Source organism: Lepidochelys kempii, chromosome 20 (assembly GCF_965140265.1).
Source record: "Lepidochelys kempii isolate rLepKem1 chromosome 20, rLepKem1.hap2, whole genome shotgun sequence".
Lineage (NCBI taxonomy): Eukaryota > Metazoa > Chordata > Testudines > Cheloniidae > Lepidochelys > Lepidochelys kempii.
The window spans coordinates 7,691,990-7,955,887 of NC_133275.1; the positions used below are offsets into that span (position 1 = coordinate 7,691,990).

General features: G+C 53.8%; 6 protein-coding genes across 24 annotated transcripts; 3 read left to right on the forward strand and 3 right to left on the reverse strand.

Annotated features, from left to right (window-relative positions):
* The first annotated feature begins 29,055 nt into the window (after positions 1 to 29,055).
* Positions 29,056 to 52,170, forward strand: ILVBL (ilvB acetolactate synthase like). 3 transcript variants are annotated; one of them, XM_073318167.1, is made up of 17 exons: positions 29,057 to 29,140; positions 33,270 to 36,227; positions 37,121 to 37,293; positions 39,626 to 39,827; positions 40,703 to 40,830; positions 41,265 to 41,403; positions 43,149 to 43,260; positions 43,335 to 43,434; positions 44,172 to 44,269; positions 45,019 to 45,155; positions 45,809 to 45,943; positions 46,428 to 46,542; positions 48,648 to 48,817; positions 49,272 to 49,342; positions 49,811 to 49,882; positions 50,301 to 50,406; positions 50,920 to 52,170. In XM_073318167.1, exons 3-17 carry the CDS (start codon positions 37,162 to 37,164, stop codon positions 51,096 to 51,098), a joined length of 1,896 nt encoding a protein of 631 aa, XP_073174268.1. In that variant the 5' UTR covers positions 29,057 to 29,140; positions 33,270 to 36,227; positions 37,121 to 37,161; the 3' UTR covers positions 51,099 to 52,170. The 3 variants fall into 3 exon arrangements, with proteins under 3 accessions (XP_073174267.1, XP_073174269.1, XP_073174268.1); XM_073318166.1 differs by lacking the exon at positions 33,270 to 36,227 and having other exon boundaries at positions 29,056 to 29,140; XM_073318168.1 differs by lacking the exons at positions 33,270 to 36,227; positions 49,272 to 49,342; positions 50,920 to 52,170 and having other exon boundaries at positions 29,056 to 29,140; positions 50,301 to 50,389.
* A 3,701-nt stretch (positions 52,171 to 55,871) lies between these two features.
* Positions 55,872 to 77,543, reverse strand: SYDE1 (synapse defective Rho GTPase homolog 1). The gene is made up of 8 exons (XM_073318165.1): positions 77,116 to 77,543; positions 65,825 to 66,757; positions 64,624 to 65,397; positions 64,034 to 64,257; positions 63,630 to 63,756; positions 61,755 to 61,921; positions 60,657 to 60,888; positions 55,872 to 59,688 (listed from the first exon to the last, which is right to left on the reverse strand). Exons 1-8 carry the CDS (start codon positions 77,201 to 77,203, stop codon positions 59,249 to 59,251), a joined length of 2,985 nt encoding a protein of 994 aa, XP_073174266.1. The 5' UTR covers positions 77,204 to 77,543; the 3' UTR covers positions 55,872 to 59,248.
* A 40,080-nt stretch (positions 77,544 to 117,623) lies between these two features.
* LOC140900632 (macrophage mannose receptor 1-like) lies at positions 117,624 to 126,673 on the reverse strand. Its single transcript, XM_073318173.1, has 8 exons — positions 126,535 to 126,673; positions 126,101 to 126,205; positions 125,596 to 125,700; positions 124,543 to 124,605; positions 123,410 to 123,811; positions 121,694 to 121,839; positions 119,808 to 119,920; positions 117,624 to 118,129 (listed from the first exon to the last, which is right to left on the reverse strand). Exons 1-8 carry the CDS (start codon positions 126,620 to 126,622, stop codon positions 118,003 to 118,005), a joined length of 1,149 nt encoding a protein of 382 aa, XP_073174274.1. The 5' UTR covers positions 126,623 to 126,673; the 3' UTR covers positions 117,624 to 118,002.
* A 13,557-nt stretch (positions 126,674 to 140,230) lies between these two features.
* Positions 140,231 to 174,446, forward strand: LOC140900630 (mucolipin-1-like). Of its 2 annotated transcripts, XM_073318170.1 has the most exons (14): positions 140,232 to 140,337; positions 142,765 to 142,982; positions 148,803 to 148,970; positions 149,271 to 149,430; positions 150,264 to 150,375; positions 154,248 to 154,344; positions 155,162 to 155,261; positions 155,891 to 155,997; positions 156,666 to 156,815; positions 158,423 to 158,524; positions 159,498 to 159,620; positions 160,686 to 160,892; positions 162,166 to 162,296; positions 164,796 to 164,912. In XM_073318170.1, exons 1-14 carry the CDS (start codon positions 140,310 to 140,312, stop codon positions 164,830 to 164,832), a joined length of 1,740 nt encoding a protein of 579 aa, XP_073174271.1. In that variant the 5' UTR covers positions 140,232 to 140,309; the 3' UTR covers positions 164,833 to 164,912. The 2 variants fall into 2 exon arrangements, with proteins under 2 accessions (XP_073174270.1, XP_073174271.1); XM_073318169.1 differs by lacking the exon at positions 162,166 to 162,296 and having other exon boundaries at positions 140,231 to 140,337; positions 164,796 to 174,446.
* On the forward strand, positions 164,954 to 238,458 carry LOC140900627 (patatin-like phospholipase domain-containing protein 6). Of its 16 annotated transcripts, none has more exons than XM_073318148.1 (37): positions 164,954 to 165,041; positions 194,475 to 194,556; positions 195,339 to 195,407; positions 198,256 to 198,343; positions 198,867 to 198,949; positions 200,532 to 200,629; positions 201,051 to 201,191; positions 202,254 to 202,413; positions 202,762 to 202,842; positions 203,382 to 203,510; positions 203,594 to 203,716; positions 204,655 to 204,805; positions 205,123 to 205,206; positions 205,675 to 205,781; positions 206,296 to 206,487; positions 207,172 to 207,249; positions 209,562 to 209,767; positions 210,186 to 210,317; positions 210,901 to 211,024; positions 211,653 to 211,766; positions 219,273 to 219,348; positions 220,030 to 220,170; positions 220,254 to 220,317; positions 221,601 to 221,769; positions 224,586 to 224,768; positions 225,179 to 225,297; positions 225,712 to 225,868; positions 226,660 to 226,776; positions 226,960 to 227,029; positions 230,023 to 230,142; positions 230,688 to 230,804; positions 233,550 to 233,698; positions 234,241 to 234,393; positions 234,908 to 235,024; positions 235,593 to 235,689; positions 235,877 to 235,977; positions 236,877 to 238,458. In XM_073318148.1, exons 2-37 carry the CDS (start codon positions 194,518 to 194,520, stop codon positions 236,922 to 236,924), a joined length of 4,197 nt encoding a protein of 1,398 aa, XP_073174249.1. In that variant the 5' UTR covers positions 164,954 to 165,041; positions 194,475 to 194,517; the 3' UTR covers positions 236,925 to 238,458. The 16 variants fall into 16 exon arrangements, with proteins under 16 accessions (XP_073174249.1, XP_073174250.1, XP_073174248.1 ...); XM_073318149.1 differs by lacking the exon at positions 164,954 to 165,041 and adding an exon at positions 165,094 to 165,114; XM_073318147.1 differs by lacking the exon at positions 164,954 to 165,041 and adding an exon at positions 181,880 to 181,949.
* Positions 238,459 to 240,938: 2,480 nt separating this feature from the next.
* Positions 240,939 to 243,415, reverse strand: LOC140900631 (uncharacterized). Its single transcript, XM_073318171.1, has 2 exons — positions 243,112 to 243,415; positions 240,939 to 242,707 (listed from the first exon to the last, which is right to left on the reverse strand). The coding sequence occupies exons 1-2, from the start codon at positions 243,269 to 243,271 to the stop codon at positions 241,308 to 241,310; spliced, it is 1,560 nt and encodes a 519-aa protein (XP_073174272.1). The 5' UTR covers positions 243,272 to 243,415; the 3' UTR covers positions 240,939 to 241,307.
* Positions 243,416 to 263,898: the final 20,483 nt, after the last annotated feature.

Consider the following 263,898-nt stretch of genomic DNA (forward strand, 5'->3'; position numbering starts at 1 on the left):
TGGTTCTGTGATTGTTTCTCTCTGCTGTATCATTAATTTTGCTGGCTGTAAACTAATTAAGGTGGTGGGATATAATTGGTTACATAATCACGTTACAATATGTTAGGATTGGTTAGTTAAATTTCAGGAAAAGGATTGGTTAAGGTACAGCTAAGCAGAAGTCAAGTTTTACTATATAGTCTGCAGTCAATCAGGAAGTGAGGGGGTGGGTGTGCGGGTGGGGGAAATGGGAACAGGGAATGGGGCTGGGGAAATTGGAATCATGTTTGGCTAAGGGCAGGAATGGGAACAGGGACACAGCTGTAAGGCTCTGTGGTGTCAGAGCTGGGAAGGGGGACACTAAGGAAGGAAACTGAAATCATGCTTGCTGGAAGTTCACCCAATAAACATGGAATTGTTTGCACCTTTGGACTTCGGGTATTGTTGCTCTCTGTTCATGCGAGAAGGACCAGGGAAGTGAGTGGGTGGAGGAATAAGCCCCCTAACACACATGGGGATGGGGGGAGTGGGTTTCTGAGTGGGGGTGGAGGGACACATGTGGACAGGGGTGCAAGGACCCATGGGTGTGCAGGAACACATGGAGACAGGGGCAGATGTGCCTTACTGAATGGGAGAGGTTAGGGGTCTGCATGGCGGGAGCTGCCTTACAATTCCTCCCTGCCCCTCCCAAAAAAACTGTTCCATACTTTTCCCACCCATACCCAGCAACGCTCCAAGTTCACACCCAGGCTCCTTCCCAGCAATTTACTTCCCTCCATTACCCCTGACTCTACCAAGCCTTTGCACTGCGCCTAAGGGGTGCAAGAAATATGGTTCTGTATTGAGTTTAAATGAATTATTACTCTGAGTTCTGTATTAACATGCAGAGTAAGGAACTGGTTTGTCAAAAAACATTTCCTGAATCCTTTTTGTTGACTGTATTCATACAGACATACTTGCTGACAGGTATTTTGAAATAAATAACCAAAAATCATTTTAACGGGTGTAATTATATTGTATTATTTTGACAAACAAAATATGCAGAATTTTGCAGAACTTCTAAAATATTGTACGCATCATTTTTATATTTATCTTGCAGAATTCCCCCAGTAGAAAATATATATAGATAAGGGTCCCTTCAATGCTATAATCTCAATAATATGTCATCATAACAAAGGAGTGTTGGCTTGGATTTAGAGCAGGGAGTCAGTTCACTTGGGTTTTATTCACATTCTTTGACTAACTTGCTAAGTGGTGTTGAGCAAGTTACTTAATTCCCTGTGACACAAGTCATCCGTAAATGGGGATAATGCTTCCCATTCTCACAAGGGTGCTGTGAGTCTTAATTCATTAGTATTAGGGAAGTGCTTTGAGATTTTTGGACGAAGATGCTAAAGAAGGGCAAAGTATATTAGAAGAGATTACTGCTAGTCCGATGGTGTACTTTTACTGTCTACAGCCCATGTACTCCACTGTGTGTAAAAGGGCAATGCTCTCTTTATAGAGCATTGTATCATCCTGATCTGTAAGAACAGCATTTTGCATGATGAGTTTACGCCTGAGGAAAGAAGGGCGAATACTGATTCTCCTGATGGTGCGCCAGGCCAAGTTCTACACTGAATTACCCCCGTGCAGTCCCTTGTACCCCCATGAAGTCAGGCAGAATTTGGTGTGGACACCTGGAAAGCGGATGTAATTTCATGAAACTGCCCTACCTCATCCTTTTGCAGTTTCTCGAGCAGAACTGTCAGAACGATAGCCAACTTGGTCTCGGCTATAAAGGCAATCCTGAGGGCAATTTTGCCCTTATCTTGGTCATCCATATGTGCCAGGAGGGAAACAACCTCATTATAAACACCTGAAATTAAATAAAAGGATTCAGCTGGTTACCACTGATAGCAGAAATTGGTGCTGGCCTCTTTAATTCACTGTCCAGTCAAGATTCTGCAGGAGCCCAAACACTGTGAGAAGTAGACCTGGGAATCCTGGAAATCCTCTTCCTTCCTCCTCATGACCAGGTTTGTTTGCTGAACTCCCCAGTGTGCTTGGGGGGAAATCATAATGAAGCAAATTTGCTCCTTTCAAGTAGGTCCCCACGTAAAATAATCTTCCTTTCCCTCTTTACTGTCAATTGATGAGTTTTGATAGCATACAGAATAATAATTTAACTCTAAGCCAAGAAATAGAGCTAAAGTTAAGCACATGCTGAAGAGTTTTGCTTAGTCAGGGCCCCATTTTCAAAAATCCTGAGCACCCAGATGTACCTGTTAGCTATGCTGGGAACTTTTGGGGCTTGGTATCTCTTGAAAATCAGGCCACTGTTGGAGACCTCAGTATGAATTTAGAAGCTTAACTTTAGGCCCCTTGTTTTGAAGAAAGCCTTTAATCTTCTTTTATTGTCGTTTAAATACTTGCAGAGAAGACTCATGGAACGGAGTTCATCCAGTTCATAGAATATCAGGGTTGGAAGGGACCTCAGGAGGTCATCTAGTCCGACCCCCTGCTCAAAGCAGGACCAATCCCCAACTTTTGCCCCAGATCCCTAAATGGCCCCCTCAAGGATTGAACTCACAACCCTGGGTTTAGCAGGCCAATGCTCAAACCACTGAGCTATCCCTCCCCCCTGTACAGTTGCCTGTAGAGGTCATAAAGGAATTCCCCCGCCCCCCAAGCCCCACCCCCACCCCCATGCACAATTGGCAGGGTGTACGCTGTGAGTGGGGTGGGGTGGGTCCCTCCAACCTTCATCTGAAGCATCAGGGATTGACCATAGCAGGAGATGGGACACCTGGTAGGGTGGACCAGTGCTCTAAAATGGTTCAGAGAATCTGTTTCCTTAGCTGTCCTGCTCACATGCTCAGGGTCCAACTGATCTCCAGAGTTGTGGGTGGGAAGGAATTTCCCCCTGGTCAGATTGGCAGGGACCTCTGAGTGGCAGGATGGGGCACTGATCACCTGCTAGGATAATCTGAGTATATCTGACCCAATCAATTCTCGACCATTGCAAGGGCCTCAGGCATTGGTGGAACCTCAGTCTCTCCTGTCCTCTGCCGATGGCACACAACAGTTTTGTCTCCTACAGACTGAAATGTTTTTGTCCAAGACAAGTTTTGGGGTTCAGTGTAGGATTGCTAGGTGAAATTTAGTGGCCTGTGAAATACAGGAAGTCAGACTAGATGATCTAATGGTCCCTTCTGGCCTTAAACTCTAGGAAACAATGAAATAGCTGGTGTATGAAAAAAATCAGGATTTGATCTCCCATGTATCTCTTCGCTCTGGGCAGAAATTCTCCAGGAGACTTAATATTTCACAAGAAATCTGAAATGCCGTATTTATCTGTCTCCATTGTAACAGCATTCCAAGCATGAAGGAGGAACTAACAAGATTTCCCCTTCCCAGGAAAGACTACTTGAGGTTAGGTGATTGCCCATCCGTTATGCAAATTGCATCCTTCATTTGTAACACCCAGATGCAAACGGAATCATAACTGTAACCTACTCTGCCCATCTGTGTGGGATGAGGAGCACTAGTGTTGCTAAGAAATGTGACCCCATGCTTTGTTCTCTTGCATTTAAGATATTAGCAGAGCTTCATTTAGACAGCTAGAGGAGAAGTCCTTCTGCCTTTTTTGTTCTAATTTCCCCTATCGCTGATGGAGTTGGCTCCATGGATGCAGAAGACACAAAATGAGGACCCATAACAAACATAAAACAACTGGGAGAAAAGAAGGAAGACCTCCCCCATAACATTCCCTAGAAACTCAGATTCTCAGGAAAGTTTCCAGGTCCAGAGGCTGTAGGCCAACTCCTCAACTGGTGTAAATCAACACAGCTACAAGGAAGTCAACAGAGGGACACTGGTTTACAGCAGCTGAGGTTCTGCTCATACAAATGGAGAACATTACAGCTCATCTGTATGCCTACGCTTTCTAAATGTGTGTGTGAATATAGAATGGATATAGAGAATACAATGCTGACCCTTACCTCTGTCGGTTACCTCCTGATCACTCACAAATTTATTCATATTTTAATCTTTCCTCAACACTTCCTCCAGTCCTTTCTCCAAAGAGCTCCAGTACTGATAGGCAGCTGGCCTCTCAGGCTGTCCTGTCCGGAATAGCCAGTTAAGATTATGCAAGCACTATTATGACATCGCTGTGACTGTGACATAGCACATAAACTGCTGCTGACCAGGTAGGTGCTGTGATGACATGGACAAGAGCCTCAAAGGTATTTAGGCTCCTAACTCGCACTGAAATCAATAGATGTGAGGAACCTAAATACATTTCAATATCTGGGCCCATCCGTGTACGCAGTCCAATAGGTGGCTAAATTTGCTCCAGTGTAGAATTTCTCATTCGCTCGAAATCATTTTGAATTTTGGTTCCGTCCCTCTCTCAGTTTGCCACACTTTCCAATATTGGTTTTATTGGAAAATCTGCTCCTGGTTGAATGGATAGAAAATAAAAGCACCGAACAAAGAAAGAGAAGAAACTGCCTTGGAGAATGCACAGTGACACTTGAGTGTGGTTGGTTGGTTGGAATGCACAGTGACACTTGAGTGTGGGTGGTTGGTTTCTTTTGCTTTTTAATTCGGTTGATTAAAAAGCTTGATGAAATCTTATTGGACTGTATTACAAATATTGATCTTTATATTGTTTTACAATGAATTGAAATTTATTCTTCATTTCCATGTCCCGCCAAACAAATCAACTAAATTATTTTTGTTGTGTTTAATACAGTGTGGTGTCATCTGTATGGCCATATGTAGAGCCCACACTTGATTTTGGAGATGATGTTGCCTTTAAAGCATTCAGAGTGATGACACTCTTTGCAGTAAACCATATGGAAAAAGAATTCCAATTACATGTGTCCTTTGCTATGTATAACTGATTTGGTGCCTTACCCTTTCTGATTTTGCCCTTACACGGACATGCTATTCTTTTGTACTCCTCCTTAGTAATTTGTCCATGTTTCCCCATTTTGTTGGATTTCTTTTTGATTTTCAGGTCATTACAAAACTTCTGATGGAGCCATTGGCCTCTTACTATTCTTCCTATCTTTCCTTTGCATTGGCAGTTGTGCCTTTAATATTGTCTCCTGGAGAAACTGCCAGCTTTCCTGAACTCCTTTATGCCTTAGACTTTTTCCCCATGGGTTGCTACCTACCAATTCTCTGAGGATGTTAAAGTCTGCTTTTGGCAGTCCTTCTCCTGTCATTCTCATTCCTTCCTTTCCTTAGAATCATGAAATCTATCCTTCATGATCCCTTTCACCCAAATCACCTTCCGCCTTCATATTCACCACCAGCTCCTCCCTGCTGGTCAGAATCAAGTCTAAAAGGGCTTAGACTTGATTCTGCTTACTTCCTCCATTTTCTGAAACAAAGCATTGTCCCCAGTACATTTCAGGAACTTATTGGGTAATTTTGGGTTTTACCATATTCCCACTACCATATTTACCCATCTTTATAACCCTATTTTGTGGGCATGCCTACCATTGAGTGTGTATTGAGCAGAAAGAACACTCGGTGCAGGAGACAAGGGGACTGAGTTAAACTGCAGATGTCAGGTTCACATACTTCCATTTTCCATGACTAATCTCTTAAGCTAGTGGGGATGGCCACGGTATAAAAATACTTCTGGAGATCAGCATGTGATTATTTGTATCCCTGCCCCGGCCCCGCCTCTTCCCTGCCTCCTCCCCTGAGCACGCCGGGTTCCTGCTCCTCCGTCCTCCCTCACACAGCTTGTTATGTCACGAAAGAGCTCTTTCACAGCAGCAAGCATTGGAAGGAGAAGAGGGGATAGCGCACTCAGGGGAGGGGGAGGAGGCGGAGGCAGACTTGAGCTGGGGCAGAGGTGCGGGACAGGTAGCTGCCGGTGGGCCCGGAGCACCCACGGAGTCGGCGCCTATGTCCCACTCCTGTTCACATGTGTAGGGGGGAGAAGGCAGCACATGGGCAGTGCTGGCCTTACATGAGGCAAACTGAGGCAGCCGCATCAGGTGCCAGACTGGGCGGAGGGGCGGCACTAGGACCCAGAGTGTAGAAAATTGTGTCTGCTACTGGTGCACATGTCTTCTCCCTGCTCCAGATGCACAGAGATGGTGGAGTGCGGTGCTGGAGGAAGGACATAACTGGCAGGCAGGAGAAAAGGGGAGAGGGAATAACAGAAAGCAGCAGGAGCTGCAGGGAGAGAGAGGAGGAGGAGCCTCTTATGGACCTCTCTAGCACCTCCAGGAGCCTGTACTGATTAACCCGAGTTTCTCAGGGAGCTTCCTGTTTCCTGCTGCTTCCCTGAATCCAATGAGGAGAACAGGCAGTCAGCTGAAGTATTAGGAGCCAGTTAGGCCCTTAAGACGCTGATATCTTCCCTCACTCAGGCCCTGCTACCAGTCTGCTTATTTGTCCCCTTCAATCGAGTATTGAGAGCCACTAGAGCTGTCACAGAACAGCAGTCATGAGTGAAAGAAGAAAACGCCCCACTGAGGCAGCATTGAGAAAAAGAAAGAAAGCAAAGGAAGCTTTTCTATCTAAGCAGGAAGGAGCTCTCCTGAGATACATAGACACAAATGTTCACGGTGAGCCTTCCCGCCCCAGTGAGGATGTGAGTGGTGAGGAGATGCCTGATCTTCCGGTTAGTCAGAGTGCAGGTGACGGGGCAGCTACTGCAGCATCCATATCTCCATCTCAAATGGATGTAACCATGCACATTGCTGAAGAAAAGTGTAGATCAGAGAAGAGTGTGGTTGAGGAGCAAGAAACAGCTGCTGCTGAGTTTAGTTCCTTAATTCTAGATGATCCAGGACTGTGGACCCACTTGAGCAGTAGCCTGACGGACTGCCTTGTACTGCATGGGCCACAGCAAGTGAAAAACTTCATGTTCAGCAAAAACAATGAAAATAGAAGTTTCCATCTAACACATTAATGGCATGAAATCCCCTATGGTGAAAAAGTGGAGAGACCATGGCTTATGTACTCAAAAACCCAGAATGCTGCATGCTGTTTTTGTTGCAAATTCTTCCACTCTAATGTTCCAGCCACACTGGGTTCTACAGGAAAGGACTGGAAAAATCTGGCTAGAAATCTGGCTTGCCATGAGAAGGCAGCAAATCACCAGAGAGCATTCCACAGGTGGAAAGAGTTTGAGATGAGACTAAGCTTAAAGGACCCCATAGATGATCAGCATCAAGAGAAGATTGCATCAGAGTCTCTTTACTGGCAAAATGTTCTGAAAAGGCTCATTGCCATTGTGAGAATGCTGCTACCCAAAACCTAGCACGGCGCGGCACTTCAGATCCGCTGTATGTGCCAAACAATGGAAACCTTCTTAAAATTGTGGAGCTGATGGCTGACTTTGATGCTGTACTCCAGGAGCATCTAAGAAGAGTCACCACACACACCACTAAATTGGAAAAGCTATTCAAAATGAGATCATACAGTTACTGGCAACAAAAGTCAAACAGAAGATTGTGGCAGCTCTGAAGTCAGCAAGATATGACTCTGTTATTCTGGACTGCACACCTGACATCAGCCATACGGAACAAATGACTTTAATGGTGCGTTTTGTAACAACAACAGAACCTAGTGAAAATGTCCCGGCAGCGGGGACGGTCCGAGAGCGTTTTCCAGAATTTATTGAAACTGATGATACTACAGGAGCTGGTATGACAATTATGCCTCTTAAAAAGCTGGAAGACACGGGCATTGCGATAGCTGACACGAGAGGTCAGGGCTACGATAACGGTGCCAACATGAGAGGCAAGGACAGAGGAGAGCAGACACGGATCCGAGAGTTAAACCCTCGAGCTTTTTTTGTCCCATGCAGTTCTCATTCATTGAACGTGGTGGTCAGTGATGCAGCATCAGCTTCTAGTGAGGCTGTTGAATTTTTTAATGGTTTCAGAGTAGCAGCCGTGTTCGTCTGTATTCGCAAAAAGTAATTTAATGTAATTCAAAGCATCTATGTTTTTTTCTCTGCATCAACTCGTTGATGGCAAATTTTGAATCAACATCTGGGAACATCCTCTCTGACACTGAAACCGCTGAGTGCCACACGATGGGCAAGTCGAGTGGATGCGATAAAGCCCATCAAACATCAAATTGGGACGATAGATGATGCCATAGTTGCCACTGTGGAGGATAAGGCTATGACAGGAACTGTTCGTGGAACAACAAGGGCAGAGGGACATGGAATCACCAGAAACAAACATGCTTCTCTTGTGGCTTAGTGTTGTGGCCTGACAGACTGTTTGAAATAAATGTTGTAAGCAAGAGACTCCAAGGTGTTGACCTTGATATATCTGGAGCAATGGAACAACTGGACAATGCAAAGTCATACCTACAGTCTTACCGGTCAGATGAGGGATTTCAAAGAGTTCTGAAGAGTGCACAGAAGTTGGCAGAGGAACTTCACACTAAGAAGAAGGCATTTTGATTACGAGGCACGGGATAATCCCATGAGAGACCCCAAACAACAATTCAAAGTTGAATTCTTTAACCAGGTGCCAGATTGTGCAATACAGTCAGCTGAAGAATGTTTCATGCAGCTCAACAAACACAGCAGTATATTTGGGATGTTGTATGATATTCCAAAACGTCTCACTATATCTGAAGAAGACCTACACCAGCAATTCAGGGCACTAGAGACAGTGTTGACACATTGATGTGAGTGATTTAGGTGATGAACTGAAAGCCCTTTCAAGATACATTTCAGCAGGATCAACTCCAAAGTCTGTTCTGGACTCTATGTGCACAAATAAGATGACCACCGTCTTTCCAAATGCTTTTGTTGCTCTGTGCACTTCTAACACTTCCTGTAACAATTGCCAGTGGAGAACGCAGCTTCTCCAAGCTAAAGTTAATAAAACACATCTACGCCCCACAAGGACCCAGGAGAGGCTGGTCGCCCTTGCAACCATCTCAATAGAGCATGAGCTGGCTCAGACTGTGGACCTTCAGGAAGCAGTTCAAATCTTTACAACCAAGAAGGCACGGAAAGCACCACTTTGATTATTCAAACAGATAAAAATTCCAGTGTTTACTATGCAGACAAGAAAAGATACATTTGCTGTTCAGGCGTTTGAAAGTTAAGTGTTACTTAAAATTTTTGAACAAGGCATTTTAAGTTGTTAGTTCTCCTTTCTTGGGGTAGGTAGCAGAGCAGTACCATGAGAGGAGTAGAAGAAGGCAGAATTGAGACCTTTCAAAGTTTTGGCACAAGCAAGGAGGCATGGGGGCAACCCGCCTCAAGTGCCAAAATGTTGTGGGCCGCCTGTGGTGTCACCTGCAAACTTGCTGAGGATGCAATCCACACCATCCTCCAGATCATTAATGAAGATATTGCAGAAACTCAGCCCCAGGACTGACCCTTGGAGCAGTGCGCTTGATACCGGCTGCCAACTAGACATGGAGCCATTGATCACCCGTTGAGCCCGATGACCTAGCCAGCTTCCTATCCACCTTATTGTCCATTCATCCAGCCCACACGTCTTTAACTTGCTGGCAAGAATACTGTAAGAGACCGTATCAAAAGCTTTGCTAAAGTCAAGGAATAACACAACCACTGCTTTTCCCTCATCCACAGAGCCAGTTATCTCATCATAGAATGCAATTAGGTTAGTCAGGCATGACTTGCCCCTGGTGAATCCATGCTGACTGTTCCTGTCCACTTTCATCTCCTCTAAAATTGAATCCTTGAGGACCTGCAGCATGATTTTTCCAGGGACTGAAGTGAGGCTGACTGGCTCCTGTAGTTCCCTGGATCCTTCTTCTTCCCTTTTTCAAAGATGGGCATGACATTAGCCTTTTTCCAGTTGTCCGAGACTCCCCGATTGCCATGAGTTTTCAAAGATAATGGCCAATGGCTCTGCAATCACATCCGCCAACTCCTTTAGCACCCTCGGATGCAGTGCATCTGGCCCCATCAACTTGTGCTCATCCAGCTTTTCTAAATAGTCCTGAACCCTCCTCCCAATACTGTGCTGCCCAGTGCAGTAGTCTGGGAGCTGACCTTGTTCATGAAGACAGAGGCAAAAAAGGCATTGAGGACATTAGCTTTTTCCACATCCTCTGTCACTAGGCTGCCTCCCCCATTCAGGAAGGGGCCCACTCTTTCCCTGACCTTCTTCTTGTTAACATACCTGAAGAAACCCTTCTTGTTACTTTTAACATCTCTTGCTAGCTTCAACTCCTAGTGTGATTTGGCCTTCCTGATTTCACTCCTGCATGCCTGAGCAATATTTTTGTACTCCTCCCTTGTCATTTGTCCAATCTTCCACTTCTTGTAACCTTCTTTTTTGTGTTTAAGATCAGCAAGGATTTCACTGTGAAGCCAAGCTGGTCGCCTGCCATATTTACTATTCTTTCTACACATCGGGATGGTTTGTCCCTGTATCCTCAATAAGGATTCTTTAAAATACAGCCAGCTCTCCTGGACTCCTTTCCCCCTCATGTTATTCTCCCAGGGGATCCTGCCCATCCGTTCCCTGAGGGAGTCAAAGTCTGCTTTTCTGAAGTCCAGGGTCCGTATTCTGCTGCTCTCCTTTCTTCCCTGTGTCAGGATCCTGAACTCGACCATCTCATGGTCACTGCTCCCAGGTTCCCATCCACTTTTGCTTCCCCTACTAATTCTTCCCGGTTTGTGAGCAGCAGGTCAAGAAGAGCTCTGCCCCTAGTTGGTTCCTCCAGCGCTTGCACAAATAAATTGTCCCCTACACTTTTCAAAAACTTCCTAGTGAGTGGAGCCCTACCGAAAGTATTCTACTATGTTCTATGGTAAAAGTATTTTACATAGAACTAGTAATGTGTGTACTGTGCAATGTCATTATTTAGTAATAACGTTTTTCTAAACAAATTGTAATAATAAATGAAACCACAGAAAATTAGAATTTATTTTCTTGTTTCCTTTTGGATGCATATGTATGCTAAAATAAAAAATAGTATTAATGGATGGTGAAAAGAAAGGGTGTTAATTAAAATAATAGTTTTAGATAGGACTGAGTTCAAGAAAGAGAAGGGTATTTGTCATACTAAAATTGAAAGGTTTCAATGATAGGTAAATATAGGCAATGTGCTTATATTTGTTTATAACACAGGACCTCCAGAAACAGAACATTTTTCTTTCAATTGCATATAATGAAAAAATTCACACTGATTTTGTCCAACAGGCTATGATTAATAATAAATAATAATTTTAATACAAATTATGTTTTAATCAAACAAGCTATTGGGCTTAGCACAGGATGAAATTCTTTGGTCTGTGCTATTCAGGAGGCTAGACTCTATGAACAAATTAAATTTCATATACATGCCACATGTAAAAATAGTCTTCCCAAGGCTATGTGGAAGGCAGTGTGACCTAGTGGATAGCACACTGAACTGGAACTCTGGAGATCTAAAATCTATTCCTGGTTCTGCCATTGGCAGCCTGGGTGACCTTAGTTGAATCATGTCACCTCCCTGTGCCTCAGTTTCTCCATCTGTAAAATGGGGATAATGGTACTGACCTCCTCTGTTAAGTGCTTTGAGCTCTGCTGCTAAGAGCTAGATATTAAAATATTATGTAAACAATATTTCAGTGTTGTGTCTTTTATTTTTATATACATGGTTCACAGATGTAATAGTTACATGCATTCCCTTACAAAAACTGTTGACATTATCATATAAAGCTAGTGGGATGAAATTGGCTAGTATTGCAGTTATCCAAAAAATTGCATTTTTATGAAAAAGAAACAACTGAGGTTTGGGCTACACTAGCAATTTATGTCACTCAGGGGTGTGGAAAATCCACACCCTTGAGTGATGCAGCTATACCCACCTAACCCCTAACTCTCATTGACATAGCTACTGCCGCTCAGGCAAGTGGAGTACCCACACAGATGGGAGAGATGCAGCTGTGCCAGGGCAGCATTATAAATATAGACAAGCCCTAAGCAATACAGATCAGGTGCTGGAATTAAGGACAGTTTCAGTTGTTAGCAGCAGAAGGTTGGTTCAAATTCACCATGTATTCTTTACAGAAAAGGTTCCAAAAAAAGGTGACACAGGGGACCTAACTTTCTATGCTGCCCTGGTTTTAACATGTAAATATTTACCCACCCACCCCTTGTTACTTCTCAAGAAGATTTTCTAGATTTAGATTTTTTTTTTCTGTTTCCACCAAATCTTCATGACGCTCTTAAATTGAAATCTGTGATACAACCTTAACTAGGGGGTTGTGACCGCTTCATCATAGTATCACAGTTTGCTGTCTGTATAGGACTGAAGACAACACAACGTTTCCAACAGGGTAGCTGAGAGAGAGAGAGAGAGTGATAGAGCCATCAAATACCTTATGGCCTGTAGGAAAGTTCTTAGAGTGCAAATTTCACATCTGCCGACTACTGTTCATATTCCCATGTGCATCACCATGCTTCATACTGACCCTGGCTAATACCACAGCCCTATAAGATATCAAGAATTAGCTTTTCACAAGGGGAACTCTGTGGCCCTACAGCTCCAAGATGGGGCCTGCAATGTACAACACCCCAATTCTTACCATGTCAAAATGAATCCAGATTCCTTTAGAACCTTCACCCTTTCACGGAGTGATGCAACTGGGGTACTTTCAGTGACACAGCACAGCCTTCTCAGAACAAGCCAGCATTTATTAGTCACCTGGCATACAGCATCAAAGAGCCCTTAGGTCAGCATGGGACAGCCAAGCTTAAGGCAGAGTCCAAACTGGTAGAAGCAACTGCCCCAGTAGCCCATGGTCTCCTAGAATCCACTTGGCTGCTCTCTCTCACTCACTTGCTCTGTTTGCCTCTGTGTCTGCAGCAGCACACAGTATCTTCATAGAATCATTGAAAATCAGGGACCTCAGGAGGTATCTAGTCCAACTCCCTGCTCAAAGCAGGACCAATCCCCAACTAAATCATCCCAGCTAGGGCTTTGTCTTCACACATCACCCTTTGTTCTGCTGGGGACTTTCCCGCTCTGCTTCCCTGCAGAGTGTTAGAGGAAGTCACTTGTTCTTGGCTGCTGGTTACTAGGAATTAATTGTCCAATCTGTGGATCTTCTGTTCATCTGTGCTGATTCCATTCAGTACCTGGTAGCTCATTAGATTCTAACCCAGACAGACCTACTGCCTACATGACATCATCAGGGCCTCGCCCCCCTGCCCCCAGAGCAGGAAACCCCTCCTTTGCTCTGAAGCAATGTCTACACTACAAACTTATGTTAACTCAAGTTACCTCAGCATCCAGCCACCGTGGTTAGTACATCACTTGCGTACATGCATACTTGGCTCAGTGTGTTGGCAGTGCATGTACCCACCAGGAGTGCTTGTATCGATGCAGAGTGTGGTGCACCTTGGGTAGGTAGGTATCCCACTGTGCAACTCGCCACTATCCAGCGCACTGTCTTTTGGGAAGTTTTGGCAATGCATGATGGGGCCAAAATGAGTTGTGCAGGAGTGACTGGGAGCATGGGGTCAACTTCCCAGTTTGCAATTGTCTCCATCCCATAATGTTATCCATGTTAGGTAAGAAAAGCTAAACAGGAGGCAGTTATGCCAACCGAACCAAAGTCAGGCTAAAAGAGGCTGCTGGGAAAGTCTCTAAAAGTAGAATGAAGGAATATTTGTTTAAGTTACAAAGAGTAAAAAGAAAAGGGAAGGTCTGCATTCCTGCATTTTTGTACCAGATGTGCTGGGAACAGTCCTTGAGATACAGAGGTGCTGTTTTCCACTCCCTGCTCTTGTGTTATGTCTGTTTTAACTCCTCGTCTCCTAGTTAACACCCATACCGATAAAAACGTTAGTGAAGCACTACGATTTGCTAAAAGTTATCTACAATAAGGGGGGTAAATGTGCATGCATATAGAAAAAGAGGATTTTAACTAATATAGGGGAGGGGTGGGCTGCTTTATAAATAAATCTGTAACACGACAAAACTGTCTATAAAAACCTATGAGTTTTACTTAGAGGCTGGCTGGTTCTCTTTGGAGACGGGCTGCTCTCTATTGTTGTGTGCACTCTTCAATAAAGAGCTTTGTGTTCGGACCTTGCTGGTGTTGCCTGTCTCTCTCCGGTCAGACAACGAACCGTGTTGTCTGGGGTTCAAGCCCTCGACATCCATATGACATAATTTTCTCACCTTTTTTTCAAATTCCCACAAACCCAGGCGACCTTCCTTGTTGTCTGCCATCTCTGACAGAAGTGTGGAGCCTGTACAGCTCTGCACTATTACCATGAGCATTGCAATCACAGGGCATATGATCCTGGAATATTTGCAGAGCTGCAAGAAGAACCAAATCAGTGAGGAACACAGCAATTCTTTGGAGGACAGATTGTTGTGGGGCATAGTGACAACCAATTTGAGAAAAGAAAAGGAGGACTTGTGGCACCTTAGAGACTAACCAATTTATTTGAGCATAAGCTACAGCTCACTTTAAATTGGTTAGTCTCTAAGGTGCCACAAGTCCTCCTTTTCTTTTTGCGAATTCAGACTAACACGGCTGCTACTCTGAAACCAACCAATTTGAGGTTATTGATGGCATTCACGGAGCTGCTGCGTATGGTGGAGCGCCACTTCTGGGCCCAAGAAGTGAGCACCGACTGGTGGGAGCGTGTCGTAATGCAGGTGTGGGATGATGAGCAGTGGCTGCAAAACTTTTGGATGCACAAGGCCACATTCCTGGATCTGTGCACTGAGCTCACCCCAGCCCTGCAGTTCAGTCACACCAAAATGAGAGCTGCACTGACAGCTGAGAAGCAAGTGGCAACCATTCCCTGAAAACTTGCAACATCAGATTGCTACCAGTCAGTCAGGAATCAAGTTGGAGACAGGATATCCACCCGGGGCCATTCATAGGTGCCAACTCTGTTGGTGCTCCGGGACTCAAGCACCCACAGAAATAAACAGTGGGTGCTCAGCATCCAGGAGCCAGAGCTTGAGTGTGGAATGTGATCAGTTCTGTGCTGCTAACAGCTTCTGCCCTTAGGGCAGGGAGTTTGTTTATAAACAGAGGCAGGATGATTAAGATAACAAAAGCCTTGTCATTAAATTACATTAAGGATCATTAGATGATCCTGAAAGCATTGCCAGGCACTCCAGTTAAAAGATAGGAAACAAAGGGCAGGAATAAATGGTCCATTTTCAGAATGGAGAGAAGTAAATAGTGGTGTCCCTCAGGGGTCTGTACAGGGACCACTACTATTCAACATTTTCATAAATGATCTGTGAAAAGGGGTAAACAGTGAGGTGGAAACAACGAGGAGTCCTTGTGGCACCTTAGGGTATGTCTACACTACGGAATAAGGTCGAATTTATAGAAGTCGTTTTTTTAGAAATCGGTTTTATATATTCGAGTGTGTGTGTCCCCACAGAAAATGCTCTAAGTGCATTAAGTGCATTAACTCGGCGGAGCGCTTCCACAGTACCAAGGCTAGAGTCGACTTCCGGAGCGTTGCACTGTGGGTAGCTATCCCACAGTTCCCGCAGTCTCCGCTGCCCATTGGAATTCTGGGTTGAGATCCCAATGTCTGATGGGGCTAAAACATTGTCGCGGGTGGTTCTGGGTACATATCGTCAGGCCCCCGTTCCCTCCCTCCCTCCGTGAAAGCAAGGGCAGACAATCGTTTCGCGCCTTTTTTCCTGAGTTACCTGTGCAGACGCCATACCACGGCAAGCATGGAGCCCGCTCAGGTAACCGTCACCGTATGACTCCTGGGTGCTGGCAGATGCGGTACGGCATTGCTACACAGTAGCCGCAACCCATTGCCTTCTGGCAGCAGACGGTGCAGTACGACTGGTAGCCGTTCTCGTCGTGTCCTAGATGCTCCTGGCCACGTCGGCTGGGAGCGCCTGGGCAGACATGGGCGCAGGGACTAAATTTGGAGTGACTTGACCAGGTCATTCTCTTTAGTCCTGCAGTCAGTCCTATTGAACCGTCTTATGGTGAGCAGGCAGGCGATACGGATTGCTAGCAGTCGTACTGTACCATCTTCTGCTGGGCAGGCAAGAGATGAGGATGGCTAGCAGTCGTACTGTACCATCTTCTGCCGAGCAGCCATGAGATGTGGATGGCATGCAGTCCTTCTGCACCATCTGCTGCCAGCCAAAGATGTAAAAGATAGATGGAGTGGATCAAAACAAGAAATAGACCAGATTTGTTTTGTACTCATTTGCCTCCTCCCCTCCCCCATCTAGGGGACTCATTCCTCTAGGTCACACTGCAGTCACTCACAGAGAAGGTGCAGCGAGGTAAATCTAGCCATGTATCAATCAAAGGCCAGGCTAACCTCCTTGTTCCAATAAGAATGATAACTTAGGTGCACCATTTCTTATTGGAACCCTCCATGAAGTCCTGACTGAAATACTCCTTGATGTAAAGACACCCCCTTTGTTGATTTTAGCTCCCTGAAGCCAACCCTGTAAGCCGTGTCGTCAGTCGCCCCTCCCTCCGTCAGAGCAACGGCAGACAATCGTTCCGCGCCTTTTTGTGTGCGGACGCATACCAAGGCAAGCATGGAGGCCGCTCAGCTCACTTTGGCAATTAGGAGCACATTAAACACCACACGCATTATCCAGCAGTATATGCAGCACTGGAACCTGGCAAAGCGATACCGGGCGAGGAGGCGATGTCAGCGCGGTCACGTGAGTGATCAGGACATAGACACAGATTCCTCTGAAAGCATGGGCCCTGCCAATGCATGCATCATGGTGCTAATGGAGCAGGTTCATGCTGTGGAACGCCGATTCTGGGCTTGGGAAACAAGCACAGACTGGTGGGACCGCATAGTGTTGCGGGTCTGGGACGATTCCCAGTGGCTGCGAAACTTTCGCATGCGTAAGGGCACTTTCATGGAACTTTGTGACTTGCTTTCCCCTGCCCTGAGGCGCATGAATACCAAGATGAGAGCAGCCCTCACAGTTGAGAAGCGAGTGGCGATAGCCCTGTGGAAGCTTGCAACACCAGACACCTACCCGTCAGTTGGGAATCAATTTGGAGTGGGCAAATCTACTGTTGGGGCTGCTGGGATGCAAGTAGCCCACGCAATCAAAGATCTGCTGATATCAAGGGTAGTGACCCTGGGAAATGTGCAGGTCATAGTGGATGGGTTTGCTGCAATGGGATTCCCTAACTGTGGTGGGGCTATAGACGGAACCCATATCCCTATCTTGGCACCGGAGCACCAAGCCGCCGAGTACATAAACCGCAAGGGGTACTTTTCGATAGTGCTGCAAGCTCTGGTGGATCACAAGGGACGTTTCACCAACATCAACGTGGGATGGCCGGGAAAGGTGCATGACGCTCGCATCTTCAGGAACTCTGGTCTGTTTCAAAAGCTGCAGGAAGGAACTTTATTCCCAGACCAGAAAATAACTGTTGGGGATGTTGAAATGCCTATAGTTATCCTTGGGGACCCAGCCTACCCCTTAATGCCATGGCTGATGAAGCCATACCCAGGCAGCCTGGACAGTAGTCAGGAGCTGTTCAACTACAGGCTGAGCAAGTGCAGAATGGTGGTAGAATGTGCATTTGGACATTTAAAAGCGTGCTGGTGCGGTTTACTGACTCACTTAGACCTCAGCGAAACCAATATCCCCACTGTTATTACTGCTTGCTGTGTGCTCCACAATATCTGTGAGAGTAAGGGGGAGACATTTATGGCGGGGTGGGAGGTTGAGGCAAATCGCCTGGCTTCTGGTTACGCGCAGCCAGACACCAGGGTGGTTAGAAGAGCACAGGAGGGTGCGGTACGCATCAGAGCAGCTTTGAAAACCAGTTTCATGACTGGCCAGGCTACGGTGTGAAAGTTCTGTTTGTTTCTCCTTGATGAAACCCCCCGCCCCTTGGTTCACTCTACTTCCCAGTAAGCTAACCACCCTCCCCTCCTCCCTTCAATCACCGCTTGCAGAGGCAACAAAGTCATTGTTGCTTCACATTCATGCATTCTTTATTCATTCATCACACAAATAGGGGGATGACTACCAAGGTAGCCCAGGAGGGGTGGTGGAGGAGAGAAGCACCAGGAGGGGTGGTGGAGGAGGGAAGGAAAATGCCACACAGCACTTTAAAAGTTTACAACTTTAAAATTTATTGAATGTCAGCCTTCTTTTTTTTTGGGCAATCCTCTGTGGCGGAGTGGCTGGTTGGCCGGTGGCCCCCCCACCGTGTTCTTGGGCGTCTGGGTGTGGAGGCTATGGAACTTGGGGAGGAGGGCGGTTGGTTACACAGGGGCTGTAGCGGCGGTCTGTGCTCCAGCTGCCTTTGCTGCAGCTCCACCATACACTGGAGCATACTGGTTTGGTCCTCCAGCAGCCTCAGCATTGAATCCTGCCTCCTCTCATCACGCTGCCGCCACATTTGAGCTTCAGCCCGCCACTTACTCTCGTCAGCCCGCCACCTCTCCTCCCGGTCATTTTGTGCTTTCCTGCACTCTGACATTATTTGCCTCCACGCATTTGTCTGTGCTCTGTCAGTGTGGGAGGACACCATGAGCTCGGAGAACATTTCATCTCGAGTGAGTTTTTTTTCTTTCTAAGCTTCACTAGCCTCTGGGAAGGAGAAGATCCTGTGATCATTGAAACACATGCAGCTGGTGGAGAAAAAAAAAGGGACAGCAGTATTTAAAAAGACACATTTTATAAAATAGTGGCTACGCTCTTTCAGGGTAAACCTTGCTGTTAACATTACATACATAGCACATGTGCTTTTGTTACAAGGTCGCATTTTGCCTCCCCCCACCGCGTGGCTACCCCCTCAACCCTCCCCCCTCCCTGTGGCTAACAGCGGGGAACATTTCTGTTTAGCCACAGGAAAACAGCCCAGCAGGAATGGGCTCCTCTGAGTGTCCCCTGAAGAAAAGCACTCTATTTCAACCAGGTGACCATGAATTATATCTCACTCTACTGAGGATAACACAGAGATAAAGAACGGATGTTGTTTGAATGCCAGCAAACATACACTGCAATGCTTTGTTCTACAATGATTCCCGAGTACGTGTTACTGGCCTGGAGTGGTAAAGTGTCCTACCATGAAGGACGCAATAAGGCTGCCCTCTCCAGAAACCTTTTGCAAAGGCTTTGGGAGTACATCCAGGAGAGCCGCGAATGCCAGGGCAAAGTAATCCTTTCACATGCTTGCTTTTAAACCATGTATAGTATTTTAAAAGGTACACTCACCGGAGGTCCCTTCTCCACCTGCTGGGTCCAGGAGGCAGCCTTGGGTGGGTTCGGGGGGTACTGGCTCCAGGTCCAGGGTGAGAAACAGTTCCTGGCTGTCAGGAAAACCGGTTTTTCCGCTTGCTTGCTGTGAGCTATCTACAACCTCATCATCATCATCTTCTTCGTCCCCAAAACCTGCTTCCGTATTGCCTCCATCTCCATTGAAGGAGTCAAACAACACGGCTGGGGTAGTGGTGGCTGAACCCCCCAAAATGGCATGCAGCTCATCATAGAAGCGGCATGTTTGGGGCTCTGACCCAGAGCGGCCGTTCGCCTCTCTGGTTTTCTGGTAGGCTTGCCTCAGCTCCTTCAGTTTCACGCGGCACTGCTTCGGGTCCCTGTTATGGCCTCTGTCCTTCATGCCCTGGGAGATTTTGACAAAGGTTTTGGCATTTCGAAAACTGGAACGGAGTTCTGATAGCACGGATTCCTCTCCCCATACAGCGATCAGATCCCGTACCTCCCGTTCGGTCCATGCTGGAGCTCTTTTGCGATTCTGGGACTCCATCATGGTCACCTCTGCTGATGAGCTCTGCATGGTCACCTGCAGCTTGCCACGCTGGCCAAACAGGAAATGAGATTCAAAAGTTTGCGGTTCTTTTCCTGTCTACCTGGCCAGTGCATCTGAGTTGAGAGTGCTGTCCAGAGCGGTCACAATGGAGCACTCTGGGATAGCTCCCGGAGGCCAATTCCGTCGAATTGTGTCCACAGTACCCCAAATTCGAGCCGGCAAGGCCGATTTAAGCGCTAATCCACTTGTCAGGGGTGGAGTAAGGAAATCGATTTTAAGAGTCCTTTAAGTCAAAATAAAGGGCTTCATCGTGTGGACGGGTGCAGGTTTACATCGATTTAATGCTGCTAAATTCGACCTAAAGTCCTAGTGTAGACCAGGGCTTAGAGACTAACAAATTTATTTGGGCATAAGCTTTTGTGGGCTAGAACCCACTTCATCAAATGCATGGAGTGGAAAATACAGTAGGCAGGTATAAATATACAGCGCATGAAAAGATGGGAGTTGCTTTACCAAGTAGGGGGTCAGTGCTAATGAGGCCAATTCAGTCAAAGTGGATGTGGCCCATTCCCATCAGTTGACAAGAAGGTGTGAGTATCAACAGAAGGAAAATTATTTTTGTAGTGACCCAGCCACTCCCAGTCTTTATTCAGGCCTAATTTGATGGTGTTAAGTTTGCAAACTAATTCCAGTTCTGCAGTTTCGTGTTGAAGTCTGTTTTTGAAGTTTATTAGTCTTTAAGGTGCCACAAGGACTCCTCGTTGTTTTTACTGATACAGACTAACACGGCTACCCCTCTGAAACCCGTCACCATGCAAGGCACTGAATTTAGCCATATGAAGTGGAAATACATCAACATCATGAAAAAACTCGTGCAGATACAGACAGACATCATCTTCCTTTCCAAATGCAAACAGATGGACACCATACCAAAAGGACTGAAGGTAAAAAATCCATTACAATCAACATACCATACAGTCTATGGTGAGGGATTGTGCCACACACTCTCAAAGAAACTGCGGAACCACCTGATCAACATCCTATACAGCAAACAGAAAAAGATCAAGAATGAACTCTCAAAACTGGAGACTCTCATAAAAAAACAACTTTCCACACAAACTTCCTTGTGGCTGGTTTTACAAAAACTAGACAAGCCATTTACAACACACACTTTGCTTCTCCACAGAGGAAAAAGGACACAAAACTATCTAAACTCCTACATGCCACAAGGGGCCACAACAGTGGTACCCTTAACTCACCCAACAATATTGTTAATCTATCCAGTTATACTCTTAGCCCGGCAGAAGAGCCTGTCCTATCTCAGGGCCTCTCCTTCTGCCCCACCACCTTCACGAACATGATACCGTTCTGCAGTGACCTGGAATCCTACTTTCACCATCTCTGACTCAAGGAATATTTTCACCACACCATTGAGCAGCAAACTAATGCACAGAAACCTTCCTACCAACACTACAAGATTAAGGACTTCTCCTGATGGTCGAAACAACAGACTGGACTTCTACATAGAGTACTTCTGCTGACATGCACGAGCTGAAATTGTGGGAAAGCAGCATCACTTGCCCTATAACCTCAGCCGTGCAGAACACAGTACCAACCACAGCCTCAGGAACAACTCTGACATTATAATCAAAAAGGCTGACAAAGGAGATGCTGTAGTCATCATGAATAGGTTGGAGTATGAATGAGAGGCTGCTAGGCAACTCTCTGACACCACATTCTACAGGCCTTTACCCTCTGATCCCACTGAGGGGTACCAAAAGAAACTGCACCATCTGCTCAAGAAACTCCCTAAAGGAGCACAGGAACAACTCTACACAGACACACCCCTAGAGCCCTGACCAGGGGTATTCTATCTGTTACCCAAGATCCATAAACCTGGGAATCCTGGATGCCCCATCATCTCAAGCATTGGCACCCTGACAGCAGGATTGTCTGGCTATGTGGACCCTCTCCTCAGGCCCTAAGCTACCAGCACTCCCAGCTACCTCCGAGACACCACTGACTTCCAAAGGAAACTACAATCCACTGAATGCATCCGATGAAGTGAGCTGTAGCTCATAAAAGCTTATGCTCAAATAAATTTGTTAGTCTCTAAGGTGCCACAAGTACTCCTTTTCTTTTTGCAAATACAGACTAACACGGCTGCTACTCTGAAACCAACATAATCCATTGGTGATCTTCCAGAAAACACCATCCTAGCCACTATGGATGTAGAAGCTCTTTATGCCAATATCCACACGAGGATGGACTACAAGCTATCAGCAACAGTATCCCAGATAATGTCATGGCAATCCTGGTGGCTGAGTTTTGTGCCTTTGTCCTCACCCACAACTATTTCAGATTTGGAGACAATTTATACCTTCAAGTCAGCGGGACTGCTATGGGTACCCGCATGGCCCCACAGTATGCCAACATTTTTATGCCTGACTTACAACAACTCAGCTCTTGTCCCCTAGCACACCTGATCTACTTGCACTACATTGATGACATCTTCCTCATCTGGACCCATGGGAAGGAGGCCTTTGAGGAATTCCACCTGGATTTCAACAATTTCCACCCCCATCAATCTCAGCCTGGACCAGTCCAACAAGAGATCCACTTCCTAGATACTACAGTACTAATAAGCGATGGTCACATAAACACCATCCTATACCGGAAACCTACTGACCGCTATGCCTACCTACATGCCTCCAGCTTTCATCCAGACCACACCACATGATCCATTGTCTACAGCCAAGCCCTACGATACAACCGCATATGCTCCAACCCCTCCGACAGGGACAAACACCTACAAGATCTCTATCAGGCATTCTTAAAACTACAATACCCACCTGGGGAAGTGAAGAAACAGATTGACAGAGCCAGAAGGGTACCCAGAAGTCACCTACTACAGGACAGGCCCAACAAAGAAAGTAACAGAATGCCATTAGCCATCACTTACAGCCCCCAACTAAAACCTCTCCAGCACATCATCAAGGATCTACAACCTATCCTGAAGGATGATCCCTCACTCTCACAGACCTTGGAAGACAGGCCAGTCCTCGCTTACAGACAGCCTCCAACCTGAAGCAAATACTCACCAGCAAGTACACACCACACAACAAAACCACTAACCCAGGAACCAACCCCTGCAACAAAGCCCGTTGCCAACTCTGTCCGCATACCTATTCAAGGGACATCATCATAGAACCCAACCACATCAGCCACATGATCAAGGGCTCACTCACCTGCACATCTACCAATGTGATACATGCCATCATATGTCAGCAATGCCCCTCTGCCATGTACATTGGCCAAACTGGACAGTCTCTACACAAAAGAATAAATGGACACAAATCAGACATCAAGAACTGTAACATTCAAAAACCAGTAGGAGAGCACTTCAATCTCCCTAGACACTCAATAACAGACTTAAAAGTCACCATTCTTTAACAAAAAAAACTTCAAAAACAGACTTCAACAAGAAACTGCAGAACTGGAATTAATTTGCAAACGTTACACCATCAAATTAGGCCTGAATAAAGACTCAGAGTGGCTGGGTTACTACAAAAGTAATTTTCCCTCTGTTGATATCCACCCCTTCTTGGCAACTGTTGGGAATGGGCTACATCCACCCTAATTGAATTGACCCCCCACTTGGTAAGACAACTCCCATCTTTTCATGTGCTGTATATTTATACCTGCCTACTGTATTTTCCACTCCATGCATCTGATGAAGTGGGTTATAGCCCCCGAAAGCTTATGCCCAAATAAATATGTTAGATGCCACAAGGACTCCTTGTTGTTTTTACTGATACAGACTAACACAGCTACTTCTCTGAAACCAGTGAGGTGGAAAAGTTTGCAGATGATACATAATTACTCAAGGTAGTTAAATCTGTCAAAGTTTGACTCAGACTCACAATTTATCAGACCACTCTGTTTTATTAGCAAAGCTGCTCTGCTAATACATTTAGAAGTGAGCCCCCCGAGTGGGGCTTGTGTCTCTTAATTTATACAGCTTGCTGGAGAACAAGTTACAGAGAAGTTACAGACAAAAGAAGAAAAAGATTTTAGTCACCACCCTTCGAGATCCCTGAGACCAGTCACGTATCTTCAATTACCTCCCACCCTTAACAATCTCCTTTAACAGCTTCCAGTTAACTTAACTAATTGCCCTTCAGTGAGAAAAATATCCCAATGGTTCTAGCTTTCTGCTGTGTCCCGCATAATATACATGAAGCAAAGGGGGAAACATTTCCCCTGGGCTGGAGGGCGGAGGCGAAGCAGCAGTCTGCTATTAGAAGAGCTCAATGTGGAGCTACACGGCCAAGGGAGGCTTTGACAGATGTTTTAACAGTGAGCCAGAGTGGCGTGTGCTGTTGCAGTGTGTTCTACCTGGCCCTGCTCTTTTGTGGTCTGGTAGGAGCTGAGTGGCAATAGCTGTACACGCAGAAATATAACATTGTCAATGCACCTGTTAATTGTGTTTGTGACTGATCCTATGAGTTGTGTGACACTGTGCAGTAATGGGTAACTGGTGGCTTTCAGAACTGCCGAGCACTCAGCAGCATATGTTGTGAAATAATAAAGACGAATCGTGTTCCAAATAATATAATTTTATGTTGTAACAAAATCAGTGCAAAAAATCCTGTGCAATTTAAAAACAAATACATTAAAAACGTAATAAAACTCCCACATGGGAGCTGTGGGAGTGGTGCCTGAAGGCGCAAGGGCAGTGCACAGAGCCTCACTGGCCATCCATGAACCTAGGGGCTGTGGAGACCTGGTGGCCGCTTCCTGGGAACCCCACACCCACACCTGCATCCCACAACCCCCCACACCCCAACCCCCTGCCACAGCCCTGAGCCCCCTCCTGCACCCCAAACCTCTCATCCCCGGCCTCAGCCCAGAGCCCACACCCCCAGACAGAGCCCTCCACCTCTCCTGCATCCCAACCCCCAGGCCCAACCTAGAGCCCTCTCCTGCATCCTGAACCCCTCATTTCTGGTCCCAACTGAAGCCTGCACTCCCAGCCCAGAGCCCATATCCACCCGCATCCCAACCTCCTATCCCAGTCCTGAGCCTGCTCCTGCACCCCAAACCCCTCATCCTCACCCCAGAACCCACATCCCCAGCCAGAGCCCGCACCCCCTTCTGCACTCCAAACCCCTCGGCCCCAGACTGGAGACCTCTCTTGCACCCCAGATGCCACAACCCTGGCCCCATCCCAGAGCCCGTACCCCCAGCAGGAGACCTCAGCCCCCCACACCCCAACCTCCTGCCCCAGCCCAGAGCCCTCTCCCATACCCTGAACCTATACCTCCCCACACCCCAAATCCCTGCCCCAGCAAGCAGCCCTCTCCCCACGCCAACCCTCATCTCTGGCCTCACCCCAGAGCCTGCACCCCCAGCCAGAGCCCACACCCCTCCTGCACCCCAATTCCCTGCCCCAGTCCCAAGCCCCATCCCAGAGCACACACAACCTCCTGCATCCCAACCCCCTGTCCCAGCCCTGAGCCCACTCCCACACTCCAAACCCCTTGACTTCAACCCAGAGCCTCCTCCTGCACCCCAAACCCCTTATCGCCAGCCCCACTGCAGAGCCTGCATCCTCAGCCAGAGCTCTCACTCTCTCTCACACCCCAACACCCTGCTCCAGCTTAGAACCCCTTCCAGCACCCTGAACCCCTCGTTTCTGGCCCCACCACAAACCCCGCATGGCCAGCTGGAACTGTCACCCCCTCCCGCAACCCAACCCCCTACCCCAGCCCAGTGAAAGTGAGTGAGGGTGGTGGAGAACAAGCAACAGAAGGAGGGGAGCTGGAGTGAGTGGGGGTGTGGCCTCATAGATGGGGCGGGCCACAGGCGGGGCCTCAGGGAAGGGATGGGGCAGGGCAAGGGTGTTCGGTTTTGTGCCGTTAGAAAGTTGGCAACCATAGTTCCTGGGGCTTGGACTGTTGGGTAGCGGTACCTGCAGCCCATGTACAGCGGGAAGAAGATCGTTCTCAGCTCTAACTATTCTCCCAGTACCCGCCTCCCTCAGTTCAACACCCCATTCCTGCCCTGAAACCTACCCACGCTTTTTGTACCACCTCAGCTCTACTCCCCCACTATATCCCCTCACTGTATTGCCTCATTTCTATACCCCATCTCCCCTCATCTCTACACCCCCACTGTAACCCCTTCATTTCTACACCTCCTCCCCTCTCAGCTTTACTCCCCCACTGTACCCCCCTCATTTCTACACCCCATCCCCCTCAGCTCTACTCCCCCATTTTATCCACCTAATTTCCACTCGCCATCCCCCCTCACTGTACTCCCCTCATTTCTACACCCCACCCCTACTCAGCTCTACTCCCCTCATTTCTACACCCGGTCCCCCTCAGCTCTACTCCCCCACTGTATCCACCTCATTTCTACACCCCATCCCCCCTCACTGTACTCCCCTCATTTCTACACCCCACCCCTACTCAGCTCTACTTCCCGACTGTACTCCCTTCATTTCCACACCTCATTAGCCTCCGCTCTACTCTCCCACTGTATCCACCTCATTTCTGCACCCCCATCGCCCCTCACTGTACTCCCCTCATTTCTACACCTGATCCCTACTCAGCTATTCTCCCCCACTGTATTCCACACATTTCTACACCCCATCCCCCTCAGCTCTACTCCTCCACTGTATCGACCTCATTTCTACACCCCCGTCCCCCTTCACTGTACTCCCCTAATTTCTACACCCCATCCCTCTCAGTTCTATTCCCCCACTCTATCTCTCTCATTTCTACATCCCATCCCCAAGAGTTCTACTCCCCCACTCTAGCCCTCTGATTTCTACACCCCACCCCCTTCAGCTCTTCTCCCCTCATTTCTACACCCCAACCCTACTCAGCTCTATTCGCTCACTGTACCATCCTCATTTCTACACCCCATCCCTCTCAGCTCTACTCCCCCATTGTATCCACCTCATTTCTACACCCTATCCCCCTTCACTGTACTCCCCTCATTTCTACACCCCATCCCCTTCAGCTCTACTCCCCTATTGTACCTCCCTCATTTCTACACCCCATCGTTACTCAGCTCTACTCTCCTACTGTACCCCCTCATTTCTACATCCCATCCTCCCAGAGCTCTACTCCCCCACTGTAGTCCCCTCATTTCTACACTCCATTCCCCCTTAGTTTTACTCCTCCACTGTATCCCCAGTCAATATGGGGATAGTTGAAATCCCCCTTTATTATTGCTCCTTAAGACTGCTCCTAATTGAACATCTTCAGCTCCAGCCAGGCCTTGGAGGAATCAGATTACCTAGCCTAGCCACTGTGTCCTTGTTTGCCAAGGACTGCAGCCATCAGGCCCCTAGGCTGGGACCCCCAACCGACCCCAGCTTGTTTCACAAGGGCCGCTCCAAAACTGGGCTGGATGGGAATATGGATTTCTTACCACATTCCTCAGTGAATGCTTTCGCTACAGAACCTGGACCACATACTGACTGAGGAATGGACAGCTAAGTCAGCCAGGCCCACAGGATAAGTGTTAGTAATTTTATTTATTATGATAACAAAGCCCTAGCTGGGCTGACACTGGCTGCTCTGAGCATAGGCGCTGACTCCAGGGGGTGATCTAGGGCTAGAGCACCCACAGGGGAAAACTTGTGGGTGCTTAGCACTCACCGGCAGCTCCCTGCCCCGCCCCAGATCACCTCCACCTCCTCCCCTGAGCGTGCGGTGTGTCCGCTTTTTCCCCCTACCTCCCCGGAACTGCGGCCAATGGGAGCTGCTGGGCCAGTGCCTGAGAGTAGCAGTGACGGAGACCACACCAACCACCCACCTAGGAGCTGCTGCTAGAGGGGTGTGCGAGTCGCTTTCGGGAGCTGCCCGAGGTAAGTGCCGCACCCCTCTCCTGCACCCCAACCCCCTGTCCCAGCCCAGAGCCCACCCCTAAACTCCCTCCCAGAGCCCGCACCCCCTCCTGCACCCCAACCCCCTGTCCCAGCCCAGAGCCCACCCCCAAACTCCCTCCCAGAGCCCGCACCCCCTCCTGCACCCCAACCCCCTGCCCCAGCCCAGAGCCCGCCCCCAAACTCCCTCCCAGAGCCCGCCCCCCCTCCTGCACCCCAACCCTCTGCCCCAGCCCAGAGCCCGCCCCCAAACTCCCTCCCAGAGCCCGCCCCCCCTCCTGCACCCCAACCCCCTGTCCCAGCCCAGAGCCCGCCCCCAAACTCCCTCCCAGAGCCCGCACCCCCTCCTACACCCCAACCCCCTGTCCCAGCCCAGAGCCCACCCCTAAACTCCCTCCCAGAGCCCGCACCCCCTCCTGCACCCCAACCCCCTGTCCCAGCCCAGAGCCCACCCCCAAACTCCCTCCCAGAGCCCGCCCCCCCTCCTGCACCCCAACCCCCTGTCCCAGCCCAGAGCCCACCCCCAAACTCCCTCCCAGAGCCCGCCCCCCCTCCTGCACCCCAACCCCCTGCCCCAGCCCAGAGCCCGCCCCCAAACTCCCTCCCAGAGCCCGCCCCCCCTCCTGCACCCCAACCCTCTGCCCCAGCCCAGAGCCCGCCCCCAAACTCCCTCCCAGAGCCCGCACCCCCTCCTGCACCCCAACCCCCTGTCCCAGCCCAGAGCCCGCCCCCAAACTCCCTCCCAGAGCCCGCCCCCCCTCCTGCACCCCAACCCCCTGCCCCAGCCCAGAGCCCGCCCCCAAACTCCCTCCCAGAGCCCGCCCCCCCTCCTGCACCCCAACCCTCTGCCCCAGCCCAGAGCCCGCCCCCAAACTCCCTCCCAGAGCCCGCACCCCCTCCTGCACCCCAACCCCCTGTCCCAGCCCAGAGCCCGCCCCCAAACTCCCTCCCAGAGCCCGCCCCCCCCTCCTGCACCCCAACCCCCTGCCCCAGCCCAGAGCCCGCCCCCAAACTCCCTCCCAGAGCCCGCCCCCCCTCCTGCACCCCAACCCCCTGCCTTGGGAAGGTGTGTGGGGGACGGGGCGGGGCGGGACTTGGGCCCACTCTGGGCACCACCAAAAGCCGGACGAACCTGCCAGCCCTGTGCGGCGGCTGGGAGGCGAGAGGGACCCAGTCACCGACCCCATCGCGGTTGGGGGGAGGGAGACACCCAGTGAGTGACACCGTCGCCAAGGCAACGCCCTGGGGCGGTTGACGGGTCACTGGCTCCGCCCCCGGGGCTACCCACGCGCAGTCGGACTCCGCGAGTTTCCACCCCGCTCGCGCCGGGCCGCTGCCGCCGGCACCCGCCCATCTTAGCCACGTGACCCCCTCCCCGTCCCCCTCCCCCGGAGGCAAGAGGCCCTTCGGCCCGGCAGGGCAGAAGCGGGGGTCACGTGATAGGAGGCGTTCCGGCGTCGTCAGGAGAGGCCGCGCGTGCGCCCGGACCCGGACCCGAGCCCGAGGCTCGCCGGCTTCCGTTCGCTGCGGGCCCGGTACGTGGAGCCGCCGGTGGGGGGCGGGAGGGTCGCCAGCGAGGGGCCCCGGAGGGGCGGGGCGGGGCCGCGGGCGGGACTTCGCTGGGGCGGGGCGGGCAGAGTCGGTGGCTGGGGCCGTCCCTTCCCCCGCCGCCTGCGGGGGGGACGAGAGCCGGGGAGCCTAGGGCGAGAGCTGGGCGCCCCCAGGGGAGCCTGCGGGGAGGTGTGACGAGGCTTGGGCCAGCCCCCCCGCTCCCCCCGGCTCTGCCCCGGTCCCGCGCCTGCCCACGTCCTCAGCCCCACTGCCGGCCCCCCCTGCAGCCCCCTTGTCTCTGTCCCCCCTGGAGCTGCGGGGCCCCGGACAGGGGGAAGCGGGGTGCGACCCTCGCAAGTTTGGGGGCTGCTGGGCTAGAGCCTAGAAGGGGGGGGTGCAGCGTGGGCCCGTGTGGGAGGGTCACCTTTAAAAAGGTGGTGGCAAGGAGGAGGGAGAAAAGTTCTTCTCCTGAACCTCTGAGGATAGGACACGCAGCAACCGGCTTAAGGTAAACTGTCTCGCGGCCTGCCAGCGGATTATCCTGATGGGCCGCAGGTTGCCCACCACTGACCGCGTGGCTGGAAGTTAAAGCCAGACAAGTTCAAATTAGAAATGAGGAAGAAATTTCACAGTGCAGGTGATTAAGCATAAGAACAAACGATCACGGGAAGTGCAGGGATAAGTGCAGGGTCCTGCACTTAGGACGGAAGAACCCAATGCACCGCTACAGACTAGGGACCGAATGGCTAGGCAGCAGTTCTGCGGAAAAGGACCTAGGGGTGACAGGGGGCGAGAAGCTGGATATGAGTCAGCAGTGTGCCCTTGTTGCCAAGAAGGCCAATGGCATTTTGGGATGTATAAGTAGGGGCATAGCGAGCAGATCGAGGGACGTGATCGTTCCCCTCTATTCGACATTGGTGAGGCCTCATCTGGAATACTGTGTCCAGTTTTGGGCCCCACACTTCAAGAAGGATGTGGATAAATTGGAGAGAGTCCAGCGAAGGGCAACAAAAATGATTAGGGGTCTGGAACACATGAGTTATGAGGAGAGGCTGAGGGAGCTGGGATTGTTTAGCCTGCAGAAGAGAAGAATGAGGGGGGATTTGATAGCTGCTTTCAACTACCTGAAAGGGGGTTCCAAAGAGGATGGCTCTAGACTGTTCTCAATGGTAGCAGATGACAGAACGAGGAGTAATGGTCTCAAGTTGCAGTGGGGGAGGTTTAGATTGGATATTAGGAAAAACTTTTTCACTAAGAGGGTGGTGAAACACTGGAATGCGTTACCTAGGGAGGTGGTAGAATCTCCTTCCTTAGAGGTTTTTAAGGTCAGGCTTGACAAAGCCCTGGCTGGGATGATTTAACTGGGAATTGGTCCTGCTTCGAGCAGGGGGTTGGACTAGATGACCTTCTGGAGTCCCTTCCAACCCTGATATTCTATGATTCTATGAAGTGGTGGATTCTCCAGGTCTTGATGCCTAACACAGTTACTGGGCTTACACTTGGGTTACTGGGTGGAATTCTCTGTCCTGTGCTATCAGGAGGTCAGACTAGCTGATCTAATGTCCCTTCTGGCCTTAAACTCTATGAATCGATGTTAGAGATGAATGTAGGGTCCCTTTTGAAGGCTAGGATTCCATTCATATCCCCCCCACGAGAGGATACAGCACTTGCTTTAGCTTTCTCAGTCTTCCTGATACTAATTACCAGAGCAAAGGGGGAACTGCAATGGTAGGAAAAGGCATGAATGTAGCCAAAATAACTTTCAGGTTTAATGTCTCACAAACTACCAAGGCTTCCTGGTGGTCTACTGGGTTCATATGCCCACCCGTCACCTTCTATTCCTTAAGACCTTTCCTTCGCATGCATCAGCCTTAGTCATAAAGGCCCCACAGGCCAAATTCTCTTCACTTTTGTAGCTCTTGGTGGTAACTGCAAACCCACTGAAGGTAAATAGGCTGCACAGGTGTCAGTGAGGACTGAATTTGGCCTGCCCAGCCATGTACTAGTGACAGTACATGAAAAGGAAAAAGTCCAGTTTGATTCTCCAACCTCTGGGGTCAACAGGTCAGAAAAAAACATTTTTACTTGCAAGGTGAGCAAGCTTGCTCTGAAGTCACTGGGAGATAACGGTCAAAATGCCATGTTTACAGATTAGAGATGGACTTTGTATTTACACAGTTAGGATTATAGAATTCAGGGATTGCAAAGGTTCCTGCAGCACTAACTCAGCTCAGGGATAGAGTAGTTACCAGCAACGCTGCAGTGATGTTTCATGTGAACAAGCAAGGAGGAACCAGTTTCAGCCATCTGTGCAAAGAGGTTGTGGCTCTGTGGGAGTGGTGCTCAGTACACCAAATTTATCCTACAGGTCTCAATGTCACAGATCAGTTGAGTGGACATTTACACAATCAGCATGAGTGGCCTCTCAGGCACTCTATAGCAAGCAATATCTTCTCCTGATGGAGGTATCCAGACATGCACCTATTTGCAACAAGACAACTCCAAATCTCAGTGGTTTTGCCTCAGCTCAGGAGCAGGTGGCCAGTTTGTCTTGGATGCATTCCTTCTAGGCTGGAGAGTAGGTCTCTGTGCATTTCCCACTTCCAGTTCTTCCAATTCAGAGAGCTCTCAGGAAAAATCAAACAAGACAAAACCATAATTATTCTGATTGCCCTGGCCTGGGCAAGATAAGTGGTTTTCAGATCAACTGCAGGAGTTTACTGGCCTCTCCTAGTAATTCCAGTCCTATTGACTCTGCAGAGAGGTTGGATTTGCCATAGAGATTCATATTTTCTCCTTTTTGACAGCATGGCTCATTGGACTTTGACACATCTGGAACTCTCCTGGTCTTAAGAATCATAGCAGATTAGGGTTGGAAGAGACCTCAGGATGTCATCTAGTCCAACCCCCTGCTCAAAGCAGGGCCAGCCCCAACTAAATCATCCCAGCCAGGGTGTTGTCAAGCTGGGCCTTAAAAACCTCTAAGGATGGCGATTCCACCACCTCCCTAGGTAACCCATTCCAGTGCTTCACCACCCTCCTAGTGAAATAGTTTTCCCTAATAGCCAACCTACACCTCCCCCACTGCAACTTGAGACCATTGCTTCTTGTTTTGTCATCTGCCACCACTGAGAACAGCCTAGCTCCATCCTCTTTGGAACCCCCTGTGATGGGTATGATCACAGAAACCTGTTTGGGACTGTCACCTGATGTGCTGAGATTACCTCGGAGCCAGTTTTCTCTGCCAATTTGGGCCTCCAAAACCCTGCCTTGAGCCAGACACACCAGTTTGGTTCGACACAGACCCAGGGTCTGAACCAAATTTCCCAAAGCTGCAGACTTAACTGAAAACAGCTTAAGAAGTGCTCCTGTCTCCAGCACCCAGACACCCAACTCCCAAATGAAATCATGGAATCCAAACCCCAAATATAAAGCTTATACAGAGTAAACTCAAATTGGCCACCCTCTGTAACACTGATAGAGAGAGATGCACAGCTGTTTGCTTCCCCCAGGTATTACTTACTCTGGGTTAATAAAACAGTATAAAAAGTAGGATTTAAGTGGTTCCAGGTAATAGACAGAACAAAGTAAGTTACCAAGCAAAATAAAACAAAGCATGCAAGTCTAAGCCTAATACATTAAGAAACTGATTACAGATAAAATCCTACCCTCAGATGTTCCAATAAGCTTCTTTCACAGTCTGGACTCCTTCATAGTCTGGGCCCAATTCTTTCTCCTGGTACAGTCCTTGGTAGCTCCAGCTCAGGTGGTAACTAGGGGATGTCTCATGACTGGAGCCTCCTTTGTTCTGTTCCACCCCCTTATATAGCTTTGGCACAAGATAGAAATCTTTTGTCTCTCTGGGTCCCCACACCTCCTTCTAAGTGGAAAAGCACCAGGTTTAAGGTGGATTCCAGTACCAAGAGACTGGGTCACTTGTCTTGTGAGACACCGAGCATTCATTCTTCCTGGCCTGACCCACAGGAAGTAAACAGAGCCATTTACCAATTGTCCTAGTTGATGGGAGCCATCAAGATTCCAAACCACCATTAATGGCCCACACGTTGCATAATTACAAGAGGAGCTCAGAGTTATTTCTTTTTCTCGTTTCAGATACAAGAATGATACATTTATACAAATAGGATGACCACACTCAATTATAAACTTTGTAATGATACCTTACAAGAGACCTTTTGCATGAAGCATATTCCAGTAACATTGTATTCACACTCATTAGCATATTTTCATAAAGTCATATGAGTGCAACATCAGCTCCCCGCCCCCCCCTTTTCAGGTAGGGGAAGGCTGCTATCAAATCCCCCCCTCACTCTCCTCTTCTGCAGGCAAAATAAGACAAGTTCCCTGAGCCTCTCCTCATAAGTCATGTACTCCCAACCTCCCTAATCATTTTCATTGCCCTCCACTGGTCTGTCCAATTTGTCCATTCTTTCTGTAGTGGGGGTCCCAAAACTGGACACAGTACTCCAGATGTGGCCTCACCAGTGCCTAATAGAGGGGAATAATCACTTCCCTTGATCTGCTGGCAGTGCTCCTACTAATGCAGCCCAATATGTCCTTAGCCTTCTTGGCAACAAGGGCACACTGTTGACTCATATCCAGCTTCTCATCCACTGTAATCCCCAGGTCCTTTTCTGCAGAATTGCTGCTTAGTCAGTGGGTCCCCAGCCTGTAGCAGCGCCTAGGATTCTTTGATCCTTGTTGAACCTCATCAGATTTCTTTTGGCCCAATCCTCCATTTTGTCTAGGTCACTCTGGACCCTATCCCTACCCTCCAGCATATTTACCTCTCCCCGCAGCTTAGTGTCATCCGCAAGCTTGCGGAGGGTGCAATCCATCCCATCCTCCCGATTAATGTTAATGACTATGTTGAAAAAAAAACGACCCCTGGGACACTCCGCTTGATCCCGGCTGCCAATTAGACACTGAGTCGTTGATCACTACCCGTTGAGCCTGACAATCTAGCCAGCTTTCTGTCCACCTCATAGTCCATTCATCCAATCTGTACTTTAAGTGGGGCAGGAGGTTCCACTAAACTCCAGGAAACATTCAGCTTGTCAGTGTTAGGATCATAAGTTGAAAAGGGTCTCCGTGTGGGCATCTAGCAAGGATAAACCCAGATTCAGCTTCTCTTCAATCCACATTGGAGTGCTTGCACCATCTCTCCATACAGTTAGTAGCATCTCACAGTTCTTGCTGCTCATCATGCATTGGTTGGACAAAGGACTGTGTTCAGCCACAATTTAGTTAAGACGTTTCTGAAGAGGTTAATGAATGTCTACCCTCTGCTTAGGGAGCCCACACTGATGTGGGACCTCAGTCTTGTACTAACTCAACTGCCCCCATACACACACAGCCCCTGGTGCTCTCCTGAGCCTCTTTCATCTTTCAGTTAAGAAACTATGAAGACTGAGTGAGCTGCAGGCTCTCATGGTTGCCTTATATGGTCATTCACAAAAATAAAGTGTCTGTCCTCCAGCCATATTGCTCCCCAAGCTAGACACAAAATTCCATCTTAACCAGTCCATAAACTTGCCCATATTTTCCCCTAGACCTTGCTCTCCCTCAGCTAAGCTGCTCACCTTGGATGCTAAGAAGTCATTTGGCTTTCTATTAGAATAGCTCTAAGGAGTATAGGGATTCACCTAGACTCTGTCTCTTACGGCGTGTCACAGGGTCACTCACCACACTGATGCCTCCTGCTAGGCATTTTGGGAATTAGCTCAGGCCCCGTGGGTGAACCGGGTGGTGGTGGCTCTCCTGTCTTTGCCTCCACCTGCAGACCCATTATGGCTCCTTTCTCTCAGCGTCTGCTTCGTGGCACAGCCCTCTGGCCATGTCACCATCCGGTTTCTGCCTCTTCTGGGGGGAGTCCTCCAACAAGAGTTCAGCCACCCCTCTCAACTGCTTGGCAGTCCACAGCTGGGCTGCTCCTTCAGCAGCTGGCAGGGAGGGGGGGACAAGTCTGCCCACTACTCCAGGCCCCGGGACCCTGCAAACAGCAGCTTCCTGCTGCCTCTTCCTTCCAGCTCACCGTCTCTATTCCCTGGGCCACTTCTCCACAGCCTCAGTTCCTTCTGCTCCTGCCTCAGGGCAAAGGAGCTGGTGCCACTTCCCAGGGCCTCAAGCCTGTAAGTCCTGGCAGCCCACCAGGAGCCCTCTAGGAAGCCAGTCTTCTCCCTAGGGCTCCCTGTAGCGGACTCACTTCTTTTTATATGGGCCGGCTGAGCCCTGATTGGCTGGTCCAGCTGCTGTCCTAATTGTCTGCAGCCTTTGCCCTAATTGGCTGTTTCCCCTGCAGCCTTTCCTTGGGTTGCTTGCCCCTCAGCCTCCCTAGGCAGGTTTTAACCCTCTCAGGGCCAGTCCTGTTGGGATCCATGGAAGTGGGCGGGCACCCCGTCACATGGGGAAAAGAGAAACAATCAGGCACTCACTTCCCAATACCTTTCCAAATAGATTAGACTCTGTAATGAGGAGCATTATAAACACGCCTGTGTTCCTCTTCCACAAGGGCACACTTGACTAGGGCGAAGGCTGCTTCCATGGCCTGCCTTATGCATATTCCTGTATTGGAGAACTTCAGAGCTGCCACCTGGTACTCAGCACATGCTTTCCCTGGATTTTGCAGCTACGTTGGCTGCTGAGTTTGGTGAGGCAGCACTGCAGTTCTTATCTAGCTAGGCCTCCTCATCCCACTCCACTGGGGGTGTAGAGGCCACTTGCAGAACAAATGAAGGTTGCTCCCCATGTTTCTCCAAGATAGACTCTGCACATTCACCCTGCCTGCCTGCCTGCCTGCCTGCCTGCCTGCCCTCTTGCTCAGAGTCCTACTTACAGTCAGGTTTGAGGAAGTGGTGGAAGGAACTGAGCCAACCAGCACGCCGAACTCCTCCTTTTATAGCGTCGCCTCTGGAGGGTCAGGGCCGGTGGTGGGAGGGGTAGAGGTACAAGAGAACTCCAATGAGCACCACTGTGAGAAGAGCCCAGCTTACAGAGCTGGCACATTCCAGAGGGGGTGAACGTGCAGAGTCCGTCTCCAAGAACTTCTTACAGGTCAGGAACCCGCCTTTCTGAATGCTGCCTGCACTTTAATTGTAGTGTGGGCAGAGGGGGTCTAGGCCAAAGGACAGGTCGGAGATCCAGGGCTTCTGGGTACTGTTTCTCTGCCACTGTCTCCGTGGGTGCCCTTGGACAAGGCATTTCATCCTGCTGTGCCTTAATTCCCCATCTTTAATATGGGGATGATGTGCCTTGCCTCCTCCCATAGGGTTGGGAAGGTGAATTCATGTCTGGCTGGGAGGCATTTGGGAGCACCATGGAACAGCCTAGTAAAGGGGACACTCCGTATCCACAGCTCTCTAGCCTGCGGAGCCTAAGGGCTTTGCTGGCATGTCTGGCACTGTCCTGGCACTCTGGAACAGCAGAGATAAGAGCCAGTGGCAGCACCATGTCCCACCTTACATCAGGGTTAGACACTTGCGGTGGTGACAGATGATCCTGCCAGATAGCTCTGGCCTTTGGTCGGTTGCCATGTCTCCATCACGGCACCATCTGGGTTATGCACGGGCTGTAAAAAATATGGCACAAGGGGCAGCAGAAGGGTTTAGTTGGCACCACAAGAGGGGCTTACCAGACACTGATGGTGGTGGGGAAGGGTCTGGCCATTCTGGCGTGGGAGGGAAGAGGGGCTGGCTTTTCTGGTCAGGGGCAGGGAGTGGAAGAGAGTCCGGCTGTTCTGGTGGGAAGGAGAAGAGGGGCTGGCCGTTCTGGCAGCGGGGAGAGTAGGCGACCGCTCGGGCAGGGGGGAAGAAGGACCGGCCACTCTGGCGGCAGCGGAAGGAGACAACCATTCTGGTGGAGGGCAGAGTCTGGCCACTGTGGCAAGGGGGAGTGGCTGGCAGCACATGTGAGAGTGACTGGTTATGTTCTGTGCTTGCCTTTTGCAGCAGGAGTGTGTGTTGGTGACTCTGCCACTGAAGTTGCCTCCATGGATCCTGCTGCTGTCTCACCCAGCAGCAGCTGCTCCAGTGCCTGGCTCCTTGTGCTGCTGGGGGCGCTGGGGACAGCTCTGCTTGGGGCAGCTCACAAACTGGGGCTGATCTACCAGCTTTGGCATAAGGTAAAGCTGAGACAGCTCCCCCTTTCAAATAGACTCCTGCCATGCAAGACTTAGAGAGAATGGCAAGGGATGCAGGTGGATGAGGGGAGCTTGGGTAGCATCTGCACTGAGATCCCAGGACAGATTCACTGCACTGGTGGCTACCCAGGACTATGTGCTGATGAGGCTGCTAAGTGCAGAAGTGCACATGGTGAGGCTTCCCCCCCAATATGAGCTCTCAGGAATGCCCAGGGCCCTGCACTGCTCTCCTGATTCCAAAACTAAGGTGGCAGGAGTTCCTGTGGGTTTGGTGGAAAGGTCTCCCTGTCCAGGGGGCGTTTGTGCTTGGGATGTCCCATATTTGCGTGCTGGTTCCCAGGGGATCCGGCACCTGCACTGGTTCCCTCCCACGGGAGAGAGATACCAAGGGGTTTCTCTGCGTTCAAGTCCCTTGAGTAGGGCCTTACCAAATACATGGTCCATTTTGGTCAATTTCACTGTCTGGGGGTTTTAAAATTAGTCAATTTCACGTTTTCATATGTTTACATCTAATTTCACTGTATTGTAAACGTCAGGGTCCTGACCCAAAAGACTGGTCACAAGGCTATTGTAGGGGGGTCATGGGATTGCCACCCTTACTTCTGCCCTGCTGCTGGCAGAGGCACTGCTTTCAGAGCTGGGCAGCCAGAGCAGAACGCAGCTGGCTGGGTGCCCAGCTCTAAAGCCAACACTGCTGCCAGCAGCAGCAGTGCAGAAGTGAGGGTCGCAGGGTATGGACGGTGGATTACCATAGGTTTGGTTTTCCAGCAGTCTCCCACCCCAGCGTGAGGATGTGACAGCTGGAGCCGTGGAGCTTCCTGCAACCAGGGGAGATCCCAGAGGTGGGTCTGACCGGCCCAGGGAGCAGCCCCTGCAGGGGAAGAGGAAGTCTCAATCCCAAGGAGTCCCCAGCTGGGTGCCAGATTTCACAGGGGAGATCATATTTCACCATCTGTGATGCGTTTTTCATGGCAGAGAATTTGCTAAGGCCCTACCCATGAGAAGAGCCCTAGGAAGCATCACACGCTGCCCACACAATAGGGACCTAGGATGCTCCTGCCTCACTGGTTCCTGCAAACAGAGCTGGGACCTGTCCATGCAGCAGCATCCCTGTGCCTTGTGGCAGTGCATTCTGGGAAAGTCCAGGCTGCTGTTCAATCCTCTCTTAACAAGGGCATGTCTACACATGCTCCGGGCACTCTGAGCCGCCCCAGCAGCTCTCTGGGATACCCTATTGCCCAGAGAGCTGGCTGGAAGGAGGAGCCATGTCCGGGGGTCCCATCTGCCCTGCAGAGTCACATGGTGCCAGACTGGATACAGGCCATGTGCCAACCTAGGCTTCTTGCATGACAACTCACCATGAGCTGCCAGGGTTCCTAATCCGGTGGGGGATGGGCACACACCGTGTTCAGAGCTAACCAGGTCACTAGTTGGTTATCCCTGGGTCCCAGTGTGTGCTGGAGCTGCACCTCTGGCCATTAGCACCATCCCTGCCCTGCACAATGTCCCCCCACAGTGTCCATGGGGAGCCACCCAGACACTGCCGCGCCGGGCTGGCACTCCGCTGGTCTGCATCTGACCCCGCCTCCTGCCGTGCCAGACTGGTGCTCTGCCGGTCTGCATCCTAACCCAGCCCCTGCCCTGCCAGGCCAGCACTCTGCCTCTCTGCATCCTGCCCTACCGGGTCGGTACTCTGCCAGTCGGCATCCTGACCCAGGCCCAGTGCCCTGCTCTGCGGGCCAGGTGCTCTGCATCATGCCCCTGCATTCTGCCCTGCCAGTCTATGTCTGACCCGGTCCCTGCCTCCTGCCCTGCCAGGCCGGCACTCTGCTGGTTTGCATCCTGACCTGGCCCCGCCTCCTGCTCTGTCAGGATGGCACTGTGCCAGTCTTCGTCCTGACCCAGCCCCTGCTCTGGCAGGCCGGCACTCTGCTGGTCTCTGTCCTGACTTGGCCCCTGCCTCCTGCTCTGCCAGGCCAGCGCTCTGCCAATCTGCTTCCTGACACGGCCTCTATCTCCTGCCCTGCCAGGCTGGTGCTATGCCAGTCTGCCTCCTGCCCTTCCCTGCCGGGCCGGCGCTCTGCCCGTCTGCATCCTGACCCCGCTCCTGCCCTGCCAGGCTGACGCTCTGCTGGTCTGCATCCTGACCCGGCCCCTGCTCTGCCAGGCCAGCACTCTGCCAGTCTGCTTCCTGACTTGGCCCCCTTGCCCTACCCTGCCAAGCTGGTGCTCTGCTGGGCTGACCTCTGCTGGTCTGTATCCTGCCCTGGCCTGCGCGTTCTGTGCTGATGGGCCAGGGCTCTATCCTTCTCAGACAGAGCCAAAGAGTACCCGACACGGGGGAGAACTTGTTGCAGAGGTCCTGAAGGCCCATGGGGTGCGCTACTTGTTCACACTGGTAGGAGGCCACATCTCGCCCATCCTGGTGGCCAGCGAGAAGCTGGGCATCCGCGTGGTGGACACAAGACACGAGGCCACAGCTGTGTTTGCTGCCGACGCAGTCGCCAGGCTCTCAGGTACACACCACACAAGGAGACCTGCCCAGGGTCTGGGGCGGAAGCTCCCCCAGCACAAGGATATTGATTGGGGTGCCCCCTGCAGGCAGGTCCTCAGAAGAGCCATGTCTTCCATAGGCATGGGCTCTGCCCTGCCCCCTCCCAGTTCATCTGTTCCCAGCTCACCTGTCAGCCTCTGCTGGTGGGAACATACTGTGACAGGCCGGCCACCATGTGGGAGTGTAGTCTGTTGGGGGGAGTGCCACCTCCCCCCCTCCGGTCCCGCCCACTAACTTCTGGCGGGAGGGTTGAGTGTGGCGTGGCTGCGCCCACCAGGGTTCAATGAGGGGCTCTGGGTCTGTGAGCGGTCAATACGCCCCACTACAGGGAGGCACAGGGGGAAAGGAACCTGGGGACCCAGACTAACTGACTCCATGTTCTGTCCTCAGCTGGGTGCAGTGAGACTCACTGTGGGACCTTCCTCCTAAGGCTGTGCCTGCCGTCCTACAATGGGGCAGTGACCAGCTCACCCCACCAATGAGCGGGGCATGGTCATGGGAATGGGGCAGTGACCAGCTCACTGCTGCAATGGGCAGGGGCATGGCCGTGGGCAATGGGGCAGTGACCAGCTCTCCCCAGCAACAGGAAGGGCCATGCGCAACAGGGGCAGTGACCAGCTCAGCCGAGCAATGGGCAGATCATTGCCTGAGTTGTCTCTCTGGCTTGGGGAACAAGGCACAGGCTTGCTGGTGCATGCAATCTGGCTTCCAGCCACCTGTCCTAAACTCCCCCTTGCCACCCCCACCCGCCCCGCGGCCTGGCCTGCCCACCTGCCTGTGCTAAGGGTGCAATTCATCACATCTGCCCTGCTGTGGGCTGGCTGCTCTGCATTGCAGGGACAGTCGGAGTCGCCGCAGTAACAGCGGGACCTGGGGTAACCAACACTGTGACAGCTGTAAAGAATGCCCAGATGGCCGAATCCCCGGTGCTGCTGATCGGCGGGGCAGCTGCTACACTGCAGAAGGTGAGTCTGTGGTGCTGCCGATAGCAGGGGTTGCTGCCACACCATGGCAGGCGGGTGCCCAGTGCTGTCACAGCACAGCAGGAAAACCCTTCCTGCCCCAGTCTCAGGCCACTGGAGCTGTCCAAACAGAAGGGCCAATTGGTGTGTGGAGCAGAAGTAGTCTGACGTAGACCGTGCTGCGGGGAAAGAGGGACAGCCAGCCCCACTTGCATTCCTCACCCCTACCCGTGGTCAGTACCACGTCCCTGTTGGCTGTGAGGTCTCATCCCTCCCAGCCCAATGATCTCTGCTGCCCCATTGCCAGACAGACACTCAGAGAGGCACGGCCCTATTAGCCGCTGTGCTTGGTCACTGGGGAGGAAGCAGCCTGGCTGGGGGCAGTGGGTTCTGCGGGACCATCGGAGCATGGACTGCAGTTCTGTCTGTCTGCGCAGGGCCGGGGCGCTCTCCAGGACATTGACCAGCTGTGCCTCTTCAAGCCACTCTGCAAGTTCTGTGCGTCGGTGAGGACTGTGCGGGACATCGTCCCCACGCTGAGAAGAGCCATTGCAGCAGCACAGTCCGGCACCCCAGGTAAAAGCCTTTCTCCTTTTGGCTTATCCTCCTATGCAGCAAAGGATTAATGGGCTGTTTTCCTATCCAAGTCTCACTAGGCCCGTCCCACTGCTCTCACTCCTGCTGTCAGATCAAACTCACTTGAATGTAGGTCATAGAATAATAGGGTTGGAAGAGACCTCAGGAGGTCATCTAGTATAATCCCCTGCTCAAAGCAGGACCAACCCCAACTAAATCATCCCAGCCAGGGCTTTGTCAAGCCTGACTTTAAAAACCTCTAAGGATGTAGATTCCACCACCTCCCTAGGTAACCCATTCCAGTGCTTCACCACCCTCCTAGTGAAATAGTGGTTCTTAATATCCAACCTAGACCTCCCCCACTGCAACTTGAGACCATTGCTCCTTGTTCTGTCATCTGCTACCACTGAGAACAGCCGAGCTCCATCCTCTTTGGAACCCCCTTCAGGTAATTGAAGGCTGCTATCAAATCCCCCCTCATTCTTCTCCCAGCCCTGTTTTCCCAGGTCCCAGCCCTGTTTTCCTATAGCACTGCTGGCTCCCAGGAACATTTCCCGTAGCCCCCTGCCAGGGTCCCCAGCCCAGTTCACAGAGTCCTGAACTCAGTACCTCCCCATGAAACTCAATCCATGTTCCACTGTGGGTGGAACCCACACCCTAGAAGAGGTGGGGCAGTGTGACTGCTGCTGGGGAGCTGGGACCAGCCGGCACCTGGGCGGCAGTGGGGTTTATCACAGGTCGGGGCCACTGACCCTATATTTCCCCCTCTGGGGTCCAGCAAGGGCTCCCCCTCTGGGCTACCAGCTCCCCATCCATCACCTCTCTTGGGCAGAGACCCGCTTCTCTCTGCCTCCCGACTGGGGTGTCCCAGGCTGCGCCGCTCCCTGCCTACACTCTGAATTACCTTGCCCTGCATATATTCACAGAAGGGACCATTGTAATCATCTGATCCCTGCATAGCACAGGCCAGAGAACTTCACTGAAACCATTCCTGCTCCCAGTCTGGTAGCTGTGTTAGTACTAGAGCACATCTCTCAGAAATGCTTCCCATCTTGATTGTAACACTGACAGTGATGGAGAATCCACCTTTGGGGAATTGTTCCAGGGGGTAATTACTCTCACTGTTAAAAAATTGCACCTTATTTCTAGTCTGAATTTGTCTAGCTCCAACTTCCAGCCCTTTGATCGTTTTATACCTTTCTCTGCTAGACTGAAGAGACCCCAGTGTCAATTTTTTGTTCCTCAGTAGGTACTTAAGAACTGCAATCAAGTCATCCTTTAATCTTCTTTTTGTTAAGCTAATTAAATTCAGCTCCTTTCATCTATCACTATAAGGCATGTTTTCCAAACCTTTAAACATTTGCGGGGCTCTTCCCTGAACCCTCTTCTGTGGCTCTTTGTATCTTTCCTCTGCATTGGAATAGCTTGTGTCTGGGCTGCCCTGACCCTGCTGGGTGATGGTGTGGGGCATTGGCATCAGCATTGGGCAGGGCCCAAGTTCTATGGGGCTTCAGCATTGGGCAGGGTTGCGCATGCCCTATGGGGTGACAATTTGGAATGTCAGTGTTGGGCGGGGCTGGATAATTTGGGGCCTTGGCATTGGACAGGGTGGGAGCCTCTGTTGCCCATGCCCTGCAGGGCAGGGATGGTACCTGGATTGCCCATGTCCTGTGGGGTGGTGGCATTGGGCAGGGAGGGAGCCTGGGTTGCCCATGGCTGGCTGACCATTGCTCTTCGTGCTACAGGCCCTGTGTTTGTGGAGTTCCCGATCAATGTACTCTACCCATACCACTTGGTGGAGAAGGAGCTTGGCTTCAAAGAGACCCCTAGGGGGCCTCTAGGTGGAGTCCTCAACTGGTGAGTACAGCCCTATCCTGCCAAGGGCAGCGCTGAGCTGGGAGCTAACAACTGTCCCTGCACCTCGCCCGCAGGTACCTATGCAACCACCTCAGGAACCTGTATGCAGGGGCCTGGGAGACAAGGGACTTCTCCCCCCTTCCCGTGCAGGTGCCACAGGCCACAGCAGAGCAGGTGAGAGCCCCTGGATTGCCTGGGGCCTGGTACTCCCTCCCTTCAGGGAGCACATCTCCTCCCCCCGTGACTGGGAGCTTTCCCCCAGAGCTCCTCATTAGCACACTGCCCTCCCCCACACAGAAAGCCCATCCCCTTTTGGGCCCTGCCCTCAGAAGGAGAAGAGGGGTGGGGAGGAGCATTGCTGTGCTGTGGCAGGGCAGGGGGTCTCTGGGGCCCTCGTCACCCTACAGCCTTTTGGTGCCAGCACCAGTCCCTTCCGCCAGCCCTTCACCCCTCTCTGCCTGCCCCTCCCTTGGCTCTGGCACTGTCATGTCCTCAGAGCTGGGCACAGCCTCTTTCCTGCCCTCCCCTGCCCCACCCCTCTGTGGTTCCTGCTAGATCCCCACTCATAGCTTCCCTGCCAGTTCCTTCCTCATCCTCATGCCGCTGGCTGAACTCTGCCCAGGAGTAGTTCCAGGGGCCATGTGACAGCTACTCAGCCATTGGCACTGACCCCACTGACTGCCCGGCCTTACCCAACCACTGACACTGACCGGCCGGCCCCACCCAGTCACTGGCAGTGCCCCCCGGCTCTGCCAGGCTCCACCTAGCCACTGCACTGCCTCCAACCCTGCCAGGGTGCGCCCAACAACTGCACTGACCCCAGTGACTACTAGCCCTGCCAGGTTCTGCCTAGCCTTTGCACTGACCCCTGGCCTTGCCAGGCTCTGATGGTGCTTCCCATTTGTGTGCAGGTGCAGCAGTGTGTGGAGCTGGTCAGCCGTGCCAAGAAGCCTGTCATGCTCCTGGGCAGCCAGGTGACCCTGCCCCCAACGCCTGTGGAGAAGCTCAGGTGAAGAGTCGGCTCCATTCAGAGTCCTCTCTCTGCCCTGCCCCTGGTTCTGCAGGGACAGGGGGCACTGCTGGTCAGCCCTCAGGGCTCTTACCCAGCTTTTTCAGCTCTGCTCATCTGCAGGCTGGTGGCCATGGCCTTCCCCCAGTGGCCATGTGAACACAGGGTGAGAGCCAACATCTGTCCTGGCCTGACCGAGAGACACCTGAGGGTGTCAGACCGGACAGAGGGACATTAGCAGAGCTGGAATAGTAGGGGCTGCAGGTTGGGATTGAGGGGCATCAGCAGAGTTGGATGGCACAGGGTCTGCACGGCAAGGCTAAGGTTCACTGGCAGAGGCATCTTTGGCACCTGCTTCCTCTGGTTTCAATGAGGCTGTCCTTTAATTAACAAAAATGTGTCTTCCCCCTCCACAAAACAAGCACATAGCATTTTCTCCCACCACGCATGCTCCCCGCGTGCGCTCGCTCGCTTGCTCTCTCTCTCTCTCTCACACTCACACACACACAATACCTTGCTCTTCGGCTGCCATGCACCCTCCTCATGCACTGACACACCCTGCTGCGCATGTCCTCAGGCACGCTGCCGCACCGCGCCTCCTCTCTCACACTTCCACTTGTTCAGCTTCTCTGAGGCCACCCGTGCAGGGGGGCTGCGCTGGTAGCGCCCATGTTCATAGTAGTGTGAAGCGTCCCTTTGCCATGAGGTGACTCAGCTGCTGAGAGCTAACCCTTCCCTGTGCCCTGCAGGGAAGCCCTGGAGGCCCTCGGCATCCCTTGCTTCCTGGGTGGGATGGCCAGGGGCATGCTGGGAAGGGACAGCCCACTACATATCCGTCAAAACCGCCGAGAGGTGCTGAAGGAGGCTGACCTGGTCATTCTGGCAGGTCTGTGGAATGCAGCCTGGGGACTGGCCTAGAGGGTGTCTCACCTTGGGGCCATTGGACTTGGGAGTGACAGGGAGCTGGGATGGCACGTCAGTGGAGGAGGGGGTGGGGGGCTGTGGGTTGTGGGGCAGGGCTGAGAGTGAGTGATGAGGTGTTGTGGGCCTGAGGGTTATCAGTGGCATGGGGTAATGCTCAAAGTGTTGTGGGGCTGGGCAGTTGTGGGGTGGAGGAGCCTGTTGTGGGGGTGTGGTGGGGCTGGGCAGTGGCAGTTTTGTGGGTGGTAATGCTGGGGGGTTGTGGGGCGGGGTTGGGCAGTGGTGGGGAGGTAATGCTCAAAGGGTTATGGGGCTCCAGGGGTTGTGGGATGGGGGAGCCTGATGTGGGCTGTGGTGGGGCTGAGCAGTGGCAGTTGGGGGGGGCTAATGCTATGGGGTGGGAGGGTGGGGGAATCTGATGTTGGGTGTGGTAGGGCTGGGCAGTGGCAGTGTGGGAGGCTAATGCTGGGGGGTTGTGGGGTGGGGTGCGGGAGCCTGATGTTGAGTGTGATGGGCTGGGCAGTGGGGGGGAGGTAATACTCGAGGCATTATGGGGCTGGGGGACTTCTGGGGTGTGGGAGCTGACCTAACCCTCACCCCCGTGATGCCCCCTGGCAGGCACGGTGTGTGATTTCCGTTTGTCCTATGGCCGTGTGCTGAGCCGGCGCAGCACAATCATTGCTGTCAACCGGGACCGTGCCCTGATGCTGTGCAATTCGGACATCTTCTGGAAGCCCCGCATGGCCATCCAAGGTGAGGAGCAGGCGGGCGCTCAGCGCTCTGCCTCAGAATCAGCTCCCATTCTGCTGCTGCTGGCCTTCCCCTGCTCCGGCACACGCCATGCCTCGGCAAGCGCCTAGCCTGCTGCCCAGGGTCAGGGAGCAGCCTGAGCATGCCCCTGGGGGCGCAAAGCAGGCACAGGAAGTGGAATCACAGAATCACCACCAGAGCTGACGGGAACAGACCCCGCTGAGTAAGTGGTTCATATGGGCAGCAGACCCACGCGGGAAGGTCGGTGCGTGCTTCAGCCACACCCTGCCCTGCTCCCCCAGCACCCACCTGTCTGCTGAGCCTGCCCACTGTGCTGTAGGCAATAGGCTGGGGCACGTAACCCAGCTCTTCAGCTGGGCCTCCGCAGACTGGCTCTGCTCTGATACTGGTGCCGCTTGGGGCCCATGGGACCAGCTCCTGCTCAGGTTGGCCTGTCAAAATCTCATGCTGCCCACTCTCTCTGCAGGAGACGCTGGCTCCTTCCTCCTGAGCCTTTCCCAAGGCCTCAAGAGTTACTCACCACCTCAGGACTGGGCAATGAGTCTGAAGGATGGCGACCAAAGGAAGGAGAAAGCAAACCGGTAGGTGTAGAGCTGATAGGGTGGCATCGTCCGCACCATGCACCCCAGGAGGGGCCATAGGCTCAGCCCTGTGCCGGGCAGCACGGGGCAGTATCACCCATGGAGGGCCATAGACTCAGCCCTGTGTCCATGTCCAGTGGCTCCATGTCTAGTTGGCAGCCAGTATCAAGTGGAGTGCCCCAAGGGTCAGTCCTGGGGCCGGTTTTGTTCAATATCTTCATTAATGATCTGGAGGATGGTGTGGATTGCACCCTCAGCAAGTTTGCAGATGACACTAAACTAGGAGAGGTAGATACGCTGGAAGGTAGGGATAGGATGCAGAGGGACCTAGACAAATTGGAGGATTGGGCCAAAAGAAATCTGATGAGGTTCAACAAGGACAAGTGCAGAGTCCTGCACTTAGGATGGAAGAATCCCATGCACCGCTATAGACTAGGGACCGAATGGCTAGGCAGCAGTTCTGCAGAAAAGGACCTAGGGGTTACAGTGGACGAGAAGCTGGATATGAGTCAACAGTGTGCCCTTGTAGCCAAGAAGGCCAATGGCATTTTGGGATGTATAAGATGCGGCATTGCTAGCAGATCGAGGGATGTGATCGTTCCCCTCTTCGATATTGGTGAGGCCTCATCTGGAGTATTGTGTCCAGTTTTGGGCCCCACACTACAAGAAGGATGTGGAAAAATTGGAGAGAGTCCAGCGGAGGGCATCAAAAATGATTAGGGGACTGGAACACGTGACTTACGAGGAGAGGCTGAGGGAACTGGGATTGTTTAGCCTGCAGAAGAGAAGAATGAGGGGGGATTTGATAGCTGCTTTCAACTACCTGAAAGGGGGTTCCAAAGAGGATGGATCTAGACTGTTCTCAGTGGTAGCAGATGACAGAACGAGGAGTAATGGTCTCAAGTTGCAGTGGGGGAGGTTTAGGTTGGATATTAGGAAAAGCTTTTTCACTAGGAGGGTGGTGAAACACTGGAATGCGTTACCTAGGGAGGTGGTGGAATCTCCTTCCTTCGAAGTTTTTAAGGTCAGGCTTGACAAAGCCCTGGCTGGGATGATTTAGTTGGGGATTGGTCCTGCTTTGAGCAGGGGGTGAGACTAGATGACCTCCTGAGGTCCTTTCCAACCCTGATACTCTATGATTCTGTGCCAGGCACCAGCGGACAGTGTCACACAGAGAGGGGCTAGAGCAGGGGTGGCCAACCTGAGCCTGAGAACGAGCCAGAATTTACCAATGTGTATTGCCAAAGAGCCACAGTAACACGTCAGCAGCCCCCTATCAGCTCCCCCACCGTGCTCCCAGCGCCTCCTCCCACCCACTGGTAGCCCTGCCGATCAGCACCTCCCCCTCCCTCCCCGCACATCCCGATCAGCTGTATCCTGGCATGCAGGAGACTCTGGAGGGGAGGGGGAGGAGCAAGGGCACTGCAGGCTCAGGGGAGGGAGCAGGAAAGAGTGGAGTGGGGGTAGGGCCTGTGGCAGAGCCAGGGGTTGAGCAGTGAGCACCCCCTGGCACACTGGAAATTTGTCGCTTGTAGCTCCAGCCCCGAAATTGGTGCCTAAACAAGGAGCCGCATATTAACCTCTGAAGAGCCGCATGTGGCCCCGGAGCCACAGGTTGGCCACCCCTGGGCTAGAGGTTCAGCCTGTGCTGGTTGGCAGGGGGCAGTGTCACCCAGGGAGGGGCCACAGGCTCAACCCTGCACTGGTTGGCAGGGAGCCGTAGGGCTCAGGCCTGTGCCGGTCGGCAGGGGGCAGTGTCACCCAGGGAGGGGTCATAGGCTCAGGCCTGTGCCAGGCAGTGTCACCCAGGGAGGGGCTGTAGGGCTGAGTCCTGCGCTGGTCAGCAGGGGGCAGTGTCTCTCCCAGGGAGGGGCCATAGGGCTCAGGCCTTTGCTGGGCAACAGGGAGCAGTGTCATACAGCGAGGGCCTGGAGGCTCAGCCCCGGGCTGGGCAGCAGAAGTGTGGTGAATAGGTTTATCCAGGGAGCTGAACCTGTGTGTACTCTCAGAGCCTGGGCACTCTCAGGCACTCGCTGTCCTGGTCACGCTGTGAGGGGCTGGCCGGGCTCCTGGGCGTGCCAGTCACTGCCCTCCTATGTGCACAGAGAGAAGTCGGAAGAGCCCACGGAGCAGCACCTGAACCCACTCAAGCTCCTACACCATGTGGACAACTTGCTGCCCGAGAACAGCCTGCTGGTCACAGATGGGGGTGACTTTGTGGGGAGCGCTGCCTACATTGTGCGGCCCCGTGGGCCCCTGCGCTGGCTGGATCCGGGTAAGGGGGTTCTCTGGAGCTGGCACTGCTTGCCATCTGTCATGGGGGCGGATGGTGGCAGATCCCTTGCAAGGCTTCTGCAGTGCAGCTGAGCCCAGAGCCCTGCTCCCACAGCTCTGAGCTGGGGCTGGCAGTTCCCAGAGGTGATCTCCTGCCCTATGGATGTGGGACCTATGCCCCTGTAGCCCTGGGCCAAGAAGGACAATGCCTGAGGGGGCAGTCAGGTGGCCTCACTGGACGGTAAAACCTGAGGCTGCCCTGGGCTGACCCTGTTTTTCCCCGCTGGTGCCAGGAGCCCATGGGAGCAGGTGAGGAGACGCTGAGCCACTCAGCAGCCCCTCTGCTCAGTGAGGGCTGGGTTCAGGAAGGGATGGGGGTTGGTTTCATGGCCCTGCTTTCCCTGGCACGCCCGGGCGAGGACAGGCATCCCCTCTGCATTGTCCTCTCTCTCCAGGAGCTTTCGGGACACTGGGTGTCGGGGGAGGATTTGCTCTCGGAGCCAAACTCTGCCGGCCAGATTCTGAGGTCAGTAACCAGCCAGCCAGAGGAGGGCTCTAGTGGGGGTGCCCCCATGGCCTGCTGGGGGCGCTCTAACAGGTGCCATGGGCAGGGCAGGTGCCCCCCTCACCCTGATGGGGGCTTTAACCAGGCTTGCCATGGGGGCAGAGTACCCCAAGGCTCTGGTGAGGGTCTTTGGTATAGGAGATGCCACATTCCCAGGCTTTCTGGTTTGTCTCCTGAATCCCCCATTGGCTCTCTTGGCCCAAGACTCCCAGTTTCCCTCCTGCTTTCCTCACTTTGCCTGCTTACTGCCAGAGGCCTCTCTCTGAACCGCTGGAGCCCCCAACACTGCCTGCCCACCCACTCGAACACCCAGCCCCGTGGGAGGCAGGCACCAGCATGCACACCTCCTGCGCCGGTTAATGTGGGGGGAAGTGTTCACCCCTCCGAGGGCTCTGCCAGGGGAACCTCACCTCCCTCCCCCCCGCTCAGGTCTGGATCCTCTACGGAGACGGCGCCCTCGGCTACAGCATCATGGAGTTTGACACCTTCGTCCGTCACAAGGTAACCTCCCCCTGACCATGTGCCAATGGGGACCCTGGGGCGCTGGGCCCAGTTACCCTGTGCCAATGGGTCCCTGCCTGCAGCGACCCCTGGGGGCCAGGCCCAGCCACCCCGCATTACCTCAAATTCATACACAAAGTGAGGACTAAAGAGGCCCTGCACATGTGGGAGTGGCCACAGCCCTGGAGGCACTGCAAATGGGTTTGGGGTCCTGTAGTTAGTCCAGGCAGCACCCATGCCCAGGCCCCTTCGCAGCCTCCCCTTCATTGCTGTTCCTTTTCCAAGGCAACAGGAGCTGGCATGGACTCAGTGTAGTGGGAGGGTGCAGGGCCGGGCCCTAGGGCAGAGCGGACCGGGCACTGGGACCTCACCCCTCCCTTCTGGTGCCTTGGGAGCAGCACTTTTCTTGCTTTTTCAGACGCCTGTCATTGCACTGGTGGGGAACGACGCCTGCTGGAGTCAGATCTCCCGTGAGCAGGTCCCCTTGCTGGGCAGTAACGTGGCCTGCGGCCTGGCCTATGTGGGTGAGTCTTGGACGGGAGTGACGGGAGCAGCATGCTCAGCAGTGGCCCGGGGTGCCTCCAGATCCTGTGCAGCCTGTCCCCAGGCAGGCAGCCATTGTGTGCTGCTTCCTGCAGGCCACCCCCATAGAGGGAGGGAAAGCGGGAGGTTCCCAGAATTGGTGCAGGTCCTATCACACCTCTGGGTTCATGGCCCAGCACTGATGCCTGCTCCGCCCACCCAAGCCAGGCTCCCCCTGGGAAGGGAACTTCGAACGGCCCCTTCCTTCTGCGGTGAGTCCCCACGGGCTGGGGGATTCCCTCCCAGCCTTCCCTGCCACTGTTCTCCGCTGCAGACCCCAGCATGCCTTCCGTCCCTCCCTGCTGCCTGCCACTCACACCTGGTGTGCCCACTGCGGCCACCCTCCTGGAATCGGCTCTTCCTTCTTAGTGGCCTACATGGGCTGTCACCACCGTGCCCAGGCCCTGCTGTAGCAGGCAGCAGCCTTGCTAACAGCCAGTCTCCTCCCTGCACAGATTACCACCTGGTGGCGGAAGGCTTAGGAGGGAAAGGTTTCCTACTCTGCCGCCAGGACGAGACCTTCATGGACAACATCATCCTGGGGGCACAGGAGGCCTGCAGGCAGGGACACCCCACCCTGATCAACGCCCTGATCGGCAGAACCAGCTTCCGGGAGGGCTCCATCTCTGTGTAGGGCTGGGGCCAGTCCCGGCAGCGCTCCCTGCCCATGCCATGGTGCAGCAGCCTGCCTTGGGCCCCCTACAGACACCAGCACGGTACCCCCTTCGGTGTTTAGTTCATCATCCTCCTTGTTCTGGCCCCAGAGCTGCTGCAGACTGACACAGCCATCCCTACCAGGGACTGGGGTCCTAACCAAAGCCCAAGCCCCTCAACTGGAAACTGGTGCCAGGACGCTGGCTAGTAGGGATCAACAGGGCAGCAGGGACAAGGAAGCTTCTCTCAGTTCAGCACTGGGCAGGTGCCTATTTCTGTGGGGGATGGGCATTGTGCTTTGGCAAGCTCCTGCCAGTAGTGAGAGCAGCTGCAGGGATCTTGTTCTGGTGACAGTAGGAGGTTTTGCTTTCCAACTGGGCAGTGGGGCTGAATTTGAGGTCCTGTGCGCTGAGGGGTGCGGGTGGGGCAGCTTGTTGCCCAGCTCTGCAAGCCAGGGTCGTTGGCTGGTGACTCTCTCTGGGGCAGGAGCCTGGCCTAGGCCTAACGTTTGGACGAAGTGGCGCTGCTGAGCCCTGCTGTGAGTCTTGGTTGAGGGAAAGCTGGTGGGATTCGCTCCAGATCCACCAGGGCTGTGATTTCCCCCAACACCCTACGATGCACTACCAGGGCATCTCCCTGGCTGACCAGCCCAGGGACCCTGCTGCCCCAGAGCCCCATCACGCAGAAATACATTTCCTGAACAGCTCTGGGCAAGGCCCGTCACCATCATGCTCTCCAGCCCCATAGCCAGGACCATGAGCTGCCATTGCACTGCCACTTCCCTGCCAGCCTCCAGCTGCTGCCACACCTAGGAGCCTAGGGAGGGCCTGCATGTTCAAAGGGCACAGGCAGGACCATGCGTGCTGCTGCTCCCAGCCCCAGGTGCCAAGCTCTCCATTACCGTAGTCTGAGGTGGCGTGGTCAGGCAGTGGGGGTGGTACTCGGTTAACGGGGATGTTAACAGAGCGGTTCCCTCTCTCTCTCCAAGCACACGCACTCCACCCACAGGAGTTATTCCCCCAACAATAAAGAGAATGATGGCACCAGGCAAAGTGTGGCTCTATAGCTGCTCTGTGGGAAGGGCGCCACCTAATGGTTAACACGGGGGGTTGACAGGATTGGTGGCCTAGAGCAGGGGTGGGTAAACTTTTTGGCCTGAGGGCAACATCGGGGTTCTGAAACTGTATGGAGAGCTGGGTGTAGTGTATTAAATTGCTCCCCCTAGGAATTGGCTACTTACGGTGTACTACTTACAGCTGCAAGTCCTGGTGCTCTTAACACACTACACCCTGCAGTTCTCACAGCCGCACTGCCCAGCATGAGCTCACAGCCCCGCCACCCAGAGCACTGGTGACACGGTGAGCTGAGGCTGCAGGGGAGGGGGCTATCCGGGAGTTCAAGGGCCCGGCAGGACGGTCCCCCGGGCCATAGTCTGCCTACCTCTGGCATAGAGGATAAATGGGAAGCTGTAGATGTGATGTGTCTTGATTTTAGTCAGTCTTTTGACACTGTCCCACATAGCAGTCTCATACAAAAACTGGGGAAATGTCATCTAGCTGAACTTACTGTAAGTTGGGTGCACAACTGACTGAAAGACAGTACCTCAAAGAGTAGTTATCAATGGTTTGCTGTTAAACTGGGAGGGCATTGTTAGTAGGGTCCGTCCTGGGTGTGGTACTGTTCAGTATTTCAGAGTAGCAGCCGTGTTAGTCTGTATCCGTAAAAAGAAAAGGAGTACTTGTGGTACCTTAGAGACTAACAAAATTAGAGGATAAGCTTTCGTGAGCTACAAGTGAGCTGTAGCGCAAGAAAGCTTATGCTCTAATAAATTTGTTAGTCTCTAAGGTGCCACAAGTACTCCTTTTCTTTATTCAGTATTTGACTTGGATAATAGAGAGGAGTGCTATCTTATAAAATTTGCAACTGATACCAAGCTGGAAGGGGTTGCAAGCATGTTGCAGGACAGGATTAGAATTCAAAACAATTTGGAGAATTGGTCTGAAATTAGCAAAATGAAATTAAATAAAGACCTGTGCCAAGTTGTTCATTTAGGAAGGAAAAATCAAATACAAACCTACAAAATGGGGACTGACTAAGTGGTAATACTGCTTCAAAGGACCCAGGGGGTTATAGTGGATCACAAACTGAATATGAGCCAACAGTGTGGTGCAGCTGTGAAAAAGTCTAATATCATTCTGAGGTGTAAGAAGAGGAATGTCATGTGTAAGACATGGGAGGTAATTGTCCTGCTCTACTAAGCACTGGTGAGGCCTCAGCTGGAGTACTGTGTGCAATTTCAGGCTGCCACATGTTAGGAAAGGTGGACAAACTGGAGAGAGTCCAGAGGTGAGCAAAAGATGATAAAAGGTTCAGAAAACCGGACCTGTGAGGAAATGTTAAAAAACTGGGCATGTTGAGTCTTGGGAAAAGAAGACTGAGGAGGAACCTGTTACCAGTCTTCAAATGTGCTAAGAGCTCTTTTAAAAATGTCTGTGATCAATGGTTCTCCATGGCCATTGAAGGCAGGAGAAGTAGTAATGGGCTTAATCTGCACCAAGGGAGCTTGAGGTTAGATGTTAGAACATTAGAAAGGCCATACTGGGTCAGACCAAAGGTCCGTCTAGCCCAGTATCCTGTCTTCTGACGGTGGCCAATGCCAGGTGTCCCAGAGGGAATGAACAGAAGAGGTAATCAAGTGATCCATTCCCTCTCGCTTATTTCCAGCTTCTGGCAAACACCATCCCTGTCCATCCTGGCTAATAGCCATTGATGGACCTGTCTTCCATGAACTTACCTTGTTCTTTTTTGAACCCTGTTATAGTCTTGGCCTTCACAACATCCTCTGGCAAAGAGTTCCAGAGGTTGACTGTGTGTTGTGTGAAGAAATACTTCCTTTTGTTTGTTTTAAACCTGCTATTAATTTCATTTGGTGACCCCTAGTTCTTGTGTTATGAGAAGTAAATAACACTTCCTTATTTACTTTGTCCACACCAGTCATGATTTTATAGACCTCAATCCTATTCCCCCAAGCTGAAAAGTCCCAGTCTTATTAATCTCCCCTCATACGGAAGCCGTTCCATACCCCTAATCATTTTTGTTGCACTTTTCTGAACCTTTTCCAATTCCAATATATCTTGTTTGAGATGCGGCGACCACATCTGCACACAGTATTCAAGATGTGAGCATACCATGGATTTATATAGAGGCAATATGATATTTTCTGTCTTATCTATCCCTTTCGTAATGATTCTCAACATTCTGCTCGCTTTTTTTGGCTGCCACTGCACATTGAGTGGATGTTTTCAGAGAACTATCCACAATGACTCCAATATCTCTTTCTTGAGTGGTAACAACTAATTTAGACCCCATCATTTTATATGTATAGTTGGGATTATGTTTTCCAATGTGCATTACTTTGCATTTATCAACAAATAATCAACAAATACTTCTAGCATTGGTATATAAGCACTTTAAAAACTAGTCATGTTTTAGCTGTTTGCCAGTACATGATGTAATTGAATGGGACTTTTTTTCCACTTGACTGTTTCTCATCTGATCTTACCTGCCCGTGCAGCAGGCACGACCTGAGGGCTTGCAGGCCAGCAGCACCCTGCAGGCCGTGCTCCTGCCCTGTGTATCCTTTCTGCCCAGTGGGGCTGCAGCAACTGGCACACATGGCAGTTTTAGGCTGAGGCCAGCCGGTGGTCCTTGCTGGCCTCCACATGGCACTTGAGCAGAGGAAACATCTGTTCCTAGGGGACTTCTGCACCGCTGCACAATGCAGCGTTTGCCCAGAATTAATGCTCTGTGCAGCATTTCCTTTGTGCCTGCAGACTTGGCACTGCATTACTAGCTGCTAGTAGGGGCCGCTGGACTCCACAGAGCCCAGCTCCCAAATAGATGCTGCTGGGAGGAGGGGTCAAAGCTGGAGTCGTCCCAGCAGCGGCAGTGCCTAGCTGAAGGAAAGAGGTGGCCTGCAGGAAACTCCATACAAGCCCTGGACCTAGCATCAGGTTGTTTCTCCCTCTGGGGGGTAGGGAGCGTGGGTGTCTAGGCTGGGGGGGAAGGGGGCATGGCTGGGCAGTGCAGAGGAAGGGGGGTGGGTGGCTGGACTGGGAGGCACCCCACAGCTGAGCTCTGGAGGGAGGGGGGTGTGGGTGTCTGCCCTCCCCAGCTGGGGCGGGGAGGGAGAAGAGAAAGAGGAATTGGGTTGTTGTAGGGGTTTCTTTAACTCTCTACCCCTGGAGGAAGTTTGTTGTCTGTATTGTTACAGATATAGTTGCTGACAGGTATTTTGAACTAAATTATCAAAATAGTTGAAATTGATGTGAGTACATTGTGTTATTGTTACAAAATATGCAGAATTTTAAAATATTCTGCACAGAACTTTTAAATTTTTGGTGCAGAATTCCCACAGGCATAAACATCCCCGGTCCTACCTGTAGCGACCCCCAGCTCCAGCACCGTGACACTGCCCAGCAGACAGGAGGGAAAAGCTGGTGCCTATAGCCATCCCAGGGAGGGCAATGAAGGGGACAGCCCTTCCTGCCCACAGTAGCCAGGCAGCTGCCCCCAAGTGATGCCCCAGCTCCCCAGCCTGACCCCACCCAGCCCTTGCTGCCATGGCCTGAGTGTTCTGCACCCACAGCAGGTGGGTTGGAGGCAGCTGGAGCCCTAGCAGAGGCACCCTCTTCCCCTGGTGAATGTGGCCCCAGTCCCTATGCACACACACGCACACACACACAACCCAACGGCAGGTGTAGGCGGTGTCCTTTATTGCTGGTGTAGGCAGTGGGCAGGATGCCCTGGCATGCATACATGGGCACCATGCTGACTCCCAGCCTGGCATGGGCATTTCCTTAACACACATGATAAGCAGCCATCCCCAACTCCCCATGGCTGGGGGTGCCAGGCAACAGGGGCAATGGCTGGACCATGCAGGCCCTGCCCCCTCCATAGACAGGGCACCCCAAGCATAGCTGCTTCTATAAAATGGTGGCACTCTGCTGTGACCCTCTTCTTCAGCCCCAGACCCATCCATGGCAGGGGGCACTGCAATCCTCCCTTCACAGTCACATGGGTTCCCGTAAGCTAATACCAGGTGAAGGGCCCCCACCCCCAAACTCTGGGCACTTTTCCTCCCTGCCAGAGCAGCTCAGAAGGGAGCTGCTGGGCCTTGTGCTTTGAGAGGGGATGGGGTGAATTTCCATTGGAGCCTGGAGTCAGGGAGAGTGTCATGGTTTTACCCCCTCCCTCCGCCTCAAAAAAAAAAAATTGGCTTTTTTTCCCTATAACTGAATATTTTATAAACACTGGAAAATCCAGCAATGGAGGACAACATCACATACGTTAAATACCCCCATGGAGCAGCCAGTCTTCATGAACATGCATACACATGCACAAACCACATCCCTACACCACACACACATCCCACCCCCAAAGATATTCACACAAACACCACACTACAGATAAACATACCCCCCCATGCACAAACGTACACACAAACCACCATTCCCAAACATTCACACGCACCACACACAAACGTCCACCCCACCTCCTCAAACAGAGACACAAACCACACGCCTACACCCTCCCACACACAAACGTACACACACATGAGCTACACACATCGTACACCCCACCCGCACACACACATCCAAACGCACACACACCCAAACATGTATACACACCCCCTACACCAAACATACAGAAGCAAGAAATATAAATAAAGCTGGCCTCTCCAGTACCGGGCTCCCTGGAGGGAAGTTGTGCGGGGGGATTGGGTGCATTTCCATGAGGCCCTGCAGTGAGCACCCTCAGGCAGCTGTGCCTGGGCACCTGGCACACTGAAATCAGTGCACACAAGGCACAGCAGCATCAGGTATCCCAGCAATACCCAGGGAAATGCCAGAGCTGGCTTGGGTGCAAGAGGGCAATTGATGTCTTGAGCTTAGCTTGGGGCCAGTCTGCCCACGTGTTGCACTTTCATGGGATCCATATGGGGAAAGGCACATCCAGGGAATCACCTCCCACTCCCCACCAGCCCTGAGCACCCACCCAGCAGGGCCCCAGCTTGGAGCTCTGTCTGCTAGTGTCCAAGGAGGCTGCGCTGCATGGAAGCCAGTGTCCTTGGTGCAGCCTCTGCACTAGCCTCCCCTACTCCGTAATGCAGAGCGTGAAGGTGACAGCCAGTGAGCTGGGGCCTCCAGATCACATCCATGGTTCTGCCTGCTGCTGCTGCTCACATGGGAGGCCTCCCTACCAGGCCTGGCCTGCACAGCAGCCGCAGGGAAAGCTCAGGCTGGAAAGAGCTGGGGGCTTGGCTGCCAACCCCAGGCCCTGGGTTCAGTGCCAGCTAGCTCCAGGGTGGGGCAGAGACTGGGAGGAGACTAAAGACGCCCATGAGAAGCAGCCACAAAGAACACTGCAGGCCCCAGTCTCTTGCCTCATGCTGGTCTGTCCACGTGCCATGGGATCCCAGGGCTGCAGCCCATTCTCCCCTCACTGTTCCATCAAGAGCTGCAGCCGAGCAGGATTGGAGGCAGCATCCAGGCTGGGGGAGCCTGGAGTATTGTCAGGTTGGGGGAGGATGTAAATGTGGCACCAAGATACTAACTAATGCCATGGCAAGCTGAGCGTGAGATGCCATGACTGGCACAGCCCCTCCTACTCCCTGGCAGGGTGCAGTGGATCGTGGCTTCTGTGTGAAGCAGCCCCCGAGCAAAGCACACATGATGGAGGTCAGGGACCCTTGTCAATACTCTAACCCTATGCAGGGGGGACGCCTCGCCTTGGGTGGTGGGAGGCCAGGAACAGGCCTTAGCCCTAGCTCTCTCCTGGCCCAAGGCTGCCCCCACCCAAGTGGCACGCAGGGTGGCACTTAGTAACAAAACACAGACAGCGAGGCCAGTCCCACAGCAGACCAGACTGAGCCCACTGCAGCCAGAGCCCTGGGGCAGCTCTGACACTCATCTTCCTGAGAACCAAGTCAAACTCCCACCTGCAAGGAAGGCTCCACCTGGGATGCTAGAAGGGGCATCAAAACTCACCACCCTTGGGGGCTGGGAGGCTCCCTGCTGACCAGAAATACATGCCACAGGAGGGATAGGTACCTGGTGCTCCTGACCCGCCCCCTGTGCCCCGCCCAGGGCCTGGAGCTGCCTTCCTGACTAGCCTGCAAGAAGCTGCTATCGGCACAGCTGCTGTGGCCTGGGAAGCCCGCTGCCAGGGTCACACAAGCAGTGCCTGCAAACTTCAGCTCCAGCCCAGCCAGGGGACAGGTTCAGGCTCAGAGGCTGATTCTTTGGCTTCTGAAATGCAGAGGAAAGGAGGGCGCTGCTCCCCCTGCCCTGTGCGCTCCCTGCACATGGTATTGCCCCAGGGCTGAGAGCCAGGCCAAGGGAATCCCAGGACCCAGGCTCCTCCCAGCCCTGCTCTGTAGCCAGACAGAGCTACTATGTCATCCACAGAGGGCTGAGAGTGACCCTAAGTGCAGCCCCCCAGCTGGCTCAGCCCCTCATCCATACTGCAGCCCCAGAACCCCAACCTCAGTGGGCTGTCACACACTGCCCTGGTGTCTCCAAGCCTCCATCCATGCTGTGCAAATCAAAAGGCTGCAAGAGCCAAGTGCTACGCAAATTTGGTCACGCTCCAAATGGCTTTGGCTTAATCTCTGGGTTCCTATTAATACTGGGAGCCTGGGCGCATGCTCCTGGGAGCTCGGCGGCCACGCCCAGGCGTGCACTGTGTTGGTCTCTCCAGAGCTCCAAGTCCAGAGGGCAGAGTGTGCTGGAGCCCACGAGCGAGCACGAGAACACCTCCTGTACGCTGTACCTGCTGCCCAGGGCCCCTGCTCCTGGGCAGGTTGCTGGATTAAGGCTGACGGCATGAGTCATCGCCTGCTACAGGGCTGGGCCAGGCTCCTGAGTGTGGAGCCCAAATTTCTTTAGCTGAAGCCCCACCATCTGGTGCCTGGCACCTCCCCTGCTGGTGTCAAGGCCCCAGGCTGTGCCCAGCTCCCACCATCTGGCTCATGTTTTGGTGACACTGGAGCCCGGCAGGGGATGTGGACGGTCCCAGGGAGCATAGGGGCAGGGGGAGCCAGGCGCGGTGGTGGAGCAGCCAGGCCACTCACAGGCACACGTTGATCTGCTTGGAGAGCTCTCGCTCTAGGTCCAGGATGAGGGCATCAAAGTCCTTTAGGTTCAGGCGGGGGCTGAAGGGCGCCTCGGGGTCGTCGACCAGGGCAAAGTCCCCCACGAAGACTGTCTGGCTGGGGCCACCCAGCCCCTCCCGCAGGTCCAGCACCTCATTCTCGCTGTCGCTGCCAGCCACCTCGGCATCGTTGACCTCGTGCCCCAGCCCAGCCACCAGCCCGTACTCCTGGCTGCACACGCTCCACTCCCCAGCGTAGCGGTTGGTGGGGGGGCTCTCCAGGCCCCGGGGCCGGTGACGAGCCACCACCTCGCTCTCCATCAGATCCAGCCGCAGTGCAGGGTGGCGCCTCTGCCGCAGGCAGCTGGGCTGGGCCCTTTCCCGGCCCCCCACGCCGGGCCCTGTCCTGTCGGGGGCTGGGGAGACAGATCCCAGTTACCGCAGTGCTCTCCTCCCACAGCCAGACCGGCCAATCAGAGGCTGCGATCCCACGGGGAGGAGCCCGGCAGCGCATTGTCCCCCACCCTGCAGCAGGCCCCCAGCGGCGCATTCTCCCCCCCCACCCCGCAGCAGGCCCCCGGCGGCGTGCTCTCCCCTCACCCCCACCAACACCCTGCAGCAGGCCCCCCCGGCAACACGCTCTCCCCCCACCCCGCAGCAGGCCCCTGGCGGTGCGCTCCCCCACACCCTGCAGGAAACCCCCAGCTGCGCTCCCCCACACCCTGCAGGAGACCCCCAGAGGCGCATTGTTCCCCCCCCGCCCATCCCCACCCTGCAGCAGGCCCCCGGCCGCGTGCTCTCCCCTCACCCCCACCATCACCCTGCAGCAGGCCCCCCGGCAACACGCTCTCCCCCCACCCCGCAGCAGGCCCCCGGCGGCGCTCTCCCCCACACCCTGCAGGAGACCCCCAGCTGCGCTCTCCCCACACCCCGCAGCACGCTCTCCCCACACCCTGCAGCAGGCCCCTGGCGGCACTCTCCCCACACCCCGCAGCAGGCCCCCCGCAGCGCGCTCTCCCCACACCCCGCAGCGCGCTCTCCCCACACCCTGCAGCAGGCCCCCAGCTGCACTCTCCCCACACCCCGCAGCAGGCCCCCCGCAGCGCACTCTCCCCACACCCCACAGCGCGCTCTCCCCACACCCCGCAGCGCGCTCTCCCCAGCGCGCTCTCCCTACACCCCGCAGCGCGCTCTCCCCACACCCCGCAGCGTGCTCTCCCTACACCCTGCAGCAGGCCCCCAGCTGCACTCTCCCCACACCCTGCAGGAGACCCCCAGCTGCGCTCTCCCCACCCCCCGCAGCGCGCCCTCCCCACCCCCCGCAGCGCTCCCCCCCCCGCAGCAGTCCTGCGGCCACACAGTCCCTCCCCTCAGCTGCACTTACCAGGCCAGGCCTGCAGCAGGTAGTGCAGCACCTCAATGTGCCTCTTGAAGTCGAGGGCACTGGCGATCTCCCCGCCGTGGGCGTAGCTGCGGGCCCTCTGGCGCTGGGGCTCCCGATTCTGGCTGAGCAGCACTGGCCCGAAGCACACGGCAATGTTCTGGGAGTTCATGCGGTTGAAGTCGTGGAAGGAGGCCACCAAGCTGAGATGGTCCAGCAGCACGGTCAGCGTAGCCTGGGGAGAGGGGAGCGTCAGCCCAGGGCCTGGCCCTGCCCCACCCACCCAGTTCTGTGGGCTCAGGATCACCCCGGAAATCCCAGGTTTTTGTACCTCAGAGGCCACAGCCTTAGTCTGTGCCCAGGTGCCAGGCTCCTGGGAGGGAAAGCACCTGACTTGGAGAAGCTGGGGGAAGGAGGGACGGCCCGACACTGAAGCCGAGGTGGCTGGAAGCTAAAGCCAGACAAATTCAGACTAGAAATCAGGCACAAGTGTTTCCCAGGGAGGGGGGTGAACCACTGGCACAAACTCCGGGGGAAGTGGTGGATTCTTCATCTCTTGATGGCTCCAAAGCCAGGCTGGGGCCAGGCTGGGAGATGCTTTAAACACAAGTTACTGGGCTCAATACACAACGTGGGGGTAACTGGGTGACATGTAGGGGCCAGTGCTGCCCAGGAAGTCAGACTGGGTGATCTAATGGTCCTTCCTGGCTGTAAACTCTGCGAATCTTGCTATTTTCTCTGATCTCACTGCGGTGAAACTCCTTGATCCCAAGGGGCAGCCAACCTGGAAAGCTGCCCAGGATCTTAGGTCCCTGCAGCGAGCAGCACCGGCTACGTGCCTGGGGCTGTGCCAGGGGAGTACCCAGCCCCCATGTATCCAGCGCTGTCACAGACATGTGCAGCCCACACGCGCGGCAGGGGCAGAGCTGACCACAGCCTCCCATCTAGGAGATGGGGATGTGCCAGTCTATGGGGACATTGTTGCAGCAGCACCAACCAGCCCCCGGGACAGCTCCAAGGGCACTGTGGCTTGGCTCCACAGCCAGGTCTCCTTTCCTACCTGCCCACACTCCCCTGCTCCGCCCACTGGCAGGCGCTCACCTTCTCAATCTCTGGCAGGCAGTCCAGCAGAGCGACCGTCTCCTCCGCATTCTGCCTGCTGAGCATGTCCTGGGGCGGGCGCTGGGCCATGGCCTCCAACACCACCTCATAAAGGGTCTTGGTGATGAGGGGCGTGGGCAGCTCCCGCAGATAGTCCTTCAGGATCCCTGCAGGAAAAGGCCAAATTCCTGTCAGCTCCTTGGCAGGCTCCTCTCCCAAACTGGTCTCTGCTGGGTCCCACGGCGGGGAGGGCACAGGACTCATGGCACTGAGCAGCCTATAGAAACTACAGGGAGTGCACAGAGAGCCCCGTCTTCTGGGTTCTATCTCTGGGAGGCGAGTGGGGTCTAGTGGCTAGGGCAGAGGGACTAGGAGTCAGGACTCCTGGTTCTACCCTAGCTCCAGGAGGGGAGTGAGGTCTAGTGGGTTCAAAGAGCCTAAGACCAGAAGGGACCATTATGATCATCTAGTCGGACCTCCTGTATAACAGGCCAGAGAACTTCCCAAAATAATTCTAAGAGCAGAGCTTTTAGAAAACCATCCAATCTGATTTAAAAAATCAGTGATGGAGAATCCACCACGACCCTTTTTCAAATGGTTAATTACTCTCACCACTAAAATATATGCCTTATTTCCAGTCTGAATTAGTCTGCTTCAACTCCCAGCCATTGGATGGGTGTTACAGTTTTCTCTGCTAGATTGAAGATCCCCTTATTAAATATTTCTTTCAAATGTAGGTATTTATAGACTGTGTATGTCACCCTTTAACCTTCTCTTTGTTAAGCTAAATAAACCGAGCTCCTAAAGTCTATCTCTGTAAGACATATTTTCTAATCCTTCAGTCATTCTCATGGCTCTTCTCTGACCCCTCTCCAATTAATCAACATCCTTCTTGAATTGTGGGCCCCAGAACTGGACACAAGATTCCAGCAGGGTCGCACCGGTGCCGAATACGGAGGTAAAATAACCTCTCTACTCCGGCTCAAGATTCCCCTCTTTATGCATCCAAGGACTCTTTTGGCCACTGTTCAGCTGATTATCCACCAAGACAACTACCAGATCTTTTTTAGAGTCCCTGCTTCCCAGGACAGCATCCCTCCATCCTGTGAGTGTGGCCTACAGTCCTTGTTCCTGATGTACACATTTACATTTAGCTAAATTAATACATACATTGTTTGCTTGTGCTGTTTACCAAGCGATCCAGATCACTCTGTATCAGTGACCTGCCCTCTTCAGTATTTGCCACTCCCCCAACTTTTGTGTCATCTGCAAACTTTATTAGTGATGATTTTATGTTTTCTTTCACCAGGCCATTAATAAAAACATTAAATATCATAGAGCCAAGAACAAGTCCCTGTGGGACTCCACTGGAACCACACCTGCTCGATGACAATTCCCCCTTTACAATTACATTTTGAAACTTATCTATCAGTGAGCCACTTTTTAATCCATTTAATGTGTGCTGTTATATTTATAAAAAGAAAAGGAGTACTTTCCTTTTCTTTTTGCGAATACAGACTAACACGGCTGTTACTCTGAAACCTGTTATATTTATACTGTTCTAGCTTTTTAATCAAAATGTCAGGGGGTACCAAGTCAAATGCCTTGCAGAACTCTAAGTATATGACATGTACACTATTACCTTTATCAGCCAAACTTGTATCCTCATCACAAAAAGGTATCAAGTTAGTTGGACCGGATTAGAGTGGGGGTCAGGAGACAGGACTCCTGGGTGCTTTACCTTGCTCTGGGAGACGAATGGGATCTAGTGGGTTGCGGTGAGCCTCCTACTGACTTGCCTGAGCACGTGTGTCGGGGGGCAATCCAGGAGCTGTGCTGGTGCTGCATGGGGGTGAGGGGTGGCTGGGCACTGACCTGTGATGACGTTGATGTCTGGGTACAGCTGTTCAGAGAGCGTCACGGCTGCACTGTCCCTCTCGAAGGCATCACGCAGCTCCTTCTTCACGGCCGCCGAGCCACACAGCCGGTAAAGCCCTACAATCTGGGCACAGGAGGTGCTGTCAGTGGGAGAACCCATTCCCCACCGCCCCCCGCACTTGTCCCAGGACCCAAGGGGCAGCATGGGGAGGGGACAGGGACACAAAGAGGGAAGACAGCACGGAGCCCATGGCCTGCTGGGATCCGGCCTGCTCAGGAGCCGCGCTCACCGGCTCCTCGCCATGTACCTGCTGTGCGTGTGTTAGCTGCGTGGCATGGGGCTGGAGTGCCAGGTGTCCTGCAGAGCCCACTCCCCCAGTATCGCCTCCCCCGCCACTCACCTTCAGTCCCCGCTTCTCGATCTGGGAGACGCATTTCTGGATCAGCAGCGGCACCTTGGTGGCAGTGTTCTCCCTTTCCACCAAGTGACGCAGCTCCACGCCAAAGACCCGTGGCTCCCGGTCACTGGGGCTGCCGGGCATGTCCCACTGCTCCACCAATGTCAGCTTGCAGTAGAGCAGCCCGCGTGGCTCCAGCCGCACTGCCAGCTGCTGGGCCCTGCACCCTGAAGAGCAGAGGGCACCGGCATGTGTCAGACTGGAGCAAGATGTGGACGGTCAGCAAGGGCCAGCTGGGAAACCACAGCATCTGCCCCCTCTTTGTTCTGCCCCATGCCCCCCCCCCACACACACACACAGCTCTGTCCATCTGAGCACCATTGGACCCTGCCTTCTGCCCATTTGTATGTGTCCCCCAGAGTCCTGCCCAGCTAAACCCCATGGGGCACTGATCCCTGCCCATCTGTATGTGCCCCCCAGAGCCCTGTACATCTGAGCCCCATTGGACACTGCCCCCTGCCTGGGTGTCACTGCCCCCTCTCAGGCCCTCTCCCCATCACCAGGGCCCCCGTCTCACTGGCTGCTCCCGTTACCTCTGAAGACGTGGGGCAAGACAATGGTGCCATGGCAGCACACACGGTTCCGGCAGGTAGCCAGGTCCCAGGAGAAGACAATGACCTTGAGGTGTCGGGTGCCCTCCAATTCCAAGTTGAAGGTGTGGTTGAGGCTGAGGAAGGTGGCTGTCCAGGGCAGCAGGGCCGTGCGCGCCTTGGGGGCTGCATCCACCTGCAGGACGCAGAACACCTCCCTGGACTCAGCCTTTGGGGGCTTAAGGTCCCCCACACCGTACAGGTGGACACTGACTAGGCCCGAGATAGGCTGCACACAGCGCGGCTGTTCCAAGGAGCTGTAGGGCTGGAAGGCATCCACGTCCAGCCTGGCCCCAGGCTCATGCCCCTCTGGACCAGGACAGGCACGCTTGTCTGCCTTGGCCAGCAGCTCAGGGGAGTCACCATCACTCAGGTAGCCGCCCTTGCTGGCTGCCTTGGCACGGTGCGGGCCCTGTTGGGATGCCACACTGCTGTCCAGGTGGTAGCGGCTGATTACATTCCCCGGCTCCTTGCGGGCATCCCTGGGTGAGGTGCTGCCACTGCCCTCAGGCTCCTGCCCCCGGGGCTGGGCACTACGCAGGCTCAGCTTCCTCCTCAGCTCCGGCAGCTTCTTCATCTTCAGGGACAGGCGGCGCACGGTGCCCGGGGACTTCACCCTGCCCAGGGAGCGCCCCTTCTTGGAGACGCTGGGGCTCAGCGGGGGGGATGGGCCAGCCAACCCCACAGCCGCGCTCAAACATGAAATCGGCAACTTCCCTGGGGGGAGAGACCTGATGAGACGCGCACCTCAGCCACAGTGGACACTGGCATGCATGGGGAAAGGGAGACCCTTAATCTGGGGCATGGAAGGGAAGGGCCATTACAGGGAGGAGGGCCTGTGGGACCCAGAGCAGCCAAGACTGACTTGCTGGGGATGGAGAGAGTGGTTGATCCCACACAGGGAACCAGGCTGCAGTGGGGATGCGGACGCAGGGACAGGGACCTGGGGGGGGGGCTCTATGGAAAGAGGGGGACCCCACGGGATCAGGTGTCCCATGGGGAGGGGCATGAGAGGGGAGGGGCTCATGAGATCAGGGTGGGGCTGCCACCAGAAGATGGTGGGGCCACGTGGAAGCAGCTCTGTCTCATGTTTCTGCCATGCTGTTCAACCCAGAACACACCCTGTTAGCACCACACCCCTCACCATAGGCCAGTGTCCTGCCGGCACCCATCTCCTCGCCTCGGCCCACTGGCCCAGCTGGGGTAGGTGCATTCTGTGAGCTGGGGCTCTCCACTTGCCTGGCGATGCTCCTGGGGGGCCCTTCATCACCTGGCTCTGCCCTGCTGGGCCTGCCCTTGTCCCCGTCAGATTCCCGGCTCCCTGTGCCACTGCCCCACTTCCTCCAGGAGCTGCCAGGCTCGGTGCCTTGCCTGACACCTACAACGTCCTCATCTTCAGGGATGGGGTTGTACCAGATCTCCCCTTCGCTGCCCGCGGCGCCCACCTCCTTCAACTCTGTGCTGGTGCTGGGGGCCAACTCCTCCGGGCCCTGGGCCTTGCCAGAGGAGAGGATCCAGTGGCGGCTGCTCCTCTCCAGGTTCTGCAAGTAGGCGCCGTGACTGGCACACCTCACACCACTGCCAGAGGCGCAGAGCTCCACATAACTGCACATCGACTCAGCCTCCTCATCACCAGGGGCCAGGCTGGGCTGAGGGGCTGGGGTCGCCAGGGCCAGGCTGGGCAGAGGGGTGGGGGGCACTGGGGCTGGGGGGCTCTCCACAAGCCATGCCTCATCCTCAATGGCTGGCCCCCCTGTGTGGGTGGGTGAGAACAGCTCCTGGGGCCGCAGAGGGCACTGGGGGTCCTCATCAGTCTCTCGACCACAGGCAACTGGCCCTACGCCTTCACCCTCATCCTGCAGCTCTGCGGAGGCCGTGGGGCTGGCAGGCACCTTCCTGCTGTAAGAGCTACATGGCACATCCCGGATGCCACATGAGAACCTGGCCCAGCTCTGCTTCCTGGACACGGTAATGGCTGCCCCTCTCCGACAGCTCCCATCGTGGTCATGAGATGCTGGCTCTGGCCCAAGGACTGGCTCCAGCTCCATGGGAGAGTCCAGCATCCTTGAGGGGCGCTCTGTGGGGAACAGGAAATGTGAGCTGAGGGTTAATATCAGAACATGCCCAGTGCACACACACGCCATACCTAGTGCATACATCAAGTGCCCACCCAGCATATACACACACACACCATACCCAGTGCACACACAGCCAGTATGTACCCAACATATACACGCACCATAGCCAGCAAACACCCAGTGGTGCACACCTAGTACACCACACCACAAACCTCTGAATGCCAACGGACAAGGGGGTGCAGAGGGGTCACTGGACTCCCCTGATTCTGGTGTATACATTCTGGTTCACCAAAGCATATTGTGGGAGGTCTCAAATAAAAGCTGGTGTCACACTGGTCAGTAATATCGTTGTGAAATGTACCTACAGATACTATGTAAAGAGTTATGTAGATATACTGAAAATATACTCAAGACTGTGTCTAGAGACTTGGCACCAGCAAAGGAGAAGAACAGGTTTCTCTCCAACAAGAAATGTTTCTCTATCTGGAAGTTTGCACATAAATTAAGTATTGTATGCTTCACAGTGGGTGCCTTATCACCAGTCTGGACTGAAAGCAAATGAAGGATTGTAAGAATTTCAAAAGAAACTAAATAGGAAGAACAAAGCAGCTGGGGGGTGAGAGACACCTTATCGGCAGGTAAATATCAAAGGGTTGAGCCACTGTGTTTTGGAGGCAAAGATACCCAGGCACCCTTCACTGAGGAAGAAAAAGGACAACACTTGTTTCATGGAAAAGGGATAGGAGTGTGGTTGAGGCTGGTATGGGTTGGTGAGGGGGTATGGCCATGCAGGCTGATGCTTGTGTGGGTTGTGTGGGATGGGAACATGGCAATGCGTTGTTGGGACTGGTGTGGGTTGTATGGAAACAAGCATGGGGCATGGCCTATGGGACCGGAGTATGGCCACGTGGGCTGAGGCTGCTGTGGGCTGTAGAGGAGGAGGTGTGGCCTGTGGGATAGGGGCTCAGGCTGGCACAGGTGGTATGAGAGAGGGCATGACCCATGGGATAGGGTTGTGGCCATGCATTGCTGCGGGAGACAGTGTCTAAATTAGCTGTTACCACTTAAGAAAGAAATCTTGGAGGCATCATTTATAGTCCTCTGAAAACATCTGCCCAAAGTGCAGCAGCAGTCAAAAAAGCAAACAGAGTATTTTGAACCATTAGGAAAGGGATAGATAATAAGACAGTAAATATCATAATGCCATTGGATAAATCCATTGTACGCCCACACCTTGTCACCACATCCCAAAAACATATATTAGAATTGGAAAAGGTACAGAGGAGGACAACAGATGACACAAATTTGGGGGAGTAGTAAGTAATGAAAAGGTCACTGATTCAGATCACTTGGTAAACTGGGCACAAGCAAACAATACGTGTTTTAATACAATTAAATGTAAATGTGTACAACTGGGAGCAAATACTGTAATACTCACAGGACAGGGGCTCTATCCTGGGAAGTAGTGACTCTGAAAAAGATGTGGGAGTCATGGTGGATAATCAGCAGAACATGCACTCCCAGTGTGAGACTGGGGTCAAAAAAGCTAATGTGATCCTGGGCTGCATAAACTGGGGAATCTCACGTAGGAGCAGAGAGGTTGTTTTACCTCTGTATTTGGCACTGGTGCAACCACTGCTGGAATCCTGTGTCCAGTTCTGGTGCCCACAATTCATGAAGGATGTTTATAAACTGGAGCAGGTTCAGAGAAGATCCATGAGCATGATTAAAGGATTAGAAGTATGCCTAATAGTGATAGACTCAAGGAGCTCAATCTATTTATCTTAACAAAGAGAAGATTAAGGGGTGACTTGATCACAGTCTATGAGCACCTACATGGGAAAGAAATATTTAATAATGGGATCTTCAATGTAGCAGAAAAATGTCTAACATGATCCAATGGCTGGAGGTTGAAGCGAGACAAATTCAGACTGGAAAATAAGGTGTAGATTTTTAACAGTGAGAGTTATTAACCATCGGAACAATTTTACCAAGGGTGGTGGGTTCTCCATCACTGACAATTTTTAAATCAGACTGGATGTTTTTCTAAAAGATCTGCTCTGGGAATTGTTTTGGGGAAGTCCTCTGGCCTGTGTCATACAGGAGGTGAGGCTAGATGATCACACTGGTCCCTTCTAGCCTTAGAATCTATGAAAAAACAAAATGATGAGGGGAATGGAACAGCTTCCAGACAAGGAGAGATTAAGAAGACTTGGACTGCTCAGCTTAGAAAAGAGACGACTAAGGGGGGATGTGATAGAGGTCTATAAAATCATGACTGGTGTGGAGAAAGCGAGTAAAGAAATATTATTGACCCCTTCACATAAGAGAAGAACCAGGGATCATCCAATGAAATTAATAGGCAGCAGGATTAAGACTAACGTAAGGCAGTACTTCACACCATGCACAGTCAATGTGTGGAACTCATTGCTATGGGTGTTGTGAAGGCCAAAAGTATAACTGGGTTCAAAAAAGAATGAGATAAATTCATGGAGGATACATCTATCAATGGCTATTAGCCAAGATGGGCAGGGATGCAACCCCTTGTCCTGTGTCTCTAACCTTCTGTATGTCAGAAGCTGGGACTGGATGACAGGAATGGATCATTCGATAGTTGTCCTGTTCTGTTCATTTTCCACTGAAGCATCTGGCACCAACCGCTCAGACCAGACACTGAGCTGGATAGACCATTGGTCCGATCCAACATGGACGTTTTTATGTTATGGGGGAGGCAGCTCTGGACATTCCTTGCTCAGGATGTGCTCAGGATTGCTGAGGGGAGGGATGGGCTGTCTGCGACCTCTGCTCGAGGGGGGCTGTTTCCTGCAGGGGCCTGAGCCCAACCCTTGCAAAATGGAGTCCTCCCCCAAGTCCTTTGCCACAGCCTCAGCACTGGCCCTCAGCCTCCTGGGCCTGGCTGCCCCAGCATGTGCAGCAGGGCTGACAGAGGCGTCATTGTGGGAGCTCTGGCTGGGCAGGCGGGGAGCTCCCAGCACACACAGCTGCTCACAGCCCCTGCCAAGTTGGATTTCCTGTTGTTTACTGCCTGGCTGTCAGGGCAGCGCTCCCTCCTCCCAGCCTGGCCTAGCCTGGCCCCGCAGCGTAGGGACACAGGGCCCTTTGCAGAACGGGGCCCACCCGTTATGTACAGCCCCCGCCTCCCACAGCCTCCTCCTGGGAACGAGCCCATAGACCAGCATCACATGGGCACACCAAACGTGGGACTGCAGAGAAGTGGAGACCTCCACTGTTTCCCTCCCTACAAATGCACATACTCTGCTCCTCTCCCCCGCACACTCCATTGCCCCATACCTCCTTCCCACTCCTCGCTCCCTCCCACACACATTGCCCCCCCAACCCCCTGCTCCCCTCACATGCACCCCACTCCCCCTCACATGCACCCCGCTCCCGCCTCACACGCACATCCTCCCCGCTCCCCCCCACACGCACCCTGCTCCCCCCACACATGCACCCTACTCCCCATCTACACGCCACCCTGCTCCTCCCACACACGCACCCCTCTCTCCACTCACAGACACCCTGCTCCCCACTCACAGTCACTCTGCTCTTTCCACACACGCACCCCTCTCTCCACTCAGAGACACCCTGCTCCTCACTTCCTCCCACACATCCCCTACTCTACCCCACACTCCCTACTCCCCGTTTCCAACACACACACACCCTGTTGCTTGCTGGCCTCACACTGTGGCTTCTCCACACACCCCCACACTGACCCCGTTCCCCTACACACACACACCCAGCTCCTTGCTCCCCACCCATACCCTGCTCCCCCTACACATGCCAACGCTCCCCACTCCCCTGACACACAGACCCCACTGCCCCCTCACATCTTCCCCACTCCCCCACGCAGACACCCTCATCATAGAATATCAGGGTTGGAAGGGACCTCAGGAGATCATCTAGTCCAACCCCCTGCTCAAAGCAGGACCAATCCCCAATTTTTGCCCCAGATCCCTAAATGGCCCCCTCAAGGATTGAGCTCACAATCCTGGGTTTAGCAGGCCAATGCTCAAACCACTGAGCTCTCCCCCCCTTGTTACCCTCCCCAACACACACCTCATTGCTCCCTTACACCATGTCTGCTCCTCGCTCACCACCACACCCCACTCCCCCCACAGACCACTGCCTCTCACATCTTCTCCACTCCTTGCTCCCCCCGCCCCACTCCTTGCATTACTGTCCCTCACACATCCTCCCTGCTCCTCACACACATGCACACCTGCCTCCCCCTCCCACACACACGTGTGCACCCCACTCCCGACACCCACACACCCCCATTCCTTGGCACACCTGCTGGAGCTGGGCAAGATCTCTACCCACAGATGCTGGGGAGCTGAGGGGCAGGATGAAGCTGGTTGAATCACAGGGGACCAGAGTGGGGGGAGTGGAGAACAAGAAGGAGCCAAGGCTGGGTTTACAGGGGGGCAGTGGAGACTGGCCAATTGCTGTGGCAGGAGGACGGCTTAACGGGCATTGGCTGGAGGGGTTGATGTGGGTGTCAAAATCCGACCCAGAATCCCCCCATTTGAGAGGTGGGAGATTTCCCCAGACTCCTAGGGCCCAGGACCCTACAAAAAGGACAGTATGTGTGCCACACCCAGCATGGACCCCGCAGAAGGGCGGACCCATGCCAGTCAGGTTCAATCCCCCAGAGCTCCTGGGCAATGGGGCTGCTGGATCTGAGCGGGGGGACAGGTGGGGCGGGGGAAACGGGTTCTGGGGCTGCACGGGGGGAAGGGAGACCAGAGCTGGGTCTGCACAAAGGGGACAGGCGAGCCTGGAGCCACTGCATCTGTATGGGGAGATGGGAGGAGCTGGGGCCACTGGGATGGAGGGAGGCATGGGGTGATGGGTGGGGATGGAGCCATTGGGACCACACAGGAGACGGGTGAGGGCGGGGGCAGCTGGGTCTGCACGGGGGGATGGGCGGGACTGTGGCCGTTGGGTGGGGAGCAGGTAGGGCTGGGACGATGGGGTTGACGCCACTGGAGAGGACTGTGTAGTGTCAGGGGGATCGGAGCTGGGGCCTCTCATGGGAATGGGAGGGGCTCGGAAGCGGGGCTGGGGCCGCTCAGTGGGGTAGGTAAGTCTGGGACCATTGGGTCAGGGTGGAGTGGGGGGTGGACCTGGAGCAGGGCTATGGTCACTGGAGTGGGGGAAGCGGGTCTGGGACCATGGGGGATGAGTGGGGCTGGGGCAGGGGCTGCTGCGTCTTTGCGGGGGGAGCGGGGCTGGGGCTGCTGGGTCTTTGCAGAGGGAGCAGGGCTGAGGCTGCTGAGAGGCCGGGGGGAGCAGGGCTGGGCCCACTGGGTGGCACCCCAGTGAGTTGACTCCACTAGCCCTGCAGAGGCACAAGGACCAACAGTCAATCAGGGAAAAGAATCATCACCATGTGGCTGGGGTGACAGCACAGGAAATAATGCCCCGAATCTCCCGCTCACAGGGTTGACCCAGTGACTTGATCCTGAGAACAGCAGGGCTCCAGGATCAGGTTGGGCCAGAGGGCGCTGGCTAAGGGACACTCCCCAGTGGCAGGGAGAGTGACCTGCCGTGAGGCAGCTCCTTGCCTCCTGACCTCACTGTGCCAGCACCCCAAACCTGCCAACAGCAGGACACCCCCAGATCTCCAGAGTCCCAGCCCAGTGCCTCGTCCCCAAGGCCGGCCAGCCTCTCACATCAGCGCTTCTGAGCAGCCACCCTCCACTACTAACCCAATTCCATCCTTCCCGGTGCAAGAGCTACCTCCTCTGCAGCATTGTACCCTTGCCTACCAGGGCCCAGTCTGACCTTCCCTCCCTGGCCCACGGCCCTTCGGCGTTCCCTCTGTGGCTGGACATGGTCATTGATTCACCCCAGTGGCCTCTCCCTGCTCTTCTCCAGGCTTGCCCTGCATCCTGCTGCCCTCTCTCCTGAGAGCTAATCTGTAGGAACACAGAGAGGAGTCCGGAGGAGGGGGCGTGGAGTCACTGGTGAGTGCCCCCTCACCTGTGCTGAGAGTGCAAGGACACAGGGACAGGCAAAAGACTGGCCCTTTGCCCCAGCCCCTGTTGCCTCACATGGGCCAGGATCACTGGAGGTGATACCCCGATGCACAACTGCAGGGCTGCCCGTGCACCAGGATGGCATCCAAGGGTACGTGTGGCCAAGCACCAGCAGCAAGGATGGGACACAGTCTCAGCCCATGGGAGGCGGCAGGAGACCTGGCTTGTGGATGCTGCTAGGTCAGAGATGAGTGCCAGCGTGGAGCCCTGAAGGCCTAGACCGTGGCTGTTCTGTGCCTCAGAGGTGCTTGTCCTCAGGCCGGGCAAACCATGCCATGGCCACAAGCTCTCCTCCAGGTGAGGGAGCCCCACATACTGCTTTGCAACCCCTCCTCAGCCATGCACTGCTCACGGCCACACAGGGGGCTGGTGGGGACCGTACTGCTCCTGTGAGCTGTGGTGGGCGGAAAGAGCTGAGGACTCCCTGCATCATGCAGGACAGGCAGTCCAGGGAGCATCTTCCTTCTCCCAGTGGCTGCATGCAGAGAGTGAATGGAACCAGTGGACAACTGGACCTGGGTGGACTCTGCAGGAGATTTGCAATTTCCCATCACCACCCACAGAAGGCAGCCTGCTAAGGACCAAACAGCCCACATGGATGCATTTCCTTGGCCCTTGGCTGTCAGCATGGCCTTTTCTGCTGAACCACAAGGCTGCATAGCAAGGGCAGGACAATTCCGGGAGCTGATCTAGCAAAGGGAATTGCCAAATCATTGATTGCAGGCTGTTCTCCATCACAAACTCACCAGGAACCTACACCTGCTCTGACTGCAGGAAGCCACTCGTCCTGGACTCCTGTCAGAGGCTTCTTGCTGGGTCACTCACTCACCCCTTTGCCGTCTCCTCACAGTCTTGGTGGGGGCTGGCTCTGGCATGAACAATTCCTGCCTCTGAATATTAAAGAAACTGGATCCTTGTGGGTGGAGGGGAAGAATTCTTTCTAGCATCTCCAGCCTCCTTGGTCACTAAGAACACATCACACTGGCTCTGTGCACACTATGGGCTTTCCCTCTGGAACATCCTGCAGGTGCTCCCGGTAGCAGCGACAGCTCATCATGCAGCATTCACTCTGTCCCACCCAGATCCTCTCAGATCAAGGGTGCAAAGTTTCAGTCCATCTGTCAGGTGCCGGGGCAATCCTCTGGGGCAGCCTCAGCCACAGAGCTACCAAATGGGGAGTGGAGGGGACAGAGTTTTGCCTTTTCCCTACTGAGCCAGACTGGCCCAAACTCACGGGGGACTGGTTTTGTTGCAGTGACCCAACTGCATGCCCAGGTGTCTGGGGTCAGAACTGGCTCCAGCCGAGCTCAGCTCTGGCTATGGCCCTTGGGGGCCTCAGGTGCTGTTTGTGCTCTGGCAGCACTGGGCCCCATTGCCATGTGACATATCCTGGTCCAGCACAACCCCGTCGGCTACAGCTGCTATGTCTAGGGCCCGACCAAATTCACGGCCGTGAAAAACACATCACAGACTGTGAAATCTGGTCTCCCCCATGAAATCTGGTCTTCTGTGCACTTTCACCCTACACTATACAGATTTCACAGGGGAAGACCAGCGTTTCTCAAAATGGGGGTCCTGGCTCAAAAGTGGGTTATGGGGGGCGGGGGTCGCAAGGTTATTGTAGGGGGGTCACGGTATTGCCACCCTTACTTCTATGCTGTCTTCAGAGCGGGGTGGCCAGAGAGCAGCAGCTCCTGGCCAGGCACCCAGCTCTGAAGTCAGCGCCCTGCCAGCAGCGGCGCCTAAGTAAGAGTGGCAATCCCATACCACGCCACCCTTGCTTCTGTGCAGCTGCCTTCAGACCTGGGTCAGGATCCCTACAGATACAACACTGCTACATTTCAGATTTAAATATCTGAAATCATATTTATGATTTTTAAAATCCTATGACTGTGAAATTGACCAAAATGGACGGTGAATTTGGTAGGGCCCTAGCTATGACTATCTAATTCCTGTCTGTCAGGCTGGTGTGGCTCTGTGGTCTCCTGGCTCCCCCTTCCTCTCTGATAGATCCTCAGGGAACTCTCCTCCTCCCCTTGAGGTGGGGGTCCCTCCCAGCTCCATTCTTAGTCCCATCTCTCGAGGGGCCTCAGCTGCTTTGACTTTCTTCTCTGCTGGTGACCCACAGATTTGCCTCCCTCCAACTGCACTCCCCTCCCAGCCCTCCTGGATCCCTTTGGCAGGGTGCTGCCATGAGCTGAGACTCACTGTGGCCCAAACCCACCTCCTAAACCACTCCCACACTTTCCTCTGTCTGGGGGTGCCGCTCAAGCCCATCATCTAGTCCCTATCTCTGAGCCGGCCACTCCCCTGACCCATCCATCCGGCCACTGCTTCTTCCTTCGCAGCCTCTCCCAGTCCCTGGCCTGTGCTTCCTGCCTGCACGGCCAGTGCTCCCATCCAGCCCTAATCACCACAACTCTGGCCACAAGGCTGGCACCCCAACCCCACCCCATTCAGAGAGTCTGTGACCAGAAGGGACCAGTGTGATCACCTAGTCTGACTTCCTGTAGAACACAGGCCGGAGACCCACAATAGTTCCTAGAGCAGATCTATTACAAAAACATCCAATCTGGATTCACAACAAGCTCATCGTCCCACAGCATCCCAAACCCCAGCGCTCAAAGCTTAGTGAGTTTGGCCCCAAAACTACGAGATCGGCTCCAAACTGATGGCAGCATCTCAGCCAGCCAGTGCAGGGGTGGAACATTTGCCTCCTGGAGTTGGGTCCATTTGGGGTCATGGTTCCAGCCTTTCTCCCCCACCACCAGGGCCAGAAACTCCCTGTTTTTGTAATGAAAGCTGCCAATTTTCCCAAATCCCAGGACTCCAGGAGCTGAGGCTTTGGGACACTCAGCATAGTACAAGTGTAACCCACACACCTTCTGGGTGTGGTGTTCTGTCCCATCTAGTGGCACCAAGACCACTCAGAGAGAGGTCCCCAATTCAATCCTGCCTGCCGACGACAGGGGTCTGTTGGCGTTACAAGCGGGGGCTCATCCAGGATTCCAGCTGGGAAGCCTCTGAAGTTTGGGATGTGCTTCCTCAGCTAGGGGAAGTATGTAACCCACACACCTCCTGGGTGTGGTCTTCTGTCCCATCCAGTGGCACTGAGACCACTTAGCGAGAGAGATTAATGAGTCTGCTCTACAGCCTTAGCTAACATCCAGTTGGCTTTTAACTCACACAGTAGAGGTTCATGCACTAAGCTCCAGAGGTCCTGGGTTACACAAGACTTCTGTCACACTGGGAGATTTGGCCTGGCTATTTGCCTCCCCATCCCTCCACTAGGTCCCCTCCTCCACCCATCCGCTCAGCCCCCACCACCCAACCTTTGCTCAGTGCCTCCAGCACTGCTGGGCCACGTCCCCCAGAACCCCCTTGGCACTCACACCCAGACCCCCCTCCCCGCCCCCAACAGCTCCCAGACAAAACCCACTCATCCCCCTCCTTACCCACTCACTCCCCAGGCCACAGCGCACAGAGACCTGCCAGCCCATAGCAGCCCAGACACACACACTGGGATCCTGACGGGCCACGGTCGGTGCTGGAGTCTGTGCTAAAACAAACCACAACCGAACCCCGGCGCAGCTGGGAGGAGGCAGCTCGCACTGCCCCGTGCTGGGGATTGCAGGGCAGCTGGGTGGCGGGGAGCGGCTGGGTCTGAGCCCTCCCCGCTGGGGTGGGAAGGGTCTGGGTTTGCCCAGGGAAGCCGGAGTCCCCGGGCAGTCTAGTCCTCTTGCCCCGGCGGGCGGCTGTGGGGGCGCTGGTTGGCTCCTGCCCCTTCCCCTCCCAGCCCTCCCCCCGCATTCTTTCCTTCCCTCCTTCGGCCTTTTTAGGAGCGAGGCGACTGGTGGGGCTCAGCGCCGCCCCCCTGCCCCTCCGATCCCAGCTCCCCTGGCGCCCCCAATGGCGGGGGGGGGGCCCTGCAGCCCCAGCTCCGGGCGGCCCGACGAGGACTGGCCGGGACGGGGCGCGCGAAGGGCGCTAGCCCCCCTCGGAGCCCCGCTGGCTCAGCCCCTGCTCGGCGGGGCGCTCCGCTCCCCGCGAGCATCCCCGGGCCGGGCCCTTCTGCGCTGAGAGCCAAGTCCCCGGCTGCAGCGGCGCCCCAACCCGCCCTGCCCGGGAGCCCCTTCTCGCCCCGGGGCTCCTGCAGCCCGGATCCGCGGCGGGCAGCCCCGGCCGCGACGCCGGACCAGCCGCCCCGCGCTCCTCGGCCTCAGGACGGTTCCACTCGGGCGCTCCCCCGGTGCTCTGAGCCGCGCATCCCTGCCCCGCCCGCGCCCCGAGCGTACCTCGCTCCTTCGCATCCGACTTCTTCCCGGGAAGCTTCTCTTTGCCCCGCAGCCTGGAGAACGTCCTCCGCAGCAGCAGCTCGGCCATGGCCCGGCCGGGGCGCACAAGACCGGCGGGACGGGGGGGGCTCCTCACGCTGCCAGGCTGCCCCCGCTGCCCAGGGGTCGCCCGCCGACGTCCGCCCGCTGCTGCCCCGCCATCCCGCGGTTCGGCCTCGGGCAGGAAGCCACAGGAAACGAATTCCAGGAATGCTTTCCCCAAACTCGGCCGGGCTCGGCCCCCAGCCGGAGCCAGAGCAGGAGCTGCTGGGAGCTGTAGTTTCCTGGCCCCGGAGCTCGCGCGAGCTCGCCACTTGGCTGCGTTCCCCGGGGTCCGAGCTGGGAAGAGCCCGCCAGAGTGATGCGCCCGCCCCCGGCCGAGCAACGGGCCATTCCCGAGGCAAAACACCCCACGAGGATGGGGAGGGGGGCAGTGAGCGCCAGGCTACTGCCCTTCCGTGGGAGTGGGGGCTCTAGAAGGTGGGGTGGGGGCTCTGGAGGGGGCGGGCTTTGGGGAGCGCTGGGGGTGGAGCTCTGGAATACACGTGGGGGCTCTAGGGAGCGCACGGGGGGACTCTGGAATGTGGGTGGGGCTCCGGGGAGCATAGACGGGGTGGGGGCTCTGGAATACAGAGATGGAGGCTCTGGGGAGCGCTGAAGGAGATGGGGGCTGTGCAATGCAGGTGTGGGTACTGGAGCACAGAGGGAGTGGGGGGGCTCTCGAATATAGAGGTGGGGGCTCTGGGGAGCTCTGCCACATAGGGGGCTGCTTTTGGTTGTTGGTGGGGGTTATTTTTTTACTCTTTTCTGCTTGTTTTAACTCAGCCATACACAGGACACCCAGCCCTCTGGGCACTAGCGAGCTCCTTGGAGGGCTCCAAGCTGCAGGCTCCCTCAGCCTGCCATTGCAGGGGGAAGGGGGATCTTTCCCGAGGAGAGTTCTGCTCCCAAGCGCCGAATTTTCTTTGAAGTAAATAGAAGTTGGCAAAAACAAACCCACACCAAAGTGTTTTAAACTGTAATGAAAGAAATCTTTCCCCCACCACCCCAGGTCACCAACTCTCCCTCCAATGCAATCTGCCCACAGAGCCACATTCCTGCAGAGCATCCATCCCCCAGACAGGCCCTAGTGCCCAAAGGAGCCCTGTTCCTGCAGGGAACTCCCTGGCCAGGCCCCAGTACCCCACGGGAGCCCTGTTCCTGAAGAGCATCCCCCAGTCAGGCCCAAGTTTATTGCCAGTTTGAATGACTCATTTCAGCTTCCAGCCATTGGATCTCATTATGCCTGATTAAAGACCCTCTAAAATCAGAGACTTTTTCCTCACATAGGTACTTCTAGATCTTGATTCAGTCATCCTTAACGTTCTCTTCGAGCAACTAAACAGACTGAGCTCCATTAATCTCACTGTACAGGCAGTTTTCCTGACCTCAGATTTTTCTGGTGCATTTTCCTAGAGCCCTTTCCCCCATTTCAAATCCCATGTTGCGATGGGGACTCCAGAACTGGGTGCACTATTCAGTAACGGCCTCTCTAGTGTTGTGTACGTCTAATGTTCCCAACTCCATGAGTGTGTGAGCCACTAGCGGGCACTAGTCCTACCATATTTCACCTGTTCACCCTGCTGACCTGATGCCAGATCTTTGCAAAAATTCCACTAATTTTGGAATTTCAGGATCCAGACCCCTGCCTGTTTTCGATAGGGAGGGATTGACCCAGATACTGCCTGCCTTGCTCCAGTGAGATCAGGACAGCAAACCCTACTGCTGCCTCAAGGGTCATCACTCTAAAGAGCAGAAATAACTGTCCATGCAGAGAAGGAGGTATTCTCTGTAGCTGAAGGGCGCCTGGACCTGGTGAGCTTCCTGACATAGGATGAGCCCTCCCCACAGTCTCTCTGACCAGCGTCCAGAACCACTGGCCAGCATGGGGGTTCATCACCTATTGATGCCCCAGCTGCCACCACTGCTCCGGCTCTGTACGAGGTGAGTGCACGCTCCTTAGCAAAGCACGTACGGCTTTCTCACAGCAACAGGCTGCTGCCAACATGTGCCCCACCACCTCCTGTGGCCTGCACCAGCCTCTTCTAGCCAAAATGAGAGTTACCTGAAAGGGCTGACAAGGGAGGGGGACAATTGTACTGGGAACCCGAATTCAGGGACCCTCCAAAATGTCTGTACCTGGGGAGAAATGGGAGAGAGGAGCCACAGCAAAGATGATGTACTGGAGCCCCAAATTTCTCTCAACGGACCTCTGCACTAAGGACAGTGTTTGACACAGGTCCTGTTCTGTGTTGGATCCATGCCTCACCACTGGTTGGAAGAAAGGCTGCGCACTGAAATCTGGAGTATGCCGCACCAGACCCAATTCATTTGCCTGAATTCATTTGCTGAGCTAACACCACTGGTGGGCGGGGGGGCCAGAAAGGAGAGCCGAGCTCTCCCGCAGTGTTCACAGAGCGACTCTGCTTACTGCGGCAGTAGGACCCATGAGATGTGCTCCCAGATGTCTGCACAATACGTGTGGCAGCGCAGCTGCCAGGTGTTATGGCAACTGGATGGTCTGCAGCATGGCCCCTCTCCCTCATGATTGGCTCATCCCAGGGATGTAATTGGGTGGGGCAGGGGTCACTCGAGTTAACACACCCCTAGAGTCACAAAGTCAGCATTCCCATCTGGGTCATACATTCAGAGAGTCCAACGCCAGCAGGGACCATTGTGATCATCCAGCCTGACATCCTGTGTAACACAGGCCAGAGAACATCCCCAAATTAATTCCTAGAGCAGAGCTTTTAGAAAACCATCCAATCTTGATTTTAAAATTGCCAGTAATGGAGAATCCACCACAATCCTTAGTAAACTGTTCCACTGGTTAATTACCCTCCTGGTTAAAAATTTACATCTTATTTCCAGTCTGAATTTGTCTAGTTTTAATTTCCAGCCATTGGGCCATATTATGCATTTCTCTGCAAGACTGAAGTGACCATTATTAAATATTTGTTCCCCACTTAGGTACTTATAGACTGTGATCAAGTCACCCCTTAACCTTCTCTTTGTTAAGCCATATAGGTTGAGCTCTTTGAGTCTATCACTATAAGGCATGTTTTCTAATCCTTTAATTATTCTCATGGCTCTTCTCTGAACCCTCCAATTTATCATCAAGGCTACGTTTTAGTCATGGGTATTGTTAGTAAAAGTCATGGACAGGTCATGGGCAATAAAGAAAAATTCACAACTTCTGCTCTATACCCCTGTCTAAATCTTGGGAGGGGGCAGCCTGGGGCCAACATGGGTGCTGGGGGGATGGCCCAGGGGGTGATGTAGATGATGGGGGAGGGTGGCCCGGGATCCCCGCTGCTGCTGGGGGGGCGGGGGGGTGGGCAGCACCGCATGGCCCAGGACTCCCAGTGGTGCTGAGTCAGGACAGTTGGCGGGGCTGGCAGGCTCCCTATCTTGTACCATGCTTCCCTGAAAGCGGAGACATTCCCCTCCCTCAGATCCAAGGTGGAGTCGTGGCCAGGCAGCTCTGTGCACTGCCTCCACCCCGAGCGCCATGTCTGCAGCTCCCATTGGCCAGGCCACGCCTCCACCTAGGAGCTCAGAGATGTTGCCGCTTCCAGGGAGTCCCCCCCTCCCCAAAGTAAGCACCTTCCAGAGCCTTCATCCCCTCCCATGCCCCATTCCCCATCCCTGAGCCCCCTCCTAAACCCAAACTCCTCCTGCTGCTGGGGGGGGGGGCACGGCAGTGGACTGAGACTGCCCCAGTAGTGGCCAGTGCGGCTGGCCCAGGGGGCCACCCAAGCTGCTTAGGTGGGCCCCGAGCCTGCCACACCAGCCGCAGGAGAAGTCATGGAGGTCCCGAAAAGTCACAACATCTGAGATTTCTATGATCAATGCCATCCACAGCCTCAGAAACAACTCTGACATCATAATCAAAAAGGCTGACAAAGGAGGTGCTGTTGTCATCATGAATATGTTGGAATATGAACAAGAGGCTGCTAGGCAGCTCTCCAACACCACTTTCCACAAGCCATTACCCTCTGATCCCACTGAGGGTTACCAAAAGAAACTACAGCATTTGCTCAAGAAACTCCCTGAAAAAGCACAAGAACAAATCCACACAGACACACCCCTGGAACCCCGACCTGGGGTATTCTATCTGCTACCCAAGATCCATAAACCTGGAAATCCGGGATGCCCCATCATCTCAGGCATCGACAACCTGACAGCAGGATTGTTTGGCTATGTAGACTCCCTCCTCAGGCCCTACGCTACCAGCACTCCCAGCTATCTTCGAGACACCACTGACTTCCTGAGGAAACTACAATCCATTGGTGATCTTCCTGAAAACACCAGCCTGGCAACTATGGATGTAGAAGCCCTCTACACCAACATTCCACACAAAGATGGACTACAAGCCGTCAAGAACACTATCCCCGATAATGTCACGGCAAACCTGGTGGCTGAACTTTGTGACTTTGTCCTCACCCATAACTATTTCACATTTGGAGGCAATGTATACCTTCAAATCAGCGGCACTGCTATGCGTACCCGCATGGCCCCACACTATGCCAACATTTTTATGGCTGACTTAGAACAACGCTTCCTCAGCTCTCGTCCCCTAATGCCCCTACTCTACTTGCGCTACATTGATGACATCTTCATCATCTGGACCCGTGGAAAAGAAGCCCTTGAGGAATTCCACCAGGATTTCAACAGTTTCCATCCTAACAACAACCTCAGCCTGGACCAGTCCACACAAGAGATCCACTTCCTGGACACTATGGTGCTAATAAACGATGGTCACATAAACACCACCCTATACCAGAAACCTACTGACCGCTATTCCTACCTACATGCCTCCAGCTTTCATCCAGACCACACCACACGATCCATTGTCTACAGCCAAGCTCTACGATACAACTGCATTTACTCCAACCCCTCAGACAGAGACAAACACCTACAAGATCTCTATCAAGCATTCTTACAACTACAATACCCACCTGGGGAAGTGAAGAAACAGATTTACAGAGCCAGAAGAGTACCCAGAAGTCACCTACTACAGGACAGGCCCAACAAATAAAATAACAGAACGCCACTAGCCATCACCTTCAGCCTCCAACTAAAACCTCTCCAACGCATCATCAAGGATCTGCAGCCTATCCTGAAGGACGACCCATCACTCTCACAGATCTTGGGAGACAGGCCAGTCCTTGCCTACAGACAGCCCCCCAACCTGAAGCAAATACTCACCAGCAACTACACACCACACAACAGAACCACTAACCCAGGAACCAACCCCTGCAACAAAGCCCGTTGCCAACTGTGCCCACATATCTATTCAGGGGACACCATCATAGGGCCTAATCACATCAGCCACACTATCAGAGGCTCGTTCACCTGCACATCTACCAATGTGATATATGCCATCATGTGCCAGCAATGCCCCTCTGCCATGTACATTGGTCAAACTGGACAGTCTCTATGTAAAAGAATAAATGAACACAAATCAGATATCAAGAATTATAACATTCATAAACCAGTTGGAGAACACTTCAATCTCTTTGGTCACTCGATTACAGATCTAAAAGTTGCAATTCTTCAACAACAAAAACTTCAAAAACAGACTCCAACGAGAGACTGCTGAATTGGAATTAATTTGCAAACTGGATACAATTAACTTAGGCTTGAATAGAGGCTGGGAGTGGATGGGTCATTAGACAAAGTAAAAAGAAAGGGAGTACTTGTGGCACCTTAGAGACTAACAAATTTATTTGAGCATGAGCTTTCGTGAGCTATAGCTCACTTCATCAGATGCAGTCAGTGGAAAAACACAAAGTAAAACTATTTCCCCATGTTTTCTCCCCCCCCCTCCAGCCCCCACTGTTCCTCAGACGTTCTTGTCCACTGCTGGAAATGGCAGTGATCACTCTCTTGTTACAGTGTGTATTGTAACACCCATTGTTTCATGTTCTCTATGTATATAAATCTCCCCACTGTATTTTCCACTGAATGCATCCGATGAAGTGAGCTGTAGCTCATGAAAGCTCATGCTCAAATAAATTTGTTAGTCTCTAAGGTGCCACAAGTCCTCCTTTTCTTTTTCCCCTCTCCTAGTGCAGCTAGAGGAGCCGGACTTCCATCCTAGGTCGGTGACTGACACCCCCCCCCGCCCAAGTCCTTGATAGCCCCCATATCTTCCCCCCCCCATTTTGGCACCCTCCTCCCCTGCCTGCAGCCTAGCGGGGAGGAGCAGTTGACCTGCTTCCCCTCTCACCCCTTTCTCCAGAGTTTTTCCCCTCCTTCCCGTCCCTCACAGCTCATCATGGCGGGAGAAATGACAGGTGGGATCCCTGGGGCGGACCCTGCCCCTCTCCTCCGCCTGCCCTCCTGATGCCCCTCATAGCCTCTACTTCAACCGCCGCTGCCGAACCACCGGCTATTGCCCCCGCTGGGGCACCAGCAGCGGCGGGCACCGGGGTGACCTCCGCTGCTGCCACGTCTCACCCCCTCCGATTCTGGGGGAGCTCCCCCAGCCAGCGGGAAGGGCTGGGGCAAAAGGAAAGGAAAGAGCCCCGCTAAAAAGACAAGGCCCTCTATGGCAGGGGCTGCCCTCACTGCCGCGGCCCTGCCATCGGCCGTGGCGTCCCTCCCCTCTGTTCCCTCCACCAGCACCATGGGCACCCCCCCACCAGACTCCAAAGCACATGCCCAGGTGGCGGCAGCCCCCCCGCCACCTACTACATCATCTCTCCCAGTCACCGCTGCTGTTACCATCCCTAGTGGCCAGGGCCCCTTCCCCACCTTGACCAGGAAGCACAGCATCCGTTGCGTCCTGGTGCCCGCCTCGCCCCACACGGAGACCTACGTGCGGGCGTTGGCGAGGGTGGTGGGGCCCACGGCCATTGTGGCTTCCTCCAGAACGTATGGCAAGGTCGTCGTCTTCTTCCTTGCCTCAGAGGCCGCCGCCCAGGTGGCGATGGAGAAGGGCCTGGTGGTGGGGGGCGTGTTCGTCCCCCTGGAGCGGCTGGAGGACCTGGGTGCCCGCCTGGTCCTGACGTCCGTCCCGCCTTTCCTCCCCAGTGCTGCCCTGTTACCCGCCCTCTCTACCCTGGGGAAACCCATCTCCATTATCAGCCCTCTCCCACTGGGCGGTAAAGACCCCGCCCTCCGTCACAGCCTTTCGTTCCCCCGGCAAGTGCAGATACAAGTGCCGCCAGCAGCACGGGACGGAGAGGCGCTCAAGGGGTCTTTTCTGGTCCCCTACCAGGGGGCCCATTACCAGGTGCATTATTCCATGGAGGAGGCCCAGTGCTACCTCTGCTGGGCAATGGGGCACGTCCGGAGGATGGGGTGGGGTGCCGGCCCCGTCATCGCCAGCGCCCTTGGCTGCCCAGCACCCGGAGTCGCCCCTCCTCCTTCTCAGCCCATCTCTGCTCCCGCTCGGGCCCAAGAGGTACTTCCCCCCAGTGCGCCCAGACGAGCGGGAGCAGTGCGGCTGCCTGCACGCTGGCGGGGCCTGCAGAGCAGGGTGCGGTGGGGGCATCGCCGGGCGTGGGAGAGGGCCCGCCCCAGGGGGAATCTGCCTCCCTTCGTGCTGCCCCCCCGTTGCCTTCCCGAGTCCCCGAGTCATCCTCCCTGCCCCCAGATCCAACCCCTGTTACTCAGCCCGCAGACAATGCCATGGAGGGCTGGACCCTTGTACAGGGAAAGCGGGGCAAGCGGAAGGCTCGAGGTCCGCGCCTGCCATCCAATGCGGGGGCCCCCTGGAAAAGCAGGAAGGGGGGCACCGCTGCCGAGCCTTCCGCCCTGCCCATGGCCACATTCCATCCACTGGTGCCGGCCGGGGAAGACGTGGCAGCACGAAGGGGAACAGCGCCCCTCCGTCGGGGTCCCTCCCCACGGAGGCCTCCGATAGAGCCCCTCCCGCCCCCTTAACATCCGAAGCCCCTGCGAGCCCCGAAGCGGGTGTCGCTCCGGGCACTGGCGGGGAGAGCCCCGGGGTGGTGGGAGGTGATCTCCCCTCCGTCTTTGAGGAGATCAAAGCCCTGGGTCTGACCCCGGTCACCCAGGGGGAGGATGACCCTCTGCCAGCGGGCCTCGACCTGAGCTACCTCACCCTGGCCCCCCCCTTCCCTGTGCCCCCTCCCCATGACCACTGCTTCTGCTCCCGCCTCCGAGGGTCCCCTGGACTCTTCGACCTGCCCGGCCGTAGGTGGTACTCCACTGACGGCCGCCAAGCCAGTTGAGGCGACAGCCAGTGCCTCGCAGCTGGGACCCAAGTCACCAGGGGTATCCCCCGTTGGCGTGGGGCAACCAACTTCCTTTCCGGGCGGGGGCCCCACTGAAAATTGCCGACCTCCTGATGCCATGGTTGTCACATCTGCCGTTGAGCCTGAGCCCAGCATCACTGGGGACCCCCTCCCCCTCCCTCAGATCCCTGAGCCAGACCGAGGGGAATCACTCCCCGGTGGCCCTGTTACTGGGGCCCAGGATCCTGCCTCTGCCCCTCTCCCCGACCCTACTCCTGACCCCTGCCCTGCCCCTACTTTTGACCCTGTCCCTATCCTCTCCGCCTCCCACAATGCCATTGTGCCCCTGGGGCCATCCCCTTCCCTTTCCCGGAGGGTGACCCCCCAGGGAGCGGCCTTTATGTTTCCCCGTCCCAACCCATTAGGGGCTGCTATCTTCCCTTCGCCGCTCCGCATTGAGCCGGGGTCTGAGGCAGGCTGCGTGACGCCAGCCCATCGGGCGCAACGTCAAGGGTCCGCCCCTTGCCTGCCTGTCTCGGTGGGCCATGGGGCTGTGCCAGGGGCCCCACCGAGGACGACCGGGGGCCAGTGACCCCACCCCCACATCGGCTGCAAGAGGAGCTGCGGGAGTTTCTAGAAGACATCTGTGGCTCCTGCAATAAGGTGCAGCTCGCTCTGCAGCGATGGGGGGATTTTCATCAAGTCCTCCAGGCCGTGAGGGCCCTCATGGGGGAGGGTAAGAGGACCGGGAAGCAGGGCGCCGCAGCTCACCATCAGACCTGTGGCTTCCGTGACTCCTTGCTCACCTTCGAGGTAGGTCACGGTTTGCTGCGTGTCCCATTGGGGGCCGTGAGCGTCCCTGCCTGCGAGGATCCCCCCCCCCATCCCTCCTCATGGCACCTATCACCTTTGCAACACTGAACACCGGGGGCTGTAGGACGGGTCTCTGCAGGTGCCAGGTGCTCTCCTTCCTTTGGGAGGGGGCATACTCTGTGGTTTTTCTGCAGGAGACCCGTACGGATCCAGCCGCCGAAGACACCTCCATCTGCCCCTGGGGGAGGGAGGGCAGGGTATAAAGTACCTACACACTCAGGTCCATGTCTTCCGCCTCCAGGCCCTGCAGAAGCTCCTTTATGGTGCAGGTAGTCCGGCGTGGAGCGTACTGGTGCACGCCTTCCTGTGCCGCCTCCGAGGGCTCCACTATGACCTGCAGCTCCTTTATCTCGATCCAAGAGGTCTTCAGCGAGACCTCTCCGGGCTGCCGGTCTTCTACCAGGACCTCCTCTTGACCTGGAAACTGTTCTCAGTGACCAGGTCCGTGGCGGCCACCGAGGGGGCAGATCTCCTCGCGGAGCCCCTGCTACACAATCCCCAGCTCCGTGTGCAGGTGGCGGAGTCCCCCTCGGTGCACCAGAGGTTGGTTCTGGCAGAAGTCACCAGGGTCGGAGACCTCCTGGATTACGACCGGGGAGACTGGCTGGATCCCCTGACGCTTGCTCAGGAGGTGAGGGCCGCTCTGCTGCCTGCTGCTCGGGTTTACCTTGACCGGGTCCTGCTCGAGGGCATGCCCCGCCCACCCACTACCCCAGGCCTCTGGACCTTTTTAATCGGGCCTCTGCCCCGTGAACCTAACAGGTCCCCCCACCCCTTCTCCGTGAGCCGGCTGCACGACTTGCAGCCGGTTCATTTCCAGACCGCACCAAGGAAACACCTAGACATGCTTGTGCTCCACACTCTTAACTTGCTCACCCTCGCGTCCTGCCCCGACACAAAGTGGCGGGACCTCCTGCCACCTTTACAGGGTGAGGAGCCCCAGTGGGCCAGCCTCTAATCCACACTGGTCCTGAGACCCGCTGGGGATATCAGCTGGCAGCTCCTTCAAGGGGCCATGAGCACGGGCGTGTATTTGGCACGTTTTACCCCTATCCCGGACACCTGTCCCTTCTGTGGCGTGAGGGAGACTCTGGCACACATTTACTTGGAGTGCGCCAGGTTGCAGCCCCTATTCCGGCTCCTCTCAAATATTCTGTTATGTTTCTGGCTGCACTTTTCCCCTCACCTCCTTCTCTATGCACTCCCTATCCGTAGCCCCACAAAGTCACGGGACCGCCTGGTCAACCTCCTCCTGGCCCCGGCTAAAACGGCCATCTATAAAACCAGGGAAAGGAGGTTGGCCAATGGAGATTCCTGTGACTGTGGGGTCTGTTTCCGATCCTGTATCCATTCACATATCCAGGCAGAGTTCCTGTGCGCGGCGGCCACTGGCTTTCTTGACACCTTTGAGGAGCAGTGGGTGCTGTCCGGGGTGTCCCCATCAGGCTCTCTTCTTTTGACCCTTTGACCACACTCCCGTCCTTATTATTTCATTAGTTGTTCCCTGGAATTATTTGGTTTCCAGGTCCTGTAGATCCTCTCCTTAGGCTGGGGGAGGGGTCCTTAAGCAGTGGGCGGGCTCTTGCCCACCCACTTCCCGGAACCCAAAAGGTACAACCTCCATATCCTCATTCCCATTTGTCACCCTACCATTATCCCTAAGCTCCTCATTAGCCTCATTAAAGCCTGAGGCAAAGTATGTGTTTAGATATTGGGCCATGCCTAGATTATCCTTGACCTCCACTCCATCCTCAGTGTTTAGCAGTCCCACTTCTTCTTTCTTTGTTTTCTTCTTATTTATATGGCTATAGAACCTTTTACTATTGCTTTTAATTCCCTTTGCAAGGTCCAACTCTACTTGACTTTTGGCCTTTCTCACTTTATCCCTACATGTTCTGACCTCAGTAAGGTAGCTTTCCTTGCTAATCCCTCCCATCTTCCACTCCTTGTAGGCTTTCTGCTTTTTCTTAATAACCTCTCTGAGATGCTTGCTCATCCAGCTTGGTCTACAACTCCTGCCTATGAATCTTTTCCCCTTTCTTGGGATGCAGGCTTCTGATAGTTTCTGCAACTTTGACTTGAAAGTAATCCCAGGCCTCCTCCACCTTTAGATCCATAAGTTCTTCAGTCCAATCCACTTCCCTAACTAATTTCCTTAATTTTTTAAAGTTAGCCTTTTTGAAATCAAAACCCCTAGTCAGAGATCTATTTTTGTTTATCCTTCTGTTTAGTTTGAACTGAATTAGCTCATGATCGCTCAAACCAAGGTTGTCCCCTACAACCATTTCTTTGATGAGGTCCTCACTGCTCACCAAAACCAAATCTAAAATGGCATCCCCTCTTGTCGGTTTAGCAACTACTTTGCAAAGGAATCCATCAGCTATCACATCTAGGAAAATCTGAGCCCTATTATTATTACTAGCACTCGTCTTCCAGTCTATATCTGGGAAGTTAAAGTCTCCCATGATCACACAATTCCCATTAGTATTTACTTCCTGAAAAACATTAAAGAGGTCTCTAGCCATATCCAAATTGGATCCCGGCGGTCTCTAGCCCACCCCAAGCACTATCCCAGGGGAGGCTCTAATAGTTTTCTTCCCCAGTGTGATTTTTGCCCAGACGGACTCAGTCTTATCCATTCCATCGCTTCTTATTTCTTTACAGTCTACCTCATCCTTGATACACAGTGCTACTCCGCCACCTTTGCCTTTATTTCTGTCTTTCCTAAACAGCACAGACCCCTCAATCCCTGTACTCCAGTCATGACGGCTATTCCACCCTGTTTCTGTTACCCCTAGAGCGTCTGGTTTCACTTCCTGCACCTGTAGCTGTAGTTCCTCCATTTTATTACCTAGGATCCTCGCATTAGTCTACAAACATCTTCATTTTTGCCGTTTGGCTTCGCTCACATTCTTTACCCGATTGGGCACAGACATTCTACCACCAATATCACCTATTAGACTGGTATGTACACTGCCCTTCCACCTTACGTCCATTCTCCTACCCACGGCTGTATCCTTTCTTACTTCATTTTCTTCCCTCTCAAAGAGAATGACTGGCATGGAGATCACCTGGACATCTCCCAACCGTCTCCCCTGAATTCCTGGTTTAAAGCTCTCTTGATCAGTTGTGCCATCCTCCATCCTAGAAGTCTATTTCCCTCCTTAGGCCTTCCTGCCAGGCCTCAGCCTAGGAGGTAGCCAGGCCGAGCTCCCCTACTCAGCCTGCGTCTTCACCAGCACTGCTCTGTCGAAGGTACCCTATCTCTCCCAGACAGCTAGCTCCTTCTCACTCCAAGGCTGGAGTCCCACTCACAGCCCTCTTATCAAAGCCAGCTGTGCCATGATTGAGTTGCCCACACCTGTGACCCACTACTCAGCCATTCTCCCTCAGCTGCTCTCACTCCTTTTATCCCAGGAGTAGGGTAACCACCCCACTACAGAGGGTAAACCCAAAATTATGCTGTCTTGCGCTGCACAGAGAATTGTTCAGCATAAGCTAATGAAATTCACCCCCTCCCTCAATGTGGAGGAAGATATGCAATAGCTTTTTGCCCCCAGTTATGAATTCCACACACTGGGTTTTAGACAAAATAAACACAAGTTTATTAACTACCAAAGATAGATTTTAAGTAATTATAAGGGATAGCAAACAGATCAAAGCAGATTACCCAGAAAATAAAACAAAATGCAATCTAAGCTTAATACACTAAAGAAATTGGTTACACACAGCAAATTCTAACCCTAAATGATGTTTTAGGCAGATTGCAGAGACTTGCTTGCAGCTTAAAACTTCAGATATTCCATTCACAGGCTAGACAACCTTCTAGCCTGGGCTCAGTCCTTCTCTCCTTGTCCAATCTTTTTGTCAGATGTTTCCAGCTGTCCTCTTTCTTGGGCAGGGAGTCAATGAAGAACCAGCCACGATGATGTCACTCCCCTGTCTTAAATAGTTTTTGCATATGGCAGGAATCCTTTGTCTCCCAGTATAGTTCCCACCCCTGATTAGTGGAAAAATACTAGTATTATCAGGGAGTCCAGTACCAGGTGACTTGGTCACATGACCCTGCAGCCATAACTCAGAGACTCTTTGCAGCATCCCCAGAAAGACTTCTCAGTGGGTGATTAGCATCTTCTAAGACCTATTGTTTTCCCTAATGGCTCTTTCCATCAAGACATCTAGACTGATTGCCTTCTGCCTAGTGGGCACATTTGCATTACACATTTGTAACAGATGCATAGTCAATATTCCTAACTTCAGATACCAAAATGATACATGCATATAAATAGGATAATTATATGACCCTGAGGGGAGTGTTTGGGCCCCCCATCAAGGTGCCTGTAGCGAGGATACACCTGAAATGGGGGGCTAAGAAGGGACCCAAAGAGGTTGGGGTGCACGATCACCTGCCTACCAAAGTGCTAATGGTGCCCCTCGACTTGATGAGGGACGAGTGGGAGGGGAAGGCCTCCCCCAATGGGGTATGTACTGACCTTCCAGGAGAAGCTCGTGGAGCTCATCGGCTTGGCCAGGGGAAACCTAGCCAGGGCAAAGAGGAAGCAGAAGATCTGGTATGACCACTCAACACATGCCTGCTCCTGTGCTACCAAGGACCAGGGGATGCTTCTCATTCCCGTGAGGAAGAAGCTGCAAGCTGCCTGGGACGGGCCCTTCAAGGTCATCAGACAGGTAAATGAGGTGAAATATGTAGTGGAACTGTCCATCCGGGCACACCACCACTGGGTGCACCATGTCAACATGATGAAGCCATATTGGGACAGGGAGAAGTTGGGGCTGGCTGGGTGTGGACAGTGGGAGGAGAAGGGAGAGGATCCCCTGGTGGGACTCCTCCCTGAGGCTGGGGCTGACCCCTCGCTGGAATCAATTCCCCTCTCAGACCAGCTAACCCCTGCCCAGCAGGCAGAGATCAGAGAGGTCCTGCATTCATTCCAGCAGCTGTTCTCCAACTGGCCTGGGCTCACAACCCTTCCATCAGGTGTTCCCCATTCAGGGTAACTGGAAAAACAGCCCAGGACCTGGAGAGAGAGGTTGGAGACATGTTGGCTTTAGGGGTGATCCAGCCGTCCTCCAGCCCCTGAGTCTGTCCCGTGGTGCTGGTCCCCAAGAAGGACGGGTCGATCCGGTTCTGTGTGGACTATCGGAAGCTCAATGCCATCACCATGTCCGATGGGTACCCCGTGCCTAGGACCGATGAGATCCTAGACAAGTTGGGGGGTGCCCGATACCTCACTACCATGGATCTTACCAAAGGCTACTGGCAGGTGCCTTTGGACCCAGAGGCCAGGGCGAAGTCTGTCTTCACCACCCCAAAACGGCTCTTCAAGTTCCTGGTCCTGCCTTTTGGCCTCAAGGGGACACCTGCCACCTTCCAGCACCTGGTGGGCCAGTTACTGAGGGGGATGGAGGACTTTGCTCTAGCATATATTTATGATATCTGTGTCTTTAGCCAGACCTGGGAAGAACATGTGTCCCAGGTGAGGAGGGTGCTGGGTCACCTCCAGGATGCAGGACTAACCATAAAAGCTGGAAAGTGCAAAGTGGGGATGGCAGAGGTGTCATACCTGGGCCACAAGGTGAGGAGCGGCCACCTGAAGCTGGAGCCGGTCAAACTGGTGGCAGTCAAGGACTGGCCCGCTCCTCAGACTAAGAAGCAGGTCCAGGATTTCATTGGGATGGCAGGGGACTACCGGAGGTTTGTGCCCCACTTTAGCTCCCTGGCAGCTCCCCTCACGGTGCTCTGTAGGAAGGGAAAGCCAGACAAGGTGGTCTGGCCCAAGAAGGGCCAGAGGGCCCTCTGTGCACTGAAGGGGGCACTTATTCAAAGCCCGGTGCTGGTAAACCTGGATTTTAACAAACCCTTCCGGGTGTTCACTGATGCCTCAGATACGGGGCTGGGTGCAGAGCTGTTGCAAACTGATACTAAGGGGGAGAGACACTATGCGGCCATAGAGAAGGAATGCCTGGCCATGGTGTGGGCCCTTAAAAAACTGCTTTATCATGGGGCGGGGGCCCTGAAGTTCCCCAGGTCACTGGCTAAGTGACCCCGCTCAGTTCAGACTCAAAGGGGGGAGAGATGTGACAAAGTGGGGGATTTACTTCATTTTTCCTTGTTTTTTCCAATGGTTTGCATGCAGAGGGGGTGGGACTCAGTTTCCCTGGGTGTTACAGGTTTAACAAGGTGATGGGAGAGGGAGTTTGTTGTCACAGAGGATCAGGAACAGAACTGCGGACCATGGCCAATGGCCTGGAGAATGGATACCCCAGTGACTGATGACCTGATGACCTGGTGACCAGGAGGCCCAGATCAGGAGTTACAGCCGGTTCTGGCCAGTGGGAGGACAGTGGGGGTGACCCTGTTTACCAGGATAGAAGACAATGGACAGAGGCGGGACTTGGGGGAGGTGATATCAGATGCCCAGATGGGAAGCAGGGGGGCTTGGGACTGGAGAGAGAGAGCAGGCAGAGCCCACCTGAATGCAGGGGAGACTTGGATGTGCTGTGCTGAGGGAGGCCAGACCTGAGGGCCCTGATAGTTTCCTATGCTGTGTTCAGACGCTCAATAAACCCTCCTATTTTACGCTGGCTGAGAGTTGCTCTGGTCTAGAGAACAAGGTTGCGTTATTCCCTCTGGGAGTGGAGGCCCCTGGGGTCCAGAGCGAGTGGACTCCCTGAGGGGGCCCACAACGAGAGACAGGTGTGCTAAGGCTCAGAGAGGTGCAGTTCCAGGAGGTGGAGGGGCTTAACCTCTGAGAGAGAGGGTGGACCCCCAAGAAGGGCTGTCACTCTGAAGGGGGTTCCCCCCGGGGCCAAGAGCGGGCACGACCTGTGAGTCCGTGATAGGGAGACTCACAGGATCCCACTCCCGGAGAGGCAGAGGCCCGAGGCCTGGCACCTAAGCTAGTGCACTGCGAGAAACCAGAGGGGGCAGTGGGGCAGCCGGCCCAGCACCCATGTCACAGCAGTGCCACAGACACACAGTCACAATGATGGAGGCAGGGATCGATGAGGTCTGGGCTCGATCCGTGACTTCTGACTATTCAAAGCTAAATCTTATCCTCCAAGTTTCTTAAAATCAAACCTCTCATCATTCCCCATGGGTGAGGAGGAAACCTTCGAACTGCCCCAAGTGTAGACACCCTGCCCTGTGTCCCACAGAAGACAGATGCCAACACCAATATCCCAATCATCAACATTGCTACCCAAAGCCAGAATGAGCAGAGAGTGGGGTCTGCACTAGGCAGACACTTGTCCGGTTTTAAATTGGACAGTCCTGCTTTTCTAGCGGTTGTCCCCATCTGATCCCCAGAAAAAACTGGGCATGGTTTTGTCCAGTATCAGGAGGGGACAGGATGGCCCTTTTGAAGAGCATGCTGCTCCTCACACGTAAGGTCACAACAGTGGGGGTAGAGAGATGCATTCTTCAAAAGGGCATCCCCTGGGTGGCATGACCTCAGAAGCCCCATGTGTCCAAGGTCATGTCAGCGGGTGCGGAGTCACACCAGCTGAGGCAGGCCCATGCCCTTTCTGGAAGTATCAAAATGTCTGGAATTCTGGGATTGTGTGAGTGGCTACCCTAGGTCATCAGAGGAGTGAAGTTCTGGAACAGCCTCCCAAGGGAAGCAATGGGGCCAAAAAACCTAACTGGCTTTGTCAAGGCTGAATGTCAAGGAGTCGGTCTTGGGACCAGTTTTGTTCAATATCTTCATTAATGATCTGGAAGATGGGATGAATTGCAGCCTCAGCAAGTTTGCAGGTGACACTAAGCAGTGGGGAGAGGTAGATAAGCTCGAGGGTAAGGATGGGGTCCAGAGTGACCTTGACAAATTGGAGGATTGGGCCAAAATAAATCTGATAAGGTTCAACAGAGTCCTGCACTTAGGAAGGAAGAATCCCATGCACTGCTACAGGCTGGGGACCGACTGGCTAAGCAGCAGTTCTGCAGAAAAGGACCTGGGGATTACAGTGGATGAGAAGCTGGATATGAGTCAACAGTGTGCCCTTGTTGCCAAGAAGGCTAACGGCATATTGGGCTGTATTAGTAGGAGCATTGCCAGCAGATCGAGGGAAGTGATTATTCCCCTCTATTCAGCACTGGTGAGGCCACAGCTGGAGTATTGCATCCAGTTTTGGGGCCCCCACTACAGAAGGGATGTGGACAAATTGGAGAGAGTCCAGCAGAGGGCAACGAAAATGACCAGGGGGCTGGGTCACATGACTTACAAGGAGAGGCTGAGGGAACAGGGGTTGTTTAGTCTGCAGAAGAGAAGAGTGAGGGGGGATTTGATAGCAGCTTTCAACTACCTGAAGAGGGGTTCCAAAGAAGATGGAGCTCGGCTGTTCTCAGTGGTGGCAGATGACAGAACAAGAAGCAAAGGTCTCAAGTTGCAGTGTGGGAGGTCTAGGTTAGATATTAGGAAACACTATTTCACTAGAAGGGTGGTGAAGCACTGGAATGGGTTACCTGGGAAGGTGGTGGAAACTCCATCCTTAGAGGTTTTTAAGGCCCAGCTTGACAAAGCCCTGGCTGGGATGATTTAGTTGGTGTTGGTCCTGCTTTGAGCAGGGGGATGGACTAGATGACCTCCTGAGGTCTCTTCCAACCCTGATATTCTATGATTCTATGATCATTTGGGCAAGCAATCCCATCATGCTGAGCACCTAGGCAGCGTGGGTGTGTCCATGCAAACAAGATCAGCTCCTGAAGTCCTTTTCCACAGCTCACCACTAGATGTCAGGGGAGAGCTCATTCAAACACTACGTACACCGTAGATACCTCGGCGAAATGTGATTTATTAAATTTCATGTTTCCACCAAAGAATTCAAGGACCAGGGGAAAACGTTCAATGGTTTGTAAGAACTCTGCATGCATTGCAAAACTGTGATTCTGCGAATGCAAAACATGAAAATATCAGAGGCTATTGGGTTAATAGATAAAACTCTTCCATAGCAGCTACAGTTGAAGAGAGCTTTAACCCTGGCCACAGCTATACGGAGGGCAACGCTGTCTGAGCTGGTGAGATAGCAAAACCAAGAGCAACTTGACAAACCTGAAACTAGCTTAGGAACTTTAAGCAGACACTTGAGTGTTAAAAGTCTTTATAATAAATCCCTTGAGACAAGGAGATGTTGTGGGTGCATACAGACCAGGGCCAGAAAAGAGAGGCTACTCCAGCTACACAAAGCAACCTCAACAGACAAGCAACTTCAGGAAGTTCTATGTTACATTAGGAGTGGCTGGAAAGTGACAAGACTCTACTTCCTAGTTTGTGGAGAATTAAGCAAGTCAAATGGACTCATGTCATCAAGGTTTAACTAAATGCTGTGAACAGGCCAACCAGACACTGTGGTGATCAGACATCAGCAGGGACATAAAGAATAAAGTATCTGCATGTGAACACTGCAGAACTAACAGACCAACACAACACAAAGAACCTTTAATAACACCTGTACCAGACAGACACTGGAAGAGACTAGCTACAGATTTGTACAGATTCAGGGGACATTGTTATCAGGTTGTCATAGTCTATTTTTACAGGTATATGAAATAATGTACTTGAAATATATAAATATCATAGTGTTATTGAGAAAATGAAGTGCACTTTTACTCATTTTGTCATTCCAGAACAACTAGTGATCGACAACAGACCACAATTCACTGCAGCACAATCTAAGTAATTGCAAAACACAATATGATTGTAGCCAAGAAAATCCTACTGCAGGAAGATCCATTCCTCTCTCTTCTGAGTTACAGATCAACACCAATACCAGCTACTGGATATAGTCTAGCACAGCTCCTGATGGGAAGACAACTCTGAATGTCTGTTTCAACTTTGGAAAAGAACCAATCGCCAAAGTGGCCAGACATGAAGAGAGTAGCCAAATCAGATAAAAAGGCTAAAAGAGCCTACAAACACTTTTACAACAGACATCAATCCATTACAGAAATGTTGGGCCTAGAACCTGGTGACTATGTTCATGTCAAATTGGATGGAGAAAAAAGATACCCAATTCCAACTGTTGTAAAGAAAAGGAGTTCAGTGCCCAGTGCCCATATGTGAGTGAGACCGACAGTGGAGAGTTCAACAGAAAGGGTCAACATCTACAGTTTGTTCCTCAGAAAGAACAATCAACAGAGAAAACTCTACAGAGGGCAGATGCAGAAAAAGAAGAAGAACTCAAGGATTCCATACTGATCACAGCCAGTCATTGCAACAAATGTACAACCAGATGACCAAGTTGTTACGCATTCAGGTCATGTATTTAGAAAACCAGTACGATTCAGAAACATGTAACAGACCAACACAGACTGAACTTCAAAGATAGCGTGATAGTGTAAACTTTGTAAATGGCAGGAATGTAGAACTTAAAGGGGGAGTTGCAATGTAACCTTATGTAAAACTAGCCATCTGGCAGAGCAATAAAGGATCTTATGAGGAACACATCAGGCACGTGTAAGCGAGCTCTGTCACCAGTCCACATCTGATACAGGAACATGACGCTTGGAGTGCAGGGGCAGAGGCCTGCCCTAGCAGGTTCCACGCCATCCATGGGGAGGGGGCCCACAATAGGGGGTTGACCCTGTCCCAGGGCAGCCTGTCCATATAGGCGAACTAGGCGGTCACCTAGTGTGCCAAGTTAAATGGAGTGCCAAATTTGAGGGGGAAAAAATCAAATTTAAAAAGAAAAAAAGGAAAAAAATACAAATAAAATAATGAAGATGTCATTATTTCAATTCTCGTGCGTATATGGAGGGAATATGAATTATAATTCATTTCTCTACAATTCTGAGAATTTATTAATATATCAAATCTTTTATTTAATGCAAAAATAAATATTTTAGTGAATTTTTTTTTCAATTTGTGACGTAGGGTCAAGATGACCCACTCCGCAATTTTGAAAAGCAATAATTCAGCCACAATGAAACACTTCTGCCAGCTGCAAGAGCTGCAATGCTAGTGACACCTAATTCGAATATACATCAAGGTCGCATAGCTGGAAATTCATGTAGAGCGGAGATCTCGCGAGTTAATACATATCAAATGGTCATTTTAACACATGTTGCAGGAAGATGATTAAGAATCGAGCGAATACTGTGGAAAATTGTGTTTCTTGGTGCCGAAGAATAAAGAATAACATCTTTCAGCATTATAAATCCAAAATGTGAGTATCTTTAAGCGTTATTAAACCTTAGCGTTATTATCGGGCTGTATAATTATGAACTTTTCTTTGTTATAACTGGTTCACATGTGATAAATAAGATCCATAAAAGAAAAGTAACAGCGTTAACGCTTAATAGACTACGAAAGTGATGACGTCACACTCCAAGCGGCTAACCCTGAGGAAGGGGATTACTTTCCAAACAACCGGTGTCGGGTTATAACGTTGACAAAGATCATTTTGTTTCTGTGTAAATGCTGTAACTAACTGTTTTAACAGGTAAGTGAATTCATGTTACTAATCATTGAACCAGTGAAAAGATATGTTGGGATGGTTGCAATGTAGTTAAATGGTCAACCATGTGTGGGGGTGTCAGCCATCCTTAACGCTATAATGCTTGCAGTCGGGAGCATTCAAATGCTCCATGGCAGAAAAAGGAAAATGAAAACCCTCAGGAGCTGAGTATTGTAAACCAAAGGCTGAGAGGGAAAAGGACCAAGCAAAACAGCAGAGATCCTTTCAATTTCAATCAATTTCAGCAGGGATCCTTCCTGAAATACCTTCTCTTTAAGCCAAATAAAGATGGAAGCAGTTCAAAGCATCCAGATGAGGGAATTTTACTTGGAGAGGAGGTTAGCTCACAACTGCATGGAAGCAGTATGGAATATCAAGATGAAGGTATCAGAGTAACAGCCATGTTAGTCTGTATTCGCAAAAAGAAAAGGAGGACTTGTGGCACCTTGAGACTAACCAATTTATTTGAGCATAAGCTTTTGTGAGCTACAGCTCACTCATAAGCTCACAAAAGCTTATGCTCAAATAAATTGGTTAGTCTCTAAGGTGCCACAAGTACTCCTTTTCTTTTTAAGATGAAGGTATATTACTTTGAGATGAGGGTAGCTCACATCCACAAAAAAGCAGCTTGGAAACTCAAGATGATGGAAACTTACTTCTAGATGAAGGCAGCTCACAGCATCAGACTGATATGGAAGTGGAGAAAATGTATTCATCTTCAGAGACACATGCAGAAATTGAAGTGAGTGAAGTAGAAGGAAGAAAGGATGAGGAAGTTACAAACAAGTTACAGTATGGGGACCCAGCTTCATGGCCCAGAAGTGATGACAGTGTGAGACAAATTCTCATGGAACACGGACCCGAACAAGTTCATGAATTTTCCTTCCCTAAGGATAGAAATAAAAGAAAATTCTCTGCTCAGCATTACAAGAGGAAACTCATTAATGGGGAAGGAATTCATTGAAACTGGTTACAATATTCAGTGTCGAAGGATTTTCACTTGCTTTTGCTGCAAGTTGTTTAGAAATCAAGCCAACTGGTACATCACTTACTGAAAATGGTTTGAAGGACTGGAAAAACATATCTTCAATTCTCTCTTCACATAAAAGAAGTACAGAACATTTGGAATATTTTCAAAATTGGAAAGTACTTGAATTACGATTGAAAAAAGGAAAAACTATCGATGAAGAAAATTTACGTGTGATCAAGGAAAAAGAAGAATATTGGCAACAAATATTAGAACGTCTGATTGCTTTAGTGAGAGTTCTCAGTGGGCAAAATTTAGCATTCCATGGTTGCAGTAGAAATTAAAAATTATACACGCCAGGTAATGGAAACCTTTTAAAATTTGTTGAATACCTCGCTTTGTTTGATCCAGTGATGAAGGAGTATCTACGTAAAATAACTGATCATGAAACACAGGTTCATTACTTTGGAATAAATATGCAGAATGAACTGATTCAAATCCTAGCAAATGGCATTAAAAAGAAAATTGTAGAAGCTACCCATTCTGCAAAATACTTTTCAATAATACTGGACTGTATACCCGATGTGAGTCATGTTGAACAAATGACGATGATCATTCATTTTGTGGCTACGGAAAAGTCTACAGATGAAGATAATCTTGAAGTGATCATAAAGGAACATGTTTTGGGTTTCATACCACTGAAGGAGATGACTGGAGCATTTATGACTGAAACTATTCTACAAGAGCTTGAAACAATGTCATTATCTGTTGAAAACTTATGCGGCCAAGGCTATGATAATGGGAGAAATATGAAGGGTAAAGACAATGGTGTGCAAAGGAGAATGATGGAAATCAATCCTAGGGCCTTTTTCGTTCCTTGCAGTGCGCATTCTCTGAATTTGGTTGTCAATGATGCTGTTAGATGCTGTTTGGAGGCAAGCTGTTTCTTTGACCTGGTGCAAAGTGTTTGTTTGTTTTTCTCAGGCTCAACACGCCGTTGGGCGATTCTGACTCGCTATGTGAATTCTCTAACTGTGAAACCACTTAGACAGGATGGGAGAGTCGCACTGATGCTTTGAAGCCTCTTTGCTATGAACTTGGAAACATTTATGAGGCCCTAATTGAAACTTCTGATGATACTACCTTTACTGGATCATCTGGCAATACGGCACGTTCAGATGCAGAAGCTCTTTCCAAGTTCAAATTTGTGACTTCACTCATTTTGTGGTATAATATCCTTTTCAAGATTAACCTCACTAGTAAGCAGCATCAGGAAAAGAACTTGAACGTACATTCTGGTATTCAAAAACTGCAGCAAACTAAAAATATTCCTGAGGAATTCAGAAGTGATGAAGGGTTTGAAAGAACACTAGTAGATTCTCTCTAGCTTGCTGAAGAAATAGACTTTCCAACAGAATTTGAACCAGAGCCAGTTCGCATTCGGCAAAAGAAACAGCAGTTTTTGTATGAAGGACGAGGCACACCATTCAGAACCCAAAACAAAGGTTCAAAGTGAATTTCTACTTCACAGTCCTTGACACTGCTATTCACTCGGTTGATGAAAAATTTGAACAGATGCAGCAGCTAGAGTCAGTATTTGTCTTTCTATATGATATCCATAGCTTGCAAAAGAAAACAGCAAAACAGAAAAGAGAACTTTGTCTAAAACTGGAGTCGGCATTGACTGTGGGAGTGGGCTGCAGGTTGAGGCAGGGGGTTGGAGTGTGGCAGGGGTGAGAGCTCTGGGCTGGAGGTGTTGGCTCTGGGGTGAGGCCAGGAATGAGGGGTTTGGGGTGCTGGGGTGGAGCTCCTGGCTGAGGGGTGGTGCCGAGGGATTCGGAATGAGGCAGGGGACTCTGGGCTGGGGTAGGGGTTTGAGGTGCAGGCGGGGTGAGGGCTCTGGGCTGGGGGTGTGGGTTCTGGGGTGCAGGAGGGGGCTCCAGGTTTGGGGGGGCTCAGGGCTGGGGCAGGAGGTAGGGGTGCAGGAGGGTATACGGGCTCTGGGCTGGGGATGCAGGCTCTGGGGTGGGGCTGGGGATGAGGGGTTTGAGGTGTGGGAGAGGGATCCGGGTTAGGGGAGCCTCAGGGCTGGGGCAAGGTGTTGGGGCTTGGGGTTGGGGGCAGCAGCAGGTCCGGCTCCTTGGCGGGGTCAGTCAGGAGGCTCCACAGCGCGCGCTGCTCTTGCCTGCAGGCATTGCCCCACCTAGCTCCCATTGGCCGTGCGGAGCCGGTGCTCAGGGCAGGGGCAGTGCGCAGAGCCCCATGGCCCTCCCTCCTAGGAGCAGCACCTTCTGGCCACTTCCAGGGTGCAGCATGGAGCCAGGACAGGTAGGGACTAGCCTGCCTTAGGTCCGCAGCAGCACCGCCCGGATTTTAATGGCCCGGTTGGCAGAGCTCACCAGGGCTGCCAGAGACCCTTTTCGACCGGGTGTTCCAGTCGAAAGCTGGACATCTGGTCACCCTAGAGTGGGGAGAGGGGCCTGCACTAAGGGGAAACACTCTGTTGATGGCGAGGAAGGACTGCACTATGGGGATACACCCCATACATTTGGACTGGGGAAAGGGGCCCGCAGTAGGGGGAATCCACAGGGAAAGGGGCCCCTGCACTAGGGGGATCCATGCCATCCATTGGGAACAGGGTCCATGCTACAGGGATCTGTGCTGACCATGCGATGATGGGGACGCACTAGGGGATCCATGCCATTTGTGGTCACCCTATCTCAAAAAAGATATATGATGTCGGCACCATTTAGCACAGGGGCCTCTGAACTTAATTGGAAGTGTTCCAGTTGGGAAGATCCTGAGTTCTGCAATCAACTCCCATGATGCCTTAGGGGAAAAGAGAGAGAGAGAGAGGGAGAGAGACTTCCTCTCCCAGGGAGTGCAGGGAGAGCATGCTCTGGGCTCCATTTTGGAGCAGCGCTGAGATTGTTTTGATGGAGCTCTGTCCATACCAGGAGCCATAGCCACTGACTCCGTGGCTGCTCTGGGGCGGGAGCACCCATGGAAAAAAAATAGCGGGTGCTCGGCACCCCCAGCCACCCCTGTTTGGCTGCCCTGCTGATCAGCTGTTGGGCAGCGCCCCCAATCAGCTAAGCTGGGCACCAGGTGGGGCAGAGTAAGGGTGGGGCTTTGGGGGAGGGGCGGAGCAAGGGCAGAGCCTTGGGGGTGGGAAGGAGCGGAGCAAAGGTGGGGTCTTGGAGGAAGGGGCCGAGTGGGGGCGGGTCCTCGGGGTGGACCGGGGGAGGGGGGAGCAAAGTCAAAGTCGGTACCTATGGCAGGAGCTTCTGCTAAGCTGCTGCTAGGGATCCAGAAGCTGCTGCTGAGACCTGCTGGTGCTTTGATTGAGCAGGAAGCCTCAGAGGTGGTTGCAGGCTTCACTGGAGCCAGGGCAGAAACTGTGGTGGTGCCCAGAGCTGACTGAGGTGGGCCTGCAGCGACGGTAGTGGGAGTAACCACCACCCATATTTGGGAAAGTGCTAGCAAAGGAAGGGGGACAGCAAAGAGCCTCTAAGGGGTTATCTGAGAAGAGGCAGAGCGGGCTTGTCATCGAACCAAAACCCAGGGTTGCTGACATCTGGTCAGAACCACTCCAGTCTTCAGAGGGGGTATGCAGCTTGGCCTGATCCCAAATTAGAATTAGAAGGCTGGACTGATTTGCTGGACCAACAGAGTGCTGTCCCCAGCTTCAAGATCTCCAAGCGCTCCCACGCAAGACAGTATTGAGAACTCTGCAATCCAGAGGAGTGCACACTCAGGGGTCAGGTAAAGGGTGGCACGTTAGATAAGTTTCCTTTATTACCGTAAACTGTATTTATGTATTTATTGAACTGCCCTCTGCTGATTTAAATTAGTAGTGACATTCAGTCTCAGTCTGTTGGGCCATGTTTCCTTAAATTGTTAACTAAAGGTGTGTTAACTCCAGTCTAAGTGTCTATGGGGTGTGTATTTATAATTGATATTTTTGAGTTAGACCCATTGCACAGATTAAGTTAAGTTTATTCCTGGAGGCTCCCAAGGCACACCATTGAGTGTGTACATACAGGGCCCAGCCAGGAGGAGATACTGCCTATTTTAAATTTTCTTTACAAGTAAAAGGACTGCAGCAGAGGGGTGGAGAGAGGATTCCCACCTATCCAACATCACCACTGGGATACTCAGGCTCTCCTTTATTGTCAACAACATCAGGCACCCAGGCAAACAGTGAGTGTTGCCTTCTCCTGAGTAACCCAGGAGGGAAAGGGGAGTTACAATTAGAACTGGAAAAGGAAGAACGGCAACAAAAATGACTCGGAGTATTAAATAGCTTCAGTATGAGGAGAGATTAATAAGACTGGGACTTTTCAGTTTGGAAAAGAGACGACTAAGGGGGGATATGCCTGAGATCTATACAATCTTGACTGGCATGGAGAAAGTGAATAAGGAAGTGTTATTTACTCCTTCACATAACAAAGAACTAGGGGTCACCTAATGAAATTAATAAGCAGCAGGTTTGAAACAAACAAAAGGAAGTATTTCTTCACACAGCGTGCAGTCAACCTGTGGAACTCATTGCCAGATGATGTTGTGAAGGCCAAAACTACAACAGAGTTTAAAAAAAGAACTAGATAATTTCCTGGAGGATAGGTCCATTAATGGCTATTAGCCAGGATGGACAGGGATGCAACCCCATGCACTGGGTGTCCCTAAGCCTCTGTTTGCCAGAAGCTGGGAGTGGATGACAGGGGATGGATCACTCAATGATTGTCTGGTCTGTTCATTCACTCTGAGGCACCTGGCACTGGCCACTGTCAGAAGACAGGACACTGGGCTAGATGGACCATTTGTCTGACCCAGTATGGGCGTTCTTATAGGGAGAGGGAGGCCAGCCCCTGGGGAATCTGTGCTGTCCATGGGGAGAGGAGCTCACACTAGGGAGATCTGCACCATCCATGGAGAATGGGGGCTGGCCCCAGGGGATCCACACCATCCATGGGAAGTGGGGGCAGCCCCAGGGGGATCTGGACTATCCCATGGGGAGACGGGGGCTGTCCCCAGGTGGAAATGAACCATGCATGGGGAAAGGGGGCTCCATTAGTGGGATCTGTGCCATCCATGGGGAGCAGCATCTCATTCTGGGGTAACTGGGAGAAGGCACCACTTTGTTCCGTTAGTCTGACCCCTGCTGCCAGTAGGCTAGAGAGGAAGAGCCAAAGCCAGTGGGCCACTGTACCTCCTGGTCTTTTCTGACGTTGGGGTCAGAGAGCGTCCCCCTGCCCAGCTCTAGAGGATGCTGCCCAGTCCCAGCTAGGTCTCTCTGCAGACTCAGGCAGCATCGCTGTGTCAGCTACACTCTGGCCAGCTCCCCCATTCAGGGCAATGGACTCAGGCTCTGCAAATACAGGCAGCATTGCTGCATCGGCTACACTCAGGCCAGCTCCCCCACCTCAAAGCAATGGGCTCAGGCTCTCTGCAAACACAGGCAGCATTGCTGCATCGGCTACACTCAGGCCAGCTCCCTCCTCTCACAGCTGTGGGTTCTGGCTCTCTGCAGACTCAGGCAGCATTGCTGCATTGGTTACACCCACATCACTATTTCAACCTTTTGGTCACAACCCTGATTATTGTTTGTTTGTGTCATGACAGCAGCTGGAGGCACTAACTGATATTGGGGCCCAGTCGTGCCACTCATTTCACAGACAGAGCGAGAGACAGTCCCTACCCCAATGAGCTCACAATCTTGCACAACAGACCAAAGTTGCGAGGGTAAACAGAGGCACAGACAGGGCCAGGGACTTGCCCAAGGCTCACCCAGCAGGTTGGCAACAGAGCTGGGACTGGAACCCAGCTCTGCTGGGTCCCAGGCTGTTGCTCTGCCCACCAGCCCCACTGCCTCTGGAAGATTTTGGGGTTCAATCCAGACCAGTAAGGGGTTGTGTCACTGCCAGCCCTGCACCTCTGGATGCCCTAAATGCTCTGCTGCTGTAGCTCACAGCCTGGACACCAACAGCCAACAGACAAGCATTCAGGTCAGACCCTGGCTTCCATGGCCCAGTGACTGTTTGCAGAGTGACCCCAATGCCCTCCAACTCCCAAATTCCCCCCCACCCTGTCTTCCACTCCAGGAACAATTCACAGAAGTTATTAAATTAATTGCTTCTTTATAGAGACAGAAACAGCAGCTTGTTAGCTCGCCTGGAGTTAACAAACACTTCAATTCCATCAAAGCACTGGGCTGGTTTAGATAAAAAGTAAAAAAGTTTATTAAATCAAAGAGAGAGAGAGCTGAAGTGTGTTCAAGTCTAAGGAATAAAGACAGGACACGTTATGAACAACCAAAGTACAAATACGCTTTGTAATGGCTAAGACTTAACTTAGCAAGGCAGGTTCCTCACCGATCTTCCTTTCCCACCAGTGGCTGACTAGATCTCAGTCATGAGCCCCACAGAGTTCAAGGAGCAGGTTTTCCTTGTCGCCACAGCTGAAGCATAACTTAGGGGTTCTCTGCCCATCTCTTTATAGGCTGGAAAACCTTTGGAAAGTCTCTCTCTCCAAGTTCAGGCAGGAAGGCTTCCTGGGGGTGCAGTCTCCATCCCCCAGTGAGATTGTTAAGTGATCACTTGTTCCCCACTTGCTCTCCTGATGGCTTTGTTTGCCTGTCCTGCAAATGTTCTTTTCTTTGTCTTTGGTCCCACCTTGCTCCATTTACATAGGAGACACATTCAAGCAGGCGGAGCTGCAGCCCTTTGTCTGGAACAACCCTGTTAACTCCTGACATGCCTGGTTTCAACCCATTTTAGTCATGACTCCAGCACATCTGTATAATCCTTTGTGGGTTGACCGTACATACATCATGCATGAATATTAATGATCAGTGAGTTATTCATATGCCAGTGATGTGTTACATGACACCTTTTAGATACAGACAATAACCCTAGTGTGTGGGGTGTTTGACGCTACGCCCCATATTCTTCATAGAGATATGCTTATGATATGAATATGGCATAACTAAAATATGTTCTATGCAAGATTGGTCATGTGAGGTATCATTGGAAACTTTATGATTTACTGAATGTGATTATCCAATTTGTATACCTGTATCATTTCTATATCTGAAGTTAGGAATATTGACTATGTAACAATTACAACTGTGTTTTCACCTGGGGAATGCTCACCAGACAGTATGCAAACAGCTTGGATGGGCCATTGGGGGAACAATAGGTATTTGAAGATGCTAATCTCCCTCCTTTCTGAGAAGTTTCCTGGGATGCTGCTTTGACACTGCAGGGTCTGGTGATCATGTCAGCTGGTAGTGGACACCATCTTGGACTTCTAATGTTTTTCCATCAAGAGGGGGTGGGAGTCAAACTGGGAAACAAAGGATTCCTGCTATATGTAAATCCTATTTAAGGCAGGGTAGTGAGGTAATTCTTCTCCACTGCCTCCCTGCCCCAGAAGGAAGATTGCTGAAAACACCTGAAGAAACAAAGGAACTAAACTGGATGGGAGGGGCTGAGCCCAGGTGAGAAAGATCTAGCCTATGAAAGGAATACGTGGAGATTTAAGCTGCAAACTGTGCAGTTTACGTTCAAGAAACTCTGCAACCTGCTTGAAACAACACTTGGAGTGAGAATTTTCTACTATTAACCAGTTAATTTTGTGTATTAAGCTTAGTTTGTGTGTTTTGTTTTATTTGCTCAGGAATCTGCTTTGATCTGTTTGCTGTCCCCTATAATCACTTAAAATCTACCTTTTGTAGTTAATAAACTTGTTTTTGTTTATTCCAAAACTAGTTTGTGTAATTCAAACTGGGGGGGGGGGGCAAAAAGCTGTACGTATCTTCCTCCGCACTGAGGGAGGGGGCAGATTTCATGAGCTGATGATGTATAGATTTCTGTGCAGTGCAAGACAATATAATTTTGGGTTTACACTCCAGAGAGAGTGTGCACTTGAGTGCTGGGCAATTCTCTAGCTGAAAGCCTTCCTATGCAGCACTGATTTCAGTATTGGTGTCATTCTGCAGCTGGGTGTGTCCCTACCTGTGTGTGTGTGCAGCAGGACAGGGTGAGGGAGCCCAGTCTGGTGGAACAGGTGGGCTCAGTGGAACCCCAGTACATAAAGTGGCACTGCGGAAGGGGGGACAACCCGTCACAGGGTACACTGAGCATGGCAGGCCTGACAAGAGTGGCTGACCCAGAGTAGTGAACCACAAGGGCTAGACACATGTTTTTAAAGGACAGCTGAGATCCTGCGGTCACTGCAAGACCCTGGGGCCTGTGCAGAGCCCTGCAAGGCCTAATGTCAGCCCGGCCACAGGGAGCCCCAACTGAGCATGACATGACAGAACCAATATCGGCACAACCTGCTGGGAGCAGCATCTCATGTAGGCAGAGCTTGGCAGAGGCGGAGTGTGGGATATACCAAACTCTGGATTTTTAAATGGGTGTTGGTGGCTCTCGTGGAGTCTGTGACATGCAACAGAAAAGTGAGCACCCCACCCCTATTCTGCATGGCGCATTAACCGCCCATCTTCCTCCACACTGCAGCCAGGAATAGCACTGAGCTCCAGCTGCCCCAACCAGGGGTAGGGTGCTCATGTTTGCTGAATTGCAGCCCAGTTGCATCCCCCGGCTCCCTCCACAGGAAAGTCACAACAGCTTTAGCAGGAGAACTGGGGGAGGGATAGACAGAGGATGGCCATGGGGTGGTGGAGCTGGGGCTGGGGATAGGTGTGAGACTCTGTGTGATTAGATTATAGGACTATGTGGTTCTGGGCTGCTGATGCTTCTGCACCACTGGAAGCTTCAACTGGGTTTCTGCTGGAGGACCCTATGAAACTAGGCTCTGCAGGAAGTAATGCCCAGCAGGGCCTGAGTGGCGGCCCCTCACAGCCCAAGCATTGGCTGATGCTAGTATTTAAACCAGGAAACCATCATGGGGAGCTGTCTAAGCAACCACACAGGCTGTGCTTGCTGTAGGCCCTAGACTCCGACTTCTGACCCTGCTTTGTCCCTGACTTTGCTATTTGCTTGCTGTCTATAGCCTAGAACCTGACCCCGACTTTCTGACCTGGCTTAATCCTGGCTCTGCTATTCATCTGCCGCCTGCAACTTGGGGCCTGACCCTGACTTCCTGGCGTTTTGACCCAGCTGGCTCCTGACCCCACTACTCATCTCCTCACTGCAACTTAACAGCTGACCCCTGTTGTGATGTTGCATTTCATATTTTTTTGGGAAATATGCTTATGAGTGTAAATATAATGTAACAGGAATATGCTTTATGCAAAAGGTCTCTTGTAAGGTATCATTACAAAGCTTATAATCTACTGATTGTTTTCATCCTATGTGTATGAATGTATCATTCTTGTATCTGAAGCTAGAAATAGAAGTATTACTCTGAAGTCCTATTGTAACTATGCAAAGTGTAGGCCATTAATGGTGGCTTGGAATCTTGATGGCTGCCATCAACTGGAACAACTGGTTGTGAATGGCTCTGTTTACTTGCAAAGCTTCCTGGGTACGTGCAGGCCACCCCTGAAAGAATGGAGAATGAGGTCTTACAGTGATGTGATCATGTCACCTGTACTGGAATTCATCTGAAACCTGATGCTTTTCCATTTAGCAGGAAGGGTGGAAACCCAGAGAGACAAAAGATTCCTGCCTTGTGCCAAAGCTATAAAAGGGGGTGGAACAGAACAAAAGGGGCTGCCAGTCATGAGAAATCCCCTAATCCTGAGCTGGAACTAACAAGGTCTGCACCAGGGGGAAGGATTGGGCCTAGACTAGGAAGGAGTCCAGTCTGTAAAAGAAGCTTATTGGAACATCTCTGAGGGTGAGATTTACCTGTATTCAGTTTCTTAATGTATTAGGCTAAGACTTGCGTGTTTTGTTTTATTTTTCTTGATAACTTACTTTGTTCTGTCTGTTATTACTTGAAATCACTTAAATCCTACTTCTTATACTGAATAAAATCACTTGTTTATTAGTAAACCCAGAGTAAGTGATAAATACCGTGGGGAGCAAACAGCTGTGCATATCTCTCTATCAGTGTTATAGAGGGCAGACTATTTATAAATTTACCCTGTATAAGCTTTATACAGAGTAAAACGGATTTATTTGGGATTTGGATCCCATTGGGAACTGGGTGTCTGGGTGCTGGAGATAAGTGACCTGCTGAGCAGTTTTTGGTGAAAGTCTGCAGCTTTGGGAATGTGGACCAGACCTGGGTCTGTGTTGCAGCAGGCTAGCATGTCTGGCTCAACAAGGCAGGGTTCTGGAGTCCCAAGCTGGCAGGGAAAACGGGCTCAGAGGTAATCTCAGCATATCAGGTGACAGTGCCAAGGTGGTCTCTGTGACTGAACCCATCACACCTGTACACAGGCTGCCCATGGCTCAGCCCTGACTGCTTGCTCAGACCAACCCTGGCCCCTCCCAAACATATTCAACCCCTCCACAGACGATGGAGTGGGCGGGCTGTCCTATATGACCAGTGGCTCCTCTAGGGCCCAGAACCTGCAAGACCAAGTCATCTGTTTGCAGGCAGAGTGCCTGGCACTACAGACCCAAGCCATCCTGGGTGCACTCAAAGCACAGACACAGCACGAGCGGTTAACCTGGTCGTAGACCCAGGTGGCGCAGCTCACTGCCGAAGGACAGACCCTGTGAGAGCACCGAGCATGCTCATGGGGAGAAGCAGCAACACTACATCTGAGCACCATCACCTGCACCAGCTCCTGCAGTGTCATGCCCAAATGCTTCGAGGGGCATCGAAGGAAATTTCAAGCGTTCCTGAACCAATGCAGGCTGCTGTTCCTGCTCCACCCCCGAACGTACCCCACACACAGGACTAAGGTGGGGCTAGTAGTCAGCCTACTCTCCAGAAAAGGGCTTGATTGGGCCTCCCCCATTGGAGCAGAACAATCCAGTGCTCTCTGACTGGGACACCTTCCTCCAAGCCTTTGTGGCCATCTTTGATGACCCACATCACATCCACTCTACAGAGGCTGCCCTCTGGAAGTTTCGCCTCCTACACCACTCACTTCCAATGGCCTGTGGCTGATATTGAATGGAATGAGGCAGCCCGACTGTATCAGTTCCGGTAGGGACTCAATGAGGAGGTGAAAGATGATCTAAACCGCATTGAAAACCCCATACACCTAGACGCCTTTATTGAACTCCCCCTGTGCATTGACTCTTGGCTGTGTGAGCAGGGGGAAATGCCCAATGTCCCCACACCTGCCCTCTATGCCAAAGCCTGTAGCAGGGCCACCCTTTGACATTGTGGTGCCCTATGCAACCCCCCCACCCCGTGGGAAAGGGGGGCCTGACCCCAGGCCTCCATGGGAGGGAGCTGGGGGGTATAGCCTGGACACCATCAGAGCTCCAAGCTCCAGAACCTCTCCCTCACCCTCAAGTAGAACCCAACCTGGGAAGCAGGTGTCTCTCCACATTTCCAGTTACTGCTGGGGTTGCGGGTCTTGGGGCAGGCATAGCAGATCCCCCACACAGCTAGCTATGATAGCTGCTGCCAACTTTATAGATGCTAAGGCAGCCCAAACCCTCCAGATCCCTCTCTGGCCAAAACTCACACTGGACCTGGTGGAGGCGACTGATGGGTCACTCCTATCTTCGTGATCGGTGACTCGAGACCATCCCATTAGAGACCATAGTGGAAGGGCAATAATATGCATTGATATGATCCACTCTCCATTCTTCCTGATCATTCCTGGCATTTCTTGGTTGGGGCAACGTGACTCCTGGTAGCAGAGAAACATTAGCTTCTGCTCTGAATTCTATCAGAAAGCATGCCTTCAACAACGTGACCAAGCCCCAAGTGGCCTACATCCAGGACCCCAGGATTGGAAAAGACCCTGGGAAGTGAAACCCCAGATGGTAGGGGCTAACCGGTCAGGAGGGGCTCTAGGCCAGAACTTCAGTCCTCCTGACAAGTACTGAGACTACCTGGATGTATTTGGAAAGAAAAACACGGATTCATTACCCCCACACAGGGACTAAAGTTGTCCAATAGACCTACAACCCAGAGCAAAAGTGTCCTACGGATGGATATACACCATGTCTGAACCAGAACTGGAGGCATTACATGTGTATATCCAGGAAAACCTCACCAAGGGCTTCATTCAGCAATACACCTCGCCTATTTATAGTGCAATCAAATGTGTCCAATGTGGCCCTTGGGGTAGCGACTGAGACATCAGCCAGTTCTGCATCCCTGTGCATTCTACTCTCCAAGTTACCCCAACCAAAATGAACTATGAAATAGCTGCTCACATTAAAAAGTGCATTTGAAGAATGGCATCACCACCTTGAGGGAGCTTGGCACCTGGTACAGGTGTTCACCAATCATAAGAACTTTGAGTACCTCTGTAAGGCCTGAGCATTGAACCTGAGGCAGTTAAGGTGGGCCTTGTTCTTTTCATGGTTCAAGTTGCAATCACCTACTGCCCAGAAAAATGAAACGGGGAAGCTGATGCTCTATTGCGGAAGGGGGAATACTACCGGGGAAACAAGGAACCAGCTTAGGAGCCCCCCCTTCCGTCTCAAGCCTAATAATTTTGCCAATGCCACAATTCATCCTGAGCTGCTCTTCCTAATCGGTCTGCTTCTAAAGAAGACCTGCTTGCCCAAGGAACACAGTCTATGCCATTGGGGGATAAGATGCACTGTTCTGTGTGGCATCGGATAACACAGTCTCTGGCCACCCAGCTCTGAAGGCAGCTCAGAAGTAAGGGTGGCAATACCACGACCCTCCTACAACTGGCTGGCAACCCCTTTTTGGGTCAGGACCCCCCGTTTGAGAAACGCTGCTCTAAGTGGTGCTATGCATTTTGACGGATTTCTGTTAAGCTTGCATAGCAGCATACAAAGTTACTGTCATCTGTATGTTAATCTGTCTGCTATGACACAGTGTGCACATGTAATTGTAAGCATCGACCACAATCGCAATTTTGCTTTCGCTCATCTTACAATTGCTCATTGGCTCATTCATGCACCTCAGGTGAAAAACAAAGAAGCCAAAACTGATTCAAGTGAAGCACCGCTGTGCCAGCTGAGATCTTGAGAAGTAAGCCACACAAACAGCGAAGTGTAGTACAGATAAGGCCGTGACACAGCATAAAGTCAAATGGAGGAAATATCAAGAGGAATACATACAATACAGATTCACCTACTTGATGATTGAAAAAGTGGAGCACCCACAGTGTGTTTTATGCTCAGAAGGGCTTGCACAAGATAGCTTAAAACCCGTAAAACTGAAGAGGCATCTGCAGCCGAAACATGCCATGCATGCTGATAAGCCAGCAGAGTGTTTTCAGGGGAAAGAACAAAAATTTAAAGGTGAAAGGGATATTATGAACAAACAAACAGTAACCCCATCAAAAGCACTAATGGCTTCCTACAAAGTTCCCTACCTAATTGCTAAATGTAAAAAGCCATACACAGTGGGCAAAATGCTCATTCTTCCTGCCACAGTCACAATGTGTTGCATTATGCATGGTGAAAAATTTGCAGCTCCACTTGTCCAATGAAACAGTTGCACAGCACATTGATGAAATTGCCAGTGACATAAAGGTTCAGCTGATCAAACGTGCTAAATATAGTCCCAAATACACCTTGCAACACAATGAGTCTAGAGACATATCTAGTTCAGCTCAGCTACTTGTGTATGTGAGATACTGCTATGACAGGAAGCTACAAGAAGATTTATTATTTTGCAATTCACTTCAAGGAAAGACAACAGGACAAGAAATATTTTGCAGTCTTGACAACTTCATGCAGGAAGATGGGTTGGAGTGGTCATGCTGTGTATGTAAAGATTGGGCCGGTCCTATGATGGAGAAAAAAATTGGACTGAAAGCAAAAGTTCTTGAAGTGGTGCCAAATGTTGTTTTCATACAGTGTGTTATCACAGAGAAGCTCTGGCTTCCAAGACAGTCGAACAGGAATTTAACTGTGTCCTGCTAACTGCAATAAAAATAATGAACAGCGTTAAGTCTCATCCCCTGAATTCAAGATTGTTTTTGAGGTTATGTAGAGAGATGGAATCACAACAGGAATAGCTGCTTTTACATACAGAAGTCTGGTGGCTATCTCGAGGAAAAATCCTGATGCGTTTATTTGAGCTGAAAGATGAACTGTGCTTGTTCTTTCTTGACACCAGATCACCTTATGCAGAACATCTGTCAGATTAAAAATGGCTTTCAAAGCTACCGTATTTAGAAGACATTTTTGAGAAACTGAATGAGCTCAGTGTTTCACTTCAAGGTCCCAATACTAACATTCTGCTATTAAATTATAAAATTGATGGCTTCTTGAAGAAATTTAATTGCTGGAAGGAATGACTGGAAGGTGGGATTGTAAAAATATTTCCAGTGTTGGCAGAGTTTTTGGAGGATAATGAACTTGAAATGGTAAAACCAATAATTGCTCATCATCTCACTGGCCTCAATAGCTACTTAAAAAAATATTTTGAGGATTTGTCTCTTGATAAGTATGACTAGATTCAACAACCACTTGCGACCACCTCTGCCAGCAATCTGGTTGAGGCAAATGAAGCCCTCTTGGACTTGTCAAGTGACTGATCACTGAAAACAAAATTTGCTTCCACTCCACTGAGTTCTGGCTGTCAATTGCTATGAATTAATTACCCAGTGTTATCAATAGCTGCAATGAATATCTTAATTCCTTTTGCATCTGCCTACTTACGTGAAACAGCTTTGTCTGCCCTAGTTTACATCAAAAACAAACAATGATCTCATTGTCACACAAAACGGGATTTCTCGATAGCTGTCTCAAACTTCCAACCCAGGATAAAATTGCTCATCTCCAAAAAACAGGCACACCCATAATGCTAATAACAATAGTAATAGCCAATAAGCAGCATCTCACTTAAACTTTACATTGGTATATACTTAAATGGCCCTGTTTGAATCAATACCTTACTGTTTTTAATATTTTGTGAGAGTTGCGTGTTGATTATTTTTCTATTGGTATATGTACTTGTGTGACAGGCGGGAGGGGGGACTGAACTACTACAAACATAAAGAAGTGGGGGGCATGATCAAATAAGTTTGAGATCCCCTATGCTAGATAGACCATTAGTCTGACCCAATATGGCCATTCTTATGATTAGACCCCTCGGCACCTTAGTACCACTGGAGTCTCCACGTAGGCCTTGATCTGCCATCAGCCTAGAATTCATTGTGGAACTCCCAGTGTCTGATGGCCACACAGTAGCCTTAATGGCCGTGGACTGCTTGACTTAAATGACCCACTTCATCCCCTGCAACCACCCGCCCTCTGCCAAGACTACCACCCAACTCCTGCTGCGCAACATGGTTCAGCTCCACGGACACCCAGACCATATAGTTTCCAGCCAAGGCCCACAGATCACCTCTCGCTTCTGGCATAAAGCATTCTGGCTACTGAATGTCTGCATATCCATCTCCACCACATACCACCCCCAAACAGATGGACAAACTGAATAGGTGAACCAAGTGCTGGAGCAGTAGTTGAGTGTTTCATAAATGATCACCAGGATAACTGGCTCATGCTCTGGCCATATGCAGCATTTTCATATAACAACACTGACCATGCCTCTACAGGTCAGAGCCCCTCCTTTGCTAATTACTGGTTCCACCCCCATTTTCACCTGATCTCCCCAAACCCTGCCACCACCAACAGGGGCCAACAGATCCACCTTATTCAGGAGGAACTCAGTAACCACCTAGAAAAGGTAAAGAAAGCTTACAAGAGGCACGTGGATCATGGGCAAAAAGAACGTTCAGTGTTAACATCTCCACAGCCAAACATCTCCAGACCAGTTGACCCTCCCGGAAATTGGACCACGAGTTCCTGGGACCCTTCCCAATATATCATCAGATCAGCCCAGTTATCTTTAAACTACAGCTTCCCCAGTCTCTCAAAATATACCCAGTTTTTCATGTTTCCCTTCTGAAGCCCTTCACCGACCAAACCACACCACTGCCCCAACCAGTGGAAAGCCAGGATCATGAGGAATATCAAGCGCATGCCATCCTAGATTCCCATTGGAGGCATGGCCACCTGTACTATCTGTTGGACAGGGAAGGCTACAGTCCCAAAGAGCACACTTGGCAGCCTGCCTCCCAGGTCCACACCCCTGACCTGGTGGGGAATTCCACAAGGCTCACCTGGACAAGCACCACCCTGAAGGGGGGCCAATGTAAGAACTTGCAGGACTAGAACCTGGGGGGTTCTGGGTCACTGACGCTTCTGCATCACCACTGGAAGCTTAGACTGGGTTTCCGGTGGAGGACCCTCTGAAGCTAGGCTCTGCAGGAAGTAACACCCAGCAGGGCCTGAGTAGCGGCAGCCCCTCACAGCCCAAGTATTGGCTGATGCTAGTATTTAAACCAGGAAGCCATCATGGGGAGCTGTCTGAGCAACCACACAGGCTGCTTCTGCTCCAGACCCTGCTTGCTGTAGGCCTTGGACTCCAACTTCTGACCCTGGTTTTTCCTTGACTTTGCTGTTTGCTTGATATCTATAACCTGGCGCGAGACCCCGACTTCCTGAACTCCTGACCTGACTCGACCCAGACTCTGCTAGCTGCCTGCCACCTGCAACTTGGTGTCTGACATTTTGACCCAGCTCACTCCTGACCCTGCTACTCACCTCCTGACTGAAACTTAACAGCTGACAAGGCACACAGGTTTCCCACAGCCTGGTCCTAACAATAGGCTTGGGAGAGGGGTGAGGTGGGTGTGATGGAAGTGCCTGCCGAGGGTCAGCTCCCTGAATTCCCCAGCCTCTGGCAGCACAAGCACTGCCTTCCTGGTTGCCACAGGCCTCCGTACAGGGAGTGATAGGCATACACCTACCCCCAACCCATCGGAGTGTCCCTGTGGAGTGACCAGCCCCGATCACCAAACACTCACAGAATTCTCAGGCCTGCTGCTTCCAAAGGAACAGGGTCCCCCAACTTCCTCGTTCAACCTTGGAACCCGCTCTGCTGAACACATAGCACTTTAGGTCTATTTATAGTAAACAGAAAAATAAGTTTATTAACAAAGCAAAGAGATTGGAGTGCTAAATCATAAGAATACTGGAAAACAAATGGCTAAGTGTAAACCAAAATCATAACACACTCTCTAGGGCCTTGTGACATTCTGTACTCCAAAGTAACACCATGGCATCCCCATATTCACCAGTGTTATATAATTGCAACAAATCTTGTACAAAATATGCCATGTAAGGTGTCAATGGAAAAGTTATGGTTTGCTGAATATAATTATCCTATTTGTATGCATGTATCATTTTTGTACCAGGAGTTTTGAATATTGACTATGCATCTGTATTTCAAATGTGCTTCTTCCTGGGTAACTCCCACAAGTTAGTTTACATCCAGTCTAGCCAGCACATTGTGAATGAACTATTTAAGGTAATAGCCCATCAACTCTAACAATGGGCCATGGGAAAAATTTATCCTCACCTGATGAGCTTTCCTGTGGATGCTTCAGCCAATGCATGGGTATTGCCTGCTGTGACTCATGGAAGCATTCAAGGGCATGTGACTAGATAATGTGATATTGGACTCCATCTTGTGCCTGTATTTTTCCACAAACTGTACTGGGGACTTTGTTTGGGACAATGAAGTTCCCTGCATGTGGAAGAAGCTATAAAAGGGGGAAGTGACATCATCATGGGGACTCACTCCCCTTACAACTCAACACCTGGAAACACCTTAGTTAAAAAGACTGAACTGGGAAAGGGGGTCCCAGGTGGGAAAGGAGAAAGCCCTGCCTATGTATAGAAGATTGGTGGACTGTTTGTACCATCAGGGTGAGACACTGCTTATTTCAAATCCTGTCTATAGAATTTAGATTACGATTTTGTTTATTTCTTAGGTAACCAATTTTGATCTGTACACTATTACTTATAATCATTTAAAATCTATCTTTCTGTAGTTAATAAATCTGTTTTATATTTTTTACCTAAAACAGTGTGTTTTGCTTGAGTGCTTGGGGAATCTGCTCAGAAACAAAACTTGTGCATTGTCCTCTCCGACCTGGACTGGGTGATAAACTTACACTGCTCAGACTTTTGACTAGGGCAAGACGGTACAGCTCTGGGGTGCTAGGCTGCACAGGCGCCAAATTTCCATTGTGCCAGGGAGTGCTTGACCAGCACTCCTGGGAAGTCCATCTGAGGCCTAAACTTAATTCTCAAGGCATTCTCCTGTCTCTTACAAGCTTACCCCAAGTTCTTTGTGTTTTCAACCAGTTTGGTTGAGACCCCTTCCCCTGCCCTGCCCTGCCCCCTGCTGACAGCTAGTCCTCACAGAGTGAAGGATACCAGGGGCTAATCCACACCCCTGATATAGTTTCAAAAGTTCCTTGTCTTACCCCTAAACAGGATAATGAGGAGAACCAAGGACTGGAGGTCACACAATGAAATTAATAGGCAGCAGATTTTAAACAGACAAAATGCATAGTCAACCTGTGGAACTCTTTGCCAGGGGATGTTGTGAAAGCCAAAACTATAACAAGGTTCAAAAAAGAACTAGATACTTTCATGGAGGATAGGTCCATCAATGGCTATTAGCCAGGATGGGCAGGGACATAACCCCATGCTCTGAGTGTCCCTAGCCTCTGTTTGCCAGAAGCTGGTTGTGGAAGACAGCGGATGGATCATTTGATGATTACCTGTTCTGTTTATTCCCTCTGAAGCAGCTGGCATAGACCACAGTCGGAAGACGGGATACTAGGCTAGATACACCATTGATCTGATCCAGTATGGTTGGTCTTATGTTCTTATCACTCCTGCTGTGTAACTCTTCCTGTTAATTTCCTCTCTTTGAAGATTTCACAATTCTTCATTAGCATTCAGCTCAGACTTCTGAGTGGATACCCATCGTGAACCATACAGTAGTTGATTTACATGCAAACAGGCAGAGAGATCAACATTTCTTGCATGAAAGAAAACCTGCTTTTCCCCTTTGCTAATGGCCAGTACCTAGACAGACACAGACCTTGAGAACATAATATTTGTGCAGATACACAACTCCTTAAATATCACTAGTCCATATAGCTTGCAATGATTAACTGTACTGGAATGACACAGGGTTTCATTACAGACATCACATGACCTCTTTTAGTGAACTCAGAGGAGATCTGTACCCCTAGTACCACTGTGCCCTCTGCTAGTTGGCATCAAGAGGACTTAGGTCACAGTGGGGGGGCAGAGGGGTGGGGCAGGGGCAAAGGGAGGGCCAGGGCCTCGCCAGGTTGCTCGGTGGCTAGTCCAAGCAGGCTCAGGGCTCCCCTTCACACACCCAGTGGTGCTGCTCCGTGCATGGGGCGTCATACCAGTGCCCATCCTGCCGTACCAGGGCACAGTTCTCCTTCTGCCTGCCATTGGGCTCCCCTGTCTGCCAATAGCTGGAAACCAAAACAGGGAGAACAGGGTAGAGCAGAGCTGGTAATGCTGCAGCCCCTGTGACCCCACAGCCCCATGATCCCCACATCCACCAGACTTTGCAGTCCCCAGCCCATCACCCCCAGCAGTCACAAGCCCCCGTGACTCCCAGTCCCCATGTTCCCTGCAGCCCCTGTTGCCTCATGGCAGCCACCATCCCCTGCAAGTCCCAGTCCCCATGACACCTGTGGCCCCCTTCAATCCCCATGACCGCCTGTGGCCCCCTGCGACTGCCTACCCTGCCCAATACCCCCACAGCGGGCGGGGAGTGCTGAGGGCCAAAGGTGTCAAAGAGACCGGGGCTCGTGGGGACTGGGGCTTGCAGAGACTGGTTAGAGCAGGAGTGTGCAGAACTGAGGAGGGATCTTATGCTGGATTGAGCCCAGGCCACAGAGAAAATCCCCATCTCAGTCCTCCCCCAGAGCATGTCTCTGCATAGCCAGGCGCGGGTGCCAGAACTCCCCATGGCCTTGGCTCCTCCCCCACAAACATTGTCCCATACAACCAGTTTCCTGGAAGTCACTTCCTCACATCCCGCCCCAGGGACCAGGAACCAGAGGGACAATCGGGGGTGGGAGGGTGTCAGTACCCAAAGTGGGACAGCAGGGAGGTGGGAGATATTGGGATCAACTACACTGGGCAAGTTAAAGCCTGGAGATGAGGGTTTGGACAGCAGGGAGCTGCAGGTCAAGACTGAGTGGCACTGGGAGATTTGGGGGAGGGAGGGAATCCCAGGTCTGGAATGAGAGGGGCTGTGGCTTGTGGTGGAGAGTGCAGATCCCAGGTCTGCGAGTTGGGACAGAGGGGCACTAGCAGAACGGAGGGTGTGGTGGGAGACCAGGGCTGGAACAGCAGTGGGCTGTGGGTTGGGACTGAGGGGTACCAGCAGACCATGGAGGGGGGTGGAAATCCCAGGTCTGGAATGGGGGAGGGGTTGTGTGTAGGGATTAAGGGGACAGATCAGGGAGGGGGGAAGAAATCCCAGGTGAGGAATGTGGGAGGGGTTGTGGGTTGGGACTGAGAGGGCAGATTGGGAGGAGAACTAGAGCCGTCCCTAGGGTAAAACAAATGGGGGCAACTGCCCCATGCCCCATGCTTTGGGGGGCCCCGCGGTTTGTGAGGCAGCAGGCAGGGAGGTGAGGCGGGAGGTGGGCAGGCGGGGGGGAGTGAGGAGGAGCCCCCCTACCAACCTATCCTCCCCCCAGTGCCTCCTGCCCACTGGCGGGCCCCACCAATCAGCGCCTCCACCTCCCTCCCAGCGCCTACTGCCGATCAGCTGTTTCGAGGTGTCTGGAGACGCGGGGAGGGAGGAGCAAGGGTGCAGTGCGCTCAGGGGAGGGGCGGAACTGGATGAGGAAAAGGTGGGGTGGGGGTGGGAAGAGGCAGGGTGGGGTGGGGCATTGGATGAAGGGGTGGAGTGGGGGCGGGGCCTGCAGGAGCCAGGGGGAGCACCCCCTGGCAGGTAGAAACTCGGCACCTATGTCCCGGGCCCTGCACACCGCTAGGAATGGGCCTGGGGAGGATCCAGGTCCAGAACAGCAGGGTGCTGCATGTCAGGATTGAGGGACATTTTCCCACTCTATGGCTCCAGCTATTCTGGGCTATTTCGGGGCCTCTCAGCCTAGACCCGGTCTCCAGTACCTGGCATTGGCTGCTGAGTGAGTCCCATCCATCCATATCCAAGCCCCCTCGAGTGCCTGGTCAGTGAGGCCCATCCAGGAGGATGGTGCTTTCATGGACGCCATGATGTGAGCCTGAGGTCAGAGAGAATAGCGTTACTCTGGGGTTGGCATCCAATCCTCCAGTCACTCCCACAGCATGGGGGCTGCTGGACATGGACAGGCCCCGGTGCAGTCTGTGGGGTTTCAGCAGGAATAAATGGTGAAACAGGAGCTCAATATGACATGGTGCCACGGTTATACTGGCTCCCAGGAGCACTGAGCTGGGAGGGACCTACTGCTACTCATGACCATGCTAGGCATCTCTTTCCTTTACTTGTGGCAGCCCCACAATCCTCCCCACAGTGTAATAGCCTTCCCCTCCACAGCTCCTGCTGCCCAATGAGGTGAACTGGAGAGGGGCTGAGGGAGGGGGCACAGTGAGGGGGGATGGGCTGTGTGACGCTGGAAGACCAGGTGCCAGCTCTTGCCAAGGATACAGGCGTCAGCTGAGCACGGACAAATACATAGCTGGAAATCAGACCAGCTCACCTGTATGTCAGTATTGTTCAAGACAGCTGTTAGACTTGTAAAGCTGTGTTTAGACTCTATGGAATGCTTGTAAGACCCTCACCTGCATTAATTTCACTTGTACTGTTTGTATCCCATGCTATAAGGTGATATGTAAGGGTTACTTAATAATTGTAAAAGTGGCAGCCCTGAACCTATGAACTCAGTCAGGCAGAATGGTTCCCCGCCCATCGAGAAGGACTGTCAAAATGAAATGGGCCATTGTGGAACATCATGATCCAAAGAGATGGCCATGTCACACCTATGAAGGTGCTATGTGTAAGAAAGCCGATCCCATCAGCTTGAATGCTGGAAGAGGGGAATAAAACAGGGACACAAGAAAATTTTTTATCTTTGCTGTTTGGACTCTCACAGGCCTGGAGCTAGGAAAAAGGAGCAGAGATCCCCAAGTCAAGCTGGGTTGGCCCTAAAAGACATTCAGTGGACAGATTACTACAGTTCTGCCACCTTTCGGAACCATAGACGGTAACTTATTTGTGTATATATGTATCCTGCTTTAACCTGTAAATATCTCTCATTTCCTTTTCCTAGTTAATAAATCCTTAGTTTACTATTGGATTGGCTAAAAGCATTGTCTTTGGTGTGAGATCTGATGTACAAATTGGTCTCTTGGAACTAAAAGCAATCTGAATCTTTTGTGATCTTTGGTGTATGGCCGCCAGCTATCACGAGCCCAGCTCAGCCGGCTGGCAATATAGATGGGAGCCCCAGGGGACTGTCTATGGTTCTGTGGTAAGGCTGGGGTAGTGCTTCAGGAGTTCACATTTGTTGCTGGGTTGGTGATATCTAATTACAGAACCTACAGCTAGTTTGGGGGTGTATGCCCTGCATACTGACAGACTGCCCTGAGCTTGGCACTCATGGTCGTGAGCCACTCCAGACAGTGTGACAGGAGGGGACCCAGTGAGGGGGAAGGGCTGTTGCACTGGTGGGGGCAGGGATCATTGAAGCCAGTTGTTTCTCTGATCCGTGTCACTGATTGGGTGGCAATTTGGTCTCACACCTTGGCTGGGTCTCCAGTGAGAATGAGGGGCTCTCCTCCCTGGCCCAGTCTGGCTCTCTTCCCTTCTGGCCCCTCTAATTATTGCCTCCAACCCAGCCTCCCCTCCTTGTTGCTGAGTCACTTTGCAGGTTGCACGCATCCTGGCTACCTACTCCGCTCCTGGATCCCTTCCCCAGCTCCTCCAATCCGCCTTCCTCCCCCACATGCTTCCCCCACACCCCAGTGCCCGCTAGCCCCCAGGACACCCTGTTGCCCCATGCATGGTCATCTCTCACCTGCTCAGCAAGACTGGTCACCTGGAGGAGCAGGGCACCTAGAGAGGCACAGGAGCGGTTGGCAACATCCCAGGTGCCCAGGGAGCGGGAGTGGAAGTAGCAACTGTCCTGGAAGAAAGTCCACCCCCTGCGACATGGGGTGCAGACTGGGGGGGAAGGGGAGGAGAGACCATGTTAGTCACTGGGGCAGGGGAATATCTGGGCAGCCTCAGGATCGAGGGCAGTCTGCAGCGACTAGCAGGGAAGCCCGGCAGGTAGAGGACTGGGAGCCTGAATTCCTGGGTCTGCCTCTGCTGCCCACTTCCTGGTGCTCGCCAGCAAGTCTCTGCTCCTCTTGGCACCTAAGACCAGAGCAAAGACCCTGCAAAGCCTTAATGTGGAGGTGCAGCCTAAAGAGACTAGAGGTCCCAGCATGCACGGCTCTCTGCCCCCTTCCTCTTGGGTTAAGATGGAGTCGCACAAGCTGGTACAGTCACAGAAGGCTGCAGCACCCCCAGCTCAGTGTTTCATGCCAACCAGATGCAGATCCCCGGACCTAAGGTAAGTCACTGGCATGGTCTTCAGTAGCTCTGGGGCCCGTTAGCCCTGTGCCAATACCCAGGTGAGACACCCATGCTCTGGACACAGACCCCCACCTCCAAACACCACCAAGTGCTGCCCGAGGGAGTTAACCCCAATGGGCTGAGCCACAGAAAGAAGCCGGATAGCTGGCAAATTCACCACAGGGGCCAGTGGCAGGGCCAACGTGAGCAGAGATCCTGTAGGCTGCTCAGCCAACGTGCAGCCACATGATTAATCGCAGCAGAGGGCTGGGAATTAGAGGGTAAGCAGCATGTGGGACTGGATGGGGTGGGGGTTTGGGCTACCCCCGTGGCTGCCCCCTGTGCTGCGTTTGACCCAAGTGGGGGGCCTGTCGGTTGGTGGCTCAGCTAGCACAACCCGCAGTCAGGATGGCAATGGGCACCAGGACGGAGCCCTGTGAGGGTGAACCAATTAAGGGCAATGTGGAAGGGTTGGCTTCAGCCAGTGAGCTCCACGGAAAGGCTCCCATGGACTTCAGCAAAGTCAGACCAGGCCTTACATGGCCTTAGATTTCAGAGTCATCTCCCCACTGAGATGCTGCAGGGGCAGCTCCCCCTGCCTCAGAGGCAACATCTCAGGCTCTCTGCAGACTCAGGCAGACATCTGTAACATCCGGATCACACTTACAATGAAGAATCGCTCTGTGGGGAGGATCCACAGCCCCAACTATTGGACATGAAGGCCCTGCCCATGGAAAATTTGCTCCTGAGACAAGGCAACCATTAACGGAGACCGGACAGTCCTTGTCCTCATTTTCAGCAAAAGGAATCCCAGAACTCCATGGGGTGGGATGATCCCAGATGGGACTCCTGGGTTCTATTCCCAGCTTTGGGATGGGAGTGGGGGTCTGGTGGTTGGAATGCGGGTGGGGCAGGGTCATAGCTGGTGGAACTAGGGATACTGGGGGTACGGCCGCACCCCTTGGGTTGAAGTGGTGTCTATTATATACAGGGCTTACAGTTTGCGTCAATGGCAGTCAGCACTCCCACTATACAAATTGATCTAGCACCGCTGGGCAGGTTTCAGCAGGTGCATGGGCAGCACCATCATGGCTTGGAGCTAGGGCAGGGAGGGACACTGGCTGGAGTGTTTGAGGTGAAGGCCACAGGGCCAGGTGGGTCCTGCGGAACTCACCATGACAGGAGCAGGAGCAGAGGTCCTCATGGCTCCCATAGATGACCCAACGGCTCCAGGGCCCAACCCCTGAGTACAGCATCACCACGTGATTCTGATTGTTGCCATAGTTGAAGTAGAGGTTCTCCCTGGCGAGGGCCAGCAGTCCGTTTGCCCGGCACTCCCAGTGCTGCAGCTCTCTGTGTGCCTTGCAGGGCTCCAGGCGCACGGCCACCCGGCTGAGCCGCTTTGGCACAGCTACGCACTGCTGGTGGGCCACGCTCAGCAGCTGGCCCTGAGACAGCCACTGGAAGTGCTGGCTGAGGGCGCCTGGGGTGCAGGGCATGGCTGTCAGGGAGCCACCAGCTGTCACATCCACGCACAGCTGGTGTGACTCACTGTAGATCAGGAAGGAACCGGAGGCTGGAGAGCATGGGTAGAAAGAGGGGGTAAGTGCTGGGGGAGGGGCAACACAAGCAATGGGAGCCTTGCTGCGAGGACAGAGCCCAGCCCCAAACCAACTCTCAAATTGCTGAAGACTGGATACCCCTGCCCCGCCTCTTCCCCCCAGGCCTTATCTCCTGCTCTGCATCAAGCCTGCCCAATCTGGACACAGCAGTTGGGCTCTGGCTCAGAGAAAATCAGTCCTTGGAGCAAGGGGCCAGGGCAATCGTGCAACAGTGGGCATGGGGGGGTGCTGGTCCCCAAAGCGAGGGGCTGGGGGCAATTAGGGCACAGAAGGGTGGAGAGGGGGTGTCGAAAGAAATAGGGGCACAGTGGGATGGACTGTCCCCAGAGCCAGAGGCTGGAGCCGAGGATCTGGGAGCCAGTTCTCTCTGTCAGCAGCTGAGCAGCTGCTGTTCTTCCTGCCATCTCAGCAGGGTGGTTGATTGCGGTTACTCTGGTAGGCAGACTTTTAGTGTCTGGTCAGCAGTACTGACCAGACAGTGACGGGTCCCCTTTTCGACAGGACACTTGGCAACCCTACCCAGCAAAGGGAGTGAGGGGAGGGAGGAAGGGCCAGTCCACCCAACTCTGGAGCCTCAAGGTTTCAGGAAGGGTTGGGAGGCAGGGGCCACTGGGAGTGCAGTGGGTGGAGCCAGCAGGGCACAGACGTGGCCAAAGGTCTGGGATTTGCCACCACGGAAACTCACCCACATCCCGGAGCAGCTGGTTCTCCACTTGCATTCTCTCAAGGGCACTGGCCATGTCCATGTCTGCAGGAGATGGGAAACATCATCAGTGGTATCGGCCATGTCACAGCAACTGTGTTGAGAAACACTGGGGAGACGGGAGCCACCAGGCACCGGATCACCTTACCTCTGCCCTTGCCCTGGGCACACGGCCCAGCACTCTTTGCAGTGCCCATAGCCACTGTCTACTGGGAGCAGGCTGGACCTTTTGACTGTCCTTAGCTCATCCCCAGGGGCAGGGCCAGCTCCTCCATAGCAGTCCCCCCTCCTGAGCCTGTGACACAGCCCCTCCTGGCTGGCTGTAACACTCACCCTTCAGCAACCAGGAAAGCTCCCTCTAGCCCCATCCTGGAGTGATGAGGGGTCTAGTCAGAGGAGACACAGGCCATTCTCAGCCTGGTCAGCCTTGGGGCCCAGCCTGGTGGGAAGCAGCACCATCCCCAGCGGGGGGAGGGGGAAGATGGTACTTTCATTGTATTCCAGTAGTGCCTCAGAGCCCATCATAGCCCAGGACCCCACTGTGCTGGGCATCAGGCCTTATTTATTAGGTGTATTATGGTGTCCCAGGCTCTAGCCCAGGACCCCATGGTGTTAGGTACTGTACAAACATAGAGCAGACAGATGGTCCCTGTTGCACAGAATTCACAATCTATATAAGACAAGGTCAAGGGATGGGAACAGACAGACACAGATGGGGACGTACAAGGAAATAGTGAGACGATATTGGTCAGCCTAACGGGCAGTGGGCTCAGCGCATCAGCGGCCTGACTGTTGTCATGCTTTTGGTAGGCATTTTGGGAGAGGAGCGTTCTGCAGAGGGATGCAAAGGAGGATAATGGGTAGGTCCTCCCAGGCATGGGGGGCAGCAAAGGAGAAAGCATGGAGGGCCTTGTTTGCCAGTGTACCAAGTGGGTGATAGAAGCTGCGTCCTGGGCAATCAGGGGCAGAGATGCCCTCTGGACAGTGGATAGGAGATGTCCATGCAAATGCAGGTGAAGGGAGGGAGGTACTTACATCGGACAACACCAAGTGTGAGGAGCAGCAGGTTCAGCAGCACAGAGACTCCCAGGACAGTCGCGCAGGCCAAAATCCACCTCTGGCCCCGTCTCCACTCCCACTCTAGGGAGATGGGAAATCAACATTGAAACAGCACATTGCCCTGACAGCCAGAGCATCCATTGGAGGGCACAGCCCTCTCCAGTAATGAATCCCCCACTCCTGGGAGCACAATCTTCACTCTATGGATGGGAAACTGAGGCACAGAGTGGCAAACAGATGGATCACATGGCAAGCCAGTGGCAGAAGTAGGAACCCAGGAGTCCTGACTCCCAGCTCCCCTGTCCCCATTTCTAGCCTCTCTAACCACTAGACCCCACTTCCCTCCCAGTGCTGGGGATGGAATCCCAGTAGTCCCGACTCCCAATCCCACCCCCACCCACTAGATCACAGTCTCCTCCCAGAGCCAGGAACAGAACCCAGCACATCTGACTCTCCTGCCAGCGAGTCCCAAACTCATTACCTGGAGCCCGAGCATCCTGCTGCTCCATCTGCCTCCTCCTTGCTCCAACAGCCGGGTCGACAGCCTCATATGGGCTCTCCTCTTCGGTGTACACATCGCTGACAGCTAGAGAGGGAAGTACAGGGTGACAGCTCTCCCACCGGCTCAGTCAGCACCCACAGCTCCCGCCCGTGGCTCTGTGAGTGTCCCTGGCACCGACTTACAGACTGCAAGGGGACAGAGCCCCGTACTGAACTTCACCCTCTTCCTCCAGCACAGCACCCTCTAGCACTGCACAGGGGCCAGCACTGATTGTGAAGGGAAAGCACCCCCTTTTGAGTGCTGTCCAACTCCCTGCAGCACCCTAGGTGTTCCTGTGAGGGCTCCTTGCAGGTACTGGCCAGGCCAGGAGCTCCTTAGTCAGAGACATGTGGAGAGTGCCGGCTCCTCCGTACCTGCCTTCGCCCTTGGCTCTGAACCCCATGGGTCCTCCTGTCCTGGTTCAACAAGGTCGACATTGCTGTACGTTGCCTTGCAGGCCATGGGGCCAGACTGCGCAGCTGGGAGTCCCGTGCAGTCACAGCCCTGCCAATTGACTGGGCTGCTCACATGTGTTTGCCAACTGATAAGTCCCCCAGGAGGAAGGGAGAAAAGCAGCAGGGAGCCTAAAGAGGCAGTCCCTTGATGGGAATGCTGCAGAGCTCAGGCACTCCTCCCAGCTGGGGCTGGAGGGCCAGTCTGCGCAGCCTCCGCCTGCTCCCAGATTCATCGAGGCCAAGGCCAGAGGGACCACTGTGATCATCCGTATAACACTGGCCAAGACCAGCCCCCAAATAATCCCGAGAACAGAGCTTTTAGAAAAACCTCATACTTGCTTTGAAACTTGTCAGTGATGGAGAATCCACCCTCACTCTTGGTAAATTGTTCCGATGGTTAATTATTCTCACTGCCAAAAATGTATCCCTTATTTCCAGTCTGAATTTGTGTAGCTTCAACTTCTAGCCATTGGATGGTGTTATGCCTTTCTTTGTTAGACTGAAGAGCCCATTATTAAATATGTGTTCCTCAAGTAGGTACTTATAGACTGCAATCAAGACACCCCTTAACCTTCTGTTTTTTCAGGTAAATAGATTGAGTTCTTTGAGTCTATAAGGCGGGTTTTCTAATTCTTTAATCATTCTTGTGGCTCTTCTCTGACCCTCTCCAATATATACATATCCTTCCTGAATTGGGAACACCAGAACTGGACACAGCACTCTAGCAGCAGTCACACCAGTGGCAGATACAGAGGTAAAATAACCTCTCTACTCCTACTTAAGAGTCCCCTGTGTATGCATTAGCCCTTTTGGCCACAGCATCACACTGGGAGCACATGCTCAGCTGATTATCCACCACAACTCACAAATATTTTTCAAAGTCACTACTTCCCAGAGTAGAGTCCCCCATCCTGTGAGTATGGCTGACATTCTTTGTTCCTATCTGCATACTGTGATACTACATCTCATATTCTTCATAGTGGTGTTGCTATGATATGATTATGGCATAACGATGATATATTTTAAACAAGATAGGTCATGTGAGATATCATTGAATAAGTTATGATTTACTAAATATGATTATCCTATTCATATGAATGTATCATTTTTGTGTCTGAAGTTAGGAATATTGTCTATGCATCTATACAGCTGGCTGTATTTCAAAGAATCCTTATTGAGGTTACAGGGACAAACCATCCCGATGTGTAGAAAGAAGAGTAAATATGGCAGCCGACCAGCTTGGCTTCACAGTGAAATCCTTGCTAATCTTAAACACAAAAAAGAAGCTTACAAGAAGTGGAAGATTGGACAAATGACCAGGGAAGAGTATAAACATATTGCTCAGGCATGCAGGAGTGAAATCAGGAAGGCCAAATCACACCTGGAGTTGCAGCTAGCAAGAGATGTTAAGAATAACAAGAAGGGTTTCTTCGGGTATGTTAGCAACAAGAAGAAAGTCAAGGAAAGCGTGGGCCCCTTACTGAATGAGAGAGGCAACCTAGTGACAGAGGATGTGGAAAAAGATAATGTACTCAATGCTTTTTTTGCCTCTGTCTTCACGAACAAGGTCAGCTCCCAGACTACTGCACTGGGCAGTACAGCATGGGGAGGAGGTGATCAGCCCTCTGTGGAGAAAGAAGTGGTTCGGGACTATTTAGAAAAGCTGGACGAGCACAAGTCCATGGGGCCGGATGCGCTGCATCCAAGAGTGCTAAAGGAGTTGGCGGATGTGATTGCAGAGCCATTGGCCATTATCTTTGAAAACTCATGGCGATCGGGGGAGGTCCTGGACAACTGGAAAAAAGCTAATGTCATGCCCATCTTTAAAAAAGGGAAGAAGAAGGATCCGGGGAACTACAGGCCAGTCAGCTTCACCTCAGTCCCTGGAAAAATCATGGAGCAGGTCCTCAAGGAATCAATTCTGAAGCACTTAGAGGAGAGGAAAGTGATCAGGAACAGACAGCATGGATTCACCAAGGGCAAGTCATGCCTGACTAATCTAATTGCCTTCTATGATGAGATAATTGGCTCTGTGGATGAGGGGAAGCAGTGGACGTGTTATTCCTTGACTTTAGCAAAGCTTTTGACAGGGTCTCCCACAGTATTTCTGCCAGCAAGTTAAAGAAGTATGGGCTAGATGAATGGACTATAAGGTAGATAGAAAGCTGGCTAGATTGTCGGGCTCAATGGGTAGTGATCAATGGCGCCATATCTAGTTGGCAGCCGGTATCAAGCGGAGTGCCCCAATGGTCGGTCCTAGGGCCAGTTTTGTTTAATATCTTCATTAATGGTGTGGATTGCACCCTCAGCAAGTTTGCAGATGACACTAAACTGGGAGGAGATGTAGATACACTGCAGGGTAGGGATAGGACACAGAGGGACCTAGACAAATGAGAGGATTGGGCCAAAAGAAATCTGATGAGATTCAACAAGGACAAGTGCAGAGCACTTAGGACGGAAGAATCTCATGCACCGCTACAGACTAGGGACCGAATGGCTAGGCAGCAGTTCTGCAGAAAAGGACTTAGGGATTCCAGTGGACGAGAAGCTGGATATGAGTCAACAGTGTGCCGTTGTTGCCAAGAAGGCCAATGGCATTTTGGGATGTATAAGTAGGGACATTGCCAGCAGATCGAGGGATGTGATCGTTCCCCTCTGTTCGACATTGGTGAGGCCTCATCTGGAGTACTGTGTCCAGTTTTGGGCCCCTCACTACAAGAAGGATGTGGAAAAATTGGAAAGCATCCAGCGGAGGGCAACAAAAATGATTAGGGGACTGGAACACATGAGTTATGAGGAGAGGCTGAGGGAACTGGGATTGTTTAGTCTGCGGAAGAGAAGAATGAGGGGAGGATTTGCTAGCTGATTTCAACTACCTGAAAGGGTAGGATGGATCTAGACTGTTCTCAGTGGTAGCAGATGACAGAACAAGGAGTAATGGTCTCAAATTGGCAGTGGGGAAGGTTTAGGTTGGATATTAGGAAAAGCTTTTTCACTAGGAGGGTGGTGAAGCACTGGAATGCATTACCTAGGGAGGTGGTGGAAACTCCATCCTTAGTGGTTTTTAAGGCCCAGTTTGACTAAGCCCTGGCTGGGATGATTTAGTTGGCTATTAGTCCTGCTTTGAGCAGGGGGTTGGACTAGATGACCTCCTGAGGTCCCTTCCAACCCTGATATTCTATGATTTTATGATCTATTACAAATGTGTTTGCACCTGGAGAACACCCACTGGGCAGAATGCAATCTGTCTAGATGGCTGGCTGAGAAGAGCCATTAGGGAGAACAATAGATCTTAGAAGATGATTATCTCCCATCGGGGAGCCTTCCTGAGGATGCTACAGCCTCCGAGTCATGGCCGCTATGGCCCTACAGAGACATGTGACCAAGTCACCTGGTACTGGACTCCATCATAGGATACTAGTGTTTTTTCACTGACCAGGTATGGGAATCAGACTGGGAGACGAAAGGTTCCCACCATATGCTAATGCTATTTAAGGCAGGGGAGTGACATTATTTTGGTTTGTTCTTCACTGACTCACCACCCAAGAAAGAAGACTGCTGGAAACACCTGAGAAACAAAAAACTGAACATGAGAAGAAGGTGTGAACCCAGACAAGAGGGTTTTCTAGCCTGTGAAAGGAATACCTGGATTTTAAGCTGCGAGTGTAGCTTGCCCTCAAGAATCTCTGCAAACTGCCTAAAACAACATTTAGGATGAGAATTTGCTACTTATGTCTAATTTCCTTAGTATATTAAGCTTCGATTGCATTTTGTTTTATTTGCTAGGTAATCTGCTTTGATCTGTGGTCTATCCATTATAATCACTTAAAATCTATCTTTTGTAGTTAATAAACTTGTTTTTGTTGTGTCTAAAGCCAGTGTGTGGAAATTTTAACTGGGGAGCAGAAAGCTGTTGCATATCTTCCTCCACATTGAGGAAGGGGGCGAATTTAATGAGCTTATACTGTACAGTTCCCTGTGCAGTGCAAGATGGTATAATGTTGGGTTTACACTCCAAAGGGGGGTGCCATTCCTATTCTCCTAGAAAGAACCTAGAATTCAAGACTTCTCCATGGGAACAGAGGGATGATCCCCCAGCAAGCATGGCCAGTCCCCACACTCTCTGTGGCAGAAGTGGGCAAACTACGGCCCACAGGCCACATCCGGCCTGCAGGACCATCCTGCCTAGCCCCTGAGCTCCTGGCCAGGGAGGCTAGCCCCCGGCCCCTCGCCTGCTGTCCCCACTCCCCTGCAGCCTTGCGGCCACGCGCGCAGCACAGCTTGCACCCGCCCACCTCCCAGGCTTTCTAATAAGCCAGTCCTGCCGCTCTGAGTGGCATGGTAAGGGGGTGGGGAGGTTAGATAAGGGGCAGGGAGTCCCAGGGGGCAGACAGGGGACGGGGAGCAGTTGGATGGGGCGGAGGTTCGGGGGGGGCAGTCAGGGGATGGGGAGCAGGGGGCGGTTGGATATGGGGTGGGGTCCTGGGTGGCGGTTATGGGCGGAGGGTCCTGGGACGGGACGGTCAGGGGACAAGGAGCAGGGGGGGTTGGATGGGTTGGTTGTTCTGGGGGAGGCGGTCAGGGGATGGGGAACCGGGGGACTTTGATAAGCATGGGAATACCAGGGGGCCTGTCAGGGGGCGGGGGTGTGGATAGTGATCGGGGCAGTCAGGGGATAGGGAGCAGTGGGGGTTGGTTAGAGGGTAGGGTCCTGGGGGGGCGGTTAGGGGCGGAGGGTCCCAGGAGGGGGCGGTCAGGGGTCAAGGACCGGGGGGGGGAGGGTTGGATGGGTTGGGAGTTCTGAGGGGGGCAGTCAGGGGGTGGGAAGTGGGAGGGGATGGATGGGGCGGGGGGCCAGGCTGTTTGGGGAGGCACAGCCTTCCCTACCCGGTCCTCCATACAGTTTTGCACCCTGATGTGGCCCTTGGGCCAAAAAGTTTGCCTACCCCTGCTCTGTGGGGGTGACTGGGAATCTATTCCCTGCACTCGGCCAGCTAGGAGGGTGGTGGCTGGGATCTGCTCTCCATGCCCCAGTCTGAACTCGTTCATGTTGCAGGAAGTCCAGAGGCAGCACCAGAGATGAACTGGGAACAAGAGGAAGGAGCCCAGGAGTGGTCTGGTGTAGCAGAGAGCCTGGAAAACCACTACACGCTTTGGAGTGAGAGGAGAATTTGAAAGCATCTGGGGGTGCCAGGTGCAGAGGGCAAGTCAGGATGGCGGAGTGCATGGGAGCCGGGATGGAACATAGGTCGTGAGTGGACCACTGGGCACTGTAGGGAAGCACATACCTCACAGGTGAGCCCCCAGGCCACAGGGAGCATTTGGGACACACATGGCAGTTGGAGTGTTCAGGGCAAGAAGGGCACCCAGGGAGGCAGGATGGGTGTTCGAGACAGGCCGGGCATCAGAGGAGTGGCATGCATGCAGAGGACCTGGCTTTCAACCACACGTGCCCAGCCTTGCCCGTGCACTGAGCTGCTGCCGACTCCTGTACAGAGGGGTATGGACCATAAGCTGCTAAGTCATTGCACCCAGAGTAAGCTGTGCTGCTGGGCCAGGGAACACAGCCCCGCGTGAGACACCATGCTGGCCCATCCATGTGCCATGCAGGCGTGAAGATCGGAGAGGCACTTACCCAGGAGGACAACAGCCGGGGGCAGGCCCAGACGGGGCTGCTCCCGGTCGGGGCTAGGATTGTCACCTGGCCAGGTTTCTTAGGATCATTCCCTTTTTTGAGGTAGCTGTCCCAGAAAATGTGCCAGGGTGCTCAGTACACAAGGCCAGCTGGCCAGTGCTGTGAAATCAGAACCATCCCTGATGTCCTCGCATTTGTACCTCAGAGCTGGCAACGCTAATGGGGCAGCGCAGGGCAAGGCACAAAGCAGTGAGGGTGGTGGAGCCGGTAACACCAAGGCTGGGGAGGGGCACGTGCCTACGTGTGGTGTTGTTTCTGGGCCTGCACAGGAAGGCCCCACAAGCTATCGCTGGCCTGTCGCTCCACACAGCTGGGCCAGGAGCCCCCGTGTCACCACAGCTCTATCGAGCCAGGGCAGCGGAAACAGCTGTGCCCAGCTCATGTCCTGCCCCTTATCTCAGCCTCAGACCCTTGCTGTGCTCCCGCCGAGGAGAGGCCCAGGCTCAGCCCTGAGCCGTTGGGCCCCACAGCTGGGATGGGAGTGGCGCTAAGGGCTCTGCCCGCCCTGACCCCGGGGAGCTGGGCCCCACGGCTGGGATGGGTCTGGCGCTAAGGGCTCTGTCTGCCCTGCTCCAGGGGTGCTGGGCCCCATGGCTGGGATGGGGCTTGTGCTAAGGGCTCTGCCCACCCTGCTCCTGGGGTGCTGGGCCCCATGGCTGGGATGGGGCTTGTGCTAAGGGCTCTGCCCACCCTGCTCCTGGGGTGCTGGGCCCCACAGCTGGGATGGGAGTGGCACTAAGGGCTCTGCCTGCCCTGACCCTGGGGAGCTGGGCCCCACGGCTGGGATGGGTCTGGCGCTAAGGGCTCTGCCTGCCCTGCTCCCAGGATGCTGGGTTATTTGATCCATTTTACTGGAAAAAGAAAGGCCTGAATGTTTTTTAACTTACAGAATATAGAGCCTCGCCTGGCTGATAGGTGGGTCAGCCCCATAAGCAACAGAGCACTAGATCAGGAGCTCATAGCCCACAGGGGGCAGGCACTGAATCTTCAAAGATAATTCGTCTTCTGTTTATCAGGCCTTGTAGTTCAATAGGTTTCACCAAGGTCAGAGAGCAGAGTGTTATGCAGCCTAGTGAAACCTCCCAGCCAGCTCTGCAGCTCTGGTTTCACATTTTGGTGCTTCTGTTGGCATAATCCTGCTGCTTCCCTGCTCATCCAGGGGCCCTGCTGGGCGAGGGAAGACATCTCATTCTGTGATGTGAAAAGAAACAAGATAATATAATTGCAATATAACCCTTTGTTTTCCCATTTTAGAGAACCCTGTTCCTTTTCCTTCAGAGCTGCTCCTGGCACACACTGGAGCTATGAGGCATGTACAGAACAAGATCCAACAACCTTCAAATCCCTTGAATGATCTCAGTCATATTTACTGAGAAGTTGCACTGTCCCCAAAGCCAACGCAGCCCAAGCTGGGACCCCTTTTCCCTACTACTCCATTCCTGGCGTCGTCCCAGTCCAGATTTGGATCCCCCCCAATCATCACCATCCCTGCCCTCTACACCATTCCTGGAGCCACTCCAGCCCAGGTGATGATTCCCCGTTCCCCCTCCCCCACATGATCCTTAGAGCCATTCCAGCCTGGGCCTGGATCCCTCCCCTTTATGTTGTGTGTGGAGTATTGAAAACTGAAGCTGTCATTCTGCAGAGAACCAGCCTAGAGCCAGGTGGGGTGAGTGGTGCTTTAGGGAGCAGCCTGCTTTCTCTCTCTGGTTTTCGGTCTTATTTTTCTGAATTCTAAGAAATAAAGTTGTCTTATGTTCCAACCTCCAGCAAGAGGGCTTTGTTTTGATCTAACTTCTCTGTGTTTTTATGCCATGAACATACTGGAGAACATTGGTGATGAAGGTGAGAGGAAGAGAGAGAGTAAAGATAAACTGGCTGCATATGGAAATATGGACAGTTTCCAATTTAATGAAAAAGAGGAAGATTTTGAGGCTGGTACTCAAAGAGACCTGAGCAGCATTTCTGTGCCAGGCTATAGCACATAGTGATAAACAAAGGCCTGGTTTCCCAACACTGGAGGGGAAAACCTGATTTATAGTGCTCAAAGACTTACACTTTCCACAAGAACCTGGTGACCTGGAATATAAAGACACGGCAGAGATGGCAAAGCAATATTATATGCCTACCACCAATTTTTTATTGGAACAATACCCTAGTGTAACCTAAGAAACCAAAGAGAAGAATGCATTTCAGAATGTTAAACAAGTCTGAAAACCTGTCTGCTGCTTGTCAGTTTGGTAATTTTCTGACGGAGGCTCTCGGAGATTAATTTAGTTTTGGAGTAAAACACCCTGAATTAAAGCTATTGAATGGTGTGTTTAACAAGGCAGTACCACTTGAGGGAGCTGTGGAGATTGCTCTGTTTGAATCCAAAAAGAAATGTACCAAAATTTGTAAATAAACTGGCCCCATGTGGTGCCAGGCCCATTGGCACTGGAACAGGAAAGCCCAGGGGCCATAGCCTTTCCACTTTTCGCCAAGGCGGACCCTGCCCCCTTTCCCTCCTCTTCCCCCCGAGACCCCACCAGCTGGCCAGGCCAGCAGCCGGTAGAGCCCAGACCAGGAGCCAAGGCAGTTGTGGGAGCCACACGGAGCCTCCACCTGCCTGCGGGTGATGAGATAACTGGCTCTGTGGATATGGGGAAAGCAGTGGACGTGATATATCTGGACTTTAGCAAATCTTTTGATACAGTCTCCCACAGTATTCTTAATCATTTGTCTAGGTCCCTCTGGACCCTATCCCTACCCTCCAGCATATCTACCTCTCCCCACAGCTTAGTGTCATCTGCAAACTTGCTGAGGGTGCAATCCATCCCATCATCCAGATCATTAATAAAGATGTTGAACAAAACCAGCCCCTGGGGTATTCTGCTTGATACTGGCTGCCAACTAGACATCGAGCCGTTGATCAATACCCATTGAGCCCGACAATCTAGCCAGCTTTCTATCCATCTTATAGTCCATTCATCCAGCCCATACTTCTTTAACTTGCTGGCAAGAATACTGTGGGAGACTGTGTCAAAAGCTTTGCTAAAGTCAAGGAACAACACGTCCACTGCTTTCCCCTCATCCACAGAGCCAGTTATCTCGTCATAGAAGGCTATTAGATTAGTCAGGCATGACTTGCCCTTGGTGAATCCATGCTGACTGTTCCTGATCACTTTCCTCTCCTCTAAGTGCTTCAGAATTGATTCCTTGAGGACCTGCTCCATGATTTTTCCAGGGACTGAGGTGAGGCTGACTGGCTGTAGTTCCCCGGATCCTCCTTCTTCCCTTTTTCCAGTTGTCCGGGACCTCCCCTTCCAATCTTCCATTTCTTGTAAGCTTCTTTTTTGTGTTTAAGATCAGCAAGGATTTCACTGTTAAGCCAAGCTGGTCACCTGTCATATTTACTATTCTTTCTACACATCGGAATGGACCTGTAACCTCAATAAGAATTCTTTAAAATACAGCCAGCAATCCTGGACTCCTTTCCCCCTCATAATGACAGGTTTCAGAGGAACAGCCGTGTTAGTCTGTATTCGCAAAAAGAAAAGGAGTACTTGTGGCACCTTAGAGACTAACCAATTTATTTGAGCATGAGCTTTCGTGAGCTACAGCTCACTTCATCAGATGTTTACCGTGGAAACTGCAGCAGACTGCTGTCTGCTGCAGTTTCCACGGTAAACATCTGATGAAGTGAGCTGTAGCTCACGAAAGCTCATGCTCAAATAAATTGGTTAGTCTCTAAGGTGCCACAAGTACTCCTTTTCTTTTTCCCCCTCATGTTATTCTCCCAGGGGATCCTGCCCATCAGTTCCCTGAGGTTGTCAAAGTCTGCTTTTCTGAAGTTCAGGGTCCGTATTCTGCTGCTCTCCTTTCTTCCCTGTGTCAGGATCCTGAACTCGACCATCTCATGGTCACTGCCACCTAGGTTCCCATCCACTTTTGCTTCCCCTGCTAATTCTTCCCGGTTCGTGAGCAGCAGGTCAAGAAGAGCTCTGCCCCAGTTGGTTCCTCCAGCACTTGCACCAGGAAATTGTCCCCTATACTGTCCAAAAACTTCCTGGGTTGTCTGTGCACTGCTGTTTTGCTCTCCCAGCAGATATCAGGGTGATTGAAGTCTCCCATGAGAACCAGGGCCTGCGATCTAGTAACTTCCGTTAGTTGCCGTAAGAAAGCCTTGTCCACCTCATCCCCCTGGTCCAGTGGTCTATAGCAAACTTCCACCACGACATCACCCTTGTTGCTCACACTTCTAAATTTAATCCAGAGACCCTCAGGTTTTTCTGCAGTTTCATACTGGAGCTCTGAGCAGTCATACTGCTCCCTTGCATACAATGCAACTCCCCCACCTTTTCTGCCCTGCCTGTCCTTCCTGAACAGTTTATATCCATCCATGACAGTACTCCAGTCATGTGAGTTATCCCACCAAGTCTCTGTTATTCCAATCACATCATAATTCCTTGACTGTGCCAGGACTTCCAGTTCTCCCTGCTTGTTTCCCAGGCTTCTTGCATTTGTGTATAGGCACTTGAGATAACTTGCTGTTTGTCTGCTTTCTTAGTATGAGGCAGGAGCCCTCCCGTCTTGCGCTCTCCTGCTCGTGCTTCCTCCTGGTATCCCACGTCCCCACTTACCTCAGGGCTTTGGTCTCCTTCCCCTGGTGAATATAGTTTAAAGCCCTTCTCATTAGGTTAGCCAGCCTGCTTGCGAAGATGCTCTTCCCTCTCTTCGTTAGGTGGAGCCCGTCTCTGCCTAGCACTCCTCCTTCTTGGAAGAGCAGATCCTCCTAAGACTGAGGGGTAACACCGACATTTAAACTCCCCAACCAGTCACAAACTGTGCTTCTGATCCCCCACACTGGTTATCAAGAAGCAAAAAAAAAGAAATCACACAGCCCCCTTTGCATTCCAGTCTCTGGCTCCCAATCAGCACCTAGGTCCAGTACACTGAGAAGTTATTTAAACAACTCTGCTCACATATACAAAATGTTCTTCTGACCCCACAGTGTCAGCCACTCTGAAATCTGTTACCAGGTCATTTACACTAGCACATATATAGTTACACTAGCCATGTTATCAGGTCAGAATAGGTTTGGATAATACCCAAAATACCACACTGCCAGCCAACACTTTAGTGTCTAAAACTAAAGGTTTATTAAAAAGAAAAAAGAAAAAAGAAAAAAGAAGAGAGTTGTTAAATGGTAAAGCAGTCACATACATACAAAGACTTCAAAGTCCATATATCAGGTTCCCAGCAGTATTGGTGAGTTTTCCAGCTTGAATGTCCCTCTGGAACACATCCACAGCTTGGATGGGTCATTCAGTCCTTTGTTCAGAGCTTCAGTTTGTAGCAAAGTTCCTCCGGAGGTAAGAAGCAGGACTGAAGAGAAAATGGAGAAGATGCAGCTGCCACATGCAGCCTGTGCTTCCTTTTGTTCCAAACACAAACTGCCCAGCACATGGCCTGGAAGCCTTAGGGCATGGCTACACTTGCAGATGTCGAGCGCTTTGAGTTAAACCAGCCTTCAGAGAGCGCAGTAGGGAAAGTGCTGCAGTCTGTCCACACTGACAGCTGCAAGCGCACTGGCATGGCCACATTTGCGGCACTTGCAGTGGCTTTGGGAGCAGTGCATTATGGGCAGCTATCCCAGTATTCAAGTGGCTGCAACTTGCTTTTCAAATGTGGGGGGGGGGGGGGGTTAAAGGTGGAGTGTGACAGGGAGTGTGTTGTGTGTATGTGGGGGGAGAGAGAGTGGGTTTTTGGAGTGCTGAGAGTGTGTCAGCATGCTGTCTTGTAAGTTCAGACCCCCCTCTCCCCCACCTCTCTCTCACTCACTCAAAGCAAGCAGCATTCCTCAGTAATGTTTGCTTTGTCTCAGGGCAGATAAGCATGCCGGCTGTCAGAAACGAAGCTTTGAAAGGGCATAGCCGCATTCCTACAGCCAATTCCTAAACAACGACAAGAGTGGCCACTTGACTTAAGGGGATTATGGGACGTTTCCAGAGGTCAATCAGAGTGCAGTAATACAACACCTTGTTCACACTGATGCCAAGACGCATCAAACGTTATTCCTCTCGCCGAGGTGGATTACCAGGAGCGCTCTAGCCATGGAGTCAGAGCGCTCGCTCTACATGCCTTGCCAGTGTGGACAGGGAGTGAGTGGCTTTAGTGCGCTTTAACCTGCAAGTGTAGCCAAGCCCATAGAGTTCTGTCCATAGGCATGCCCCTGCCTGCCTTGCTGAGTCATAAGGTGTATCTGCCTTCTCTCAATGGGTCAGCTGTATAGCTGATGGTCCTTAATGGGCCATCAAGCAGGCTAGGCAGTGCTGACGTCAAACTGTCTGGGGGTGTCACCCAGAAGCATAGCACAAGTTTTGTAATACAGACATACATACATATCTATAACCTTAAATACAAAAGTGATACAAACAGATAAATGAGATTATCATATTTGGCAAATTATAACATTTTGGCAGATATCTTATATAGCATATCTGGCATAACTCATTGTAATTTTACAATATTGATATTCATAATATCCCAAAGTGTTTCCCAGATTCCATACAGCATCACATCTGGTCCCACCCCAGTGCCCACACCCCCAGCTGGAGCCCTCACCCCCTCCTACACCCCAAGCCCCTACCCAAGTCCAGTGAAAATCAGCGAGTGAGGATGGGGAAGAATGAACGATGGAGGGAGGGGGGATGGAGTGAGTGGGAGGTATGGCCTCGGAGAAGGGGAAGGGCAGGGGGAAGGGGTGTTTGGTTTTGTGCGATTAGAATGTTGGTCACCCTATGTGTGCATGCTATGGATATAACACTGTTTATGCTCCAATTTGAGTTCTGGGTTTAAGCACTGGCCCTTGAACTGAAAACTGGGTAATGGACGACAACTGAATAATAAATAGGGATGTATCTCACCAGGGGAGCTGTTTGGTGGGGTGCCACAATAAGCTATGTTTCAGAGTAGCAGCTGTGTCAGTCTGTATTCGCAAAAAGAAAAGGAGGCCTTGTGGCACCTTAGAGACTAACCAATTTATTTGAGCATGAGCTTTCGTGCTTATACAGCTCACTTCATCGGATGCATTTTCCATTTCACGAAAGCTTATGCTCAAATAAATTGGTTAGTCTCTAAGGTGCCACAAGTCCTCCTTTTCTTTTTACAATAAGCTTTGTTACATCTAGTCTTATTCAACAACTTCAGTAATGGCTGGAAAGAATCAAGGAGACACTTGGACAGCAGTGGTGCTGAAAGAGAGCTAGAGGAGAGTGAATTATGAACAGATGTGTCAATCTCCATAGTTAAGTTTGAAGCTTGGCTGCCCACCCAACAGCTGATTTTCACACATGCCAGCATCACCAGGGCCCAGCCCAACAAGGTGCCAACAGAGTTACAAATATCAGGAAAGAGGTTTACAAGAGCTGCAGGTACTGTATGTGGTCAGGAGGTCACAGAGACCTTTAGGATCACGGGAGGAGGGCAGAGCCCATTGCCAAGGACCACATTGTGCTGGGGGCGGGGTCTACCGCTGGTGGGATCAGAGGCCCACCACAAGAGGCCCACCACACCGGCAGGAGCAGGGTGGGGCACAGAGCCCATAGCCCCTGAGGGTCAGGGGTCATGGAGGTCATAGGATCATAGAATATCAGGGTTGGAAGGGACCTCAGGAGGTCATCTAGTCCAACCCCCTGCTCGAAGCAGGACCAATCCCCAATTTTTGCCCCAGATCCCTAAATGGCCCCCTCACGGATTGAACTCACAACCCTGGCTTTCGCAGGCCAATGCTCAAACCACTGAGCTATCTGCGCCCTGGGGAGAGGGGTGGATGTGCCCGAGGAGCCGGGGTCAGAGGCCGCCCAGGCGCGCGAAGCCGTGCGGGAGCGGGAGCTCTGCCAGAGCGCGTGGGGCGAGACGGGTCACGTGAGGGGGAGGCGGGGCGGGGCCCTGCACGTGACGGGGGCGGGCCGCGCGCGCCGCCTCAACCCCGGCCGGACAGCTGACCGCGCGCGCCATGTCGGCTGCCTGCCGCCCTTCCGCAGGTGAGGCCGCCCCGGGTTCGATTCCCCCGCTCGCCTCTCCGGGCCGCTCCCCGTTCCTTGGCTCAGCCGGCCGGGCACCCGCGGCCCCGAAGGGACGGGAGGGGCCGGCCGCAGCCCGGCTTTGCTGCGCGCTCCCCGGGGAGCGGCCGCCGCCGCCGCCCAGCTCGGCTTCTCACCCTGCTTGGAGCCCCTTCGCGCCGCTGGGGGAGGCGAGGCACTTCCCCGCCCTTTGCGGGGCTGCCCGGGGGAGAACGGACCGGGCGCTGGGGGCTCGTCCCGTCCCCTGGGCCCGGCAGGAGTCCGGCAGCGCGGGCCGGCTGAGGGGCCCGCTCCTCTCTCGCGGGGCCAGGCGCGGCTGGACCGGCTTAGGCCCGCGCTCCACCTTGGAGAATTTCTCGTCTTGCGTCGTGGCCTGAAAGCGTTTTCGGAGGCGCAGCCGCGTCAGTCTGTGTCCGCAGAAAGGGCGGGAGGACTCGGGGCACCTTAGAGAGGAACCCGCTCATTTGAGCATCCGCTTCCGTGGGCTGCCGCTCGCTTGGCAGAAAGTGGAGACCCTCGTTTGGACAGTGGCCTAGGGGGCTTGTCCTCTGCTGCAGGGTGGCCCGTCTCGGGGTTTGCGGGGCGCGGTGCCTCCCGGTTTCCATGGCAGGTTTATTGCCCGTGGTGCTGAGGAGCTGGTGGGCCTCTGCACGTCCTGCGGCTGGGGTGGCTTTACCCAGAGATCTGTAACCGTTCTCCTTAACCTTCCCAGACGCCTGGGTGTGTTGTGTTGGGTCCGGTTAGTGACTTGTAGCTCCAGCACTCTTCCTCGGAGCCCTGGTGGCCAGGGTGTCTCTCTCACCTGCTGCCTCATTCTCCTGATCGCCGGGGGGGGGGGCTTCAACTACTCCACCCCTTCCCCACCCTTAAGGCTTTTGTGTTCCTTTTTTTTTATTGTTTTTTCCCCTCTGGTGGTGGGGAAGGACCCTTTGGATTGCCCTTGCTCCAGCGCTTGTGGTGCCAGGACTTTTTCTCGAGCAGCAGGTCTCCTAACTTCCCCGAGGGGTCTGAATCGTGGCACTGGTCCTCTTCAGCCTCTTGTTACTCTTGTTGTGATTGCTAGGGAAAGCTCTGAGCCGTGGTGGTGCTGGAGCTGCCTGCCAACATGGCTTCAGTACGGAAAAGTTTCTTCACAACCCTAAGTATTGGACTTTTTTTTTTTTTTTAAAACCGAAAAGTCTGTAGAAATGGATGACTTGAGTCTGTCTCCATTCCTATAGCCCACACTCCTCCTCAGGCCTCTGAGAGAGCTTCCTGCTTGCCACGAGTGAGTCAAGGCCTGGCAGGAGAAACTAAGGTCAGGACTCAGCCTCCATGGCTGGAGGGAGTCTGGGCTCTTATCCTAGTGTACGTGCTGGGGTGACACTGCAGTTATGCCCGTTTCCCCTGCCAGGACTGATACAGAAAGCTCCTCTGACAAGGGACCATATCACAGAGCAAAACACACATGCACTTGGACCTTTGGGGTAACAATGGCCTGATCCTACAGGGTCTCTTACTCCTTGGTTCTAGAGCTGTACTGACTTGGAATGAATTGATGGAGCTCCTCTTCTTGATGTCTCATGAAATGCTGTGTGGCCTGATCGAACTATAATGAAGATGTTACCTTGCTTAACCATGAGATCTTCCTGCTATAACCCTAATCCCTCCCATCCTTGTTTGTTACACTCCTGTCTAAAGCTAGGCTATAGGCTCCTTAGGGCAGGGCCCTGTGTTGTTTGGTGCTCTACAGAGCTACAAACAACTGTCTGGGTGGTGTTTAAATGATCTTGTGTTGCTTCTTCTGAGTCCTATGAAGACATGAAATCATCTGGCCAAACCCTAGGGAGTTGGTATCTAGGTCATTGCTGAGGTGAGTGCCAGGCAGTAAATAAACCACCTTCCTGATGAGAAATCCTTATGGCCTGTTGATCATCATGTCTGACTAATCTGAGGAGCTAAAGTGGCTGGATCCATGAGGCTCCTGTCAGAGGAGACACCAGATGGATCAAGGGGGAAGAAGTGATTTTGTTGGATGTACAGATGGTGAAGGGTTCAGTCGTAAGGATTATTGAGCCTGGGGGTGTAGGCTGCTTGAGAAACACCTGTTTCCTCGAAGGCCATGGAAGGGTGGGTGAGTGTCTTGCCCTCCCCCTCCAATCACCCACTATTCAGATCTTTCTTTAGTGGAGTTAAGTTAGGCTGATGTGACAAACCATTTTGCTGGAGCTTGAGAGAGCGGGGAGGGAGGCAGGCGAAGAGAGCAAGCTGGCTAAATCTGGCCAAGATCTGAAATCCCTTCTAGGGTTTGGTGCAGGTGAGTGGCTCTGGAGCATCTCTTACATCAGTGAGGTGAGGACCATGGTGACTATATTTATATTCCTGTCTCTTCCACTCTCCCCCTCCCAGAGACACAGAGGCTGCTGACCCCTGTGAATAGCTATGGGTCTCAGGATGGGGGGGCCGGGCCAGGCATGGGCTCCGCCTCCCTTCTACCTGAGGAGGAAGACTTGCGCAGGCGCCTCAAGTACTTCTTCATGAGCCCGTGTGACAAGTTCCGCGCCAAGGGCCGCAAACCCTTCAAGCTGGTGCTGCAGATCATCAAGATCATCATTGTCACCATCCAGGTGTGTGTGGGGGGCTGGCTGGGGGGCATGGAGATGAAAAGCACTGTACTCTGGGTTGTGGCAACCTGGAGCCCATGTCTTTCTGGTTCCATTGTTCAGGGTAACTTTTGTCTCCTGTGATATATCTGGCAGTCTGGGGCACTGCTTGCTCTTGGGTAGTAATGCTAGGTTGGGGTACTCAGGCAGGCTCTGTATGCAGGCTGAGCCCGCTGAAAGGAAAGTCAGTACTTTGAAACTGCATGGTCTATAGTCAGCCTCATGATGGGAACATGAGGAAGTGGCCTGGCTATCTGACTGCTTTCCTTGCTGAAAACTGGCTTGGAACACTATGTTCAGCAGAGCGGGATCTACCCTGTAAGTGTGTGCTCCGTACAGCCCCTTGATTAGTGCATTGAATGCACAGAGCTCCATCAGTGCAGCATGAAGGCTGCCTCCTTGTGCTCGGTCTGGCTCAGTTCAGGTTTTGTAAAAACACAAAATCAGTAGAAATATCTCCTCCTAAAACTGTCGTCCTCCTGTGGCGCTTGCAGCTTAGCCATGCCATTGCAGCACTGTGCTAGCACGTGAGAGGCTGGAAACACAAATCAAAATGAGCCCTGTCGGGAACTCTTGCTCTTCTGCAAAATGTTTTTGATAAACTGATGAGCTGGTCTCTTCATTTTGCAAGTGGAGAGCAATGCAAAAGGGAGAACTGTCACACTTCTGCTGAAAAGTAAATTGGATTTAGTCAATTTGAATAATTAAGCAAAGATGGTTGTAATAATATTGGGAAGGTAACTTTTTTGTAATTATTTTAAACCTGAGTTTCCCCTAAGACAGGTATTCCCAAACTTTTGTTATTGCATGCCCCCTTCCAGATCTATCAGCTGCCCGTCTCATCATGGATACTTCTTCTTAACACTACCTCTTTTTAGCCATCTGTCCATATTTCACTTATAATGTGACTTATACAACCAAAAAAAACCCCCTAAGTTCTTGAGCTCAGTTAGATTGGATAGTGGCTGGGCAACTGAACCCACGCTGTACAGCGATTGGAGGTGAGGGCTCTGTATGTCAGCGTCTCTGTGTATCTGTGTTTTCATTGGAACATCGTGATGTAAATTATCGAATTTTATATAACAATTTCCCTCCGTTTTAAAGCTTTGTCTGAGTAGCCTATTATGAAAATGCAATAAATGAAATCCACCATTACACACTTTCTCCTGCATTCCCCCCGAGATGTCTAGTGTACTTCCAAGGGTATGCATACCACAGTTTGGGACCTCCTGCTTTAAGACTGTCAGCGAGGTTAATGTGGACACGCTGCACATCTAATGCTCTGACCAGCATTTGCAAATGAGATGGGCTAGATCCTACCTTCCCATTGACTCTGAGTTCTGGGTGCTCTAGATATGTAACAAAAAGGGCAACAAAAATGATTAGGGGTATGGAACAGCTTCCATATGAGGAGAGATTAATAAGACTTGGACTTTTCAGCTTGGAAAAGAGATGATGAAGAGGGGGATATGGTAAACGTCTATAAAATCATGACTGGTGTGGAGAAAGTAAATAAGGAAGTGTTATTTACTCCCTCTCATAACAGAAGAACTAGGGGTCACCAAGTTAAATTAATAGGCAGCAGGTTTACTTCCTTTTTTTGGTTTTATTTCTTCACACAACAATTCTTTGCCAGAAGATGTTGTGAAGGCCAAGACTATAACAGGGTTCAAAAAAGAACTAGATAAATTCATGGAGGATAGGTCCATCAATGGCTATTAGCCAGGGTGAGCAGGGATGGTGTCCCTAGTTCTTTGCCAGAAGCTGGGAATGGGCGACTTGGGATGGATCACTTGATGATTACCTGTTCTGTTCATTCCCTCTGAAGCACCTGACACTGGCCACTGTTGGAAGACAAAATACTGGGCTAGAGGGACCTTTGGTCTGACCCAGTATGGCCATTCTTATGAAAGATTGGGACATGTGCAGTGTGACATGATTAACGCTGCTATTGGAAGCTCAGTGTGTACATTTCCTGCCTTGTGTTTGAAGCTTCCATGTTGTGTTGATGGGGGATTTAACTCTTCCCCTTTCTGCCTTAAGTGGCTATTAGGAGCTGGCGTTAAAGGGGGCTGCAGCTCCATGTAGTTGCACAATACAGTTTTGCAATTCAATAGGCTTGAAACTACACCAGGCTCTTGATAAACAGGGACTTGGCTGCCCCCTGTGTAACTCCTCAGGATGCAGGGGGTGATGTGATTAAAAACCTCCCTGAACTGTTCTGTTCTGCACTCATCTAAATGTTGGAATTGCTTCTAAAGCAGCTGTTCAAATCCCTTCCCAAGTTTGCCCATCAGTAGCCCTCGCTGAGGGTGAGCTATGTGAATTATTCATTATGATGATCTCGTCTGACACCTAGGCCAGAGAATCTTCACCCAGTGAGTTCTGTATCTAGCTTGTTCAGTGGGAGCATGTCTCTATATCAATCAATGTGTGAATGTCAAGGGGCAAAGCCAAAGCACTTAAGAGCAGGGAGAAGAACAGCTGGTGGAAGGTGAATAATATTCACATAGCCACTAGCCAAGCAACTTGTGAAAACCCTCATGTCTAGGAAGGCCTCCCTCTGCAAGCAGCTCATCTCCTAGATGTGAAATACTGGAGTCTAGATCTCTGAGCTGTGACTAAAACTTCCTTCCTTAAATCCACTGACAGAGGGAGCTTTAAATACCTCAGCTGCTACAGTATCTTCTTCTGGGGCCTCCCAGGATCTCCTCTTCCCCCTTCCCTCCAGCATATCCAAATGTAGTAGCAAAGGTCATCTTCCTCTCCTGTCTCCTCCTGTTTCCAGTCCCCTCACTGGTCTTGTTTGGTTCAAGGTTATTTACTTCCATCCTGCCTAGGTGTCTCCTTGCATCTCTGTTTCCCACCTGGGCTCCCTCTGCCATCTCACTTTGTCATCTCTCCTCCTTTCAGCAGCTAACAGGCAGTCTGAATAAACTTTGCGTGGGAAGCTTTCCTTGGACAGTGGCACCAGGGAGGGTGTGAAAGGAGGGTTGGGACTCCAGATTTGGGTAAGGGATGCAGCTCCTCTTTAACTACCTGTGTGGGTGGGAGTGACTGTTCTTGGAGGCGCAAGAGGGAGCACAAACTGTTCTAGGCTTGGTCTGGACTTAAAACTTGTACCAGCATAGCCACATCTGACAGGTGTGGGGAAAAACCACCTCCCCCAGCCACAGACCAATGCTCACAAAACCCCCAGTGTAGAGGTAGCAATGCTTACAGAAGAAGGCTTCTCTTACATAGATAATATTCGACGAGTTGGCGTTCCTGTACCAGTAGAAAGACTCCCGTGGATGTTTATGCTAAGGGGCTATGCTGGCATAGCTATGATAGCATGGGCTCTGTAGTGTACACACAGCCCTAGTTTCTCACTCTGGCATTCTGTAAAAAGCAAACTTTGTGTTCTCTGAAGCCATCAGATCTGGTTGACTTCCTCCCCCACATCTGCTGAGTACAGAAACCCATTTGTCACTTGGGCAAAACTGCACTTTTAACTTTAAAAATATCACTAGCTGGTAAGATTTCATCGATAGCGGTAATGAATAAAGACAGTTCGTAAAGACACACTTAAAAGAAAGCAATAGCTGGAGTAAAATCCTTGTCAAGAGGAAGGCCTTACCTCACTGAGTAACTGTCTGATTTAGGGTAGGACATTTGGCCCCGTCAAGAAGTAATTGGTCAGTTGACCTGTCAGGCATTGGTCAAATATTCTAAAACTCTAACGTATTGTAACACTACTTTTTTTTTATTAGTAAGACTTTATGGTGTCCAGTAGACTCAGTTCTAGATACTTATGCCTAATTACAAAAAAAAACAAGTTACTTGAGATATTTTAACTCAGAAAAATGCAAATTATAATGAAGTTTTAAAACATGAAAGAATGGTACCATGATGCAATCAGAAGGGTAGGGTGGGCTGCCACCTGTTCTTGCTGGAATATTTGACAGTATTTGACTGTGGTCAGTCATGTTGCCAAGCCTAGTCTGATTCTAATCTAAGATCCAAAGTATTACTAGATTATAAAGGAAATACATTTCAGTGCAGAGAGACTGTGAGGCACAGTAGTATATCAGGATCTGTTGTGGAAAACTGCAAGGCACAGGATGTCATAAGACCATCCTGTGAGCGGTCTGCAAATTCCCCATTCTGTCCTTTGTTCACATTAGTGAGCTGTGATCCAAGAAGAGTTTGACCAAAAGACCAAACGTCTTCCCCTGTACAGTCAGTCTGAGCTCTGCAGAAGAAAGTTCCAGGGCCATTATACCAACAGATTTAAGCACCAATAACTTTCCTGTGCATCTCTCTGAAGTTCCTTACGGACAATCCTCTCTATGCTTGATGAGAACCGGAGAAGACTATGGGGAGATTCAGAGAGACCTGACCAGCCTGGATGAATAGGCAGCATGGTGGCATAACATTTCATATTCATAAATGCAAAGCCTGTTGAATGAAAAAATCTGAACTGCTTCACTTGGTGGGTGTAAATTAGCTCTCCCCAGGAAAGGGACTTGAGTGTCATTGTAGACCGTGTAGTGGAGAGTTCTGTTCAAAGTGCAGCTGCAGTCAGAAAAGCAAATAATGTGCAGATGCATAAAGAGTAGGATAGTGAATAGTCAGCGAATATTCTAATGCCTTTATCTAGTCAGTGGTGCAGCCTCATCTGGACTCTGTATGGTGCTGAGAACCTCATAACGGATAGGGTACTGAAGAACTAGAGGGGGTTCAGAGAAAGGTACTGAAAATGATTGATGGCCTGGAAAGTTCTCCTATGAAGAGAGACTGAAAAGACTGGGCTTGTTACCTAAAATAATGACTGAGTGAAAAGATACATCCTCTTTTCAGCTTTGAATTTCCCACCTGTCAATTTGCAATCAGATTGTGAAGCTCTGTGCCACAGTTCTGCCTTGAGTTGTTGAAGCCAAGAACTCAGCAAGATTTGAAAAGGGACTGGACATTTATACAGCTAACGATAATATCCGGAGTTGTAATTGATAACAAGTGTTGTGAAAGGGATATTGAACCTCCTGCTTCAGGTCTTTAGACAATCTGCAGCTACCAGTGACGTGTGTGAGCCCTAGGTAGAGACCGATATCCCTCACCTGCTCCTCTGCAGCATCTGGTGCTTGGCAAGATGCATCTTGGTTCTGATCCAGTCTGGCTGTCCTGTGTTCCAGTCTGAGTAGCTCTAGTTAGACAAGGGGAAATGTGACATCTTTGATGTTTAATAATGATATATGTCCTTATTTCTCCTTACTCCCCCTTTCCCAGTAATTGATGGAAGGTAGCTATGTTGAAGCAGAAGGCATAGTGTGGAGGGGAGCATGGCTTTCTCCTCAAAGATGACTCCAACTTAGTTCCTAACACTATCAATAACAAGGAAGTTTATTGCAGAGAAAGGGGCCATCACCATGCTCAGAGACCCCAATAGCCTAATGTAACACCACTTACTACTGCTGTCGCAAACCATATGTCCTCTGTGGAATTGTACTGTTCAGTGGAAGCTCGTAGAGTGCTCTGCTGCTGCCAGTGATGATTGTCAGTCATTGCTCCTCTCCTTCAGCTCTTAATGTTCGAGCCAAGGAGGTAGTTCTAGTGATTCAAGAAACCAGCTTCTGGGTTGGGTTGACTGAGATGAGATTGTAACACTCAAAAGGCTGATGCAGCTGTGTAACAGAGGCTGTGCAAGTGAGTGAAACTTGTGGTTCTACAGAATGCCAGACTCCATTGGTAAGCTGTTGCCAGGGGCAGCGTTCTCAGGTGGTTTCATTCTCTTCTCTTCTGCAGCTCATCCTCTTTGGGCTCAGCAATCAGATGGTGGTGACGTTCAAGGAGGAGAACACCATTGCTTTCAAACACCTGTTCCTGAAGGACTATGTGGACGGGTCGGAGGACACATATGCTGTCTATACGCAGAGGGACCTCTACGATCACATGTTCTATGTCGTGGAGAAGGTGAGAGGAGGAGCGCGCTGGGGTCCTGGGAGATCTAAGCGGGCTGGGCAGGGATCCATCAGCAGACCCCTGTGTGGATACAAAATTTGTATCCACATCCGATCCGCAAACATGGTATGCAGATATCTGTGGATACAAAGTGGCTATCCGCATATTTGCAGGGCATTAGCCTTTGCGATGAGCGGAGTGAGGGAGGAGTGGTGTGGGGCTGGGACAGAGGGCTCTCCATGGCTCATAGCAGAGCATTGCTGACATGGGGGCTTTGGGGCAGGATGGTAAAGTCTCCTCCTCCTTCCCCAGTACTTGGCCATTCCTAACGAGACCATCGGGCGCTATGCCTACGTGCGTGGGGAGTGCAGCAGGAACCAGTCGGCCCTCACGCTGTGCCAGCAGTACTATCGCAAGGGGCAGATTGACCCTGCCAATGACACTTTCAACATCGACCCCAAGATCATCACAGGTAAGCGAGCCCCAGGCTGCTCTGTGCTTCTGGGTCCCTGGAGTGTTGTCAGGCTCCCTGATGGATCTCTCTGCTGGGCCCCATGGGCTGGTGCTTACTACTGCCCAGTCAGCTGTGTGCTCACCCTGGCCTTGTGAGTATCAGGTGGTGCCCAAGCTGCATGACAGCTGAAGACGTGGCAACAGGCATTGACTGGCTGGCAGAGTTGAGGGCTTAGTTGGGTAAGGTGGCAATGCCCTGCAAAGTGTGGGCTTGCTGTCTGTGCCCCTGTCTCTACCTAGGCTCTTGTCCCGTGCCTCTCCGTGGGGTCTTCTCACACCTTGGTGGGGAAAAAAAGGGTCCCTGTGGCTTATATCCCCAGCGGTGCCTGGGAAGGGGAGTGCACCCAAGGCCTTGCTCACACTAAACTCAAGGTGGGGTGGGTGAGCACTCTTTTGGCATGTGAGCTCCCTGGAGCCTTGCTGCGGCCTCGGGGCTGGGGGAGGGGATTGCTGGGAATGTCTGTTGCACCCGGCCTGCGATGGCTGCCCATGGCATAGCGGGACAGATGCCATGCTAAAGCACTCTGTAAACATGCGAGGGGTGGGTTGGCTTAGACTAGCTCCTGCCTCTTGTTTGAAAAGCAGGCTTAGGTCCTTGTTCTCTGCTCCTCTCTTGCTCCATCCTGGCGGCAGGGCTGGTCTCTGATGTGGCAAATGGTGCCATTGTGTGTGGGGGGTGGGGGTGGGAGGTGGGAGCTTTCCTTGCTGCTGGAAGGTGGGGAGGGGACAGTAAGCCCTGTGTGGGTGCTGGCTGGGCTGCTTCTCTGAGGACAGTCTCCCCTTCCTCTGCAGACTGCCTGGGTGTGGACCCCATGGAGAGGATGCCCGGGCCCCTGCAGTCTGTGGAGGCACTCTCCCTGCAGCCCCACCCCAGCTACCGGAACTTCACGCTCAAGTTTCACAAGTAAGTGTCTTATCTCTTCAGGCATGTCGTGAGTGACGTGGGGTCTCTTCTGTTACCAAGGGCAGGGCACGGCTAACTGCTGAAAACAGGAGATGCAGTCAAAGCTAGGGTTGCTGGCAGTATTACCTGAGGGAGCCCAGTTCTCTGTCTCTGGCTCAGTCCCCTGTGGGCTATAATCCTTTGGTCTGATTTGGGTTGCTGGGTTTATGGTACGGATGCTGGTGGCCTGTGATACATGGGAGGTCAGAGTAGGTGATCTGGTGGTCCCTGCTGTCCTCTAACTCTGTGGAGCTGTCCACACCAGCCAGAGGCAAAAGCTGGGCAGGAGCAACCCCGGGGAGGGGACTGGGGGGCCCTGGGAAGGTGTCTCTAGGAGCAGTTTGGCTGGGACAGTGTGGGGTTGAAGAATATTGGCTCTGGCACTTTCTGTGGGGTCTAGGCTGGGATTCCCAGTGTGGCTGGGAGGGAGTCCCTGTGTATTGCCCCGAACCAAAAGGGCGAACAAGTTGCTGAGCACGGGAAGGGGGCTAGACTTGTTGCTGGGAAACTATTAGGGAGCCGAAGGGGGTGAAACTGAGGCAGTGGCTGGGTCTGATGCTGGTGAAGGGGAGACCCTGTTAGTTCCCTGGCAGCATTACCCGGGGGCAGCACATGCAGCATCATGTGTGGCTTCAGCTCTTCAAAGTTTCCTGCTCTGATGATTCCAAATTTAGGGCCTTTGTAGTGGAAACAGCCTTATTCATGAAAAGTGTTGCTGGACAGAGATGAATCAACTTCCTCAGCCAGAGGGGGAGAGTCTCTTGCCTGAGCTCAATTCCTCAAGTACATACAGGTCTGATTTGCTTCTGTGGGCCCTGCTAAGCGGGCACCATCTCCCACCACAGCGTCACTTGGTTCCCGTTGCAGAACTGTGCAGGGTGCTGCACAGACGCCTAGTGAGGCACAGCCCCTGCCCCCAAAAGCCTTATCTGAGTAGACATGACAGACACGGGATAAGAGGGGAACAGGCATGGGGAGGGAAGTGACTCTCCCAAGGTCACCAAGCAGGCCAGTGGCAGAGTCCCAGGCCGGTGCTCTATCCACTAGACCCCACTGCATGCAGAATTATTACTAAGGGTTTGTCTACACTAATGGGGGGGGGAAGGAGGTTTGATGCGCAGCGATCGATGCATCGGCAGTCGATTTAGCAGGTCTAGTGAAGACCCGCTAAATCAACTGCCGATCGCTGTCCACTCCTGTGCTCCACCTGAAAAAGAAGCGCCAGGGGAGCTGATGGGGAGAGCGTCTCCAGTCGACATTGTGTAGTGCAGACCCCGCGGGGAGTAGATCTAAGCATGGCGACTTCAGCTACAGTATTCACGTAACTTATATCAATCTCCCCCCGTAGTGTAGACGAGGCCTGATGAGTGTAAGAGACAGAAGCCCCCCCAGCTGAGGGGTGAAACCGTAGGGTGCAGCAGGGACCGTCTTCATATTTCTCAGTGGGGCAACCTGGGCCTGTGAGTGATGGAGAGTGAGTGAGGGACTAAAAGTGGCTAAAATCTGTGGCAAGGTAAGGGCATGGGTGGGAAGGGGGACGCAGGTGGGCTGGCTGGCAGGGTCGAGTTGGTGGACAGGAAGGGGGACGCAGGTGGGCTGGCTGGCAGGGTCGAGTTGGTGGGTGTGAGCGGGGGAGACAGGTGGGTGGGCTGGTTGTTGGCACTGGGTCTTGATGGGGAGACAGATGTGCTGGCCCACTGGCTGACGGTAAGTTGGTGGGAGGGGAGACCGGTGTGGGGGCTGGCAGAGCCAAGTTGGTATGTGTGTTGGGGGAACGACAGGTGTGAGGGCTGGCTGGCAGGGCTGAGTTTGGGGGACACTGGTGGGCAGGCTGACAGGCAGAGCAGAAGCCTTAGTTGAGCAGAACAGTTCAGTATCCTGAGAAGCTCCTGATCTTGTTCAGTGGCTCCTAGGGACTCTTGCATGTGAGGCAGGGTGCTCCGCTGGGCTCTGAAATGCTGAACCAGCTATTCTTATTGTTCCTGTGCCCTGGGTCCCTCTTTTCCCTTCTCCTTCTTACGTGGGCTCTGGGGCCTGCTTCAGCCTGTGCTAGCACAGTGGCATTGTTGCTGCACTGTCTACAAGAACTTCTGCTTCCCCTGTGGTTACTCAACATGCTGCTAAATCTGGGACTCAGCAATTGAGAGAGCACAGTTGCTAAGGTCTGGCTGAGCTCTGGAGGACTGTGTGATAGGGCCCTAGGAGCTCTGTGGTGTTGAGGATGTGTGCGGTGACCACTGTATAACGTGAATGAGCGCAGGGTTGGGGAAGATACCACTAGCTTGAGCTGAAAGATATACATCCTAGTTCTAGCAGGACGAGTCTGAAGGCGATGGCTCCCTGTTGAATTGAACTATGGGACGGGGGAAAATGCTTCTGTCATAAATATAAAGGGAAGGGTAAACCCCTTTAAAATCCCTCCTGGCCAGAGGAAAAATCCTCTCACCTGTAAAGGGTTAAGAAGCTAAAGGTAACCTCACTGGCACCTGACCAAAATGACCAATGAGGAGACAAGATACTTTCAAAAGCTGGGAGGAGGGAGAGAAACAAAGGGTCTGTCTGTCTGTATGCTGCTTTTGCCAGGGACAGAACAGGAATGGAGTCTTAGAACTTTTAGTAAGTAATCTAGCTAAGTATGTGTTAGATTATGATTTCTTTAAATGGCTGAGAAAAGAACTGTGCTGAATAGAATGACTATCCCTGTCTGTGTCTTTTTTTTGTAACTTAAGGTTTTGCCTAGAGGGATTCTCTATGTTTTAAATCTAATTACCCTGTAAGGTATCTACCATCCTGATTTTACAGAGGTGTTTCCTTTACTTCTATTAAGTCTTCTTGTAAGACAACTGAAAGCTTTTTCATTGTTCTAAGATCCAAGGGTTTGGGTCTGTGGTCACCTATGCAAATTGGTGAGGATTTTTACCAAACCTTCCCCAGGAAGTGGGGTGCAAGGTTTGGGAGGATTTTTGGGGGGAAAGACATGTCCAAACTACGTTTCCCACTAAACCCGGTTAAAGTTTGGTGGTGGCAGTGGAAATCCAGGGGCAAAGGATAAAATTAATTTGTACCTTGGGGAAGTTTTAACCTAAGCTGGTGAAAATAAGCTTAGGAGGTTTTCATGCAGGTCCCCACATCTGTACCCTAGAGTTCAGAGTGGGGGAGGAACCTTGACAGCTTCCCATGCACTAACAAGCAGGAGACGGTGTTGGTGGGGGGAGGCAGCTCAAAGTGCCCACCGGTTATGTTCATGGCATTATTGTTAAGAATACAGCCGCTCTGCAGCGGGGAGGTGTGACACATGCACTACTCAAGCTAACACAATAAAAACAGCAGTGTGGCCACCGTGGCCTGGATGGCGGCTTAGGCTAGTTGTTTGAGCCGTACCTAGGATCTTGGTTGTGGTTGTACTAGGATGACTAGCCTAAGCCACAGTGGCCAGACTGCCTTTTTAGGCACTAGCTCGAGCAGAACTAGTGCATGTACATCTACCTGAGCTGGAAATTATACCTCCCAGCTGCAGTGTAAAGACATTACCTTGGTTTCCCTTTAGGCTGTGTTATCAAGTGGTTGGGATGGAGCAGTGAGTCAGAATTCTGGGTTCTGCTCCTGGCTCTGCCACTGCTCCCGTGATTTCAGCTAAGTTGCTATTTCCCCATCTGTAAATTGGGCCAACACCAGCTTCTTAAGGGGGGGTGGCCTGTGTAGCTTTGGGCCGAAAGGGGCAGTATGGTGCTGAGTTTCTAGCTGTGAAGAGCAGCTCCCTCGTGGAGTGATGGAATGGTATGGTCCATTCCATTCCGAAGACATCCTGTTAGTCTGATCACTGTCTCCTGCAGGCTCATTAACGTCACCATCCAGTTTAAACTGAAGGCCATCAACATCCAGACGATCATTAACAATGAGATCCCGGACTGCTACACCTTCACCATCACTGTGAGTAACCCTGGCCCAGCTCTGAGCTGCACCTGCTTGCGCCAGAGAAATACATAGCCAGCACTCCCCTAGGTCTGCAGCTGCCTGAGGGAAGCATGGGACTTTGGGATGAGTTAGAGATGGACAAGCCGTTAGCCTGTACAACCTTCTTCCTGGGAGACCACCCCACAGCCTGGTCGCTCTCGCTGTCGGGGAACGCTCGCTCTTGAGCAAAGGAGCGGTCAGGCTGAATTCCTCCGAGCGATGTGCCCCTGGGCCAGCGAGCGAGGGCAGGTAGCTCTTTGGGCTGAGTCCCTGGGGTGGTGAGCAGCCATGACATAGGAGGAGGGAGCCAGGGAGGAGGCCAAGGTTTCTGGCTGTGGTGCAGTTCTAGTGGGGCTCTCAGCTGGAAAGACACTGTGAAATTGCCCTTGTTCCACAGTGCCACCTGCTGACTCAAGCGACGAAGTCTGCTGCTGCTCATTCCTCTTGGCCCTGCAGAACCAGCTCAGGAGCTGGATTCCAACTGGCTCATGCGTCTGAGCCAAGAACTCTTCCCAGAGAGCCAGGAGGAGCCCAGCTGGGCTCCCTGAGCCTGCGGGGCTGCCAGGTGCACCCTCTCTGCATGGCTGCTCGCTGAGCAGGTTCTCCGTCAGAGGGTCAGTGTGAGACCCAGCTGTGCTGCTGGCACATGCTGCCTGGCAGAGCAGGACTATAATAAGGGACTGAGAGTCCTGTGGCAGGAGCAGGGCTGGTGAGGACTATCCAGCCAGAGAGGTTCCTGGCCATCCCATTCCCTCCTCGCTGTGCAGTAGCAGTCTTCCTCTTCCTTCACCAGATCACGTTTGACAACAAGGCTCACAGTGGCCGGGTGAAGATCAGCCTGGACAACAAAGCTGACATCAAAGAGTGCAAGGACCCCAGCGTGTATGGCCGAGGTAGGGGGTGGGAAGGGCAGACAGAATGGGGGGCAGTCTTCCTCCCCGCCCCCCCCACCACTGCTAACTGGAAGGGCCATTGGTTTGGCTGCGCTAGCGTTGCTGTGAACCCCATTCAGGCCTGTCCATTCTAGACGCCCCCTTTCACAGCAAATGTGACCTCGCCTCTGGGCTGAGCCTTCCTCAGCTAGATCTGTGCCGGGGGATGATTTGGGCAGGTGGAGGGATCTGTTCAGCAGCGTTGGAGTGATCTCTGGGTGATGTGACTCAGGGCAGGTGTCCATGGAAGACCATGCACCGCTCCTGTGATCGGAGCAGACACGCCTACTCCTTACTTCCTCACTCCCACGTAACTAAAATCCTGGCTTCAGGATGGGCACTGGGTGTCACCCCTGCTGTCTAGCAGGCTGATGGTGGTGGCTGCTCTCTGCTGGGCGTTCTTGGCCGGTGTGGCATGTGGGCTCCGGGCGCTGCTGTCTCCATTCTCAGACCCCTGAGCACTCTGTTCTTGTGGAGGAGCCTGTCTCCTTTGCTGCTTTTCCTCCACCGGGGCTGTCCTACACTGTACTCTGGGCTCCGCTTGGCCACCCTGGTGTTCCCTTGCTGAGGAGATCCACTGCCTCTTCCAGGAGACAACACCTTCCGCGTGTTCTTTGACGTGGCTGTGATCCTTGTTTGTGTGCTGTCCTTCATCCTGTGTGCCCGCTCCATCATCCGGGGCTTGATGCTGCAGCATGTGAGTACTGGCCTGGCCTGCTGGGCTGACCAGCATGAACCCTTCGAGTGCCACTGGGCAAACATCAGGCTCCGACAGCACAGCCCCTTGCACTCCTGCAGCCTCTCAGGAATGATGGGCCTCCACTTGGGTGTAAGGCTGTGCCTGCTGCAGCGATCCCCTTTGAGGCTGGGTCTCTCTGGCAGGAGGGAGGGTTCCCAGGGCATCTCCTATGAATCCCTTGAGGCACACATCTACTGAATAAGGCTGAGGGCCGTGGGCATCTCTGGGGATGGAATGGCTCAGTCAGTCTGAGATGGAGCTGTCAGAGGCTGGAACCTGCTGCTCCCAGCTGAGTTGCCCTGGAGGTGAGCAGAGCATCAGACCAGTGAAGTGAGAGAAAGTGACCTGGTGAAAAGGGCAAATATGAATTTTATTTTGAGCTAGGTGAAAACCAGCTCTGCCCAGTGCTCCAGGAGAGAGAGAGTTTTGCTTTGTCTATTTCTCCCTCTGCAAGGGTGAGGATTCTGGGACATGGGGCCTGCTACTCCCACTGGGGCCTTCTCCGCCCAGCAGCCATGTTCCAAACCAAACATCCCCAAGGGACTCTTGGGAGTCCACATCAGCCCCCTGCTTGGGAAGCGTTGTCCCTGCTGTGGGTCCATCACCGCTCTCCATCCTGCTTGCAGGAGCTGGGCCATTTCTTTCAGAGACGCTACAACCAGGATGTCTCCCTGTCAGACCGCATGGAGTTTGTGAATGGCTGGTACATCCTGCTGGTGGTGAGTGATGTCCTGACAGTGTCTGGGACCATCATGAAGATCGGAATTGAGTCAAAGGTGAGGGGATGGCCAGGCATCCATTCCTGTGTGTGCTCTTCCCCCTCTCTCTGGGGCTGTGCCGGGGAACCCTCCCAGAGAATCTCTCTGGTAAAACATCTCCTCTGCACCCTGGGAATGCTGCCAGGGCAGGGGCACTGGCAGGGTGTGCAGAGCCACTGGAAGGCCACACCTTCACTCCCAGCAGGTGGCGTCTGCACTCTTGTGGCTGGGGCGCTGGGATTCCTCCTTGCGCCTCCCTGATAGGGTTGGGGCAAGGACCTTGCTCAGTCAGGCCAGAGGAGAAGAGGAAGATGCTGGTCCTCTGGGAATGCACCATTTGCCCCCTGCCAGAGCTGTTAATAGCTGTAGCCTGAGGGGATTTTACTAGAGGAACCAGCTCCCTAGCGGCCCCAGGCCAGGGCACTCAATGGGAGTGAGTCACAAAACAGAGAGGCAGCCAATAGCATCACTGACAAGTGACTTTGGCTGTAGAGCTGGCAGCTTGCTGGGCATGGAGATCCCAGCCTAGGTGCAGATGTGGGCACTGCCAAACCTCCTGCCTTGGGGTCATGTTCCCTCCTAGCTCAGGGCTGTTTGTAAGATCAGTGCAGTAATCCTGTGGCTCTGTAGGCTCCTGTAGAGCTTGAGGCACCATTTGCCTGTTCTGTTCCCAGCAGGGAGAGAGGGACAGGGAAGGACCCACTCTGAGACTGCATGGCCCAATAGCTGCATATGGGTGCCGGATTGCTGCTGTCCCCATGCTCTGGAGTGAGGGAACGATCATGGCTACTGAGCACGTCTGAGTGTTTAGTGAAATCCTGGTCTGCGCAGGTCCATGCGGGGCCCTGAGTGATGATCCCCCTCCAGCGTACAGCCCTTCCCCGCCACAGACCGTAATGTAGGGGACCCAAGGCACTAGGTACTCGTGCCAGGTCTTTGCCTAGTTTAAAAGGGCCTGAGTGGCTTCCTCCCTTCCCTTGGGAAACCATGCCAGGTACCAAGCCAACCCTGTCCTGAGCCCAACCTGTTCTGTCCCTTGACCCATCCCAAAGGGGACCCCTGGCCAGGTTAGGACGGACAGACTGTGCTGTTGTCCTGGAGCCAGGCTTGGGAGTGATCAGTCTCCTCCTCTCCCCTCCGATTGGTCCTGTTGCTTTTCGCTGACCTGCCCTCCCCTCGCTTGCCTCCCCACTCCAGAGGCTGCAAGGCCTTTCCTGATGCAGATCTTTTCCAATCAATCATGTTCCAAATGCATAACGGGCTGAGGGCTGCCCTCAGTGTCTTGTATTGCTGCTCCTCGGGCTCTCCTGTCCACCTGCCGGTAGCTGTCAGCTGGGTTCTGCTCCCCTGGCTGTAATGGATTCATAGATTCCAAGGGCAGAAGGGACCACTGGGATCATGTGGTTTGGCACAGGCCAGAGAACTTCCCCAGAGCAGAGCTCTTAGAAAAACATCCAATCTTGAATTAAAAATTGCCAGTGTTGGAGAACCCACCACAGCCCTTGGCGGAATGGTAGTGAGTGCTGGGTAGTCCAGGATACTAAGCACCTCAGCTCCTGTTAATGATGGGAGGCACGTTTGCTGTGAAGGGCGGGGCCGCCTGACGTGTCTGTGTCTGTCTGCAGAACTTGGCCAGCTATGACGTGTGCAGCATCCTTCTGGGCACCTCCACACTCTTGGTCTGGGTCGGGGTCATCCGCTACCTCAGCTTCTTCCAGAAATACAATGTGAGTGATGTCTGCGTGCAGACGCACACAGCATGTAGCGAGAGAGCTCTGTCTCAGTGAGTGGCAACGCTGCTCGAGGTGCTGTATTCTGCTCGAAGCGAAGGCCTGGGCAGACTTTGCCTCCTCAATCCTGACCTGCAGCATGCCACTGCATCTCCCTACCCCTGGCTCTTCTCTCACAGCTCTGCCGATCCCCCTCAATCCTGACTTGCAGCCACGCCCCTGTGATTAGATGGGGTTCACCCCCCCAGCTCTGCCAGTGCCCCTCAGAGCTGACTTGCAACCCCCCAGCTATTCCAGCCCTGCTTTCTCAGCAAACAAAAGTGGAACAATTCAATGTAAACCTGTTGTGCTGGCTAATGCTCTTTCTACTCCACATCAGTGCTCTGAAAGGATGGGGCTTCCAACGCTCCCTTTAAGAATCATTTTGCAGCCTGATCGTTCGCCCTGATACTCAGCTCCATTGCCCTGTGATATCATGCCATTGCACTTGCTCCTCTTCCTGGGCCACCTCTTCCTGCTCCTCCCCTAGGTTGACATGTCCCTCCTATTCCTAGGAGCAGCCTCTGCCACAGGAGACATGGGTCTCCCCAGCTATGCACACTCAGCTGCCTTTCCTCTGGAGGATCGCTGCTGGCCTGGGGACAGGACTCGGTCCCAGGTGCTGTTTCTGCAGGGCTCTGGCAAGACTTGATGCCTCTGCACGTTCAGTGTAGAGTAGCTGGGGCCTTGCTGGCTGCCATGCAATGCAGCAGGCCGCTGTTGCATCTGCTGCCTCCTCTCCCAGACCTTTGTGCTGCCCCGCAATTATTATTGTTCCCATCTGATCTCTGTGTGGTGACTGATCCTATTATCCCTTGGGGATACCCAGCTCTGTCATTGTATCCCCTTTGGCGTCTCCTGCTGACTCTGGGCTCCCTGATGGAGAGTTCCTGCACTATTCGTGTTTCACAATCACATCTGTCTCCCCCAGATTCTCATAGTGACCATGAGGGTCGCCCTCCCCAACATGATCCGCTTCTGCTGCTGTGTGGCTGTCATCTACCTGGGCTACTGCTTCTGCGGGTGGATCGTACTGGGCCCGTACCATGTCAAGGTATCATAGGGCACTGTACCATGTCGGGGTTGGTTGGGGAGACCAGGTCTGCAGCTGGGAGTGTTGGGGGCACTGTACCATCTGGGGGGTCAGTCTGTGTAGGTAGGAGCATGGAGGGACTGTGCCATGTTGTGAGGGTCCGGGGAGGAACTAGGTTTGGCTAGGGGCATTGGGGGTGGGGGGACCAGTTTGTGTGGCTAGTAGCATAAGGGGGCAGGTCAGTGTGTCTAGGGGCATTGAGAAGGGGACTGTACCATGTTGGGGGGGGGGGCAGGTCTGTGTGGCATGGGGCACTGGAGCCCTGCCTTTGCTTGGGTGGAATTCCAAATCCCCAGCCCAAGCCAGAGATCCCAGAGCCTTGAAGTCTCCCGCTGTGCTGGTGGTAGCTCTGCCCTGTAAAATAGCAATAACCCTCCAAGCACTGCTCAGCATTAGGGGAGAACACAGCCAGTCTTGATCCCCATCCCAGTCCCCTCAGGGTGGGGGAAGATCCATAAGGAACCTCCCAGTGGAAACAAAATGATGGGGATAGAGCAGTCCATCCCCCAACACGCAGCTGGCATCAGCCTCTCCTTGCACAGTGGGTAGCAGCAGCGAGGAATCACCCTCTCTGTCCTATTGCCCTGTTTAGTGCAGCATAGGGTCTGGAGCAGGTGAGGCTGCTACAACAGAACCTCTGGCCCATGGCTCGGCTCGGCCTGGCTTGGCTCTGCCAGAGCCTCTGCTCCTGGTCAGGCAGCGCTAAGCAGCGGGTGGCGAGAGAGGCAGGAGGAAGTGAGGCAAGCAGGAAATGGGAGCCCTCAGGGGCCTGTTCCTATTGCTACCCTGCTGGGGGATGTTGGCTAGTCCCTTCCCCTCTCTGCACCCATTTGGGGAAGGGGGCTAATGGCCGGATAGAGCTTATAGCAAAAGGCCCTGAAGAGGGAAGATCTGTGTTGCTGGTAGCTCTGCTGCCATTGAGCCTAGATGGTCACGCAGCGCTGCTCCAGCTCCCCATGTGGCTTAGCTCCAGGGTCTGCCTGGCCATACTGTACTCAGGGGCTTGGCTCTCTGTCCCATGTGCAGTTCCGCTCCCTCTCCATGGTGTCCGAATGCCTCTTCTCCCTCATCAATGGGGATGATATGTTCGTGACCTTCGCTGAGATGCAACAGAACAGCTACCTGGTGTGGCTCTTCAGCCAGCTCTACCTCTACACCTTCATCAGTCTCTTCATCTACATGGTGCTCAGCCTCTTCATTGCACTCATCACCGGCTCCTATGAGACCATCAAGGTCAGTCTGGGGAGTGCTGCCTTCCCTGGGCTGCAGGCTTGTCCGAGCTGAGAGCCATGTCCAACCTGCATGAAATGGACCTTGTCTCAGGTTCCCTCAGCCACCTCCGTCTTGGGGTGGAGCACAGCATGTTGGGACATAAAGCCCTTCCAGCAGGGAGTATTGTGAACTCCATGGGCTGCCCTCTTAGAGTGGTGCCAACGGGGGGCTTAGTTACCCAATGACAGGAGTGTGGGCTAGGACACGTCTCCTCCCCTGGGCCTAGCTGCAGCTGGCAGTGATCGCCTGGGGACGTGGTTTGGAGACAGCTTTGCTTGAGACCATAAGCACTTGTGTGCCTGAGCCAGCCCGTTTCCAGTACGACCCAGGGGCTCCACCAATTCAAATCCAAAGTGGCGCCACCTATGGTCCCTCCGGCCCTAGCATGTCTGGCCGTGCTGCCATTGCCCTGTTGCTGCCAGCCCTCCAAGGGCTGTGGGGAAGGGGAGTGAGGGCCCTGGAGTCTGCCCTCATGTGTATTGAGTAGGGAAGTCCTCTGGGGAGGCTTTAGCTTTCTCTTCAGTTCTGTGGAACTTTTTCTTCTAGGCCTGGACAGAGCTGTCCCTAGGGTATGGCGAATAGGGGTGACTGCCACGGGCCCCATGCTTTGGGGGGGCCCTGTGCTCCATAGGCTCCAAACCCTGCTCCCCAGTGCCTCTTACCTGCTGGCAGCCCCACTGATCACTCCTCCCCCTCCCTCTCAGAGCCTCCTGTCTGCTGCCAGCAGCTGTTCCGCTGGGAGGGAGAGGGAGAAGTGGGGACTGGGCATGCTCGCGGGAAGGGGTGGGGTGGGGCTTGGGGGAAGGGGTGGAGTGGGGGCAGGGCCTGGAGTGAATGGGGTGGGGCTGATTTGTCCCAGGCCCTGCACCTCCCACCCCCAGGATGGCCCTGGGCCTGGAACTTGAGCAGTGCAGGCAGCATAGGGTAAGCTTTCCCTATGCTGCACCAGGCCCTGGCATGGCTGCCTGTGAGGTGAGGGGATTGTCTTTGGCCCATCAGATCCTTGGCCTCTGCTAAGACCATCAAGGCTCAGCTAGGCCATGGTCAAGACTCCAGCATGTCCACACAGGCCCTGACCAGCCCTCAGATTAGTTAGTGCCCTGGATTGGCTCCCCCTCCCGTGTCCCCAAGAGCTCCCCTGCTGCTGAGAGAAGCTGTAGGAGGCTTCTGGAGAGGGTTATCAGGCCAGGCTTAGTGGGCAGGCAGCCTGATTCCTCTCTGTCCATTTCTGCAGCACCAGTGTGAGGGTGATGTGCCCATCACACAGCTCCACATGTATATTGCCGAGTGCAAAGACAGCCCAAGGTCTGGCAAGTTCCGCTGTGATAGCAGCTCCTCCTGCTCGGTCTTCTGCTGCTGCGAGCGGTATGTATGCAGGGCAGGAGCCAGCAGGCTCTGGGGACAGGATGGGCTGAACCACTCTGCTCTAACCCATTCCAGTAACTCTCTAGGGTCAGACCTGGGCGTGGCTGTTAGGAGTTCGGGTGGGGGGGAGGGATGGTCCCCATGTACTAAGCGGAGAAGCGAACTGCACATTGTACACTGGTCAATAGAAAGGGCTTAAGAACATGCTTATAGATTAAACAGTAGTAAGTTACCGGGACCAGCTGGTGTTCCCCCAAGATTTTTGAAGGAACTCAAAAGTAAAATTCAATTCGATGTTACTAATGGTGATATGTAATCTATCACTGAAAGAAGCCTCTGTACCAGATGATTGGAAGGTAGCTAATGTAACGCCAATTTCTGAAAAAGGTTTACTGGCCAGGATCACTTCTGGAGCTTAACTTCAGCACTGGGCAAGTTGGTAGAAACCGTGGTAAAGAACAGAATTATCTGAGACACAGAAACATGATGTGTTGAGAGAGCGCCAACATGGCGTTTGTAAATAGTGAGGCGTGATTATGAGGGGTCAGCAAGCATGTGAGTAAAGGCAAGCCAGTGGATAGTGTACTTGGATTTTCAGAAAGTTTGACAAGGTCCCACCAATGGCTCTTAAGGGACTAAGTTGCTACGGGATAACAGGTAGGCACCCTCATGGATCAGTCACTGGTTAGACGATAGGAAGCCAAGTGTGGGAATAAATGGTCTGTTTTCAAAATGGAGAGAGTTAAACAGGGTCCCCCAAGGATCTGTACTGGGACCTGTGGTGGTCAACATATTCATTAACGATCTGGGAAAGACATTGAACAGTGAAGTGGCAAAGTTTGCAGATGATGCAACATTATTCAAGATAGATAAATCTAAAGTAATATGCTGGAAAAAATAATCCCAACTACATCTGTATAATGATGGGTTCTAAATTAGTTGTTACCACTCAAGAAAGAGAGAACCATGGATAGGTCTGAAAACTTCTGCTCAATGCACAGCAGCAGGCAAAAGTGCTAACAATGTTAGGAATTATTAGGAAAGGAATAGAAAATAAGACCAAAAATATCATAATCAACTATATAAATCCAAAGTGTGCCCACACCTTGAATACTGTGTCCAGTTCTGGTTGCCTGATCTGAAAAAGGGTATAGTGGAACTGGAAAAGGTTCAGAGAAGGGCAAGAGAGATGATGAAGGCTATGGAATGGCTTGCGTGCAAGGAGAGTCTAGAAAGATTAGGGTTATTCAGTTTATAAAAGAGATGATTACGGGGAGATATGATAAAGATTTATAAAACCATGAATGGTGTGGAAAAAGTGAATAGGGAAATATTATTTACACTTTCCCACAATACAAAAACCAGGGGTCATCCAATGAAATTAATAGGCAGCAGGTTTAGCATGAACAAGAGTGAGTATACTTTTTTCTCACATAACACAATTAACCTTTAGAACTCATTGCCATGGGATGCTGTGATGACCAAAAGTATAACTGGATTCAAAAAAGAACTAGATGAGTTTGTGGAGGATAGATCCATCAATGACTATTAGCCAAGATGGTCAGGGATAGAACCCATGCTTGGGGCAATCCTAAACCTCTGACTGCTAGAAACCAAGAGGGGAAGACTGAGTAGATCACTCCAACTGTCCCATTCTGTACACTTCCCCCTTGGGCTCTGGTACTGGCCACTGTCCAAGACAAGATGCTGAGCTAGATGGATCAGTGGTCTGAGCCAGTATGGCTGTTCTTATGTTCTTTTGTCTCCTCACTGACCTCTCCTTTGATAGCAGGGGACTGCAGGTTGGGACTGAAGCCCACTGGCAGAAGTGGGAGCATAAGATTGGGATAGCAAGGGGCTGGTTGGGACTGAGGGGAACTGGCAGGGCTGGGATAGCCGGGGGCTATAAGGACTGTGGGGCACCAGGAAGCCTGTAACCTTAACAAATGTATTAGTCCTTCGCTTTCATGAGCTCCATATCAAACTACTGGCAGGAGCATACTTACAGCCTAGAGATGGGAGGCAGTTCTTGAGTCCTTCCCCAGCTGGTCCCTAGGACTTGGGGTGGAAAGGGACATCTGGACAGATTGTTCTGTCTGGGTATAAAAGGGCCTCAAACATCAGGCTAAACAGCAGCCAGGTCAGTAACTAGCAACCTGCTCAAGAACCTCCTGGCCCGGCCCTTTCTCTGCAGCAGGCATCACTGTGTAGGGAAGTCCTCAGTGCAACGCGCTGTGCAGATCAGCTCCTGCTTGAGCTGTGCAGCTGGCAACAGGCTGGTGGGAGGGACATGATGCTTCCAGGTGTTGCAACTGTTTCTTTATGGTGCAGGCCAGTCCTCGTGCAGCCTGAGCTCCACTGAACTGCATGGCAGCCTCACAGCTGGCTCTGCTCTGGGGCTGGATTCCCCCTGTCCTCAAGAGTGCCTAGTGGTGCGTGTGCCAGAGGCCAGCATCTAGCTGGGGCTATACCACTCTGTTTCCTCTGCTCACCCTGCAGGGCTCCACTGCAGGACAACACGCTGGTGGTGAATTGACAATGCAGCTGCGGGAGAGCCTGATCTGCGTACCTGTCACCCTGCTGTACTGCTGGGGAACTGAGCCTGTACATGGAACTGCATGGAGGGCATTGGTCATAGGGACAATCCCAGCCCTGCGACCGCACCCAATGGCAGCTGCCTCCCTGGCTGGACTTCAAGGACCGGTAGCAGGAGTGGGGCTATGTGGCCCCCAAGCAGAGACGTGGGTGAGCTCTGTCCACCAAGATGAACCCTGGATCTGCTGAGTCAGCCCTTAGCCTATAACACTGGCTTGGCTCAGTACGTGCTGGCCACGTGGGCTGGAACCTTGGGCCACAGCTTTTATGTAGCACCTTTATTTACCTTCTGGCTTTTACCAGGCTGTGTGATCCTGGGGGGGGCGAAGCGGGGAGGAAAAGGGCTGAGGGACTCCCTTTGTCACTGCCATGGCAGTGCTAACCCTCAGCAGCATCCTCCCCTTTTCCTCCCAGCCTGGGGCCCAGCAGAGACTGCTGAGTTTATGTAGCAGAAGGAGTTCCCCTGATGGAGCCCTTCCTCCCTTAGGCAGGGAAAGCCCAGCGTTGCAGGGGGCTAGGAGAGTTTGGGAAAGATGCTACTCTCCAGACCTTGTTTCTGCTCTTAACACCCCCCTCTCCCAGTTGGGAACTGGTCCCATCCCCAGAGCCTGTGTCCTGGGTACTCTGTCATTCTGCATCTTGCTTTTTCCAGTCTCGGCTCTCTTCTCTGACTGCTGCAGAGATGCCCCGCTGAGGGCATCACTGAGTTACGCTGTGCTGGGTGCTGTCTGCTGGACTCTTGATAGGTTGGCTTTAGTTTTGAAGGTGTTTTTTAAAATGTTTTCAAGCTGCCTCCCCCTCCCGCAACACGCAGTGCCAGGGAGGGGAGGGAATGACGGGGCCCTTCCTGCTGCCTCAAGATGTTTAAAAAAGCCTTTGGGGCCTTTATTTTTTTGTCTACATTTGTTACTTTTAGAAACAGTCTGCTCTCCCCTGTTCCTACTGGAAAACCCTGTGGGAAAGGACAGGTTCTTTCCATGCCAGCAGCAGCATAGCCCCAGGGCCCTTTTCCAGTCACCTTGCCGTTTTAATACTTGCAGTGGGGGAGGTTTAGATTGGATATTAGGAAAAACTTTCTCACTAAGAGGGTGGTGAAACACTGGAATGTGTTACCTAGGGAGGTGGTAGAATCTCCTTCCTTAGAGGTTTTTAAGGTCAGGCTTGACAAAGCCCTGGCTGGGATGATTTAACTGGTAATTGGTCCTGCTTCGAGCAGGGGGTTGGACTAGATGACCTTCTGGGGTCCCTTCCAACCCTGATATTCTATGATTCTATGAAAACCATGTGTTTTTAGGAATCGCTGCAGTGAAGACGCCAGCCTGTCCTGTGCGTTGTTTGCAGCCGGGCACTAGTGTGTGCGCTGAGAGTGGCTGCTGGCTAGCCTCTGTGGACCAAGACCAGTCAGATCCTTTCCCCTAGGCCTAACTCTAACTCCAGGGAATAACTCTGAATCCTCCAGGTCCAGGGCCTGCTGGTTGTTCTAAATTCCTCTCGCATTGCCAGGGTCTCTAGCATCCCCATGAGCAAGCGATGGCAGCAGAACCTGCCTCCCCTGCACACAGCCTCTGCACTCTGGTTTGTGCTGTTACTGGTGAGCACCTGAGCCAGGCAGTGTAACTGCGCCTCCCCAGAGGGCTGGCAAACAAAGGAAAGTGGACCAGGAGACCTCCCCTTCCCCACCCATTCTCTGGAGTGGACTCCTAACAGCTGCAGGTACAAAAACAGGCAGATGGAAAGGCGCGATCTGAAGGAGTGTTGTGTGATGCGCACATAGTTACATGCTACAGTGAAAAGTGGGCTGTGTCTACACTGGGTGTATCTACACATCGGTGAAAGGCTTGTGATGGGGGAGGCAGAGCCTTTCTCTGCAGCTGGAAACATTTCCTGTAGTGGAGGAAGGGCACCAGCTGCAGGGCACTACCCTGCTAAAAATAGCAGTGTAGACAGGGAGGCACAGCTTGGGCAAGTAAAGCTGTGTTGGGTATGAACTCAGTACAAGTATCTTTACCCACCCAAGCCACACCTCATGGTCAACACTATTTATAGCCATGTGAAGGGGGCTACATGCTCCTGAGAGAGGGGGGCAATGTAGACATGCCTTTAATGGTTTTAAGCAGCCTCTGTTCCTTTAAGGCCATGTAGCTAAAAGCACGGTGGGGGAAGATTGTGTCTCTGGTACCCAGCGGGAGCCCCCATAATCTATAACTGGGCACAGGGACCAGATCTCCTTAGGCTCCCCATCTACCTTGCAGCATTGAGCCCCAGGCCCTGGCTGCCTGTTATCGGTGAAGAAAGCCTTGTGCACTGGGCATTCACTGACCCACTGTGTGGAGAATGAGCTATGGGCTGCCCTCCACTCCCAACACCAAATAGAGCTTGTGTCCTATGCAGACTGGGAAGGCCCCCAGGGCTGGGCGTTCTGGAGCCCAGGTGGAGTCCCTGTGAAACAGGGGGTGTGGACAAATTGGCAGCAGCTGTGGACAGACTTGGCAGCATCCTGCCTCCACCTCCTGTGAAATCACAAGCCTGTCCACTCTGAATTCACTTACAGCCTGGAACTCTGCAGGAAAGGGTCTCCAGCAGGGTCAGGGCTGCGGGCTGGCAGCAGCATGAGGAGCATTTAAATCTTCCTCTGGCAGAGCCCCCAACTCAGGAAGCTGGCACCTCTTTGGGCTTTGGAGAGTGTTCACTTTGCGGTTTTGGGGTCAGCATAACCAGCTTTGGAGCTTGCCTGCAGCCCCTCTCCCTGGCCAGGGCTGTCAGTACTGGTGATGTCAGTAGTACCTGCTCATCTGTTGAGGGAGATCCAGATTCGGGCAGGTCCTTGGGCTGCTGAATGCCACTGAGATGAATCCCCATGAAGATGAGTGTGGCTGTGAGCCAGCCCTGGTGATGCTAGTTCAGACTGCGGCTCTCAATGAATTGCGCTTCAATCAGATTGTTGCCCAAACCCTGGTCAGTGCACACTGCAGCAGGCAGCTGGGTTCCTAGAGGCCCCCCTGCCTGATGGCTTCTCCCAGCAGTGCCATTGGTGCATCATCTCAAGTGAATTCCTCCCCCCTTGCTTAATGTGTGGCGCTCTTCCTATTGACTGGCAGGAGGCTGAGTGGCTTGTACATGTTTTGTTTGGCTTGGAGCGTTGCCACCTGTGCTCAACTCCTGTGTCCCAGGACCGCAGCAGCTCTGTGAAAACCCCGTGCTCTGGACCATGGGCGCTAGATCCAGGCTGCACGGTAAGAGGTTCTCAAGTCTGGGGCTCCTTTCCCATGTGCATGCTCTGACCATTGCTGCTCTGTTGAGAGCAGAGTTAAGCTGACAAGAGCACTTTTGAACAGCTCCGCTGGCCCTTCCACTGTAGTGTCTTTTCCCCCTGCTGAAGGGCTTGGTGCACAGCTGGCCTAGACCCTAGTGACTGCTCCCATGATCTGTCTCCTCTGTGGCTGGCAGAGGCCTGTGCTGCTGGAGCTGGCTGAAGGGGCTGTTGATGTTGCTCTGGGTGTGTTGTCTCGTGGGCTGTTGGACAGGATGGGTCAAGGGCATGTTTCATAACACAAGCAGCTGTTCCCCTCTGGAAGCTGGCACGGCGGCAGCTCAGCATTATTAGTGTCCCCTCTCCCTCTTGGAAAACTCCACTGACGACTGGCCTCCTGCAGCTTGTGCTGTCCCTCTGCTGTCTGTCTGCATGGGCCACTGCTGTCAAGGGAGGAAGGGGGCCCTGTCTCTTCTAACAAGCCCCTTGCATTCAGCCCTCTCAGTAGCTCCACGTTGCTGTCTGTCCCTCTCAGTGCAATGGGCTCATGTGCCAAACCCCTTCACCCCACTCTGTGTGGCTAGCACGTGGCCCTGCTAATAGTGCCAGCAGCTGAGCCTGGGTCTGTGTTCCAGACTGTACAGGATGCATCTGTAATAGCCCTGCTCTGGTGCCAGGACTGCTGTGCTGGGGACCAACCGTTGCCACAAGTATCTGCCCTACACTCCCCAGGCACAGGGGCTGTCACTCTGTCTGCATTGCTGCTGGGGTGAGGAGCTTATTACAAGCGTCTTGGCTCTGATGAGTTGGTGCTGGGGAAAAGGAGGCATCTTTCAGTGATCCAGCTACGGAAAATGATCCTGGCTGCTGCCTGCCTCTGTCTGCTCATGCAGCCCTTTCCTCTAGGGGTTATCAGTGCTGCTGAATTGTGACTTTTGCGGAAGCCTTGCAATATTGGGTGTGACATTCTCCCCCCTAACCCCCCCTTGAAACTCCCTGCATCATGTGCTGTCAGGGGACTCTCAGCTTTTGTTTTAAAGAAAGTTTCTAGCCTTCCTGGTTGTGGAGAAAAAGCCTAAAGGCTCAGAGACCAGCATGTTTGTGGAAAAACCCTAAGTCAGAGCCCTCTTGATGTGGGGGGACAGACTGATGATTTTTGAAGGCGGGTGGGTGTGTGTGGCGAGGGAGGAGGCCACACTGGGCTGGGAATGGACCTTTTCATTAGTACATCACTACAAACTATATGAAGCTCCATGCACCTGTTGCTTGGAGTGTCACCTACCATTGACCTTTCACCTGCTTTCCTGGTGATGTGGGACCGGAATGCCGCCTGTGTCACGGGCACGCACAGTCTGAGCAGGCAGCTGGGGGCTGTAGAGCTGCCAGCAGACTATGCCCTAGAGCCAGAGAGGGCTATTTGGCCGCTATTGTAATGCGACTCCTACACCAGCTGCACCCAGTGGCTGAAGCCTTCAGGTGTGCCGAGGTTGCAGTTGCCCATGGACCTCTCTCACTTTTGTTTGTTTGGATTGGGCTGTGAAAGCTAAAGCAGCCCTTGCACTTCTGTTCGTGGCAGTGGGCAGCACTAAGGCTGTGGGATTGGTGTAAATAGTGTGGTGGGATTGTCACTGGCAGTTGATAAAGGCAATCTTGGAGAAGTGGCTGTGTTCTCTGGTGGGTGTGTGCAGCTGCCTTGCTTCTTAAGGGCAAACTGCACCAACTTCGGTGTGTCTGTTTTTTAACCTATAGCACTTTTCCCTTTTCTTCCTCTTCCCCTCCCCTTACATAATATAAAAACGTGGGTGTAGCTACGTAAGTTCTGTGGTGCCCTGAAGCGCTGTGCAGAGGCCAATGGCAGTAACAAAGGATCTGCTGTCTAGGAGATGTTTACAGGCAGCCTTCATCACTGTCTAACTACAGTAAACTGCCCTGTGCAACCCAGCACATGATCACCTATGACTTGCACCCAGTGCAGGCTGTGTCTGAGGCATGAAAAAAGCATCTGTCACCAAAGCGACTTTTGTTTGTGTCCCTCAAACAATAAGAGCCTATTTTAAAAATATCAACTTCTGGATCCCACAAAGCTTGTCTGATAAGGTCCCCTGTCCCTGAGCATGTCAGCTTAGGTGAGTGGAAGCTTGAGGGTTTGTTGAGGGTCCTGTCTCTGGGGGCAGATCATGACCCATTTATGGAGGAAGCCATGGGGCCAAAGCAGCTCCAGACAAGACACCTCCTTGGCAACAAAGTAACATCTACAGCCTGAGGGCCTCTTACTTTCATGGTAGTAACTAAAGAAGAGTTGCGGGTCAGCGGATAATCAGCTGAATATGAGCTCCATGTGTGCTACTCTGGCCAAAAGGACTACTGTAATCCTGAGATGCATAAATAGGGACCTTTTTAAGTAGGAGTAGGCAGGATATGGCACTGGAATTGTGTGTCCAGTTGTGGTGTCTACAGTTTAAGAAGGATGCTGATAAATTGGAGAAGGGAGGAGAAGAACCATGAGAATGATTAAAGGATTCGAGAACATGCTACTGATAGACTCAAGGAGCTCAATCTTAACAGATCAATAAGGGGTGATTTGATTCCAGTCTAAAGTACCTACATAGGGAACAACTATTTAATAAGGAGCTCTTAAGCCTAGCAAACAAAGGTATACCATGCTAAAATGGCTGGAAATTGAAGTTAAATTCAGGCAGCTTATAAAGTAATTTTTTTTACAGTGACAGTAATTAATCATTGGAACAACTTACCAAGGGTTGTGGCGGAGTCTCCATCACTGGCAGTTGTTAAATCAAGGTTGGATGTTTTTCTTAAAGAGTTCCTGTAGGAATTTTTTTGGACATGTTCTTGGCTACTGCTCAGGACCTGCTACTGCCTGGTCCAGGGGTTGCAAATTAGGAGGGGTGGGGTTTTGGGTTGAAAACACTCATGATTTGCTTATTCCTTGCTTGGGGGTACAGAGCACAGACATGAGCCCCAGGTGATACCAGAGTGGCCCTTTTGATTTTTTCATTGGCTTCTTCCTTGCTTATTTGCAATGACTTGGCTGCCCATGCACCTGTCACCAGTCCAGGGATGGTTGCGAATTAGGAGGGGTGTGGCTTTCGGCTGAAAACACTCACTATTTGCTTCTTCCTTGCTAATGTGCAATTGATTTATTTGATGATTGAGGGGTGCTGTTTCATTTTGTGGGCGAGTATGTGAAAAGGGAGGAGAGACTTGGGGGTACAGAGCACAGACAAGTGCTCATGGTGATACCCGAATGGCGAATTAGGAGGGATGCGGCTTTCTGAAAAATCAATATAGCGCTATGAAATGTTGATTGTTATGACCACTCAAAATGTACATTTTTATTTATTACTTAATGTCAATATTTTAATCCAGTCACTGGTTTGAACATTTTTTGCTTTTGTGAGTCATATTTTCTCAAATTTTTACTGTAGCTGTATATAAAAATACATATTTCATTTAACTGGTCTATCAATAGCAACCATTCACCCCATTCTAATTTTTTGGTGCTTAAAGATATTTTTGATATATAGTCACCATTACAGAACCAAACCTGTGAGATGTCCCACTTTAGGGGTATTAAGAGAAGTCTGCTACGTAACATAATTCCACTCTTCCTGTTATTTTCACATGCACCTTATGAGTCCATAGTACATGGGAGAAAGTTATTACCTGACTTCTTCATTAGAATAATTGCTGTTTGTCTTCTAAACATCGTATTAGCCTCTTGTGGTGTTTCTACCGTACCGATGTCTTTCTGCTGCAAATACATTTCTGCAAACTAACAACGCTTCTATTTAGGAAAAAAACATCATAATTACCAGAGATGAAAGTGGGCTGGTCCAGCATACCGGTAAGAACTGGCCACCGGTCCAGCCCGTACACAGCTGATGTTACAGTGCTGCTGTGGCAGCGCTTTATGCTTTAATGTGTCTGCCCCCTTTACCTCCCCCTGCATCAATGGCCCTGCCATAGGGTCTGGCAGCACTTTTGGATGCTATCAGCAGGGCCGCTGACAGTGGGGGAGCAAAGGGGGCTGCCCTGGGTTCCGGCGACTTACAAGGGCCTGGTGCTCCTAGCCGCCGCCGCAGCTGTCAGGAAGGGCTGGTGGGGGGAATCTGGCCCCCACACCTTCTGCCAGAGACCCCACCCCTTCTGGGGGCCACGAGCCCAGCCCACACACCTTGGCAAGGACACCGGTGCAGTGCAGTGTAATCTCCGGCGTTTACTTTCAACCCAGATAATTACACATAAATAACAAATGGTTATGGCAATTTGGTATTCAATACCTTTAATCTGAGTGGTCCGCAGTTGTGGCCATCACTTTGTCTGGTATGCTGAACAATTTTACTCTTCCAGTCAGATGAGGATTTGCTAGTTAATAGTTTTGATGAAGTATCTGAAATTTTTAGAGTACATTAGCAGATTGCATAAATGAGCTTTTCTTCCCCCACCCCCTGGTTTCTAGACATAAATACAAATCCACTCTATTTAATTAATTATTGCAGTGACTTACTGCTCGTGTGTGTATATGTGTAAGGTAGAATCATAGAATATCAAGGTTGGAAGGGGCCTCAGGAGGTCATCTAGTCCCACCCCCTGCTCAAAGCAGGACCAATTCCCAATTTTTTCCCCAGATCCCTAAATGGCCCCCTTACGAATTGAACTCACAACCCTGGGTTTAGCAGGCTAATGCTCAAACCACTGAGCTATCCCCCTAGCTTTTATATTATTGTCTCACTCTTACACCATGTATCACCTGATTTGCTTTGCTGGCTAGATTGTCGGGCTCAACGGGTAGTGATCAATGGCTTCATGTCTAGTTGGCAGCCGGTATCAAGTGGTCGGTCCTGTGTCCGGTTTTGTTCAATATCTTCATTAATGATCTGGAGGATGGTGTGGATTGCACCCTCAGCAAGTTTGCAGATGACACTAAACTGGGAGGAGAGGTAGATACGCTGGAGGGTAGGGATAGGATACAGAGGGGCCTAGACAAATTAGAGGATTGGGCCAAAAGAAATTTGATGAGGTTCAACAAGGACAAGTGCAGAGTCCTGCACTTAGGATGGAAGAATCCCATGCACTGCAAGAGACAAGGGACCGAACGGCTAGGCAGCAGTTCTTCAGAAAAGGACCTAGGGGTTACAGTGGACAAGAAGCTGGATACGAGTCAACAGTGTGCTGCTGTTGCCAAGAAGGCCAATGGCATTTTGGGATGTATAAGTAGGGCTCTTGCCAGCAGATCGAAGGACGTGATCGTTCCCCTCTATTCGACATTGGTGAGGCCTCATCTGGAGTACTGTGTCCAGATTTGTGCCCCACACTACAAGAAGAATGTGAAAAAATTGGAAAGTGTCCAGCAGAAGGCAACAAAAATGGTTGGGGGACTGGAACACATGACTTATGAGGAGAGGCTGAGGGAACTGGGATTGTTTAGTCTGCAGAGGAGAAGAATGAGGGGGGATTTGATAGCTGCTTTCAACTACCTGAAAGGGAGTTCCAAAGAGGATGGATCTAGACTGCTCTCAGTGGTAGCAGATGACAGAACAAGGAGTAATGGTCTCAAGTTGCAGTGGGGAAGGTTTAAGGCTGGATATTAGGAAAAACTTTTTCACTAGGAGGGTGGTGAAACACTGGAATGTGTTACCTAGAGAGGTGGTGGAATCTCCTTCCTTAGAAGTTTTTAAGGTCAGGCTTGACAAAGCCCTGGCTGGGATGATTTAGTTGGGTATTGGTCCTGCTTTGAGCATGGTGTTGGATTAGATGACCTCCTGAGGTCCCTTCCAACCCTGATATTCTATTCTATGATTCTATGAACACCGTCCCCAACATGAAAGGATATTTCCCCATATTTAGAAGTCTTTCTTTTAGCATAATGTCTGTTGTTCTTGTGCTTTGGAAATGTTACTTAGAGCCAGTGCACTGTCAGCATCATGTCTCAATTTCATATTTATGCTGTACTCTTTGCAGAAATCTTCCCCAAATGTATTCATATCTGGGATCTTTGTAAACAAATGGAGAAGGGGTTGTATTTGTAAAATGAAGACACACTGAATGCCATGTGTACATGAAAGGTGCCGGTAATAACATGCTTATTATGTGTAATTCTCTGAGACTTCTTCTGGAAACACTGGGTCATCACAAAACATTAGTCGAAAGGGTGACATTTTTGTTGTGGCATGTACTTTTAGTTCGCAAAGAAAACACAGTGGGCTCAGGTAATTCATCCCAATTACTCCCATTGTCATCAACCATCTTCCGCAATGCTCGAACAAATGCTTATTGATTTGTTTGTTTAAAAAAAAAAAAAGTACGGTCTTCACTGAAACAGATTTTCATTAAGTATTATACCTTTTTGAATTATGTATAAAGACCTCTAGCATAACACATTGCTTTTGAAGATTTTTTTTTTAGTGAATTGCATCTTCTGGCATAGCACACTCTATGTGCCATTAGTACTCTAATATTCCTAAAAAGGAAAAGGAGTACTTGTGGCACCTTAGAGACTAACCAATTTATTTGAGCATGAGCTTTCGTGAGCTACAGCTCACTTCATCGGATGCATACCGTGGAAACTGCAGCAGACTTTATATACACACAGAGATCATAAAACAATGTCGTCTACAGCCAAGCCTTGCGATACAACCGCATTTGCTCTAACCCCTCAGACAGAGACAAACACCTGCAAGATCTCTGTCAAGCTTTCTTACAACTACAATACCCACCTGCGGAAGTGAAGAAACAGATTGATAGAGCCAGAAGAGTTCCCAGAAGTTAGCTACTACAGGACAGGCCTAACAAAGAAAATAACAGAACGCCACTAGCCATCACCTTCAGCCCCCAACTAAAACCCCTCCAACGCATTATTAAGGATCTACAACCTATCCTAAAGGATGACCCAACACTCTCACAAATCTTGGGAGACAGGCCAGTCCTTGCCTACAGACAGCCCCACAACCTGAAGCAAAGACTCACCAACAACCACATACCACACAACAGAACCACTAACCCAGGAACTTATCCTTGCAACAAAGCCCGTTGCCAACTGTGCCCACATATCTATTCAGGGGACACAATCACAGGGCCTAATAACATCAGCCACACTATCAGAGGCTCGTTCACCTGCACATCCACCAATGTGATATATGCCATCATGTGCCAGCAATGCCCCTCTGCCATTTACATTGGTCAAATTGGACAGTCTCTACGTAAAAGAATAAATGGACACAAATCAGATGTCAAGAATTAGAACATTCATAAACCAGTCGGAGAACACTTCAATCTCTCTGGTCACGCAATCACAGACATGAAGGTCGCTATCTTAAAACAAAAAAACTTCAAAACCAGACTCCAGCGAGAAACTGCTGAATTGGAATTCATTTGCAAATTGGATACTATTAATTTAGGCTTAAATAGAGACTGGGAGTGGCTAAGTCATTCTGCAAGGTAGCCTATTTCCCCTTGTTTTTTCCTACCCCCCCCCCCCCAGACATTCTGGTTAAACTTGGATTTAAACTTGGAGAGTGGTCAGTTTGGATGAGCTATTGCCAGCAGGAGAGTGAGTTTGTGTGTGTGTGTCCCGGGGGGGGGGGGGGAAGATGAGGGGGGGGTGAGAGAGCCTGGATTTGTGCTGGACATGGCCCACCTTGATTACCATGCACATTGTAGGGAGAGTGGTCACTTTGGATGAGCTATTACCAGCAGGAGAGTGAGTTTGGGGGGGGGGGGGGGGGGATGGAGGGTGAGAAAACCTGGATTTGTGCTGGAAATGGCCCAACTTGATGATCACTTTAGATAAGCTATTACCAGCAGGACAGTGGGGTGGGAGGAGGTATTGTTCTATGATCTCTGTGTGTATATAAAGTCTGCTGCAGTTTCCACGGTATGCATCCGATGAAGTGAGCTGTAGCTCACGAAAGCTCATGCTCAAATAAATTGGTTAGTCTCTAAGGTGCCACAAGTACTCCAGTGCAAAGGGCATTAGAGGTAATTGCTGCACTATGCTGTGGCACTTGTATTCATTGCGCTCGTTTCCAAATCAAGGCCTCGTTGTATAGCCCAAACAACCGTGAATAATGATAAACGATAATGTCTGATTCCAAAATTCACCTTTGTGCTTTTCAAGGTGGTATCCAGATTTAATTTCTTTCCCTCTTTCTGAGAAGTCAAACATGGTGCAACCTATTTTGGATGGAACAATATGATGACATGAACATTTCGTTATGGAAATAGTATTGCACAAGAACAACGTTCACATTTGCACACCAAATATATTTTTATATTTTTTATACATTTAGAACTTGTATTTCAATTGTAAATAGCATTCTTCAGGATTTAGTTTCATTAATTTACATACCCAATTGGCAAGATCTTTTGTCATCCCTGGCCAATAGTATTTTGATGTCAGAATATTCCTAGATGTCCACCCAATGCACTGCCATGATACATTTCGAAGAGTTGCAGGGCTTCTTTCATGGTCTGCACGACGACAACCTTTTCTTCCTTTTGCCGAATGGAACAATGTCCCCTCTGTTGATTATAGAAGATAGAGCATGGAGGATGATCAAGGTTTCTCAGGGCCATGGGCCAGAGCAATTGCTGGGACCCTACCCACCTTGTCCACTTCCTGCACCACCCATGGCCCTATCCCTTTCAGCCTCTTCCCCAGGATCTCAGCCATATTCCACCTAGGCTCCCCACCATTCCGCCTCCCCCACAACTCCTTTGCTCATTTCCTAACCACCAGCCTCTCCCACATAGCCCCAGGACCGGAGAAGCTCTGTCTCTGTGTCATGACCCCGGGGTTGTACCAGGGAGTGAGGGCTCCTCCAGTCCCAGGGCTCCAGCGGGGATTCAGGTGCTGCGCTTCTTTACGGGACCAGGAGTGGGGTGCTGTGGATTATCCTGCCCCACCTGGCACTTCTGCTGGAGAAGGGGTTGGGCATCGGGGCTTCCCCTGCTACCCCATGGCTTCTGCCAGGGCTGGGGTGGGGGCGATGTGGGAGGCCCTCCCTTGCCCCACTCACTGGGTGGAAGCTGGGGGCCCCCCCTTGACCTTGGCCCCTCAGCCTGGGCTCTGTAGTCACAGTGACTAATCCGCCACTGAGGGAGACATGATGATGAAATCAAGTGTTGCACTTAAGCTATGATCAGCTATTCGCAAAGCCATTCATTAATTATAAGGCATATGCATATTAAAGACATCTATATACACTATGGTTCGTAATGCTTTGAGTACAAGGGAGGAATTTCACTGTGTGGTTAGAACTAGCTGTTCTGTTTTGTTTTTTTAATTATAAATGATTGCTTAGTAAATATATAGTGATTGTTGTTGGTGCGTGCAGCAGAATGGATAACATACTTAAGAAATGAAGCAAAGTCATAGGGCTTTTTGATAAAATGATACTCATTTCTCGTGTAACTGCACAATGTGTTTGTTGCACCATCCGCATAGATAACAGAGGAGATTTTCTGGAATATTTGAATAAAACTCGAGAGGCCGGTCCCATTGAAGGTAAGGTTAACACTCCAAATAATCCCAGTGTTGGGACACCAGGACCATCATTTACAGTCTGAAGTTTCCAGTGTAATGTGTCAGTATTATCTGAAAAAAGTATTCCTTGCCTTCCAAAAAAAAGTTGACAGCAAATCGATGCAGGTTCAGTCTGCTTGCTTTATTGATTCCTTCAGGATATGGGCTGCTCCTTAGATATGCCAAAACATTTGCAATTTTTTCCTAAAAAGATTTCCCTGAGAATTGTGTACAAGAGAAAACAGTTACTTAAGTGGAAATAGGGAATCATCACACTCACTCTCTCTCTCTCTCTCTCTCTCTCTCTCTAGCAGAGCAAGTCTGAGTGGACTGGGTCAGTCAGCACCCTCCAGCTGATCCCCTTATATGCCGCTGTAGTCAATGGACTGACTGAAGCAGCATTCTCAAGCTGAACCCCTTATCTGCCCGGGCCCGGTCTCAAGAGGCTGGGTCGAGCAGCACTTTCACCCCCCTCCCCATATGCCATAGGTTTAACACGTCCCTATCCCACTTTCACGTCACAATTGTACTGCCAGTAACCCACTTGATGAGCAAACCCCACAGTATTTTTGGGTGCTACAGGGATCTGTAGCTTAGGTGAAAGAAGCATTGCTGCAGAGTTAAATGGTGAAGATACAAACACAAGAGTAAAGCTGAGAGAGAGAGAGTGTCAACCAGCTTAAAAGTTATTTATTGAATCATAGTGATAACTACTCAAGGAGGGCTAAACAAAATAACAGTTACATTATTAAAGGTTAATACCTGAGGTAGAAAAGGAAACAGAGAGAGAGGGAGGGATCTCACCCACTCCAGGAAGCTTGAAGTCATCAGGGGTCCCAGATGACAGTGGTAGCTCAGGGTCTTGGATCTGTCAGGAGCAGATGAAATCGCAGTGTATCTGAGGCAGAGTTTGGTCTGTGCATCAGAACACTTACTGGGGTATGAGTAGTGGTTTTTGTAGAGAAAATACAATGATTGAAGGGAGGACACTAGATTTGTTTATGGGTAAACTGATGACTCAAGCATTTTCTTTAGGCTAGACGAGAGGAGCTGATCACTCCTAGCTATGGCTGATGTTCCTTCAGGAAGCTCACAACGAAATTGGGCTGCTTCAGTATTTTGGACATCAGTCAAGGATTCCTTACTAGAATTGGTCTGATAACTGCTGAGCTGCGTGTGTGCAGGCATAGGTTCATTAACATTTGGGGCACAGATCTCCCATGATGCAGTTGTTCCCTGCTTTTTTGGTCCCAGAGTTCAGTGCCGTTCTCTGTTCCCCATTCTGTATGCTAATGAGATGTCTCCTTTCCCTATCTTTCATGCAGATGAGGCTAGGGGAGTGGCCTCTGTTCTACATTCTGTATACTAATGAAGATGGCTCTGTACCCTTGTCATGAGGGGTCTAGGTGTGTGTCACACCACCATTCACTGATAGGTATCATCTGTGACTGCAGAGATGTTAACAGGGCATTGAGCATGAAATGATCTTTAACAATATGTTGTGACTACTTACATTAAAGAAATCCATTCTACCTTGGTTTTGTAGAGAGCCCTTTGATTGACCAATAAGAATCTGGTGTTGCAGGTCCCCATAGTGCAATTATATTTGATTCTCCATTCTCAGTGCAGCTTTTATTTTGGTGAGTTTTGCACACAGATGCAGAAATGTGGACTTGTGCATCCAAAAGTTCTGCAGCCACTGCTCATGAGCCCAAGCCGTCATTTTTGCAGAAGATTTCTGCCCTTGGGAAGGATGTAAGATGACACAAGATAATACACTTACTAAATATTTGTGAATCAGCTTCTACACAGAAGCAATGACATGTGAACATGGGACACTAAGGGTTGGATTCACAGGCAAGATATATGCATATCAAGATATATGCAATAACAACTACTTACTTAAATTTTTTTTATTAGCATAAGCTATTAGAATAAAAAATAAACAGCACAATGACATGCACTGATCAGTGATGATACAGATAAATGACGAAGTGTTAAGAGTAATAAGAGTAATAGAAATAACATTTTTAAAGGAGCAAAGCTATAATTAAAATGGATTACAAGGAAGAGAGCGCAGTTCAGGGAATCACAGCAGCTGATAAGACAAATTTGTGAACTCTTATGAGACTTCACATAGACGAATAGTTATAAGAGAGGTTTCAGAGTAGCAGCCGTGTTAGTCTGTATTCGCGAAAAGAAAAGGAGGACTTGTGACACCTTAGAGACTAACCAATTTATTTGAGCATAAGCTTTTGTGAGCTACAGCTCAATTCATTGAAGTGAGCTGTAGCTCACGAAAGTTTATGCTCAAATAAATTGGTTAGTCTCTAAGGTGCCATAAGTCCTCCTTTTCTAGTTATAAGAGACTCTTTTAAATACTCAAAATGTGTGACGCAGAGTTTGAGGGAAAACGTAGGGAAATTATTTCACTGCATCAAGTCTCCTGTAGCAGTAAAGTAGCACCAGGTTTTTATATTTTTTGGTGGTGTCCAGAAAAGGTGCAAGGGAGTTTTGCTATGGGAGGGGTCTGGGGTCAGTACCGTGTTTACAATGGTGCCGTGGCAACAGGCCCACTCTGGGAAGTTGCCCATTACAGACCCCTCTTACCCATCCACACAGCCGGTTCTGGCCCCTCGCCTGGGGCAGTCCAGCACACAGGCCTTGCTGTGTGAGCCTCTCTCAGCCAGCAGGTTTCACTCGCCTGTTGGTGGCTCATCACCCAGCAGCTGGGGTCCACCATGCAGGCTGGGCAGGGCTGCTGGCCCCGGTGCCAATGGGTGTGGCTGGGCTGGGTGGGATCTCTGGAGTCAGGTCCCTAGGATCTGCCATGTTTCTTAGCACTGCTCCAGCTCTGAGCTGTCTCCGCTGCCTGGGATCTGTGGGGCCCCACCTGCCTCCCTCGGGGCAGAGCCACCTGGGACTGGTGCAGAGACCGGGCCAGTCTCAGCCAGTCACAGGGGACAGTGCAGGGGAGCTCAGGTGGGTCCTGCCAGGCATGTGGGTCCTGAGGGAGCCTGGCCCAGGCAGGCTCTGCTCCTGCTCCAGCTTGGCTGATTGCAGTACTCCCAAGGGGCTGGAGTTATCCTGCCCCAGGACCAGCCCTGGATGCGCTGCCGGCTCAGCCTGGCAGACACAGTCACCTCCCGTCAGGGCCAGCTATTGTGGACAGGGGTCAGGGCATAGGAGAGTAGGGTCTCTAAAGGGTCGGGGGGGGGTGCTGGGCAGTGAGGGGGTGGGGAGATCTGTGTGTGTTGGGCCGTGAAGTGGGGGAGATCTGTGTGTGTCAAGGCACTGGGAAGTGGGGGGGGGGGTCTGTGCAGGGCATTGTGCAGTTATGGCGGTGGGGCTGTGGGGGGCACTGAGCAGTGAGGGGATCTGGGGGGGGACTCTGGGCGGGAAGGTGCATGGCACTGTGCAGTTGTGGGATGGCTGTGGGGGGTGTTTGGGTAGGGGCGCACTGGGCAGTGAGAGGATCTCTGAGGGGGTTCTGGGCAGGTGGAGGTGTGCTAGGCATCATGGTCTGTGGGAGGGCACCGGGCATAGGCATTTGTGGGGGTCTCTGGGCAGCGTGGCACTGTGCGTAGGGGGTCCGAGCCGCGCTAGGCAGGGGGTAGCACGGTGTGGCGTGGGCCCACCCACAAGGGGAAGAAGCATGGTGGCAACGCAGAGCCCAGCAGGCCAGTGTCCGTCCGGCAGCTGTCGGTTTGTAAACAGTGCCCTTGTACTGGGCTGGGTGGAGGGGGGCCGTCCCTGCCGTGCCATGACCCACCTCCCATTGCTCCCGGCCCCCCCCCCCCGCCCCATGTCCCCTTAGCCCCCATGGGGGCCCACAAATAGGTTCAGCACCAGGCCCACAAAAGGGCAAGGTGGCTGTGCCCGGGGTGCAGGATCTGGGACAGCGGTTGGGTACCGGCTATGGGGAGTTTGGGTGAGGGGTGCAGGCTCTGACCTGGGGCAGGGGGCTGGGGCACAGGAGGGGGTGTGGGCTCTGGGGGGGGGTGTCTGTACAATATTTCATAGCATTAAGCCTCCTGGCTGTAGCAGTAACGTGGACCCCTCCCGCCGCTACCCACAGCAGCTTGATCCGCCAGAGGGCGGCAACGCGCGGGGGAGTGAGGGCAGAGAGAGGGCACCGGCACCAGGGACGGGTACTGCGCATGCTCCGTTCGGGCGAGCATGCTCCGTGCCCCCGAAGGCGGGCGCTGGGCGGGGGCAGCGTTTGGTGTCGCACCGGGCTGCAGGCTGCGGCGGGGCCGCGGAGGTAGGGGCGGGGGCGGGGGCTGAGTGCGCGATCCCGAGGGAGCCGCTCCTAGGGCCCGCGGGGGGCGGCTGCACGCGCGGGCAGGGGGCAACCCCTGGGGTGGGAAAAGGGACCATGGGGGGCTAGCGGCGTGGACGGGGGAAGTGTGCGGGGTCGGTGAGTGGCCGTGCGGGAGGGGCTGTGGGGGGGCCGGGGCGGGGTGTGTGTGGGGGGGGGGGCTCAGGGTGGGGTTGGTGAGTGGTCGTGCGGAAGGGGGTGTGTGCGGCGCCAGGGGAGGGTGTGTGGGGGGCAGGGGAGGGGCTGGGGTGTGGCCAGGGTGGGGTGTGTGTGGGAGGGGCTGCGTGTGGGGCCAGGGCGGAGTGTGTGGGGGGGAGGGGCTGTGTGCGGGGCCGGGGCGCGGTGGGTGTGTGGGGCTGGGGAGGGGCTGTGTGCGGGGCCGGGGCGCGGTGGGTGTGTGGGGCTGGGGAGGGGCTGTGTGTGGGGGTGGGGTGGGTGTGGCTGGGCTGTGGTGGGTGTGTGCGGGGGGAGGGGCTGTGGTGGGCTCAGGGTGGGGTCGGTGAGTGGCTGTGCAGGAGGGCCTGTGGTGGGGCCAAGGCAGGGTGTGGGTGTGCGGGGAGGGGCTGTGGTGGGGCCGGGGTGCGGTGGGTGTGGGGGGGGAGGGGCTGTGGTGGGTATGTGGCTGGCAGCGCAGGCAGGCGCAGTGCATAGGGTGGGTGCATGAGCAAGCGGAGGGGCTGTGGGGGGGCCGGGAGGGGCTGTGGGGGGGCCGGGGTGGGGTGGGTATGTGGCTGGCAGCGCAGGCGGGGGCAATGTGTAGGGTGAGTGTCCGGGGGAGGGGCTGTGGTGGGGTCAGGGCGGGGTGTGTGTGTGGGGGGAGGGGTTGTGGTGGGGGGGTGGGCGGGGTAGGTATGTGGTTGGCAGTGCGTGGGGTGAGTGTCTGGGCATGGGAGAAGGGCAGTTCATGGGGTGTGGTGCTAGGTATTGGGGTAGAGGGATGGTGTGCGGGAGTATGTTGTTGCCTAGGGTGTTGTCGCAGATAGTGGGGGGTTGGCGGGGATAGGTGTGTGGGGAGGATGTCACTCCCCGCGCGTACTGGTTAGCAATAAGGGTTGGAGACAATGCGTCACTGGCAGGGTGTAGATGTAACTAGTTTGTTGGGGGCCAGTGTGGGAGTTATTACTGCCTGACTGGCTAGCAGTGTGTCTGGTTGGAGGGCTTATTGGGCTGAGTAGTGTGTGTGCATGTGGGGGGTGATAAGCAGATGTTTTGTCTGGGTCCATAGGGCTGGGTCACTGGCTCTGGGTGGGAGGCCAGGGTGCCTGCTTGTGCAATGAGGCCGTGGCTTACTGGGAGAGCTGGTGTTTTGTGTTCCTGATGTCACTGGCTGGTTTGGGCGCAGTGAGGCTGGGTGTCTGGTGGTGGGCCCATTGATGGGGTTGGTTGGCAGCTAGTGTTTGCTGGGCAGTGGCCTGGGACATTGGGAGTGGCTGGCTCAGAGCAGGCAGTAGTGATGAATAGTTTTGTTGGGGCAGTACTAGGGGGCAGCCAGGAGGGGATAGGTCACCAGTTGTCGCTGCGTAGCTGCTGAGGCTACTTACAGGGGGTGGTGGGCTCTGCTTGGTTCTGGGGGAGCAAGTGCTAGGTGCTTCAGAGAGGCGCTGGGGGAGCGGGTGGCGCTGGGCAGGTGGGGGAGGCGCTGGGCGGGGCAGCTCAGGAATTGGGCTATGGTGGAACTTGGTGTGGCTGGCACTGCGCCTGCCTGGCTCTGGCACAGCAGCAGGAGTCCGGGGTCTCTGGCTCCCAGATGCCATTGGCTCAGCACATGGCATGTATAGGGCGTGTGCTGCCACGCAGGATGGACCCATCTCTCTCTCCCCCATGACCCATCTTCTCTGGGCTGCTGCTCTTATTAGCCATGTAGCAGAACGCTCCCCAAGCCCCGCCTTGGGGCCTGCAGGCCCAGCTCAGTATGAGTGTCAAACAGCTCCAGGGCACTGATACATCCCCCTCTGCAAGGATTCTTTCCTAGGCTCCGTGACCCACTCTCAACAGTGAGTAACTCATCGTCTGCCTCCTGTTGAGTTCTGGCAGCAGGATAGGGGCCCTGCTAAGCTGGGCACAGGCCAGAGAGTTGATTTCCAGGGGTGACCACTTCTGTTCCCTCATCCTTGCACCAGTGCTCACTGTCACAGGGCAGTGTGATTGACAGCTCCTCTCATCCCAGGAGGAGCCAGCTGGTACATGTAGAGGGTGAGGGGATCCATCCTTGAGTGAACATGGGGGTGACTCATCATCAGCCCAACCGTGTCTGGGAGGGATGAGCTGTGTTGATCCGTGAGGCTGTTACTCTCCAAAGCGCCCTCCGGGCCTGTAGCTGGACACTGGCTCTGTGAGCTTGCAGGCAGCTGACATTGGTGCTGCCCTTCTAGCCCTTAGTGACACAGTGGGCCTGGCTAGTGGCTCTGAGAGTGAAGGAGTGGTCTGGCCAGTTGGAAACTGGTCCATGAGCTCTCTGTGCTTCTCTGAGCCATGTGGCTACTGATCATCGTCAGCTCCCAAACATGCCAGCATGACCCCCGGTCTGAGTCCTGTAGGTCTAGGAGAGCGCCAAGTCCCTGCTGTGCCCAGTGATTCTGCTACAGAGAACGATGACCCCCGGCCCTCTCAATGCAGCTCTCCCCTCTCCTTCCCGGGAGCTGACCCTTTAAGCGTGCTTCTCTGGATTTGTATTAGGTGTGTTTTGTAGATTGGCCTCTCTGTGCCTCAGTTTCACAAATGACTCTCCCAGAGTCACAGAGGGAGTTGGTGGCAGAGCTGAGCATGAAAACCTGGAGTCCTGGCCCCCTGCCCACCAGGCGATCGTGCTCCGCATCTCCCGGTGTCTCATCTGGTTTGACCTACATGGTTCCAATGAAGGCCTGGCTCTTCACCTGCCTTTGTAGGGGCAGTGTGCATGAAAGGCCAGGATTCCCTGAGCCTAGGAGGTGCAGCTGTTACCCTGAGTAATGGTGGAGCAGAAGGGGATTGAAGGCCAGAGCCTGAGAGGTGAGAGTCGAGAGGCTGCTCCCCTGTGTCCACTGCTAACTCTCCCCCTTGAGCGTGTTGCTTTGGGCCAGGTCTGGCAGAGTTGCAGCCAGTTCTGCACTCTGCAAGGGCTGGGCGAGCGACGGGTGTGTGATGCGATGAAAACCCTCCTCTAAGCTGACAGTGCCCAGGAGACAGGCTCTGCAGCACCAACTGACTCCCGGGAGACCTCAGCTGAGTTGCTCCCCTCTGTCACATGGGGCCAGTCATCCCCCCAGGAGGGGCACTGGGGCTGAGTAACTGGTTTGCGGTGGGCGTGGCGTCTCTGATGAAAGGCCGAGTATTAATAACAGGTGCCCACCATACCGGCGAGCTGCCTGAATGCCAGCGTCACGAGAGTGCTGCTGCTGAGCTCTGCTGTGGGTCCAGGGCCAGGAAACGTGCTCGGGAACGGGCACTCGTGCAGCCCGCGGAGCTAACCTAGGGGCGGCTGTGTGTGAGGAGCCCAGCTTGGCTGTGCCTGGCCCCCTGTGTCCTAGTGCATGGGCAGCAATGCGGACGCACTGACGGCCAGGCGAGAGCAGAGCCTGGGTATTCGGGCTGCTGCTCACAGCTGGTGTGGACATGCTGCCTCCTTTGCTGTGGGAGAGACATGCCTGGCACTTCCCATGCCAGACGCCCTGCGCAGCTCTCAGCAGGAGCCCGGCCTTTACACCCTGCTGCAGCTGCATTTCCCGCTCCTGCTGTAAGGTCAGATGCTGGTTCCTGATGGGGAGCATCCGGCAGTGCCTGTTCTGCTGGTGCCAGTCACCAGGGCAAAGTGTACTTGGCAACGAATTGAAAAGAGAAAATGGCAGAATGGATGCCAAGCTGGATACCAGTGCTTCTGGGAATGCCAGCCTGGGCCCCCAACTCCAGCTAAGGAGGGTGGCAGATCTCCTGCCTTCAGAAGCCTGTCTGTGGCCAACTCCGCCTTCTGTCTGAACAGCGGCATGCAATGCTGTCAGCCCCTCTGGGGGTGCAGTCAGCGTCCATCTCACAGTTGTCTTGTGGCTGATCTGCCCAGCGTGGGGGCTGCTGCATTGGGGTGTTGAGTTCCCTCCTTTGCCCGGCACCAGCTCTCACTAAGGTTGTTGGCCTTCTGGAGCATCCTCCTTTGTATCTAGCTTGCAGCCGAAGACACAAACCTTGTGCACAGGAGCAAGTTGACACCTCACTGCCTCCCACCGGGCATTGCCATCCTGTGCAGGGGTGAGGTCACTCCCTGAGCAGTTCTCCTCACAGGTCGCTGCTCTCCACTTGGATTCTCTTTTTTGCATTGCCCTTCTCAGCTAATGTGTTGTGTGTGGACACAGCCCCTAATGTGAACAAAGACCTGGACCCTGCAGCGCCAGGCCATGATTGAAGAGATGCCATCAGTGTGGGGCTCGCAGCAGCTGCTGGGCAAGAGGGACCCTGGCTTTGATTCCACCTGGCAGTTCCTGTGGTCCTAGACAGCAGCAGGTTCAGGAGACTGGGTGTTCTGCACTTGTTAGACTCTGCATTGAGCTCTGGGAGCGGGCGGGGAGAGTGGGTGGGTGGGTGTGGGGGGGTATGTCTACACTGCCGTGAAAGCCACAGCTGGCCTGGGTCAGCTGATTTGGGCTGAGGGGCTATAAAACTGCTGGCTGGGGGACCTGTGTTCTGCTTCCCTGCAGAGAGGTGGGGGAAATCTCCTCCTCGGTTGCTAGGTGTGACTGCCCTGGCTTTTGGGGCTCCCCTTGTGTTTTCAGATCCTCCACTGACATGGGTCAGTTTCAACCAGTCCTTAATGACCCATTCATTCAACTTCAGACAGCGTGACCCAACACCTCTTAAGAACGGCCATACAGGGTCGGACCAAAGGTCCATCCAGCCCATATCCTGTCTTCCAGCAGTGCCGAGGTGCTGGAACTAGGAGTGCTGGGGGTGTGGCAGAACCCTCTGACTTGAAGTGGTTTCCCTCATATAGTGATTTAGTTTTGTTCAGTGGCTTTGAGCACCTCCACTATAAAAATGGTGCCAGTGCCCCTACAACAGTGGCCAGTGCCAGACGCTTCAGAGAGAATGACCAGAAGAAGGCAATTTTGAGTGATCCGTCCCCATCATCCAGTCCCAGGTTCTGGCGTTCGGTGGTTTAGGGACACCCAGAGCATGGGGTTGCATCCCTGACCATCTTGGCTAATAGTCATTGATGGACCTGTCCTCCAGGAACTTCTCTCATTCTTTTTGAACCCAGCTGTATTTCTGGCCTTCACAACATCCCCTGCCAATGAGTTCAACAGCTTGTCTGTGCACTGTGTGAAGAAGTACTTCCTTAAGGTAGTTTTAACCCGCTGCCAATAAATTTCATTGGGTGACCCCCTGGTTCTTCTGACGTGGAGAACGAACATTTCCTTCTTCATTCTTTTCACACCACTCGTGATTTTATAGACCTCCCGTCATTGTCTATTTTTCCAAGCTGAAAAGTCCCAGTCTTTTTAATCTCCCCTCCTACGGGAAGCTGTTCTACCCCCTTCATCATTTTTCTTGCCCTTCTCGGTACCCTTTCCAACTCTAATATACCTTTTTTGAGATGGGTCAATCATCTGTGCATAGTATACAACTTGTGGGCATACCATGGATTTATATAGAGACATTATGGCATCTTCTGTCTCATTATCTATCCCTTTCCTAATGGTTGCTCACATTCTGTTCGCTTTTTTGACTGCTGCTGCACACTGAGCAGATGCTTTCAGAGAACTATCCACAGTGACCCCAGGATCTTTCTTGAGTAGTAACAGCTCATCATTGATATGATAAACCCCCCTCATTTTCTATGTATCGTTGGGATTATGTTTTCCAATGAGCATTACTTTGCACTTACCAACATGGAATTTCATCTGCCATTTTGTTGCCCAGTCACCCAGTTGTCTGAGATTCCTTTGTAATTCTTCACGGTCTACTTTGGACTTACCTGTCTTGACTAAGTTTCTATCATTTGCACTTTTTGCCACATCACCATTTACCCCCTTTTCCAGATCATTTATGAATATGTTGAACATCACTAGCCCCAGTACAGATCCCTGGGGGACACCACTGTTTACCTCTCTCCATTCTGAATATTGACCATTTATTCCTATCCTTTGTTTCTTGTCTTTTAAGTTACTGATCCATGAGAGGACTTTCCCTCTTATCCCGTGACTGCTTACTTTGCTTAGGACCCCCACCAAAGGCTCTTTGTCAAAGGCTTTCTGAAAGTCCGGGCACCTCATGTCTCCTGCTTTGTCCCCTGGGCATTTTAACTCTTCTGGACCCATTGGGTAACAGTGTGAAGTACAGAGGGAAACTGAGGCAAGCATAGGATTAATTAAAAATATTACAGAAAATTCCCACTTTATTACGCTCTGGTAGGTTTTAAACCTGATTCTGCCCATGGAAATGTGTCCAGCTGTCTCTCAGGCATGGGCCATGCCCCTTGTGTGCTCCTTTCTCCCCAATATCATACTTGTGACAGAGTGCTCCCAAGCAGGGCACAGCTGGGAACAGAGCTGAGCCTCCCCTGAGCACAGCCAAGGTCACTGACTCTCAGGAGAACTGGTGGATTTGTTAAAGTCTCAGCTCCTGGAGTCATGTGAATTTGTGAGAATTCCAGCTTTAGCTTAGCCAATGAAATCAGTGTCTAGCACTCATGGCTGGGGAGCATGGTCCAGCGGCTCCATGGAGGGATGAATAAAGAACCCAAATTGATCAGTTTTGTAATCCCATGATTTTGGGGGCCTCACTTGTGAGCACTGAAGCTGGTAATGCTGCATAGATGGTGGGCTCTATGTGCGTATGAGCTCCAAAGTACGCTAGTAACAACCAGCACAGAGATGTCCTCTGAAGTAGCTGACACTGTTAATGAGGGGAGCTGCAAGGCTTAGCTGAGCCACTGGGTGGGAAAGGGTGGGTTGGGGGGTGGGATGCTGGGTGGGGCAGGGCAGGGTGGAGAGAGTGAGGTGGCAAGAGGGGAAGACTGACTGGGTGGGGGGAGGGAAGGCTGGCTGAGGGTGGCAGGGAAGGCTTGTGGGGAAGGGGGTGGGGCGGTGGCAGCAGCAGGTGCTGGAAGGAGGGTGGCAGGCATCAGATAGGAAGTTGAGGGGGTGTTGGTTGTGGGAAGGCTGGGTTGGGGGAAGCAAGTGCTGGGTGGGAAAAGTTGGGGGGTTGGGGAAAGGGGGGGGCATGGGCGGTGGGCTAGGAGGGGCAAAGGCTAGGCTGGGTTTGGCAGATGCTAGGCAGGGAAGGCTGGGCTGGTGGGGTGGGGAAAGCCACGGGCACTTTGTTTGGCCTTTCCACAGAGCATCTGTCTGTCCAGCCCTGTTATCAGGGCGTGGCCTCGCTTGCTGATCAGTCTTCAGAGGCTGTTGCTGCAGTGCAAAGGCAATCAAGAGCTGGATTAATCTGGCTGCTTCTGCCCCATGCCTCAGTGGGCATCCTGCATGAGAGCCGGCAGAGGGACCCTTGCGTCCTGAGCAAAGCTCCCTGCCAAGGGGTTCTCCCAGGCAGCTTTTCCTTCTGTGCCTTCTCCTCTTTGGGGTGAGAGGAGATGGCTGCCCTGGCAGGAATCTGGGTCCCATTGATCCAACACCCTTTGTCCCTTGGGTGGCTGTTAACAGCATCCCGGGCTCGTCTGTGAGCCTGTGTTGGATAGAGGACGGCTGCTGTTCATTGATCCTTCACCCTCGTTATCTGTAGCCTCTCCCTGGCTGATAAGGGGGCTACAGGGTGAGGGTGGGGCCTGGAGCCTGAGCTTTGGTAACCTGCCACCAACTGCCATGCCGGTGTCACCAGGACTCTGATTTGAACTCTGCTTCATGCTGTCACTTTGGGCTTGGAGCTTCGCCACCTGGTGTTCGCCTGAAGGTAGTGAGTGGTTTTCTTTTAATGTTTGAGCCAAATCCATGCAGCTGTTTGAGTCCCACAGGGTGGGTCTTTCCACTGTGATGTGGAGAATGAACTCTGCGGGTGGGGCAAGGGCTCTGCCGCTGGGGCAGCGGGGGCCTGCTCTCCAGGCCAGTTCTCTAAAGTCAGCCTTTGTATCTTAAGAACATAAGAACGGCCACGCTGGGTCAGCCCAATGGTCCATCCAGCCCAGTATCCTGCCTTCAGAGAGAATGAACAGAACAGGCCCACGTGATCCATCCCGTCCTCCATGCCCAGCTTCTGGCAGTTAGAGGCTTAGGACACCCAGGGGTTGCCTCCCTGACCATCTTGGCTAATAGCCATTGGTGGACCTATTCTCCAGGACCCCTTGGTGCTGCTTGTGCTCAGCAAGGCCTTGATTCTGCCTCCCTGAGCTCAGTGGGAGCTGTGTGGCTGATTCAAAGGGCACAGGGGCCAGCCCCAGTCCCCTTCTCATGCTCGCTGTGCTGCTCCTACCTGCAGGAGGCAGGTGGCTGATTGGAGGAAGCCAGCTGGAAACCTTGCTGATTGTAACACAGCAACTGCTGCAGTTTCCGGGGCTCGGCAAGTCCAACTTCTCCCTGTGGTGAACTGCAGGAAGCAAACTGTGTGCGGTGGGAAGCGCTTGCTCTGTCGCTGGCTGGGGTGGAGCCCACCAGCATTGTGCTGCAGTTAGACGGTGGGGCCTTGGCAGACAGAGCTGGTGACGTGCTGGCTGCGAGCGCTCATCCTAAACCAAGTCCAGGCAGAGCTAAATGAACGTAGCACCCGGGTTGCCATGTCCGTACTCTGGAGATATTCCCATTACCCAGTGCTCTGTAGGATCTGACATGGCGATGTTCACTGATGAGAGTCCAACCGAACCTGTAACCTTGGTGGTGAAGCTTGGGGGGAATTGCTGAAAGGGGGTGGCATGTCCACAGGTCTCACAGGACTGGGGCAGGGTATTGAGCAGACTCTGTGGTTGGTATCATGCACCACCTCCCTGCATTAGCCCTGCCCATGTGCTGCCCAGAAAGGGGGCTGGGTTGATAGAACCTGCAGGGCTCACTGCATGTCCATCGTTGAGGCATTTCCTGGGCCACCGTTGGGACCAAACCACAAATGAGGGTGGGGATGAACCGGACAGTGAGTGGCCCGTGGAGGAGAGGCCTGAGGGAGAAATGGGGCCAGGATGCAAAGGTGCAGGGTCCAGGAGCTGCCAGAGGTGGCAGGCTGAGATGGGACCCCCAGAGCAGGGCCCGCAGCACAGGGGCATTGCCCAGCTTGCGCAGGGGATGGGGAGCCCTGACATGGCAAGAGGGATGCAGAGATGCTGGCATGTCTGCAGCTCTGGGAGTGCGTTGCTCTCTGCCTTGCCCACAGCTGACCTCGCCCAAGGAGCACAACTCCTGGGTGAGACCCTGGGGCCGCGGGGTGAAGGGTATGCCTGCAGCAGGAGCTACCAGCACATGGCTGGTAAGGGTGGGCTGGCCACGGGCAGTGCCTTGTGGGGTGAGGGGGTGGAAAGCTGGAGGAAGCCCCAGAGGCAAAGGGGTAACTGAGTGCAATTCCTGGAGAAATGCTCCCCAATTCTGAAGCCCAGCCCCAGGGAGGGTGTGCAGTTGGGGGCTGGGGGGGGGCAGGAATCCGAACTTGCTGAGACCTGGGACTGCTGGGTTGGACAAAGGAAGTGACTCTTTGGGTGGGGTGGTTTGACGGCAAGGGGGGTGCATGGACTGTAGCCCCTCTGGGCAGGGAGTGGGGGTTGGGTCTCTGCGGGCACCCATTGTTCTGTCCTGGCTCTGCAGCTCTCGGTTGAACCTGGGGGCTGCTTTTATCGGGTTCCTGCTGACCCTTCCCCCTCCCATACAGCGGCTGCACTTTGCGGGTCCGCTAGCGCTGGAGGCCAGGGCAGGGAGGAGGCCAGCTGGTAGCTCACTGTGTGGGGCCTCCTTCCTGCGCTCTGTGTTAAATGCTGGGGCTGGCAGAGAACGGAGCAGGAGCGGGGAATGACAGCGTGGTGACGTCACCGCCGCTCTGCTGCATGGGCTGGGTGCAGCCCGGTCTAACCCGGGAGCAGCTCACAGGGGAAGCTTTCCAAGGCATTGGCACTGCATCCCATCACAGAGCCTGGGGCACAGGGAGACAGGTATTGTCCCCATGGCTGAGGGGTCTGCACTCTGCACAGTGCCCTGGCCTTGCAGCCCAGATCCCCAACCTGGGGCTGGCTGGCTGGCCCTGTGGTTGTGGTTCTGCTCATATTTCCCCTCCTTGAGCCCTAGAGGAAGTGCCTTGGGGCTGAGCTTACTTGCACAATCTCCTGCGAGTGGAAGGGAGTGAGAGGTTCACAGGAGTCAGTTCCCACAACTTCAGTTACCCAGGTTGAAAACATGACATATGCCTGGGCTCCTCCTCCCAAAGCTTGCACACCAACCAGCCCCTGCTCCTCAGCCCTGGCTGCCAGACACATTGCTGGGCACTATCCCGATGCTTTCTTGCCTCTGCTGTGTCACTCCCTGGGACGGGGAAAGGGCTAAAATGGATTTCCCCAGTGGGCCTGAGTCCAAGCTCCTTTCTCACCCTGAATAGTAGCTGGCCTGAGCACACGCATCCAGCATTGGAGCCAGGTTATTCCTGGGTGAACGGCCCTCCCTAGGGGACTGGTGCTGGCCCTGGCCCTCCAACAGCCTTTCCCATGTGTTTCCTGGCCAGCCAGGGCTCTGTTGGCATCCCCTTCCCCTGAGACCACAGAGCTCGGCCTTGGCTGGCGAAGGTTAAGCTGCCCCTGTGTATCGCCGCTTTGCCTGCCCTGCCCGTGTGTCCAAGCTGCAGCAAGCGAGTTCCTGGTGAGGTCCTGGTGTGCAGCGAGAATGTCCTGCTGGAGCCATTTCAGCCCAGGGCCTGCACCCGCACGGGGTGCTGGGGCAGGGCAGCATTGGCAGGAGAGGTTGCAGGGGCAGCACTGGCTAGTGCTGCTCTGATGGAAGCCAACACAGCGTGGGGGAGAACGTTACTAACGAGGGATTGGGGGGTGCGGGGGGTTGTCCCTGTTGGAGGGAATGAGTGAGTCTGTCTTATCACCCCCTCCTCTCTAGGGGCTGGCACCCCCTTGGACATCCTTCCTCATCTGCCCCAGGCAACACACGGCCTGGGTGGCCTTAACTGGCCTCTCCCTGCCTACGGTCTGTCTTGGGGCGGCCACCCTGCGGCTCCAGAGCCACGTGCGGCTCTTCAGAGGTTAATATGCGGCTCGTTGTATCGACGCCAACTCCAGGGCTGGAGCTACTGGCGCCAACTTCCCAGTGTGCTACAGGGTGCTCACTGCTCAACTCCGGGCTCTGCCCCAGCCCCAGCCCCCAGCCCCACTCCACTCCTTCCCCCAAGGCCCCCACCCCCTCCCCGGAGTCTGCCGCGCCCTTGCTCCTCCTCCCCCCTCCCCCGCGAGCCTTCGGCATGCCACAGAACAGCGGGTGGCGGCGGGGGGAGGCAGAGGGATGGAGAGTTCGGCGCTGGTCGGCGGTGCTGCTGGCGGCTGGGAGACACGGGGGGCGTTGGGGGGGGGCTGACGGGGGGCTGCTGACGTGTTACTGTGGCTCTTTGGCAAGGCACCTTGGTAAATTCTGGCTCCGTCTCAGGCTGGTCACCCCGGTCTATCTGCACAGCAGCTAGGAGGTTGCTCCCTAGCCAGGTGGAGAGAGGCACAGTTTTACGCAAGCTGGCGCGTGAACAATAGCCGTGTGGCCCCAGTGTGCGGGTGGCCGCCAGAGTACAATCCCGCTCACCCCCAGGGAACATACTCAGCTGGGAGTCAACCGGCTGCCGTGGCCGTGCTGCTGTTGGAAGCAGCCGAACTCCTGTGTACCCGTCTGCCCATGCTGGGAGGCAGCCCCTGCGTCTCAGTACAGGCCTGACCCCCAGTGCCCAGCCCTGTCCTGAGCTGGAAATTGCCCACTTCCACAGTGCGAACTGGGACTCTCTCCTCCACACCCCGCACGCTGCACGGCTGGCAGGGGCTTGGGGTCTGAGTCATGGTACCTGTGTTCTTGGGCAAAGCATCTCCGGTCTGTGTCTGGTGATAGACGAGGTGACTCAGAGGGTAGGTGCAGAGGGCCCATCTGCCCTGGAATGGGGCAGGGACACCCCTGGCTCAGGAGGTGAGTGGGCAGGGTCTGGACTCTGCCTGGGACCTTTCTCCTTGGCAGACGTCAAGCAGCAACACTCTTGCCCCAAACAGTGGGACTAGCACTGGTGGGGAGCCCCACAGGATCAGCTGCTCCCCAGGTGTGTCTGCAGTTCAGGTCAAGGGCAGCAGGGTGAGGATCAGTGAGGGAAGGGCCAGCCCCATGTTGCCCTGTGACCTGTGCTCCCAGCCAGAAACCAGCAGGAGGTAACAGGCTGTCTGGGAGGGTGCTGTCTTGGGGAGGTGGGGTGGGGGGAATGGGGCCCTCTGTGAGGGAAGGAAAACTATTGGGAGGGTGAGTAAGGAGGTATGTGGTTCTGGGGGGTCATGGGAGCTGTGCATGGTGGACCCTGGCTTCCCCCAAAGGGCACAGCATAAACATCTCTGCTTGTTCTCAGGCACGTTGCTGGGACGGGCCTGGGACCAGGGCCGGGAGCAGACATGGGGCAGAGTGAGTCCGAGCCCCAGGATGAGCAGGAGGTAGGTGCTGTCTAGTTCCTTGCTGGGGCCCCTGGCAGTTTGTCCTCTGTAGCCTGGCAGTCACTGGAGCGAGCGAGTTCCCAGCCTCTCAACCCATCGTGCTACCCGGGCCACCCACGTTCAGAGAGCTCCCCCTTCTGGTGCTGTCCACTGGCTGGACAAGGACCTGAAGAGACCCTCCCCACCAGCACCATTTCCTGGGGGCTGGCAACACTTTCCTAGTGCAGGGCACCTTGGCTGGCATCCCAGTCAGAGTCCTCCTCAGGACGCCCACTTGCCCCAGCAGGGTGCCCCTCCCCTCTGACTTGGGAATGTTCAATCCAGCATCCAGGTCACGTTCCAGCTCCAAGGATCCCCCATCTCCCATGGGAACCTTCTTCCCAGATGTGGTCCTGGGTTTGGCAGAAACCTCTCCAGAGCCCAGCAGCCCTCTGGGATGTGTCTGGGTAGGTGTGGCCTGCTGGGGCCTGCCCAGGACACAGTGTCCCAGGATTGCTGGAGTCTTGCCCTCCACTTCAACGTCCTTTCTACTTCTGCACTGTTACGTGCCCCTTGAACAGCTGTCAGCCTCACTCCAGTGGTGGCTGCATTTCTGTGGTGGGCCAGTGGTCCCTGCACACACTGCACACTCAGCAAGGCGTGTTGGGATGGAAGGTGCTATAGACAGACCCTTATGCCCAGATGTTGGGGGGAGCAGCCAGAGGGCTGGGCCCATGGGCTTTGATGGCAGCATCAGCCTGCCTGCTGGCGCTGAGGCGCTGTCTGCACCTCTCTCCACACAGGATGCAGCGCTCACAGCCGTGCTGCCCAACCTTAAGCTCTTTGTGGAAGATCAGCTCCAGACCAGCATGGTGAGGAGGGGCGGCTGGGGGTTATGCCTGGGAGGTGGGGCCAGGTGTGGTGTCTCCTGGAGGGATTGTGTTCCTGGGGGATATGGAGCAGTGTCGTGGTCCCTCCCGTGGGCAGTGGAAGTGCTGGCCCGCTGGCATAGCCCACGGTCCCGGGCCCAAGGCAGCACAGCTCCTGGTGGGATGGGAGGCTCTGGTACTTGCCCAGGAATGCGCTGGCACCTTTGGGGCTCAGCCATCCCTGGGCAAGTCTTGGCTGGTGGGTGGAGGGGTTGATGGGGTCAGACACTGTCCTTGGACTGGGGGAGGGGCTGGGAAAGAATTTCCCCCTGGTTTGAGCTGTGGGGAGCCTGCTGGCTTCCAGTGCCTCTAGTGCTGTGTGTGGCTGCCCTACCCAGCCCACATTGGTCCCTCTGACAGCAGGGGTGGGGTATGTGGCAGGCGGGAGTAGATGCTGGCCGAAGGGCAGGCTGGGAGGGGTTCTCCCTACTCTTCCCAAGACCTGGCCAGGGGCAGCCTTGCTGATGGAGCAGCCAACCCAGCTACTGTACAGCCCGGGCACCCTACAGTGCAGCCTCCTTCCCTGTGGTGTGGCCCATGCAGTTGCAGCTGTGCAGGTCAGGTGCTTGGCTTGTGATGCTGCACTATGTGCTGGGACCAGTTGTTCCTAATTCACAGGGTCTGGGGTCTGTGCCGCGCCCTTTGCAGAGCATCCTGGGGTGAGCCCCGTAATGCATCAGATCCCAGGGGTCATTGTCTCCGCAGGGCAAGCCACACAGCCTCAGCACCTCTGAGCCTGGGCCTCTGGGCTCCAGCGGCCCCTGCTGCTCGCAGTGAGCTCATGTTTGGGGACATTTTCCCTGTCAGGGATTGCTGCATAAGCTAGGACCTGCAGTGACACTGTGTGGCCTTTCCAGAGCGGGGGTAGTTACTAATCACCTGCAATATGGTGTTGAGGACCCTTAGGTTAGCATGAGACAGGTGAGCATGGGACAGTTTGTCTTGTTGGGAGCCAGGGCTGTGCCATGTCCCGTCCTTTGAGCTCCATCCTTGTGTTCTCCCCATTTGGAGTCTCTGCTCCCAGAAGCACCCTGCAGCCATCTGTTCCCCTGCCCTCCCTTGGTCTTCAGCCAGGCTGCATGCCCACACCCAGCCTGCCTCGGCTTAACAGTGAACGGCCCAGTCCTTGGGGATCTGTTGTCTCTTTGGGATCCTCCACCACAGGGGCAGGTGTGACAAAATGGGTATTTTTTGTAATATTTTTGAGTCCCACTTGCCTCAGTTTCCCCTATATTTTGCATGGCTACCCAGTGGGGGAAAAGGCTTGTTTGCTCTCAGGGCAGACTGAGAGATATGAGCGGGAGGGGTGTGTTTGTGTCCTCGCTGTCTGAGCGGACTGAAGTGGTCATTAGACAGGACTGGCTAAGGCCGACCCATATCAGTGAAAAACCCCGGTCACCAGGACATGGACAACTGGCAACCAGTGCCCCACCGCCTCTGCGCAGGGAAGCTGAGCAGAGACCCTTGCTTGAGACCAAAGGACTGGGTGGCAGGAGGTGGGGGGAAACGAGTGCTCTTCTGGAAGAGTCTGGGAGCTCTCACTGCTTGGTCCAAGGAAGGGAGTCAGAGACAGCTGGCATGGCATTGCTCTGGGCTGGCAGGAACTGCCTGTGCTTTAAGGCTTATGGTGACCCGAGCACTTCCCATGCTGGGTTCCAGCTGCCGAATCAACCTGCCTGGGTGAGTGGCTCTGGTGCATCGGTCCCTGCGGAGTGGACTCTGCGGCACCGCAGCAGTTCGGCCTCAGGAGGCGGTGAGGCTCCGTGGCCTGCCCTGGAGGAACCTTGGCAGCAGAGGTGACACGTGGGGGTATCATGCCATACGCCCTGTGGGCTGCAGCACGGCCTCCCAGTCACTCACTGTGCCTTCTTCAGTGCCATGCAGGGCCACTTCCCAGCTCAGAACCAGCTCCTGCCCGCCCCCCGCCCACCCTCCTCTGCCAGCCCCACCTTTGGCCGCAGGCTCCCGGTCCTGCCTGGCCTTTGGCCACGGGATCCGGCTCCCCATGCTCTATTCCTGGCTCCAGGATGGACTCTGTGAGGTTGGACACTGGTGTTGGTGCAGCCCCGGCGCACACACGTGCCCACTCAGCTGCAGGAGGTTAAATGCCAAGGCTTCCCCCTCTCTCTGATGGGGGATCCCCACTTCGCTGCCAGCGGGATGCTGTGGCTTGCGATGCGCTTGGAGCCCCTCAGGGCCACACTGCTGGAGCAGGGCAAGCTGCTTGAGGGAGACACGCCCCAAGAGCCAGCCTCAGAGACCATCCCCTTTGCCCTGAGCCCTCCCGGATTTCTGCCGGGCAGAGGCGATGCCTTTCTGTAGCTCGTGCCGGGGCACAAATTAAAGATTCTGGTGTGAACCCTGGTAGAAATTGGGGAGCACATGACTGCACGTCCCCCACCCCCATCTCCCCTGGGGGTCTCCATCTCGAAGGGGTTCCTCCAAGAGAGTGGTCCAAAGCTGGGGGCCTAGCACTGATCCTGTGGCTCCCTGACAGTGGGATCGGTTCAGTTCATGTGAATGCTGGTCTCCAGGCAGGTGGCTTCTTGAGTCAGACACTTTGTGCCTTCTCTTTCCCACTCGCTGCATAGCAGGACAAAGCCCACAGGGAAACTGAGGCACACACTGCTCATAAAAATATTGCCTGAATTTCCACGTCCACAAAAGTGCTCCAGAGGATGAGGGCGACTCTCGCCTGCCCTGTTCAGGCCCCCAGAGCATGGCTGGTGCTGCCTTGGACCCACCTGCGGCCTGTCTGGAAGCCTGGTCTGGAACATGCCTCTTCCCATAGGTGCTGGGTGTCATGATTGGCGTTGGTATTTCCATGTTGCTCATCGCCACCTTGATCCTGGTGCTGGTCCGTAGGCTGCGCCACAAGAGTAAGTGCCCATCCCTGCAGGGAGCAAATCTGATCCCTTTCGCAGCCATGGCTCAGGCACGCTGCTGCCCATCAGGCCGTCTTGGGCTTAGTGTCTGCATGCCTGTATAGGCAGTGAGACCGTAATAGCTAGAGCAGGGGGCTGGCAACCAGGACTCCTGGGTTCTCTCCTACTGACTCACTGCCTGGGCAAGTCCCTTCACGGTCTTGTGCTTCAGTTTCCCAACATACAAAGGGATTGTGAGCGGTATCCAGGGAGTGGTTGGGAAGGGCATAAAGCTCTTGGGGTTCTTTGCGGGCAGCCCAGCTTCCTGGGGCTGGAGTGGGGAGGGGTAGGTCAGGCAGGACTCTGCCATCTGTACCCCCAAGGCCTCTGCACCCTTCCCTGGGCTGGGAGGTGGGTTGGGATGGGGAGTGCAAGCAGGGAGTCAGATTGGTGGGGAAGGGGGCAGGCTCCAACCCTTGCTGGGGTGGGGCCCTGGGTTCCCTGCCCTGGTAACCTTTCATGTCTCCTTCTCTCTCAGAGGTTCAGGCTCAGGAGACGCCCAAGTATCGATTCCGCAAGCGGGACAAAGTGCTGTTCTATGGACGCAAGATCATGCGCAAGGTATGGGGCTGGGGCGGAGCACCATGCGCTGGCCAGGCTGGGGAGTCAGTGGGTGCTGGCAGTGAAAGTTGTGGCAGGAACCATTCCTTGCCCTGCCCGTTTGTCTGCCTCAGGTCAGCGCTGTGTGTCTGGGGACACGTCTACACTGCAATGAAAAACCCACCACTGCAACTGACTTGGGCTCGCAGGGCTAAAAATCACAGTGTTGGCATTTGGGCCCACGCTGGAGCCTGGGCTCTGAAACCCCACGAGTGGGGAGGGCCTCAGAGCACGGACTCCAGCCCGAAACATCTACACTGCAATTTTTAGTGTCGCAGCTTCAGTCATCTGACCTGGGTCAGCTGGGGTTGGGCCATAGGTCTTTTCTTGCAGTGTAGACATAGGCTCTCCCCCCAGCCACCTGGTTTTGTTCTCCGGACCCAGCCATGCTGTGCTCACCTTGCCTCTGAACCAGGTGTCTGCCTCCAGGCACTGAGGGTCTGCTGCTCAGATATGTTGATTCCAGCCCAGAAAGTCCGAGCAACTCTGTCTCAGATCCCTGGCCAGCTCTCCCATGGCCTAGGGAGAGAATGAATTCTTTCCCCCAGTGGGTAGTGGTGCCAGGGTGCTAGGTGCAGACAGCTCATGAACACCTTCCAGAGCTTTGTCACACTAAGTAACAGCAGTGGGGTTAGCAGACAGGGCAGGGCATTGGCTGTCTGCCCAGGCAGCCAGGAGCTGGGCCCTGCCTGGAGGGAGGGACAGGCTCACCATGCGAGGCCCCCAGGAACCTGCCCCAAGGGGACAGTCTGGCTGGTGACAGGGACCTATCCAGGCCCATGCTCCAAAGGTGGGGAGAGTGTTTTCAAAGCACTAGCATCCCCAGCCTCTGCCAGCCCCTCTTCTCCCTGCTCCCCACACCCACTTGGCCCTGCCTGAGGGCAAAGGTGGGGCAGCACTGGCCGAGATGTGGAGCAGGGGGTGTTCATGGATCAGTTTGGGATGCAGGGGCAAGTCTCCTGGTGCAGGTTGTCTCTGCAGGAAGCAGTGAGGGTGAGCTGGGACAGAACTGCGGGCGGGGAGTGAACTCCAGCTGGGAGCAGTGGCAGGAGATGGGCTCCTGCTGGGTGCATGCTGCAGCCCAGCTGGGTCACATTGCCAGGAACTGGGGCACAGCAGCAGATAGCTCTGCCAGAGCCTGGGCCTCGGAAGGGTCCTGTGGGGTCACTAATCCCAGATATGTGAGCAGGACCCCGTCCCTATCACTGAGAGTCCTGTCCAGCAGCCCCCCACTGAGCTGCTTGCTGAGCGGGTCGGGGCGAGGCAGCAGGGTGCTGGGCTTTCCCAAGGCCTCTGTCCCAGGCCCATCATCTGACTGCCTCTCAGGATTCAGGGTGGCAGGGAACCAGGCACGAGGAGCTAGGAGGGCTGGCACTGGAGCGGGGTGACCTGCAGGAGAAGGCCAGTTCCCCTACTGTGTCTCCTGCCTGGCTCGCTGGCAGCATGTGGCTGGCTGAGTGCCGAATCTCCTCGCCTAGACCGCTGGCTCCAGCGGGTGCTGTTTGTGGGAGTGGCTGGTGCCTTACCTGGGCTGTCTCTACAGGTGTCCCAGTCCACCTCCTCCCTTGTGGACACAACGATCTCCAGCACCTCCCGGCCCCGCATGAAGAAGAAGCTCAAGATGTTGAACATTGCCAAAAAGTAAGTGGGTTCGCTCACCCTCCATGGTGTGAGACAACTGGGGCTGGCCCAGCCCTGCTGCAGGAGTGGGTCGTATGTCTCCTCCCCGCCCCCACCCAGCCATTAGCACTAACTCTGACCTCTCCTTGCTCTGCAAAGCAGCTGCACCCCAGCCTGGTCACCAGCCTCGAGAACCCACCCCCAGAGCAGTTGACTGGCACCGGACCAGCCTGTGGCACGGTGCTGCTCAGCTCCCTGGGTGGGGCCCTTGGGCCTCAGGCCCCTCACATGAGGGAGTGCCATGGCTCAGGAACAAGTCCTGCCTCCTTGATGCATGATGCAGATTCTTTCCTGCCCTGGGTGTGTGTGGGGGAATCTGCCCCTGCAGGCAACTCTCTGGTTGGCCCCATCTATCCCCTCTCCTGTCTGTCCCTGTGCCCAGGATCCTGCGCATCAAGAAGGAGCTGCCCATCCTGCAGCTGAAGGAGCCGCCGCCTTCAGTGCTGGAAGCGGATCTGACTGAGTTTGACGTGGCCAACTCCCACTTGCCGTCCGAGGTGCTGTACATGCTGAAGAACGTCCGGTGAGTGCTCCCATGCACCATGGCCCCGAGCCCAGACTCAGCTGCAGCCACGTTTCCCGCTCCCCGCAAGCAAGCTTGAGCTAAGATGGGCACCTCTGAGGTTCGAAATCCAGGAGAGCTGGGATGATCCTGAGCCCATGACCTGGCCAGCTGGCTGTGTGTAATGGAGCACTCTGTCCAACTGATTTCCCGGCATGGTCCTGGGAAAACCGGGACAGGTGGCCTGGACGCAGTGTGAGCCTGTCAGATCATCTAGTCCAGTGGGTCCCAACCTTTCTTCATTTGCGGATTCCTCTGGAAATTTTGAATGGAGGTGCGGACTCCTTGGGAAATCTGTCTGTATCAACAGCTGAATTCTATTCAATCTGTTTTTAACCTGTCCTTTGTGGACCCTTTAGGCATAGTGTGTGGACCCCAGGGGTCTGCGGACCACAGATTGAGAACCACTGGCCTAAGCTGTGCAGGCTCCAGCCCAGGCAGACCATACGTGGGAGAGTTGCCAAGAATGCTCTGGAGCAGCAGGAATGGTGGCCCTGGTTCTCCAGTAGGGAGCACTCTTCCCTCTTGGCTGATACAGATCTAGTGCTCCCCAGGGTAGGGCAGCTGGAGGCATCCTCTGTCGGGTGAGAGCAAATGCCCTTGTGGGCTCGTGGTGGGACCCAGCACAGCGTTAGTCCTGGCTGAGTACCAGCAGTGTTGCTGTGGGGCTATTGCATCAGACAGACTCTTCCCCAGAAGTGGCTGTGTTTGGGGTCAGGGAGAGATCTCTGTCCCTAGGGGTGGCAGCTTGTGGGCACTGGGATCCTGGAGCAGGGTAGTGTCACTGGAGGCTTGACCCTCTGGGGCAGCTCCAACTCCTCCATGCATTGAGATGGGTGGTGGGGGGATGATTGACAGACCCCGCCTAGCCAGCTGGGCTCTGGGCGGGTGCTCTGGCCCATGTGATGCAGAAGCTTGGGCTGGGCCCAAGGGCCCCTCATGACATGAGCCCCAAGTCCCTGCCATGAGTTGCTGAAGACTTTGCTCCCCCTTTTGCCCACCATGACCCGCCCTTCCTTGCAGGGTGCTGGGCCATTTTGAGAAGCCGCTCTTCCTGGAGCTCTGTAAGCACATGATCTTCCAGCAGTTCCAACAGGGCGAGTACGTCTTCCGGCCCGGCCAGCCCGACACCAGCATCTACGTGGTGCAGGATGGCAAGCTGGAGCTCTTCCTGACCCAGCAGGTGAGGGGGGCATGTCCCAGCCCACCCTGCCGTGTCCATCTGCTGGAGGCACCTGTCTGCTCAGCAGCCACCAGCAACCCCTCCTGCCCCAAGCCAGCTGGGGAGGCTGGTTGTGGCCCCAGTGCTCTGCACCCCTTGGCTGGGTAGTCCCCTGCACCTGGGACACAATGGCTGAGGCCAGCTGCCTTTGGGATCACTGTGGCTGTGGAGGCTCCCCGGGGCTGCTTCCCTTCCAGGGAGGGGCTCATGGAGCAGGCCTCCACAGAATCTGGTGCCAAGCGAGTTTTGGTGGCAGGGATGACGAGGGTGGTGATGGGGTCCCCTAAGGAGGGTGTTGCTGTGTTGCAGGACGGGAAGGAGACCCTGGTGAAGGAGGTGTTCCCCGGCGACAGCGTGCACAGCCTGCTCAGCATTCTTGATGTCATCACGGTACCAGCCCTGTCCCTCCACCTCCTGTTGGCCAGTTGGCCCCATCCCATTCCCCTGCCCCTCTGGTGCTGGAGTGAACAGTTCAGCTCACTGGGTGATTGGCAGCCATGGGCTCCCCCGAGTTCTGCTCATGCCCCTCAATTCCAACCCGCAACCCCCTGCTCTCTTAACCCTGGGTCCCTAACGAAAGGCTAAATCCGGGTAGGCCCTGTGGGATGTGTGTGCTGACCCTGCCCCGTGATGGGTTTGCAGCCTGGGTCCCAGGACCCTGCCCCGTGCTTGCCACCTTGCCCCACACGAAGTCTAGAGGAGATTAACCGTTCCTCCACTGGGTCTCGGCCTTGGCTGGCTGCTGGGCTCGGGTGAATGTGGCTGTAGGCTGCTCTCTGGACTTTTTGGCCTGAAGCCATGGGGTAGCCCCCCAGATTCCAGGCTGTCCTTGCCAGTGCCCCCCACTGGAAGGCTGCTCTCCCCGAAGGAGGAGGCCGGGGCACGCCCGCCTTGGTGCAGGGACCCATGGGTACGCGGTTCTCACACAGGGGCACCAGCGGCCGTACCGGACAGTGTCTGCGCGGGCGGGCGAGGACTCCACAGTGCTGCGGCTGCCAGTCGAGGCCTTCTCTGCAGTCTTTGAGAAGTACCCCGAGAGCCTGGTGCGGGTGGTACAGGTGAGTGCGGCCTCAGCCCCCATCCCACGCGCTGACACCCTCTGCATTGTGCCCCACGTTCAGACTCTCCCCTTCCCTTCCAGATCATCATGGTGCGTCTGCAGCGGGTCACCTTCCTGGCCCTGCACAACTACCTGGGGCTGACCAATGAACTCTTCAGCCATGTGAGTGATGGGCCCTGCCCTGGAGCTCCTCCCATGAGAGTGGTGGGTCCTGCTCCCTGCACCAGAACCTTCGACCTTCCCATCCCCGGTTCCTCCTGCCCATGGCAGTTTCCAAACCCTGGTCCCACTAGTGGGGCTGGAGGCCGGCACCCGGCTGGGTAGAGGACAGAAAGAGCTAGAACCTCCCGAGCAAAGTCCCTGTGTCTGCAAGGGAGGGATCCCGGTGCAGCAGGGATGGAACAGGGCTTGGCAGGGTGTCCCCTGCTTGCAGCAAGTCACAGCGAGAGGCCTTAACACCTGGCCCTGGCGGCTTTGGTGAGGTGGAGAATCCTGCGCCCAAGCAGCGCCCCCCGCCCGGTACAGGCCTGCTCTTGGCTGCTGGAGCAGCGTTCCCTGCCTTGCTGGGTGCAGCGTCTGGGTCAGGGTGGAGCCAAGGCCTCTGGGAACAGCCAGGTCCATCCTCTGATGCCTGAGGAACCAGCCCAGCGTTCAGATGGGTCACTGGGCTGGCGCTGTGACCCCCCCGTGCCCCAGCTGCCAGGGAATCAGCAGCCCGAGAGCAAGCTTTGCGGGGCTGTCATGTGGAGGCAGCACTTGGTGCTCTGGGCTCTGCGCTCTCCTTGTCTACACTGACACATCCGGCCCCTCCCAAGTTATGCAGCTCCGTGGACACGGGTCTCCCCCAGACAAGCCATGCGGCTGCTGGCGTGGAGCATGTTCCCTCCTGGGCCATCAGCCAAGTGAGGGGCAGCCAAGCCGTCCCTGTGCCCCTCCCCGTCCCTGTCCTGCCCACTCTGCCTCAGCTCTGCTCTGGGGTGGGGACAGGACTTGCTGTGGGAGGTGTTGCCCCTGTGTGACAGGGGAGGTCAGACAAGATGCTCTGAATGGCTCCTATTGGCCTTGAGTGGTGGGTGTGGCTGGTCCCCAGGCTGGCACTGCCCAGCCTGGCCTGGTGCTGATGTCAGCTGTGTCTGTGGCAGGAGATGCAGCCGCTGCGCCTCTTCCCCCAGCCCAGCCACGCCTCGCGCACCAGCCCTGTCAGACACAGCAAGCGCGTCATCAGCGTCTCCTCCATCGACGATCATAAGGAGAACTCTGGGAGGCCGCCAGATGCCAGCGCCAAGGACCTGGGTAAGGGTTGCCCTGGCTCAGGGAGGGGAACGCAGCAGCTGTGCTCTCCCTCAGAGCAACTGAGCTGGGCATGGACCGGACAGGGGTAAAAGAAGTCAAGAGTGCAGAAGAGCTCAGTACGGGCTGCTGTGCTGCAGGGATCAGGGTGGAGGCCCTGGCACTCCCCTTGCATGCCATGACAGCTGTGGAGTGGCTCTCGTCACCAATCCTGCCCCTGGAGGTGGGCTGGCTATAGCGTCCGACCCAGGGCAGGGGAGGCTCTGGACTCCGTGCGCTCGCTGTGCCAGCGTAACGGGATGTGTGTGTCAACCTCACAGCTGATCAGCTCAAGCTGGGGCCCCTGGAGCCCTCTGCAGTGCCACTGCTGAGCCGCTGCATCTCCATGCCAGTCGATATCTCGGGTAAGTGGAACTGTCCCAGGATGGGACCAGGCTGGGGATGGGACCCATGGGATCCTGAGGCAGCAGGCGATGGTGGGGGAACTTCTGGCACCCGCCCTGCCTGCTGCAGGGTGGGGTTGCTGCCTGGCCAATGGGGATGGTGGTTGCTGCCCCAATTGAGCTGGGGAGGGTTAGACTGCAGGAAGCAGGCTCAGGGCACAGTTGGTTTTGGAACCAACTGGGGAGAGCCCAGAGGCCACAGATGCCAAGGGACCAGGGGCAGGCGGAAGGTCTGAGACATGCCGCCAGGACGTGGGCATCCTAGGGAATGGCAGTGAAGGAAAGTCAAGGGGCTAAGCTGACTAAGGTGCGGAGCAGCCTGGTCTTTGCAGAGATCTCTGTGGTGCTGGCTGTGTTGGGCACCCGGTGGGGAGGGGCGGGCATCATGGCTCTGCAGTGAGCGCTGCCCCTGCCTTCTCTCCTGCACAGGCCTCCAGAAGGGTCCCCGCTCAGACTTCGACATGGCCTATGAGCGTGGCAGGATCTCGGTGTCGCTGCAGGAAGAGAGCTCTGGCACCATGGCCTCCTTTTCCAGGGTAGGTCCCCCGCACACACCTCTCCGACTGGGCCAGCGCTTGGTGCCCTCCAACAAGCTGCAGAGCTGGGGCTGCTCCCTCCCAAGGCGCAAGGTGCCCAGCGGGGCCTGGTGTGGGGCAGACGCTCCTCACAACGGGGTGTGAAGGCGCACTGCCTGCTGGGGGGTGGGGCCAGCCTGTGCTCCGTCACACTCCCTTGTCCAGGACAGCAGAGCTGGCCATCAGGCAGCAGGTGGGCAATTCTGTGGGTAGCAGAAACAGCCTGGGGGCTGCCTCCAAGGGCAGCTTCACTTGGGGTTGCCCCCATAGAAGTGTGGGGGTTTGGCAGCTGGGCACAGAGTTGGAGTGGCGGGCCAGGGGGGAGAAGGGGAGTTGGCAGCTGGCAAAGGCCCAGGCAGAACTGAGTCACTGCAAGGGATGGGGAGGTGCCCTCTGGGGTCTGGGCAGGGGCAGAGTCAGAGGCTGTGACAGGGCAACCCTGCCATGCTCTGAGTGTCCACCCCCGTCTCTGCAGTCTGTCTCCCAGGAGCCCAAGGAGCGCAAGTCAGTGATGGTGGAGGAGCAGCCACCTGGTACTTACCACTACAACTACTGCGAGGATGACTCGGCAGGCGGCGCCTGCCCCTTTGGGCCTTACCAGGGCCGCCAGACCAGTGCCATCTTCGAGGCTGCCAAGCAGGAGCTGGTGAAGCTCATGAAGATTGAGGTGAAGGGGCAGCGAGGGGCACAGCCACAGGGGGGCAGGGCAGGGTGGACTCCCAGGGTCTGGTGAGCGCAGGGCAGAGCGGTTCCCTGGGGTCTGCCTGAAAGATGAGGGGGCAGGGCTGGGTGGTTCCCCCAGCCCGGGTGAGCTGTGCCGAGTCCCCGGGCTGTGCCTGGGGGAGGGGGAAGGGCCGGGTGCCCTTAGGGAGCCTGGGGTTATTCTGGCTCTGGTGGCCATGCCTGCCTCATGCCATTGGTTCTCCCGCTTCCAGAGCCATAGGTCAGCCAGGTTGTGGCCAGTCCTGCTCTGGGCTGCACAGCCACTGCCTCCCAGCTTGGCCCTGGGCAGCTCCTGTGCATAGGCTCTGTGGAAGAGCTGGGCTGGGATGTTTGGCTGCCGGATTCTCGGCCCTTGGGGGAGGAGGGGTGGCCCAGGGTGGGATGGACAGCTGGGCTCCCAGGTGGGGAGGGCTGAGCTGCCCTGTCTGTGATTGGAGGGGCTGGCCAATCCATCAGGCCAGCACAGGGGCAGGAAAGGACTGGAGGGGAGGCCCCAGCATGGAGGGCAGCTCTGAGCAGCTCCCGGTTGGTGCAGCAGAGCTCAGCACTGCTAGGGCCCTGCCTGCAAGCCCCTCCGCCCCCATTGCTGGGTGCTCTGGCTGGTCCCTCACTGCTGCTCTCCCCACAGGACCCCTCCCTTCTCAACAACCGGGTGCTGCTGCACCACGCCAAGGCCGGGACAGTCATCGCCCGCCAGGGGGACCAGGTAGGTGCCCGGGGGGTGTCAGTGCCCAGCAGCCACGGGGTGAAACTGGTAGCAGGTTCTCTTAGCTGGTGCTGCCGTTGTCTCTTGGCAGCTGGGGCCTGGTTCCCACTGTGCTGCGGCAGCCCCAGTGTGGAGTGGGCAGGACATGCTGCCTGCTGGGGTGGGGGCACCTCACCCACTCTGCGTTGATGCTGATGGCTGCGTGAGGAGCAGGGCAATGGGGCTGCCAAGCTGCCTGGAGTGGCTGACGAACGTGTGTGCCAACCTCAGGGCAGACTTACAAACCAGGGCACAAACCCCAAACTGGCTATGTGCTCTGTAAAGAGTTCACCAAGTAACAAGTGTGAACTCCTAAAGCACTATAACAGCCTTACCATGGAGTCACAGACAGTCCCGTGTAGCACCTGGATTTAGCTTGCCACCCAGGCAAGCCGGCCTTTGTGATAGACGAGCCCTTACACCAAGAATCACAGCAGTATTCCGGTTTCAGAGTAGCAGCCGTGTTAGTCTGTATTTGCAAAAAGAAAAGGACTTGTGGCACCTTAGAGACTAACAAATTTATTTGAGCATAAGCTTTCGTGAACTACCTGCTCACTTCATCGGATGCATTCAATGGAAAATACAGTGGGGAGATTTATATACATAGAGAACGTGAAACAATGGGTGTTACCATACACACTGTAACAAGAGTGATCACTTAAGTGAGCTATTACCAGCAAGGGGGTGGGGGGGAGGGAGCCTTTTGTAGTGATAATCAAGGTGGCCATTCAATCTCTTTGGTCACTCAATTACAGACCTAAAAGTTGCAATTCTTCAACAAAAAACTTCGAAAACAGACTCCAACGAGAGACTGCTGAATTGGAATTAATTTGCAAACTGGATACAATTAACTTAGGCTTGAATAAAGACTGGGAGTGGATGGGTCATTACACAAAGTAAAACTGTTTCCCCATGTTTATTCCCCCCCTCCACCCCCCACTGTTCCTCAGCCGTTCTTGTCAACTGCTGGAAGTGGCCAACCTTGATTATCACTACAAAAGGTGTGTCCCACCCCCCCACCCCCACCCCGGCTCTCCTGCTGGTATTAGCTCATCTTAAGTGATCACTCTCCTTGATGTAACTTTACACCATGGGCTCCAGTGATAAGTGAGATCAACATCCTACAAGCATTTCAGCATTTCTAAACACCAAACACATTCTCATCAACTTCACATCTATTCTAACAGTGCAAACAGACTGGTGAGCCAGCCTGGTTCCCGGCTCTGCATTTGTCAGTGTTCAGTGAGGCCTGGGGGCCTTGGCATGAGCTGGCACCTGGTCTGCCAGCATCACAGGTTTTGCTGCTTCCTCAGCCTCTCACGCTGAGTCCCTCCTTGTGGAGGTCAATGGCACTGCGGCCATAGGTGCTGACTTCTGCTGGTGCCAATGGGTGCTGCCCTCCTCTACACTTGGCCCCGCCCTGACTCCACCTCCTCCCTGCCCCATTCCAACCCCTTCTCCAAATCCCCTGCCAATCTCCACCTCTTCCCCTAAGTGCACCACGTTCCCGCTCCTCCTCCTCCCTCCTGGAGCTTTGTTACGCTGCAAAACAGCTGTTCTGCGGCAGCAAACACTGGGAGGTAGGCAGAGGAGCGGGAACTCAACGCACTCGGGGAGGAGGCAGAGGTGGAGGTGAGGTGGGGCAGGGAGGGAAGCTTAGCTGCCGGTGGGTGCACCCACTAATTTTTCCTCGTGGGTGCTCCAGCTCCAGAGCACCCACAGAGTCGGCACCTATGACTGTGGCGCACTGGAGTCCCATTCCCCCAGTTCCCCTCTGTCCTCTCCCCATGGGGAATGAGAGCCTTCCCTGCAGCTCTTACCAAATGGATCCAGGGGCTGCTGCCCCCAAGTGTCCTGCCCCAAGCACCCCATCCCTTTCCTTTGCACCTTGTCACCCCATTACAGCACCCTCGGCAGGGGTTCCCTGTGCGCAACCACTCCCCCCCCGAGGGTTGCATGCCTATTGGGCAGGTGGGATGGCAGCCCCCCATCCTTCCCTTCCCCTTGGGTGCTGGGACTTAGGCCTAGGAAGCATTAAACCCCTGCACAGCTGGAATGGGGAGGGTTGGTTTCCATGGAGCTGGGGGAATTTATGCTGGACTGTGGCTCTGCCGAGGTTAGTGGGGTGCTCCAGAGACTTCAGGCTCAGCCGGAGCTGTAGGCTGTCCCCCAGGTCTCCTGGCAGCCTATCTGTGGGTGTGCACCTTGGGGGCAGGCCTGCCCCTCACCCTAGGGCTGACATTCCTCTCTATCCTCCACCCAACCACCAACAGGACGTCAGCCTTCACTTTGTGCTGTGGGGCTGCCTTCACGTCTACCAGCGCATGATCGACAAAGCGGAGGATGTGTGCCTCTTCCTGACGCAGCCCGGCGAGATGGTGGGCCAGCTGGCTGTGCTGACCGGGGAGCCCCTCATCTTCACCATCAAGGCCAACCGTGACTGCACCTTCCTCAAGATCTCCAAGTCGGACTTCTACGAGTTGGTGTCCCCCTTCCCCTCCTCATCCTGTGGGCAGGCTCTGCCCACCTCCCACCCCACTTCCATCTAGACTGGTGGCCCTGCCCTGGGCCAGATTGGGGCAGTGCCACCTAGAGGGGAAAGGCACCGTGTCCCATTCCCCACCCCATAAACCAGCCAGTCCCCTGCCCTGGGCTGGATTGGAGCTGCTGCCCCCTAGAGGGGAAAGGCCCCATGTCCCAATCCTCCAATTGTGCACCTGTTGCATGGGCCTGGATTCTCCTGCCCTGGGCTGTGATCTGTCCTAGTGCCATGTTTTCTTGGATGGCTCTGTTCCAGAGGAGGTGGGGTGACTCAGGGATGGGGCGGCTGCTGTCAGCAGCACACTGGCAGCAATGGGGCCACCTGTGCACTGACGAGCTACCTGGTCTCTCCCCAGGATCATGCGGGAACAGCCCAGTGTGGTGCTCAGTGTTGCCCATACTGTGGCCGCCCGCATGTCCCCATTTGTGCGCCAGATGGACTTTGCCATCGACTGGATGGCAGTGGAGGCCGGACGGGCCTTGTACAGGTGAGTGAGGCCTGTGCTAGGGGGATGCTGGGAGACCCTGGCTGGGGAACCTCAGCTTCTTCTCCTAGCCCAGGGCACAGCTGGGACCAACTCTTCCTGCTGTGTTTAACCCCTTCCGTGCCAGGGTAATGGGCACCCGTTACTCTCAGCCTCATCCATGCCCTTCCTGCAGCAAAAATGACTCAGGAATCCCAGCGCCCTGGGCAGGCGCTGTCCAGGCCAGCAGCCGTGCTGTTTCCAGAGGGGCCAGGCGAGAACTGCCTAGGTGCCTGTGACCCCTCCATGGGACTCAGGTTTTCACCTGGGCTGACCTGACTTCAACCCTTTCCTGGCTGCAGGTGTTGGATTGAGAGCACCCCTGGTGCTCTGGGGATGGGGGCATCTCAGCCCAGGGCGGCTGCCAGCTGGGGCTCTCAGACTTGCCGCTCATTGCATGCGCTCTCCCTGGGGCAGACACTGGCTCAGCATCCAGACCCGCCGCTCATTGCATGTGCTGTCCCAGCCCAGCCTGTAGGGGGTGCTCTCCCTGGGGCAGGCACTGGCTCAGCTGGCTGATTCACCGCTTGCTGCATGTGCTCTCCAGGCAGGGCGACAAGTCAGACTGCACCTACATCGTGCTGAATGGGCGCCTGCGCTCTGTCATCCAGAAAGGCAGTGGCAAGAAAGAGCTGGTCGGGGAGTACGGTCGTGGGGACCTCATTGGAGTGGTGAGTTTCCTCCCAGGGGACTGTTGGGGTGGGGATGTCCCCACCTGACCTCACCCTATCACTGCCCTGCACTCTCCCGCCAAGGGGATGGGGCCAGTCTCTGCAGACAGCGCTGGGGTGGTGGGTGGGCCCCTCTAGCAGGGTGGGGTGGATAGGTGGGGCCCTCTTAAGCTTGTTGTGATGATGAGTAGCTGCAAGTCGCGGGCCAGGCTGCTCCAAGGGTGCAGCCATGTGGCACAGTGTCCATTCCCTGCTTCTCCAGACCCTCCTGGCTTGGGTGCTAGGCAGATCATCACCCTCTGCTGCTAGCAAGTGGCACTCCATCTCCAGCCAGCGACTGTCCCTTATGCTCTCACACTGCTGACTGCTCCTGGGACGTGGCTTGGCCTAGTATTGGAGACTGGCAGAGGAGTCTCCAGGCTAGAGTGAGGAGCGTGAGGCTGAGCATTTGGACTCCTGGCTTCTCTTTCCAGCTCAGGGAGGGCTAGTGGGTTAGAACAGAGAGCCAAGACACCTGGGTTCTGTACCTCTCCAGGTGCCTATCCCTGTGATGCCAGGCAGCCCTTAGCTGGGAGGGCAAAGGACTCCCCTCCCCGGTCTGTAATGTGGCCTGTGTGCTCTTCTCTAGGTGGAAGCCCTGACCCGGCAGCCCCGAGCCACCACCGTCCATGCTGTGAGAGACACAGAGCTGGCCAAGCTGCCTGAGGGCACCCTGAACAACATTAAGCGCAGATACCCCCAGGTACCGGGGCAGGATGGGTGCCATCCCTCCCTGCAGGAAACAGCCCATCCCAGTGCCTCAGCTGGCCATGCTGTGGGTGCTGCTGTCCAGGCAAGGGCAGGCCAGGGTGGGGGCAAGTTGTGGTGATGCAGGAGCTCTGTCCTCTCGGGGAGAAAGCTGCTCAAGAGTTAGGCCTGAGAACCACCACCACGAGGAGGCAGGTCTACATGACTGGGGACTCCCCTACTAAGAAGAACAGACAGGCCTGTTACCAGAGCTGATCTGGAGCACAGAGGGGTGAACTGTCTGCCAAGAGCTAAGATTCAGGATGTGGATCTGAGGCTGAAGAGGATCCTAATGGGAGCAGGAAAGAATCCACTGATTGTCCTTCATGTGGGAACAAATTACACTAGATTCTCATATCAAGGGAGACTGTGCCAGGCTGGGGAAGATGCTTAAGGAAATGGAGGCTCCGGTGATCTTCAGTGGGATTCTCCCCTCCCTAGAGGAGGAGAGTGAAGGCAAGACAAGATTAGATGATCAATTAGAGGGCTGAGGCAGTGGTGCTAGGAGGAGGGCTTTGGGATGTTTGACTGCTGGGAGGCATTCACGAGCAGAGGACTGTTCTCATGGGATGGACCGAAACCTGAGTGGGGAGGGAAATAGCCTTTTGGGATGGAGTTGGTACAACTGGTTAAAAGAGCTTTAAACTAGGAACTCACAGGAGAGGTTGGGAGATGCTCATGTAATCTCCATGTCTGATTCGAATATTGACCTGGAGGAAAATCAAGAAAGAGAGGACACAGCAATGGAGAAGGGACCAGCAGTGGGTAGGAGAATGGACATTTAGAGGAAGGACAGTGACCATACCATTCAGGAAGCAGAATGACTGTACCCAATTGGGCGAGGAATGTGGGTGAAGCCAAGCAGCAGCAATGAAGATGCCTGTACACCAATGCAGGGAGGCTGGGTAACAAAATGGAGGAACTAGAGCCACTGGTGCAGGAAGTGAAACCAGACGCTCTAGGGATAACAGAAACCTGGTGGAATAGGCATGACTGGAGTACAGGGATTGAAGGGTGTTTGCTGTTCAGGAGAGACAGAAACAAAGGCAAAGGTGGAGGAGTAGCACTGTGTGTTAATGATGAGGTAGACTGTAAAGAAATTAGAAGTGATGGAATGGATAAGACCGAGTCTGTTTGGGCCAAAATCATTCTGGGGAAGAAGCTACCAGAGGTTTCCCTGGGACAGTGCTTGGGATGTGCTACAGACCCTCAGGATCCGATCTGGATAAAGACCTCTTTAATGTTTTTGATTAAATACTACTGGGAATTGTGTGATTATGGGAGACTTTTTAACTTTCCAGAGATAAATTGGAGGACAAGTGCTACTAATAACAGCAGGGCCCAGGTTTTCCTGGATGTGATAGCTGACAGATTTCTTCACCAAACAGTCCCTGAACCTACACGAGGTGGTGTCATTTTAGATTTGGTATTGGTGAGCAGTGAGGCCCTTGTAGAAGAGCTGGTTGCAGGAGATAACTTTGGTTCAAGTGATCATGAGCTAATTCAGTTTAAACTACATGGAAGGATAAACAAAAATCGATCCGCACCGAGGGGCCTTGATTTCAAAAGGGAAAACTTTAAATAATGAAGGGAATTAGGGACATGGGCTGGACTGAAGAACCCCAAGGATCTGAATGTGGAGGAGGCCTGGAATTACTTTGTCAAAGTTCAGAAGCTCTCTGAAGCCTGCATCCCATGCAACAGGGCTGTCCCTAGGCCTACGCAGCTGCGTAGGGCATCATACGCGGCAACACCAGCCCCGGCAACTAGCCTATCCCTCAGCCGCCCCCGCCCCCTCCCCCCAACTGCAAGGGGCAGGGCCATCCCTAGGGAAGTGTGGGGCCCTGAACAACTCCCTCCGCCCCACCTATTACCTTTCCCACCTGCTCCATCCCCGGCCCACCCCTAATCCCCCTCTTCCCCCAGCAACCCCACCCTCACTGGCAGCAGTGGGAAGCGGAGCAACCTGGCCCAGCCCGCTCCACTCCGCCAGCTCCCAGCCGTGTCGCTCCACTTCTCACTGCCGGTAAGGTTGGGGAAAGGATGCCCCCGCACTCACCGGCGGCGGGAAGTGGAGCAATGCGTAGTTAAGTCCTATGGTGGCGTCCCTTGAATAGCTATGCGGATAGAGCTGGCACCGGGGTTTGTTGCAGGGTTTGGTTCCTGGGTTAGTGTTTTTGTTGTGTGGTGTGCAGTTGCTGGTGAATGTTTGCTTCAGGTTGGGGGGCTGTCTGTAAGCGAGGACTGGCCTGTCTCCCAAGGTCTGTGAGAGTGAGGGATCGGCCTTCAGGATAGGTTGTAGATCCTTGATGATGCGCTGGAGAGGTTTTAGTTGGGGGCTGTAAGTGATGGCTAGTGGCATTCTGTTACTTTCTTTGTTGGGCCTGTCCTGTAGTAGGTGACTTCTGGGTACCCTTCTGGCTCTGGCAATCCGTTTCTTCGCTTCCCCAGGTGGGTATTATAGTTTTAAGAAAGCTTGATAGAGATCCTGTAGGTGTTTGTCTCTGTCTGAGGGATTGGAGCAAATGCGGTTGTATCACAGAGCTTGGCTGTAGACAATGGATCGTGTGATGTGGTCTGGATGAAAGTTGGAGGCATGTAGGTAAGTATAGCGGTCAGTAGGTTTCCGATATAGGGTGGTGTTTATGTGACCATCGCTTATTAGCACTGTAGTGTCTGGGAAGTGGGTCTCTTGTGTGGACTGGTACAGGGTGAGGTTGATGGTGGGATGGAAATTGTTGAAATCCAGGTGGAATTCCTCAAAGGCCTCCTTCCCATGGGTCCAGATGATGAAGATGTCATCAGTGTAGCGTAAGTAGAGTAGGGGTGTTAGCAGACAAGAGCTGAGGAAGCGTTGTTCTAAGTCAGCCATAAAAATCTTGGCATACTGTGGGGCCGTGCGGGTACCCATAGCAGTCCCACTGACTTGAAGGTATAAATTGTCCCCAAATCTGAAATAGTTGTGGGTGAGGACAAAGTCACAAAATTCAGCCACCAGGTTTGCCGTGACATTATCGGGGATACCATTCCTGACGGCTTGGTGTCCGTCTTTGTGTGGAATGTTGGTGTAGAGATCTTCTACGTCCATAGTGGCTAGGATGATGTTTTTGGATTGTAGTTTCCTCAGGAAGTCAGTGATCTCGAAGACAGCTGGGAGTACTGGTAGCGTAGGGCCTGAGGTGGGATGAAATTTAATAGTGCAGATTGCAAGCTCATGGACTTAGCGACTAACAAGAATTTTTGCTGTAAGCTGGGGACGTATCAGTTGGAAGTGACAGAGGAGGAGAAAGACATGGGTGTATTGGTTGATCACCGGATGACTATGAGCCACCAATGTGATGTGACTGTGAAAAAGGCTAATGCAGTCCTAGGATGCATCAGATGTGGTATTTCCAGTAGTGACAGGGACATGTTAGTACCATTATACAAGACACTGGTGAGACCTCACCTGGAATACTGCGAGCAATTCTGGTCTCCCATGTTTAAGAAAGATTAATTCAAACTGGTACAGGTGCAAAGGAGAGCAACAAGGATGATCGGAAGAATGGAAAACCGACCTTGTGAGAGGAGACTCAAAGAGCTTGGTTTGTGCAGCCTAGCCACACGAACGCTGAAGGGAGATCTGATTGCTCTCTATGAATACATCAGAGGGATAAATATGAGGGAGGGGGAGGAGTCATTTAAGTAAGGGCCAATGCGGACATAAGAACAAATGAATATAAACTGCACATCAATAAGTTTAGGCTTGAAATTAGATGAAGGTTTCTAACCATCAGAGGAGAGAAGGTCTGGAACAGCTTCCCAAGGGAAGCAGTGGGGGCAAAAAAACCTAACTGGCTCAAGACTGAGTTTGAGAAGTTTCTGTAGGGGATCGGATGAGGGGACTGCCTACGATGGCATGTAGTCGAACTGCGACTGCTAGCAGCAAATATCCCGAATGGCTGGAAATGGGACACTAGATGGGGAGGGCTCTGAGTTACTACAGAGAATTCTTTCCCAGGTGTCTGGCTGCTGGGTCTTGCCCACATGCTCAGAGTCTAACTGATCACCAGATTTGGGATTGGGAAGGAAGTTTCTCCTGGGTCAGATTGGCAGAGACCCTGGGGAGTTTTTGCCTTCCTCTGCAGCATGGCGCACGGGTCACTTGCAGGTTTAAACTAGTGTAAATGGTGGATTCTCTGTAACTTGAAGTCTTTAAATCAGAATTTGAGGACTTCAGTAACTCAGCCAGTGGTTCGGGGTCTATTACAGGAATAGGTGGGTGAGGTTCTGTGTCCTGCAATATGCAAGAGGTCAGACTAGATGATCATGATGGTTCCTTCTGGTTTTAAAGGCTAAGTCTATGAGCTTCCAGATCTGGCTAGGTCCGTTCCCATCCAGCATCCCAGCAAGCTGAGGCCAGGGCCACATTGAAGCCCTGCTCAGGGATGGTGACTGGCCAGGGAAGACCTGAGTGTGGCTATCTCTGTAGCAGGATGGGGCTGTTCTCTCTGTCCAGGCCATGGGAGAGCAACACCCACACCCCTCATGAGGGAGTGGGGTTGGAGTTTCTGAATCGCACAGTGTTCTCCGGTTCTGGCTGTCCCCTGGGTGGAACCTGTGGCCTGACCTACTCAGCTGTGTCCCACCCCCGCATGGTGATTTGGCTCCGGTTGTGCCTGGGAAGCATGAGGGGGCAGAGGACATCTTGGTTTAGCCTGGGCTGGGTTTGCCAGCCTCTTGCTGTGTCTAGCCTCTGCACTGATTAAGGGAGAGCTCTGGTGCCCACGTCCCACTGCCATGATAACGCCAGCATTCTGTTCCCTGGATCATCCCCTTCCTGAGTCCCACAGTGCAAAAGAGTAGCATGTGGTTCTGGGCCCAGCCACCAGGGGGTGCAGGAAGTGTTTTACACCTGTCTCTCCAGAGCAGACTGCACCCCGTGCCTCAGGAGGTCACCTAGTCCAACCCCCTGCTCAAAGCAGAACCATTCCCCAACTAAATCATCCCAGCCAGGGCTTTGTCAAGCCTGACCTTAAAAATATCTAAGGAAGGAGATTCCACCACCTCCCTAGGTAACGCATTCCAGTGTTTCACCACCCTCCTAGTGAAAAAGTTTTTTCTAATATCCAACCTAAACCTCCCCCACTGCAACTTGAGACCACTACTCCTTGATCTGTCATCAGCTACCACTGAAAACAGTCTAGATCCGTCCTCTTTGGAACCCCCTTTCAGGTAGTTGAAAGCAGCTATCAAATCCCCCCTCATTCTTCTCTTCTGCAGACTAAACAATCCCAGTTCCCTCAGCCTCTCCTCATAAGTCATGTGTTCCAGTTCCCTAATAATTTTTGTTGCCCTCCGCTGGACTCTTTCCAATTTCTCCACATCCTTCTTGTAGTGAGGGGCCGAAAACTGGACACAGTACTCCAGATGAGGCCTCACCAATGTCGAATAGAGGGGAACGATCATGTCCCTCGATCTGCTGGCGATGCCCCTACTTATACATCCCAAAATGCCATTGGCCTTCTTGGCAACAACGGCACACGGTTGACTTATATCCAGCTTCCCATCCACTGTAACCCCTAGGTCCTTTTCTGCAGAACTGCTGCCGAGCCATTCGGTCCCTAGTCTGTAGCGGTGCATGAGATTCTTCCGTCCTAAGTGCAGGACTCTGCACTTGTCCTTGTTGAACCTCATCAGATTTCTTTTGGCCCAATCCTCTTATTTGTCTAGGGCCCTCTGTATCCTGTCCCTACCCTCCAGTGTATCTACCTCTCCTCCCAGTTTAGTGTCATCTGCAAACTTGCTGAGGGTGCAATCCACAACATCCTCCAGATCATTTATGAAGATATTGAACAAAACCGGCCCAAGGACCAACCCTTGGGGCACTCCACTTCATACCAGCTGCCAACTAGATATGGAGCCATTGATCGCTACCCATTGAGCCGGACAATCTAGCCAACTTTCTATCCACCTTACAGTCTATTCATCCAGCCCATACTTCTTTAACTTGCTGGCAAGAATACTGTGGGAGACGGTGTCAAAAGCTTTGCTAAAGTCAAGGAACAACACGTCCACCGCTTTACCCTCATCCACAGAGCCAGTTATCTCATCATAGAAGGCAATTAGATTAGTCAGGCATGACTTGCCCTTGGTGAATCCATGCTGACTGTTCCTGATCACTTTCCTCTCCTCTAAGTGCTTCAGAATTGATTCCTTGAGGACCTGCTCCATGATTTTTCCAGGGACTGAGGTGAGGCTGACTGGCCTGTAGTTCCCAGGATCCTCCTTCTTCCCTTTTTAAAAGATGGGCACTACATTAGCCTTTTTCCAGTTGTCCGGGACTTCCCCCGATCGCCATGAGTTTTCAAAGATAATGGCCAACGGCTCTGCAGTCACATCCTCCAACTCCTTTAGTACTCTCGGATGCAGCGCATCCGGCCCCATGGACTTGTGCTCATCCAGCTTTTCTAAATAGTCCCGAACCACTTCTTTCTCCACAGAGGGCTGGTCATCTTCTCCCCATGCTGTACTGCCCAGTGCAGTAGTCTGGGAGCTGACCTTGTTCGTGAAGACAGAGGCAAAAAAAGCATTGAGTACATTATCTTTTTCCACATCCTCTGTCACTAGGTTGCCTCCCTCATTCAGTAAGGGGCCCACGCTTTCCTTGACTTTCTTCTTGTTGCTAACATACCTGAAGAAACCCTTCTTGTTACTCTTAACATCACTTGCTAGCTGCAACTCCAGGTGTGATTTGGCCTTCCTGATTTCACTCCTGCATGCCCGAGCAATATTTTTATACTCCTCCCTGGTCATTTGTCCAATCTTCCACTTCTTGTAACCTTCTTTTTTGTGTTTAAGATCAGCAAGGATTTCACTGTTAAGCCAAGCTGGTCGCCTGCCATATTTACTATTCTTTCGACACATTGGGATGGTTTGTCCCTGTAACCTCTATAAAGATTCTTTAAAATACTGCCAGCTCTCCTGGACTCCTTTCCCCCTCATGTTATTCTCTCAGGGGATCCTGCCGATCAGTTCCCTGAGGGAGTCAAAGTCTGCTTTTCTGAAGTCCAGGGTCCGTATTCTGCTGCTCTCCTTTCTTCCCTGTGTCAGGATCCTGAACTCAACCATTTCATGGTCACTGCCTCCCAGGTTCCCATCCTACTTTAGCTTCCCCTACTAATTCTTCCTAGTTTGTGAGCAGCAGGTCAAGAAGAGCTCTGCCCCAGTTGGTTCCTCCAGCACTTGCACCAGGAAATGTCCAAGCCGGGCAGGCCCCTGAGCCCTGCTCCCTGGTGTCCTGGCACTTGTTCTCCTCCCCACCACACACACACGCCTGGGCCCTAAGGGGTGGGCTGGCAGACAAGAGCATCCCTGGGATTCCTGGGAGGCTGGCTGGGCTGAATTCTGCCCCTCTCCACATGCTCCACACTCATCCCAGGTCCCCTCTTCTCTGACTTGGGTTGGCTGCTGTTCCTGACAGGTCGTGACCCGCCTGATCCACTTGCTGAGCCAGAAGATCCTTGGGAACCTACAGCAGCTGTGTGGGCCCTTCACAGGTAGGGGCTTTGGGGGGAGGGTTAAATTGCAGCTTGCCCTAATAGGGGTGCAGCCTGTCAGGGTTACAGAGGCCCCAGCGTGCCATGCGGGGTCCTCTGTCCCTAGCCGGGGCTCAAGGCTGTGACTCCATCACCATGCAGGGGAGGTGGCTTGGTGCTGGCATTTCCCCGCTCCTCCCCCAGCCACAGTCAAGACCTGAGGAGCCACTGGCAGACCTGCTGAGGACTGACCCACCCTGGGGATTAAACCAGGGCTCCAGGACTAGAAGCAGGAGCTGCTGTGGCTGGAGCTGAGAGCCAGGCTCCCTGGCTGGGGTGGGAACTGGCTCCTCTCCTTGTGGGCCAGGCCAGCGCTGATGCTAGGTGTCTCAGGGCAGAGCTCCGGGCCGGGTCCTGCAGTTGGTCAGTTGATAGGGTTGCCAATCCTCCCGGTTTTGCCAGGAATCTCCCGGAATTGGGCTCCATCTCCCGGAGGCTACTGAAGCCAAACCGGGAGATTTTAGGCCGCTAAAAGTCTGGCGGGGCTAAGGCAGGCTCCTACCTGCCCTGGCTCCGCAGTGCTCCTGGAAGCAACAACATGTCCCTGCAGCCCCTCAGCTGCCATTGGCCGGGAACTCTTGGTTGGTGGGTGTCTTGCCCTCTGGGCCCCTCAGACGGTCGGACACTCTGTCTTGCCCACAGGTTCCAGTCTTGGTGTGGCCTCCAGCTCGGAGCTAACCAACCCAGCCAGTAACCTGTCCACGGTGGCGGTGCTGCCAGTGTGTGACGATGTGCCCATGGCAGCCTTCACGCTGGAGCTGGAACATGCCCTCAACACCATAGGTGAGTGAGGGCCAGGGCCTCGCACTCCATCTGGTCATGCTTGGGGTGCAGGCCCAACATGATAGTCCTGTTCACTCTTCCAGGTCCCACCCTGCTTCTGACCAGTGACATCATCCGAGCACGGCTTGGTGCCTCAGCGCTGGACAGGTAGGGGATTGGCACAGGCGGTAGGTGGGCTGAAGGGGCTGGCTCCTAGTCCCTCATCTCTTCATTCTCCATAAAACGACCCCCCACCACTTGGCACCTGCAGGGCTGTGGTATGGGGCTTATGCCGTCGGGACACAGAAGGTGGGGTCTAGCTGGCTGATAGCAGGGCCCTCTCCAGGAGACGGTGCAGCAGGGGATCCTTGTTGGAGATGGGCTGGAGCAATGGGCGGGGGTGGGGGGGGGGGGGAACGTAGCTGGGGGCTGCTCACTAGGAGCTTGGAATGGGGTGTCCTGCTGGTTGCTGGGGAGTAGAAGGGGATCCCTGTTGGAAGGGGTGTTGCACAGGTCCTGGGAGAACCCCTTCAGTGAGCCAGACCCCATAGGGGTCTCACTCTTCCTCCAGGGCAAAGTCACAGAGCTTCACCGCCTGCTTAGGCTGGACTCTGAGCCTTCAGCACCCCTGCTTCACACTCGGAGCTCCACTCAGCAAGTCCAACTGAGGCAGATCTCTGAGGGAGACTTGTACAATCTCAGGGAGCAATGCTCCTCCTCCACCAGCATCCGCAGGGACACCCAGCCAGCGCTGTCACACAGAAGAGCTTATTAGTTGGCTGGAAGACAGCAAAGGAAGTCCTTGGCTAGCACAGAGAAAAGGATGTTCCAGCAGAGTCCATCCTGGTCAGCACAGAGCCCAGAGCTCTGTCGCTCTGATCGCTCTGTCCCAGTTCAGGTGTGCCCCCAACTGCTTCCCACAGCCCACACTTAACACCCCCATCTCCCCTCCCCCAGTTTTCTGTTCCCGATCTGGAGAGCTGCAGCTCAGCCGAGAGGGGAAGTCCGTATCTCTCTGGGTCGTTGATTGCTAGGGATCCGTGTCTGGGCAACTGGATTTGCCATTGTCTTCTCAAGAGCTCAACTGATGTGGGACCTAGAGCCCCAGAGAGCTAGGAGCTGTTCACACCTGTGTTCTTTAGCCTGGCCAGAGAGCAAACAGACCTTCCTCACACACCACTAGGTAACAGTGCAGCATATAGGGGAAACTGAGGCATACATGGGCTTCATAAAAATATTACAAAAAACCTCCCATTTTGTCAGAGTGTGCAGCTGGGGAACTGCATGCTGGGAACTTGTTGGACGGGTCCCCATTGGGATCCAGCAGTGGGGTAGAGGGAAGGGGGGGCTGCATGGTGGAAGCTCGGAGGAGGGCCAGAAGCAGGGGTTGGAGCAATGGAGTGGGGCTGGACAGAGCTGGGGGCTGCCCGCTGACATCCTCTCCCTGGCAGCATCCAGGAGTACCGGCTGTCAGGCTGGCTGGCGCAGCAGGAGGACATCCACCGCATTGTGCTGTACCAGACCGACTGCACACTGACGCCCTGGACTGTGCGCTGCATCCGCCAAGCTGACTGCATCCTCATTGCTGGGCTCGGGGACCAGGAGCCAGCCCTAGGCAAGGTGAGGCTGGGGCCCGCTGTACCGTGCCCGGGGGAACGCTGCATCCTGAGCCCAAGGGGGTGGCCAGCATGGTCTGGGATGCTGCATCAGCCTGTGGAGTGCAGCCTGGAAGCACCATTGGGGCTCCCCTGTCCCCGCTCTCAGATGATAGAGAAATTAGGGTCCCTTTGTGAGCTGGACACAAGCAAAAACAATCTGTGTTTTAATGTGACTTAGTGTATATGTCTACATCTACAAGCAAAGACTGTAGGCCGTGCTGACAGGGTGGGGGGCCCTGTCCTGGGAAGCAGGGACTCTGAAAAAGACTTGGGGATCGTGGTGGACAATCAGCTGAACATGAGCGCCCAGCATAATGCTGTGGCCAGAAGGGCTAATGCGATCCTGGGATGCATAAGTAGGAGAATCTCAAGTAGGAGGAGGGAGGTTTAACCTCGTATCTGGCACTAGTTCAGCTGCTACTGGAATCCCGTGTCCAGCTCTGCAGCCTGCAATTCAGGAAGAATGTGGATAAATTGGAGAGGGGTCAGAGACGAGCCATGAGATGAAAAGATTAGAAACCTACCTTAGAGTCAGACTCACGGGGCTCTATCTAGTTAGCATAACAAAGAGAGGGTTAGGGGGTGACTAGATCTCAGTTCCTACCTGGGGAACAGATATTTGATACTGGGATCATCAGTCTAGCTGAGGAAGGTCTAACGTGATCCAGTCGCTGATAGTTAAAGCTACAGCCCTGCACAGATACAAAAATATATATCCGCATCCGATCCGTGATCCGCAAAAATTGTCCATGGATCTCTGCATCCCTGAATGGGGATATCTGCAGATACCCACGGATATCCAGGGCTCTACTAACAGCGTCACAGGTCACCGTGCAGCAGTGACACAGGGCTGTGCCAAGTCCCCGACCCCCAACTGCCCCCCAATGGCTCTGTCCCTGCTGCCCCTCCTGCCTAGGGTTGCCAATTTTGGTTGGATGTATTCCTGGAGATTTCATCACATGACATAATCTTTAATTGGAGATTAATCTTCAATTCCTGGAGACTCCAGGCCAATCCGGGAGGGTTGGCAACCCTACATCCTGCCCCACTCCAGGGAGGGAGGCTACAATCCTGAGCCCTCATGTGCAGCGCCACCCTCCCAGTGGCTCGGACAGCCCTATGCAGCCGCGGCGGGTCCAGCGCACGCAGACCCGGCCGGGACAGACAGGCTGCTCTCCTCACAGCACCGCAGTTGCCACTTGCTAATTTAAAGTACAACTGCACCTCTTTCAAATGGCGCTTGGCTCACTCCCTTCTGGGAGCTGTAGTTTATCTCCTCTGCCAAGCAAGCTGGGGACTACAACTCCCAGGATGCTCAGTGGGCTAGGCCTATATGATTGAGAGAGCTGAGCTGGAGCCTGAGGGCTGATGACAGCCGCTCCCTTTGGCTTAGCATGTTCTGCAGAGCCCTGCACGGAAACAACATCTGTATGTGCATCTGAGTCGCAAGCCGGAAAATGGTCCCCGGATAGCCACATCCCCAGATATAAAGCGGATATCCGCGGTTTTGCAGGGCTCTTCTTAAAGCTAGACAAAGTCAGAGAGGAGACAGACAGAGTGATTAACCATTGGAACAACTGACCAGCGGTGGCAGTGGATTCTCCCTCACTCGACATTTTACATTCAAGATGGGATGTTGTCTAAAACAGTGGTCCTCAACCAGGGGTACGTGCATAGGCACCAACTTCCCCTCTTTCCCTTGGATGCTCCACCCCTTCCATGAGGCCCCACCCCTGCCCTGCCCCCATTCCAACTCCTCCAAATCCCCGCCTCTTCCCCGCCTCCTCCCCTGAGCGCGTCGTGTTCCCGCTCCTCCCCCTCCTCCCACAGCGTGCTAACGCTCTTTGGTGACGGCCAGGTGGGAAGCGCTGGGAGGTAGGCAAAGGAGCAGGGATGTGGCAGGGACGATCAGGGAAGGGGGCGGAGGAGGAAGAGGTGGGGCGGGGGGTGAGGGGAGCTTGGCTGCCAGTGATTGCAGAGCACCCACTAATATTTCCCCGTGGGTGCTCCAACCTGGAGTCACGGGGTCAGACTTTTAGCGGCTTAAAATCTCCCGGTTTGGCTTCAGTAGCCTCCAGGAGATGGAGCCCGATTCCAGGAGGCTCCTGGCGGAACTGGGAGGATTGGCAACCCTATCAACTGACCAACTGCAGGACCCGGCCTGGAGCTCTGCCCTGTGGCACCTAGCATCAGCACTGGCCTGGCCCACAAGGAGAGGAACCAGTTCCCACCCCAGCCAGGGAGCCTGGCTCTCAGCTCCAGCCACAGCAGCTCCTGCTTCTAGTCCTGGAGCCCTGGTTTAATTCAGGATATGGATACGTGTACCCCTGGGGGTACACAGGTCTTCCCAGGGTACATCAACTCATCAAGATATTTGCCTAGTTTTATAACAGGCTACATAAAAAGCGCTAGCAAAGTGAGTACAAACTAAAATTTCATACAGACAATGACTTGCTTATCCTGCTCTGTACACTCCACACTGACATGTAAGCACAGTATTTATATTCCAATTGATTTATTTTATAATTATGTGGTAAAAATGAGAAAGGAAGCCGTTTTTCAGTAATAGTGTGGCTGTGACATTTTTGTATTTTTATGTCTGATTTTGTAAGCAAGTAGATTTGAAGTGAGGTGAAACCTGGGGTGTGCAAGACAAATTAGTCGCCTGAATGGGGTACAGTAGTTTGGAAAGATTGAGAGCCACTGGTCTAAAAGATCTGCTCTAGGAATCCACCAGGGAGGTGGCTCATTCTAGGGGCCCCTGTTCTGCCCTTGCAGCTGGAGCAGATGCTGGAGAACACAGCCGTGCGTGCCCTGAAGCAGCTGATTCTGCTGCACCGGGAGGATGGCCCCAGCCCCTCCCGCACCGTTGAGTGGCTCAACATGCGCAGCTGGTGCTCAGGACACCTTCACATCAAGTGCCCACGCCGTGTCTTCTCCCGCCGGAGCCCCAACAAGCTGGTACTGTCCCTCTCATCCCCAGGACTCTTTGGGCTGGTGCAGCATGGTGCCACATGACGAAGCTGTCTGTGCTAAGGAAGACAAGGCCCCATGGGGGTGGGCACAGAGCTGCTGTCTCAGAAAAGACCCCCCAGGCCAGTCTGGTCCCTGTGGTGCCTCTGCTGCCTTCCATGGCATTAACCTGGGCAGAGCCTGATGCCAGCCTGGCATAGGTCTGTGATGGCATCAGCCCTCTCTGGAATGCGGGGTACAGAGCTAGGGGGTTCCCTGTTATAAGGGGGTGGGAGGGTGCTGTGTGTGTGGGAAGGAGTTGCTGTGGGGTGGGCTCTGGGGGTGAATGCGTGCTGTATGGGGGGTTGCTAGCCTTTGGGGGGTGGCAGCCGGTCTGACTCTTGCTCCTGGCCCTGCAGAGGGAGATGTATGCGAAGGTCTTCGAGAAGGAAGCTGACCGGCACAGCGACTTCTCCCGCCTGGCACGGGTCCTGACCGGCAACAGCATTGCCCTGGTGCTGGGAGGAGGAGGGGCCAGGTAGGGGCTCAGACAGGGCCTGGCTGGGGCACTGAATTCCCATGGTACTCCTCTGCACCCAGGCGCAAACCAGCCCCCAAAGGGGGGCCGTAGGCATCCACCACCCCAGCTTTACAGTGGGCTGGGGGGACAAACCCGGGGATAGAACCCAGGAATCCTCGCTCCCAGCCCCATGTCCCTAGTGGTACATGAACACTGCCTCTCAATAAGAGCCGTGGGATTGGGGCTGGGACAGTGACCCTGCTGCCCACCACCCTGCCCGGAGCAGTGCATGCTGGGAGCACCATTGCAGACCGCCTGGCCTGTTGGAGGCATGGCAGCTGTGTGGCAGGTTGCAGAGTTTGGGGCCGTGTGATGGGCCCTGGGACAGGCTCCCTGCCTGCCACTGGTCTCTGAGCCCGCCCTCTCCCCCAGGGGCTGCTCCCACATCGGGGTGATCAAGGCCATGGAGGAGGCCGGGATCCCTATTGACCTGATCGGGGGCACATCCATTGGCTCCTTCATCGGGGCTCTCTATGCTGAAGAGCGCAGTGCTGTGCGCACCAAGCAGCGTGCCCGTGAATGGGCCAAGGTGAGGGGCAAGGCCTGCTGTGGGGTGGGGCAGACACAGGGTGGGTGTGCCGTGGGCAGGGCCAGACTTGGGAGGGTGGGAGCAGGAGAACTCCCCAAACCAGCCCCTCCCAGAGCTGCCATCCCGTGACCCAGCCTTCCCCACAGCCGCTGGCAGCCAGGCCCAGGGCTGCACTGGGAGCTGGGCGTCACGGCCAGCAAGTGCAATACAGAGGTCCCAGCATGCACTGGGGCCTGATCGCTCTGCCTGAGGGGGCCTAGAGACCCTCCAGGCTCTCTCTGCTGCAGGCGTCTCTGCCCCCTGCTCATGCTGTGCAGCTCTGCCCTGTGAGTTCAGAGGCAAGCCTGCAGGCTATGGGGGTTTGTCCTCCCTTTGGCCCTGGGACGTCTGCTTGGCTTGGAGCGGAGAGCCCCATGGCGCGCTGCAGCATTGTGCTGCTAGGCACGGCAGCCTCTGCTGCGCATGCAGCAGGCTCGGGCAGCAGGGGGGTTCCGGTGGGAACCGCAGCAACCCCAGTAACAAGCCGTCATGCTAGTTGGCACACAGTGCTTTGGCTGGAGGACATGCCACCCCCCACCAGCAGTTCCGGGGCTAGCATGCCAAGTGGAGGGGCTGCACCAGAGCACCGCCTGCTTCACAGCCACATGCAGTGAGTGAGTGTCCTGTGAGCTTCAGGCTCGCTGCCGGCTCCCCGACAATCCTCCCTGCCTGTCCCCATGAGCCTGGACTCCGAACACTGCTTGTGCTGGGCTGTGCCCCCCGCGGAGTGACCCCCCGCCCTCCTCCTGCAGAGCATGAACTCCGTGTTTGAGACGGTTCTGGACCTCACCTACCCCATCACCTCCATGTTCTCCGGCTCAGCCTTCAACACCAGCATCAGCAAGGTCTTCCAGGACAAGCAGATTGAGGTAGGGAGATCCAGGAAGCTGGGCGGGGGTCCTGGTGGAGAACACTCAAAGTAGCCTCTTGCTGGGCAGCCCTGAGCAACGCCCCCTGCCGGCAGCGGTGTTCCCTGGAGCCCGGCCTTGCCCAAGGAGCGTGGTGCCTTGCACAGCCCCCACGTCTCTGATTAGCCCTTTGTGCCCCTGCAGGATCTGTGGCTCCCCTACTTCAACGTGACGACGGACATCACAGCCTCGGCCATGCGGGTCCACAAGGACGGTAAGCGCCTGCACCCCACACCCGTGGCGTGTCCCAGGCTGCACGAGGTGCATGGCGCCCTGGTTGTTGGGGCCCAAGTCCTCAGCATCCTGCTCATGTGAGGGCCCAGAGCCAGAGGCCTCTCCCTGCCCCCCACCCTGAGCCAGGAGCGCAGCCTGTGGGGTGGAGCCTGGTTGGTTGCTGAGAGTAATGGGCCTCACTGGCCTGTCTCGGCCCCTGCTGGCTCTCTCCAAAGAGCCCTGCTGTGTGTGTGCTCGATGGGTCCACGTGGCCAGGCCAGGCCTGGGCTCAGCTTAGGGAGGCCTACTCTGACTGAAGCTATTTCAGGAGATTTTTTTTTTCCAACATGACATAATGTCGTTTCCTTAAAATAGCCTATCAAAATCTCCTGGATGGCTTTCAGTAGACGCCGGGGGATCGATGCTGGTTCCGGGAGACTCCAGGCCAAACCTGGAGGGTTGGCAACCCTAGCTGAGCATTGCCGCCCCTCAGGTGCCGAACCGATGTTTCTAAGGATGGGAGCAGGTTATCGCCTGCTCTAGAGAGTGCCCCCTGCCCCCCAGGAAGCAGTGCTTGTAACCCCTAGCCCACATCAGCTGGCATGGGCCACCCGACTGCCAAGCCATCTACTAACACAGTGAGGGACTGGGCTGGGCATGGCCATCTCAATGTCTTTGCCCCCACACCTGTCAGGGCCCCTCGGCGCCCTGCCCTGCAGAGAAGGATAATGTTACAGGAAAGGGCTGAAAGGAGGGCAGGGGCTGTCAGGGCAGGGCTCCAGAGGTCTAATTAGGAGTGATGGGCTGAAATAAAGGAGAGACGCCCCCACCCCTGCGAGAGAGCCAGGGCAGAAGCTGCTGTTGGTGGCACAGGGAGCGCTAGCTCTGCTGCCAGGGCTGGGCTACAGGCGAAGCCAGGCTCTGGGCCACCCCCTCCTTCCGCAGCAGTGCTGTCCTGGGGCAGCAACCCTGGCTGCTCTCCCAGGGGCTGGGGCACCCCTTATAGGGAGCACTCAGCCCCAATTGACTGGGGCCAAACACCAGAGCCTGGGGGCTTCCCCCACCCAGGGCTCTGCCCGTGGCAGCAGGAGCTGCTGGCTCCCCCTGATCACCTGGCCTCAGGGCCCAGAATCCCCAAGCGGCCAAACACCATTCCTGTCTTTCTGGGGGCAGCAAGGGCCAGCCTGGGCCAGCAGAACCCAGGCCCAAGAGCTGCTGACGCTGCTCCTGGTCAGAGCTGGACCCTCCCTTCCCCCTTGCCCATTCCCACACTCTGCTGCCCACTTGGTCCCTGTCTGGCTCTTCCCCTGTTCCCTGATTGTAACAATTCTGCTACTCACTAACCCCTGGTAACACCCCCCACCCCTGACTGTGTGGAGAGAACACAAGATGGGGCTATGGGACACACTAACCTTGCTGCCCCCTGCCCCTCACGTCTGGCCTGAGCGGCCCTCCTGTCATCTGACACCCCCATTGGGCCAGCTGGATGGCGTGTTAGCAGCAGCAGCAGGGGCAGCTCTGGGTGAGTGGGGGGAGCTGTGGCAGCATTCTGTCCTTGCACTTGGGTGGTGGTGGTTGGGAGCTCTGGGTGGAGCGAGGGCCTGCTATGGGGGTGGGTGGGTGTGTGGTGAGGCTGGGGCTGGGGCTGAGGCAGACAAGGGGCAGCGTTCTGTTCTTGCACTCAGGCGGTGGTGGTTGGAGGCTCTTGGGGGAGGCAGGTGGAGGGGGGTGCGTGTGGCGGGGCTGGGGCGGACAAGGGGCAGCGTTCCATCCTTGCACTTAGGTGCTGGTGCTGGTTGAGGGCTCCCTGGAGAGGTAGGAGGGGGGAGCTGCTGGTTCAAACTCAGTCTCTGCCCTCGGTCCTCATCTTGTGCCTTGTCTGTCACAGGCGCCTGATCTCACCTGGGACATTGATCCATCCATGCCTGTCCACGGGGCGCCCCGGCAGCTGTAACTGCCTGGCTCTCACTCTGCCTGCTTGTCTGTCCTAACGCCAACTAACCCCACTCACCCCTAACTCACTGCGTCCAGGGGCCAGGGAGATGGGTCAGGGAGGGGCAGGGCTGGCTCTGCTGCGTGTCTGTGTGTGTGTGAGTGCTCTCTTCCTGGGCAGATGCCAGGGGAAGGCCTTCTCCCTACCAGGACCCTGCTGTCCTACCCAGGGGTCCTCAGCTGGCATCCAGAGGCATCAGCTGAAGCCCTTCCCCCAAAGCCCATGGAATGGGGCCTCTGCCTCCTGCAGTGATTGGGGACCCCCTGCACCCCCATCTCAGCGTGTGCCTCCATCTCCTCCTGGGCCAGCAGTGCCCAGCCTGTGCTGCTGCCTCCGGCCCTGGACAGTCCTGTCCTGGCGTCTGAGCCCTGGGCGCTGAAGAGCTCTGTCTAAGGTGAAGGCTGCAGGCTGAGGCAAAGTCCTGCAAAGAGCTCCTGACAGCCAGCTGAAGTCATAGCCTGCGCAGCCTCATTCCCGAGCTGGCCTGGCCCCCGGGGTCCCGCAGCCCCTTGAGTGCTGGTCCCAACATGCCCGTGTGCGTGTTGCTGGGCAGCCTTCTGCCAGCAAGCACACAGCAGCGTCTCGTTGGGCCAGGGCCTGGCACTGCCCCATGGCAGGGAGAGCGAGCAGGGCGTTGGGGTAGGTAGAATAGCCCAGCCCAGTTGTCAGTGTAGCCACCACTAGCTGGAGTGGGCTGAGGGGGACGGGTGTTCAGGGAATTGGTCCCTCCTCTGGTGGGGGGCAGATTTCTGGGTATGTCACAAGGGTCTGTCCCTCTATTAGGCTGGGGGTGGCACCTGTTCCCACACCCAGCCTGACTCCTAGCACAGACCGCCCCTTGTCTGAGCCGGTGTGCCCTCTCCCTGCCAGGCTGGGGAGACCTCCCAGTACCCCTGCTCCAAAGAAGGCATCTGGATTTCTGAAGCTTCTGTCCTGTCGTTTCCTGTCTTCTCTCCGTCTGTGCTGTCCCCGTGCCCTGTGACTGTCTCCTCTCCCTCCAGCAGGCAGTGTATGGCGCTACGTCAGAGCCAGTGCATCTTACCCCCCCTACCTGCCTCCTCTCTGCGACCCCAAGGACAGCCACCTGCTTGTGGACGGCTGCTATGTTAACAATGTCCCAGGTCAGCATCATGCGCTCCTCGGGCCCTGGGCCACGGGGATGACCTGTGTGGCTTGGAAGGGAGGGCCAGGCTGGGCCGGGGTGGCAACTGGCTGCAACCCCTGCCCACCATACTCTGCCACGGCCGCCCCAAGTTGGGCTGCAGCCACTGCCTCCTTCCATGCCATAGCTTGTCCTTCCCTGGCGAGGGCTGGTTCTGACAGGCCTGAGGGCACAGGCTGGATCCCAGCACCCCGGCCAGATGTGTGCTGCTCAAGCTGAGAAATCTGCACCTCATGGGGGCCGGTGCTGGGAGCCTCGGCCACGAGGCCAGGTGCTCAGTCTCTCCTGAGGCCTTTGGGAGTCAATCCAAGGCACCAGCTGTTCCAGAGCAAGGGGCAAGGACGGGACCCAACCCCTGGCTGAGTTCTAGGCAGTTGGCTAGACTCTCGCTGGCTCCAAGGACTCTGCAGATTCTCCAGCCTGGGTGCCGAGGCGCCCTCCCTTCCCCGGGGCTCCAGGCCTGCAAGAGGCCGTCTCCTGACTGCGTCTGTTCCTGCCGGTTAGGCTCGCTGTGGCGGTATGTGCGAGCGAGCATGACCCTTTCCGGGTACCTGCCGCCACTCTGTGACCCAAAGGATGGCAACTTACTGATGGACGGTGGCTACACCAACAACCTGCCAGGCAAGTACCTGCCGCTGATGGAGACGCTGCTCACAGACTGCGAAGCAGGCCACCGGGGGAGGCACCACTGCTGCCAGAGTTCCCTGCCCCCGTCGCCTGGCTCTGCCCTGGCGCGTCTCCATCGCCCCCCTCTGGTGTCTCCGCAGCACTAGAGCCTCCTCACGGCTGAGCTGGGGCCCGGGCCTCTTGCCCTTCTGTGGGGCTGGAGGAATGTTATCGTTAAAACCAGCAACTCACCCGAAGTGGGGATCCTGCTCAGGGAGTGGGGCTTCCCTCCCACCACCCTGCGGGGCTGGTGCAGCACCTGGGCCCATGGCCAGCTGGGCAGGCTCATGTTATATGTGTGTGTAGGGGAGCAGCTCTTCCCCAATGGCTCCTTTGCGTTCTTGCTGTCTGCTGTCCCTGGCATCCCAAGTGGGGAATGGGTTTGGGGGGTCGGGGGGTCCCTGCTTTGCCTCCCCCTTGGAGTCAGGCTGAGGGCTGGACATTATGGAACCGCAGTGCTGGGCCCCGGCCTGGGTGAGGGCTTCTTAAACTGGAGCAAAGGCCACGGAAGAACCCCAGGCTGCTCCCCAACTGGAACCGTGCCCAGCTCTTTACCCATGGAGGTTTTGAGCTTTTCCCTCAGCCCCTGGCCCCACAAGCCCCCGAGCAGGGACGGGGGAGGCTTGTACCTGAGGCTCCAGAGCAAACAGCCTCAGGTCCCAAGGAACCAGGTTCCTTTTGCAGCTGCGTGGAGTCGCACTGAGCTCAGCCTCGTGCATCAGCACCTGCCGATCCGTGCTGCAGCCAAATGGTACCAGCGCAGGCAGGCAGCCCCGGGGAGGGGCGGGGTCTGGCTGCTTGGAACGGAGCACCAGCCTTGTTGCTGATGCCCTGGGCCGAGCGGGCTCCACGAGTGGCGGTTCCCATCGCTACATGCAGGAGCTGGGCTGAGCGTGGGCCTGTCAGGCCCTGGAATGTCCCTGTTCCCCTTCAGCCCCAGTGAAGTGAGGCCTTGCCGGGGCCTTCTACAGGGAGAACCAGGTGGTTCTGTCTGTGGACTGAGAACGCCCCCAGCCGCCTTCACATGGGAGCAGCAGGAGCAAACAGCAGCAGGCACGTTCCTTGGTCCCGATTTCCCAGCTGCCTGTCCTGTCCCCCCAGAGCTCTGTCTCTGTCCCCGTCATGGCCGCCCCCACCATTACTACTGCCGCCGGCTGCTCGGTTCAGGTCCTCACAGCTTCAACCAGTCCCCCCTCTGTCCTGGTGTCCCAGGGTGCCCATCATGCTCAGGATGCCCCTATGGTTGTGCTAGGCCTCAGGCCTCCTCTTTGCAAGGGCGAGCCCCACGACTCTGAGACTTCAGGCTCCAGCCCCCCTGCTTCTCGCCGGGGCTCCCCAGTGAGTCCAGCTGAGTGTAGACCCCGTGGGAGACTCGACCCTTTTGGCAACAATGCAGCCAGCAGGGAGTGGCAGTGACGCTGCACAGCCTGTTCAGACCACGGCCCCGTCATTAGTCACCTGGACTCCAGGACCGAGGGGCTCAAGTCTGTCTGAACTCAGAGCCTTTGTTAGCAGTAGCCTCTGCTCCAATCCGCCTGCATTCTCAATCTTCCGGCTGGGCAGCAGCCATCTTAACCCCCTCCACACACATACACCTGCTCTCTTTGTCTCCGCGGCTGTCCTGCAGGGCTCCCCTCAGCTCCCAGTCTGTGACAGTCACTGTCCGCTCAGGGTGTCTCCGAGGCAACTTTGTCCATGTGGGGACAGTTCTTGATAGTTCATTCAAACCACCGCAGACCTGCCTCTGTAACACCCACAGCTCATCTCCCTGTCCCTGAGGAGTGATTAGCCCCTTCATACCCAGGAGGTAGCATTACACAATAGGGAAACTGAGTCACACACTTTCAAAAAAATGTTACAAAAACTTACAGGGAAGCCTTCAGCTCACGCAGTTCAGCTGATGGTTGGCCTTGCCATGTGACCCACCCAGGGCCTTGGGCAATGGCTTCTGTTTAGTTACCTCACTCCATAAAGGGGCTTAATTGCTCCTTCCATGGAGCCTAACAGAAGAGACCGCACCCATTGGCAGTCACAGGCTTGGGTGAAGCCTTCAGCAGGTCTTTGGCAGACAGCCATTTACACACTGCCCCTGGAGCTGCACTGGGCCCTCCCCAGCACTGCGATGGGCTGTCCCTGTCGCAGCTTGGAGTCCAGAGTTCAGCGTGGGACAGTCCTGCTGCAGCTTGTCTGGCCAGGGGTCCTTGCCTGGGACGAGTTGCGGGTTCCTACTGCCCTCTGAATGTGCCATGGAGGGGGAGCTCCCAGGCACAACAGAGCCAGCCGGGGGAGGCTGGGTGAGCTGGACCTGCACTTCACACAGAGAAAGTCAGAGGGGGGATGGGGAAGATCTGGCCATGCTGGACCCTGCACTGGGAAGCTCCACGCCTGGCCAGTTGGGCAGTGCTAGTGGGAAGGGGTCCCTGGACTCCCTGGTGCTGCAGAGCCACCCCCACCTACCCCGCCTGCTCTCATGCTGGTCATGCCTCCCACGCAAATGGGGGTGAGGGGAGAAAAGTGGTTGCTGCAAACCTGGCTTTGCTCCCCACCTCCTGCTTGTGGCTGGGGTTCTGCCCTGCTCCCCAGCTGTGGTTGGGGCATGGGGCGGGGAGCTGCCCTAATGGCAACAGGCAGGAGCATGGGGAGCCGGCAGTGCCACTCCCTGCCGGGCCGCCGCCCCTGACACGCTCTCTCTGACGCCAGCGGACATTGCCCGGACCATGGGCGCCAAAACAGTGGTCGCCATCGACGTGGGCAGCCAGGACGAGACTGACCTCTGCAACTACGGCGACAGCCTCTCAGGCTGGTGGCTGCTGTGGAAACGCCTCAATCCCTGGACCCAGAAGGTCAAGGTGAGCCCTGCCCTGCCCTGGGGGCTTCCATGCCCGAGAGCCCCCTCCAAGGGGAATCTGCCCCATCTCTCCTGCTGCCTGCAGGCACGTCCCCCCAGCCACCTGGGCCGCACCTGACATGCTGCAGGCCGGGGGGGCATGTGAGGGGAGGCAGGCGGGCCCCACCCACCCAGGGCTGGGGCTTTTCACCATCCCTCTCCCCTTCTGTGACTCTGCCCTCTACCCCAAGGGCAGCGACAGCCCTTGGTGCTGGCAGGGTCCCTTCCACCACAGCCCCTGCCTCCCAGGGCTGCTCCTGCCTGAGCATGCGGGCCTGCCTTGGCAGCCAGGTGGCTTCCCTCAGGCTGGCTGGGCACAGTCACTCCTGATGCCCCAGGAGCAGTTGCTGGGATCCGGCTACAGCCACTCAGCTGGACTGAGCCAGCTGGAGGGGAGTCAGACCTGCAGAAAGTAGGAGAGACTGTCCCTTGCAGCCTCCTGTCCCAGGTGGGGCTGATCCAGCCCCTTGCAGGACACTCCTGTTTTTCCCCACACACATACAGGTGCCCGACATGGCGGAGATCCAGTCACGTCTGGCCTATGTGTCGTGTGTGCGCCAGCTGGAAGTAGTAAAGTCGAGCTCCTACTGCGAATACATTCGCCCGCCCATCGACCGCTTCAAAACCATGGACTTTGGCAAGTTCGACGAGATCTACGTGAGTCCAGATGGCCTGGGCTGTAGGGGTGGGGAGTGTGGGAGGGCCTGATTAGCCGGGGGTGTCTGTGCTCGGCTGGGGGCGGGGTGGTGGGAGGCCCTACTCTGGGCCCTGGGCTGCACTGGCCTGGGGGTGAGAGGCCCTGATCTGGGGGGCCAGGGGAGGGTCTCTGCTCAGCCGGGGGTGGGGTGGGTGGGAGGTCCTGATCTGGGGGAGGGCGGGGTCTGTGCTCAGCAGGGTGTGGGAGGCTGAGGGCTGCACTTGGCTGGGGAGGGTGGGAGGCCCTGATCTGGGCCATGAGCTGTGCCCAGGTAGGGGAGGGAGAGGCCCTGCTTGCGGGGATGGGTTGGAAATCTGATGGCCACCCTTGTGAGGAGCAGCCCCCCAGCTGCATCAGAGCACCCAGGGCAAATCCATGTCTTGCTCTGCAGCGGGCGCAGCCTGGCCTGGCCAGTCCCCCCCGCCGCTGGCTGGGAGGAGTGGGCCCCTCATCCTGCCCATCCATCTCATGCAGGACGTGGGCTACCAGCATGGCAAGGTGGTATTCAGTGGCTGGAGCCGCGGCGACATCATTGAGAAGATGGTGAAGGACCGGCGCTCGGCCGACTTCTACGAGAGCAAGCGCATGGATGTGAGTGAGGGGGCAGCAGTGGGGCATGGGCCAGCGGGGGATGGGTAGCTACAGTGTGTGCCTTGTCATACTCCAGCCACTTAGCTCCCTTTTGTGCCAAGCTGATGTTCCTGGCTGCGGCAGCCCTGTGGCGCAGCACCAGTGCCTGGGGCAGGGGGAACAACCAGGTCTGCCCTGGCGCCCCAAGGAGTAGGGCTGGGGGCTCCAAGAGGAGTTGTGGGGGCTTGGCAAGGAAGTGCCCTCCCCCATCAGGGCAGACCCCAGTTCCAGCAGGAGCCGCCCTGAGACTCTGGTCCCTTTGTCCATAGGCTGAGCAGGAACCCCCAGCCCCTTGGCGAAGTGGGGGATCCGCTCAGGGCTGGACTCAGAACCACCTGCATGGGGTGAGAGCCTGACCCAAGAATTGACTTGTCCTTTGCCACAATGACCCCCACTCCTTGTCCTCACCCACTGGAGCCCTCCTGGACCACCCACTCTCTAGCTCAGCCCACATAGCACTTCTTCCCTGTGTCCTAGCCCCCCAGGGCTACCTGACGGGGACATCTCTAGACTGGCTCTCATCCCCCAGGTGCTGACTTGCCCCAGCGCAGGGTTCACTGATCTGGCCGAGATCGTGTCTCGCATCGAGCCGACCAAGAGCTACCTGTCCGATGGCTACGCTGATGGTGAGTGGGGGCAGGGGGTGTGGCGCAGGGCTCTCTGCCCATGTCACTCCAGTAGGATTCTGGGGCCCCAGCAAGGCTGTGGGATGGGAGTTAGGGCTGGGATAGAAGAGGGGACTGCGGGTAGGGATTGAGGGGCAGCAGGGCCAGGCCAAGAGCAACTGCCAGCCCCATGTGTGCTCCCATCCAGGTGAGGAATCTGACTACCTGACAGAGTACGAGGAGGAAGGGCTGGACCCCGCACGGGGAGAGGAAGAGTTGTTAGCATCGGCTGAGTGGACCCACACTGAGGTATTTGAGACTGTAAGCTCTGGACTCTGCTCCCTGGGGTGGGGGTGTGCTGGGCCCAGCTGCTTCTCTTGGGGCCCTCTCCAGGTGGGGGAGCTGGCCAAGGTGGGGCTCGGTCTGTGTCACTGTTCTGGCAGCTGTAGGGAGAGCTGGTCCCAGATGCTGCTACCCATGCTCCAGGGAGCAAGGGTGGGCCTGGATTCCCCAGCCCCTGGGACCATGCCCCCCTTCCCTGCACAAACACTGTGGGCTCCCCACAGGGTACTCTCCACAGTCCCCCACTCCTCTGGGGGAGAGGTTCCCATTGACACTCTCCATGTCAGCTCCTGGGCTCCTTGCTCTCAGGCTGGCATTGCCCTGCTCCGGAGCCCACAGAGGCCAGATCCTGGGGGTGGGGCTAAGAGTTGTGTGGGAGGGGGTGGGAAATGGACCTTCCCCTCTTGAATATGGGCACCAGCCCCACCCACCGCAATATGGGGCTTGTCTGAACTAGACGTTGCCCTAGATGACCCTGGTGTGCTCGGGGGGCGGGGGGGGGAAGGCTCCTGGCCACGTGGCTCGTCCTTACCCAGCTCTCACTAAACAGGCCTGAATTGTCCCTGTCTCGGCCTGGGAAGAAGCAGGGCGATTGCCCTGGGGGCAGCTCTCCTGGGACACGGGTGTCTCACTCCGGACTGGATGGAGGGATGGGGTATGTGTTCTCCACTCAGGCACTGACTGGACTTTAGTCTGAGTTCACACTCGTCCTGCTGGTCCTTCCTGGCCCTGAGCTCTCTGGCCTGAGGGCAAGGGCCCACCATGACAGCAGAACTGCTGCCCTCTCCTGCCCCTTGATGGCTGGCTGGGCCCCATTCTCCCCAAGGGCTGGGTCTGTGCCGTCACACAGTGTCTTCTCCTTCCAGGATGAGGAGAAGAGTCTGCGGCACCGCAACTCCCCGCCCCAGGAGTGAGCCCAGCTGCCTGCTCCCGCACTGGGACAGATGGAGCCTGCAGGCCCAGGGCTGGCACTTGGAGACTGCGGCCTGCATGTAGCTGGGGCACTGGAGCCTATCCTGCGCTAGATCCCCCCGGCCTGCATCTGCTGCTGGAGTCCTGAGGCCAGCCTGGTTCCACTCAGTTAATGGCCAGGGTTCTGCTGGGGTCAGCAGCCCTTCTGCATCTTCCAGTATGCAGTGGGACCTGGCCTGGACGCACCGCAGGGTGGAGGGGCGGCTACTAGGCCCAGCACTCTCCATCAGCCAGTACTTGACCCAGGCCAGCGCTGCTGCAGTTCCAGGGGGGCCCTCAGCTAACCGCTTTATCAGTTGTAGGCCTATGCTGCTCACTCCAGGGACAGCAGGGCCCAGTCCAGCAGCCTCTGCTGGTAGGGCATGAGGATAAGGGCTGGATGCTGGGCAGGACTACCCCAGCCCCCTCCCCGCTACACATACGAGGGCCCATGGCCCTTCCTTGCTGCTCCCTTTGCCTGCCTTTTGCCTGCCTCATGGAGGGCCACAGGGTGCAGCTGGCAGCCAGGGCCATGCACCCTTCCCCCATTGCCCTATGCCTGCACGCTCCTTGCTGAGTGCCAGGGCTCAGCTCCTGGCCACGTGCTGCTGCATGACCCACTCAGGTGAGGGGGGGTTTGCCAGAGGAGGTGCCTGAGGGGTGAGGCAGATGCCCCCAAGCCCTTCTAGGTCCAACCCCAGCTTCTGCCAGCTTCTCTTCCCCTGGGTTGCCACCTGGGGTCCTGAACACCACACTAAGTCCAGAACCTGGGAGTCCTATGTCCTGTCCGGCCCCCACCCCAGGCTGAGTGCTTTGGTGAAAACACTGCCTCTCCCTCCTCCCCTACATGCACTGTGTATGGGGCAGTGTCATTTCCCTCTTGCCCTCCTCCGCATTGCTGCTGTGGGACGTGCCCCTCAGCATCTCTCCTACAGCTGCTTCTCCTTCCCAGCCCCACCTGCCACCCCTAGAGAGGGCCTGGGCTTCCGGGGGGGTAGGGCTGGGCCCTGCACTCAGTATCAGGGATCAGCAGGGCCTGCTATAGCCCCAGCTTGCCTGGCTTGTAGGGGAAGCCAGGGGACCCATAGCCAGGGGGTGGTGGGTGATTTAGGCCAGAGCCTTGCTCCCTGTGTGTAACTCTGCCAGGTCAGGCTGCTATTCCTGGGCTCAGCAGGCATCCACCCACTCCTGGGCACCCCCACATTCCTGGCTGAGCTGCTGGGATGCTGTTTGCACCTCCCTCCAGGCACCCCATCACTGTCATGGAGCCCCCACATCCCAGCTGCGGCCAGGGTGGGAGCAATATAACCTTAGATGCTACTTATTTTTGTTAAGTTATTGCTGAGGGTGGGAGCTGCAGGGGGCTCAGGGGCTGGCACGGAGAGGCCTGGGCACTGGGATTCTGTTATTTTTTATTTAAAAGAAACCTGCTCGTGGCTGTCCGGCTGAGGTGGGGTCTGCCCATCCTGCCAGAATAAAAGCTTCCACTGGCCAGGGCTGACAGTCAGTCTCTGCCAACTCTGATCAGCCACTGGGGCTCCTGGGGCGGCCGGCAGCTCAGCCTCCTCCAGGGGAGGGCTTGGGAATAACAGGAGTGGGCCTCTGGCTCCACGGGCCCCCACTCAGCCCAGGCTGGCTCCTGCAGAAGAAAGCCAGGTGCTCAGGAGCTGCTGCCCCTGCTCTGCTGCTGGGGCAGGGGTTGGCTTGTTTTCCCTCACACCGTGAGTCCTGTCCCACCACAGGTGGGTGCAGCCCCTGCCAAGCTGTGGGCCCACTGAGCCATGCACGGTTCCCTTCCCCTCATGGGCTCCAGCATGTAGGAAACTGGGGCCTGGCCCCCCAACTCACTGTAGGGGCAGGTGCCTGGTAGGTCAGAGGGGGCTCCAACTCCATCCTCTGTGCTGCACTGGGGCCGAGCTCCTGTGCTCGGCAGGCTCTCTGCCTGCTCATGCCCTTCACCCTCCCCCCCATGTGGTGCAGGATCAGCTCCCAGCAGCTTCGTGCTGTGTGGGACTCTTTCCCTTCCGCTGTGCCCACCTGGCTGCAGCTCCCATGGGCCCTGCAGCCTGCATCCAGCAGCTGGGAAGGTGAATCTGCCCCCCTCCCCAGCACTGCAACTGCTCCCAACTGGGGAGCCCCAGGCCTGAATTCCCAGCAAAGCCCTGGGGGCTGCTCCTGTAGGTGGCTTTGGCCCTGGTGCCAGCTTGAGCTGCAGGACACCCTGGCCTGGGACCAGCTGCAGCTTAGGGGGTGCATATCGGCACAGGATCTTCGATGAGATCTGCTGGCCAAGTGGTCACTCACTTCTCAACCCAAGGACCAGGACCTGTGTGGCCCCAGCTTCTGCAATTAACCTTGGTCTAGCAGCAGCAAGGAGAAATTGCAGCCACCTGATGGGCAGTTGGCCATGGCTGAGCAGGCCCCACACCCCCGTCGGCCGCTTGGCCCGGCTCTCCTGTCAGCTACTCCCCAGTTACTGCCCTTGGATCACTGCACAGGTGGCCTCCCACCTGCCCTAAGGGCCTCCCTCTGGCCCAGGAGGTGCAGCCCAGTCTGGCTCCCAGCAGGGCCCAGTGGGAGTCCAGGAGCTGTCCCCTGGCTTTGCTCTAAGAAGTCTCCACTATATGGAAAAGCTTAGGCCTGCCCAGAGACCCAAACTGCAGGGTCCCCCCCTTACTGCAACCCCCAAGAGCCCCCTCCCCCAGGCACCAGGCCCCTAGCAGAGAGACGCCCCTCAGCTGGGCACCTGTGATGCTCATGCTAAATCCAGGGCCAAGGCACCCATGCAGCATGCGGGCCCCATCACCGGGAATCGATGCTCCAGGGGTTAACGGCCAGGGTGCCTGCTGCCAGTGACCAGGCCCACAGTAGCATGCAGCAGAGCTGGTGCCCCTCAGCCTGCTGCCTAGCGGGGAGCGTTCAGGTCTAGGGAGCTGGAACTATGAGGAGCTGCGGCTCCTAGGAAAGCCAAGACCCAATCGCTGCCCCTTTCCACCAGACCTGGGCACAGACCCCCTGGCCTGAAGCCATCTCCCCTCTGCTCATTGTCAGCCTGCCTTGCTGACACCAGGAAGTGGCTGCCTGGCCGTGCTGCTGCAGCCATGTCCCACCCCACAGGTGGCAGATGAGGCGTAAAGCTGATCTGGGGCTCTGGGCCCATAAGCAAGGCCCCGAGTACCCAGGCCTGCCGCAGGCCGTTCTGCAGCAGCTTTAGACACTTCCAGGCAGAGGAAATGCAGAGCCCGCGCAGGGCCACAGCGGGCTGGTGATTTCCACAGGCAGCTGACGGCGGTGTCCTCATGCAGACTGGTCTCGCAGCGCAGCAGGATTGTGGCCAGAGCCAACAGAGCCGCGTCCCACCTGGCGGCCGGAGAAACTGGGATGGAAGAGAGGGCATGCTGCGGGGCTGCAAGCTGAACAGAACCCTCCCGCTGCGGTGCTAAGAGCTGGGAAGCAAAACAGTCACTGACAGTGCAAAGGATCATGCCCTGCTGAGACGAGGGAGACAGCTAGCTCCTCTCAGAGTGACTGGCGCGGAGCAGGGAGGTGGCACTGCCCACGTTCACACACAATGTGGTGACAACAAAAGCCCCCAGAGAGACATTTCTCCAAAACGGAGCCAGGATGTGGCAGCACCAATGAAGCCCTAGCAACACCGGGTGCCTGTGCCCAGCTGGCATTCCCCTCGGGAGCGCTTGGTGCAGTCAGGCCATGGGGCCCAGCCTGCCCGCTGCAGACATGACACAGGGCCCCTGGGAATTTCACAGGTTTATTTTCACTTTGTAACAAAACATTTTAGAAAATTCATTAGAAGCTGCTCCCGCAGCCAGCCCCCCCATCCCTCCACCCAGCCCCTCCCGTTTCCCACAAGCCTGCATTGAGTGCTGGCGTCCCCCTGCTTCTGTTCCCCAGCCCCGCACACGTCTGGGCAGCTGCAGGGCGGGCTTTGGCTTGGCTGGGCCACACCGCAGTGCCCAGGGTGCTGGAGCAGCAGCCCGGGCAGCACCAGCCAGCAAGAGGGGAGAAAAATGGGGTCAGGCACTGCCTGGGCACAGCCCCCATTCCCTGAGCCCCACCCCTGAGCAGGGCCCCACCTGCAGGAAGCTCTGCCCCCATGTTTGCTACCTGGGCTGGAGAAACCATGACTGGTGGCAGCAGCTTCACTCGCTCTCAGTACCTGGACAGGCAACGCAGGCCTGGCCCAGCCAGCCCCATTCCTGGCAGTGGGCGGGGGAGTGGCCACGCACAAGTATGGACTCTGGTCAGGGCCAGACCAGGCCAGGACCATCCCAGCATGAGGGGGGTGGGAGTCACCGGCTGCCAGTGATGTCGCGGGGGCTGGGATGTCACTCAGCAGCGTGCACCCGCTGGTGCAGCAGGAGGTTGGAGCTGCGGGTGTAGCCGCGCCCGCACTGCCCGCAGCGGAAGGGGCAGGCTCCGGCATGGGAGCGCTGGTGGCGAAGCAGGGCCGAGCGGTGGCGGAAGCGGCGCCCGCAGCGGGGGCAGGCGTGCGGTTTCTCACCCGTGTGCCGCCGGCGGTGCTCCACCAGGCTGGCCAGCTGGGCAAAGTGGCACCCGCACTGGGCACAGGGGTAGGGGCGCTCCCCGCTGTGTGCCCGCTGGTGCGCTGCCAGGGCTGAACGGTGCCCAAAGGCTCGGCCGCACTGGCTGCAGCCGAACGGCTGCTCCCCGCTGTGTGTGCGCCCGTGCTCCCGGAGGTGTGCCAGCTGGGCAAAGCACCGCCCGCACTCGGCACAGGCGTGGGGTCGGGCGCCTGCGTGGCCCCGCTGGTGCCGCAGGAGGTTGGCACGGTCGGCGAAGGCGCGGCCGCAGTCCGGGCAGGCGTGGGGGCGCTGGCCAGCGTGGGCACTGCGCTGGTGCTGCCGCAGGTAGGAGCTCTGGGTGTAGCCGCGCCCGCACTCCCCGCAGCGGAAGGGGCGCTCGCCCGTGTGCACCAGCTGGTGCCGCAGCAACGTGGCGCTCAGGGCAAAGGCCTTGCCGCAGACCGGGCAGGGGAAGGGGCGCTCGCCCGTGTGCGCTAGCCGGTGCCGGAGCAGGTGGGCTCGCTGGCGGAAGCGGCGAGGGCAGTCAGGGCAGGCGTGGGGGCGTTCGACGCTGTGGGTCTGCAGGTGCCGTGCCAGCGTGGAGCGCAGCCCGAAGCTCTTGCCGCAGCGACCGCAGGTGTGAGGGCGCTGGCTGGCGTGGGCGCCCTGCTGGTGCTGCGTCAGGTGGGCGCTCTGCCGGAAGCTCTGCCCGCACTCCCCGCAGCGGTAGGGGCGCTCGCCGGTGTGCACGCGCTGATGCACCAGCAGCGCCGAGCTGCCCGCGAAGGCCTTGCCGCACACCGGGCAGGGGAAGGGGTGCTCGCCCGTGTGCGCCCGCTGGTGCGTGGCCAGCGCCGCGCGGTCGCAAAAGCCTTTGCTGCAGGTGGTGCAGACGTAGGGCCTCTCGCTCGCATGGAGGAGCTGGTGCCTTGTCAGCGTGGCGCTCTGCCGGAAGCTCTTCCCACACTCGCTGCATTTAAAGGGCCACCTGGCTGCGGGGTCTCTGTGCCGCGCCGGCTCTGCAGCAGCGCTACCTCCCGGCACAGCCTCCTCCGCCCTGGCCCTGCCTCCTCGCACAGCTGCCTCTGCCCCCGCAGCCGGGTCTTCGTGCCACGCTCCCCTCACCAGCTCCACACCAGTGCTGCTGCTGCCCCTTCCCGGAGCAGCATCCTCTGCCCCAGCCACGCTCGCCAGCCTCTCACCTGCAGGAACAAATGGGCAATCGGGCATGAGCCGTCCCCACAGGAGGCCAGCTAGGACAGGGCCCCTGAGGCACCACCCACGTGGCCCCCGCCCCCCCGGAGCCGGTTTCCACACACCTCTTGCAGCTTTTTCAGGCGGCTGCAGACTCAGGCAGGCGTCAGCACCACCCAGCTCAGGTTCACAAGCCTTTCTTTGCCTCTGTGTAGGCTGGAATTATTATTTGCATTTTCAGGGAGAGCCAAGACACGGCTCTCATCTGGTTCTGGGGGCCGTGGTGCACACAGATCAGGGAGAGGGTGGTGACAACCTCTGAGAGGAGCTGGGCCAGGAGGGCTTGCAGGGGTGGCTTTGGGGGGGTCCCATCTGCCCCCATCCCTCTCAGCTGGGCTTATTGATCCCCCACCTGTTTGGGAGCCGGGCCAGCTCTCATCGTCCTCGCCTTTGCTGAGATCTGGGACTTGCAGCTCTTCCCCTAGCTCCATCCAGTACTGGGATTGGGGCCCTGCTGGGAGAGAACAGAGCAGGTGGGATCCAGCTAAATACCCACCCAGCTCAGCGTTCATCTGCCACTCTGGGCTGGCATGGACAGAACAGCCAGGAAACACCTGTGGAAACACAGGAGGGTCAATTCAGACACAAACAATCAGAGTGGAGGGGAGACGACCCCACGGACTCCCCAAGCCATGGTGCCAGCGAGGCCCCACAGCCGTTCACTAACACAGGGGTATAAAAGCCCCCTGCCAGCTTCAGACTTGAACCAAACTGGCTCCGTGCAGCGCCAGGACTGAGCCTCTGAACGGAACTGGTAGGAAACAGTTGGCCTGGCTAATGCCACCCTGTGTGGTGAACACCAACTCCGTGCAAAGGAGCAAGCCAGGGAAGCGCCCATGTCCTGTGAGCCAACAGCCCCACCGGGGACCCCACTGCATGGAGCAGAGAGCCAGCAATCCCCTCGGTCACAAGAGGGTGGCAGAGACTCCTGCACTTTCCAGAGCAGACCGCTTACTCAGGCCCTGCAGGGGAAACAGACCACGGCCCTCCCGAAAGAGCCCCAAACCAGCCTCAGAGCGCACAGCCTGGCCATCAGAGCTCTACAGGGAACAGCTCTGTGGTCTTCTGAGCCACAGAGCCCTGAGCGCGCTCGTGCTGGAGACATCATCACACCACTGGATTCGACCTAGGGAGGAAGTGCCTCACACTAATGAGGAAACCCCCCTCGCTCCACAGCACACCCAGGGACCCCTGCCGCTAGGACAGCACCCCAGCTCCTTGGCACAAGGAGCGTCTTCGTTCTGGGCTTGTGCAGGGCCCGGTGCCATAAGGCCTGATCTCCAAATGGCTCCGAGTACTACCATGGGCCAAAGAGCAATCACCAGCTGGTGCTGCCATTGCCCTCTCCCGATACCCCCAATCATAGAACTGGAAGGGACCTCGGGAGGTCATCTAGTCCAGTCCCCTGCACTCATGGCAGGAGTGAGCATTATCCCTGACAGGGGTTTGTCTAACCTGCTCCTAAAAATCTCCAGTGATGGAGATTCCACAGCCTCCCTAGGCAATTGATGCCACTGCTTAACTACTCTGACAGGTAGGAAGTTTTTCCTAATGTCCAACCTAAACTGCCCTTGCTGCAATTTAAACCCATTGCTGCTTTATCCTCAGGGTTAAGGAGAACAATTTACCTCCCCCCTCCTGGTAACAGCCTTTTATGTACTCGAAAAATGGGGAGCATGTCCCCCCTCAGTCTTTTCTTCTCCAGACTAAACAAACCCAGTTTTTTCAATCTTCCCTCATAAGTCATGTTTTTTAGACGTTTAATCATTTTTGTTGCTCGTCATAAATATAAAGAGAAGGGTAAACACCATTAAATCCCTCCTGGCCAGAGGAAAAACCCTTTCACCTGTAAAGGGTTAAGAAGCTAAGATAACCTCACTGGCACCTGACCAAAATGACCAATGAGGAGACAAGATACTTTCAAAGCTAGAAGGGGGGAACAAAGGGTTCTCTCTGTCTGTGTGTTATCTTTTGCCGGGACCAGAGCAGGAATGCAGGTCAGAATTCCTGTAAAGGGCTAATAAGCAACCTAGTTAGATGTGTGTGAGATTCTGTTTTGTTTAAATGGCTGATAAAATAAGCTGTGCTGAATGGAATGTATATTTCTGTTTTTGTGTCTTTTTGTAACTTAAGGTTTTGCCGAGAGGGATTCTCTATGTTTTGAATCTGATTACCCTGTAAGATATTTACCATCCTGATTTTACAGAAGTGATTCTTTTACTTTTTCTTCAATTAAAATTCTTCTTTTAAGAACCTGATTGCTTTTTCATTGTTCTTAAGAACCAAGGGTTTGGGTTTGTGTTCACCTATGCAAATTGGTGAGGATTTTTATCAAACCTTCCCCAGGAAAGGGGGTGTAGGGCTTGGGGGGATATTGGGGGGAAAGAAGTTTCCAAGTGGGCTCTTTCCTGGTTATATTTGTTAGACACTTGGTGGTGGCAGCAATAAAGTCCAAGGGCAAAAGGTAAAATAGTTTGTACCTTGGGGAAGTTTTAACCTAAGCTAGTAAAAATAAGCTTAAGGGGTTTTTCATGCAGGTCCCCACATCTGTACCCTAGAGTTCAGAGTGGGGAAGGAAACTTGACATTGTTTTTCTCCAATTTGTCCACATCTTTCCTGAAAGGTGATGCTCAGAACTGGACACAATACTCAGTTGAGAACATATCAATGTGGAGTAGAACGTAAGAATTACTTCTTGAGTCTTGCTTACAACACTCCTGCGAATACATCCCGGAACGATGTTTGCTTTTTTTGCAACAGTGTTACATTGTTGATTCATATTTAGCTTGTGATCCACTCTGACCCCCAAATCCCTTTCCGCAATACTCCTTCCTAGGCAGTCATTTCCCAGTTTGTATGTGCGCAACTGATTATTCCTTCCTAAGGGGAGTACTTTGCATTTGTTCGTATTGAATTTCATCCTATTTACTTAGACCATTTCTCCAGATCATTTTGAATTTTAATCCTATCTTCCAAAGCACTTGCAACCCCTCTCTGCTTGGTATCGTCCACAAACATTAATAGTGCACTCTCTGCGCCATCATCTAAGTCACTGAAGATATTGAACAGAACCAGACAAAACTCTAACCCTAACCCAGAACTGATCCTCCCCACCCCCCAAACACACACACACACACCCCTGCAGAGACACTGGTCACACCACCCCCATACCCCTGCACAGACACCAGTCACACACACCCCTCACGCGTATACACAGACCCTTTTCTGGGGCAGGGAGTGGCAAGGCCTCCAGCAGAGGACCTCAGAGGGTCTGGTACACCCCTTCTGGAGACATTATACACTAGTTACAAAGGAAGGAATTTGTTGTTTGGTGAATTAAGAACGGGAAAATGGCAATATTTATCTAAATTTGTTTCATTGTGTTAATAAAAATAATTAAATATATTATTAAAGTTGTGTGTTTTGCATGTTACACAAGAAAATTCATATGAAGACAATGCTTGGGCATAGATGGCTCTCAGATAACCATGTTTATTAACTATGTGCAAACATCCAAGATCTAGTTTAACCTATCCTGCGGTTCTGAGTGATTTCTGATGGCTTCTAAAATATAGACAACAGTGAATAGCACTACAGCGCTCCCAAACTCTGTCTGTCCCATCTCTATGGGGTCGGATCTCTGAATCCTTCTTCAACTTCGAGTTTGTCTCAAAGCAGTAGAGTGCTCACAAACTACTTAAAGAAATACTATCCTAGTCCTAGATACTACACTAAGTTAAACCCGCTAGCATCCTTAGTGTTTTCGGGAGACTCGTACAGCAGCAATGTGGCTTGGTATGCGTTAACAGAGTTTGGAAACTCTATCATATTGCTAGAATACCTACACCTCCTTTCCTTTTACATTCCCCAAACTCCATCATAGAAATGCCAGCTCTCAGTTTGACCATGTTTGTGGAAATATACAAAGTGGTTCTCACTGTTGTATGTTACTCCGACAGCTTTGAAGCTATCATGACACCTTTGCTTTAATACATGCTACTGTTTATGCAAATAATTTTGATGATTTCTATTGAACTGATCAATAGTTGAAACATTATTTTAAATATTAATGCTACATTCAAGTTACATGGAAAAGTGCTACAGAGAGGGCAGACGAAGAATTTTGTGGGACAGTGGTGTAGTCATGCAGGATTTACATACTGCTTGCTATTTTAACTGAGAATTACAGCTCAAGCACTGGGGTAACAGTTTTAGTCAGTGGCTCTCAACCTTTCCAGACTAATGGACCCCTTTCAGGAGTCTGATTTGTCTTGTGCACCCCAAGTTTCACCTCACTTAAAAACTACTTGCTTACAAAATCAGACATAAAAATACAAAAGTATCACAGCCACACTATTACTGAAAAATTGCTGACTGTCTCATTTTTGCCATATAATTATAAAATAAATCAATTGGAATAGAAATACTGTGCTTACATGTCAGTGTACGATATATAGAGCAGTCTAAACAAGCCATTGTATGAAATTTTAGTTTGTACTGACTTCACTAGTGCTTTTTATGTAGCTTGTTGTAAAACTAGGCAAATATCTAGATGAGTTGATGTACCCTGGGGACACCTCTGCGTACCTCCAGTGTACACGTACCCCTGGTTGAGAACCACTTACATGATTCTCAACTGTAGGGACTGAGCACAGCCAAAGGAAAGGTTACAATTTTCTTATTTTCTGTTTGTTTATTTTGGGTAAAGGAAACAGAACAAAAGTAAAGCAAAAACAGGAGCATCAGCAGAGCAACTGCAAAGCTAGAGCTGGCCAAATTGGAGAGTGACAAATCAAGACAGAAGCACGAACGCCAGAACTGTTTAGCTGAGCAGGAAGCCAAAGAGTGTGAACACCAAAATTGGGAAGCAGGAGCCCAGGAGCGGGAGGCAGAAAAGCAGCAGCAAGAAGATGCACACTGACAGGCTGTGGAAGCAGCAGCAGCTGCACACCAATGATCCATGGTCCTTCCTTCGCCACCAGGCTCAGCATCACCTTTCTCACAGCTTGACTAAATGTTGAGGTGTAACCTTCAGAAGGAACCATTGCAAAGGCTCCCTGCACTATAAAAGAGAGGGACAAAGACCCCCAAATGATCTTTCACCTAAGAAGACAAAGGAGCCAGCACTTTGGCTTCTAGAGGAGATTCTGACCGAGGGTGGGAGGGACAGCCGCCATCCTGCTGGAAGACTTTGGGTGAGAAAAGCCATCTTGAACAAAGACTGTATCTTGCTAGGTTCAGTTTTAGTCACTGGAAAGTGTTTCACTTTTATCTGTTTGAAACCACTTCTGCCTTTATCTCTTATACCTGAACTCACATCAAATCCTATCTTCTTTTGTTACTAAACTTGTTTTACTTTTGAGCTAAACCAACAGTGCTGTGTTTGAATAAAAGTGTTGGCTAACTCCACTGAATGTGGCAAGCTGTGCATTTTGTCTCTTTAGAGGAGGAAACAGACCTTATTATTCCTCTGAATGCTGCAGGAGAGGGCTGGACATCGCAGAACACATAGGTTTGAGACGGGAGGTGTGCTGGGGTCACCTGCTAACACCAGCCAAGTCAGGAAGCCAAGAGTATGTCTGTGAGAAGTGGTGGCAGGCTGCTGGATGCAAAATGGCTGAATCAGAGCTATACATGAATGAGAGAGGTAAATAGTGGTGCCCCCCAGGGATCTGTACTGGGCCCAGTCCTATTCAACATATTCATAAATGATCTGGAAAAAGGGGTAAACAGTGAAGTGGCAAAATTTGCAGATGATACAAAACTACTCAAGACAGTTAAGTCCCAGGCAGACTGCAAAGAGCTATAAAAGGATCTCTCAAAACTGGGTGACTGGGCAAGAAAATGGCAGATGAAATTTAATGTTTATAAATGCAAAGTGATACACACTGGAAAACATAATCCCAACTATACATATAAAATGATGGGGTCTAAATTAGCTGTTACCACTCAGATCTTGGAGTCACGGTGGATAGTTCTCCGAAAACATCCACTCAATGTGCAGTGGCAATCAAAAAAGTGAACAGAATGTTGGGAATCATTAAGAAAGGGACAGATAATAAGACAGAAAATATCATATTGCTGCTACATAAATCCATGGTATGCCCACATCTTGAATACGGCATGCAGACGTGGTTGCCCCATCTCTAAAAAGATATATTGGAATTGGAAAAGGTTCAGAAAAGGGCAACAAAAATTATTAGGGGTATAGAATGGCTGCCATATGGGAGCGATTAATAAGACTGGGAATTTTCAGCTTGGAAAAGAAAGGACTAAGGGGGGGGATATGACAGAGGTCTATAAAATCATAAAAGAAAAGGAGTACTTGTGGCACCTTAGAGACTAACCAATTTATTTGAGCATGAGCTTTCGTGAGCTACAGCTCACTTCATCGGATGCATACCGTGGAAACTGCAGCAGACTTTATATACACACAGAGAATATGAAACAATACCTCCTCCCACCCCACTGTAGTAAATAAGTGTTATTTACTCCTTCTCATAACACAAGAACTAAGGGTCACCAAGTGAAATTAATAGGCAGCAGATTTAAAACAAACAAAAAGAAGTATTTTTTCACACAATGCACAGTCGACCTGTGGAACTCCTTGCCAGAGGATGTTGTGAAGGCCAAGACTATAACAGGATTAAAAAAAGAACTAGATAAGTTCATGGAGGATAGGTCCATCAATTGCCATTAGCCAGGATGGGCAGGGATGGTGTCCCTAGCCTCTGTTTGCCAGAAGCTGTCTGGGGCACCTGGCATTGGCCATTGTAGGAAGACGGGATACTGGGCCAGATGGACTTTTGGTCTGACCCAATATGGCTGTTCATATGTTTTTATGTTCTCATGTACAGTACACAGAACACAGTGCATGCTGGTTGAAGGCTGTGTACCCCCAGGCAGGCAGCCACAGGAGCAGAAGCATTTTGGGGCACGTAGGGTTATAATACCAGCAGTGACACAACATCTCACTGAGCTGAAATGTACTCCAGAACGTGGCACTAATCCTTATTTGAAACCGCATTGTAAATATGAATGCCATATTCAGGTTACATGAAAAATGCTCCAGAGAGGTCAAATGAAGCATTTTTGTGGGGTAGGGGCATTGCATTTTTGTCTGTATGGCCAGTGAATGGTATTTGAAAAGAGGCAGGTCACTACTTTGAGATGTATTAATCAAGACACATCTTGTTTCCTTTCAATTTACTTGCCATCATGCACAGAATTCTCCAATGGAAATAGTTAAGGGCCAAAGACTTTAATCTTTCTGTGATCAGACTTAACTGCAAGTGAAACAAGTGATATGCATGGCTCACCAGTAATGTAATGATGTGCACATTCTTGACCTAATCTATTAAACTTGTTCACTTTGACTCAAGAAATTGCTACTTTCAAAATATTTGAAATAAATGAGCAATTGTTGCTGTTAGTGCTGACCACCGGTAACCCCTATATTTAAGCGTTAGTGAGGATTTGTACGATAAGCCCGTTTTGCACAAAAGAAAAGTTTCTTCATGAATTTCTGCATAGACTTGCTGCATCATTTGGTGTTCTCTGCCTCTGCATAAAGAGTTTTTCTGGTCTGTAATCCTCACACAACCAAACACTGCATTAAACTTCCACACGGAGGGGGAAACGTTGCCCCCCTCTTTTATAGCCCAGTGAACTTTTGAAATGCATTTTCAAAGTTCAGTGCACTGTGGTGAGGAGAGGTTCCAGGGAGTCTGATGATGAAGATTCATGCTGTTTCTTTCCCTCTGGTGTGTTCCTCTATGCAAATTACTCTGTTTACCCACATCCTAACCTTGTCTAGTTCAAACACATTTTAGTAACATCACAGTGTGACAAAGTTCCTCCACTGCCTTGGTGGGTCCTGTGCTTATTGGCAGATTTGCTCACCTCAGAGATTCACAGCAGCCCTCAGTTTGGTCACTTTTGCTCATGGCTCAAACCTGCCATTCACTCAGCTAACCTCACCACTGGCCAGCATGGGGGAAACGGAGAACAATCCCCACAGTCTCTGTGTCCCATCTAGTGGGTCAGGGACAGGCCAGAGCCCTTTCCAATTTAGAACTTCCCTTCTGGTGTTTCTCACAAACCAAGTCAACTCCTCCTGTGTCCGATCAGGAGTTGGGGGGGATAGGGGGAAGCCGGGCCCACCCCCTGCTCTGGGTTCTAGCTCAGGGCCCTGTGGATAGCAGCTGTCTACAATGTTCCCTGTATCAACTGTGTGACAGCTACAACTCCCTGGGCTACTTCCCCATGGCCTTCCCCCAGCACTTCCTTTATCCTCACGGCAGGATCTTCCTCCTGAAGCCTGATCATACTTGAACTCTTCACTCATCCAGCAGCACACCTTCTCACTCCCTGCTCCTGGCACACCCCCTTACTCACTGATGGGAGGTCCTTTTTAAACCAGGTCTCCTGATTAGCCTGCTTGCCAAATTGGATTTTAGAAAGTTCTTAATTGGCTCCAGGTGTCTTGATTAGCTTGCCTGTCTTAATTCGTTCTAGCAGGTTCCTGATTGCTCTAGGGCAGCCCCTGCTCTGGTCACCCAGGGAACAGAAACCTGTTCAGCCAGTGGCCAGTAGATCTGCTTTTGACTGCTCTGCTGAACCCAACTGGCCTGGAGGGAGACTGCTGCTGGGCCTTGGCCTCTTGCTACCACTGCCGCCACCCAAGCTGCTCCCCTGGCTGGGCCGGACACCCCCCATCCCCCTTCTCTGCTACCTGGTTGCTGACTAGCTGCTGGATTCCCCCACCCTTGGGTGCTACTGCTCCAACTACAGCCCCTTGGGGGGGCTGCTGGCCCGCTCCCCAGAGGGGGGGAATGAGGGACCCCTGCCCCAGCCGTTGCTGCTGTGGATACCATCATCACTGTCACCTAGGAGGGGTCCTATAACACGTGGGTGTAATCCCCCCCACCCCAAACCGCCCACCCCGCAGCCGTGCCCATCTTGTCGGGCACTCTCAGGAGAGGAATAATCGGTGACACTGGGCGTGGCACTAGGTAACTCGAGGGGGTGGAAGACCATGAGTGTCGAGGAAGCCCTCCCGCTCTAGGCCACCAGGTAACTCAGCAGGGTGGAAGACCACGAGTGTCGAGGAAGCCCCCCCCGCTCTGGGCCCAGGCTAGCCTGAACACTTCTCCCTCCTGAAGGCTGCTCTGTCATACCTTCTGTTTGCTTTTGTTTTGTTGCATAGTTTTGCTTTATCCCCTCTGGTGATTCTTTGTAAGTGTTACACAAATAAAATTCTTTTCTGCTTCAAAAAAACAAACAAACAAACTGCTGAACCCAGCTGGCCTGGAGGGAGACTGCTGCTGGGCCTTGGCCTCTTGCTACCACTGCCGCCACCCAAGCTGCTCCCCTGGCTGGGCCGGACACCCCCCACCCCCCTTCTCTGCTACCTGGTTGCTGACTAGCTGCTGGACTCCCCCACCCTTGGGTGCTGCTGCTCCAACTACAGCCCCTTGGGGGGGTGCTGGCCCACTCCCCAGAGGGGGGGAGTGAGGGACCCCTGTCCCAGCCATTGCTACTGCTGCTGTGGACACCACCACTGAGGGGCCCTCTCTGCCTGCCTGGCTGCCGAGCTGCTGCTGCCCTTGCTGCCTGGGAGCTGCTGGACCCCGAAGGAGGAGGGGACGGGGCCATCTGCTGCTGGGGGGGTGCACAGGGTCTCTGCAGACCACTATGGAGGGGGCCTGAAGGCAGAGTAACTTTTGAACTGTGCTCTTGTGGTGGGGGTTTTGACTGTGTGTGTGGGGACACAGGGGGCATGGCGTGGAGCCAGCCCCCCAATCCATCTGTGTGTCCCAACCCCCACCACCCCCCAGTGGACATTCACCATCTGCCTCAAGCTCCTGCCTCTGGCACTCCGCTGCTTGCTTGGCCTGCCACCCCCTTTCTCCACCTTTTGGGCCTGAAGCAGCAGCCAGCCTGCACTGACCCTTTGCAAGCGCGCGTGGGTGCATGTGCCCCCCCCCATCCTGGACTGGCCCCCTTCAGCAAGCCCCCAGCTTTGTCCCTTGCTATCTGCCCCATTGTGCCCCTCGCAGCCTTTTTGCCCTCCCCTTTACCCCAGCACCTCGCTGGCTTGAGTTTGTTTGCCTGCCTCGCCCTTTTCCCTCTGCAGCCTTTGTTTGTTTGCCTTGCCCCAGCCTCTGAAGCTGCCCCCTTGGTTCCCTGTCCTGCCTCCAGCCTGGTTTCCCCCCCTCCCCACGTGGTACCCCTGCCCTGATTGGCCCCTTCCTCAGTGCGCCCATGCCCCCTCCCATGCGCTTGTGCCCTTCCCCTGTTTGAGTTTGCCCTGATCTCACTGCACCCTCCTAATGTCGTTATGACCCCCCCTCCCCAGTGCAGCTAGAGGAGCCGGATTCCTACCCTGAGTCGGTGACTGTCCCCCACGCGCCCTTGATAGCCCCCCTGTCCAGCCCACCCCCTTTGGCGCCCTCCTCCCCTGCCTGCAGCCTAGCGGGGAGGATGGTTGGCCTGCCTCCCCTTTCCCCTCCTCTCTCTGGTGTTTTCCTCTCCCTCCCCGCTCATTATGGCGGTGGGTCACTGCAGGTGGGGCCCCTCCAGCAGCCCCGGCTGCCCCTCCCCCGCCTGCCCCTCCATCACCCCCCCCACACACACCAAGCCTCTACCTCAACCGCCGTTGCCAAACACCTGCCACCGCCCCCGCCGGGGTGCCGGGGTGACCTCCGCTGCTTCCACGTCCCTCGCCCCCCCTCTGATTCTGGAGGAGCCCCCCACAGCCGGCAGGAAGGGCCAGGGTAAGAAGAAGGGGAAGGGCCCCGCTAAAAAGAGCAGGCCCTCCTTGGCAGGGGCTGCCCCCACTGCCGCAGCCCCACCACCGGCCACGGCGTCCCTCCCCGCTGCTCCCTCCACCAGCTCTGCGGGTGCCTCTCCCGCGGCCCCCAGGGCGTACGCCCAGGTGGCGGCAGCCCCCCCGCCTGCTGCTACGTCATCTCTCCCGCCCAGCGCCTCCGCGACCAGCTATAGCGGCCGGGGCCCCTTTCCCACCATGACCAGGAAGCACGGCGTCCGTTGCCTCCTGGTGCTCGCCTTGCCCCACGTGGAGACGTACGTGCGGGCGTTGGCGAGGGTGGTGGGGCCCACAGCCATTGTGGCGGCCTCCAAAATGTACAGGAAGGCCGTCTTCTTCCTGGCATCGGAGGCCGCCGCCCAGGAGGCGGTGGAGAAAGGCCTGGCGGTGGGGGGTTGTGGGGGGCGTGTTCGTCCCCCTGGAGCCGCTGGACGACCTGGGCGTCTGCCTGGTCCTGACCTCCGTCCCTCCCTTCCTTCCCATGCCGCCCTGTTACCCGCCCTCTCTACCCTGGGAAAGCCCATCTCTGTCCTGAGCCCTCTCTCCCTGGGCTGCAAGGACCCCGCCCTCCGTCACGTCCTCTCGTTCCGCCGGCAAGTGCAGCTTCAACTGCCGGCGCGGGATGGAGAGGTGCTCAAGGGGTCCTTCCTGGTCCCCTACCAGGGGGCCCATTACCAGGTGCACTATTCCACGGGGAGGCCCGGTGCTACCTCTGCCGGGAGATGGGGCACGTCCAGAGGGACCGCCCCCTGGCCCGGCAAGGAGGGGCATCCGGGACCCCCGAGCCCTGGCAGGGTGCCAGCCCCGTCATTGCCAGTGCCCCCTGGCTGCCCGGGGCCACCCCTCCACCTCCTCAGTCCACCAGTGCTTCCGCTCGGGCCCAAGGGTACTTCCCCGCAGCACGCCCAGACGAGCGGGAGAGCCCCACCTCTGCTGCCTGCAACCTGGCGGGGCCCCTAGAGGAGGGTGCGGCAGGGATACCGCCAGGCATGGGAGAGGGCCTGCCCCAGGGGGAATCTTCCCTCTATCATGCCGCCCCACTGCTGCCTCCCACTGTTCCTGAGCCATCGTCCCCGACCTGACCCCCGTTAGCCGGCCCTCTGATGATGCCATGGAGGGCTGGGCCCTAGTTCAGGGGAAGCGGGGCAAGCGGAAGGCTCGAGTTCAGCTCCTTTCCACCAATGCAGAAGCCCCCCGGAAGACCAGAAAGGGGGCACCGAGGCCGAGCCTTCTGCCTTGCCCGCTGCAGTGTGCCATCCCCTGGTACCGGCTGGGGAAAACGTGGCAGCACGGGAGGGCAGTACCGTCCCTCCATTGGAGTCCCTTCCCTCCAAGGCCCCCGATGGAGCCCCTCCTGCCCCATTACCATCCGGAGCCCCTGTGAGCCCCGGGGGGAGCGTCGCTTCAGGCACTGGCGGGGAGACCTCTGGGGTGGTGGAAGGAGAGCTCCCCTCCATCTACGAGGAGATTGAGGCCCTGGGTCTGACCCCAGTCACCCAGGGGGAGGACAACGCTCTGCCAGCAGGCCTCAATCTGAGTGACTTCACCCCGGCCCCCCCTTCTCCATGATCCCTCCCCCTAACCGCTGCTTCTGCTCCTGCCTCCGAGGGTTCCCTGGGCTCCTCCATCTGCCCGGCCGCGGGTGGCACCCTGCTGTTGGCTGCCGAGCCCACTGTGGCAACCGCCAGTGCCATGCGGCTGGGACCCGAGCCCCCAAGGGCTGTCCCTCGTGGGCGTGGGGTGACTGACCTCCTTCCCGGGCAGGGATCCCACTGAAGATGCCGTGGCTACTACGCCGGCCGTGGTGTCGGAGCCCAGTGTCACAGAGGGCCCTCTTCCCCGCCCCCAGCTCCCTGAGCTCGATCGAGAGGGGCCATTTCCTAGCGGCCTGGCTATTGGGGCCCAGGATCCTGCCTTTGCCCCTCTCCCTGACTCCGCACCCAACCCCTGCCCTGCTCCTACTCTGGATCCCTGCCCTGCCCCTAATGTCAACCCCGTTCCTGTCCCCTCCACCTCCCGTGATATCATTGCCACCCCTGGGGCCGTCATCTCCTTGCTCCTAGAGGATAGCCCCCAGAGAGCGGCCTCTGGATTTCCCAGTCCCGACTCACCAGGGGCTGCTATCTTCCCTCTGCCGCCCCCAATCGAGCCGGGGTTTGAGGCGGGCTGTGTGGCTCCAGCCCATCGGGCGCCACGTCAGGAGTCCGCCCCTTGTCTGCCTGTCTCGGTGGGCCACGGGGCTGTGTTGGGGGTCCCTCCGGAGGAAAGCCGGGGGCTAGTGACCCCGGCCCCCCATATGCTGCGAGAGGAGCTGTGGGAGTTCCTTGAGGATGTTCGGGGCTCCTGTAACAAGGTGCAGCTTGCTCTCCAGCGATGCGGGGACTTCCATCAAATCCTCCGGGCTGCGAGGGCCCTCATGGGGGAGGGTAAAACCATAGAATATCAGGGTGGGAAGGGACCTCAGGAGGTCATCTAATCCAACCCCCTGCTCAAAGCAGGACCAATCACCTGAAGCATGTCAGAGACTCCCTTGTGATCCACCAGTGCTTGCAGCACCATCAAGAAGTACCCCTTGTGGTTTATATATTGGTTGGCAAGGTGGTCCAGTGCCAAGATAGGGATATGTGTTCCATCTATCGCCCCACCACAGTTAGGGAACCCCATCACAGCAAAGCCATCCACTATGACCTGCACATTTCCCAGAGTCACTACCCTTGATAGCAGCAGCTCAGTGATTGTGTTGGCTACTTGGATCACAGCAGCCCCCACAGTAGATTTGCCCACTCCAAATTGATTCCCCAGTGACCGGTAGCTGTCAGGCGTTGCAAGCTTCCAGAGGGCTATCGCCACTTACTTCTCAACTGTGAGGGCTGCTCTCATCTTGGTATTCTTGCGCTTCAGGGCAGGGGACAGCAAGTCACAAAGTTCGAGGAAAGTGGCCTTATGCATGCGAAAGTTTCGCAGCCACTGGGAATCATCCCATACCTGCAACACTATGCGGTCCCACCAGTCTGTGCTTGTTTCCTGGGCCCAGAATCAGCGATCCACAGCATGAACCTAGCCCAATGCCACCATGATGTCCCAATTGCCACATCCCATGCTTCCAGGAACGTCTGTGTCCATGTCCTCGTCATTGTGCTGTCATTGCTTCCTCGCCCGGTTTTGCAGGTTCTGCACATACTGCAGAATAATGTATGAGGCGTTTACAATGGTCACAACTGCAGCGGTGAGCTGAACAGGCTCCATGCTTGCCGTGCTATGGCATCTGCACGGGTAATCCAGGAAAAAAGGTGCGAAATGATTGTTTGCCGTTGCTTTCACAGAGGGAGGGGAGAATGACGACATATACCCAAAACCACCTTGCTCAGCCTATAGTTGAAATGCTCCTTACTACTGTCCAGGCTACATGAGCCATGGGAGCAAGGGGTAGGCTGCGGTAGGTGTGACTGCGCGGTGCTGGTGGCTGGGAGAGCAGTCTGAGGCAGAAGCCTCCACGTCGCAGGAGAGCAGAGTTGCAACGGAAGTGGTGGAGCTGTACACCATGTACGAGGACACCTAGCAGTCCTATTACACCGTCTGCTGCAGAAAAAAGGTGAGAAATGATTGTCTGCCGTTGCTTTCACGGAGAGAGGGGTGACTGATGCCATGCACCCAAAACACCCCTACTGTATCCTCAAGCAGCTCCCAGAAACAGCAGCATGTCCCCATTCCAGCTCCTATGTGGAGGTGCGGCCAGGCGGTTCTGCGTGCTGCCCTGTGCACAGGCACAGTCCCTGCAACTCCCATTGGCTGCGGTTCCTGGCCAATGGGAGCTGCGGGGGTGGTGCTTGGTGTGGGGGCAGCATGCGGAGTCCCCTGGCTGCCCCTATGCATAGGAGCTGGAGTGGGGGACGTGCCGCTGCTTCCGGGAGCCGTGTGGAGTGGGGCAAGACTTTAACCCTGCTCACCAGATGGAGTGCAGGAGCGGGGCAAGCCCCAGAGCCTGCTTCCCGGCAGGAGCTCGAGGGCCAGATTAAAATATCTCGAGGGCCGCATGTGGCCCCAGGGGTGTAGTTTGCCCACCTCTGATCTAGACCATCCCTGGCAGATGTTTGTCTAACCTGCTCTTAAAAATCTCCAATTACAGAGCTTGCACAACCTCCCTAGGCATTACTTTTCCTAATGTCCAATCTAAACTGCCCTTGCTGCAATTTAAGCCCATTGCTTCTTGCCCTATCCTCGGAGGTTAAAGAGAACAATTTACCTCCCTCCTCCTGGTAATAACCGTTTATGTACGTGAAAACTGTTATTGTGTCCCCCCTCAGTCTTTTCTTCTCCAGACTAAACAAACCCATTTTTTTCAATCTTCCCTCATAGGTCATCTTTTCTAGACCTTCAGTCACTTGTGTTGCTCTCCTCTGGCAGAGGGTCTGCAGGCACAGCTGCAGACCAGCCGTAGAAATGTCAACATCTATGAGAAGATTGCTCAGGCTGCAGGAGAAGGGCTAGAGCAGGGACCAGCAGCAGTGCCAGGTGAAAGCTGAGGGAGGCATACCAGAAGGCCAACAATCAGTTTGGTGCCAAGTGGCAGGCCTGCTGCTTTTACCAAAGAGCTGCATAGGATCATAGAATCTCAGGGCTGGAAGGGACCTCAGGAGGTCATCTAGTCCCACCCCCTGCTCAAAGCAGGACCAATCCCCAATTTTTGCCCCAGATCCCTAAATGGCCCCCTCAGGGATTGAACTCACAACCCTGGGTTTAGCAGGCCAATGCCCAAACCACTGAGCTCTCCCTCCCCCCCTGCCATCATTGATGGAGACGCCACTCCCAACAGCACCGTGGATACCTCCAGGGAGCCTGAGTTTCAGACCCCTTCAGTGAACAGCGCGGGGTGCGGGGCAGGCAGCTGGAGGATCCATCTGTGCAGTGAGCCGGGCCTGGTTTTGACTCGGCTGCTGTCCAGCCAGTGCCGCCCGGGATCCCAGTGCAGGGGAAGGAGCGCTGAGTAAGTGTGTAGCTTCATTTCCAGTTACAAAGCAGCAGGGCTCATTCCACTGACTTAATGCACTCATGCTAGAGGTAGTGGTGCAACCAGCAGAGGCCGAGTTGTCATCTGCTTTTCGTTGCTCTCTAGAGCGTGGTGGGAGGAGCCATGTTTGTTTACTTACTTGGGGTCCCTGGAATCCTCCCTAGAGAGCTGAGTGAAACCGTGGGGGTGCTCTGCACTCCTCTGCCAAGATTTCTGGGGAGGGCTGTCTTATTTCTTCCTCCGCAGGAGGACACTTTCCCGCGCCACTCAGCGGTAACTCCAGTGGCACCATGCCAGCACACAGGCTAGCAGCATACGGGCCTGGGCAGCTGCGTAGTTGTGCTCTCTCTGCCTTTGTTACCCTCAGGAGTGAGAGATCAGCTACAAGCACCACCCCACCACCTGTGGGAAACGGCGCCAGTATTCAGTGCCATTACCCTAAACTACTAGAATCATGCAGCTGAGCAATTCCCTCCTCATGTCCCATCCCCCCGCGGGCCATACTCCCCTTGGCTGGGGCAAGGACTGGTGCCATGCCCAAGCAATCCCAAGCAGAAATGAGAATGTAGTGCTGAAAATGTCAGGGGAGTGAGTGCTACATCTTGTTTCGCTTTCACTGATAATGGTACCTCTGGGTGTTTAAACTTTAGCTGCTGCCATTGTGGCCTTCAGGGACTCCCTCTCACACCCACAGAATGCCTGTGCCAGGTGAGGAGGGGATGGAAGAGAAGAGGACACAGAATGACGTGTTCCAGGAGATCCTGCAAGCCAGTGCTGCATCACACTGAGCACAGGGCCTGGAGGGCAAGCATTGTAGACAGTCTGGGGAAGGAGCGAGCAGAGAGGAGAAAGGCTCAGGAGTCTCAGCAGACAAGGAGAGGGAGATGGACTAGGACATAGTGGGACTTCTCTGGCAGAAAACACAGATGCTGTGGACTCTGGTGGACCTGCAGGTTCAAAATCCTGGGCTCACCCCCCTCTGTAGCCCATTGAGAACTTGATATTGGGACCTTCCTATAACCCCCTCAACATTCCACATGGCATCAGGGGTCGCTGCTGTACCCCTGCCACACCACCCCAGGGGACATTACAGACAATCACAGGTTCCCATACACTGACACCAACTGTGGCTTTCCCAGGTGTGTGTAGCTGAAATGGACCTGAATGTTCCTTCCTCTTTGTAAATTCTTCTCTCTTAATGTATTAAATTTTATTGTTTTTAATGTATTTGTTTTTAACTTGCACAGGATTTTTTGCACTGATTATGTTACAGAATAGAATTCTATTATTTGGAACATGATTTGTCTTTATTACTTCATAACATATGCTGCTGAGTGCTCAGCAGTTCTGAAAGCCGCCAGTTACCCATTACCGCACAGTGTCACACAACTCAAACAGGTGACTTGATAATGTTATATTCCGACACGTATAGCTGTCACCACAAGGTTCCTACCATAAGAATATACATAGGAACAGCCATACTGGGTCAGACCAAAGGTCCATCTAACCCAGTATCCTGTCTTCTGACAGGGGCCAGTGCCAGGTGCTCCAGATGGAATGAACAGGATCAAATGATCCTTCCCCTGTCGCCCATCCCCAGCTTCTGGCAAATCCAAGCTCAATCAGACCACAAAAGAGCAGGGCCAGGTAGAACACACTACAACAGCACACACCACTCTGCCTCACTGTTAAAACGTTAGTCAGAACCTCACTGAGCCAGGTAGCTCCACATCGAGCTCTTTTAATAGCCCTTGTGTCTGGCTGTTCAAACTCAGCAGACAGCTGTTCCGCCTATGCCCTCCATCCCGGTGGAAACTTTCCCCCTTTGCTTCATGTGGATTTCCTGTCTCCAAATGGATTCCCAACTGACGGGTAGCAATCTGGCATTGCAAGGTTCCACTGAGCAATTGCCAGTTGCTTCTCAGCTGTCAGTGCAGCTGTCATCTTGGTGTTGCTGCGCAGGAGGGCTGGGGCGAGCTCAGTGCACGGATCCAGGAATGTGGCTTTGCGCCTGCGAAAGTTGTGCAGCCACTGCTCATCACCCCACACCTGCATTACGACGCGCTCCCACCAGTCAGTGCTTGTTTCTTGGGCCCAGAAGTGGCACTCCACCATCTGCGCCTGCTCCATGAACACCACCAACAACCTTGAACTGGTTCTCACTATGTCCCACAGCAATCTGTCGCCAAGGAACGATCACTAGGTTCTTCCTGTGGCTCTGCAAATATTCCAGGATCGTACACCCTCGTCTTGCAATGCTCAGGACAATAGTACTGAGCTGTGCAGGCTCCGCGCTTCTGTCAGAGAAGGCAGACAGAGAGTAGGGTCGTGCAGTGTTAGGGGGCTTATTCCTTCACCCACTTACTTCCCTGGTCCTTCTCTCATGAACCGAGAGCAACAAGACCCGAAGTCCAAAGGTGCAAACAATTCCATGTTTATTGGGTGAACTTCCAGCAAGCATGATTCCAGTTTCCTTCCGTAGTGTCCCGCTTCCCAGCTCTGACACCTCAGAGCCTTACCTGTGGCCCTGTTCCCATTCCTGCCCCAGCTAAACATGATTCCAATTTCCCTACCCCCATTCCCTGTTCCCATCCCCCCCCACACACACCCACGCACTCACCCACTTCCTGATTGACTGCAGACTATATAGTAAAACTTGAGTTCTTGCTTAGCTATACCTTAACCAGTCATTTTCCTGAAATTTAACTAACCGATCCTAACATATTGTAACATGATTATGTAACCAATTATATCCCACTACTTTAATTAGTTTACACCCAGCAAAATTAATTATACAGCAGACAGGAACAATCACAGAACCAGACAGAGATTATACAGACAAACAATAGCAAAGTGGGAACTATAATGACAAAACAATACAGAAGTGAGGATTTCACATCCCAGCTATTGATAAGTGAGTTCTTGCCAGACAGGATGCTATCAAACGAAGTTTCTTTTACATTTTACAGGCACTTCCCTTTCTCTGGATGTGATAGGCATTATCAGGACAGGATTGTGTTCCTAACAGCCCATTAGCACCTTATTTCAATGTAAGTAGGTTGGAATGTGTCATAAATATAAAGGGAAGGGTAAACCCCTTTGAAATCCCTCCTGGCCAGGGGAAAGCTCCTCTCACCTGTAAAGGGTTAAGAAGCTAAAGGTAACCTCGCTGGCACCTGACCAAAATGACCAATGAGGAGACAAGATACTTTCAAAAGCTGGGAGGAGGGAGAGAAACAAAGGGTCTGGGTGGCTGTCTATATTCTGTCTTTGCCGGGGATAGACCAGGAATGGAGTCTTAGAACTTTTAGTAAGTAATCTAGCTAGGTACGTGTTAGATTATGATTTCTTTAAATGGCTGAGAAAAGAATTGTGCTGAATAGAATAACTATTTCTGTCTGTGTATCTTTTTTGTAACTTAAGGTTTTGCCTAGAGGGGTTCTCTATGTTTTGAATCTAATTACCCTGTAAGGTATCTACTATCCTGATTTTACAGGGGGGATTTCTTTATTTCTATTTACTTCTATTTTTATTAAAAGTTTTCTTCTTGTAAGAAAACTGAATGCTTTTTCATTGTTCTCAGATCCAAGGGTTTGGGTCTGTGGTCACCTATGCAAATTGGTGAGGCTTTTTATCCAACATTTCCCAGGAAAGGGGGGGGTGCAAGTGTTGGGAGGATTGTTCATTGTTCTTAAGATCCAAGGGTCTGGGTCTGTAGTCACCTAGGCAAATTGGTGAGACTTTTTACCAAACCTTGTCCAGGAAGTGGGGTGCAAGGTTTTGGGAAGTATTTTGGGGGGAAAGATGTGTCCAAACAGCTCTTCCCCAGTAACCAGTATCTGTTTGGTGGTGGTAGCGGCCAATCCAAGGACAAAGGGTGGAATATTTTGTACCTTGGGGAAGTTTTGACCTAAACTGGTAAAGATAAGCTTAGGAGGTTTTTCATGAAGGTCCCCACATCTGTACCCTAGAGTTCAGAGTGGGGGAGGAACCTTGACAGAATGTGAGGATGTGACCAGTCACTTCCCAGCTTATGGCTGCCTATGTTGCTTAGCCAAAGGCCTTAGCCTAAGAACAGGGCCTCAGACTGTCACAGTAAGAGAAGGGTCTTACACCGGCAGACAGTGATTTTGATTCTTTATATCTCTATAACTAGCCAAGTGATAAGAATACACCTAAATTCGTAGAGTACAGGCCTTTACAGACAGGCCTGAATATCTATATCCTAACATGCAGATTTGTGGGATTTTGAAAAAAAAGCACAAAAATTATGGGATGTAGATAACTTTATGGGATGGAGGCAGTTGCAAACTGGGAACTTGACCCCATGCTCCCAATCACCCCTATGTTCTTTGTTTTGGCCACATCAGGCATTGCCAAAACTTCCAAAAGACAGTGCACTGGATGGTGAGGTTGCTCACTGGGATACCTATCGATACAAGCGCTCCTGGTGGGTATGTGGGTTGACACAAGAAGTCAAATATGCACGTGCACAAGCGATGTGCTAACTGCAGTGGCTGTATGTTGACATAACTTCAGTCGACATAAATCTGTAGTGTAGATATGGCCTCAGTGTATAAGACCATTGTCAGGTGAACAGGATTGGTAGCCCAGATGAGTTTCAGTGGGAATTTACAAAGAGTGTGATTCCTGGTTTAAGTCTGGCTCGACATCAGGTAACAGCTGTTGAGGATGAGAGAACAATTGCTGAGGTCTGTTTTGGATGGGCTAAGTTTTCCTTTCTTCCTGAAGACAAGGTATATTTCTGGTGCATCAAATACAAGGTGGTAGCCAGACTGGAGGAGAAGGTATGTGGTCTCAAAGCATAAGGTGCAACATTATACAGCATCTCAGAAAACAAAGACTTCTTAGCTAGCCATCCTAGTGTACAATGACCTGGCCTCAGTTATTTCCACCTTTGTCACCTCTCAGCCAGAAAACAGCAATGCAACATGCCTGGGCAGGACGCCTTCAGGATTAGGGAAACTCCAATTAGTAGAGGACACTGTTGCCTATTTCGTAACTCAGGCTACTGCAAACACATCACACTTATCCTCTGCTCTCTACACCAGCTGCCCATAAGAACCCCTGGAGGATAGACTAGATCAACTACACTTAGACTTTGACGCAGTACCGCTCAAAATGCTGATTTAAAAGAACTATGCAGTATCACTTGAGCACCTGTTAAATGGATTACAAAATGGCTGACTGTCAGGTACCAAAAAATAGTTGTCAGTGCGGGAGAGTTATTCAATGTGGATGTTTCTAGGGGGGGTTCTGCAGGATCAGTACTAGGCCCA

Excerpts from the sequence above, each read along its gene's own strand:
- ILVBL (XM_073318166.1), top strand. The coding sequence starts at position 37,162 with ATGGATCCTGCTGCTGTCTCACCCAGCAGCAGCTGCTCCAGTGCCTGG. Across the intron at positions 39,828-40,702 it reads CGCAGTCGCCAGGCTCTCAG|GGACAGTCGGAGTCGCCGCA; the intron begins GTACACACCACA and ends TCTGCATTGCAG. Across the intron at positions 48,818-49,271 it reads CCTGCGCTGGCTGGATCCGG|GAGCTTTCGGGACACTGGGT; the intron begins GTAAGGGGGTTC and ends CTCTCTCTCCAG.
- SYDE1 (XM_073318165.1), bottom strand. The coding sequence starts at position 77,203 with ATGGCCGAGCTGCTGCTGCGGAGGACGTTCTCCAGGCTGCGGGGCAAA. Across the intron at positions 66,758-77,115 it reads GTCGGATGCGAAGGAGCGAG|AGCGCCCCTCAAGGATGCTG; the intron begins GTACGCTCGGGG and ends TGTTCCCCACAG. Across the intron at positions 63,757-64,033 it reads TCGAGAAGCGGGGACTGAAG|ATTGTAGGGCTTTACCGGCT; the intron begins GTGAGTGGCGGG and ends TCCTGTGCCCAG.
- LOC140900632 (XM_073318173.1), bottom strand. The coding sequence starts at position 126,622 with ATGGCCTGCAAGGCAACGTACAGCAATGTCGACCTTGTTGAACCAGGA. Across the intron at positions 126,206-126,534 it reads AGAGCCAAGGGCGAAGGCAG|CTGTCAGCGATGTGTACACC; the intron begins GTACGGAGGAGC and ends TTCCCTCTCTAG. Across the intron at positions 119,921-121,693 it reads TGACCAGTCTTGCTGAGCAG|GCTCACATCATGGCGTCCAT; the intron begins GTGAGAGATGAC and ends CTCTGACCTCAG.
- LOC140900630 (XM_073318169.1), top strand. The coding sequence starts at position 140,310 with ATGTCGGCTGCCTGCCGCCCTTCCGCAG. Across the intron at positions 140,338-142,764 it reads TGCCTGCCGCCCTTCCGCAG|AGACACAGAGGCTGCTGACC; the intron begins GTGAGGCCGCCC and ends TCCCCCTCCCAG. Across the intron at positions 150,376-154,247 it reads TTCACGCTCAAGTTTCACAA|GCTCATTAACGTCACCATCC; the intron begins GTAAGTGTCTTA and ends TGTCTCCTGCAG.
- LOC140900627 (XM_073318148.1), top strand. The coding sequence starts at position 194,518 with ATGGGGCAGAGTGAGTCCGAGCCCCAGGATGAGCAGGAG. Across the intron at positions 195,408-198,255 it reads ATCAGCTCCAGACCAGCATG|GTGCTGGGTGTCATGATTGG; the intron begins GTGAGGAGGGGC and ends CTCTTCCCATAG. Across the intron at positions 219,349-220,029 it reads GCTGTGTGGGCCCTTCACAG|GTTCCAGTCTTGGTGTGGCC; the intron begins GTAGGGGCTTTG and ends TCTTGCCCACAG.
- LOC140900631 (XM_073318171.1), bottom strand. The coding sequence starts at position 243,271 with ATGAACGCTGAGCTGGGTGGGTATTTAGCTGGATCCCACCTGCTCTGT. Across the intron at positions 242,708-243,111 it reads CTGGCCCGGCTCCCAAACAG|GTGAGAGGCTGGCGAGCGTG; the intron begins GTGGGGGATCAA and ends TTGTTCCTGCAG.